Here is a 276,488-nt window from a genome sequence, read left to right on the forward strand (position 1 = left end):
TCCCCTTGATGATAGAGCTAGCCCCATCTGGCTGGGACTGGCATTTCACCTCAACCTGACCTCTGGGACAAGAGCCAGCTGCTCAGAGAGAGCCTGGGGCAGGACCTACCTAGGTCATTCCCAAGCAGAACTTCCCGGCTGCGGTGTCCCTGCATCAGGACCTGGGGTTGGGGGATGGGAGGAGACAGTTTCCCACCATTACACTAAGGGACTTCAAAGTCAGACCTCCCGCCCAAGCACTCTAGGCCGACAGACACAGGGCGGAAAGTAGGCGATCAGCCCCCAGCTGCAGGAATTCAGGTCAGGACTGTGATCCTCACACACCAGGGGGCTTGGCTGCCAACAACCTCACGGAGCCGCACTGGGAAGAAGAGGGACAGACACACAGGGAGGGTACAGGCAGACCCAGACAGGCGACCCCCGCTGACAAAGGGCAGGCAAGAGCAGACAGACTCTGAGGGCGGGAAGCCCGCACCACGCCTGCTGACAAAGAGACAGGAGGGGGTGGGGCCTGGCGCCTCCGCCACGCCACGCCCCCCGCCAGACTCCCACAGGCAGGCTGTCCTGCTGGGAATACCCCTAACAGACACCTTCCCATTATATAAGGACAAAAATCAGAGTTCAGTAGAGGAAGTGAGCAAAGTGGACTAATAGAATAAAAGAGGGGTGTCTGCAAGATGCCCAGAGTGCCCCGTGTGCCTCATAATCATCTATTTTAGCCTTCAGGAACCCCCTAAAAACTGTTCTGAACTCGCAGCAGGGCCCTTCCGCAGGGGTACAGTGGTGGTCTGTGCAAAGCCCCTGTACCCAGCTCACCTTTCTCTGACCAGTCTAAACCTTTATTTCCTCAGGGCCCAGAGCTCCCAAGACAGGAAACCTGCCTTTCCCATGTAGGGCCTCTTAACCCGCGGCCAGAAAGAGGGGGCTGCTGGCCATGTAATAGGGCCCCCTGGAGGCAGGGAATGCGACCAGTTGCCCAGCCCTGGGCTGAGGAAGCAGAGTTAAGGGCTCTAGTAGTGCTTCCTGAGTCATGCGGGGGCTAGGGGCCCGGTTTGGGTCCGCAGGTTGGGTTGGACCTTAGAAGGAGCTGAACTTCTAGAGAACTTCTGGGGGGTGCTCTGGAACTGCACTGAGGTGCTAAAAGGGGTAGGGCCTAAGCTCTCAGGTGGTTGAGTTTAGAGGCAGATCTAGAAGGGCTGTCTTGTAGGAGGGCCATAGGGGATCCTGCCAGAGGCCTGAATTGAGGGCAAGCCCGTGGTGGTAGCCTGGTACTGCATAGGCTGGTGCTATCCACACAAGGAGTTTCACACAAGCGTAGCACATTTAGTGCTCCTGATCTGTTACGTGTGACCTCAGGAGATCCTTGAGGGTCACCTCCCTGTCTGAGGTGTCCTGAGCTCAGTTAAAGCAAAAAGTTAGCAGATGCTCCACCTCCCAGCCAAAGGTCTAGGGAACTTGTCCCCCTTGACCATTTAGAAGCCTTTAGAAGGGGCGCGTGCGTGCATGCCTGCGTGAGTGCGTCAGTGTGGCCCTCTTTCCCAGCTCACTGCTCCACTGGGAAGAGCAATGGTGGGTTCAGAAACAGTCAAACTAAGTTTAGGGACCATGGGAAGGCAGAAAAGTCTACATTGTATTGAAAGCCTTATTTATCTCAAGTTTGCCGGAGAAGCCCTGTTACATTGTGTTAAAGAAACTTGTTTACGGCTCAGTTGCCAGAACCTGGTGGCTACCAGACTTCTCAGAGTGATGGCTAGCAGTCTCCCCACTTTGTGTTCTTCTGGCCTTGGTCTTTCCAATTGACCAGTGAGGGGAATCTGTATCTCTTGGGACTGCTTTGGAGGATTTTATTTATTTTTACCTCAGTACACAGCCCTCATCAGGAATTCACTCTTTAGCTCTGGTTGGCCTGTAACTTGATACAGTGGTCCCAACCCTTAGGCTCCAGAGTGCCGAGATGTCAGCCGCGAATGCATCCCTTGAATAAAGTACCTGAATTGAGACAGGCACATTGTTGCCTCTGTTGCAGGGGCTGCCTTTTTTACACTTGTGCAAAATGTTTGATTTGTGCAGCTTCTCCTGGGTTTCCAAAAAGCCAGAATAACTGATGGCTGATTTTGTGAGTCAAAGGGGACCCTGGTTTCTCCATCATTCCACACACTCTCTGCCTCACTGGCCTACTTCCCACTCCAGTTATCCAAGAACTTGCCAAGGGTTTGGGGGAACATTCAACCTGTCGGTGAGTTTGGGCAGCTCAGACAAACCATCGACCGTTGAGTGGACCCCGAGGCCTGGAACTGCCACCCGTCTACCCCATCCCCACCTTGTAGACCTGGGGGAGCCCCAGGCACCATCCCCTGCCTCAGGCCACAGCAAAGGTCACAATTAACATTCATTGTTGTCGGTGGGTTGTGAGGAGAAGGCCAGACCCACCGGGGGATGAATGTCACTGTGGCTGGGCCAAACAACAGTCTGAGGGATGGGAAAGAGGACAGAACCCTTTAGATACCCCCTCTCCCAATTCTTCAGCCTGTCACTTGCTCCCCTTGGGGAAATGGGACTGGTATCTGGGACCTTGATGGGATGATTGGAATTGGGAAATAAACCCTGGAGGGTTGGGTGTTAGGGAGATCATAAAGTGGGGACTCTGAGAGGGTGGATGTCTGTCTGCTCAGGGATGTTCTGGAGTGGCCAACTGGTAGATGAACATGTGACAGATACACGGGCAGGTGGATGGATGAGCAGGATGAAGTCTGCCCTAGCCAGTGGTGGCTCCCAACCAAGCACGTTACTCTCGGAGCTCAGGCTGCAGCCTCCTTTGACAGGTGTCAGATAAGGGAGCTGGCGCCTGCTAGGATATGTCAGTGCAGCCTGCCCTCCTGTGCTTGAGGGTTCTTTCCCTCCTGCATACCTAGACCCCACCCTTGAGGCTTCTGAGCTAACTGAAGGGAGAAGCGTTGGAAACACCACTTTGTAAGGTCTCAAATCCAGGACAAATGGCTGAGGTGCCTATTCCCATATCAAAGCTGAAGCAGCTTTGCCATGCTCTCCCAGCATGCCTCAGTTCCTACCTGTTACAGGTCCTCCTGGCTGACACACCTTCCTCCTACCCTGAACTTCTCTACCAGGCTGGGCTTCCCCTTCCTTGGCTTCTCTGATATACAGCCCAAGCATTTTGGTTACGTACACCTTTTCTTCTTTTTTATTTCTTGTTCCCCTTTCCTTACATGGTGTGGCTCAGTCTGCTGGTCATGTCCACTCTGGAGTCTCCTAGGTGTCTGCCTCTGCCTATAATTGTACCTTTTAGCTACAAAAAGCCAAACCAAACTTTTCCTCTACCCACTAGGAACAGTCACTGTTTGTTTTCACCTGCAGGATTGAGGTGCATATTTTACATATCAAAGCAGCCCTGGCCTCCAGGTTCCCCCAGCATCCCTCAGTCCCTACCTGGCAAACTCTGCCTCCAACCTTGAACTTTCCAGCCCAACACTCCCCCTCCCCCCACCCCTTTATAATCCAGACATTCTGGTGTCTCTTTCTCTTCCTCTCCTGTTTTCTTCTATCTGTGCTCATGCCCTTTTTCTCTCCTTTTCTTCCTTCCTTCTTTCCTTTAATTCATATCTCAAGACTAAGTTCTCCAGGTCATGAAAGACCCTTAGTGAAACCTTAGAGACTCTGTTGTCATTTCCCTGCCCCCAGCCCCACTTCCAGGCTCAGGCCTCCTTCCTAGGTATTGGGATTGCTGCTTTGCTGATTTAACAAGAACTCAAGGCCACATGTCACCCCCACCTCCCACCCTCCCACCCCCCCACTCCCCACCCCCCGCCTTAGGGAAGACAGGAAAAAAAAAAGTAAACCACCTGTCAGTGTTTAGCCCTGGAGCAGAACTCTTAGCCATCCACTTACCTCGGCACCTACGTGCCAGCAGGGGTTGACCTCCCACAGGAAGGGGGGAGGAGACCTTGAGGAAGCTTGGGGGTTCAATCGCTCCAGTCTGCCTCTGGCTACCTTCAGCCCACACAAACACCATATACCCCCTGGGCAGGTGTGTAAGAAGCCCCCTGTGACAATGAGGACCCCCCCCAGCCTGCCTGCTCCACCCTTTCACACCCCCTCAAGGTAAAAGAAAAGCAGCCAGAGAAGGCTGATCTTCAGGGTAGGAGGGAAGTTGGAGCCTGGCTGGGTTTCTTCTCTGCTGCTCCTCTGGCCGGCCATGGGAACTTTTAATCTTTGGACAGATTACCTAGGTCTGGCAAGACTGGTTGGGGCTCTGCATGAGGAAGAGGAGCCTGATGTCAGGCTGGACCCCAAACCAGAGCCCAAGCCAAGCTCAGCAAGCCAGCAAGCCAGCAAGGAATCCTCAGCAGCTCCAGAACGCCTATGTTCATTCTGCAAACACAATGGCGAGTCTCGTGCGATCTATCAGTCCCATGTCCTGAAGGATGAGGCAGGGCGGGTGCTGTGTCCCATCTTGCGAGATTATGTGTGTCCCCAGTGTGGGGCCACTCAGGAGCACGCCCACACTCGACGCTTCTGCCCACTCACCGGCCAGGGCTATACTTCTGTCTACTGCTACACCACCCGGAATTCTGCAGGCAAAAAGCTGACCCGGCCTGACAAGGCAAAGACACAGAATGCTGGCCACCGCCTTGGAGGAGAAGCAGCAGCAGGTGTCTATGCGGGTGGTTAAGGATTGGGTGGAGAAGGGACCTACTCTAGGCTCTCAACTTTTTGGGGTATTTAAATGTGTTTGATGCCAGTGTCTTAGAAACTAAGGAACCCACACTGTAGAGCTGAGAGCATGGAGGGAAGTACACTTGCTTCGTTGCAAGGCATAGTAGAGATATTGTGGGGTATATGGTGATCTCTGATTCTACTTGAGGGTCAGTTGTAAAACTTGAGGAAAGCTTATAATTCTGAACCCTGACATCATTTGTTCATTTGCCAAGTAATATTTCATGTTTGCTTGCCACTGGGTGCTGGGTCAGTAGTGAAGAAGGTGGACAGGAGCATGGCTGTTAAGACAGTGCTGAATAGGGGCACACTTGGCTCAGATGAGGGGTCCCAGAAAGGCTTCCTGGAGGTGACTTCTAGCAGTCTGAATTCCTTCAGTTTGGGGGGTAAGGGGTGGGTAATGTGACTGGGTATGGGTCTGTGCTGTGGGGTAGATAAGTCATCGGATCTTTGGATGTCACTTTTGGGAGTTTGTAATTAGGGTATAGCATTTATGAGACCCAGAGTTTGCTTCTCTGTCAGTACCATAAAAAATAAGTTTGGGATGCCCGCAAGATGACTTGGTGAGTGAAGAGTCTGCCTCTAACCCAGAAGAACCAAGTTTGTTTTGAGATACTTGTGGTGGAAGGAGAGAACTGACTTCAAGTTCCCCTCTGACCTCCAAACACACAAAAGGGGGTGGAGGAGTGTGTGGGCATGGGACATAGGGCAAGGACTCATTGGAATTCTAGCGAATCATCAGATCTGGACCAAGGCATTGCAGAGCCCCAGGAAGGTGGCTGCCATGGGTCTCAAGGCCTATCTCCCAGCCAGCAGTAGGAGGGTGGGGGAGGCAGATCAGGGAGACTGCAGTAGGACCTTGTCAAAAACTTGATTGGTGGGTCTGTATTGTTAAGGTTAAGGGCCTCTCCATCTCCCCCAACAAATGTAGAGCCATGGTCTGGCCTAAGTACCTAAGATGAAAAGGTTTTAAAAGGTCTTATGTATGGGGTGTTTGCCTATGTCTGTGCCCATGAACTTCAGAAGAGGGTATAGGATCCCTGGAACTGGTTATAGATGGTTAAGAGCCACTATATGGGTACTAGGAATTGAACCCCAGTCCTCTGGAAGAGCAGCCACCACTCTTAACCACTGAGCCTTCAGCCCTATTAAGTTATCCATGCTTTAAGGCCAGGATCTCAAATGTGTCTGCAGCTGGGCAGTGGCACCCTAATGCAGGCTGGCTTGGTGTGTCCTGTTTCTTAAATCTTTAAAAGTTATCTTTCAGGGTTGGGATTTAGCTCAGTGGTAGGCGCTTGCCTAGGAAGCGCAAGGCCTGGGTTGGTCCCCAGCTCCGGAAAAAAAACCAAAAAAAAAAAAAAGATAGCTTTTTTTTTTTCTGGAGCTGGGGACCAGACAGGGCCCAAGCTTGCTAGGCAAGCTCTACCTGCAAAGCTAAATCCCCAACTAAAAGTTATCTTTCTTGTGTGTGTGTAGGTCGGTCTCTCTCTCTCTCTCTCTCTCACACACACACACACACACACACACACACAGAGATATAGCAGGAAATCAGTTCTTTCCTTCCACGGTGTGGGTCTTGGGGACAGTGGTCTGGATTGGCCACAAGCTCCCTCATATCCACTGAACCACATTACCAGTCCTTAAGAGATATACATAACTTTATTTCATGTGTGTAGATGTTTTGCTGGTATGCATGCATGAATGTATGGGCACCACCTGTGAAAAGCCCAGAAGCTGGTATGTGAAACCCTGGAACATGTGTCACTGCTGGTTGTGAGTGGCCTTTTGGGTGCTGGGAACCAATCATGGATCCTCTGTGTTCTTACCTGCTGGTTATCTTTTGTTTTCATCTTTCATTGTTCTTGAGACAACATTTCATTTGTAGCTCAGACTGCCCTGTATCACCTTGCACCGGATGGCAGGTGCTTGCATGCCTAATAGCTCTCTCTGCAGACCTTAGTTCTGTGAGGCCACAGGAGGAAAACCGAAAGTTTGTGGGTGGAGCACTGAAGGTGACTCAGAGGTAGTGAGCTGGCTGCCTCACCATGTTGGTTGGTGGCTGTGTGCTGCCTCCCGGAGTGGTCTGGAGCTCCCAGAGGGCTGGGGTGTTTCCAGTGGAACTCTATAGATTCTGCGAGTGAGGATCCCATTCTGCCAATGGGTTTTGTTGAACCAATCTCTTGGAGTCCTCTAAGTGGACCTGAATCTGCTTCTGTCTCCCTATTCTTGGAACAGACAGGAGCCACAGTGCCTGCCTTTTCAAGTTTTATGTTGTTGGTCTGATGCTGGGGATGGAACCCATGACCTTTTACAGCCTATGTATCCCTCTCAGTGAGGTCTGAGGGACTGGGCTCCCAAGCTGTCAATGAGGAGTCATAGGGATGACGGTCTCTAAATTCTGAAGCAACAGGAACACCGCCCTAGCATTTGAGGGTGCCCTTAGCTGCATACTGTCACAGCAGGCTGAGCACTGCCATTTGAGTGGAGGGGATGTAAGGCCCCTTGCAGCCAGGTGGGAACACCACCTTCGCTTGAGTAGCATTTCTATGCTTTTGCCCCAACTCTGGATCCCAATATGACCACCCTAGGTATGGCCACCAGGTGACAAAGCAGCCTGGGAGGCCCCAGGTGCCACCACGGGTACCTTGCTCAGCCACCTGAGCACTCAGCATTTCTCTCCTCTGCTTTCAACTTCCAGGTTCCAAAAGTGGCAGGAAGCCCCCTGGACCTTCACCCTCGGCCTGCTGTCCCTCCACTACGGCCTAGGAGCTTGGAGTGGGGAGGACCATGGTGGCACCGTTGCCAGGGGTCTGGACACAGGCATGCTGGAGACTGGACCTTGCTTAGGATTGAGGCTGGCCACAGTCTTGTCAGAGGTTACCTTCCCCCACCCTGGCCCTGCTTGTGTTGTTGCCTCAGTGTCTAATAAATGCTAAGAAGTGGAGCCTGTCCTGGGACAAGGTGGTATGAATCTGGTTGGCAGGGACACCTCTACTCCACAGGTCACTTCTTCACCCTGTCACCTCCCACCTGACAAACTGCCCTTTGAATCTTGGGTCCTGTAGTAACTCAATCAGGAGCAGGCACCCTTAGGGCAGCTGTGAGAGACTTAAAGTCCCAGCCACCCACTGCCTACTGATGTGCAAAACAGGGGCCTCTCCTTGCACTGACGGCACAGGACTTAAGGGGATGGAGAAACCAAATCAGTGTCCCTCTAGAGATGCCGCCACCATCTCCCATCTTGGGGGCTGTAGGCTGCCACAAAGGGCACTGCCGGCTCGACTGGGGATAGGGCTATACTTTGTGGCTCATTACACATTTGCCTCCTTCAGTTCTACTGTCCTGGGGGAAGCTGAACAAGGTACTTCCTGGGTTCATTAAACTGGCCTGAGGCTTTACCCTCAGCCTGCATTCTTGCTCCTGGCCTGGGAGCCAGGGAGGAGGGAGGCAGCAGGAGGAGGGCTCCTTAGTAGCCCAGAGCCTGTGAGTGGCACAGGGAAAGCAGCTCCTTGCAAAAGCCAGACCACCAACCAGAGTCTTTTTTTTTTTTTTTTTTTTTTTTTGGTTCTTTTTTTGGAGCTGGGGATCAGACAGGGCCTTGTGCTTCCCTAAAGGCAAGCGCTCTACCACCAACAGAGTCTTAAGTCCAGGAGCAGGGGCATGGGCTAGGTGGGGTTAGGGACAGCTGTTCCTCCAGCCAAGACCTAGTCTGTCTCCTAGCCTCCTCCACTGGGTTCCCCTAGGCGGAGGAGGCTGAGATACGGAGGCCTAAGCCAACCGAGGTGTGTATTTCTACAAATAGGATCCCCTCCGCCCCCTGCCCCATCCCACCCCACCTCTCCACTCCCTGCACAGCTAGGCATTGCCGTGTCCAGAGGCATGTGGGAGGTGAGGTGGGTGATCAGAGCTTACTCCTAGGCAGTAGACAGGGACCTCACTCTGCATAAGGACCTTGGCTGTAACAGCTAAGGAGGCTTTGTGCCCTGTAACCTATGTGTAGATGTGTTACCCCCACACACCGTCATTCTCTAGAGCTATGAGGAGCTCTAGAGAGCCCTGTGTTGTGGCAGCCCTGCTCTAGCAGGAGTGGTTCTGGCTAGCCCTACATGTAGCCTTCGCAGGCAACTGCAGGCCAGATGAGTTTAGAGAGGTCTATGGGCAGGACATAAGGACCAGGACGTCTCCACACAGCTACGGATCAGGCTCACAACTGCATCATTTATTCCCTGTCTTCCCACACTCACAGAAAGCATGGGGGAAGGACAGACAGAACAGAGGGCACGCTCCCCTCCAGAAACAAAGACAACTGCAGCTCAGCTCAGGAGCCTGGGTGCTCAAACCTGGATGAGCATCTGGGGTAGGGCCATGCTCTGTCAGATGACTTCCTAAAGCTCAGGCACCCTGTCCCATGGGAGTAGCCACCCTCAGCCTCCTGCCTATAAGCTATGGTAGGCTGACCCCCACAGGCTACAGCAGCTTACAAGTCCCTCCAGCCCTGATCCCCTCTAGCAAGGCTCCCTAACCCCTTAGTCAGGTAAGGCAGAGACTTGGTCTTCCTGCGCTTGAAGGCTTCCAGGTCCCGGTGAGTGCTCATAATCAGACGACTGTTGAAGAAACAGAAACAGGGTGGAACTAGCTGTGCCCTGCCACTGCACAGGACCCTGTCTCAGCCACACCTGCCAGGTGGCTCCTCACAGGTGTGTTGTAAATGGCAGGTGCAGTGAGGTAGGACAGAAACAGCCTGGGCTGGGGCTACACTACCCCCTCACCCACACCTGGAATGCCACCTCAGTTCCTACTCGATGTTGTACCCTCTGGTGACTTGAGTTGCCCTTACTTGAGACTGGAGAGCTCTACCACGAGGCCTCGCACCGTGTCTGTTGCGTCCTGCATCCTGTAGGGCTCCTGGGCCCAGGTTCCCACATGGGGTCTGTCAGGAAATGGGAAGGAAAGGGGTGGCTCAGGATGATCCAGCGTTCCTTGTGTTGAACACTCCCCACCCCATCCCGCCCTGAATATCCTAGCTCCAACCCCTGCCAGCATGGACTGCCACACCAGGGCTGCTGCCATAACCCTCCTTGACCCTCCCCAATAATGGGCACCACCTGTCCTCACCTGGCCCCTGGCCCTTCCCATTGTCTCTGCTCACACTGAATTCCTGATCATTCTTCAGTGCCTCTAAGGACTCTGGATTATTCTTTCCCAGTTTGTCTTGATAGTCAAATTTAACTCTGTGGACTGTCCCGTTCTCAACACTTGGTCATTTGACACTAATTTGCTCCTTAGGATCACTCAGGACAGTAAAGGGGGCATGCCACCGCATTTCCTCAAGGATGTGCAGCCTGGCTGTGCAGACTGGATAGGGCCCGTCAGCTCTGGTTAACAGCTGGCTTTATACTCGGGAGCCCCAGTTCTGCTACACAGGCCCCAGATACCTGATGGCGCTGCCCGTCTGGCCCTCAGGTTTCCTCAAGTGACACTCAGCCTCAGGTCATCAACTGACTCCAGGGCCCAATTTGGGGGCTCCTGTTTACCAACAGGAAGCTGAAATGTTCCTGAATAACAGTGGGTAACAGAGCTAACCTGCTTCTGGTACACTGAAGGAAGAAACTGAGCCACAGGGAGGGGCTGTGCTGACAACGGGCAGAAGGGATGCACATTACAGAGGGCAGAGGCTGGAGCAGGGAAAGGGAAAAAAAGAGGTCACACTGGCATCCCAGCCTCCTCCATGATTGCCTGACACAAACAGAAACTTGGCAGTAAATTAGAAGTCTGCAGAAACACTGTCAGGTTCGGGGGATGGGGGGCTCCAAGGGCCAGAGTTGATGGCAGCCTCAAGACTGTTTCTGACCACAGTTCCTCCTCCTGCTTGGACACCAGTTCATGTGACTCAGGAACACCCAGGCTCCTCCTCTTAGGACACCCATGTCCAAAGAGGCTAGAACAGTTCAAGGTGCTAGAGGGACTCAGCTCCCAAGGCCAGGCCCTTCCTTCTTTGGGTGTGAACCAAGGGCACCTGAGTTCCCTTGAGGGACATATGGTGCATGGTAGTTTGAAAGACAGGGCAAGCTCCCATTCTGGATTGAAGACTGGAAAGCCTACCTGGGCTGAGGTTTGGCCACCGCCTTTGGGGATCCTCCGATGGCATATGAGCTAGGGACAGGCCAGCCAGGGTCTGACATATTCCCTGAAGGAAAGCCCTGGAAGGAGTAGGTTCAGTATATGAATCACCCAGCCTGGCAGAGGGAAACATCCACAGCACCCAAGACTTCTCCTTAGCTGAACTTCTCTAAAAGCAGCATGATGCCAGCAAAGGGCTCCAGGCACAGCTGCTCTGCTGTCCTCTTCCTTGTCCTTGCAACAGGCCGATGTGCATTGTGGGATACACTAATGTGTTTTATCCTGATCACTATGGAAGTGTCTCAAAGTATTTTAAAGCTCCTGGAGCAAAGCTAGGTGCAATGGTGCCTTTAATTCCAGCACTTGTGAGGCAAAGGTAGGCAGATCTGTGAGTTCAAAGATAGTCTGATTTACACATGAGTTCTAGGACAGCCAAGACTATATAATGTACTGAGACCTTGAAAAAAAAAAAACAAAACAAGAAATAAGACCAGGCAAGGCAGTGCTCACCTGTAATTCTAGCAACTTGAGGGTCTGGAACAAGACTGATGCTTGTGAATTTGGGGACAGCCTCCTGTTTCAGGATACCCTGTGAGAGTCTCATCACTAAGTCTGAGATCCTGCCTCCTTTAAGACCCTAGAGCCAGGGCACACAGAACACTGGTGCCTGGGAGACTAGGAAAACACTGGGGGTTTGAGATCAGTGTGGCCTGCAAAGTGAGACCCAGGTGACAGCAGCTGAAAGGAGGTGATGTTGCCTGCCTAAGGCCTAAGTGTCCAATACGGGAAAAAGTCTGGCGTGGGAATTCCTGAAGAGACTGGCTAGACTGGTGGTATAGAACTGGGAGGATCATTTGAGCCCAGCCAGGGTAACCTTGCAAGACCCATGTAAAGTAAAATAAAATCTGGTGTTCAACATTTGCCTATCACACTACATTGCTTAGCTGTGGGGAGGAGAATCTCCCCTCAAAGGGACCACATCTCTACCAGGCCCATGGGGTACTGCCTTTGACAGAAGGGGCTATGGCACTGGAAGCCCTGGAAACCTCAGCCAAAACTCTAGGCGGGACCAAAGAATCTGTCTTTCCTCAAGTACTAGGGATAGAGCCCAGGGCCCCACTCATGCCACTCAGCCATGCCAGCTGCACGAGCTTCAAACCAACACACTGAAGTGTGTGGGGAAAAAGTTCCTGGTAGGAGAGCACTGTTCAAGTCAGACTGTCGCTGCAGGGCGACTTAACGGCACGTCTTTCTGAGACTGCGGTGTGGCTGGGTGTGAGGTCAGCAGGGACCCCTGTTCTGATCGAGGTGTCCCTATGTTGGGAGATGCAGCCTCTGCCATCTAGCTGGACGGTCTTCCTGAATTGCCTTCCCCTGGGAACACGCTCAGTGGCTAGGTCACCTGACTTGTTCAGGGATACCTGGTGTCAAAGCTAACAGCTCCCAGGCTGGTGCTGCCTGTTGAGTATGACACAGGCTGTGCTAGGTTCCTGTGGTCCTGAAAGGTTTATTTACAAAGATGGAATAGAACACAGGCCTCTCACAGTGCTAAGACAAATCACACTATGCTATACCTCAGGTCCACTGTCCTGGGAAATATAGTCCAGCAGTTCCCCAACAAGGATGGAAAAGTGTGTTTTTCCTTCGTCCTTTTGGTGCCGGGACAGAACACAGGGTCTTAAAGCACGGTTGCCTATTTCTTGGATTGAACACTAGGTAAAATTCTTTGCTTGCATTGAGGGGTTCTGTCTAATGAAAAGCTTCCCTCAGGGGAGGGAATGGGGGCTTATAACAGGAAACCGGGAAGGGGAATAACCTTTGAAATGTAAGTAAAGAAATATATCTAATAAAAATTTAAAAAAAGAAAAGCTCCCCTCAAAGAGTCAAAATGGACTAATAGGTATCTCAGCGGCAGGTTGTGGCGCAGTGTGAAATTTTGGCTCTTTGGGAGAATGCTCTCATAGCCACCCACTCCCTATCCCAAGGCAGAGGAGCTTTAGACTCCGGGAGGCATAGGTGCACCAGGCTCTACCTTGCCCAAAGCTGCTGTGGTCCCCCCAACCCCCTCCTCAGACACCTATGTTGTGTAAACAGTGTCAGACACATTAGCCCCATCTTGCTACCTAATGGTGCCAGGGTGCTGTTGAGTACAGAGCTCTTACCTGCTCCATGTTGGTGGCATCCAGGGCATCCTGTATCTGGCTGTCAGGCAGGAAGTCTAGTTCCATTGCAGAGGACTCCTGCCATGCAGCCTGGTCTCTGGGACTGGGAGCTGGCTGCTGCTTCCCTGCTGGGTGTACAGGAATGTCTGGGCTGCTGTGACAGGCCTTGGTGCTCTGGGGAGGGTCACTAGCTAGACAAGTGTGCTCTAGCTGAGAGGGGGTATGAGGGTACAGACTGAGGCCCTCCAAGTCTTGATCATAAGTTAGGCCACTTAACTCCACCACCTTTTCATCCATGGGCTGTGCTGGCAAAGGCAGCATTCCTATATCCCCTGGCAGCTGTCCATCAGAGCCAGGGTCCTTGGTCTTGACGGCAGGACCCATTTCCTGGGCTATATGGCTGGAATCTCCAGCTCCCACCATGGGCTCTTGTTTCACAGGAACTGCAGTCTCAGTGACGTTTGCCAGGGTGTCATCACCAGGGGACTTCTCTTTCCATCTGGTCTCCTTGCTGCCTGCTGGGGTCTCCTCAGCAAGAGTCCCACTGCAGCCTCCATCAGGGATCTGCCCATCCGGAGAGCCCAGCAGGCTGCCCACCTCTAGTGCACTGTGTTGCAGCACAGAGGGATCTAAGCTCACTTCTGTAATGACGCTGTCCATAAGAGAGGCACCCGCTGGGCTACCGAGGCTGGGTGCTGCAGCTGTGCTGTGAAGAATGTGTGTGGGGACAGAGAGGTCTTGAGCCACAGACCAGGTCTCTAGGCATGGTATGGTAGGATCTGAGGCAGGAACTAATGCTGAAGTGTAGAGGATGTCCTCTCCTTCCTGGGGTTCCCCAGAATGCTGGGCCTCTGCTTCCCCTCCTTGGGTACCTCCTTCCTGTGGGGTGCTGCTATCTGCCTCCCTGCCTTCAGCAGCAGCAGCCGACAGGGGTCTTCCCCGGCTACTACTGTCTTGAACTGTGGCCATCTCAAAACCATTGTTCTCCAAGCTTCCAGTATCTAGTGAGCTGGTCCTCTCCTTTGAGAGGGTACCATCTGGCTGTGTCTGGTCTTCTGGTCTTCTGGCATCATGGAGAGGGAACCTCAGGGACTCTCTCTGTGGCTGGCTGGCTGCTTCTAGGGCACCTAGCTCTGGCGTTGTTTCCTGTGGAAATAGAAGATTCAGCCCTGGACGTAGATAAGCAAGCACTCTGAAGAACATTTCCAGTTGAGGACCCTGTCCTCAAGATCAGATAGTTGTACCCACCACTGGGTACCACAGGGCTGTGGAAGCTGCTCTAGGCAGAGCTTTGTGCTAAGGCAGGAGGACAGGAGGTACCCACGCCCCTCCTTTTATGGGAACCTCCCTGCCAGCACCAAGCACTCAGAATCTCAGAGTATAACATTCCAGGTGGTAGGCTGTGGGGTGACTCCATGATAGGGCGTTTGCCTAGCTGCACAAGGCCCTGAGTTCTATACCCACGCCAGAGTCGGTGAAGGGTTAAAGGCTCTGCTACCCAATGGTACACCTCATCAGCTTACTGTGTTATCTATGTGTTTGTGTAAGTATGTATGTGCGCATGCTGGTACACACACATATGTGCCATGGTGTACATATGGAGGTCAGAGGACAACTTGTGGGAGTCTCTCCTCCTAGGAGAGTCCTCAGATTGTCAGATCTGGTGACATGTGCCTTTACCAGCTAATCCATCTTGCCAGCTGCTTGTCCACTTACAGACGTACCAGAGCCAGTGAGATGGCTCGATGGTATAGGTGGCACTTTGTCAAGCCTAATGGCCTGAGTTTGATCCTTGGAATCCAGCTGGTGAAGAGAACAGACTACACAGAGTTGCTTTCTTCCACATGCACCACACACACACACACACACACACACACACACACACACACACACACACACACGTTTTATTTTATGTGTATGATACAGGGATTTTCCCTGCACCTCTGTATGTGCACCACTTTCATATCTGGTGCCCTGGAGGTCAAAGAGGGCATCACATCCTCTGGAACCAGAGTTACAGATCATTGTGAGCTATCATGCAGGTGCTGGGAATTGAATCTAGATTCTCTGGAAAAGCAGCCAGTGCTTTTAACTGGTGAACCATCTTTCTAGCCCTCATATTTTTTTAAAAGGCTCCTGACTTGCACAGAAGCCCCAAGAAGCAGAGGAGGCTCTGGGAGCAGGGCCTTCCTTTCTGAATTGACTATTTCCATGCAAACTGCATGCACGGTGCCCTCGGTGATCTTAGATGTGATGGTTGGCAAGTAGTACACCCCAGACAGATAGCTGGAGAACTCCAGGAAGACCAAGGTCGATCAGCAGGAGCAGCCAACCTAGGGAAGGCTCTTACCTGGCTTGTGGTGCAGCTCTCTGGATCCTCTTCCCATGCCTTGGTTTTTCTAGTTTCTGTCTTCCTTGGTTTGGCAAACTGAGGAACAAACCTCCCCACTGAGCTCTGTAAAAAGGACATAAGAACAGAGCAATGATATGAAAGGACAGGGTCTCAGAAAGAGCAGCCTAGGGATGGGACTTCCCTGCCTGCTAGGAAGCATTTCCCTCTCAGGTACAGACCAAACTGGCCCTTATTTTTGCTTTTTCTTCAGACTAGATCTATCTATGTAGCTCTGGCTGTCTTGGAGCTCACTATGTAGACCAGGCTGCCTCTACCTCCTGAATGCTGGGACTAAAGGTATGTGTCACCATGCTCAGCTCTTGCTTACTTTAAGGTTTCCAACCACCCCTGGATTTATGGTTTTGAAATGAGATTTCATATAGCTTAGGCTGGCCTTGATCTCGATGTATAGCTGAAGTTGACTTTGAATTCCTTCTACTTCTGGTCCTCCTATACTCATCTCTGAAGTACTAGAATTACAGGTAAGGTAACATCACACCTGGTTTATGCAGCCTTGGGGTTAGACCCAGGTCTTCATTGCATGTTAGGGCGAGCATTCCACCAATTGAGCTACATCCCAACTGTACATCCCTTACGTACATCTCCAACCTTACCCTGTTTCATTCATTCATTCACTATTGATTGATTGATTGATTGGGTTTTTTTGAGACAAAGGTTTCTCTGTGTAGCCCTGGCTGGCCTAGAACTAGCAGTTCTGTAGACCAGGTTGTCCTCGAACTCACAGAGATCCTCTTGCCTCTCTTCTTGCTGAGTGCTGACATTAAAGATATATACCCCCACCGCCTAGCTCCTCCAGACTAGTCTAGAATTCACTGTTTAGTCAAGGCTGGCCTTGAACTCAAGAGGTTCACCTGCCTCTGTTTCTCAAATTCTTGTAGGCTCACAGACAACTGTTATCTTTTTTTTTTTTTTTTAAGATTTATTTATTCATTTATTATATATAAGTGCACTGTAGCTGTCTTCAGATACACCAGAAGAGGGCATCGGATCTCTTTACAGATGGTTGTGAGCCACCATGTGGTTGCTGGGAATTGAACTCAGGACCTCTGGAAGAGCAGTCGGGTGCTCTTAACCGCTGAGCCATCTCTCCAGCCCGACAACTGTTATCTTTATTCCTTCATGTCACTGCGGCCCTGTGGGCAATAAGGTGCTACTGGCCATGAACAGGATATAGAACTTAAAACAGGAGGCTCACCTGGGAAGGAGGCAGGGGGACCAGCTCTTTTGGTGATCCTGGGAGGTCAGAGGCAGCTCCTGTGTCCTCCACTGGGCAGCTGAGTGGAAAGAAGCAGAGAAGGACTGAAGTCCTTCCAGATATCATTTATATAGCAAGACAGAGGGAGGTCAGGGGTGCAGCTCCAGCAGGGGAGGAACATAGTATGTGAGGCTCTGAGCTCTATCCCCAACACGCACGCGCACACATATGCACACACACACACACACACACACACACATGTACCACAGCACACCCATGCATACCTTCTCTCTCTCACACTCAAAGGATAAAGAGGGATAAGAACCTAGATGAAAAGTGACTCTGAATCTTCAAGGGAGGCCCTGAGAGTCCTTTCACATCAATTCCTTGTTCTCTCCCATGGGGCTGAGGATAGAACCCAGGGCCCGGCACCTGCTTGGCAAGTGCTTTACCACTAGGCTCCAGATTACCTGCTTTGAAAGGGTGAGATTTACAAAGACACAAGAGCAATATACAAAGCACAATATTAACAATTAAAAAAAATCTGAGAAGATAGCTCAGTGGGTAAAAGCCCTTGTCAGACATGTGTAAGGCCTGAATAAACACTGGGGGAGAGGTGCAGCCACCTGTAATCCCAGCACCCCTATGAGGAGATATAAGGAGGAAAAGGCAGGAGAACCCCTGAAAGCTTGTGAGCAGCTGGTCTGTGCATAACCTGCCTCAAGCCAGCAAAGTAGGACCGACAGACACCCTAGGTTATGTGTCTGACCTCCTTTCACATCCATACACACTAAAAAAGAAGGGAAGGAAAGGAGGGAGGGAGGGAGGAAAAAGAAAGAAAATCTTAACCAGGCACGGTGGTGTATACTTCTAACCCCAATAAGAAGGCAGAGGCAGGCAGATCTCTGTGAGTTCAAAGCCTACGTAGTCTACACAGCAAGTTCCAGGCTAGCCAGGGTGAAATCAGACAGACACACATGCAGAGCAGCTGTGGGGAGTGAGCACGTGCCTTGGTACCTATAATTCAGTAAATGTGATCACTTAGGCCACAATATCTTCCCCAAAGATGTCAGCCACCAGTCATTTTGTTTCTCCTAGTTCACTTTCCTTCCTTCCTTCCTTCCTTCCTTCCTTCCTTCCTTCCTTCCTTTTGGTGATAAGGTCTCACTATGTAACACAGCTGGCCTCAGACTAACAGATATTTGCCTCAGCTTCCCAGGGGATTAAAGGCATATGTCATTATGACTGGCCTGATTTTCTTATACATGTGTGTACATATGTGTGCACACATGCATGTAGAATCCAAAGGACAACCTAAGGTGTCATCCTCAAAATATCTTGAGATAGTTTCTCACTGGCCTGGAGCTCATCAATTAGGCTGGACTGCTGGCACTGAGGCCCAGGGACCCAGCTGTCCTAGCCCCAGCCTTGGAATTACAGGAGCACACCACACCACCACTGAGACTTTTCCCATGGGCTCTGGAGATGGAACTCAGGTCTTTGCACAAGTTCCTTACCACCTGAACTATCTTCCCAACTTCTTCCAGTAGTGTGGTTGAGACTGAGATGGAATTGATGTTATCTGTGACCTTTCTCCAGTGAAAAGAACCATGAGATAAAGACCTGAGCCAAGGCCCCAGAAAGGGTTGCAGTGGTGGCTGGTCATCTCGGACCACTTGTCTTTCCCTTGGGCTTGCTCTGAATGACTGAGGAGGGACGAGCCTGCTGGAGAGTTCTGAGCTACCTACCTGGAAGCTGCCGGTTGTGGTTCCTCCCCAGCTGGCTCTACAGAAGGAGCAGGTTCTGAGCTGTCTTCTGACTCTCTGGAGTGGTGTGAATGGACCGTCATGGAACTCTGGGGCTTCCACGGGGATCTCTCAGCCGTGGGTTCTTAGAAGGCTTTGAGGGATGGAGGCTGTCTCCTGGTTTAGAGAGGGAAGTAAGGGGCAGGGACTCAATCAGGCTTAGCATAGCTGTCAGCATAGCAGAACAGGACCACAGCTGGACTAGGTGAGTGGGTCTATGATGAGGGCAAGAAGGCCAGTTCTGATGCTCACCGTGGTGGGAAGATGGGAGAGAGCCCCACTCAAGATGCAGGGCCCATTTCCTCATATGGCCATACAATTAGATTTTTTTTTTCTTTTCTGTTAAGATGGGCTCTTACCCTGTAGCCCAGAGTGGCTATGAACTTTCCATCCTGCTGCCTCAGCCTCCAAAATACAAGAAGGACAGGTGACCTGCATTTTGGAAGCTAATTGAAGGACTTTGTATGAACATAGTATAATTTTTAGGGGGTCACTCAGCTTATTGTTTGAGACAGAGATTCTCACCGGGCCCTGAAATTTTATCAAGAAGGCTAGGCTGGCTAAATGCCAGCAACCCAGGAAATGTTCTGTCTCTGCCTCCCCAGTGTTGGGATTCCAAGTGTGCCAGCTCCCATGTGCTTCAGCAACAGAGCCAGTGCCCTGGCTTGATCCATAGTTTGGCTATGACTGAGATAGAATAGGTTATATATTTTTATTTTACTTTATGTGAATGGGTATTTCATCTACATGCATGTCTGTGTCCAAGTGTGGAACCTGCAGGGGCCAGAAGAGAACATCTTCTGGAATTACAGACACTTGTGAACCATATGTGGGAAATGGAGATTGAACCCAGGTCCTCTGGAAGAACAGAGCATCCTCCAGTCCTGAGATCGAATCTTGAAGCAGTTTAACTCCAAGCCACATGGGACAAGTGGGACCAAGCCATCTTTCCCCTGGGAGACGTATGGCAGCTGGAGCCATGGACGTGGTCCCCATGAGCCTCTACTTCTTATCATGGCTTTCCTTTTCACATTAAAGTGGTTCTGCTAGTTTCTGAGGCATTAGTCATCTCCTATCTCCCTACAACTGAGCTGCATGTGAAGAGAGTTTGTTCTTTTTTTTTTTTTTTTTTTTTTTTTTTTCCGGAGCTGGGGACCAACCCAGGGCCTTGCACTTCCTAGGCAAGCGCTCTACCACTGAGCTAAATCCCCAACCCCGAGAGTTTGTTCTTTTGTGTCTTCCTCTGTTTTGATAGAGGAATGTACAGAACCACGCTGATGTTCAGTGATCCAAAGTGATAATGAAACACACAGAAGCGGTGTGGTGGTGCACGCCCTCAGTTCCAGCACCTGGGAAACTGAGGTAGAGAGATTTCAAGTATGAGACTAGCCTGGATTACATGAGATCCTGTTTTAAAAAACTAAGCTTCTAGAACATATCCTCATCAGGCATAGACAATGAAACCTGGAGTCCACAAGCTGCCCTAGACAACTGCAGAGTATGTCTTAGAAAAAGTAGGACCAAAGGTATAGGAGGCCTCATGGTCTCTTATGTCTTGTCAGCTCTTCCCTGTCACTCAGTGAAACAGGAGTTGTCCTTACTGTCCTTGGCAGCCTAAAACTACTTATGAAATATTTTCTTCCTTCCCTTTAAGGAATGATTCCCTTGCCTCATCCTTTCAAAGTAGCTATGATTACAGGCATATGCTACCACACCCAGTATTACGTGTGTCATGTGTAGACATAAATAAAATTCTCCCTGCCAGTACTGGAGAATGAATGTATAGGACATCACACAACTAGGTGTGTATGTGTACACACACACACACACACACACACACACATACACACACACACACACTCGCCTTTTGCCCCCAGCTCAGTATTGAAGGTTGAATGCAGGGCCTCACATAGGCTAGGTAGGCAAGAGTCTACCAAGGAGCTACTTCTTTTTACATTCTTGAGGTAGGGTCTTACACAGTTGCCTAGGCTGACTTTGCATTCGCTCTGTAGCCCAGGCAAGATTTAGCTTTCAGTCTCTTTCTTTATAGAGTGTAGGCCTGTGCCACCAGCCCTGGCTTGAATATCCATTTTCTGAAGGAAGGATACTCACTTACACAGATGCCATCAATCATGGCTGGGCTCTCAGACCCAGCCCCATTCTAAGCCTGTGTTCAGTGAACACAGCAAATGCACATTCCGATAAGTTACACACACACTCTAAGATCTGGTGTGTTATGAAGAGACTTAGAGGCAAAGTGCTTCCATTATGCCATCCTTCCTCATGTCCTCAGACAAGGTCAGGTTCTGTAGCCCAGGCTGGCCCTGAGCTGGTAACTCTTTTTACTTCAGTTTGCCAAGTACAGGGATGATGAGGACACCATCACATACAACCTGTGGTGACATTTTCCAGGCAAGAAAGCTGTGGCTAAGCAACCAAGAACAAGATCTGGGGGCTGGGGATTTAGCTCAGTGGTAGAGCGCTTACCTAGGAAGCGCAAGGCCCTGGGTTCGGTCCCCAGCTCTGAAAAAAAAGAACCAAAAAAAAAAAAGAACAAGATCTGGTTCAATTCCAGAGCCTACACATTCAAGAGTCCTTTACACATTCATAGAGTACCTACTGCATCTTGGGCTTCTTCCAGACAAGTAGAACAAAATAGAAAAACAATACACAATACAAATGTAAGAGCCAGGGATGGTGGCATCCATCTGTGACCCAGCTCTGGAGGGCTGGAAAAAGGCAAATCCCTGGAGCACGACGGCCCAACTGGTGAGCTCTGGGGCAGTGAGAGAGACCCTGACTCAGAAAATAAAGTGGAGAGTGACTGAGGAAGACACCTGACATTGCTCTGGCCTCTGTATACATAGTCACCCATAAATGACATGTACTATACCTACATGCACGTATGCATAGGCACACCCATAATGCACATGCACTATACCTGCATGCACAGACATGAACACAGAACCACACAACAGTGCTAGGATGGAACTAAAGACCCTGACATGTTAAAGTGTTCTGCTGCTAAGCTATGTCCCAGTCCTCCAGTTCTTTCTTTTCTGCTCCTCTGGTGCTGTGCACTTGCTGAGCTGTTTCATAACATACGTTGACCTCACTAAGATCCTGCAGGTGTCTAGTGCTCCTGGGTCTCCATCTTCTGCCCACACTGATGCCAGGCCCCCCTCCCATAGGTGCCTGCTCTAAACAGCACTGTGGCCCAGGACGTTCTTGAGGATGTCTATGCTTCTGCCTCTCACTCTGCCACAAAAGGCAAAATAGTAGCCTTGCTCAGTTGGTTGCCTGAGATTGATTCAATGGACATTTGTACCAAAGCATCCACAGCCGTCAACAGTACTTTCTATGACCCGTCCCTCACAGGACTGATTCAAATCAAGTAAGGCAGAACCTCATGTTCCACACCAAAAACTGGAGATGAAGGAAGCAAAGGGCCACCTTCTTCCTACTTGTCCGACCCATGGGGGGGAGGAGACACAGAAAAAGGTCCCTAGGGATGCAGTCCAAGGCCAAGAGAGGTGACCTGCCATGGTCCTCATGCCATGATCCCAGCTGTCCTCAGTTTTTTCCTTGAAAGTCAGAGAAATTTCTGTGCCTCCAAGTGACCTGGGCACTCTGCATAAAACAAGTATGAGCTGTTAATCACTTTTGTCTCACCAAGGGAAAAATGAGTACAATTCTTAATTCCTCCCTCATGGCCAGGGATGGTGACATACCAGAGGTAAGCGAGGTCTGCAGAGTCTGCATATTGAGCACCAGTGAGCTACACAGTAAGATCTTGCCTCAGAAATAATGAATGAATGAATGTATGTTTAGCCACCCCCAAGGAAAGACAGTGCTTTTAAGTTTCAGATACCTTACCTTAGTAACAGGGAAGCTGCAGTACTTCATGGAAGACTGGATGTTTCAAAGCCACTGCGATCAACAGGCCTATAATTCTAGTACAAGCGCTCATATAGACTACACTACATAAATAGTAGTAGTAGTAGTAGTAGTAGTAGTAGTAGTAGTAGTAATAATAGTAATAATAATAATAATAATAATAATAATAACAATAATAATAATAAACAGACAAACCAACCAACCTACAAAAAACATAGGATGAGGAGATAGAAAGCTTCTGCTCTTTTCCAAGAGGTGCCTGGGTTGGGTTTTCAGCACCCATGTCAGCTGCCTGAAAACTCCAGGGAATTCCTCCTCCTCCTCTGGTGTGTGCATGCTTTAAGTGTTTGTTTTTTACCTGGGAAGTTTTATTTTCTTTCTTTGGGGGATGGTAGAACCTGGCAGCTAATCTGGCCAGAAACTCACTATGTAGCTCAGGATGGTCTTGAACTTCTGATCCTTCTGCCTCCAGGTCCCCAGCGCTGAGGTTACAGCTGTCCGTTACCCCTTCTGGTTTATGTGGTACTGGAGCTAGAACATAGAGCTTCATGTATGTTACACAAGCATTCTACTAACTGAGCTGTGTTTATTATTCAAATGAAGAAAAAGGTTTCTTATTTGCTACCAGGGCCTTTCTTACATATACCAGACAAATGTCCCACCACTCAGCTACACTCGTGGGTTCTCAAGGGAAGAAATTTTACATTGTTTGTTAATAAGCAGAGCCCATTGTGGGGACTTAAAAACTTAAAAACAACTAAAGCATGTGGTGGTGGTACAATCCTTTAATCCCAGCACTCGAGAGGCAGAGGCAGGTAGATCTCTGAGTTCTAAGCCAGCCTGGTCTACAGAGCAAGTTCCAGAACAGCCATGGCTACACAGTGAAATTTTGATTCAAAAACCAAAAACCAACCATACAACAATGACCATAGCAACAACAAAACAACCCAGAATTGGTAAGTCAGCATGTGTGGTATACGGTGCTTGTATTCAGTAAAAACACAGGGGTTGGGGTTGGGGATTTAGCTCAGTAGTAGAGCGCTTGCCTAGAAAGCGCAAGGCCCTGGGTTCGGTGCCCAGCTCCGAAAAAAAAAGAAAAAAAACCCAAAAACAACAACAACAACAAATAAACACAGGAGATGACTGTCAGCAAATGTAAGGACTTGAGTTTAGATACCCAGTACCCACATAAAAGCCAAGCTAATCACGTCTCTGTCTATAACTCCAGTTTTCAGAGGTGGATGGAGATGAAAACAGCTGTACTGAACTGAGAAACTACAGGTTCAGTGAGAGACCCTGTCTCAAAAGTAAAGTGGAGAGCTATTGAGAAAGACACTTGATGCTGCCATCTGGCCTCAACATGAATATCCGCTAAGACATTCACATATACGCGCACGCACACGCACATGGGAAGGAGGTTTGGGTGGGAGAGCCCCTGCTTCCCCCAGGATTTGAGTGTGCAGACTTTTCTGAAGCTGTGGGTTCCTCATTTTCAGGTTTGACCAACCAGAGATGGAGAAAAACTGCACCTATATTAACCATGTAGAGACATTTCCTGGCCACCTCCCCAAGTAATACAGTAATTTACATATCATTTATATCCTGCTCAGTACTCTTAGTCATTCAGGGATTGAGTTACTCGTAGATGCTGCGCAAACACTCCAGTGTTCTATTCTATGTAAGGCACTTGGGCATCGTGGAGTCTGTTACGAGTAGGAGTCCTGAGTGAGACCAGCTGTACACAGCAGAGGATTAAAGTAGCACTATAATGAGGTTGGTTTCCTGTTCTTAATAGTTTGACCACTGTTCTTATATTCTGTTAGATACTAACACTAGGGGAAGCTAGAGAAGAAAAGATAGGGTTCCTTAAACTATTTCTGAGACTTATCAGTAACCCCCAAATTATTTCAAAATAAAGTTTGGCTTTTTCAACTGTGTGATCCACGCTGGCCTCAAATTGCTTCAGACTCCCAAGCACTGCCAGCACAAGTGACATAACGGTTTTTTAAGTCTAAAAGGACAAGGAGCTTGAGCCTTCTGCAGCTGAGCCATGCCCCCAGCACCCTGTTCACTCCAGCACTGCAAACAAGTGAGCTTGCTGGACTGTCCAGTGAGGGGAGTGATGCATAGCTATTCCCGTGGGGACACTGTGGCTGGGGTACTGTGCTCTCAGGGCTGTCCCGGGAAAGGTAAATTTGGAGCAGTGGCCATGGCTGCCACTTACTAGATGCCAGCAGCATCTTCCCTCATATCCTTCCCCCAGTGTGAAAATAAAAAATGTCTACAAACATTACCAACTATCCCCAAAGGATCTAGCTAGATCCCCCTCCCAGCTGAGCAAGAACCAAGATTCTAAAGGTGGCCTGCTTGTCCCAGGGCTGGATTTACCCCTGCACTTAAAAAAGAAAAAGCTTAGTTTTAAAATAAATGTAATAATTTTATTTTATGCTGGGTGGTGGTGGCTCATGCCTTTAATCCCAGCACTCAGGAGGCAGATGCAGGCAGATCTTTGTGAGTTTGAGGGCCAGCCTGGTTTTCAGAGTGAGTTCCAGGACAGTGAGGACTATACAGAGAAATCCTGTCTCAAAAAAATTACATTTATTTATTTGTATATTAGGGAGGCACATGTGGGAGTCAGTTCTGTTCTTTTACCATGTAGGTTCTGGGATCAAACACAGGTAGAATGGCTTGGAGGCAAGCATCTTGAGTCACTGGATTATCCCAATTAAAGTTTAAAAAAAATATATATGGTGCACATGTATGGAGGGCAGAGGCCTTCTTTGGGTGTTGTGGTGGTTTGAATGAGAATGGCCACCACTGCTCATTTATTTGAATGCTTGGTCCCTAGTTGACAGAACTGTTTTGAGAAGGAGGTGTGTCCTTATTGGGGGTTTCAAAAGCCCACATCAGGCCTAGTCTCTATCTCTCTGTCTCTGTCCCCTCCTCCCTGCCACCTTCCCTAGACCTGCTGCCTATGGATAAGATGTAAGCTCTCGGCTACTGCTCTAATGCCTGACTGTTGCTGTGCTCCCCACCATGATGGCCATGGACTCACTCTGAAACTGTAAGCAAGCCCCTATTACATGCTTCCTAAGCTTTGGTCATGGCGACTTCTCACAGCAATAGAACAGTAAGACGATTCTTTCTCCACTCACCTGAGCTTGCCAAGTAAGCTGGGCTGGACGACAATCAAGTTCCAAGGATCTACCCATCTTTGCTCCTCCACCACAGTGCTGAGATTACAAGCATGTGTCACCACACCTAGCTTTTATACAAACTGTGGGGACCGAACTCATGTCTTCATGGTCACAAGGTTACTTTATTCCTCATTCCCTAAAAAGTGAGTTTTATTGTCTGGCGTAAAATATGTTAATATTTTATATTCTGGCATAAATGTTATAGCACTTAATTATGGCAAATCCATTTTTTAATGTGTGACCAATTATTAACTATAATAGAAGACACGAGAAAGGTACGAACAACTCAAAATCTCCACATCCTAGCCACTCGGGCATCAAGGTCCCACTGGACCTTTGCTAAACCAGCTGATGTGAGGAATGGTGGCCTCTCATGGGAGCAGGAGGAGACAGAGCCTGGGCTCCCTAAACTCACTCAGAATCCAGAGAAAGGAACAGGGGAGGTGTTCAAGTTCGGGGACCTGGGGGGGGGGGCTGGCAATGGGAAAACCACAGTACAACCAAGAAATGGCAGACTCCAAGTCTTTAGTTTTAAGGGAGAAAAATGCATCTTTCTCCCACAACCACATACAATATGCCAAACAAAAAAACTTGGGCACAGAAATGTTACCCATATATACACACACGTGATAACTTAGGACATCAGGGACTGGAAGCTTCCCCTTCCTTATGATAGGATGCAGAGGTGGTAGCTGCTTGCTGGCACTCTGGGCAGGTGGGTCCCATAGACAGTAGTGGATTTTACGGTCAGCAGGTCATGAGATGGCTACCCTTGGAGACACTCTGTCAGTCATAGTTCACATCGGCAGAGAGCTACAGTGACACCCACGAACACACCAGGGTCAGTCAGAAGACCAAAGGGTGCCTTTATCTGGCTTTTATGCTAGGGGTAAATCGCAGTGGTAGAGCACTTGCCTCAGAGCATAAGGCCCTGGCTTCATCTCCAGTACTGAAAAACGTAAAATAAACCAAGGTATGTATATTTGTTGTCACTCATTTACTTAATTGGGAACTGGGGTACAGACTTATCCACAGTTACAGTGAACAGAGACTAAAACCACATTTTTGGGATCTAGATCAGAAACAGTCACATACCAGATGATCTAGTATTAGTCCTCTGCAGGAATGATCTCGGAGGTGGTTACATTTCTGCCCTGAAACCTTAAGTGGGGAAAAAACCTCTTGATCCCCTAGCCTTGAAACCAGAGGCTAGGGGAAATACTAGAAAGTATTTTTTTTTGTTTTTTTAACTATAATCTTTTCCATAATTTCTGTTATTCGTATTAGCTTGTACTAAGGCTTCACTATCTTTGAAGGTGCTTAAGGCTGTTGTATTAGTGCTTTGGTGAGAAGCAGCAATTAAGTGCTATGGAGAGCTGGGTGTGGTGGTGGTATTGTGGTCTCAGCTACTTAGACAGCTAACGTAGGAGAGTCACCTGAGCCCAGGAGGAATTCAGGGTCAGTCTGAGCAAGACAGTTTATGGGAGGGAGTTCATGTATACAGGCCAGAACACAATGCCCTGTGTCCTCCTTCAGGAGCCTTCCACCTTAGTGTGTTTGTGTGTGTGTGTGTGTGTGTGTGTTCACCTGCATCTGTATGCCAGTGCTCTTGCCTGAGCATAAGTGAGTACGTGGAGTCAGAGGTCACTAGTAGGCATCTTCCTTTATCTGTATCTTCTAAAAAAGGTTAATTTTATTTGCATGAGTGTTTTGTTTGCATGTATGTGTTTGCATCTGCCCATTAGAGGCCAGAAGAGGGTGTGGGGCTAAGAGTTACAAAATGGTTGTGAGCTTCCATGTGGATTCTGGGAAATGAACTTGGGTCCTCTGGAAAAGCAGTTATTGATCTTAACCCCTGAGCCATCTCTTCAGTCTTACATCTCATTTTTTGAGATTAAAATCTCTCACTGAACCTGGAGGTCCCTGGTGTGTCTAGATAAGCTGTCTCTACTCCCCGTCACCAGTGCTAGGGTACAGGCACGAACCACCACACCCAGCTTTTATGTGAGTGTTGGAGGAGTCCAAACTCAAGTCCTCTTGTTCATACAGCAAGCACTGTACTCACCCAGCCATCTTCCCTGCCCCACTCCTTGTTTTATGAGGCTCTCTCTCTGACCTGGAGCTTGCCAAGTAGGCTAGACTTGTTTCCCAGCAAGCCACTGGAATTACAAACTAGGGCTAACCATGCCTGGCTTATAAATGTGGTTCTGGTGATTGGGCTCAGGTCCTCTTGCTTATTTGGAGTCACCTCTGCAGCCCCATACTGAGATCCTATTTACAAAACATCAAAACACTAAGGCTTGGTGCTTCAGGCTTATCATCCCTGCACTGGAAAAGCTGAGGCAGGAAGATCACAAGCTCAAAGCCAGCCTGGACTACACGAGGCCTCAGTTAGGATTTCTATTGTGATAGAACCCATAAAACTATGAACAAAAGAAGTCAAGGAAGAAAGGGTTTATTCCACTTATACTTTTACAGGAACCTTAGGAACTCTCATAGGACTGGCTCTGGAGGATGCTGCTTGCTGGCTTAAGCCCCACAGCAAAGTGCTTTCTTATGTAATTTAGGACTACTTGTCTCCAGGCAGCACTGCCCACAACGAGCTGGACCCACCCACATCAACCATTAATCAAGAAAATGTTCTACAGACTTGCCTACAGGCAAATCTCTTGAAGGCATTTTCCCAATCGAGAGTCCCTATTCTCAAACGACTCTAGCTTGTGTCAAACTAACATAAAACTAGTCAGCGCACATGTCAAGAATCCCCTCCTCCATCTCAAAAACACATTTTTTTTTTAAAAAAGGTCAATTTGGGTCAGAGATGTAGTTTCATGGCTTTATCACGCAGGATAAATGTTCCGTGTCCAGTACCTCAAATAAATAAGTAAATACTAAGCAGCCAATTTGAAGCCAGGCAGTGGTGAATCCCATTTTATCTTTAATCCCAGCACTCTGGGGCTGAGGCAGGTGTATCTGTGAGTTTGAGGCCTGAGCTACAGAGCGAGTTCTAGGGCAGCCAGGGCTATACAGAAACCCGGCCTGGAAACAAATGAAGACATAAAGAAAGAAAATAAAGAAAAAGCCAATTTGAATAAACCAAATACCTGAGTTCCGCTGCCTCTTCTTATTCATTTTATCTTTCCCTGAGAAATCTGAAAACAACAAGCAAACTCTACAACTGTTGCCAGCACTGAATGTCCCCATGTGTACTTGGGGAGGGGGGGTTTCCCTCCTTCACTGGGCCCATCTGACAGCCTGATGAGGGGAGTCAGCTGGTCTTCAGCAGGACACTGGGTGGGACGCCAGGTCTTAGCCATCTTGGATCATGGCCAGGTAGACATTCACACCCTTTCCCTGTGTGAAGGAACAATCTTGTCCTCTTCTTCATCCCTGCTTAAGTCTCTGGGTTGGAGACAACTATGTTCCTCCCCCTCCCCCACCCAAAGCTTAATTATCTGGGACATGGGGTACTTGGAAGCTTTTGAGAGGTCTCTGGAGACCCACCAAAGTCACTGAACGCCTTAGGAGGGCTACCCCGGGTTGGAGTGTCTTCCAACCAATGTCTTCAGACTGTGGGTCCCAAGGCAAGCCAGAACCAACCTGGGCCACAGCAGTAACGGAAGTTGCTCTGTCTTTAGTCGGGACGAGGTCAACTTGAATCTGAGGGGGAACAAGTCCCCTAAGTCACTGGTGTGACATTTTGAGAAAATGCCCACATAAGCTGTCACGGGACCGCGTGGCAAACTGGCGGTGGGAGGCAGAAAGGCCTGAGGCCTGACACTGTGGACTCCGTTCCTGGAGACCTGCCCCACAGAGGGACAGCAGGAACGCTCACACCCAATCCACCACAAAGCCTGACAGAACAGGGTGCAGCAGCTAAGAGCCACGGCCCTCAGGACGTCACACTGCCGCGCCCTCACACCTGCAGTCCTCCAACTCTTTCCCGCCCGCGAGGCCTTGCCCTACGCATGCGCAGTATCAACCCCGCGCCGTACGCATGCTCCACCTTCTCTCCGCTCCACTTCATGCTAGGCGCATGCGCGTTCACGCACTGACTGCCGGGAAATGTAGTTTAGTTACAGAGTGCCCAAGAATCCAGTGGCCGCGCTCCCGAAGGCCAAGGCGGAAGCTGGGCGGCCCAAAGTCGAGAATCCCAGGGGCCGGTCGCAGAGAAGGAACTCGGGGCTCAGGAACAGCGCGAGCTCTGAGACGCGACTTCGGTGAAGAGGCAAGGCAAGGCAAAGGTGCAGGGGCTGGTAGTCCGGGCTTCGAGCCTGGAAGATGCACAAGAGGAATGGACCCCAGGCACCCCCGGGCCGAGGTGCTGTCACCGCCCGCCAGGTGAGTGTGTGCCCCTCTGCCTACCGAGAGGTACCTACCCACCCTTCCTCAGGGTCTCTCCCCCCCTTTCTTCACACTCGCCGGTAGTGCCCCACCCCCAGAAAAAACAGATCCCCGCCACCAGGTGAACCCTGGTCTCCGCCCCGCCCCCGAAGTGAGGCTTGCTCTCGACGTGTATGGCCTACTGGTCTGGGCCATTCAGCTTCTGGCTTCCCACCCCGGTTTCGGGGAACACCTGTTGCTACATCAGTTCCAACCGGGAAGGGAAAGCAATCAGACCGGCTTTTCAGGCCTTTGCATCAACTGCGTCAGGCTACACTCTGTATCCATTGTACAGATGAGGACACTGAGGATCAGCGAGGTGAAGACACCTAACCAAGGTCATAAGGATGAACAACCTGGCCAGATTGAAATGTCAGTCCAGAGGTGTACAGGAAAACCTACAGGACCGTAGCCGAGCCATCCTCCCAGATTCAGAGCCTGTGGGAATCAGATTTGTCCCATCTTTGAATCTGGGAGCCCAGGGTCTAGCTCAGTGCTCAAGTTCCCTCCTGGTCTTGGTACATTGGACTGATGTATTTGTAGCTCTGAGCCTCAGTTTTCCCACCTGTGGAATGGAAGCCTGGAAGAGTCCTTAAATCAAAGGACAGTTGTAAGGACTTATATTGAGATTATTTATGGAAAATGCTAGAACATAGTGCTTAATCATTATTCCCAGTAAGTGGAGCCATGCGTAATGGTAGGATTTGACCAATTTGGAGCTACAGAGAGGGTAATTTTATGTAACTCATCACATTCTGTTGGTCCTTAGCCAAAGCAGAAGGGCAGGTCTACAGGAAAGACCCAGCTTTGTCACGGCTTTCATTTTCTAATTTTTTTTCCTTGCTGTGCTGGGGATGGAACCCAGGGCTTTGCATGTGCTAGGGTTAGCACTTTATTGACCAGTGCATCTTACAGCCCCACACTGGTGTGTTCTCAGCAGCTTCTCTGCTACTGGGCCTTGTGCTCAAACAAAGGACGTCGTTCTATCATATGCCTGTCTCAGCCTCCTGGTCTCTCCCAGAAGTGGCTTGCTCTTAGAGATTTGGTTCCAGCATTCCATGTGGTCTGTCTGGATCTCCTGGCCACCTGGGTATACGGAGGGTCTAACTGGACCATGGTTGTCCCCACAGCTTGGTCTGCTGGTTGACTTCTCCCCAGATGGCCTGATGATCCCTGAGGATGGGGTAAATGATGAAGAATTGGAGGCTGAATTCCTGGCTTTGGTGGGGGGTCAGCCCCAGGCCCTAGAGAAACTGAAAGGCAAAGGTAAGGAAGGTGCTCAACACAGTCTTTGGAGCTTCTGCTGTGGGCAGTGCATGGACCTGGGGCAGGAAAACAGAAGACTTCCCTTCCTGGAGTCTAGGTTCTGGGTGACTGTCAGGATCAGCTGTGAGTGGGGCTGCGTATTTTCCAATCTGCATCCTGCCACCTTTTTCTTCTTTGTTTAGAATCTTTGTGTGTGTGTGTGTGTGTGTGTGTGTGTGTGTGTGTGTAATATGTCTCCGTGTGTGTATGCTACATGTGTGCAGACACACATGGAAGCCAGCAGAGTATGTCGGATTCCCCAGAGCTGAAGTTACGAGTAGTTGCAAACTCCCCCATGTGGATGCTGAGAACCAAGCTCAGGTCCTCTGCAAGAGCAGTGGGTACCTTAACCATCAAAGCCATCTTCCCAGTTCCTCGATTTTTGTGCTTTATGGGAGTAATTTCACTATTCTCGGTGGCCCTAAGCTAAGTGTTGCTTGGAGTAATAGACGGTAAGTCTGTGTCTTTGGAGAGTAGCACGTGAGTTAGGTGGTTGCACGCAAGTGGGAGCCACAGCCCTGCTGGTCACCAGTTTGCTGTGCACTAATAGACACTCAGTAGGTCTTTAGGTGAAGCTCACAGCGGGCAAGGTATTAGTTAATAAAAACCAGGACAAGAGGACCAGCAAGATAGCTCAGTAGGCAGAGAAGCTTGTTCAATCCCTGAGGTGGAAAGAGAGAACTAACCCTTGAAAGTTGCCCTCTGGGGCTGGAGAGATGGCTCAGTGGTTAGGAGCACTGGCTGCTCTTCCAGAGGTCCTGAGTTCAAGTCCCAGCAGCCACATGGTGGCTCACAGCCATCTGTAATGGGATCCAATGCCCTATTCTGGTGTGTCTGACAGCTACATTGTACTCATATACATAAAATAAATTAAAAAGAAAAAGTTGTCCTCTGACCTCTAGCCATGTGCTGTAGCACACACATGTGCTGTAGCATACACATGTGCATCTATGTATGCGTATACACATAAATACTAAGCAAATGGAAAATACAGCCTTAGTTGTATTTCTCAGTGTTTGACAATTCAATTCCTGTAGGACTTTACAGAGTACCATTTCCTTAAACACACGCAAGATGCTACGGATACAGCCCCTTCTGACCCACGCCTTCATTGTCTGTTTACACCTACTCACATCCAGAGCGGACGTAATGAAATGGTGGCCTTCCAGAATCATTGACAAGCCAAATCATACAATGTTCTGAGTGCCAGGAGCACATCTACCCTCTACAGCATGGGTCCATCTTCCTGTCCAGTGTGTCCATGCTGTCTCTGCCACACTGGATCCTGTCAGTTACCTTGTGGTTGCCTAGCTTATCTGAGGAAGCTTATGATAGCCATTATTTTACTTGCTTGTAGCCCCAAGCACAATCGTGAGGATGATAAGAAGGTGCTTGGCTGCAAGCCTGAGGAGGAAGGTGCTGTTATCTGTGGATGAGGCAGGGACTGCTGTATGCCTTGTCTCACCTTTAGTTCCCACAGCCTGTGCGGGAAGAACTGTTAGTTATCCCTAACCTGCACCGAGGAGCTGAAGTAGCGTGCTCAAGGTCATGTAGTGAGAACGTTGCAGAGCTGAGGCTCCGACTCAGGGCGTCTGGCCACATAGCTGAGACTGCATAAGCAAGAACTGAGTGCTTGGAGGGTGGGTTGGCAATTGTAGGTGGAAGACGGCATAGGCTAAAAGGGCTTCAGGACGGTGGTGTGCCACAGTGCTCAGGGAAGGGGATCTGTTCTCTTGCTTGCCGTGCTGTTCTTTGGGGCACTGGGAGGACCCTGTTCTAGCTGGGATGTCTTTCTGCCCCCAGGTCCCCTGCCAATGGAAGCCATTGAGAAGATGGCCCGGCTCTGCATGAGAGACCTGGATGAGGATGAGGAGGGGACAGATGAGGATGTGGAGGCTGACGAGGACCTGCTGGTGAGCATGGGGCCAGGGCAGGTTATCTCATCCCAGTGCCCTCCCTGTCCAGCAGCCTTGACTTCCTAACTTGGCCGTGTATCCCTGCAGGCAGAGCTAAATGAGGTCCTTGGAGAAGAAAGGAAGGCTGTGGAGCCCGTGATGCCTGTGGTCCAGGTATACCTCCCCTAAGTCCTCATATACACACAACCAGAGTTCAAGGCCCACCTTTTCCCGTTCCACATGTGACCTTGGGCACAAGTGACACGTTACCTCTGAACTCTGATGTCGCTATCATTTTGGACATTTGGAACATTTAGGAAAGATTGTTCCAAGGGAAATACAAGTTCATACTCTGAAGGGTTTGCTAGGGTGGGCTGAGTGGGGTCAATACCCAGATTGTACCCCCGCCACCCTCTTGTAGCCGAAGCCTTCAAGCCCCAACCCAGGAATAGAGGCCACACTGCAGGAGAGGCTAATCCTCTACCAGTCCGCAGTGGAGAGTGCCAGGCAAGCTGGGGACAGCGCCAAGATGCGACGCTATGACCGGGGACTCAAGGTGAGCAGGAAAAGGTCAGGACCCAGGAGCATCGAGCTCACACTTGATCTCAGACTCACATCACATCCTGTTTCAGACGCTGGAAAACCTGCTGGTCTCTGCAAAGAAGGGCAACACCATCAATGAAGCCGATATTCCACCACCTGTAGCCTCGGGGAAGGGGCCAGCAACTGGGCACAGCCACACCCACACTACTTCCCACCTGGCTCCTGTAAGCCCGCCAGCCCCAGAGCCCAGCGTCACCTTGGAGGCCCCATCTACCACTGCACAAACCTCTGCTAAGCCCCAGCTATCCCCAGGTGAATGGTGGGAAGGGCCAGGGTGATACAAGGTCTATGGAGGCTCTTCAGAGACCTTAACATATGGGCTCTGTATACAATGGAATACTATGTAGCCATGAAAAGGAGTTAATTTCTTTTTAGCATATGCTCTAACATGGAAGGACCAGGAGAACATGATGCTTTTTTTGGTTTCTTTTTGTGTTTTGGAGACAAGGCTTCTCTGTGTATCCCTGGTTGTCCTGGAACTCACTCTGTAGACCATGCCAGCCTCAGACTCACAGAGAGCCACCTGCCTCTGCTTCCTGATTACTGGAATTAAAGGCATGTGCTACCACTGCCCAGCTTTTCTGTTTTTTATTTTTTGTTTCCTGTTTTCATGAGGTCATGATGTTAAGTAAAGAAAGCTATAAAAGACAAAGACACTAATTCCAGTCTTAGGGTCCCCGGGCTGTCAGAGCCACGAGGATAGGAAGTGGAATGGCAGGTGGCCTGCTGGGGAGATGACAGGAGGTGAGTGTCTAATAGAGGTGGAGTTTTATTCTGGGGAAATACATTATAAATGGTGAGGGAGGATGTAATGCCGTGTGCCGAGTTCAGATCCCAGCACGTACGTAAAAAGCTGGGTATGGGAGAGTGTAACAGAACTCCAAGTTCAATGACAGACTGTCTCAAAAACCAGCTGAGGAAGACACTTGATGTTGACCTCTGACCTCTACAGGTACATACATCCACACCTGTAACAACACATACACAAAACTGGTTCCAGCAAGTCAGGCATGCCAGCTCATACATGTTAGTCCAGCCCTTGTGGCTTGATGCAGGAGAATCATAATTTGGAAGACAGACAGCCTATACTACATAGGAGGGCCCTCCTCAGAAAGAGAAAAGGAAATGGGTAAAGTCACAGGCTGGAGAGCCTGACACCTCAGTTCAGTCCCTGAGGCCTGGTAAAGGTGGACGGAGTCAGCTGCACAGAATCGTCATGTGACCTCCATGTGTACAGTAACTTAAACTAATTCTTTAAACCTTTCTTGAGACAGGGTCTCATCATGCAGCCCTGACTGACCTAGATCTCACTATACAGACCAGGCCAGCTGTGCACTCAGAGATAGATCTCCCTGTCTCTGCCTCTGAGCACTAAGATTAAAGATGTGTCCCACCATCCCACCCAACACAAAACATATTTAAAACAGAAAAAGAAAGGAAAACAATGTTAAGTAAGTTTTATGTGTTTTACTGTAAATTATAAAATAAGAAATAGGGTTGTGCATGCTAGCACCTGCCTTTAACCCCAGTACTTGGAAGGCAGAACACTTTTGAGTTTCAAGGCCGCCAGCCTGGTCTATATGATAAGATCATGTCTCAAAAAAAAAGAGACGTACGGAGCCCGAGAGCTGGCTGAGCGGTTAGGAGTGCTGGCTGCTCTTACAGAGGACACGGGTTTGACTTCCAGCACTAAGGTCAGGGTCACAACTGTAACTCCAAGCCTGTGGGACTGGGCATTCTCCTCTAGCCTCCTGGAGCCCAGGCACACGTCCGCAGGCAAATCACTCAGACACATAAATAGATAAATCTCTTCAGGGGATTTAAGAAGTAAATGTTGGGGCTAGAGAGTTGGCTCAGGAATTAAGAGCATTTGTTGCTCTTGAAGAAGACCCAGGTTAGGTTCTTAACTCCCACGTGGTGGCTTAATTTCCCTTTCAAAGGAGCCAATACCCCTCTGTACCAGCAAGCATGCATGTGATGCGCCTACAAGCCAAGCACTCATCACAATAAATAAATCTAAAAATGTTTATTAAAGTAAATGTTGATGAGTTCCCAATCACTTTTTTTTAAAAAAGATTTATTATATAAGTACACTGTAGCTGTCTTTAGACACACCAGAAGAGGGCATCAGTTCCCATTACAGATGGTTGTGAGCCACCATGTGGTTGCTGGGAATTGAACTCAGGACCTCTCTAAGAGAGGTCAGTGCTCTTAACCACTGAGCCATCTCTTCAGCCCCCAATCACTTTTGAATTTACATTTTTTCGTTAGGGGTGGGAGTCAGTTCTCACCTTCTGTGTAGGCCCCAGAAATCAAACTCAGACCTTGACTTGCCGTACCTTTGGTCTGAAAGACTGGTATCGAAGCCAGGGCCATTGTTCGGTGTCCATGCAGTTGCCAAACGTGTGTGAGACCGTCTGCTCCACCGTCAGCTTCCAAGCCCCACAGATGCCACGGAGGAGAGAAAGGCTTAGTTATTCCTGTAATGCTCACAATTGTAAGGCTCTGGGAGCAGCGGCCTTGGCTACTGTTTAAATTTAAGATGAAAACTGACAGATTAAAAAGGTCCCCACTAAGCTTTCATGAATCCTGGGGGAGACACTGTAGTGTCCCCAAACCTCCAGGCCTAGGGGCAAGAGTTCCTCGTGCCACTGGACAGCTGAGTCATCTTGGCAGATAGCATGTCTTGGAGCCTCAGATTTCCATCTGTAAAATGGGACTCAGAACTTGGTGGTGAGAGTCAAATGGACAGTGTAGTGAGCTTAACCTAGGCTTCTTGTGTGTTGTTCTTTGTAGATCCCTGCAGCCCCCTCGCCCGGTTGCAGAGCCTCCAGCGCGAGTACAAAGTGGCTGCTCTCAGAGCCAAGCATCAGGATGACACTGCTACAGCCGCCAGATACTTGAGAGTCGCGAAGGTGGGTCCTGGCCCACACACAGGGCCTGCTGGTGCAGGGAACCAGAGGCAGCGTGCAGGCCCACGCTGGCTCCTAGAGAATCAACTGTTCTTAGAGCCTCAGCTGCTGTCCTCTGCCACAGAGCAGGGTATGGAACACCCCCTGGGGTCCTGGGAGCCCCTCTCTACCCATCTCATTCTTTCTCCTAGAGCTTTGACCCTGTCTTGGAGGCCCTGAGCCGAGGGGAACTGGTAGACCTGTCCCGCCTGCCCCCTCCACCTGGTGAGGACCCTCTCCCGTGCCCCTTCCTACTCCTACTGTTCACTTTGGTTCTGCATAAGATAACCAAGCAAGCCCCTCACTGAACTGTAAACTCTGTCTCCAGACCAGCTGTCCCCAGAGCCCCCCTTGCCAGCAGCCCAACCTGTGACTCCCGCCTCAACACTCACCAGGCCAGGTAGGCTGCTGAGATCCTTTGAGGTGGGCAGACTGGGCCAGTACCCCATTTCCTTCTCTCCTTAACCTGTTTCCCACCTCTTTTGGCCCAGAGGTTCCCCAGCCCCCGAAGAACCTCCTGGAGGCGTTGGAGCAGCGAATGGAGCGGTACCACGTGGCTGCAGCCCAGGCCAAGGCCAAGGGTGACCAGAGGAAGGCGCGCATGCACGAACGAATTGTCAAGGTGTGTAGGGGCCGGAGAAATGCTCCCAGGAGCTCTCTCAGGGCCCCCTAACACCTCTATCCCCTGCAGCAATACCAAGATGCTATTCGAGCCCACAAGGCAGGCCGAGCTGTGGATGTGGCTGAGCTCCCAGTGCCCCCAGGTAGGCTATGTGTCTGGGTTTTCCCCGTCAAAAGTATGTTTCCCCAGATAAGGTCTGGCCTAGAGCAGGCTCCCCATCCCACCCCTACCTCTGGGCCTTTGGCTGCTCTGTTCCCACCTATGGCTCTCTTGTGCAGCCGTGGCTGTGCACTCAAGAACTTTGCAGACCTCTTAACCAGAGTGGAGTGAGCCATGACAGCAGAGTTTGCATCAGGAAGTTGTTTGCAGTTTGTTGTGTCTTCCGACCGCCCCCTCCCTCCCTCCTTCATTCCATTCACCCCTGCCAAGATACTCCATAGAGTAGAAACCTCGAAGTTCTCAGCCACCCACAGCTTCTGTAGAAACACCCTCCACACTGGGCCCTCTCCCAGCTGAGGCCCACCTCACAGGTCTGTCAGGATCTGCCCAAGCCCAGGGTACACAAGAGAAGCAGGCACCGTGGGAATGAGCAGCAGCCTGGGGAGGGGCAATCTCAGCTCCTTCACTCAGATCAGGTCAGACTCGGGTGGGCTAGAGGGTCCAGAGCAAGGCTAGGGCACTTCGCTAGCATACAGCAAGGCTCCATCTTTGGGGTACAGAAAGCAGTAAGACTGGCATGACACACATCTGTAATCCCAGAACCTGGGAGGCTGAGGCAGAGGGACTGCATGTTCAAGGCCAACTTGAACTACATAGTGAAGTTGCTCAAAAAACCAACAGAGAAAGGCCTAGAATTCCTTAGTGGGAGGAGGGGTTGATGGCCTCCGACAGTGCGGGGAACTGATCAGGCCACTCTGCCGCCCAGGCTTCCCCCCAATTCAGGGTTTGGAGTCTGCGGAGCCTTCTCAGCAGAGCCTGGTGGGAGTCCTAGAAACCGCCATGAAGCTTGCCAACCACGACGAAGGCTCAGATGAGGAAGAGGAAGAGACTCCAAAGAAGGTGCAAGGGGTCAGGGCCGAGGTGGGGGATAATGAGAGAAAGAGGAGTGGCCAGCCTCTTGCCATCAGCCTGCCACCTTGCTACTCCCTCAGCCTTAGTCCTTTGGTCTACAGAAAGGGCCAGCATAGAATAGCCTCCCTGTACAGAGCTGCTGCAGAGCAGAGGTGGAAACAGGACCATAAGTACGTTCAGTGCTGGAGATGAGCCAGGCATAGCGGCTTCTACCTGTGATCTCAGCTCTTGGGGGCTGAGGCAGGAAGATCGCGAGTTCAGAGTCAGTTTTAGCTACATACGAGTTTGAGGCCAGCCTGAAACACACAAGACCCTGTTGAAGACGGAGATAGGTTTTTGGTTTTGGGTTCTGACACCTGGGAATGAGTCACTGCAGGCATTGGGGACAATCTGACCTCTCTCTACCTCAGCAGAACACCCCTGCTGCCTCCACAGCCCAGCCGAAGGCCTCGCCCTCCAGGGCAGCTCCATCAGGACCAGCCCCAGCAGGCAAAGCTGCTTCCAAGGGCACCTCCACCAGGGGTAAGTACCCACCCATCCTGGCTGCCCAGGCCAGCCGGACCCCAATGGGTTGGGCAGCCCCACTGAGGCTTTCCCACCTTTAGCCCAGCAGCAGCTGGCCTTCCTGGAGGGCCGTAAGAAGCAGCTCCTTCAGGCTGCGCTGCGCGCCAAGCAAAAGAACGACGTAGAGGGTGCCAAGATGCATCTGCGCCAGGCCAAAGGGCTGGAGCCCATGCTAGAGGCCTCCCGCAATGGACTGCCTGTGGATATTGCCAAGGTGAGGCCTGTGTACCTGTGCAAGCTGCCTTCGGGTCCCTTAGCAGCCACGTGACCTGTGGAAAGGAGACAGTTACTTCTCACATGTCAGCATAGACTACAACACAATGCCTGTAGGGCCCACGCTCCTGCCATAGTTTTGCTTTTCATCTTCCTAGGGTCTTGTCCTAGTCCACATGATCCAAACGGGTCACTGACCCATTGCCTCACGCCCATGGGAAGGGTGGAGCAAAAGGACAGAGTGACTTAAAGGAGTCATTGCAGCACCTAGGAACATCCTGACCTCTCTGTTCCTCTACAGCAAAACACTCCTCTCTCCAGAACCCATCCTTTTGTTTGTCTCCCATTGGCTAGAGTTAGCCATGTGGCTAGCTGCAAAGTCTTCTGGGGCTTGCAGTTTCTTGCAGGAGCAACACTGTGGCCTTTACTAGAGAAGAGCCTAATCTCTGAAGACAGTTAACAGACTCTGCCACTTTGGATAGGACTGTTCACTCAGAGCATTATTTTTGTCTTTGGAGACCTGAAGTCATTCCCACCTCAAAATCAAGCAAGATCCTGGGATCCCTTGTGTGACAGACAGCAGCAGCATGACAGTAAATCTGTGTGGAGCACACGCTGGGTCCCAGGGACAAAATGTTGAGCAAAATAAAATAGACAGAAACCTCTACCTCACAGGACACACATTCTAGCTAGGGAGACCACAGTGACACACTGGTAAATCCAAAACTTTACTGTGGCCCATGGTCTTGATCTGCCTCCCTCCCCCTCCTCTGTTCTTAGCACCAGCCACAGTCTAGCGGCAGGGTCTTCTCACCCTGGAGTGCTCCCCTGGTGCCCCCCCGGTGCTCCCCTGGGTGCTCCTCGGGCTCACTTCCTCCTCTTACATCTTTGGTTCTAATCATCTTTCCAGATAGGGTCTCTGTAACACACACAGGCCTTGGGCTCACTGTATCCCGGCTGCCCTCTCGTGACTTTCCACTCGCATGTGCTGATGTCACCGCTGTGTGCCTCAGTGCTTGGCTTTGTTCGCTGCTGCATCCCCCAGTCCCCAGCCACAGAGCAGGGCCTGCACAGACGGGCTCGGATGCCCAAAATGTTTTGTGTCAGACAGCGTAGGAATTGAGGGGAGGACCCACACAGGAGATGAGTAATGGACAGAGAGGCTGACAGAGCCCCAGGTGAGCTGTTCCCCGTGGGCCAGCAGGTCAGTAGGTCAGTAGGCCGTGCCTAGCAGCCTCATCCTCCACAGGTGCCACCTGCTCCTGTCAACAAGGATGATTTTGTGCTGGTCCAGCGGCCTGGCCCAGGCATGTCTCAGGAGGCTGTGCGTCGCTATGGGGAGCTTACCAAGCTCCTGAGACAGCAACATGAAGTAAGGCCCCACCAATGGCCCTGTCCCTGTCCTCTATACTGTCCTGGCCTCCCACTCACCCTCCACTTCTCTCCCCTGCAGATGTGTCTAAACCACTCCACACAGTTCACCCACCTGGGCAACATTGCTGAAACCATTAAGTAAGTGCCCATCCCACCGGGACCTGCACTGGCAGTCCAGCTGGCTAGGGCCCTGAGCAGTGCCTTCTCAACAGGTTCGAGAAGCTGGCAGAAGACTGTAAGCGGAGCATGGACACCTTAAAACAAGCCTTCGCCCGCAGTCTGCCCACACCTGCAGCCCGCTTTGAGCAAAGGACCTTCAGTGTCATCAAGTAGGGCCCAAAGCCCTGCCTGGGGTATTGCTGGGAGGGAGCCACACTGTGGCATCTGTATCTGGACTTGATCCTGACCAAGAGTGAATAGATGGTGGGAGCAGACATCCAAAGGTTCTGGGCAGGCACGAGCTGCTGTATTGGCAGATACTCAGAAAATCATCAGTAAGCGAAAGGAAGGTGCTGAGTGTGTCGCTCAGCGTGAGATCCTGGGTTCCAGGACTTCGTGAACCAGATCCCAGCCCTGAGGAAGTGGAGGCAGGATAATCAGAAGCTCAAGGCCAGCCTGTGCTACATGAGGAGCTGGAGGCCAGCCTGTGCTACATGGGACTGCCTCAAAAGTAAAGGATCCTCTAGCAACTAGATTCCTGGCTGACACTTAGTAGGACTTCAGGAATGTATAGTAAAGAGCAGATGCTGCCAAGTTCATCAAAACTGGCAATCAAGGGCCGGGAGATAGGGCAGCAAGGAAAGGGACATGTGCGTTTACACACACAGTACACACAAAACCAGAGAGGAGGGGTTACACACACATAATATACAGAAAACCACATAGAAGTAGGCGCATACACACACATATAAAACCCATAGAAGCAAGCACCAGATAATAACGAGCACTCAGCAGGGAGCCCAGTAGTCAGGCAAGGGAATGCCTAAGTCTGCAGCCTGATTGTGAGATCTGGAGGGTCCCCTGCTCCACTGAAGGGGGTGAGAGCTCCCAGTGGGGGCTGAGGTGCCTACCTCTGTCTCCCTGCCTACTGAAAGGATCTTTCCGGACTTGAGCAACAACGACATGCTCCTGTTTATCGTGAAGGGCATCAACTTGCCCACACCCCCAGGTGAGGAGGCAGCCCTGAGGCAAGGATGGGCTGGTCTCTCTACCTAGGTCTGACCCTTGTCTGCCCACAGGGCTGTCCCCCAGTGACCTGGATGCCTTTGTCCGCTTCGACTTCCCTTATCCCAATGTGGTAGGTCCAATCTGTTAGGTGGGTGTGGACCAAGAATCAAGGCAAGGGGAAGCCCACATCTGGCCTAGGTCCTGATCATTCCCCCTCCTTCCTGATACAGGAGGAAGCTCAGAAAGATAAGACCAGCGTGATCAAAAGCACAGACTCCCCTGGTGAGTCACCTTGTCCTCTGTAGAAGATAACCCACAGTGGGAATCTACCTCAGAGGTATTCCCTAGCATGCACAAGCCTTGGGCTCTCACCCCAGCACCCTCAAAAAAAAAAAAAAAAAGACAGGGACAGAGAGGAGATGGTTCAGTGGGTGAAGCAATTGCAAGACAAGCAGAAGGGTGTGGATTTGAATCCCCAGATCTGACTTAAAACCAGCACAACAACATGGCTCTACAGCCCCACACTCCTGCAGTGAGGAGATGAGAGCTTGTGGGCCACATGGGGTGCATAGCTCTCAAACAAGGTGGAAGGGGGAGACTGACACCCAAGGTTGTACTGTAACCCTCACGTGAACATACATATACAGCTCGCGCGCGCAGACACACACACACACACACACACACACACATACACACACACACACACAGTAAAAGCCCGGTGCACACTCCCACTCCCAGCTGCTTCTCGTTCTTCCCTCCTTCCCTGCATAGAATTCAAGGAGCAGTTCAAACTCTGCATCAACCGTGGCCACCGTGGCTTCCGAAGGGCCATCCAAACCAAGGGCATCAAGTTCGAAGTGGTCCACAAGGGGTGAGGCAGGGATCACCAGTTCTGGGCTCCAAGTCAGTGGAGCAGCATGCTGACCATCATGTCTTCCTCCACACAGGGGATTATTTAAGACTGACAGGGTGCTGGGGACAGCCCAGCTGAAGCTGGATACGTTGGAAACAGCTTGTGAGGTCCACGAGATCCTGGAGGTAAGCCCGTGCTGCACGCTCTGCCCTCTGCTCTGGTACCGGAGTCATCCCTGGCAGTCTCCGGCTCCTGAGGAGGATGCTCTCGCCCACTACAGCACTTATGCCTACCTAGGTTTTGGATGGCCGCCGGCCCACAGGGGGTCGGCTTGAGGTGATGGTCCGCATCCGGGAGCCACTGACAGCCCAGCAGTTGGAGACTACAACTGAGAGGTGGCTGGTCATTGATCACATCCCAGCAGCTGTGCCCACTGTGAGTCCCCGCCTCTCAGTCACCTCTGGGAACAGGGCTACGGTCAGAGCCTCAGTACTCACTGGACTGACTCTCCACCAAAACAGGTCACTGGGCCCAAAGCAAAGGTTCCTCTCATACCTGCGTCTTCAAAGGAAGCAGGCAACAGGTAAGTCTGGGCTGCGCCACACTGACGTGAGTCCTCTTGTCTCAGTTCCTGTGTAGTTTCTAGCAGGCAAATCAGACTACCCCATCCCACGTCAGAGCCGCGCTTGACCCCCTTCTCTTGGGGAATTCAGTTACAAGCCTCTACTTGTTCTTTAAGAACTTTTGTGATCTGACCAATGTCAACATACCAGGCCTCCTCTGTCTTCACTCTTGTACTTTCTTCTGTCTCTGTTCCTCACTCGTGTCCCCTGCCTCCCCTTCTTGAGTGTCAGGATGACAGGCAGACCCAGAACGTCTGGCAACAGGTCTCCCTTCCTGGTCTCTGGATGTCTTGAGGTCCTTATGTGATTCCCCTAGCCCCACCCATCCTGTGCCTCTGCCCACTGACTCCTGTGGATCCCCACCACTTCCTCTGTATCCCCTCATCCCCCTCTCTACCCTGCAGATCATCACGGCCCCTGCATAGCCTTAGTGTGCTGGCCTTTGACCAAGAGCGGCTAGAAAGGAAGGTAGGTGCCTGCCATGCTGGGCTCAGTGCAGCGAGTTGTAGGGCTCACAGATTGGCTCACAGCCCCCTTTGTACCCTCCAGATCCTGGCCCTGAGGCAGGCACGCCGGCCTGTACCTCCAGAAGTGGCCCAGCAGTACCAGGACGTAGTACAGCGTAGCCAGTGGCAGAGGGCACAGCTGGAGCAGGGAGGTGCTGCCCTCCGCAGGGGTAGGAGCAGAAATGGGGCTGGAAAGGAGTGGTGTGTCTGGAGAGGGAGGGTCAAGAAAGGGGCTGGAGAGAGGTCTGTGATAAGAGAGGGGTGTGTGCAGCGGGTAGGGAACTGAGAATCCCCATTGTATGGGACAGACAAAAGTGGGGAGAAGCCTGGCCCTGACCTCCACTTCTGTTTCTCAAGAGTATGCAAGCCATCTGGAGCGCCAGCTGCACTTCTATACAGAGGCTGCCCGGCGCCTGGGCTATGACGGAAGCAGGGTAAGCTCGACCTGTGTGATGGATACTGAGTTAGAGGGTTGGGGTCATCCTACACTGTCAACCAATCACCCCTTCCCTAGGAGGCCGCGAAGGAGGCATTGTACCGGCGGAACCTGGTGGAGAGTGAGGTAAGTGGCCACAGGGGTGGGGGTCACATGTGGTGGTGGTCCCCTGACCCCCTATTTCTCCGTGTCTCCCCCAGCTGCAGCGACTCCGCAGGTGAGGCCCATCCTGGACCACAGCCCGATGTCAGGCAGAGCTCCAGGGCCACCGAAGAGACAAGCAGACAATCAGTGGACAATCAGTGGTTCTGGGCTCCCCCTGTCCCCGGCCCTAGGGGCATCAGGACAGCACCTCACCCCAGCCTGGCTGGTTGGGCCTTGGAGAGTCCTGTTTGCACATCCAGGAGCGTCTGGAGCAAGGAGAGTAGCTAGGACACGAGCCCAGATGGCCCTGCAAGCACTTTACTTCCTGCCCTTCCCATCGTTGACCCCAAAGATACCTCTGAGGCTGTCAAGCTCAGCTGACTCTCTAGGGACTGTGCTGACCCCGCTGCCCCTCACCCCCAGGGCCAACACAGAATGAACAGCCAAGGCCACACCTGCCTCAGCTTTGTCTTTTTTCCTTGGTGTTCCCCCCCCACACCCCACCACCCAGGGGTTGGCTTGGGCCTCCTCACGCAATCCAGTTCTCTGGAAAGGCCTGGGTGAGCCCACGGCTTGGGCCCTTTGGGTGTAGACAACACAGAAAGGTCGTGCCCTGCAGGACATTATTTGGTGACCCACGTATCTGCTTCAGGTCTCTCACATCATTCACAGGCCGTGGGACCAAACCAACTGACTTCCTATCCTAGGGACTTAGGGATGGGAAAGACCTTTGAGGTGTGGGGAAGAGATGGGTCGGTCCCATTAGGCACTGAGTCCCCTTTGAACATGAGAGGGCATCTACTTTATTTCCCATCACCATCTGTAGTGGAGAGTGTGGTCTGCACCCCAGAATGTTCAAGCCAGCATGCTTGCTGCTTTAGCCCCTAACCCCTCCTGTAGGAGACGCCTGCTCCTAGGGCCTTGGCCAACTCTGGGCAGCACAGGCTCAGCCTCTGAGGCCCAGACTGAGAACTTTCTTAGTCCACATCCATCGGAGCTCAGGCCAGGGCCACTTGGCTCCCCCACCTCCAGGGCTCAGGGTTCCTTGCCCTTGCGTGGCAGCTGGATCAGGACCTGTTCCAGGTTTTCTGCAGTGTCTACCACACGTAGGTGTGCAAGCCCCCGGAACGCCTCTGCTGCGATGCTTGTCATGTGAAGTCTGTTAGCCCTGTGCAGAGAGGGGCACGTTAGGGCATGACAGCTGAGCTACTGTCATTGTCCCCACTTCCCTGCCCCTCACCTGAGAGAGAGGGCTCGAAGGTGGGGGGTGCTGAGGAAGGCCTCTGGGCCCACATGACTGATCCGGTTAGCCTGCAGGTATAGCTCCTCCAGGGCCTCAGGCAGATCAGGGGGCACAAAAGATAGCTCATTGTGGCTCAGGTCCAGCACCTGCCAGGCACACAGCAACATGGCAGGCTCAGGGCCTTCGCCTTGCATACCAAGAGCTTCCTCTCCAGTCCTCTGCCTCTTCCCTGCCCCATGCAGGTTGCCTCCCAGTCCTTGTTCAGTAATGGTGTTTACCAAATTCCTTTACTCCATAGAGATGGGCTGAGCCTTGTCTATTTCTGTTTACCCATGGGCGGCGTGGACTATAGGTAGATGTCCCTGCCCTTCCCCAATTCAGCAAGACAAGGATGTAAAGATGGTGATCCTTCACATCCTTCTTGAAAACTCTTTCCTTCCATTCCCTCCTCCCCTACCTCCCATTTTCTTTCCTTGGCCTCAGCAGGCTTCAAATCCAATCCTACCTCAGCCTCCGTTATGCTGTGCAGCTAGGCCCAGCCCCCACAGCTGGCTCTGGTCCTCACCAACTACCACAGTGATCTGTGATCACCCTGATGACCTCTAACTAGGATGTTTGGGGTCAGAGAGGAATAAGGGTCCTGTCATGGGCCCGGCTGGGTTGCCAGGACCTAGAGGCCGCTGTCATTGGGTGGAATGGAGGGTGATCACAAGTCGGGTGGGGACTCAACAGCCTGAACAGGGTCTGTTTCAACCAGCCCAGGCTGCCCGCACGGGATTCTGGCATGCCCTGGCTCAGAGCTGGGCCAACGGTGGGATGGGGATTGTAGTTAACATTGTAGTTAAACCCCTGACCTGCAGTGCCTGCAGCTCGTGCCAAGCACCAGGTTCAATGTCGCCTACACGGAGCCGGTTGTGCGCCAAGTTCAGCTCCCGCAACTTATTCAGGCCAGCGAGCTGCTCTGGCTCCAGGGTCCGCAGTTGGTTGCGTTGCAGTCTCAGTGAACGCAAACTGGCAGGCAGGCCCTCAGGCAGCCGGCTCAACTGGTTACCGGCCAGGTCCAAGCTGCGCAGGGCGCGCAGGCGGCGGAAAGCGCGGGGATGCACGTGTGCGCTGGCCAGGCGGTTGTAGGCCAGGTTGAGCTCGGTCAAGGCTCGCGCGGAGACCAGATCCCGCGCACCTAGCGCAGCCACGCGGTTGTGGGGCATCACCAGGGCCTGCAAATGGCGGGGCAATGCAGGAGGCACACGCTCCAGCCTGTTGCCATAGAGGTGCAAGGTGTGCAGGGCTCGCAGAGGCCTCAGCGTCCCTGCGGGCAGCGCCGAGGCCTCCAGCTTGTTGTGCTGCAGCAGCAGGTAGCGCAGACCCTTTGCTTTATGCAGCCTTACAGCTTCCACATGCCGGATGCAGTTGCGACCCAGGTGCAATATGGTCAGATTTCCCGGCAGGCCCTCGGGTACTGTGGCCAGCTGGTTGTGGGACAGATCCAGGTACTCAAGGCTGCTCAGCTTGCTGATGAAAGAAAAGGGTGACAGAATGGTCACCTCAAGAAAGAGATCCCACAGATCTTACCAGAAAAGAAAAGAAATGGTTTTAGGCCACCTTTAAACTGGAGATTTCACGTTGAAAGTGATGTAGTAACGAAGCTGTGTCGATATGATGTAGAAGAAATATGTATGGCAGCCCAAAATGGCCGTAGATATAAGTGTAGCATCCCAGGGTTCATGAAGGGAGCTAAGAGGAGTGAGTTCCATGCCAGCCTGAACTACATACACTTAGAATCTTTTTTTTTTTTAAGGGGGCGGGGCTGGAGAGACTCAGCAGCTAAGAGCACTGGCTGCTACTCCAGAGGCCCAGGGTTCACTTCCCTGAACCCACATGGCTGCTGTCAACTGTCTTAACTCTAGACCCAGAAGATCACTGTCCCCTTTCAGCCTTCCTCCTCCTTCAGGTACTTCATACACATGGTACACAGACATCCATGCAGGCAAAAACATTCACAAACATAAATAAACTAGGAGTTGTAGCATACACACTCAGTCCCAGCAATCAAGAGGCAGAAACGGGCAGGGCTAAATGAGATGGAGGTCACTCTAGTCTCCATAAATCCCAGGACACCCGCGGCTACATAGACAAACAAAAAGCCCGGGGTGGTGGTGGGCACCTTTAATCCCATTACCCTGGAGGGGAGATCACTCCGAAGGGAGGCAGAGGCAGGGAGGCAGATCTCTGAGTTTGAGGCCAGCCTGGTCTGCAGAGTGGGTTCTAGAATCTTTTCTTGATAAACCATAACAAATAAACAAACAAAACAAAAGCCACAAGCGCTAGGGAGTGGCTCAGAGCTCCTGTTTACCTGTCTAGAATGCTGGAGGAGGTAATGTGGTGTGCCCAGATGGTAAGCTTGTTTTGTTTCCTGGCGTAGGTGAGAACCTGGACTTTACCTCTCTACCACAAAAACCATAACTATTGGGTACTAGAACCTCAAGAAAGCGTAGCAGGGGACAAAGACACCTGTCAAACATCACAGCATATAATAACACCTTTTATGCCAGGCAGGGCAGCTAGGTATGCACTAGGTACTCTCTAATGAAGTCCTGGACTAGGAATCCTATAGGAGGGACTGCCCATAGCACAGGCTGCAGAGTGCCTACCTGAACGTCGTTGCATCCAGGCCACTGTCTGTCAACTGATTATGCTGGAGATACAACTCCCGGAGCTGAGTCTGGAGGCTCAGAGCGCCTCTGGGCACCTTGGAGATAAGATTGTTCTGCCAAAGGGAGAAGAGAAAGAGGCAGAGAGTCTGGCATAGGCGACCAGGGAAGCCACAGAAGGCTCTCGAGTAAGAGTACAGCCCAGAGCTTACCTTGCCTGTGCAAAGGAGTGGAAATAATTGTTTTATGATTTTTTTTTTTAAACATCTGGAATTCCCAAGAGCAGTTGAAAGTATGGAAAGGGGGCTGGAGAGATGGCTCAGTGGTTAAGAACACCGGCTTCGCTTCCAGAGATGCTGAGTTCAATTCCCAGCAACCACATGGTGGCTCACAATTGTGTATGTGATCTGATGCCCTCTGCTGGCTTGCAGGTGTACATGCAGACAGAGCAACTCATACATAAAACAATAAAATAAATCTGGAGAAAGGAAGGAAGGAAAAGGAGCAGGTGGAGAAGTCCCACAGGCCACAGGTAGGAGACCTAGGCCCAGGCATGTGTGTGCAATAGGCAGGGTACCTACCTGCAGGTGCAGCCGTTCCAGGGAGGCTGGCAGGCTGGGTGGTAGGTACCTGAGCTGGTTGCTGGAAAGACTTAAGGTGGTAATGGCCTCCGAACCATGGAAGGTGTTAGGTGGCAACCCGGTGTTCCTCAGTCTGTTGTTGTGGAGGTACACAGACCTGAGGAGAGCTGGGCTGCAGTCGCCAGCCTACGCATGTGCACACCACCCTCCCCCATGCTGTTGCCCCTCAACTCCAGCTGGGGTCACCAACAGCTCCTGTTTGAGAGTAAAAGACATGTGGGTGGGTGTATTTGTGCATGTATGTGTGAGCGTGAGTGCATACATGTGCATGCGTGACTGTGTGTTTTTGTGCATGATTGCCGAAGTAGGTGGCATCTATCCTAGTCTAGACTTTTGATAAGAGGCTTACACAGCCCCTCTTCCCTCTCCCCAGCCTTAACCCTAAACCCCCCACGCAGAGCTGAAGCCCCTTTGATTCCATTTTAGGGTCAAAGTCCCCCAAACTGAACTGAGTGCCTCAGACCCTCCAAAACTGATCTGAGTCCTCTCTGACACTGAGCCTCTCGGCACAGGGCAAGCCCCAGGATCCCCAGAACAGAGCCCAGCCTTTTCTTACGCCCCACCCCCAGTGCACAGCTATGCCTCAGACCCTCCAAAACCAGGCTGCACTCTGGTTCTCCTTTTGTAGGGCCAAGAACTTGCTCCCTGGGACAGGCCTCTGGGAGCAGGATCCTGGAATCAAAGGCTGGGGGCGGAGCCAGGGCTAAGGCTACCGGAGAGCAGGCTTCTCCCCAAAGGTGAGAGGAAAGATTTCCACCACTTCATTGGCAGCCAGATCGGCGACACGCAGGGAGCGTGGCAGGAACTGGGGCGCTACAGAAAGCTGCAAGGGCAACAGCGTCTGGTCCTGGTGCACGGTTTCCTGCCTCCCCAACCCCCACTCCAGGTCGCACCAGGTGACCCCAGCCAGGCTGTGACCTCTCAGGGATATGCGCTCACCTTGTTGTGGGCCACATAGAAGTTCTCTAGCTGGGTGAGAGACTCAAAGGCCTCATCAGGCAGGCCTGGATGGGAGCACAGTGGACAATGGATGAGGGGACCAGCATTCTAGCAACCCCACTCTGAAGGCTAGGGACTACCACAGATTCCTAGTCTTTCCCCCAACCCCCACATCCTGTCCTTACTCAAAAGCCACAGCCACCACCATCCCCCAACCCTTGAAATTCCACCGCGCTCAGCAGTTGTGGAAACCCCCAAGAGCTGGCCACAACTGGCAAAACAGCGGATGTGGAGAGGGGTTGGGACCTGGTTGTTCCCAGCTTGAGGCCCTCACCCTCTGAGGAGATGAGGTTGCTATGCAGGTCCAGGGTGCGCAAGCCACTGAGGCGAGATAGCTCATTGTAGGGGAGCTCCTGAAGCTGGTTTTTCTGTGGAGTAAAGATATTCACACCAAGGCCTGTCTGGTTTCTCTGTGGAGTAAAGGTATTCACACCAAGGCCTGTCTCTTGCTCCTCAACTTGTAACCCGGAGGTGTAGCCCAGACAGCAGAGTACTTGCTTGGCATCCACAGGGCAAGCCCTGGGTTCATCCCTCATATCCAGAGAGATGAGGAAGAGAAGACGAAAAGAAAACTTCCCATTCCTTGACCCCAAACAACCTTAAGACTTGCAAGGCACTGGGCCCTTTTACTGCACTGCCTAACAAACCACAAGATTACCCAGCTCCTGAAGCCACACCGGCTGCTGCTTTTGAACCTGGTCTCTGACACTCCTCTAGCCTTCTACAGCACCCCATGGCCCAACACAGGGCCTCACTACGCAGGGAAGGATGACTTCCAACTTCTTCCACACAGAGATCTGCCTTCCTCTGCTTCCCAAGTGCTGGGATTAAAGGGGAATGCCACCACCATGCAGCTGAACCCAATGTTTTGACCAAATCAACTTTACTCCTAAGACGCTGACCCCAAACTCCACTCTCTGGACACACAATGCTTCTACCTCTGGTATTGGCCTGAATTAGCAGACCCAGAGCACGGTCAGGTTCAGCTCTGGCATGTGGACCCACCACATGAACCCTGCCTGGTCCTGTGCCTCCCTCTCAGACCCCCGGCCATCACCTGTAAGGAAAGGTGCCTGGCAGCTCTGGTGATATTATCTGGAAACACCCTCAGGTCCAGACCAGCACAGTCCACTGTGTCATCTCGGGGACAGGAGCAGCGCCAAGGACAGGGCCTCGGCAGGGGCTGTGAACTGTCACCCAAGTGTGGGAAGGCAGGGTCCTCCGTGTGTGCTGCCGGCCACCTCAGCAGCAGAAGCAGCAGGAGCAGCTCTTGAGGCCTCTGGAGTAAAGCGAGGGGTCAGAAAGCCACCTGGTGAGGACTTCCCTTCTGCAGGGCAGGCTTAGCCACTTAGCCAATGGGCAGAACCAGGCAGGGGATGGGCAGACCCGCCCTCAGACCCTCCCTGCCCTCCTTACCATAGTTAGCCCTGCTGTGCCTCTCCCCAAGCTTTTGTCCAGCATTCACTTCCTCCAATGTCTGCTGTGACTATAGCTGCCCTCCATCTCTCAGCATAGAGCACGCGTGCGCGCGCGCGCGCGCACACACACACACACACACACACACACACACACACACAGCTACCACAGGGCCTAAGAAGATGACTGTCCCTTTCCCCCTCCCTGAAAAGGGCAGACCCAGGGCTGGATAGGGTGGCAAGGCCCATCCCTCGTTCCCTGCCTTCTCCAATCACCCCGGCTCCACTTTCATAACCTCAGCCGGCCTGAACCGAGCCACAGCCGTGAGGAATGCTTGAGGAAAAGCTGAGATTCATCCTTTCTGGTATTTGGTCTGACCACAGACAGGAATGGGGTGCCAGTGGATAGGGGAGGCATTAGAGAGTCTCCAAGGAGATGAAGCCAGCCAGGAGGACTCAAGGGAGGATTGCGCGTCTGTTCTCATGCCTGACTGGCAGGCAGCCACTGCCCACTCCCCAAATAGCCCTGGCCCTTGGAAGGAAGTTAATGTAAGGGAGGCAGAGCTATGTGAGCTGGGTGCCGGCCTGCCTGTCTGAACCTGGGCTATGTGCCTCAGCTTCCCTTTTTGTAACTGGTCATGTTCGTCTCACCTTCCAGAAGCATTGCAGAGTGCATAAGCTAACGGGCTAAGTGGACAGCACATTGTAAGCATGCACAGGCCTACAATCCCAGGGCGTAGGGAGACTCAGGCGGGAAGACACTGATGAGACCAGTACTAGCTGATAAGCGCCTGTCTCAAAAACAAGCAATGTGTCAAATATATATGACAGAGGCCTCTTCCTCAAAGGGCTGTCAACTAAAACACTTGGGGCAGGAGAGATGGTTCAGAGGTTAAGAACACCGGCTACTCTCCCAAAGGGTATGAGTTCAGTTCCCAGCACTCATGGAGCTGGGGTTCCTTGGGATGCAGACAGGTAGGAAAGAGAGCCAAGCTGGAGTGGGAGCCAGTCAGACAGCAGGCTAGCAGGCAGCCTTCCTCTACAGCTCCCACACAAAGATCCTGCTCGAGTTCCTGCCCCAACTCCCCTCAGCAGTGAATTATGAGCAGCGATGAAGAGAACCTTATTCCACCTTAAGCTGCTTTGGTCAGCGTTTTTCACCGAGACAGGAAAGAAACTAGAACTCCCAAGAATTTCTAAAGGAGACTCAGAAGTTGGAGGGGCCAAAGAGATGGCTCAGTGGTTAAGAGGAACCCTGAGGACCCCGGTTCAATTTCAGCAACTATCTTTTTTTTTTTAATTTTATTTATTTTATGTATGTGAATACACTGTCGCTGTCTTCAGACACACTAGAAGAGGGCATCCGATCTCATTACAGATGGTTGTGAACCACCATGAGGTTGCTGGGAATTGAACTCGGGACCTCAGGAAGAGCAGTCAGTGCTCTTAACTGCTGAGCCACCTCTCCAGCCCCCTGTCTTGTTTTTTTAAGGCATGGTTTCTTTGTGTATCTTTGTCGGTCCTGGAACTCCCTTCATAGATCAGGCTGTTGTTGAATTCACAGAAATCCATCTGCTTCTGCCTCCTGGGTGCTAGGTTTAAAGGGGTATACCACCACAACCTGGCTTAAGACTCTGTCTTAAAAAAAAAAAAAAAAAATAGGGGTTGGGGATTTAGCTCAGTGGTAGAGCGCTTGCCTAGGAAGCGCAAGGCCCTGGGTTCAATCCCCAGCTCGAAAAAAAAGAAAAAAAAAAAAAAAAAAAAAATAGTGGGGCAGTGTTGCACACGCCTTTAATCCCAGCACTCAGGAAGCAGAGGCAGGCAGATCTCTGAGTTCAAGACCAGCCTGGTCTACAGAGTGAGTTCCAAGACAGCCAGGGCTACACAGAGAAGCCTTGTCTCAAACAAACAAACACCCCAAACAGGAAGCTGGAGAAATGATTCACAGTTAAGAGCACTGACTGCTCTTCCAGAGGTCCTGGGTTCAATTCCCAGCAACCACATGGTGGCTCACAACCATCTGTAATGAGATCTGATGCCCTCTTCTGGTGTGTCTGAAGACAGCTGCAGTGTACTAAGGTAAATAAAATAAATAAATCTTAAAAACAACAACAACAGCAAAACCAAACAAACAAAAATTTTAAAACATAACTATCAGAGAGGCTCATTAAGGTTCAGGAAGTAGGGGGGTCTAGAGACTGATTAAAGCACTGGCTGCTCTTCCAAAGGACCGGGGTTCAATTCCCAGCACCCACATGTTAGCTCACAAGTATTCATAGCTTCATTACTGCAGTTCCAGCCTCTCCTGCGCTGGCACAAGACATACATGCAGGCAAAATACGAACGCACACGAAAACAAACAAAACCTCCCGGTCCCTGCCTCCACCTTCCTGGGCTTGGCTCACAGCTGTCCTTATAAAGAGAAGGCTCCCCACATTTCTGATCACAAGACAAAGTCCAGAGGACAGTTGTCAGCATGGCCCAAATACATGTGGATCTAGTCAGAGATCATGGCAGACCACACACTTTCTGTCCTCTGAATCACTAACCAGACATGGAAAACAGGCCTAGGGCACAAGCAAAAGGCACAGGGAATTAGAAACTATAATTCCTCTTCACACCCAGTTTGCACACCACCAGCTTCTTCATTGTGTGTGTGTGTGTGTGTGTGTGTGTGTGTGTGTGTGTGTGTGTGTGTGTTTGTGTGTTTTTGAGATAGGGTCTAGGGTGGTCCAATGTCTTGTTAAGGTTTCTATGGCTGTGATAAAACACCATGATCAAAAGCAACCTGGGGAGGAAAGGGTTTCTTTCTCCACCCAACCCTCAGATCATATTCCATAACTGAAGGAATTCGAGGCAGGAACTCAAGGCAGAAACCTGGCGGCAGGAAGCAATGGAGGATCCACGGAGGAGTGCTGCTTCCTGGCTTGACCCTCATGGCTTGCTCAGTCTGTTTTCTTAGACAACCCAAAGCCAACTGCTCAGTGTTAGAACTGCCTAACCCTACAGGAAGGCATCTGATAGGGGTGCATTATCAGTCGAGAGCCCCACTTCTTAAATAACTCTAGCTCATGTCAGCACAGCCTGGCTGGCCCGGAACTCAGTATGTGGCTCGGTACTGAGTGCTGGGATCCTAGGTGTGCACAATCTATCACGCTTGGCTTACTTAGCGCTGGAGATGGAACCCAGCGCCCAGGGGATGCTGGGAATCCTGGCCATGACTTTAGCCCTTCTGATTTTCCATTTTATCCTATTGTGTATGGATGTTTCCCCTGCACAAGTTGCAGGGAGCTTGCCATCAGAGCGGGGTTGTTTTGTTTGTTTTCAGTGGGGATGGTTGTTCTGAGTCTTCTGATCAGTACTTACTGCTTGTCTATAAGCCTTGGGGAAGGAGGACTTGCCCATCCGCTGGCATAAGCTATGCAAGACTCTAACTCAAACAAACAAGCAAGCAAACAAACAAAAAAAGAAACAAAAACACTCCCCAAAACCAGACAAACATACAAAGAACAAAAACAGAGGTGGGGGGGGGTGGGACAGGGCTTTAATCCCAGCATTCTGGAGGCAGAGGCAGGCAGATCTCTGAGTTGGAGGCCAGCCTGGTCTATAGAGTGAGTTCTGGGACAGCCAGGGCTACACAGAGAAACCATGTCTTAAAAACAAACAAAACAACCCCCCCAAACAATAACAACAGCAGATCAGGTCGGCAAGGGGGTTAGTAGGTAAAGGCATCTATTGTCAAGTCTGACAATTTGAGTTCAGTCCCTGGGCCCTACATGGTAGGGAAGACAGCCAATCCCTGCAGGTTGGCCTTGGGCCTGTACATGAGCACACAGAACATACATGTCCACTTCTATACAAGTAACAGCAAAGACAACGAACCTATGCTCCATGGAAATGTGAGGTTTCTTTTTTATTGTTTTTAATTATGTAAGTGGACGTGCACGTGTCCAAGTGCCCGCAGGGCCTCTGGCCGGGAGTTTAGAGTTATGGGCGTTTCTGAGCCACCTGACATGGTTGTTGGAGATCGAACTGCTGTCTTTTGGAGGAGCAATGCACCGTGCTAACCACTGAGCCATCTCTCCAGCGTCCTGTGCTTCGTGGTTTACATGAGAAAGGGAGGAGAAGGCTGCAGAAGGCGGATGTGAGGGAAGTGACTGCAGGGGTGGGTGGCTTGGAGGCCCACCTCTGGCATCTCAGAGGATGGTCAGTCAACTCCTGGGAAAGATCAGAAGGGAAGTCTTCCCAAGCACACAGATGTTACATAGAACGTATCCTGGGTTGGCAAGACGACTCAGCAGGTCAAGACCAAGATCCACAGCCTGAGGACCGGAGTTCATTCCTTGGGGTCCACATGGTGGAAGGACAGAGGTGACTTCCAAGCTGTCCTCTGACCACGCACACGCCTGGCACATGCATACTCATACAAACACCAAAAAATGTATTAAAACATTTTTTCTCGGATGGGTTCTAGGGGGCAGAAGAGATGGCTCAGCAGTGTAGAGCACTTGCTGCTCTCCCAGAGGACCCATGCAGCAGCTCACAATTATCTAAAGTTCCAGCTCCCAAGGAGCTAATGTCTTCTGACCGCCACAGGCAACACACATACATACGCACACGAAACACTCATACACAAAAATAAATAAATAAATAATTAAATAAATAAATAAATAAACAAACGGTGGTGGTTATTTTTCAAGACAAAGTTTCTCTGTGTAGCCCTGGATGTCCTGGAACTTGCTCTGTAGACCAGGCTGGTCTCGAACTCAGAGATCCTTTGCCTCTGCTTCCTGAGTGCTAGAATTTAAGGCACATGCCATCGCATTTGACTTGAAATAAGTAAGTCCTAAAAAGTTCATGAAAGGGCTGGAGCGATGGCTCAGTGGTTAAGAGCACTGACTGCTCTCCCAGAGGTCCTGAGTTCAAATCCCAGCAACTACAAGGTGGCTCACAACCATCTGTAATGGGATCTGATACCCTCTTCTGGTGTGTCTGAAGACAGCTACAGCGTATTTATATATAATAAATAAATCTTTAAAAAAAAAAAAGTTCATGAAAGTTTTTTCTATCATAGGTCTGGGTAGGGGTCAGCATAGAGAATGTTCAAGCATCGCCTGAACCACAAAATAAAGTAGACCTCTTTTCAATAATTTATTTTTGTTCACTTTACACCCAGATCACAACCCCCCTCCCTCCTCTCCTCCCAGTCCCACCTCTCTCTGGGTCACCTCAGCATTGACCACACCTAACACTGGACTTCTGGTCTGTTGATCAATTAATGGTTTGATTACCTGGTTGATTGAGACAGGGTCTCACTATGCAGTCCATTCTGGCATGGAACTCCTGATCCCCTGTCCCAAACTACTGAGAATGGATGACACAGATATGATCCACCACTATAGAGTCTTGCTTATTTTGTTTTTTAAGATTTATTTATTTATTATATATAAGCACACTATAGCTGTTTTCAGACACCCCAGAGGAGGGCATCGGATCCCATTACAGATGGTTGTGAGCCACCAAGTGGTTGCTGGGAATTGAACTCAGGACCTCTGGAAGAGCAGTCAGTGCTCTTAACCACTGAGCCATCTCTCCAGCCTGAGTCTTGCTGATTTTAAAATGCTGTTTCTCAGTGAGAAAAACTGAGGGCCTGGGAGAACTGGATTCTCAGGCAGAGAGGGGATAGCGAGGATTCACCTTCTCAGGAGCATAGATGGTGACATTCTGTTGTGCTAGAGAGGGTAAATGAATTCCTCAGGATCCCATTTATGCAGGACTGTATTAAATCCATTTCACTGTGTAGTGGTGAATTTTTTTTTTTTTTTGGTTCTTTTTTTCAGAGCTGGGGACCGAACCCAGGGCCTTGCGCTTCCTAGGCAAGCGCTCTACCACTGAGCTAAATCCCCAACCCCGTGAATTTTTTTTTAAAGAATTATTTATTAATTGATTTATTTTATGTATGTGAGTACACTGTAGCTGTCTTCATGATACCAGAAGAAGGCACCGGATCTCATTGCAGATGGTTGTGAGCCACCATGTGGTTGCTGGGATTTGAACTCAGGACTTCTGGGACAGCAGTCAGTGCTCCTAACCACTGAGCCATCTCTCCAGCCCAGTAGTGGTGAATTTTAACTAACCACTTTGGCTCCTAGCAGGACACAATCGAGTACCCACCCAGGAGCAACCTGGATTTGCAAATGAAACACACACACACACACACACACACACACACACACACTAGTTAATTTTATATGCCTTGACTAGTTCAAAGGCTGGACAGTTCTAAATCCTCTACCTGGATAGCACCATTACCCTGGCTCAACACCTTCTAAATCTGAGATTTATCTCCGCTGCCCTATTTCCTTCTGGACAGTCCCCAATAGGTTCCTTTTCCATCTACATTTTGGATGAATTTTCTTCTGTAGCTCTAAATCTGATTCATCTCCCTCTGAGACACGGTGATCTCTCTTTCTTCTTCTTCTTCTTCTTCTTCTTCTTCTTCTTCTTCTTCTTCTTCTTCTTCTTCTTCTTCTTCTTCTTCCTCCTCCTCCTCCTCCTCCTCCTCCTCCTCCTCCTCCTCCTCCTCCTCCTCCTCCTCCTCCTCCTCCTCCTCCTCCTCCTCCTCCTCCTCTTCTTCTTCTTCTTCTTCTTCTTCTTCTTCTTCTTCTTCTTCTTCTTCTTCTTCTTCTTTTCCAGTTCCTAGCCAAGGAAAATCTAAAGGTCCCACCTCAGCCTACCTGCCCAGCCATTGGCCATTGACTCTTTACTGATCCATCAAAAACCAATTAGAGACAAGGATCTTCAGCGTTTGAAATGCAGATTCTCAGTTTTGGGGGCTGGATTAATTCAAAGCATCAGAACCCATCCCCAACATCAGTGCTATCGCAGAACACCAGAGGCTGGGTAATTTCTAGAGATAAGGGGTTCTGGATGCCAAAATTCAAAATGAGGTAGTTCATCTGCTAAGCGTTGAGGGCCATGTGCCACATCCATTTCCAGTGGCTGGTAGGAGACCAACAAGAGAAAGGGAGGGTCCATACCCAAGGTAGCTCATTAGTTCTTGCGAGTAAAAACACTTAGCAGTCGGGGAAAATAACCCTATGGAAGCTTGGTGTTTCAACCTACTTTTAATGATGGTTCTTAAGTGTTTTTGCCCCCCTTCTAGCCCACCACCCACCAGAGGTAGTGGAGAATAAAAGTAATTATGATACAGGAGAGGTGGACCTGTTTAGAAATGGGTCTTCAGAGCAAATGCCATCTGTGTTGTCAGGAAATCAGCAGTGGCAGCTCGATCTATTTGCAAACACTTCATGGATACCCCAGCAGTCCAGTTCAGTAGTGTTGGGACAGCAGCAGAGGTGACAATGTCCTAGCAGGGACGGCCAGGCCTCAGCTGAATCTACAAGACTCAGCAAGAGGGACCGGGACCGCCAGGAATGCCAGAAGTTCTCAGCTGTGCAAAGATGAGTGAAGACAGGAGACGAAGAAACATTGCAGAACTAGCTCTGCAAGCAAGCCCCTCTCACCGTCCATTGAGTCCTTTTTATACTCCCTCAAACATCACGTGTCCTTTGTGGGTCTTGCCTCACCACATGACTTGCCTTAACATGTGAACCTGTCTTAGCAAAAGTCCTCCTGTACCAGTCTGTACCAGCTGACATTACCCTGCCAATCAGAAAGAGTCCGAGGAAACAGCAGGAAGCTGCAACATACCACCAGAAGTTTTTGGTGCATTTCTTTCGGTGGAGTCACGACAAATGGAACTCTATGCAATGTAAGGCAGACCGATACATGTGTGTTGTTAGTGAAGAGTCCATCACATGTCCTTTCTTTCCTTTCTTTTTTTTTTTTTTTTTTTTTTTTTTTTTTGGGCTGGGGACCGAACCCAGGGCCTTGCGCTTGCTTGGCAAGTGCTCTCCCACTGAGCTAAATCCCCAACCTCACGTGTCCTTTCACACGCTTGCTTTAGCAAAACATCACCTGTGTCTGCTTCAGGAAAACACTCCTTCGTGTGTCTGCCCCAGAAAAACACCATCCAACACAACTGACTTTCCAAAGAACCCTTAAGTTTCCACTTCAACCCTATCTTCTAAAAGCCTCTTAAAGTTCTCCAAAACTCTCTACACTGCTCCTGGAGACCAAATATGCATGAGTGTGTGCACACATGTGTGTATACATCTATGTGCTTATGTGTGTAGTTTGCCTTGCCCCTAGTGTCTTATTACAGCAATAGAAAAGAAACTGAGATAATATGCTTGTGTGTAGGAATACGTGTGTGTGTGTGTGTGTATTTATGTGTGTATTCATAGGTGTGGAAATGTGTACGTATGGTAGTAAGTGTGTATGCATTCATGAGTGTGTGAATTATCATGTGAGTATATGTGTATGGGATAGTGTGTGTATGTGTGTGTGTGTGTAATATGTATGTATTTATGTGTGTATCCATAGATGTGGGAATGTGTATTGTGATAGTAAGCATGTGTGTATTTATGTGTGTGTGAATGCACATGTGTGTATATGTGTGTAGTTATTTATACATATGTGTGCGTGTGCATGTGTAGGAGTATGCAAGAATAGGGGGTAGGGATCCAATGAGGCAGTGAGTGAATGTGTATTGTTTGAAAGTGGTCCGGGGGCGGGAGAGATGGCTCAGTGGTTAAGAGCACTGACTGCTCTTCCAGAGGTCCTGATTTCAATTCCCAGCAACCACATGGTGGCTCACAACCATCTGTAAAGAGATCCGGGTTGGGGATTTAGCTCAGTGGTAGAGCGCTTGCCTAGGAAGCGCATAAGGCCCTGGGTTGGTCCCCAGCTCCAAAAAAAAAAAAAAAAAAAAAAAAAAAAAAAAAAAAGAAAGTGGTCCAGTCATGTCAAGAACTGCATTGTCTCAGAGCCACGGGAAAGGCAGAGCCTTCCTCCAGACTCAGAGCAAAGGTTGACAGTGTGCAGAAAATGCCCACTTTGGTTTTCTCCCCCAATGTCCCCCTGAAAACTGCTCTCCTACCAAACCTGCTCCTACTGAGATTAGCTAAATCAGACTCCTCATTCCCCCGTATATCGTTCCATCTCCTTGTTTATCTGTATGCAGGAGACATCCAAGCTATTACTTACAGCTTCTCCATCTGAGAGCCATGCAAGACATGATGTCTGTGTATGTGTGTGTACATATGTATATCTGTGTATGCATGTGTATGGTTATGCATGTATGTGGATACATGTGGGGGACACACACGCACACAGGCACATTTGAACATGTATGGGAATGCATGAGGGAATGCATGTGTGTCCACATGCATGTGGAGGCTAAATGCCAACCTCAACAATCTTATCATTGGTCTGGAGTTCTGATAAGCGAGGCTGGCCAACTAGTGAACGTCAGGGAACTTCTGTCTTTTCCGTGCTGGGCTGACAGATCTGAACCCATGCCTGGATTTATTACATGTTTTTGTTTGTTTGTTTGTTTTAAAGATTTATTTATTTATTATATATAAGTACACTGTAGGTGTCCTCAGACACACCAGAAGAGGGCATCGGATCCCATTACAGTTGGTTGTGAGCCACCATGTGGTTGCTGGGATTTGAACTCAGGACCTCTGGAAGAGCAGTCAGTGCTCTTAACCGCTGAGCCATCTGGTATATAAAGCCCTTTACATGGTTTTAAGACTGAACTCAGGTCTTTGCGTTTGTGTTGCGAGGGCCTTGACTACTGAGCCACTCCCAGTTACTGAGCCACAAGTTCAAAGACCCACAAAAGCAAAACCTGAGGATTTGGGAGTCCTGTGTGAAGAAGTCAGGAGAACATATCGGCCACACCTCCAATATCCTCATGCTGCAGCTCATCCTTAATGGGGCATTGAGGCTATATCTTTTTTGGGAATTAGGATACATTTTTAATTGGATATCCAAGCAGGTGCTATGTGCTTCTGACTGGCAAGGAGCACACCTGAGGGAAGGTTGGTCGTGTGAAGCATTGGCGAGGAGACGGTGCATCGGGAAGAATCCAGCAATGCGGCCCCTGGAGTGCACAGCAGGGCTCCAGTCCAGGGCACTGTGCGGATGGATTATGATCTGATACCCAATGAATGAGATGTGCTCAATACATTGCCAATTTATGATAGATTTGTCCAGACATAATCCTAAAGTAAGGCAAATCACTGGGTGAGTGTGTGCACAAGTGCATGCATGCTGCATGCGTGTGTGTGTGTGTGTGTGTGTGTGTGTGTGTGTGTGTGTGTGTGTGCTGGTGATTCTAGAGAGCCCTCCAGTCTGATGCACTCCAGGCAATTGCTCTACCACTGAGATACATGTAGTTTTAATTTTTTTAAATCTATTTCTAATGATGGGTTTTAAACGCTTTAACCTTTCTTTTAGTCCACCACCCACCAGAGGTAGTGGAAAAGAAAGGATATGGGGGAAATAGACCTGTTTAGAAATTGGGGTTTTTTTTTTGGAGCAAATCCCATGTGTGGTAGCAGGAAATCAGTAGGTTTACAGGTTAGTAGTGACAGCTAGACACATTGGAAAACACTATGAATACACCAGCAGGATAGTTTGGTAGCGTCAGGATGGTAACACGAATTAGCAGCGGTGGAACGACCTAGTAGGAACAGCCCGGCCTCAGCCGAATCAGAACCAGTCAGCAGGAGTGACCAGGACCATTAGGGATGCCAGGAGAAGTTTTCTGTTCTGCCTCTCTCGTTGTACAGTTAACTCTTCAAGCAAGCCCCTCTTATAGTCTGTTGAGGCTTTCTTTTTTTAAAGATTTATTTATTTATTATATGAGTACACTGAGCTGTCTTCAGACATACTGGAAGAGAGCATCGGATCCCATTACAGATGGTTGTGAGCCACCATGTGGTTGCTGGGATTTGAACTCAGGACCTCAGGAAGAGCGGCCAGTGCTCTTAACCACTGAGCCAACTCTCCAGCCCCTGTTGAGTCTTTTTGATACTTTCTCTAAACATCACCTGTCTTGCCTCACCATGTGTCTCGCCTCAGTACATAAGTCTGTCTCAGCTCATGTCACTCTGCCAATTGGCCGGAGTCCTCCTCAGATAGGGCAAGAAGCCGCCAGTACAGCACCAGAAGTTTTTGGGGGGCATTTCTTTCTATGGAGTCCCAACAAATGGAGCTCGACTACACAATGTAAGGCAGACCGATACATGAATATTGTTAGTGAAGAATGTTCCATCACGTGTCCTTTATGTGCTTGTTTTAGTAGAACATCCCTTTTTTTAAAAAAATGTTGGGGTTGGGGATTTAGCTCAGTGGTAGAGCGCTTGCCTAGGAAGCACAAGGCCCTGGGTTCGGTCCCCAGCTCCGGAAAAAAAAAATGTTTATTTTATGTGAATACACTGTCACTGTCTTCAGACACACCAGACGAGGGCATTGGATCTCATTACAGATGGTTGTGAGTCACCATGTCATTGTTGGGATTTGAACTCAGGACCTCTGGAAGAGCAGTTGATGCTCTTAACTGCTGAGCCATCTCTCCACCCCCCTTAGTAGAACATCCTTTTACCTGTGTCTTCTTCAGTGAAACATTCCTTCACATGTCTGCTTTAGCAAAACACCATTTAACACAACTTATTCCCCACCCCACCCCAAAAAACCCCAACAATAAGAAAAAGCCCCGCAAGTTTCCATCTCAGATACACCTTAGCTCAGTGTGTCGGTTTATACTGTATCTGGGTTCTTCTGTATCAGCGGTCCTGGGTATATAAAGCAGTCTGAGCCAGTCAGGGAGCAGCTTCAGTTCCTCCTCCAGGTTCCTGCCTTAAGTTTCTGCCCTAACTTCCCTCAGTGATAGGGTGTGACCTGAGAGTTGTAAGCTGAAATAAACCCTTTGCTCCCCAAGTTGCATTTGGTTGTGGTGCTTATCACAGCAACAGAAACCTGAAGACAACGACTGCTCAGGAATACATGCAGCCACCTGTACCTGCAGCCAGCATTGAGCGCTATGGCAGTCTTGTGAGAGTAAGCCCTTGGCTGGCAGGGTATGGTGCTGACTCCAAGCAGGGTTGGAAGTAGGTTGTAGATGTGAAGCTGGATTATAAGGAACCAAAACAGCTTACTGCATGATACAGCTAGAATTTGTACTCTAAGATCTCATGTGCTAAATTTTCTTTCTTTAAATGTTACTCAAGTGGTGGTAGCACACACTTTTAATCCCAGCACTCGGGAGGCAGAGGGAGGCAGACAGACCTCTGTGAGTTCAAGGCCAGTCTGGTCTACAGAGAGAGTTCCAGGACAGCCAGGGCTACACAGAAAAACCCTGTCTCAAAGAAAAAGAAAGAAAAGAGAGAGAGAGAGAGAGAGAGAGAGAGAGAAAGAGAACAAAAGAAAAGAAGGGAAGGGAAGGGAAGGGAAGGGAAGGGAAGGGAAGGGAAGGGAAGAAAGGAAAAGAAGCCAGTTTCTCTAGTGTTCCGGCTGCAGTGTGTGTTATATGGCTAAACTGACTTGTGCTGTTTGAGCTCACCGAGACACTGGCTCTGTTCTCCAGGCTGCCACTCCCAACTCAGACCCAAACATTTCTATGTTAAGCACCCTCAAAGGCCTCTTGTCTGGGGATGGGCTGCCCTCTCCCCAACTCTGCGACTGCAGGAAGAGAACACCAAAACAGGCCAAGAGTGGAAACACCATGTCCTTGAGATAGATCGGAAGGTGAGCCACTTCCAGCGGTGGCTGCTATACAAAGGTCCCGAGAGGGAAAGGAACAGCAAGCTCAGTGGAGGAGAGAGAGCCAGAGGGAAACCCCACCCACCGCTGATAAGGGTAAGGTCAAAAGTTCCCTTAGATTTCCTCAGCACCGCTCAGTTCCCAGCATGACGTCACTTGCTACCTGAAACTGAACGACCAGAGAAATAGCTGAGACAATCAACCAGGGTCATCTCTCCAGCCCCCTTTCATTCTTTTCTTTCCTTTCATTTCTTTCTTTCCTTCTTTCTTTTTTTCTTTCCTGTTTTTTCTTTTTTTTTTTTTTCGGAGCTGGGGACCGAATTTTTTTTTTTTTTTTTGAGACAGGGTTTCTCTATGTAGTCCTAACTGTCCTCTATGTAAACCAGGCTAGCCTCAAACTCTCAGAGCTCTTGTCTTTACCTCCTGAGTGCTAGGATTAAAGGCAAGCACCACCATGCCCAACAGTCCACAAGTTTTTATTTGGAAACCAGTTTGCTTTTATCTAAGATTTGCAAAGATGGAGAGGGGCACCCTTGTGCTGAGTATAGTGAATGTCCTCTGTAGTCCCAGGACCTGGAAGGCTGATGACCATGTGTCTGAGTCTCAAGAAGAGAGGGAGAGGGGCTGGAGAGATGCCTCAGTGGTTAAGAGCACTGACTGCTCTTCCAGAGGTCCTGAGTTTGATTCCCAGCAACCACATGGTGGCTTACAACCGTCTGTAATGGGATCTGATGCCTTCTTCTGGTGTGTCCAAAGACGACAGCAACACTGTACTCATACATAAAGTAAATAAATCTTTAAAAAAGAAAAGAGAGGGAGGGAGACAGAAATAGATCTCTCTCTCTCTCTCTCTCTCTCTCTCTCTCTCTCTCTCTCTGTGTGTGTGTGTGTGTGTGTGTTATATGGATGTGGACGATGTAGAGAGAATATCTTGTGTACTGTATGGATTCATCACCTATGGCCTATGGCTTAGGCAGGAAATTGAAGGTGGAACATCCAGGAGACAGAGAGAATTCTGGGATAGAGCCAGGTGTGGGAAGATCTGCCCAGGGAAGATGTGAAGAGACTGCCGCCCAGTACCTGAGCATAGGTAGCCAGCCATGTGGCAGAATGTAGGTTAAAATAATTGGGTTATCTAAGCTACGATCTAGTCGGAGAAAAGACTACCTATATGACCAAGATATTTGTAAATATATTTTGAGTTTAATTCTCATTTCTGAGAGCATGGGGCTGGGAGGAAACAGTGCACTTTCTTGTTATTTGAGACACGGTTTCTCACTGAACCAAAAACACAGCCGGTCCAGTGGACTCCCAGGATCTGCAAGTCATTGACCCCCAACTCTAATGTTACAGGCATGCACAGCCATTCCTGGCTTTTGCATGGGTGCTGAGGAATCAAACCCACGTCCGCAACAAGTTCTATTCTCCATTGAGTCACTGGAAAGAATGACACTTGTCACTGTTTCTGGCAGCTGTGAGTGTGGGAAGACCAAGGGCCCAGAGACCAATGTGAGTCAGACTGTTTAGTATCTCAGGAGGCTGTGGGGAGGCAGCCTGGCTTGTCAGTTCTGGCAGCAGCAAGATCAGCGGGAAGCTGGGCGTGACATAACAAACACCCTAGCAGTCTAGACACTTTGGAAGTCAAGGCAGGAGGATCAGAAGTTCAAGGCCAGCTTTGGTTTCACTGTGAGGCGGAGGTCACTCTGAGATTTGTAAGACTGTCTCAAAACAAAGAAACAAAGAAGCAAAACAAAAAAAGACCTCAAGTAGTTTGTGGAGGCCCAGGCAAAAAATCCCTGCCCTTGGAAGTAGAAAAACAAAGAATCAAAAGTTCACCATCAAAAGCCCCAACGAGGGGTTGGGGATTTAGCTCAGTGGTAGAGCGTCTGCCTAGCAAGCACAAGGCCCTGAGTTCGGTCCCCAGCTCCAGGAAAAAAAAAAAAAAAAAAAAAAAAGGCCCCAACTAAACAACTAAACCTACAGGGACTACCTGGACCCAGCACTATCTGGTGAAAACTATTCTTGTGATAATTAACTCAATTCCGAATGTACAGCAAAGAATTCCTAAATCTCTTTAAAGAACAGAGTAAGCTAAATACATATCAGATGTGACTGCATCACAATGCCTTGTAAAACGTGGCACTGCCTATAAGATAGGCTCTACAGGCTGAGCTAACAAAAAACAGGTTTACGAGGAGTCTGGAAGAGGGTCCCGTGCTGGAGAGCCGCTGGCCACACAAATTGTCCACAAGTCACCAGACCAGAAAGCACATCTCCTCCAGCCTTCTGGGTAGAAACCAGGTTTTTATTCCTTCCCTTGAAGAAATAACCCTGTGTGCTTAACCTTAGAGTGCATGTCTGTGAGCACAAAGACATCTTTGCCTCCTATAGACCCCTATCATTTGAGTTAGAAAGATGGACCAGGGAAAAGTGACTTCCTCCCAGATGGAATGCAGGTGGTTATTTTAAGCTAAAATAAAAGACCCAGGCTCATCCCTAAAACCAAGACTCATATACCACACACGGCTAATCACTGTATGATGTGGTTGGCTGGGGAGCACTTTCCAGGAGACACAGTGGTTGTAACTCGCACTGGTCCTCATTACACTATGTCAAGTCTGCACCGTCAGCCAGCTTCCCCTGTCCACCAATTTCCTCTCTGATGTCTTTCCCATCCAGAACAGGGTCCTGTTTGCTTGGTGACAGTCTATATAGTTTTATCCAGTTTCATATCCTTGACACCCTAGAAAGTTCTGTTATTAATTAAAGTTCTTTTTATTAAGTTTTTTAAAAATTTGTTTTGTGTGTAAATAGTATATACATAGATGTAGCGGTAACGGGCTAAACATCTTTGTGCTCCCCCCGGGTCCTACTCCCAGCCACCTGCCAGAGCTCTCTGCACTCACGAATGAAAGACACACACACACACACACACACACACACACACACACACACACACACACACACAGAGCACACAGGCTGGGCAGTTCTAATCCTTCCCGCTGTTATAAACACTCCCCTCCAGTACATCTTTTAAAATCTATATTTCATCTCTGCTGTGCCAAACACAGTTGGGGAAGTGACCCGTGTGGCCACTTTCCCTGATTCTCACATGTTAGCAGGCCTTTAGATCTGGTCTTCTTCCCAGACATGGTGATGTCTCCCTCTCTCTCTCCTCCATTCCTAGCCCTTGCAAATCCCCAGGCATTGCAGTCTCCCTGCCCAGCCATTGGCTGTGTGGCAATTCTTTATTGCCAATCAAATCCAACTGGGTATGGAGACCTTCAACATCTGGGAACGAGGCCTTTGGGAGCTGAATTGCACTGGGACATCATTAGAAGCAATCCCTGATACGTAAGTGTACGGGCAGCTATACCCTAAAGATGGAGCTTGTACAGAGCTCATACAGAGACCAGAGGACAACTTCTCAGAGTCAGTTCATTCATTCTACCCTGTGTGATTTGGAGATTAAACGCAGGTCATCATGGTTGGCAGCAGGCACCTTTACTGGCTGAGCCTGCCCCCACTTTGAGGTGGGATTGGGGTAGGTCGCACAGGTTGGCCTTTGTCTCTCCAGTGCTGGGATTGTAAATCTCGTCAGACTTCTGAACATGGGTTCCGGGGAAGCAAGCTCAGGTTTTCATTTTCCCAAGGTAAGTACCGTCCTGACTGAGCTGTCACCCCAGACATGGTTTTGTTTTTGTTTCTCTGTCTCTGTCTCTGTCTCTCACTCTCTTTTTCTTTTCTTTCTATTTTTCTTTTTTCTCTCTCTCTCTCTCTCTCTCTCTTTTTTTTTTTTTTTTTTTTTTTGAGACAGAATCTATCTGTGTAGCCTGTCCTGGAACTCCATTTGTAGACCAGGCTGACCTGGAATTAAGAGATTCGCCTACCTCTGCCTTCCGAAAAGTGCTGGGGTTAAAGGAGTGTGCTACCACTGCCCGGCTTGGTTCCTTTTTTAAATAAGGGAACTGAGTTATTTTTAATCACATTTAGGGTGTGTGTGCTTCTGTGCTTGAGTACAGGTGCCCACTGAGGCCAGAAGAGACCCCCCCCCCAGCTAAAGTTACAGGCAGTAGGTACTGGGAATTAAACTCAGGTTCTTTGTAGGAGTAGCAAACACTCTCAAGCCCTGAGCCATCTCCCCAACTTCTGTTTTAGCCTCTTAAATGCTGGGATCACAGGCCTATGCCATCACAGCCAGACTCTGCTCATTTTAATCCATTATCTTTTATAGAATGTTCTTGAATAAGGGACAAATAAATACTTGGTGTGTTCTCAGCGTTAGATTGAAGTTATGGAATTTAAGGACAATATCAGAGAGGTACTTATTCTTAGAAACCAAGTGTAATAGCTTGTTTCTGTCTTTCTAACACTGGAGAGGCCAAAGCAGGAGGATCCATAGTTGGAGGCCAGCCTTACACAGCAAGACCCTTTCTAAAATAAATTAAATTAAAGAAGGGACCTGGATATGGTGGTGGATATCTTTAATCCCAGCACTTGGGAGACAGGGACCAGTGGATCTATGAGTTCAAGTCAATATGGTCTACATAGAAAGTTCCGAAGCAGCCAAGGCTACAAAGTAAGATCTTAAAAAGAATGAAAAGAAAAGAAAAGATAGGGGTGCTTGTCATGCAAGACTGACAAGTGAACTCAATACTAGGAATCAGCTGGGCACGGTGGGGAGCATCTTAATTACCGGCACTCAGGAGGCAGAGGCCCACAGATCTGTGAGTGTGAGGCCAACTTGGTCTACATGGTGAATTCCAGGACAGCCAGAGCTATGTAGAGAGAACCTGTTTCTAAAATAAAATAAAATAAAATAAACAAAATAAAAGACCTAGGAATCCAAGACAGGAAAGACCCAATCATGAATGCTGCTCTGACTTCCAGAAGCATACCATAGTGTCCTGGTACACACATGCGCACGCACACACACATGCACACACATACACACATGCACACATACCATACACACAGACACACACAGACACATACACACACACACACACACACAGACACACAGACACATACACACACACAGACACACACACACACACAGTCACACACACATATACACACAAACCACCACACACACACACACACACACACACACACACATACACACACACCACCACACACACACACACCACACACACACACACACCCCAACAGTAACACAGAAACTAAAAAGAAAGAAAAAAACTAAAAGGGTGTTTTTCCTCAGATTCATCATATGTCATGAGAGCGGCATGGCTCCCAGCTGACGGTCATACTTTGCTTTTTGGTTAAGGAGCTAACTGCCGGGACAAGTCTCTACTTCCCTCCACTTACTTTCCATTTTGTTTGCTATTGATTGATGATTGGTTGGTTGGTTGATTGATTGATACAATCTCGATATGTAATCCTGCTAGTCCTGGGACTCTCTTTGTAGACCAGGGTGGCCTAGAACTCACAGACCATCTGCCTCTGCCCCGTCCTAGTACTGGAATTAAAGGTAGGCAGCACCACACATGTACAGCTCCCCTTCATTCTATAAGGCACTCATCTAATCCCCATACCAGGGAGGCAGTAGCCCCACATTCTGGAGGAAGGAGTGTCTGTAGTAGAAAGTTCCAGGGATGAGTGAGGAAGACAGAAAGCAGATTCCTCCTTAAAGTTTCAATCCCAATTGCAGCATCCTCGGGTGGATCCATCCTTGGGTGGATCTTGCTTCTTAACAGAAATCACAAACTCCAGGCTCAGTGAAAGACTCAGGAGGTGTGGCTTTCTCTGAGTGTGAGGCCAGCCTGGTCTACATTGCAAGGTCTGGGACCAGCAAGGCTATACAGAGAGGCCCTGTCTAAGAAACCAAAACCAAAACCAAAACCAACTAAGTAACCAAACAGCCAAATAAAAAACTCAGTCCCAAATTAAGGTGGAGAATGATAGCCCATTGTTGACCTCTGGTGTTTTCATACACTCTCATCAGCAAAGCTCATCTGCACGTATGTTAACACACACACACACACACACACACACACACACACACACACACACACACACACAGAGTCTCCTTGCTCATCCTTTCCCTCCTATTATTCCTGCTCTGGCCCACAGTCTGATTCAGCTGAGGCTGGGTCTGCACATGCAGGGTTATATTGGCTCCTCATGCTGGAGGGCTGTTTGTGAACACTCTGGTCTTTGCATACAGATGAAATCACCTAATAACGCCATCTCAGCACGTGTCCCCATCACTCATCCATACACCATTGCAGACAAACCTTTGTCTTTGCTGGAATATTCCTCCTCCCCCCCTCACACGGCTGCTTTCCATCCAACTGCCTTTCAGCTCAAACCTGGAATTCATGGACAGGCACTCAGTTCCTTGTTATGACCTGTCTTGTTAGCTGGGTTCTCAAGAAACTGAGTGGGGCACGCTGCCTCCCCTGTGACTAGTAAGAGCAGCAGGGTAGCCTCGGTACACAGGTGCCCCGTCTTCAGTAGAGCTCACTTTATGCCTGCTCCATATGTAAATTAAAGGACCATTGCAGAGACTGAGTGAATGCACGAAAAACTGGTGCATGAAGCTGACAAGTCCAATAATATTTATTAATCATCATCAATTAGTATGATAGGCTCAGAACCACACCGGACCCATGAAAATTAATGTTTTAAAACAGCACGATATTTGACCGATGTCGTCGTCGTTTGGAAGATGATTTGTTTGTTTATGTTTTTTGTTTTCTGGAGACAAGAGTCTCTCTGTGTATCCCTGGCTGTTCTAGAACTCACTCTGTAGACCAGGTTGACCTTAAACTCAAGAGATACACTTGCCTTTGCCTCGCGAGTGCTGGAAAGGCGTGAGCTACCACGCCCAGCTTGAAAGATGTTTTAAAACAAGCCATTTTTTTCCCCACCATCTTTCTCTGGTCTCCTCCCTAACCACCCAAGGATGCTCCTCAGGCTTCGGGCCTCCCAGGCTGAAGATTCTGGCCCTTGTGGACCACAGGTTCCCATCGCCCCGCCCACAGGCCGCTGGATGGCCAGTGGTCTCCACGGAAACCCACTCAGGGGCGTGTCAATGTCAAGCCCGACAGAAATCTTCACCTATTCAGTTGAAGATTTTTGGCCCAGGAGCGCTAGAGTGGTTTCTGAATGGTTTATCTTTAATAAAGGGCGGGGATAAGGCGGGAACTGTTACCATCTTTACCAACTAATAGCCGAGATAGCTTTGATGGACAAGCGTAGCGGGAAGAGACCAGGAATGCCGGCTGTCACCCAACCGGCCGGCCGCAGTAAGGAGAAAAGGCCAATCAGAAAGTGGCAGGGGCGGGGCTGAGGGACCGGTTGCTCCGGAAGTGGAGGGAGGGGGTGAAAATGGCGCCCAGCTCGAAATCGGAGCGGAACAGCGGGGCCGGGAGCGCCGGCGGCGGCCCTGGGGGCACCGGAGGGAAGCGGGCCGTGGGGCGGCGGCGGGAACACGTTCTCAAGCAGCTGGAGCGAGTCAAGGTGAGGCCTGGAGCCTGAGGCATGCGCACCCGGTTGTGAGGAGGAGGGGACGCGGGAGGCGGCCGAGGGAGGGCGGCGCGGCGGGGTGGGGGGCGGGGCCGGGAGGGGGCTGGGTGGGCCGGGCAGTGGGGATGGGGATGGGTTTGGCAGTATTGAGGCTGGTGCTGAGGCGCGGGCTGGGCAGGCGAAGGTTGGTGACTTGTGTAGAGCCAGCTAGGCGGGTCACCTGCAGGGGGCCTTGGATGAAGGCTGCTAGGCGAGATCATTGAAGAAGGGTCTTGAGTGGAGGAGGCCGGGAAGAATCATGGCTGAAAGAACGGGGATGGAGGCCGATGGGCGGGTAGAGGCTGTCGGAGGAATCTGGAGGAAGGGGAGACCTTGGTTTTAGACAGATTTTTCAAAGCGCTGCCCCTGTTGGAGCTTCCCCCCCCCTGAAGAGCCCCTGCTACCGGCTCTGGGCATCCTTTGATTGATGCTCCATCTCTGACCATCTCTATCTCTAGTTCGGGTACGAAGGTCTGCCTCATTGAATGGAGGAGTGTTTCCAGAGTAGGGACAGGTCTTCTCAAAGTGGAAGCCACTTGGTCAGGGCTCTGTCTCCCTTGTCAGAGAACACCGGGAAGGACAGGAATGTGAATAATCTGTTAGGTGGGCAGCAGTGGAACAAGATTGTCTCTGTGCAATGGGAAGTTGGGAGCTGGGTGAGGGCAAAACATGCCTTTTAACTGGTGCTCCCTATGCAAGGCTGTGGCTCTGCCCTTAGCCTAGACACTCCCTGGGCAAGGGTTATATCCTCTCAGGAAGGCTTGTCTGACAACCATTCCCTTCATGGGTTGAGATGAACTGGGGCAAGGTGCCAGCCCTTCCTCTGCAGCTCTCTTCCCACTAGATGGCCATCTCTTGAAGTCGGGCCAAAATAGCTCCCCAGTGGTCAGCTTTATTCCTGTGTGCCTTAGATCCTTCCTTAGTGATGCTTTAGGGTGCGACAGTTGGTTGGCAGGTAGCAGTTAAGAAAGGGATTTGCTTAATAATGGATTGGAGCATTGGGAATACTGGGAGCTTTAGGCTCTGGCGCCAGTGAGATGGCTCCATAGGTACAGGGGCTTGCCACCAAACCTAATAACCTAATAATGTGTGACCCCAGGACTCAGTGAGAGGACACAGACTTCTGCACTTGTCCTCGCCTCTACTGTGGGTTGTAGTCTGCACAATAACTACATTAAAAAAAGAGAAATGGGTCCCCATGTGGGCTAATTGGGAGCAGGCAAATATATCCGTGGTCCCCACATCTTAGTCTCCTGTCTTACCGGTCAGCTTTCAGGAAGGAGCCAGTTCTAGTGAGGGGATCCTTCCACAGGGAGATGTGGGGCTTAGGCTGGGACATTTCTGGATCCAAACAGGGTTATGGTTGGGATGTGATCCCTTGGTGGTGGTGGTGGGGTGCTTTGTAAGGTCACTTGGCTGAAGAGCCCTGGCTGTCTCTTCCCCAGATCAGTGGGCAGCTCTCACCTCGTCTTTTCCGGAAGCTACCCCCCAGGGTCTGTGTGTCCCTCAAGAACATCGTAGACGAGGACTTTCTCTACGCAGGGTGAGGCTGAAGCTAGGCTGGGTGTGGTGGGTCGGGCTGTGAGCTTGTCCTCACCCGGCCACTCTGCACGTTCTACCCCACAGCCATATCTTCCTGGGATTTTCCAAGTGTGGCCGCTATGTCCTCTCCTACACCAGCAGCAGTGGGGATGACGACTTCTCCTTCTACATATATCACCTCTACTGGTGGGAGTTCAACGTCCACAGCAAGCTCAAGCTGGTAGGACTAGGCCTTCTCTTTCAGGAGGCCCTGCACTGGGCTGACCCTCAGACAGCAGGGACTCGGCTGCTCTTGTACTATGCAGCCCACGTCCTGTGTAAAAATGGCACTGAAATACCAGTGGGGCGACCCAGGTAGAGTTGCTGAGTTTTTAGGTTAAACTGATTTCATTTGGCTTAGGTGGCAACGTACAGCCTGTCTGACACCCTTGGCCTGGGGCAGGATGCGGGCAGTATGTGCAGGATTCACACAGGTTGTCTCAGTGGCTTTAGTATTCAACCTGACCCCCGCCGCTACTTCAGTTTCTGTTGCCCATGGGCTTCATTACCCAGCGGGAACAGGGAAGTAACATATTCAGTCAGGTTCCCCCCAGTTTGCAGGACTCTCTTTGGCTCAGGCCTTCCTAGGGCACTTGTGATGGGAGCTCTTCTCTAGCTTGGTTCTGGTGTAGCTTCCCTGCTCTGGTCGGGCCTGCTTGGCCTTCCCTGACTGAGCGTGCTGCTTAGGTCCGGCAGGTGCGGCTCTTCCAGGATGAGGAGATCTACAGTGACCTGTACCTGACTGTGTGTGAGTGGCCTAGCGACGCTTCCAAGGTCATCGTGTTTGGTTTCAAGTGAGACTGGGGGCAGGCAGGGTGGCTGTGGGGCAGGCGGGGTGGGCTTGTAACCTGTCCATGGACTTGAGGCTGAGGGTGTGCTACCCCTAGCACCCGCTCAGCCAACGGGATGCTCATGAACATGATGATGATGAGCGATGAGAACCATCGTGACATCTACATCAGCACTGTGGCTGTGCCACCGCGGGGCCGCTGTGCTGCCTGCCAGGATGCCAGTCGTGCCCATCCAGGTGAGGCACCCGGGACCCTAGAGGGAGATGTGGCTGGTCCACTGCCAGGACATCAAATGAGCTATGGTGTGTCTTGCTGCAGGGGACCCAAGCGCACAGTGCCTGCAGCATGGCTTCATGCTGCACACCAAATACCAGGTGGTGTACCCCTTCCCCACCTTCCAACCCGCCTTCCAACTCAAGAAGGATCAGGTGGTGCTGCTCAACACCAGCTACTCTCTGGTGGCCTGCGCTGTCTCTGTCCACTCAGCAGGTAGGCTTGCCTGTTTGTATTCAGACTAGGAAACCTGGCTGAGAGGGGTCAAATCTCTCTCGGTTATATAGCTGGGAGGTGGGAAGGCTGGGCTCGCATATACAACAAATGCCTTACAGCTACTCGAAGTCAACCCAGGAGCTGCTTTAGCCATAGTGGGACTGGGCAGGAAGAACTGCTGGGGCTGGTCCGCATAGTGACCTACTAAGAAATGTAGGACTGTTTCCTGCCCAGCCTGACAAAAAAGATGATGATATAATGAAGTGCAATTAAAGTGCTCTGAGGACAGGGACACGTCCTAAGCAGTGCATGGACATGAGAGACATGTCCATGCAGTGTTGATGGTGTGACAGTGGGCAGTGCTGGGATCCCTCCATAGTCAGTGTCGCCCGCCAACATTAGAGCGTAGCTAGTACACACTCGGCTGTCTTGTATCCTTGGTGTTAGGGAATACTAGGAACAAATTTCATGATGCCTCCTTTGTTAGACAATGTCTATGAAGCCCTAGCTGACCCAGAACTTACAGATCTCTGCCTCCTGAATGCTAGAATTAAAGGTGTATATCACCATAACCTGGCTTTCATAGTGCATTTTTCTTTTTTAATTTTTAAATTACATTTTATTTTATATTACTTAAACATTTTTTGTATGTTTGTCAGTTTGTATGCATGTATTCATTTTTTTTTTCTTTTTTTTTTTTCGGGGCTGGGGACCGAACCCAGGGCCTTGCGCTTGGTAGGCAAGCACTCTACCACTGAGCTAAATCCCCAACCCGTATGCATGTATTCATATGCATGAGGCATGTACCAGGGAAGTCAGGACAACTTTCAGGAGTTCATTCTCTTCAATTGTGTGGATTCCAGGAATTTTGAATTTAGGTCACCTTTATCTGCTAAGCCATTTATGTCTTGATAGAGTGACATGTTAGAAAGTAGGGTGATGTCAGTGTCTGGCAGGAAGAGAGTGAGTCTGAGTCCATAGCTCTGCCCTGCTGGCTCCCTCCCTCTAGAAGTCTGGAGTCAACAGCTGCAAATTCACGTCCACAGCAGAGAGTCCGGTGCCTCCTGGTGCTCTGCTCTTAGGTACAGGACCACCAGGTCTGTGTCCTATAGAATAGCAGAGAAAGGCCATGACATACATGTTACAGCTGGACACAGACACAGGAAGGAGCGCTATAGGTCCATACTGCTTCTGGGTAACATGTTTGATTTGGGGAGAACTCAAGACTATTCCCATTAAAGTGGCTGCCCTGGGGCAGGGGAAGGAAGAGGCATGGTCAAGTGCATGTGACCAAGCTGACCAGCAAAGGACAGGAACTTAATCACCAGACTCAGCTCGAGTTCTCCCCAGCCCTACCCTGGACACCTTTGTCACTATGGAAGAGATATCTAAGCTTTACTAAGGCTGTGCTACCTGTTGACCATGAACCTTGCACACGAGCCCCCAGCAAGGAATGAGGAGTCTTGGCTGGGGACCTGTATTGGCTTTGTCCCTGCCTGGTGTTCAGCTTATCCCAGAAGTTTATACCAAGCAGTTTTCAGCTTACCTCTTTCCTGAGTGTCCCACCATTGTCCCTTGGACAAAAGCCTGTCTGAGGGATGGGTGTGGCGCTCCTTGGTGGCTTGTTAGGTTCCTCTGCTGACTCCTACTTCCTCCAGTAAGTGTGGCCTGTCTGCTTGTGCTGGTCTGGTCCAGTTAGGAGAATTCAGTTAGCTGTTAACCTGTTCTCAGTGCAGACGGCACTCCAAGGGCAAAGCTTTGTTCTTCTCATTTGCTGGGTCCTTTCTGAGTAGAATGATAAGTGTTCAAAGATGAGATTTAAGTACTGGCCTGGCATGAGGAAGGCCCTGGCTCTACTCCCAGCATGCTTTTAAAAAGTCTTGAATGAATGTATGTCTGCGTAGGTCTGGTCTTTGCATTCAGACTGTATGTACTTTCTGAATTCATGCCTTTCCAAGGGTTTTAGCTTGACTAAAGCACAAGAATGGCTCCCAGGGACTCCTTCAGATGGTTTTCTAGTTCAGGCTTTGAACTGTAGTGACATAGCCTACTTTCATGCTTTTTTGCAGGTGACAGCAGTTTCTGCCAAATCCTGTATGACCACACAGCTTTGCCCCCCGCCCCACCCAGTTCTCCAGGACCTTGGAGCCCTGAGGCTCCTGCCTTCCCCAGCCTTGGTGTTGAAGTGGCCCCAGCCCAGCCCTCTGGAGCCCCTGAGCCCTCACCAGCCATTGCCAAGGCCAAGGAGTTTGTGGCTGACATCTTCCGCAGGGCCAAAGAGGCCAAGGGTAGTGTCTTGGAGGAAGCTCGGCTGCCCTCTGGTTTGGGGCCCTCAAACAGCCGCTGCCGCCCATCTTTAGAGCCGCCAGCCCCAAGTGGGGAAGTGGTACCCAGGGCCAGCCCTCCTGCTGCAGAGCCCACAGCCCCGGAGCCTGGCTACATCAATTACACCAAGCTGCACTATGTGTTACAGTCTGGGGAAGGGACAGAGCCTGAGGATGGTGAGGGCCTTCCTGGGACAGGATCTGGGATGGGGTGGTTCCAAAAGGACCGCTGGCCTGCTCCTACCTTCTGCCTGCCTCCCCAGAGTTTGAGGATGACAAGATCTCTCTACCCTTTGTGGTAACTGATCTCCGCGGCCGCAACTTACGGCCCATGCGAGAGCGGACAGACATGCAGGTGGGTAGCTATGATGCAGGCCGCGGGTGACCCAGGATCTGGGGTGGTTGGCACTACCCGCAGCTCTCTGCCATTTCTCCCCAGGGCCAGTACCTGACAGTGGAGCAGCTTACACTGGACTTCGAGTATGTCATCAATGAGGTTATCCGCCACGATGCCACTTGGGGTCACCAGTTCTGCTCTTTCAGTGACTATGACATAGTCATCCTGGAGGTGAGGCTGGGGCACAGCAGGAGGCAGGAGTGTTCCCACTATAGGATCTCTGTAACTGTCACTGCCTGCTCCCAGGTCTGCCCAGAAACCAACCAGGTCCTGATCAACATTGGCCTGCTGCTCTTGGCCTTCCCAGCTCCCACTGAAGAGGGCCAGCTTCGGTGAGTGGGGGCCTTATGTGGAGGCCACACAGACCCTTCTGTGCAGGATGTTCAGGGTAGACAGACAGACCCTGGAGAGCTCCTGCTGTCACTGGGGCAGTGACAGAGCCATGCAAGGGACTCACCAGTTTACTCTCTTGTCCTCCACCACAACAGACCAAAGACGTATCACACCAGTCTCAAAGTGGCCTGGGACCTCAACACGGGCATCTTTGAGACAGTCAGCGTGGGTGATCTAACTGAGGTCAAAGGACAGACCAGGTGAGGCAAGGTTAGAGTGAGTTGCCAGGGAACCCTGGTGGTTGGCAGGAAAGTTCTTCACTCATCTACCTGGTCCCCAGTGGCAGTGTCTGGAGCTCCTACCGAAAGAGCTGTGTGGACATGGTCATGAAGTGGCTGGTGCCAGAGAGCAGTGGCCGCTATGTGAACAGGATGACTAACGAGGCGCTGCACAAAGGTAGGAGGTGTCCTGGCTGCCAGGACACCTGATCTTACCTGGATCCCTGGCAGCTAGGTGTAAGGGGTATCATGGGATGTGAGTGGCATCCAGCTCTGGCAGGAATCATAGGTGGGGAATCACTGGGAGCTGTTTCTGGAACTTTTTTAATCTAGTTAGGCCATGACTAGGCTACAGGACTGGACTAGGTAGATGACGGTTGTGCTGTCCTTCTCTGCAGGGTGCTCACTGAAGGTTCTGGCAGACAGTGAGCGGTACACTTGGATTGTGCTGTGAGGGGGACTGCCCTGGACCCTGACTCCAACTACCTCCACGGCCCGGAGGGAGAGGACCACCTTCCTGGGCTGGCCCTACGAGGGTCACAACCGGCACTAGTGTTAGGTTGCGGGATGGGACTGGTGCAGCAGCCTCTGGTGGCCCGAGAGTCTGGATGTGTCTTTATTTATGCCTATTTAAGTTGGGAAAGGGCAGAGAGAGGAGCCCCTTAGGCTTGGCCTGCCCCAGCGCAGCCTAGTCCTGCTCCCTGTGCTCCAGCCCTTTTCCTTGGCTGCAAGTGTAGCCCTCTAGTAGGCCAGTGGTTCCAGCCTCCCTCACCTAGGGTGGGAACCCTGTGGCCACTTCGCCTTGTTCCTCATGTACTAAATGCTTTATTTCTGACCTGGCTGGTGTCCCTTTCTGTCCTCACCACTCCACACACACTCCCCATCCAACCCTGCTCTAGTCATCGGTAGACAAAGATCACAGCAGTATTTATTGTTTTAAGAAAGACTACAAAAAAGGTAGAAAACAGCACACTAAACTACCACGCGCGTAGGTACTCTGACCACTGGGAAGGGAGGCCCATGGGGAGTGTGCAGGACCACCCCAAAAGCTGTAGCACGCGGAGCACACAAAATAGTGATTTCTATACAATAGGCCAGATTTTCTTTTTTTCTTCATAAACATCTATCACAGATTGAAGACACTGAGAAAACGGGAACGGATAAGGCCATGATGGTTGGAAAAAAACCCAACAAGTTACTGACTCCGCTCAAGCGGCACTCACTAATCACACAATAGTTACGGGGGTCGGGGCACTGCACGGAGGAGAAGCATCTCTGGGAGCAGGTTTCGGTCACAAGCTGATGGGGTGGAAGGCGCAGGGCGAGGCCTTGGGTCTGGAGCACCTGGCCCTGCAGCCAGCCGGATGCTCCTCTTTGGAAGCTGGAGGCCGGGGCCCTTCACAATGTGCCCCTCTCTGGGCTGCGGGGCCAGGAGAACCCAGCTCTGGAGAAGGTGCAACACCCACAGCTTTAATTGCACTTATACCAAGAAAGGGGAGCAGCGGGGTACTGCTGCTGATGGGGGGTCCCAAGGTGCTACCCACCTGCGCCTGCTCAGGCAGGCTGTGCAAAGCCAGAGAGCAGAATAAGTTAACAGTTCCGCAGGAGAGGAGCTGGCCTGCTGCCCTCTGGGGTGGTAGTGGTGGGGGGACGGGGCTGTGAGCTGGGGCAGGAAGGAGGGACACCTGGGCAGGTTCCTTAAGGCACGTCTTTTGTGTCAGGGTTTGCAGCTTCGGTTCTGCCCAGCCCCGCCCATGATTGTACCAGCCCCATATAGGGGAGACTCTCTTAGCCTTCCCTATCAGGGGAACCCTCTCCAGCTCTGGCATGTGCTGGAAGGGTGACAGTGAAGCCACAAAAACTGAAGGACCGGACCCTGGCCTGGAGGGGCAGCAGTGGCAGGTTGGGCGGGTGGAGGGGTGCAGGGAGGTCTCAGGCTTAGCTGGAGGGCAGGGCCTGCACAAAGAGGCCACGAGTGTCAGTCCGCGCCAGTTTCGCTGGTGGTTCCAGAGCTTCTGGGCCTAGTGCGGGGGACTCGCTGCCAGCAGCCAGTGAGATGTCTTGCGGCAGCTCGTCCTCACTCTCCTCTTCCTCCTCCTCTTCCTCATCTGGGGCACAGGGACCAGGCCCAGCTCAGCGACAGACTGAAATTTCCAGGGACACTTGGCCTCCCCCATCATTTGCCCCTACCCCTGGAACCCAGGTCACAGGTGGGGACATGCATCGCTACCTTTGTCAGGGTCCAAGGGATTCAGTGAGGTGGCCAGGTTTGCAAACTGGAAGAGGAAAAAAGGAAAGTCAGGGTTCCACTACCAGGTAGATACCTGCCCACATCCCTAGAACCTCACCATGCATACCTCTCCCATGACTGCGATTGGGGTCTCGCCCTTGGCCTGGGCCACTCTGTGCTCGATCAGGTAGTACATGTACTCGTCATAGAGCAGCCGGATGAGGTGGAAGGAGCCAAAGCTGGCAGCACTGCGCAGGGTCAGGTCCCGGATTACCATGGAGCTGGGGCAGTGACCAAGAGACTGTCAGGACGCCGGGGCTGTTGACCCTACCCTGCTGCTGACAGGTGCGCTGGGTCTTTGCTGCTTTCCCCAGTGTCTCTGGTGAGCTAATGGGCTTTCCCTAGCCCCATCCACCACTTATCGCAGGCGCACCTTTGAAGGAAGGTCTTCGCTAACATACTGGGATGGCCCTGGTCTCCTCCCTCCCAGCCAGGGCCTGGTTGCACGGGTGCTCACCTGTAAAAGGACCACTTGAGGAGAAAGAGCTTGGCCGCCTTGGGGAAGCCGGAACTGCCCTGGTAGGGCTTGAGCACCTGGCTCACAACGCCATCCAGCCAGGCTGCCCACTGCTCCAGTGAGTTCTGCTGCTGCAGCGTCACCTTGAAGTCCTGCTCCAGACGCTGCACCACACGGTCCTCGCAGCGACACACCCACGAGGCCTGCTCCTGGGGCGCAGCAGGCAGCCGCTCAGCCGTCTCTCCCATCGCTCCCTCCTGTCCCAGCCCCAATGGTGCTCACCTGGACATTTGCGAAGTCCACTCGATTGAGGTCGCTTAGCATCTGGTTGATCTGCGCAGTGTTCTGCAGCACTGCGCGTGCCGCCTGTGCCAAGTGGTTGAGCGATGTGTAGCGCCGCAGTGTCTGTGCGAAGGCGCCGGCTGCTGCCACCTGTATTGGAGACAGCGGACTGGAGGCTTCCACACAAACCCAGCTCATCCTCACCTGTTGCCTGCCACCCGACCTTTTTTCTTAAAAACCGGAAGGGTATGTGTCACTGCTTCTGTTTGTAGACCAAGGGTGGACCTCAAGTACTAGTGTGGGTTAAACATTCAACTTACTGTGTTGCCATCCATCCATCCATCTGTCCGTCCATCCATCTATCTATACATCCATACATCCATTTTGGTTTTTCGAGACAGGGTTTTTCTGTGTAGCCCTGGCCGTCCTGGACTGGGCTAACCTCAAACTCTACCTGCCTTTGCCTCCAGAATACTGGGATTAAAGGTGGGGGTGCCACCACCGGCTATTTTTCTATTTATTTATTTTGTGTATTTGGGGGTTTTGTTGTTGCTTTTTGAGACAGTGTTTCTCTGTAGCCTTGGCTGTCTTGGAACTCACTCTGTAGACCAGGCTGATCTTAAACTCACAAAGATCAGCCCACTGCTGCCTCCTGAGTGCTGGGATTAAGGCATGTGACAGCACACCCTGCTTATTTTGTGCATGTGTGATGGCCTACTCTCGAAAGTCGGAGGACACCTGGTGGTAGTGAGTTTTCTCCATCACTTGGATCCCAGCATCAAATTCAGGTTACTTACATGGAAGGCAAATACTTTTATGCATTGAGCCATCTCCCTGGCTCTGACTTGTACGTTTTTAAACTATGTGTGTGATGGTGATCAGACTCAGATCCACTCATACTAAGGCATTGTTCACCACTGAGCACACTACTCCCTGCCGCCAGCCCCAAGTGAGTGGGGTATTTTGTTTTGTCTCCTTCGGTCGTGCTATGTGGTCCAGACAAGGCCAGCCCTTTGGTGCCCTCGTCCTTTGTGCTGGGATTACAGTTATTACAGGTATGCCTCTTCATGCCCAACGCACGCCATTTTCAAGGAAAGACACAACAACAAAGCCTGCCTTCCAGTGCTGAGGCTGGAATCCAAGGCCTTGGATCAAGAGTGCACTGCTGAGCTCTATATGCAGTTGTAAATCACTGTCAACCAGTGCAGCCTCACACACAGGCTTGCTATGCGTGCTGGGCCACACCTTCAATCCCAGCACTCAGAGGCAGGGGCAGGTGACTCTGGTGACTATGAGGCCACCCTGGTCTACAAAGAAGAGTTCTAGGCCAACTGGGACTACACAGTAAAGCTGTGTCTTAATAAATAAGTAGATAGATGACAGACAGGTAAATAAGGGAGAGAAATATCTGAAGTACTAAGACCCTGGGAGCCTTTTAGATATGGGTCCCTGGGGATACGCAGCAGGAGAAGCCTGGAGCCAGCCCTGAGGCCCTTTAAGGGGACGTCTTCACAGACACACAGCAGGCATGCAGACGAACCTTTTAGCCAATGCTGCAGCCTCACTGCCAGTCCACTCACCTTCACCCGCAGCATCTCTTCAGGGATGTTCACCATGGCATGGGTCAGCCAGCTCTCCAGGCTCTTGGCAAAGTTCCGGATTGCTTGAGTCAAGGCACCTGTGGAAGATGGCAGTACTGGTCAGGGCAGGGAGGGTGGGGTAGGGTGGTGCCTTCCGGGGAGGGGGACTGCCGCCAGCACTCACTGGGGATGGGCCGCAGAACATCAGGGATAAGGATCTCCACCAGGCCCTGGTACAGCACATTGTCACAGTGCTTGGTCCACTGAAGCACAGGCTGGAACTTGGAGAGGAGCACCAGACTGGCCCTGGGCAGCCGCTTCTCTGCCTCATCATGCCTGTAGGAACCCACCCAAGCCCTAGTCAAGGGCATGTGCAATCCCTGCATGCAGGGGTCACCTCCTTCCAAACCCTGGACACTCACACGGCCAGTGGTGGTGCCTCGTTAGGCTGGCTAAGGTTATATCTCCAGAAGGTCTTCCACAGCGTTTCTACCAGCGTGAACTGGAGATTTACCATGACGTCCACAATGGCCTGCAGGGTCAGGGATTCACAATGGGAAATGGCAAAGAGCCATCGGGGGCTTCCTGCCGAAGGCAGAAGGCCAGTTTGCATTTAAGGCTAGCCCACTCGGTCTCTCACTCATCTGACCGCCCTACCTCACAGTGCTCCCGGTACAGGACCTGGAAGGCCTTGATGTCCCCAGGACCGACACCCTCAGGCAGCACTTTGCCCTGGAGGTCCAGCTCAGCAAAATCAGGGAGGCTCCTGGAGGCATCTAGGAGTGAGAGCACCATGAGGACCTGTGTCCATCCACCTACCTCTCTTGCTTCCTTTGGGGTTCCAGTCACCTATCACCTTTCCAACATGTGGATCCCCATGTAGGCTCAAGCGGGATCACTACTGGCTGGGGTCCATGGACCCCTGCACAGAGCACACGAGGTGCTTTTGCTAGCCCTGGCAGCAGAAAATTGCTGGTTCTCACTCATCTTTAGTCATCTGATACAGGCAGCCTCCCTGCCGAGAGAGTAGGTGCCTAAAGGCCCCACTTGAAGGCCACCAGGGCCACACAACTCTGTGGCATCATCTCCCACCTTTCACTCCCCAGCCACAGCGTCGCTGTTCACCACCAGGCTGATCTTAGCAGCTCTCAGCGTCACCGTCAGGCCTTGGTTTCCCTTTTTTGCACCATTAGTGTATGTAGAAACTGAACACGTACCGTGGGGGTACACACTTGCCCTCCCAGTTACTAATCCTAGTCCTAGAGATATAAAGTTGCAGCCAGCAAGGATGGCATGGCCGTCATGTTAATGCACCACTGTTTCAAAGCATTACCTGTTGGTGTGGGATTCTGCGTCGCCAGGCTTCACTGGGGTACATAAACACAGAAGCACTGACTACTGAAAGGAATGGGGTGGTACACGACCTGAGGTCTCAGCACTGTGGAGGCTGAGGCGGGAGGGTCATGAATTCCAAGTCAGCCCTGAATATACGGTGAGACCAGGTCTCCAAAATATGGGATAGGCCAGCATGGTAGCACATGACTTTAATCCCAGCTCTTAGGGAGCAAAGGTAAATAGATTTCTGTGAGTTGGAGCCCAGTACGGTCTACACAGTGAGTTCCAGATTAGCCAGGGCTATATAGTGAGACACTGTCTGGAAAAAAAAAATCCAAAGAACCAACAACCCCCAAAAATAGGGTTGGGAGACCTTGAGAGAAGGTTCCTGGGGCTAGAACAATCCCATACAGACAGAAGCAAGCAAGTCCGACTATCTGACTATCCAGCAGACTCCCCCTGGGGACCTTCCTGAGTCCCCTGGGGCAGGCTGCACGCCCTGCCCGGCACCGCCCTGCCCTGCCCTGCCCTGCCCTGCCCTGCCCATCGGCTCTCACCCAGGAACTGCTGGTACTGCTGCACCTGAGCGCTGATGTCTGACAGCCCTGTGCTCTGCTGCCCCACAGCAACACCGTTGGCCACGCCCTCCATCTTCTGGATGGGCTTGAGCCTGGAGGGGAAGGGGTAGTGGGGTGCTGGTGGGGAAATGGGCCAGCAAGGGGAGGGGAGACAAGCCACCTGGTGGGAGGGATAACCCAGCAGTGTGGGGGCCAGGGTTGGGTAGCAGGTGAGGTCTGATGGAGGGGTATTGGAGAGGAAGTGATGAAGGGATAAGCCCTCTGGTCAGGGTTGTGCAGGCTGATGAATGCTGTCTAGGGTGTGGTCAAGTGGTATGGTACAGCCAACTTGGCAGTCTCTGCTCAGTCCCAGAGCAGGAGGCCCTACCTCTGTTTCTGGGAGAAGGGCTGGCCTCGCATGGCCATGTGCTGCTGGTCCTCCATCAGCCGCAGCAGGGGTGAGCTGGCTTTGATCCGCAGGCCGTAATAGTGGTACTTAGAGTTGCCCCTGGGAGAAGGTAGGTGAAGCGGTTACCAGCTGGGCAGGTGGGACACTGGTGTGTGTGTGTGTGTGTGTGTGTGTGTGTGTGTGTGTGTGTGTGTGTGTGTGTTTCATGCTTTCCTCTCATTCAGGAGCCTGGACGGAGAGAACTTCCCAGCTGAGCTAAAGAACACGGCATGATGTGCCAGGAGTGAGGACATGGCATGTAAGTCACCGCTTGCTACCAACTCTGATGCCAGGCCAGCACTTGACAGACACTAGGCTGTTGGTCATAAGCCAGTGAGGTGCTTACACTGCTAAGCATGTAGCCCCACTCTGCTTTGTCTCTATCCCATGAAGGGTGCTCCGTCAGCCTGTCTTCATGACACACATGAAAACTGAGACACGGAGATTAAGTCCATGAACAAATGAATGCATGCAAATGAGGCCTGAGCAACTGTCTGGAAGAGAGGAGCAGGAACCCAGAGATCGCTGATAATAAGGGGATGGGGTAAAGACAAGGGAAGGGAAGATAGTCGGAGCAATGTCCCACGGTGGGCACAAGCAGGACTGAGCAAGGGAGTGAAGGAGGTTAAGAGGGTGCTTGCCCTGTGGTTCAAGCTCACTTGGAGTTGAGGTGGGCCATGTGGGCAGAGTGTACACCCTCCGGGCCAAGAGCAGATGAGGGGAGAGGGGGCGGGGGCAAACCTGGTGCCCAGACGGCGTGTGCGCAGACCCATGAATACGGAGCGGATGAGCTTGCCGAAGGAGGCAGCGTTAACCGGCTCCAGCTTCTGTTCCTGGCAGTGCAGCAGGTAGTGGCAGTAGAGGGTGCTCCGCGGCAGGCTCACGCCCTCAGCGGTCTCGTAATTATCCAGGAGCCACTGGACCTGGAGTACACGAGAAGACTGGGCAGTGCTGACAGTCTGTGGGCAGGCTGCTGCGCTTTCTGCAACTGCTTTCCACAGAGGTTCTGAAAGCCACCCTGGCCACCTGTAAGTCACAGATCCTGTCACCGTATTCCTGACAACTACAGTCTTTCAACCTTTCTAGAACACCACTGACTGATACACTTGTTACTAGACACCTGCAGCTATTTAAAGACAAAGTTGTTAATATATATGAGGGATGAAAAGTCAGTGTTGGATGAAATAAAGGGACCTACGGCAGTTACACTCACACACACACACACACACACACACACACACACACACACACACACACAGAAAATTCAGGCTCCCAAGGTCACAGAATAAGAGTCCATCTGTAGAACATTCTGGAAGTGACGCTATAAAGATGGAAGATATTATGGATGGAAAACCAAATTCATGTTCCTGAAGGGGTTCAGGATGTTGAAAGTGAGGTAGAAGAGGGTGAAAATATACCTAAACTCACTCTCAACACCGGGGAAACTGAGGCAGAAGAATCATGAGTTCAAGACCATCCTGGACTACAAAGGGAGATTCTGTCTCAAAAACAACAGACAGGAGCCATCCCTGGCCCCACACTGAGATTTCTGGATTGGGAAATGGGACTCAGTAAGAGGCCCTGTGAAGGGTGCATGGGCAGCACTTATGAGAGCCTCTTATTGACCTCTGTGTTTACGAGTGTGAGTGTGAGTGTGAGTGGACACAGGGGCACAGGCCTGGGGCCCAAGTGACTGACAGCTGACGGTCTCTTCCTCGGCTGCTCTGTGTTTGTCGTTAGCTCAGCTGCTTGGATTTGTTGTTTAATTTCAGTTGTGTGTGTGTGTGTGTGTGTGTGTGTGTGTGTGTGTGTGTGTGTGTGTGTGTGTTTTGCCTACATGTATGTCTAAACCCCATACATGCCCTATCCTCACAGGGGCCAAAAGAAGGTGTCAGGTCTCCCAGGACTGGAGTTACAGGCAATGTGAGGTGCCATGTGGGCACTGGGACTTGAACCTGGGACCTCTGAAAGAACACCCAGTGCTCTTAACCACTGAGCCATCTCTCCTGCCCTACCACAGCCCACCTTGGACTTTTTAAGACAGCATCCCTCTCTGAACCTGGAGCTTATGGTCTGGCTATAGGTGAACCCCAGGTACCGCTCCATCTCTGCTCCTCCTAGGAGGGATTTATAGGCTTGTAGCGTGCTGCGGACCCAAGCTCAGAACCTCATTCTCACCAAGGGCCCCTGACCACTGGGCCATCCTCAGTCCCTTTCTGTTGATTGTTTCTACTGCATTCGTTTGCTCATTTTGTGTATGAAGAGTGAGTATCCGAGTAAGAGTCAGGGGAGCTGGTTCTTTGCCACCATGGGCTCTCAGGGATTGAACTCAGGTAGTCAGGCCTAGTAGTAAGGGCCTTTACCTACTGAACCATCTCACTAGCCTGTATGTGTCTACTTTTGAAAGAAGTCCATGCTACCTATCCCTAGCCAGCGTGGAACTAGGCTGCCCAGTCTGGCCTTACACTTGAGGTCATGCTTCTGCCTCCCCAGTGCTGGGATCACACGAGCACTCAAGCAGTGCTTGGTACCATAGTTATAGCTTCCTGTGAACCTGTAATTCTTTGAAATAAGATTGAAAAAGAAAAACACAGAACATGGTTCCTTAGGGACCTCAGCCACCTGGGCTCAACAGTAACCCAGGGAGAGCGGCACTAGTCCAGGCACAAACAAGTTCCGCCTTCTCACACTGATCATTGGACCCACACGGCCGCATGCGGTTCTGAGCAGCACCTGAGGACCCACAGGTTGTGAAATCAGATGGTTCGCAGCAGTGATTTTTTTTTTTTTTTAATAGACTAAATTAACTGGTGAAGACCAGCAGCCAGGCAGGGTGCACTGTTGTGTGGGGGAGGGTGCAGGGGAACTCAGTGTTCTGACCCCATCCATAGTCCCTACTGATAATGGGCCCAATGTGGGCTGCAATTCAGCTCTGGCAATGTGACCCCAGGAGCTCACATCTCTTACTTCCTATCAAGCTACACCAGTTCTGATGAAGCGCATGTCTGCAACTGTTCCCAGAGCTGCACACAGCAGCCGGGGTGCCGGGGCTGAGCAATGCCTAAGACTGTGCCACATATGCCACATATGACACCAGGCCCTAGGTCAGGTGAGCGCCACACCACTGCGCTACGCCTTGTTCTCTGGGTACAGCCAGGTTCCCTCCCAAGTGCTCCCTCCCATCCTCAGTAGGGCTGGAGTACTCACTGTGGCTGGCGAGGCACGGGTGGTGTGGGAATAAGACTGGCTGGCGTTGCCGAGCATGTAGCCGCCTTGGATCACATAGGTGCCTGCCCCACTGCCGCCGCCGCTGCTGCCGCCACCGCCGCCGCCGCTGCCACCTCCCCCGTTGCCCCCGGCACCCACACTGCTGTTGCTGGCCCCAGCCTCACTGCTGGATGAGCTGGCGACAATCGGGCTGCCGGATACGTACATGGGCACCGAGCCGCTGCTGGCCACGGTCTGGGAAGTAGCGGACGTGCTGACCTGGGCAGCCGTGCCTGAAGCCTCATAGTAGCTGGTGCCTGCTGTCTGCGTATAGATCGGCGTCTCAGGGTACTGGTAGGTGCTAGAGCGGCTACCAAGAAACAGACAGGAAGCAATGGTCAAAATCTTGTACTAGAAAGCAGGGGTTCCGGGGTTGGGGATTTAGTTCAGTGCTTGTTTGAGCAAGCTTGAAGGCCCTGTCTGGTCCTCAGCTCCGAAAAAAAAAAAAAAAAAAAAAAAAAAAAAAAATAAAGTAGGGATTCGAGGAGAGGACCAGAGAAGCCACAGAAACACCAGTGTGACCCACCTTCACATGGAAGGGACTGGGGTGGCCTGAGCACTGGAGGGGCAACCACACTCTTGTTCTCTGAAACATTTCTTTCTATTAACTTATTACTTGGAGAGGGGCACACATCATCCATGTACACACAGGTCAGAGACAACTTGTGGTAGCTGGATCCCTCCTTCCTCTGTATGGGTTCTGGGGAGGGAACTTAGATCGCAAAGCTTGGCAGCATGCACCTACCAAGCCACCTTACCAGCCCTCTCTGGGCACTGAGATACACTGCCCTCCAGCACAGGAGTCATCTCCTTACTGCAGGGGAAAACATGGTAGGGTCCAGAGCACACACACACACACTTCCCTCATCAACAACAAACAGTTCTCAGTCCAGGGAAGGGAAATACAGGACGGAAGGTAAAGCGCAAAGGACTGTAGGGAGGACAGAGGAGCAGTCTTGGCCACCCCTTCCTGGCAGGGAGCTGCCCCTCCAACCCAGAACATGTACTGAGTGCTGCTGGCACAGGGTAACAAGTAGCAGATCTAAGAGGTGCAACTGTAGCAATACATCTGTAACATTGCCCTTCTCGGCAGGCTGCAGACTAAAGAGGGTTAGGGCAGGAAGAGGAGAAACACCATGATTGCCTCCCAGTCCTCCCCTGGGCACCAATGGACAGCCAACAAGGAAAAGGGATTCAGAGAAGACCATTCTGTGAGCAGGTAGAAGGCTCTATGGAGAGCGGATAGGCAGCTACCTCTCAGTTTTGAACTCTGTGCCCTCCTGATGTGTTACGTGATTAAAGCAGGAATTCTTGAGCCAGGCAGGTGGCTCAGTGGGTGGGGGTGTTTGCCACCAATCCTTAAGACCTGGGTTTGATCCCCAAATCCCACATAACAAACAGACTGCAGTGCTGGCGTCAGCATGTACTTACTACATGGTGCACACACATCCCATACACATGTGTGCACCCTCTCCAACCCCACGAAGGCTGGCAAGGTGGCTCTGGGGTCAGAGACTCACGCCACCACCCCAGGTTCTTACCTAGGTCTGACCCTGCTTCTCAGACCATTTACTGATTCATCTCCCCAGCCCCCAAGAAAACATTTTAAGACAGAATATGCAAGCCTAAGGAACTAGGTTTGCTCCCTGCAACCTGGGTAAAGGAAAAAGAAAACTGACGCCTTCAAGTTGTCCTCTGATCTCCATATGTATACCGTGGTGCATGCGTGCACACAGACACACACCCACCCCATACACATAGAAAAATATCCTCTTGCCTCTGCCTCCCCAGTGCTGGAACACTGGGAAAGGACAGTTGTACACTCAGAGCATTTCTGAGTAGAAGCAGAGAAACAGGACACACTAATCACGTTGTGTGCACTGAGGGTCAGGATGAGAATTGTTTTTTCCTGCTTAACTACTAGGTAGAAAAATTTGATCCAAACACTTGGGAGGCAGAGGCAGGCAAATCTCTTAGTTCAAGCTGCCCTGTTCTACAGAGAGAGCTCTAGGATTGCAGGGCTATACAGAGAGACACTGTCTTGAAAAACAAAAACGAAAAAAGTTTATGTTGCAAGACTGTATGTATAAATACATACATGTATATATGTGGTATGTATACATGTATATATATATGCTTTTTCTTTCCCCCTTTCCTGCCTAAAACCTGGATCCATCTAAGTCCCTTAATCTGTGGCTGTGCCTTCCCAGGGGACAGTGCCTATTCTGCTTCCAGCCGCCTATGTGCCTGACAGCCCTGTGAAGTTCACACAGGGCAGGGCTACCACCTGAGCCTCAGAGGCCATCGGAGAGCTATGATTGTGGCCCTAACCAGCTCTGAGCCCTCTGTTCATCCTTCTGTCCACTCACATGGCGCTGGCTGTGTAGCTGGCGTCGCCACCTTCCACGTACTGCACCTGGCTGGAGTACACATGTGGGACAGGCACCTGCGGGAGTTGCTGTACCTGAAGCAAGAGGAGAAACGAGCGTGGGTCAGGGCTGGCCACCACCCACAGTCTCCCTGATGCCCAGATAAATCCCCAACTGGAAGGTTGCACATCATATTCTCTGAACAACATGGGCCAGAGGTTGACAACTGAAGGTGGAAAGCTTAGGTAAGGCCTGGCCTCAGTTGTGGCTGGAAAACAGGTGCAGGGATTCTCTGCTTTGGCAAAGAGGTTTCTGAGGCTTATGAGCAAAGGAGGGGACACCAGATAGAATTCTGCAATGGGTTCGGGAGGTGGGTTTGTAATTAAAAAACTGGACCTGGGGGTCTTCTGGAAACCAAAAAATTTCCCAAGCATTTTAGGGGTGGAGCCTGAAGAGGGGTTGTTGATAGAACAGAACCAGATACGACTGACAGTACCTTAGGGACGGGTACCAGATAGCCCACCTCCAACCCCATCCCTGGTTTGCAGGAGCGGCAGCACTTTGGGGGATGGGGCAAAGACATCTCACCCCACCCTCCTTGGATTGCAGGGGCGGAGCCTGGGAGCCTGGACTTGGCGGCAGGGCATAGCGGCTCGCTGGGCCAGACGCCCTTCCCCTGCCCGCCCTCCGCACCCCCGCCGTGCGTCCGCTGTCCGCCACCACCTACTTTGAGGGCGGTGCCGAACACTAGCACCTGGGGCATTCTGTGGATCCTGACCCTCAGGTCAGGGCTGGCTCGGGCCGAGAGCCCCGGCTGTGGCTCGAAGACCACCCTCTGCTGCGGCAGGAGCAGGTGTGGGGGCAGCACGCCCACCAGCTCCACCCACTGCTCCACACCCGGCTCGTAATGGGGCGGCTGCTGCTCGCTGCCTAGCTGCAAGGCCTCGCCGCAGCACGCTGGCCCGGGCCCGGGAGGCCGGGGCGGCGGCTCCGGTGGCGGCGTGGGCCGGGTTTCTTGCTGCTCTGCCTTCCTAGCGGGAAACTGACTGCCTGAGCTCTGGAGGACAAACAGAGACACTGGGGGGTCACCCGGCTGTGTGCTCATGGCCACCATGATGAAGATTCCCCACCTGGGATCTCCTTAGAGAAGAGAGGAATGGACCAGGCACTATCAGAAAGAAGCGGAATTCGAATCCAGTCCTCTTTCAACAAGACCCATGTCCTGAGTGGTCAGGTTCTGGGATGGGGACGGATTCAGGATGAAGTCTGAAGCCTAGGGCTACAGTGAAGCCCAACTTCTGCCGAGCTTCAAACCTCAAGGGCTCCCATTATCCCCGCCCTCTAGGATCCCCAGGTGGCTCCATTCCTCCCTCTGGATTAGGTGCCCGTACTCCCAACCACAGCCCAGGACCAGTCTGATTGCCCCTGACATAGATAGGCAAGACACGCACCTCTTGAGCAACGTGAACTGGCTGCAGTCCCTGCACAGTCAGCTGCTGCACTGGGCCAGCTTTGGTCTGTGGAGTGGCCTGGACTACTGACCTCTGGCAAAGGAGGAGGAAAGGCAAGTAACTATGGTAACCATGGCAACTAGGACAGGCAGCATGTGTCCCATGCATGCTCAGAACATCCCTCTTGGGAAAAGGCTGTCCTTCCCCAGACAGGGAGCAGGCTTTCCATGTGAGGTCCAGTAACAAGGGCCTTCCAGATTCCTTACTGCCTGACTGCCGTCTGGAGGTTCAGGGTGATTCTAGCACAGGAAGCGAAATAACTGTGGATCCTTTGGATTGGAAAGTTTCTGATTCCTCTAGGGAAGAGCCTAAGGCTTGGGCCTATTTGAGATTTTTCAGCCTGGTACTGGGGAACCTGGGGCCTTATACATTCTAGGCAAGCTCTACCACTAGGCTACACCCCAGCACTCTTTTTTAACTTTTATTCAGAATCAGGGTTTCACTACATTGCCCAGACCGGCCTTGAAGCTGAGAACTCCTGGCCTGAGCCTCTCAAGGAGCGTCACAAACCCAGTCTTGTTTTCTTGAAAAGCCAAGAATCCAAAAAGTTAAGCAGTTGAGCAAGGAGATACAAGACCATCCTTGCTTCTTGGCCTGCTTGGGCCACTGTGCTGGTATTAGGAAGCTCAGCCTCCTTTGGAAGGTTGAGCACATCTTGAGAATGGCAGGCCTAAGGGATGGATCAGTGGTTTGGTAAACTGGCTGTCTTTCCGGAGCACTCCGTTCAATTCCTAGCATGGACTTTAACTCCACCTCTAGGTACATACATGGTGTATGGGCCCACAAACACCCATACTCATTAAAAACAGTAAAATAACAGTAAAAGCTGGAGGATTAGGGATAAGCAAGGACGTGCCCTTGGTACTTGCCCACAGGAAAATGCCCACAGGCCAGTGTGTAATGTTGCTTTTTGGCTTTGTAGTAGACATGCCTCCATGTAGACATGGAGCCCAGGGCCTTGTGTACGATGGGCAAATGCTTACCCTGCAGCCTTCCCAAGATGAGTTTTCTTTTCTTTTTTCTGTGCATGTATGTTTGTGTGTGTGTGTGTGTGTGTGTGTGTGTGTGTGTGTGTGTGTGTGTGTGTGTGTGCTGTAGTGTGTAGAAGTCAGAGGACAACTTGTAGGAGCGGGTTGTCATGCAGGGCTCAGGGATTCAGGTTATCAGGATTGGTGGCAAGTATGCTTTACCCACTGAGCAATCTCTCTAGCCTACCAAAGTGGGTTTTCAAAGCCATAATGTGCCCTGTGAGGCACCTCTACAAGTGTCACAACTAGGGACACTGAATCTAGATAGAGGCCCATGCTTTTGTCAATGCTTACATGGTGGGCTGGAGCTGGACCCCATCTGCTTAGCTCCAACAGACCAGGGACCCAGACATGGATGGCTACTTGGCCTACACCCTTGGCCCTAGCTACTGCCCGCCCTGGCCAGGCACCTCTTGGGTGACAGGGACACTCTGCTGGACACTGTGGACCTGTAGCTGCTGCACAGTGCCGGCAGGAGTCCCAGCTGTCTTGCTGGTGGAGTTGTTGGCCTGCACTGGTGACCTCTGTAAAAGAACAAACAGGGACAATGTCAGGGCCAGCTGTGTTTGTGTCTGGGGCACCTAGGCCCTAACAACCCACCTCAGAAGGATTCTGAAGAGGGTGGGATAGCCCACCTCTGGCCCACAGCAGCCACAAGCACTGCTCTGCAGGACTCTACCTGCAGGGAGCCTCTGTGAGAGCCAGGGCCTCTGTAGCTTCTGTAATCAGAAGGGCTGCACAAAAATGAGAAAGAGCAGGCTGCGAGCTAGTCAGGTCCCACGGTCCAGCTCCTTCTGCTCCTGTCAGGCCTCCCTGTGCTACAGTGCAAGTTAGCAGAACACTTGAAACCCTCCTGCTTCTCCAGCCTCTGTCTGCAGGTGTGTGGCCACACACCCAGTGCCATTAGCTGTTATACACAGGAAATAGTGGGCTGCAATGCTGGAGACCTCCCCATGGACTCAGCTTAGCCTGGCATCTGGCCCTGTATTCATTCATTCATTCTTTCTTTTCTTTTCTTTTCTTTTCTCTTTTTGGAGAAAGTGTCTCACTATGTAGTAGTCCTGACTGTCCTGGAACTCACTATGTACACCAGGCTGGGCTTGAACTCAGAGATTCCTTCCAGTCTCTGCCTCCCAAGTGCTGGGATTAAAAAGCCCTGCTTAGTTCCACACTCTCAATCTATGCTCAAGACCACCTCAGCCCACTGCCTCCAGGCCCTTACTCATCTGTCTGTCTCTGTGTGTGTGTGTGTGTGTGTGTGTGTGTGTGTGTGTGTGTGTGTGTATTCCAAGCTCCATGATGGGACTCTATTCTCCTTGAAGCTGAAGAGAAAACTCCTTACTTCTGGACTACGGTTCTCTCAACCTCAGCGGGCATAGCAGGGCCAGGCAGACATTAGCTGGATAACCCCAGCCAGAGTCAATGGAGCAGGGTGGCAGGACTCCAGAGCTGCAAGTGAGCTCAGGGCGAGAGAGCTTCAAGTGAAGCCAGGCAGGCACAGTGGTACAGACCTGCAGCCCAGCACTCAGGCCTAAATAAGGAGGCTCTCATGTTAGAGAGCAGCCTGCTCCACAGAAGAGACTGGAGCCAGCATGGATAGCACTATAAGACCCCATCTCAAAAAGAAGGTGATGGGGGCAAATACGCTGGGGGCTCCATGGCTACAACAGAGAAAGATGGGGAGATGCCAGTGAGGCTCACCTACCTCAGGGGCAGAGTGCACCTGCTGCGTGCTGTGCACCGTCAGGGAAACTTGGCCACCCTTAGTGCCTGGCGCTGGGCTCTGCACCACCAAGTGCTGTGTGGGGAGAGCCTGGGGTCAGAAGACAAAGGAGCATGGTCACTAGCGTCACAAGCCACGGGCAAGTCTTGGGTTTTGTTTTTCTGTGCTAGGATGGAACCTGGCCCTCATACATATCCCGCCAACGAGCCACTCCAGTCTTCCGCATTCCAGTGAGCATCTATGCACTAGGAACACTCTAGGCTCACCATGCCTGTCTGCCCAGGAACTGCCCCGCCCCTACAGCACAGTTGTGCTCTACTCCATAGCAGGTGACACACGAGCTCAAAGCCAATGAAGAGCTTGTTGAGCCCGAGACTAGGAAGTAGCAAAGCTAGAGCTGGCTCCTGGCTCAAAGGGCATAAATGTGAGGGCAAGCCTGCAATCCGAAGGTCAGGAGTTCAAGGTCACACTCCACTATCTCTGAAGTTCCAGGCCATAGAAGACCCTATCTCAGAACAGCCCCTCTCGAAAGAGAACATTCCTATCCTTGCGGTCTGTTAGCCCTGGGTTGGATTATGGCTTGCTGATAGAGCAAATGTTTATTATGCCCCAGTCCTAGGTTCCAGCCCCAGCATTCTAGCACAGTCCAAATAAGACCTAGAAATGGTCAAGGGCACTAGCACCAGACTGTGGCCTTCTTGGACTCCACTGTAAGACACTGGGTGTGGACCCACAGGCTTCCTGCTGTCGTCCTCCCCACTCCTCAGTACAGTGACTGTTGAGGCTGCTTGGCCATCAGCCCCTTGGGTAACTGATCTTGCCTCTAGAGGCCACTGCCCAAATCCAGGAGCTGGGGCAGCCTATGGATGAGACCCTTGCCTGGGACCCTGGAAGAACAGAGACAAGCAAGCAGTAGGGAAGTGGTCCTCTCTCTGCCCCACAGGAGGCTGGAGCCAGGAACCTCACCTGCTGTGGCACCTGGATGTTGGTAAGCTGCAGGGGTGACACATGGCCTGGCTTGGCCTGCACACTTGCCTGGACCAGCAGCCGCTGTGGAGGCGAGAAGAAAGGTTGCTTACCAGGATGGGTGGGTGGAGGAGGCTGCTGCCTTATCTTGATAAGACAGGTAAACAGATGTTCGTGGTATGAGGGTAGGGGAGAGCCTCTTCCCCCTAGTGAAGGCCATGTCCTACCTGCTGGGTGCCCTGCACCTGCTGTACCACTTGGGTGGGGACACCGGTCTGGCTTGCCGTGGAACTGGGGCTGGCTTCTGACACAGTCTCACTAGCCCGCATGGCACCTTCTGTGGGAAGAGATTGGCAGGTCAGCTTTGCCTACTCTGAGAGTTAGCCCATCAGTAGGGGGCAATGCAGCCTATGGTCCACCCTTACTGAGACACAGCCTGGCCCTTTCTAGCATCTGTCGGAGGCACATGGCAGGACAGGTGAGGATGCAGAAGACCCAGGATCCTTGGTATGTGGGATTAGCCCTGATCTCCTTGGTTCTGAACTATGTCTGAGGACCCTCTTTCCCACAAAAGCAGAACTGTGGATATAGACAGACAGTAGACTGGATCCTCACTGCCCTGCTCAAGTCGTGGCAGCTCAAAAAGGACCAAGGTACTGAGTTCCCCTGGCTTCTCAGGAAGTCCACAGTGCTCTTGAGCCTTCTTCCCATTCCTGAGAGGAGTGAAGGCAGCAAGGGGTTCAGAGCCCAAAGCACAGGTACTTATGTTGGCAGGCAGCCAAGACACTCCTAGAACACGGTGCCTGCCTGCTCCCAATCTTGCTGTCAGCCATTGCAGGAGCCTAGCACTATGGGAGCAGCAGAGTGTGCAGGAGGTTTTGTATCTAACACCTTAGGGAGCTAATCCCTACCATGGCTCAGAACTCCTTCATGTCCGCTTAGATAAACAATCTGCTCCGCTCAGGCTGCTGAGGGGCTTGGGGCTAGGACAGAAGGGAGGCTGGTACCTAGAGATGCTCTCATCAGAGGCAGGACTCATTTTAGACACATACTGCTAAGTGATTCATGGGACGGCAGGGACGTGTGGAGGGACAGTGCTCCCAAGACACATGGCCAGGAGATTCTTACTCAAGCTGAGAAGTCACCTGGCCCACCCCCTACATGTAGCCAGTTCCTCAGTAGCTCAGCAGCCAAGGTCAGGTGGGATAGCCATGTGCCTGTTCTCATTTTCCAGTTCAGTCTAAAGGACTCAAGGCCCTGGGCCCGTCTTTCTGGGATCTGGCAGGGAATAGAGGTAGAGGTCCAGAGAGGTTCCTGACCTCCTAAAGGATTACATGGAAACAAGGGTTATCAAAGGGATGGCAGTGGACACTGATACTGGGTCTGGTGATGCTCTAGGCCCCGGGCCCCTTGAGCTGGTACTTGCCATTCTCACTCATTTTCAGGTGACAGAGACCTTGTATCACGCAGCTGGGGGGCCTGGCCTGGGTCCAAGGGTCCCTGTATGTCCGCATGGCCCAACCCCACATACCATTTCTAAGTTGCTAATCTTATCAGGCAGAGTTACACAGTCTGGATTGGGAAACTGGGGTGCTCAAAGACACTATAAGGTTGAGGTTTCCATAATAGGGCTCAGCCTCCAGAAGAGACACAGGAAAAGGACCTGGCTAGGGCAGGAGGCTGGCCCAGTCTACCTGAGAGTATCTGAATATGCCCCAGAAATGGCCAGTCGTCGGGGAGTTGTCAGGGGGACTTCCTGTGGCCCTTCTCAGGCCTGCTTGGGAACCTACACCAATTCTAAGCAGTAGTAATTAATTAGGTTTGCTGGAATCTTCCCTCAAAACTGCTTTAGGGTTCTCTGGGTCCCAGAGAAGGCCCTGTCCCTCAGCTGCTCTGGGGGAGAGTCAAGCTGACCTAGAGTCATAGTCTCATCCCATCTCCCTGCCCCCCCAACTGGGCCATCTGGAATACAGGGAGCCGGGCCCAGCTCAAGGATGGCTCCGGGTGGGAAGTGACACATGGCGTTGGCCCTGGCCACCTGCAATGCTGGCCCTTGAGCCAGACCTGGGTAGCTGGACACCTGGGCATCTGCTCTAATCAGCCATCTCCCCAGAAGCAATCCTGCTATCACAGGCCTTGGGGCAGCCCATAAGGCTGGGCTCTTCCGCCCAGCACTAGGAGGATGAATGGGCCAGGGCTTCCTAGCTATGCTTGGAAAGGTGGGCTGGGAAGAAAGCAGGAGAAAGTATAGAGGCTAGGGGCAGCTGTGTCTGTTGGTCAACTCTTTTCTGCATTAGCAGAAGGCCCTTGAATGCTAGAGGTAAAAAACAGAGCTCATACTCTGCTTGAATCAGACAGCCTATCTCCATGTGGTCACCCCTTCCTTCAAGAACCTGGCTCTTCTGCCTCCACCTGCTCACCCCTCAGCTTAAAGAGAGCAAGCCAGCTCTTCAGAGGGCTGAAGGAGGCTCCTGGGTATGGTATGAAACATCAGGACAAGGTTCTGGGCCCCTGCCATCTGCAGGACTTATGTCTTCTTGGACCTTAATCTCCCCTTCTTCACTGGAGATGCCAACAAAGCAACTCCCATTTTCCCCTGTGGGCAGGTCTGGCTTCACCTTCCCAGCCTATGCTAAGGTCTTCCACCTTAAACTCTAGAGGCCTCTCAGGGGAGCTGGGGAGTATGGATCTGTATTGTCTGACCAGGGAAACCTGAGCTCCTTCCCCTCATAAGGTAGAGCATGGCAGGCCCAGGCTAGAGGTCTCAGCTTACTCCTGCTGCCTCCTCCAGGGCAGGAGCAGCCCAGCCCTGCAGGCTTCCTGGTGAATCCAGATTGTTCCTGGCTCAGGAGCTGGCCTGGGAACCTCCCTGTTCACCCTCTCTAGTGTCAGCCTCCCCTTCCTCAAAGGACTGGCTCTCAAGGGCAGCCTGGGAGAGGGAGTAGGCAGACACCAACACAGAAGCAGGGTGGTAGCAGCCTCCCTCCTCTTCCTCAGCACTCATGAGGGCAACAGTGACACTTGCAGAGATGGGCTCACTCCTGCCAGAACTCAATGGAATGAGATTCTCAGGACCACCATAAGAAGCAGGCAACAAGCCACTGTCCAGCCAGAGGTGCAAACCTGGCAGAGTGGCACTGCAGACAAGAGCTGCAGCCAGCCCTTGCCTGGGCACTGTCCTCTGACAGCTCGCTCTCTCCACACCACAGCTAGTGAGCTGACCTCGGCCTGTCTCACCAAAATGCCACTCTGCCCTGGGACTTTGAATACCAAGTCTTCCCTTGGTGTGCCATGAAGAGCTAGAAGAAACTAAGGCAGGTTCTAGAACAGTGTGCCCCAACTAGGTGTGCTGGGCAATCCTACATCCACCAGTCATTGCACGAAGACATAGAGACAGAACCCCATCTTCAAAAACATCATTGCCATACTATGTTAACTCAAGAAAAGTAAGGACGGTGGGATCAGAGGGCAGGGGAGTGGCTTCTGAGGAGAGACTGGAGATGAAGGGAGCAGAAGGGCTAGATGGGGTATGCTAGAGGTAGTAGGTGCCAGGGTAAAAGGAGAGGAAGTAGCTAAGCTGGCATGGCAGGAGGCTGGGGAGGCTCAAACTGTCATGTCAGGGCACTTGGGCCAGACACAGGCATTTGGAGCTTATCCGGAAGCTGATGACATGGGGAAAATTTTTTTGAGATGGGATTTTGATTTATAGTTCAGGTTAGGATGTGAAGAGGCCTAAGTAGCAGCTAGGGACAGCGCGTGCTACCCTATGGCTACTGCGAGAGGAAGGCATCAGGACTAATTGGAGATGGCCATGGACACGGCAGAGGTGGAGGGTCTGGGTGGGTTTTAGAAGGAGAGAGTGGGGCGGAGTAAAAATACCCAGAGAGGCAGGACGGGAGCAGAGGCTAAACTGGGCCTGGGTGGGAGGGGACATCTCATAGGGCCTGTAGGGGCAGGGTATAATTCTCAAAGACCAGTGTGACCTTCAGTAGCCATACCTAGAAGGACTAGTCACAAGATCCTGGGGCTCAGGGTAGAGGCCAGGGTGTAGACCTCAACAGGAAGGAGCATGGTAAATTTGACACGGTTGGATCTGGTGTTGCCAGCTTCTGAGGAGGCTGAAGCGACAGGATGACAAGGTGAAGAAGGCACAGCCATGTTAGAGTGAGCTCAGGGAGTGTGGACAATTGATGAGACGATGTCTCAGTAAAAGTCACTGACAGAGCAGTGGGCTGGAGTGTGTGAGGCTCTGAGTTCAAACTCCAGTACTGGAAGGAGGGAGGGAGTGGGAGTCATAACACTTCAGGAGGCCACTAGGAGGATGACAGGAGCAGAGCCCTGCCCTTTACTCTATGGATCAGACAGGTGAGGCAGCAGAGAGTGGAGGTGACGAAGGAGAAGGCAGGTGTGCAGGACAGGTCTGAAGCAGGGGGAAAACCATCAGGCACCGCTAGAGGCCAAGAGTACCAAATCCGGGATGACCAATGAAATGATGAGGACCCTGATGGGAGCTGTCAGGAGCAAGGTCACAGGTGGCTGCAAACTGGACGTACATGAAGAGGACGCGGTAACCAAAGAGCTAGCAGTTTGAGGATATCTGACTTTAAAAAGACAAAACCGAGAAGTAGTCCTGGCAGGAGTTGCAGGACCCTGCAGGAGAGGCTGGGACAGGCCAGTCTACTCTACCTCTCAGGTGTTATAGCACAGTCAGGCCAGGACCTGACCCCACTAAGGTCAGTGGGGCTCGGGTGGGGCAGAGAGAGTGCGTGTGCAGGGAACACTGGCAAGGATGAAGTGTCACACTGGGTGTCAGGATGAGTGCAATTCTGCCTCCTTCCCTGCTTCCCAAGAAGGGAAGGGGAAGAGGGCAGAGGCTGGAGACCCGTGGTGACACCCGTGCCTGGCTTTTCCTTGGCTCTGACCTTCCCTTTCCCATCTGCCCATGCTGTGACATTAGACTCAGCTCTAGAACATCACTCCTTTCCCATGGTACAAGGGCAGCCATGGGCTCAGGAGCTCGGCCACTAGGTCCTACTCCTCCAAGGAGGAGAGGGGATACACCCCCGTCATCTGACAGCCTCTCTCGAGGACCCCTTCTAGGCTGACCTCCTCTAAGAATGTCTCATTTGTCTTTATTCAGTGAAGCTGTAATGGTGAGACCTAGGCAGAGAGGTTCAGGACCAGTGGGCAGCCTGGTGTGTGCAGGTGTGGGCAAAATGAATTTTGCCATCCATCCTCTTTTCTGAGGACATTCTACTTGGGGGCAGATAAAAACAGAAGCATCCCAGTGGGATACAGAAGCTTCTCTGCTTGGCCTGATTCCCTTTACCCAAAGATGCCCTGATTCCCACAGGTAGCCCTGGAGAGGATCCCTGGATGCTGAGCTCCCCCACACTCTTCCCAGAGATGGTCCAAGCACTCTGGCCATAAGTACAGATGTGAACTTACCCGAGACGGTGACCACGATATACTGCTGAGCCACCGGGGATGGGGCAGGTGTGGCAGGCTGTGAGGGTGCAGGAGCAGCCGGGAGCTCTGCCACATACTGCTTCTGGCTGCCTGGAGGTTGCGTCTGGGGCTGGGGGCTTTGCAGCTCGGTGACATACTGGGGCTGGGGGGTGGCTGCAGCAGGAGGCTGGGGTGCTGCTGGGGGTGGTGGCTGGGGCAGGGCCTGGGGCGGGGCCTGTGGTGGCTGGGATGCTTGTGGGGCTGCCTGTAGCTCAGTAACATAGGACTGTGTTGCCATGCCAACAGTGAATGATAATAAATAAGGCGGTTTTCCTCTTCCTTGAGTAGAAAAGCGGGGGAGAGAGAAACAGAAAAACAAAGAAGAAGAAAAAAAAGAATTAATCTACCAGCAGAAGAAAACAGCCAGCTCCCAGCTCCCGTCTTTGGGCTCATCACTAACCTGAGTAAATCCCTGGCTATACACAATGGCCCATCCCTGTGGGTATCTGGGAAGATACAGACAGGATTCCTCACCCTCATCCTCAGTCAGGACTGTTGCCCTTGCCCTCCATCCCGGGCACCTGAACATGCCCCTCAGTGCCTCAGGCTATGCCTGGGACAGTTCTCCAGAATGCCAGTGGCCTCTAGAGCACCTATGTCATCCCGCTCACCAAGGAGCCCAGGGAACACCTCCGCGCTTTGAGACAGAGTCTCACTATATAGTCCTTGCTAGCATGGAACTGCTGTGTAGACCAGGCTAGCCTGGAACTCACAGAGATCCACCTGCCTCTGCCTCTCTTTTCTTTTGGTGTTCTGGGGGTGGGACTCGGGGCCTTGCACACACTAGGCATGTACCCTACTAGTAAGCTGCATCCTAAGCACTTGGTCTCTCAACAGGATCTCCCTAAGTAGCCAAGCTGAGATTGTGACACTTCTGCCCCAGCCTCTGGAATGGCATATGCCACTGTAGTGCCCTCAAGTAGGCATCTCCCAGGCTGCTTGCTGCAGAACCTACCTGTTCCATATCCAGCCAAGCTAACAAGACCAACCATCACACACTACTCTATTTTAGATTTTACAACTACCATTGTGATCTAGGCTGAGTTTTCCAGACAAGGAGCTGAGGCTCAAAGAAGATAAGGTATTGGTCCAGGCCACACAGCAGGGAAGTGACAAGCCTGTCTAACCCTGGGCATCCCAAGCCCTTCACAGTTCAAAGGTGGAAAAGCAAGTCAGAGAGAAAGATGTCTCCCAGAGCCCCATGCCAAGGGTCATCTGAATGCCCTCACAGCAGGGTGTCATTCACAGGGCCTGAGGCAGCAATGGGTCTGCAAGCTTAGGGTGTGGGGTGCTCCTGAGGCTATGAGCAGCTAATCTTACCAGAGGTACAGAAGCTTGTCTGGCTGGAAGGCAGCCTCTTAGCATGAGATGGCAATGGCTTTGAAGGGTGCCCATTCCCAGCACCTCAAGCTGTGTCTTTGTCCTGTCCTGTCCCCTAGAGGTAACTGGCTGTCACACGGCACCCAGGCCAAGAGCCTGCCAACTGGAACCACTGCCACACCATGTCAGCAGGCATGTCACCATGTCCTGACCTCTAGTGCAGGAGAGGGCTGGGAGTCTACCAACAGCAGACACTGTAGCACTCCCCTGGCACCTCAGCCTCAGCACCCAGAACTTCGCTCTTCACCCTGGTATCCTACCCATCACTAACGTTACTCAGCCCCAAGACTCGTGGCTAACCCCAGGGCTCCCATAGCACCAGTGAGGCCTAGACCTCAATTACTTCTCACAGTAGACAGCACCTTCCTTGTCCTTCCCGTCAGAGCCAGGGAGCTGACATAAGCACCCAAGAGGGACTCACTGAGGCCTCAACACACTGCCTGCCTCCTGGTGACTGCCTCTCCAGAAACCTAGGCTTCACCCTCGGATGGTGGACTCTGGAGGCAGAAACAAACCCTGCACAGAGCCCTGCACAGCCTGAACTTGACCACCCAGCTAAGTGGCTTTGCAGGAGCTCCACTGTCTCCCCGTGGGTTGGCTGGGCAACCTCCCATGCTAACTGTGGAGTTGCTGTCCAGCATGTACTAGGTCCTGGGGTATACCCTTAACAGCAGCCCCCCCAAAAAATAAAAAGGGAAAGAAAGAGGAAGGGAAGGCTGGGCAAAGAACTGAGGAATGTCTAGAACAGTCCCTAGGGACGAAAGTGCTCCTGTGGGACAGGAGGAGGAAGAGGAAGAGGAAGGTGCCAATGCAGCCTGAACCACCTGGCACTGGACCAACTTGTGAGAGCCCAGAAGATGAGCACTGATTCAGACTACAGGGCCCAAGCAGAGCACAGAGCAGCCAGCCTCAATGCCACCCCACCCAACACTGCCAAGGACTTGGGCGTCAAGGGAAGTTTGCCCATCAGAGAAAGAAGAGGCCATAGTCCACCTCACAGAGGGCAGCACATCTTCCACTGACTCCAACTTCTGGCCAGTGTTAAGGGATTGCATCTGAGCCAGTGTAGCTCAGGATATGTAGCTACCACTATGTGCCCCATATGAACCTTTTAATAAACATAATGTATTGATTGACTTCTGTGCCTCAGTTTACTCATCTGTGCCCTGGGTTCATAGGACCACTGCGAAAATCCACTGTGATCACCTTAGCAGCCAGTGAGTACCACTGATATTGAGAGCTGTTATTACCATTCACTCACAACTATGCATGCCCTCCATAGGCAGCCCCTGGGGAGGTGTCTTAACATGCAGATCCCTGAGTTCTACTGCTCAGAGTTTGCAGTGTCTCCAAATATAAATTTTAACCAGTCCCTCAAAATACGCCCCCAGAAGTCTAAGACTACCTACCCTAGCCCAGGCTGACTCAGAGCCAGATGGTTCTCTGGCTGGAAAGGGTTAAAGGCATGAATGACCTACATGAACAAGGTTAAGCTGAAGCTCTCTGCGGGGGGTGAACCATACATGTAGATGGGGCATGAATCCTTCCACGCACTCGAGCAGAAGACCCTTGGTTCATGGAAGGTGGTAGAAAGAAATGGAACCTGCCCATGTGCTCAACCACCTGCTGAACCAACCTCTAAGACACCGTGGTCGGAAAGCCCACTGTAGTCTCCGGTGACTGTTTGAACCTATCCCTGAGATGAGAGAACTGTGTTTGCTTCTGTGGACAGACTGTATCTGTTGGTTCCCAAAGGACGCTGCCCATGCAGTGACAGCACAGTGGAGCAGGTGTGCAGACTTCGGGCGAGAAAGCCAACTCCACACAGATTTGAACATGATTGTTCACATGACACGACATCTATAAAATATTCATGTTATAAAATGTCCTTTTGAGGGGCTGGGGATTTAGCTCAGTGGTAGAGCGCTTGCCTAGGAAGCGCAAGGCCCTGGGTTCGAACCCCAGCTCCGAAAAAAAAGAACCAAAAAAAAAAAAAAATGTCCTTTTGATCTTTTCAAATCATCCCAAACTAAAAATCACTCTTGGCTCCCTTCCACACACAGACAGCAGTACAGCCCCGCCCAGCCCATGTCAAGTGAGGCTGTACCCTAGATCATAAAATACAGGAGCAGGCTGCAGCTGGCAGACATGGCACAGATGTGAGATTCTAGAACTAAGTGGTTACAAGAAAGGGAGAGCAAACCCATGAGTGCATCAGTAGGACAGCTTTGGTAATGCGTCTGGAGGGAAGTGGGGAGTCCAGTGCACCCGGCCCTTGGCCTCTACTGACTCATTTCTATCAGGCGCTCGTTCTCATGCTATTCTGGGCTGGCTGCTTCTCCTTAGGCACCTTTGCTTCTCCATCTTCACATGGCCTCTGAAGCCCCTGTCCCTGGGGATGCGTCCAGAGCCTGCAGGATTCTTTGAGCACCTGGACGGTCTCATGTCTCATCAGAGAACATCCAACACTCTCACCCTTCTCATGACTGTGGGGCCTTCAGGACCTGTCCCCCCAGACCCATGTCTCTTGCTCTGGATATTTTAGGCAACTCTGGCTCTCAGTCTAATGAGAATCCCATCCCCTCCTGCCTTGGGGCCTTTGCACCTTCTTCTCCACTGACTAGCACTTACTTCTAACTCTGTGCCCAGCCCAGCTCCTTAACATTCAGGCCACTTCCCCTGGTCACCATGTGCCCCTCCCCTAAGTGCCCTGAAGCAGGCACCCTGTTACTGTTCTCGCCAAGGTGTGACGGTTCCTCTGTTCCTTAACAGTCTCTCTTCCTTGCTGAACCCGGGAGGCAAAATCCACAAAGGTGCCCTTTATCCCGGTTACTGGAAGAATGGTGGGCATAACTGCAAGTTCACCCCCTTTTCCCTCCTTGGCAGTGGTAGGAACAGAACCCTAGGTCTTACACACTAGACAGGTGTTCTCCATGGAACCCCAAGCCCCAGGGTGCACTGGGCATGGATGGGTAAGCATGGGAATGAAGACAGTACTAGCGATGTGAAAGGAAGCCCAATGGGAATCTTCTGACTACCGAGACTCCAGAGGAGGCTGCAGCATCTGTAGACAGTAGCAGGTGCTGGCTGACCCTGAGGGACCGCCATCCCTCTTAATGCACAACAGAACCTATATGTAAGAGACCCTCTGTAGTTCAGGGCTATCAAGGAAGAAGGTAAATCCTTGTTTAGGAAATCCCCTTCCCACCTCTGCACAGCTCTGCCTCAGTCCTAGAGAGCTGGAAGCTGAATCAAGGTCTCCTCCCAGACAGTACTTTTCTTTCTGGCTACGCCCAGAAACAAAGGTCACTCTGGGGCAAGCAGAGTGGGCAACACTTCTTCACAGGAAGTACAACTCTATGTCTGGCGTGGTGGCACAGACCTGCCAAACTGGCAAGGAGAATCACAAGTTCAAGGCCTCCTAGGACAACTTAGTAGGGCCATGTCTCAAAATAAAGAGAAAAATGGGCCATTAAGGTAACTTGGCGGGCTGGAGAGATGGCTCAGTGGTCAAGAGCACTGACTGTTCTTCCAGAGGTCCTGAGTTCAATTCCCAGCAACCACATGGTGGCTCACAACCATCCGAAATAGGATCCTATACCCTCTTCTGTCTGAAGAAGCTACAGTGTACTCATATAAATGTAATAAATCTTTAAAAAAAAAAAAAAAGTAAGCAAGGTCGGACCCATGGGCCTAATGCTGGAAGGACAAAACCAACTACCAGTAGCTGTCTCCTGCTCTGCACACATGCTGAGGGACCCACATGTGCTCATGTCGACACACACATAAAATAAGAAGATGTAGACGCTTTATATTGAAAAAGTAAGAGGCGGGCTGGGTGGCTGACTCAGTGCAGAGCCTGTGCCTAGTTTGGGGGTGTCTTAGGTTCAATTCCAGAAGAGAAAAAGAGGGAAACGACACTGTACTCCTTATTACCAGCTTCCTATTGTCAGCTCACAGCAACAGGCTTCTCTCCGACAAAATGATAAAATAAAACGCCAACAGCTAATTCCGAGGACTGGACAGGAAGTGACAGTCATCTTAATGGCAGCTGGCATCATCTGTGTGTTTGATGTTTCTTATGTGATGTATTTTGGGGGATCCACACAGTGATGTGAAATTAAAATGGTTTGTGCCTCTAAATGAAAGCACATGGAACATCCCCCTCCCCAAAAAAGCGACTTGATTCACTCAGGAACACACAGGTATCGAGGAACTGTTTTAGGTAAAAAGCTGGGGCAGTGCCGACCTTCCCTGCCAGTGACCCTTCTGGGCCCTTCAACTGTGACAATTACTAGAAAGGAAAAGGCGGAAGCAGTCAGAGAATCAATACCATCACTTTCTGCTCAAAGTCAGCCTTCTCTGACAGGAGTTGAAGACTTTTTTTTTTTTTTTCCGGAGCTGGGGACCAAACCCAGGGCCCTGGGTTGCCAGGGGCTTTTTTTTTTTTTTTAAAAAGCAACCTAGCTAACTCCAGCCAGCATCTTCCTCAAAGTTAATCCTCACGGCCTTGAATTTGAAGACCCTTTGACAGGAGTAGGAAAAGTCCCTACAAATGGAAGTCCTTGCTTTCCTGCTTAATCTCCAATGGAAAAGACGATCCTCTCAAGAGGTTGCACTGTACGACAGTATTGCCCATGCAGCCAATAAGAACAGCCATGGCTGGGGTTGGGGATTTAGCTCAGTGGTAGAGCGCTTGCCTAGAAAGTGCAAGGCCCTGGGTTGGTCCCCAGCTCTGAAAAAATAGAAAAAAAAAAAAAAAAAAAAAAAAAAAAAAAAAGAACAGCCATGGCTGACCGAGTTCTGCAACACGCTCCCCCCACACACACACACACGTGCGCGCGCACGCACACACACACACACACACACACACACACACACACATGCACGCACACGCACACACAAATTCTCGAAAGCAGTTGCAAAGGTCCCGCACTAACAAATGCCTCTCCTTGCCTCTGAAGCTACACCCGCTCCTACCACGTGGGACTGGTACCACCTTATGACATGTGACCCTCTTGATACTGGTCTGACTGACTTGAAGCAGGCCAAGAGATATGGCTTAAGGAATCTAAGTTCCATTCGCTTGATGTTTCCACAGGTGGAGACCTTAATGGCTACGCAGAAACGTCTAATCTCCAGGAACAAGTGCTCCGACACCGGCACCACCCTACTGCTGAGACAGCACCCTAGAGAACAATTTCGGATCCTCTAAATTTGTGGCCTAAGATCACGACACTCCAGGAGAAGATTCAACTTCTACAACTAAATTCCCCAAACTAAAAGCAAGTCTGATCAAAACTTGGCCATCTCTTCGCACCCTCCGGGGTTTAAGAGTAGGGGTCACTACTCTTAACAACACTAACAAGTTATCAAATCTCATTGAGAAACAGTAGACGGGTGTGGTGTAAGATTCAAGAATGAGCCCTAGGGAAATTCTCAGAAAAAACTTAAGAGTTAACTGTATTGAAGGAGATGGCGACAATTCTCCCCATTTAATAGAAAGAAAAACAAAGGTCCGAAATGGAACAGTCGCACGTCCAAGTTCTAAATCTCAGGCAGGTATGCGCCCCAAGCTACTGCTGCTCATCCGGAACACCCGGACAGTCCCAGAGTCGCCGGCCGCACCCGACTCCCAGGGCGGAGGGACGCTAGACCCCGCCCACCCCTGTCACGCCCCGCCTCCGCGCGCTGTCATTGGTCTAGCCTCCACAGACCCGCCTCCCTACACCTCCCGACACATAAAAGCGCCCCCCACCCCAGCCGCCCGACCTCCACTCGCCCGCGGCCTGCGAGCACCCGCCCCTCGCGGGGGCCGGGCTGCGGGTCCGGGGGCGGGTGGTGTCGCCCCGGCCGAACCTCGGCCCCCTCCCCCACAGTCCCGACAGTCGCCGCCGCCATTTTGACCGCCCGCCCCTTCCCTCAGGACTGTACTCAAGCGACAGGCGCTGCGCGGGCCCGGCCGCCCGCCCCAGCACGCCCAGCTTGCCGGGCGCTGCCCCGGTTACCTCGGCTTCTCCGCACTTGTGTCCGCGGAAGGCTTTGAGGAGGTGCGTGGGCTCTGTGCAGAGGGGACCGAGCACGCCGGGGTCCCCAGGCCGGGCCGGGGGCGTGGGGGTGGGGGGCGGCCGCAGTTGTTGTTGTTGACTGGCGTTGCTGGGTTGCTTGGTCGCCACGACTACCGTGGCTATGGCGCCTCCGTTTCCCTCACCGGGGCAACTGTTGCTACCCACCCTACTACGTCACGCGCCAGGGCGGACCTTCGAGGCGGCGATTGGACGGTGCCGGATGCTTCCGGCATGCTATTGGCTACCGTCCACGCTTTTCAGCACCCTCTCGACTTCTCCGAGCTCCGATTCCTCAGTTCGGACGTCCGTCAGAGAAAGCTAAACCCTAGATGGCAAGCGAAGCCCGTCACTCGCGCGAGGAAGCAGCCCTGAGAATTACAAGGGGGTGGGATGCCGCTCTAAAATCGGCTCTCTGGTTGGACTAACGAGATATCAATCTCGTCCAAAAGTTTGTCGCGCTCTCTTGCAAAGGTCCATGGTGCGTCGGGAGTTGTAGTTCGCTCCTACGTACCACTGAAAACCTCAAGACTTCCTCCTTGCTGGGCCACTCTCTGGCCTCTGGCGCTCATATCCCCCAAGGAACGTTGCGACTCTGTGCTGCCCTTCTGTGACGTCAGCGGCGGAGTCCAGACTCGGAGTTCGATGACTTCACAGGCGCGTTCTCTCGGTTCTAGAGGGTGGAGAGGAATCGGCTGCTACGATGCTAGTCGGATCCCTGGAAAGGTCACTGCCTGGCCGCGCCGCTATCTCGGCCACTCAGGCAGTGAAAAGGTCTCTGGCAGGCGGACATTTAATGAGAGGACGATAAGCAAAGGTCAGCGGCATTCTATCCCCAGAGCTCCCTGCCGCTCCGGGCCTCAGTTTCCCCAAGAGATAGGTCAGCTGCCGCTGGAGAAGGTGAAACAGAAATAGCCCCCGACGGGAGTGAATGCTTCCAGCTCAGAAATTAATCATCAAGATAATATTCTAAAGCAGGATTTTAAAATATCAATTAATGAGAAAAAGTAGACCCGCGGCGAACCAAATGTCAAACGTTAAATGAAATCATTCCTGCTGGCACCTAGGTTAGGGCAAAGTGAATCTTGCAAGCTCAGGGTTGACATTTGTGCTCAAATATTTTTGTTTATTGAGTCGGGATTCTTTTCTAAATGAGATTCTAACTGCTTTTTCCACAGGGGAATATGAATAACTGTGATAGAGATGATGAATGTGTTAATTAGTTCCTTTATAGTAACCATTTTTTCTATACCAATTGTTTAATAGCCTATTGTCTACTTCAAAAAATGTACAAAAATGTCCAAGTTGGGTAGACACAACTACTTTGCAGACTGAGGCAGATGGATTGCTTTGAGCTGAGCTGTACAGCAAGACCCAGCTCAAAACAATGGGTTTTGTGTTTTTGTGGTTTTTGTTTTGTTTTGGTTTTGGTTTTTTGAGACAGGGTCTTAGAGTCAGGGCTGGCTCCAAACCATCTCTGAGGTTGAGGATGACCACCTCTTAGTGCTGAGATTACAGGGGTGCACCACCACATCTTAAGTTTTGCTACCCCATGCCTATGGAGTTGGGGATGGAGAAAGGCTCAAAACTTGGGGCCTTTATTCCAGCTCTGCTATGTTATATGGACAAAGTGGCTCCACCCTCTGAGCCTATTTCTCATACTTTTCCTATGCAAGGTCCTGGATTATACATGTAGAAGCAGACAAGTGTCTACCTCTGTCTCATCTATAATATCAGAACATCAATAAGCAGAGTCATGTGTGACACAAACCCTGAAGTTGCTCTAGCAGTGGAGGAGGAGAGAGAAGGGAGAGAGAGGCTTCTGTGACCATTATTCTCTGAAAAGAACCCCTCAAAATGAGGAGGTGTGGGATATGCACCACAAAACATAGTAGAAGGAGGGCCTGGGCCACTCTACAGTCCAAGGCAAGAAAATGGAACATTCGAGGCCAACCTACGCAACTTCACGAGACCTGTTGTTAACATAAAAGTAAGAAGAGGGGGCTGGGGAGATAATCTCAAACAGTTAAGAGCACCAGCTTCTCTCCCAGAACCCACAAGGCAGTTTGGGCTCACAACCACCTGTAACTTCAGTTTCAGGGAATCTGACACCCTTTCTGGCCTCTGAGGGCACCTGACACGAACATGTTGCACAGACATACATGCAGGCAAAATACCGACACACATTTAAAACTGTAATTGTTCTTAACATGTTTTTTAAAATTAAAAAAAGAGGTGAGAACATATGTAGCTCACCAATAGAGCACCAGTCTCAAGTCCACCATGCAGAGTCTAGCTGTGGCTTGGCTGTCCCACAGTCTCAGATCACCACACTGAGAGGCTGAGCATGGAGAAGGCACAATTGGGGCCATGAGTTCCACCTCCATACCACAAAACAAGATGAGACAGGGAATTGCAGAGACAAAAGAGGATGCCCACATCTGGCAGATGCACCTGGTTACCAGGCAATTCTACAGAAACACAACATCCCAGGCAAGTAAAGCATCCTCCCTGGTGACAGATAAGCACATGGTGGCTCCAAGGAATAAGGTTACCCCATCTGCACCTGGAGATGCAGCATCCAACTGCGAGTGCCCCTGGTCAGGCCTTCTCATGTCCCAAGAGTGAGTTTCAGGAGAAGGAAGCACAGCTACTCCAGTCTCCCTAGAAGCAGCAGCTGTTCCCAATCCTGAGGACCCCACAGGGACTGAAAGCCACCCAGGCCAGAGGGCACAGGAGCGAGCACACCCCCGCTGGCAGAGGAGCTTCACTCGTCCCCACTGCTGCTTCTGTCAAGACCAGAGTTTCTAGACTAGAGGAAGAGTCCTCCTGGTGAAAAGGGACCTAGAAGACTTGGTTGTACTTCCTACCATTTCCTGACTCCCAGAGGACCCTGAACTCTGAAATAGACAGAACCAAGGCCAGAAAGATTCAACAGAAAAAGGAAGTTCACAGTGACTTTCTGGTGACACACCTGGCCAAAACATGGGCCTGGTTTAAGCCTCTCGCCCACACAGCTGGTGCAGCAGTTCACAGGAAGTGGAGGGGTGGAGGCACAAATTCAAGAATGACAAGAAGCCGCTGGGCTGGAGCCACTGAGCTTGACTCAGTGGCAGAGTGCTTGCCTGGCATGCTCAAGGCCTGGGTTTACCTCCAACATGAAAAATAGGGGAGTGAGGAGAAGTATCAGTGGGTACACAGCTTGCCTTGTAAATACACGAATCTGAACATGATGCCAGCCCTGGAAAGGTGAAGAAAGGAGGGTTCTTAAGGCTCACCACCAAGTCAGTGAGCTCCATGCCACTAGGAAGCATGTCTGGGGACTGACAGCCAGTGCTGCCCTCCATTTGAACGCACACATACTCCTGCACCTGAAAGTTGTTGGGGAGCAGATTACAACCTTGCATCTTGGAAGAAAGCTTTTTAAAACAGGATGTTAAAGAGAAGTGAAACAAAAGGGTGTTTTAGTCTCACGTGGTACACACCCTTAATCCTAACACTCAAGCAGATCTCTTGTGAGGTCAAGGCCAGCCTGATCTACATGAGGAGTTCCAGAATAGAACTAGGTATGTAGACCCTGTATATACTAGGGTTACTAGAGAAAAAATTTATATATATACAATTTATAATATATATTATAAATGGGATTTCTTAGAATGCCTTTCAGGCTGTGGTCCAACTAGACCAACAATGTTTGTCTACCAATGGAAGGTGTAAGAATCCAATAGTTGTCAGTCTCAGTTGGTCTTCAGTAAACACCAGATTCCTGAAGAAGTAGGCTAATGCCAGTGAAGGAATGGATTTGACAGAACAAGAGAAAGCAGACGAAGAATGAGAGCTGCTTTCTTTGTCCTTTATATACACTGCCATCAGAAGCTGTGTGCAGCAGTGAGTGAGTTAAACCTCTTTGCCCCCAATCCCCCGAAACACACACACAAGCTAATTTTGATATACCTTGATTGGCTCAATGGCTGGACATTTCTAATCATCCTCGTGGCTCACAAATACCCCGCCCCCTGTATTCCTGAGTTAATATCTTTTTTTTTTCTTTTCTTTTTTTCAGAGCTGGGGACCAAACCCAGGGCCTTGCGTTTGCTAAGCAAGCACTCTACCACTGAGCTAAATCCCCAACCCCGAGTTAATATCTTTTAAAAATCTATATTTCATCTCTGCTACTCCAGACCCAACTGCCACTTTCCTGGATTTTTACATGCTGGTGGGCCTTTAAGTTTTATCTTTCTGCTTCCTATCATGGTGCTTCTCTGTCTCCTGGCCCCTCTAAAAGTCTCGCCTCTGTGTCTCTGCCCAGCCATTGGCTGTATGGCCATTCTTTATTATCAATTGAAGCCAGCTGGAGGCAGAGACCCTCAGGTCTGGAAGCTTGGCTTTTTGGGAACTGAAATAAGAAATAAGGCAAAGCATTAGAACCAATCCCCAACAGATATGGCCCAGATGAAAGGTGAATCTTTTGACCTCAGAAGATCTGGATTTATCTGGGTTAAAAGTGGATCTTTGCAGCCAGGTGTGATGTTGTACACCTTTAATGAGCACTGGAAGCTAGAGACAGCCCTGGTCTATAAAGAGAGGTCTGGGACAGTCAGAGCTACATAGAGAGACCTTATTTGTTCGTTTGTTTATTTGTTTAGGTGGGTACTCACCTAAAGTTATTCAAGAAAAAAATTTCCTCACAGGTGTACTCAGTCACTTGGGTTTTAGTTGATTCCAGGTGTAGTCAAGTTGACAACCAAAAATAGCCATCATGCTACCTCTAAAAATATGTAACAAGGGCTGGAGAGATGGCTCAATGGTTAAGAGCAGTCCAGAGGTCCTGAGTTCAATTCCCAGCAACCACATGGTGGCTCACAACCATCTGTAATGGGATCTGGTGCCCTCTTCTGGTGTGTGTCTGAGGACAGATATGGTGTACTTGTGTATAAAATAAATAAATCTTTTAAAAAATATGTAACAAAATAATGAAAAGTTTTTTAAAAGAAAGTATTTTAAGAGGAGGTGAAACATTCCATCTTTCAGGAAATAAGCAACTCAAAGGCTTTAAGGAAGTCCCTGAAACTGATCAGATTCTCTAGGTTCTTCCTTCCCCAAGCTTACATAAAGAGTAAAGACAGCTAAGAGAGAATCTCAGACAAAAGAAGGGGCTGGGGAGATGGCTCAGCAATTGAGAGCATTTGCTGCTCTTACAAAGGACATGGTTTTGGTACCTAGCACCTACATGGCAGCTTACAGAGCACCTGTAACCCAGTTCCAGGGGTTCTAATGTTCTCTTCAGACTTCGGTGAGCTCCAGCAACCTACACAGTGCATATACATGCATCCAGGCATGCACAGAATTAGTACATTAAAGACCATGAGCTGGGCGTGGTGGCACATGCCTTTAATCCCTACACTGGGGAGCTCCAGACAGCCAGGAGTCTGTGCTGATGTCAATGGCCTATGTTACCACTAAAGGCCAAGCAGATGTCCCTGGTCTGGATTGCCAACTGGGACCATGAGGATATCCAAGGGTTGTGCAGAGTTGGCCCCACCACTCACTAGCTGGGGCACTCAGGAGAGCTGGCCCTGCACTGTGCCTCATGGCGAAGGTGTAGGTAAGTTGGTCCCTTGCCTCAATACAAGAGCCGGAAAGCCAGCCCCATACCTTGCTGGCTAAGACAGTGGGTGAGGTAGAGTGGGGTGCAGTGATGGGGAGCTCACCCTATTGGTATTGGTGTAGGAGAGCTGGCAGGCTGACCAACTCAGCCACCTCCCAGGCTCAGATCCAGGGCTGAGTTGGCCCACCCCAACACCTACCCAATTTATGAACTTCTGAAGCATGCGAAGGGTCTGATCCTGCAGATCCAGAGCCACAGGTTCTCCATGACAGGGTAACAACAGAATATCCAAGAGGAGTCAAGGTAAATATCCAGTGTTGATAGTGTAGCAGAAGCCAGAGACCTCAAACCAAACCAGTGACTCATTGCAATGAACATTTGCAACTAAAGATATGTGGACTGTGGGACACACTGTGATACACTACAGTTTCCAGGACAAGATTTTGTTAGATGATAGATAGATAGATAGATAGATAGATAGATTTATTATATATAAATACACTGTAGCTGTCTTCAGACACACCAGAAGAAGGCATCAGATCTCATTACAGATGGTTGTGAGCCACCATGTGGTTGCTTGGATTTGAACTCAGGACCTTTGGAAGAGTAGTCAGTGCTCTTAACTGCTGAGCCATCTCTCCAGCCCCTATTTTTGTAATTTTTATTTTCTTGTGGGGGATTGCAAGGAAAGAGGGCAGTTATGAAGGGATGGGGAGTTGAGTGGGTTTGGGGTGCATGATGTGAAATTCACAAAGAATAAAAAGAAAAAGGTAGTACAATGGGTTTAGGTGCTGGCTGCCAAGCCTGTTTACCTAAATTCAATCCCTGTGGCAGGTGTGTGCCCATACAGACATAGACACAAATAATGAATGTAACAAACATTACTTTATTTTGGGGAGTGGGTGTAAACATGCCCACATGTGTGGAGATCAGAGATCAATTTGTGGGAATGTTTTTCCCACCATATGGGCCCAGGGATCTGAAGTCAGGGAGTCGGGGGTGGCAGAGTCCCCTTGACCATTGAGGCAACACCTCAGCCCCATATGAGTGCTTTAAAGAGGAAATATGAAGGCCACTAGGCAGAATGCCCACCCCTTCATGCAAGCTACAAAGTAGCATGCGATGAAGCCTCCTGGACAGGAAAAGAGATAAACCTTAAACCTTAACAAGAGGCAACTATGCTCCCTGAGGTTTATAAAGAGGTAGCTGGAAGCCACCGAAATTGAGACAAAGAAACTGATTGACATTGATTGGCCAAGGTTTCACGTTATGTGGCCCCAGGCCAGCGTGGAACTCACAATTCTGCTTCAGGTTTCTGACTACTCTGTAACAGGCATATGCCTTCACACTCGGTCTGGAAAGGAAATCAAAACCCTTCTTCCTGTGCAGATGAGTGAGGAAGTTGGCTGACTCTTGGTTCACTGGGGTTCACAAAGACTGGGCTAGGGGTGTGGCTAAGGTGTAGGGTGCTGGTCTTGCCAAAGGATCTAGTGCCAGCATCTCAAAAATCAGGCCTGATGAAGAGTTCTGTAATCTAGCATTGGTGAGGTAGAGAAAGGAAGATTAGGAGTTTAAAACCATCTTTGGCTGGTTCCTATAACAAACATCACAGACTTCAGGATAAAGCAATAATTAGGGTTGGGGATGAGTTTGGCTCAGTGGTAGAGCTCCTGGGATCATGGCTAAGTGGTAGAGCCCTGCATACACCTGTGAGAGCCTGGGTTGCATCTGGTCACTGCGAATGAGTCTACATACATACACACCATATTCCAGGGATAAGATCTGGCCATAAAAACAATGACGAGGGGTTGGGGATTTAGCTCAGTGGTAGAGTGCTTGCCTAGGAAGCGCAAGGCCCTGGGTTCGGTCCCCAGCTCTGGGGGAAAAAAAAAAAAAAAACAATGACGAGACTGTCCCAGGCTGGTACAGTTGTCACTGGAGTTGTAGCACAGCTACATGGGAGCTGAGGCAGGAGCTGAGGAGTTTGGAATAGGCATGGACAGAATAGTGAGACTCTGTCTCCAGAGAGAAGAAGGTAATTTCTGGAAGCACTTCCCAGCTATCAACATCTTAGAGGAGGGTTTGCCAAGAAAAGGATTAGTTAGAGTTAAACCCAACAGAGGTGGTTTGGTAGGTAAAGGTCTTGCTATTCAAGCATGAGGCCCAGAGTTCTGGTTCCCAGAAACACCAGTGCTCATGACAGCCACCTGTAATACCAGTACTCAGGAACTGGAGACCAGATCACCATAGCAAGCTGCCCAACAAGACTAGCAGTATTGCTGAGATCTGGATTGGATGAGAGATCTGAGTCAATGAGTGAGGTAGAAAGCAATGGTGGGAGACCCCTGATGTCAACTGGAGACTTCAAATGCATGCACACACACATGTACATCCACGTGCACGATGCCTCCACACATGCACACACACCTCACACATGTAATAGAAATGCATACATATGTGTTGGCCCGTAACTCCAGCACTGTTAGGGACACGAAAGGATCACTGCCTAGCTCCGGGTTCATCGAGAGACCCTATGTCAGAGGACTAAGGCGAGGAGCTACAGAGCAGAGCACCTGGTATCTTCCTCTGACCTCCTAGCCTGTGCTAGCCCTGCACTTTTAGCAGTTGGAAGGCTGAGGTAGAGGCATCAAAAATTCAAGGTTAGCCTGAGCCAATACAGGAAGACTTTGTCAGAAACCTAAAAGATAAATAATAAAGCAACCATCAAGACTCCAAACAAAGGGAAAGCTAGGTTTGGACTCTGGGAGGTGCATGGGTTCTGGCACAGCGGCAGGTGCCAGCGATGTCTGCGGAAAGGCTGAGCTCAGCTGGCACAGAGCTAAGGAAGTGGGTTGGTGCTGCTCACTCTAAGGAACAAGATGAAGCAGCACAGTACAGACCTAAAAGGGTACAGGCAGGATTAATCACACAATGCTCGACTCGAATTACAACATGCATCTACAAACAGACTTAGGAACCCACAAAGCCATGCACCTGGGCTGGTGCTGGGCACGGTGGGACATTTGCTACCGAGAACAAAGCTCTGGATTCCAATCTCAGTGCTGGGGAGATCATCTGGGACCTGAAGCAGTGAGGAGGAGTCTGTGGGTCAGGAAAGATTCCAGCTGGGGGGAGTACCGGTGTAATGAGTCAGGAGGATCAGGAGTCCCCTCTCATCCTCAGCTGCATAGCAGGTTCGAGGCTAGCCTGGGCCACAGACCTTGGGTGCTGGGGAAAAGCAGCTTCTGAAGCTATGCTGTGTGGTCTAGTAGGCTTGGCCTATGGCTGATAGAAGCAAGAGAGAGCAGACCCCAGGCTAGCTCAGGGCTGGCTCTAGTTTCCACCCCAACACAACAAAGAAAAATAAAATGAAATCAAGCCGGTTGGAGGCTGTGGCAGCGTGCCTCAAGGCTACGATGGGTTACCGGGTAATAATCTATCACAAAATGAATAAATAAAGAATGGAGAGTTCAGGGGTTGGGATTTAGCTCAGTGGTAGAGCGCTTGCCTAGGAAGCACAAGGCCCTGGGTTCGGGTCCCCAGCTCGAAAAAAAAAAAAAAAAAAAAAAAAAAGAATGGAGAGTTCAGTTCTCAGCACCCACATCAGGTGAGTCACAGCTACCCAGAACTCCGGCTTGAGGAAATCTAACATTCTTTCAGTTTCCAAGGGCACCTGCACTCACTCATACAAACTCATGCAGCCACACACCTACACATAACTGAAAATAAAATCTAACTGTTCTTCCAGAGGTCCTGAGTTCAATTCCCAGCAATCACATGGTGGCTCACAACCATCTGTAATGAGATCTGATGCCCTCTTCTGGTGTGTGTGAAGACAGCGGCAATATATAGAACCAGGCAAAACTTTGTGAGTTCAAGGGCCAGCCAGGGCTACAGAGTGAGATCCTAACTCAAAATGAATATGAATGGAGTTGAGGAAATGGCTCAGCCATTAAGAGCACTTGCCGCTTTTGCAGAGAACTTAGGTTTGGCTCCCAGATCCATGTGGTGACTAACAGCTAACTGTAACTTCCGGGGAACCTGATGTCGTCATCTGGCCGCTTCAGGTCCTGCACACACATGATGCACCTACATACAGGCATACAGGCCAGGGCCAGAGATATGGCCTCCGCTGTAAAAAGCTAGTTGACAACCAAAAATGCATACAGGCGGAAAAATAAAAACATACATACATAGAAAAATAAACCATGAAGGAAATGACATGCACAAGGCATGCACATATAGTCCCAGAACAATGGAGGCTGGGCAGGAGGATAGTGAGTTCTAGGCCACTTCGGACAGAGCACATCTCTAGAGCAGGACATAAAATGACAGGACGTTTAGAGAAAGAGCAAACTCAAAAGAAATATCCACGATTCATTTCCTCAGCAACTGATAAACCCCCTTAATACGAATAAGAATAAGAAGAGATAGGGGTATCTCTATAAGAAGAATAAGGGGGTGTGGCTACAGAGGAGGACCCGGTGATGTGCTGAGCACAGAGCTGTGAGACCTGGCTGTGGCTCAGGGTAGTACGGGCTTTCTCCTCAGGGCCTTTGGGAGATCATGCTGGCCAACAGCCAACACTTGCCGTGCTCTCTGCCAATAAGGCTATACGCGGTTTTAATTCATTGTGTGAGTGTGTGTTGATCTAGCCCTGAAAGGGGAGATCTGACAGCGTCCCAGTTGTGAATGCCAGGAACCCCTGGGAAACTCACGCTCACGCATGCTTGCGTTGTGTAAAGCGGTGTTGCTTGGGATGGTGTACCATGGTGGCTCCCGTGAAACTTTATGAGTGGAAAATGGATGGACTCATCTCTCCCTGGGACTGTCTTTAACCAAAGTCCTCCACGTAGAAACACTCTGCAACCCTGAACAATGGCAAGCAATAAAGGAAGCAAGTAGAGACACATTAGCACAGCTCCAGGAGCTCCCGCTGGTTCTGCGTGGACGCCAGAAATGCATCACACCAGGCTGCCACTCTGCCACCCAACGGTGGCTCTGGACATAATTTTCTTACAGAAATATTTATTCTTTGATTGAAAAAAAAAGAAATATTTATTCTTTAATTATGTGTGTGTGCGCATGTCTGTATGTCTCTCTGTGTGTGTCTGTGTGTACATCCATATATCTGTGTGACTGCATGTCTGTGTGTGTCTGTGTAGCTGCATGTCTGCATGTCTGTGTCTGTGTGTGTATATCCATCTGTCTATGTGATTGCAAGTCTCTGTGTGTGTGTGTGTGACTGCATGCCTGTGTGTGTGTGTGTGTGTGTGTGTGTGTGTGTGTGTGTGTCTGTGAGTATGTGTGTATCCATCTGTCTGTGTGGCTGCATGTCTCTGTGCACCTATAGGTGTCGGAAACCAGGCTTGGGTGTGGTTCTCCCTTTCCCTGTTCCTTGAGGCAGGGGTTCTTCCTCCCCATTTGCAGGCTACCTTCTCAAGATCCCAGGACTCTTCCTGTCTCTACCTTCTATCTTGCCATGAGATCGCTGGGGTTGCCATGAGATCGCTGGGGTTACGATCGCACTGCTGCACCCAGCTTTACAGAGGTCCTGAAGACCCGAATTCAGGTCCTCATGCTTGAATGACAACCACTTTATCCACTCACCCCAGCCCTCCATCTTTTTTGGACAGGGACTCTAACTGGACATGCAGCCGCTGGATTGGCTAGACTGACTTTCCTGTGAGCCCCATGAGTTCTGGAGTCTCTGCTTCCTCGGTGCTGGGATCAGAGGTGAGCATCATGTTTTATTGTTTTATCTGACTGTGGGTTGAGAGTCTGGGCTTCAGGTTTACAAGGCAAGGGCTTTACCAGGCACCTCCACAGCCCTTAGCTTTTTGAATTTGTTTTGGAGTTTTGAGACAAAGTCCCATGAAGCCCAGGCTTGCCTCAAACTCACTGGGTAGCTAAGGATGACCCTGGCCCCCTGATCTTCTCCCATATCCCAAGAGTTGAGGTTACAGACATTGTAGCCAACTCCCCCTCTGACACTTATTAAGATCCTGTCACTGGACTGGGGACCCAGCAAGATAACATTACATGATCTCCCTTCAAGGTCCTTATCACATCCACAAAGTGTCTATTCCCAAGTAAGATCTCATCCCTAGTCCCAGGCACCAGGACTGGGCATATCTCTTCCTGGATGCTAGGCCTGGTGCTGAGTGTGCGTGCGCGTGCACGCGCGCGCACGCACACACACACACACACACACACACACACACACACACACACACACGCCCCAAGTCTCCGCTGGCCCCTGAAGCAAACACACATTGCCAGCGTTTTTGTTTCAGTGAACTCAGAAAAGCTGCAATCCAGGCATACAACAACCAGGATTTTATCTTAGCTGGGTTGGCTCAGATTTCAGATTCTGTGTAAGGCACAAAAGAGACTCCTACATGGGTCAGCCAGTCAGCCAGGCCCCAAGGGACCTACCTGTTCCTATCTGTCAACAGGCTCCTGACCAGACATCAGGATGTGGGAGAGAAAATGGCAGAAGGTTGCACCCCGTGAGCTGCACTGGCAAAGGGGCAGCGAGCAGATTATTCATCAGCCTTTTCCAGATAGTGAGAGTGACTCCTGAGACACCCAGGGGAGCGGCACAGGCCATGAGACCTTGCTGGAGAAAGGACAAAGGTGCACCGCTGACCACAGAGCGTGACAATGATGTGTTCCTCCAAGCCTCTCTGTTATGGAGATGAGAAATCGGGGCACAGAGAGGTCGAGTGACTCCTCTACACTCATACACCAAGAAAGCAGGCGGTGTCAGCAAAGTCCTCGTTACTGTTGTGTGGCTAGCTGGGAACTTACTACGGAACCTAGGCTGATTGGAACTTATGGCAATCCTCCTGTCTCAGCTTCTCGAGTGCTGGAATTAGGTGGTGACCGCTGTGCGTGTGTCTATTTAGTTTTAGTCTTATTACCATTTCCTTTTGTTTATGTGTATGTGCACATGTGGGTGTGTATGTGCACATGTGGGTGTGTATGTGCACATGTGGGTGTGTATGTGCACACGTGGGTGTACTTACGCCCGTGCGTGGCTTCCTTCCTTCATCTTACTCTTTGACAGTGGGATCTCTCCCCGAACCTGGATGGCGTTCACTCAGCTGGCTCCTGAGCCCAGGATTCTACCGGTTCACCTCTCACCCCTCCCTGCCCCACAGAACCATTGCTAGGGGTCAGGCAACAGACTAAACCTGGCTCTTAAGAGGCTTCCGGGATGGAACTCAGGACCTCATGCCTGTACACAAGCACTTCACCAACAGGGTCATCTCCATAGCAACCTTGTTCTTAGTTTGTAGATTGAGAGGAAAATGACATAGAACTTTCTCTGTAGTCCTGGATTCCACCTGGCCAGTCGTGATTAGCACTGAGCTATACTCTCAGTCCACACTGACTGCTGTAAAGCGTTCCATTCAGGGACTAGGGCATGGCTCATTCAGACAGTGTCACGTAGCATGGAGGAGGCATGAGTGGGACACTCACCACGGCTTACGTATGGAAGGTCCAGGGAGCTAGCTTAGTGGGTGAGGGTGTTGGCAGCCAAGTCTGAAACCCCGAATTTGACCAGCTTGGTTAAAGGAGAAAATTGAATTCTGCAAGTTGTTCTCTAATCCCCATTTGTACACAAACATAATAAATGAATGTGGTGACGATGACGATGGTGATGATGGGGATGGCGATGATGATGATGATGGTCATGATGATGATGACAATGATGACAAAAGGTTTTGAGGGTGCATATTTAGGTGAAAGAATGATGGGGCTGGAGAGTTGACTCAGAGGTTAAGAGCACTGACTGCTCTTCCTGAGGTCCTAAGTTCAAATCTCAGCAACCACATGGTGGCTCACAACCTTCTGTAATGGGATCTGATGCTCTCTTCTGGTGTGTCTGACGAGAGCAATAGTGTATTCATAAACATAAAATAAACAATAAATGTTAAAAAAAATGATCAGGAGTTCAAGGTCAGTCTCAGCTGTATAGTGAATTTGAGGAACACATGAGACCCTGTTATTAACATATATACACACATGCCTGCATATATGCTGGCATATATGCTCTTTTTTGCCAAGCCTGAAGCTTTGAGTTTGATTCCAAGACCCCAACAGTGGAATCCTTCCATGTCTCGAAAGTTCTCTGACCTCACACCCATGCCACAGGACTAACACAAGAACACATTTTTAAAAAACTAATGATTTAAAAAAAAAATACTAGGGGTTGGGGATTTAGCTCAGTGGTAGAGCGCTTGCTTAGGAAGCACAAGGCCCTGGGTTGGTCCCCAGCTCCAAAAAAAAAAAAGAACCAAAAAAAAAAAAAAAAAAAAAATACTAGGCCAGGAGGGATGGTTTGGAGGTTAAGAGCACTGGCTGCTCTTCCGAGGACCCAAGTTTGGCCCCCGAGTGGCAGCTCACAACTGTCTGTAACTTCAGTTCCAATACGTCATACAGACATACATACAGGCAAGATGCCAATGCACATAAAAATGGGTGATTAAAAAATTTTAAACCGGGGTTGGGGATTTAGCTCAGTGGTAGAGCGCTTGCTTAGGAAGCACAAGGCCCTGGGTTCAGTCCCCAGCTCCAAAAAAAAAAAAAAATTAAACCACTATTAAACTACAATCCATTGAAGGCCAGATGCTCACAGACCGGTGTGTGCAGACGTGGTGTGACTCTATGTCACTCCCTTTCCAAATGTGCGTGAGGCCCTGGGTTCATCTCTAGGGCTTCAAAACTCTAGAAATCTATTAACAGAAAACAGAGGACTGATGAGAGAGTGAAGGGTCAGCCGTCTCTGGAGGAGGGAAGAATGGTGACCAGAGGGACTCAGAGAGAACAGCAACACTCACCCTGTCTCTGGCCTGAGGAACAGTGATGGGCACCCGATTTACACACATTGTCTCCCCAGAGAGGACGGAGGACACTGTTCAGCGGGTTTGCTGCAAAAGTAGGAGGACCTGAGTTCAAATTTCCAGAGCCCACATTAAAAAACCTAGCGTGGGGGTTAGGGATTTAGCTCAGTGGTAGAGCGCTTGCTAGGGTTGGTCCCCAGCTCCGAAAAAAAAGAAAAAAAAAAAAAACCAAAAACCTGAGCGTGGCCCCGTTGCTGTGGATGCTTGCTGGTTGTAGGCCTGGCTCCAGGTGTCTCAGGAGAACAAGGTAGAGCATCATAGCTCAGGATATGCCCCACGTCCTCTGACGTCACGTACTACCCTGTCCCCACACCACACATGCATCCATCACGTAGGTGTCACACTCGCCCACAGCACGCACACCTGTGCATTGCACCCATGCTGGCCCCACCCCCACAGCATTATGAACATGGACACGTTTTTAAAATGACCACACTTGTGTTCCTGGGCTTCCCTTTTTCACAATGCCTTGCAGCCCAATGTGAAAACAGTTACTGTTCCAAGAAGCTGACAGCTGAAGAGGTGGCCCAGCAGGTAAGAGCACTGGTTGTTATTTCAGAGGACTCGGGTTTGATTTCCAGCAACCACATGACAGTTAGAAACTGTCTGGAACTACTGTTTCAGTGGACCTGACACTATTTCCTGCCCCCTCCCCCTATGGCACTGCATGTACGGACATACCCGCTAATCAAACACTCGTGCACATAAAATAAAATGAAATAAAAAGATGGGGCTGGAGAAATGGCTCAGTGGTTACGGGCAGAAGTTGCTCTACCAGAGGACTTGGATTAGGTTCTCAGCACGCACATGGGGCCACGACTTCTCCAACTCCAGTTCTGACCTCTTCAGACACCAGGCATACCGGTGGTACACAGACACACAGACACACATGCAAAACACTCCCACGCATAAAATAAATCTAAAAGAATTTTTAAGTAAAAGAAATTTTAAAAAAGAAAGAACTTGAGGATATTGAGTTAACATCTCATTGAAAGCTTGAAATCAGCCAGCCGAGGGGTGGGGGGGCGGTGGTGGCCGCGTACATCTTTATTTCCAGCACTGGAGAGGGGGAGGTGGGCTCCTGAGTTTGAGGTTAGCCTGGTCTACAGAGTGAGTTCCGGGATTATACAGAGAAACCCTGCCTGGAAAACAAAACAAAACAAAACAAACAAGAGAGAAAGAAAGGGAAGGAGGGAGGGAGGGAAGAGGGAGGAAGGAAGGTCAGTTTGAAAGTTGCAGACAAGCACTGCAGAGCTGGGAAGCTGTTGGCTGAACTCCCCAGCTGGATGCTGGAGGAGGCTCTGTAGTCCCAGCTCCTGGTGAGGCTGAGGCAGGAGAGCAAACTCAAGGCCAACTTAGGCTACAGAATAAGTTCAAGGTCAACCTGGCAACTCATGGAGATCCTGTCTTGAATAAGACAGTAGTGGCAGGGAGGTCTGGCAAGATGTCTCGGTAGACAAAGGTGTTTGCCACCTAGCCTGGAAGTCTGGGTTCAAGTCCCAGAATTCATGTGGTGGAATCAGAGAGCGGATTTCTGCAAGTTTTCCTCAGCCTCTCCACATGTGCACCATGGCACCCCCCCCCCCGAGAGATACATAGATGGATGGATGGATGGATGGATGGATGGATGGATGGATAGATGATGGATGGATGGATGGATGGATGGATGATGGATGGATGGATGATGAATGGATGGATGGATGGATGGATGGATAGATGAATGAATAGGTGGATTGATGGAGGGTGGAATGATGGGTTGGTGGATGGAAGGATTGGTGGATGGATGGGAAGATTGATGGATGGATTGATGGATGGATGGATTGATGGATGGATGGGTAGGTGGATGGATGGGTGGATGGATGGATGGGTGGGATGGATGGATGGATGGGTGGGTGGATGGGTGGATGGGTGATGGATGGATGGATGGGTGGGTGGGTGGGTGGATGATAGATAGATGATGGATGGATAGATGATGGATGGATATGGATGGATGGATGGATGGGTGGATAGATGAGGGATGGATGGATAGATGATGGATAGATGGATGGATGGATGGATGGATGGATGGGGATAGGATGGGATGGATGGATGATGGATGGATGGATGATGGATGGATGGATGGATGGATGGATAGATGATGGATGGATGGATGATGGGTGGATGGATGATGGATGGATGGATGCATGGATGATGGATGGGTGGATAGAGGTACGGATGGATGATAGATGATGGATAGACGGATGGATGGGTGGGTGGATGGGTGGATAGATGATGGATGGATGGATGGGTGGGTGGGTGGATGGGTGGATAGATGATGGATAGATGGATGGATGGATGGATGGGTGGATGGGTGGATAGATGATGGATGGATGGATGGATGGGAGGATGGATGGATGGATGGATGGAGGGACCAATGGATGGATGGGTGGATAGATGATGGATAGATGGATGGATGGGTGGGTGGATGGGTGCATAGATGATGGATGGATTGATGGGAGGATGGATGAATGGATGGATGGATGGGTGGGAGGTAGGAGGATGGATGGGTGGGTGGGTAGGTGGGAGGATGGATGGATGGATGGATACATAGATGGATAGATGATAGATGGATAGATATGTGGATAAATAGATGGATAGATGGTAGATAAAATGAAGATATAAATCTCAATTTTTAAAAGAAATTTAATTTCTTGGGTTGCAGTTGTGATAGAGCATTTTTATAAAGTCACGGGGCCCTGAGCCTAATCATCAACATATAAAAAATATACCTCCCTCCCTTCCTCTCCCTCTTCCCTTTCCCCCTCTTTCCCCCTCTCTTCCCCTCTCTCCCCCTCTCTTTCTTTCTTTCCCATCTCTGCCCTTCTGGTGCCATAGAAAGAAAACTAAGAAAAAGAACTTGTATCACTAAGTGGTGATTTGTAATTCCTACTTTGTAACAGAGGGGTGGGAGAATTCTCCACAGATTCAGGGCTTTTATTTTAAGATAATTTTTATATGTGCTTGGGTGTTGGGTCTGCAAACTTGTCTGTGTACCATTTGCATGTCTGGAACCTGCAGAGGCCAGAAGAAGGCGTCAGATTCCGTGAACATGGAGTCACTGACAGTTGTGAGTTGCCATGTGGGTGCTGGGAGCTGAACCTGGGTCCTCTGGAAGAACAGCCAGTATACATAAACTCTGAGTTATCTCTATCTCTCCAGCCCTAAGGTCGTTCTAGGCCACCCCAGAGAGTCCCCTCTGCAGAGGGGTGAGCAGCAGCACAGTGGTTAGAGCATTTTCTCCTTGTATGGGGACCCAAGTTCTGTTCCCAGCAGCCATGTCAGCAGCACAACCAGTAACTTGAGCTCCAGGAGTTTGATGCCCACTTTTTTTTTTTTTTTTTTTTTTTGGAGCTGGGGACCCGAACCCAGGGTCTTGTGCTTGAGCAAGCGCTCTACCACTGAGCTAAATCCCCAACCCCTGATACCCACTTTTGACCTCTACACGAACCCACAAAAATGTGGTACACACACAGACACAGTCACACACACAGTCACACACACACACACACACACACAGAGTCACACAGGCACATAAATGAAAAATACATAATTCTAAAACAGCAGACAAAATTGGGCTTTTTTTTTTTTTTACCCAATTTATCAGATATAATTGCCCACCCAAATATACAAAGCCCAATACACATCCATCCCTTAAAAACATTCATAACAGGCTGGAGAGATGGCTCAGTGGTTAAACACACTTATTGTTATACTTACTGTTCTTCCAGAGATCCTGAGTTCAATTCCCAGCAACCACATGGTGGCTCATAGCCATCTGTCATGGGATCGGATGCCCTCTTCTGGTGTGTCTGAAGACAGTAACAGTGTACTTTCATATATAAAATAAATAAATCTTAAAAAAAAAATTCATAACAACCTGTAAAGGCACAGTGTGGAATCTTTTTTTTTTTTCTTTTCTTTTTTTTGGAGCTGGGGACCGAACCCAGGGCCTTGCGCTTTGCTAGGCAAGCGCTCTACCACTGAGCTAAATCCCCAACCACATTGTGGAATCTTAACATCACCTGCCATATTGTCCTGCCATGGCTTCTCTCCCTCTCCCTCCTATCTCTTCCAAAATTTGGCTTTTAAAGACAGGGTCTCACAATGTAACTCTCTCTGGTCCAGAACTCATTCTATACACTAGACTGTCCTCAACCCACAGAGACCTGCCTGCCTCTGCTCCCGAGTGCTGGGTTAAAGGCGCGTGCCATCATGCCTAGCAAGAGTAATATTTTTAAAGCAAAGTGTGATATTTCATGCCTGTGACCTCAGCAGATAGATAAGGAGTCTGAGACCAGCCAGGGCTACACAGTCACTGACTGACCTGTTGCTGGGACGGAATCCTATCTTTGTTGTTATTTTTGTTTTTTTTTTTTTTTAGCAATAAGGATTGAACCCAGGACAAATGCTCTACCACTTTGTTTATTAAAAATATATTTATTTATTACTTGAATATGTGTGTGCCTGCTTGAGTTTGTGTATCACGTGCATGTGGTGCCTGTGGAGACCAGAAGGGGACATCAGGTGCTCTGAAACTGGAGCTACAGGTGGCTGTGACTCCCCCACCCCCAATGTGGATGCTGAGAACCAAATATCCTTTCTCTTGAAAAGGCAGCAAGCGCTGAGCCATCTTGCCAGCCTCCCACTCTGGTTTGTCAGACGTGGTTTCATTATGTCGCCCAGGTTGGTCTCACTTCTACACTCGCACAATCCTCTTGCCTTCATGAGTACAGGGAATACAAGTGGCCGCCCGGGACCCAAGGAAAAGGTCAAGGGTCACAACTGTCCTACAGGACAATGAAAATGTTTCTTTAAGAAGATGTAACACACACACACACACACACACACACACACACACACACACACACACGTTCACTCACACAGAGACTGAACCACCAAGGAGCAAACATGGGACTGACTTAGGTCCTCTGCACGTGTTACAGTTGTATATGCGGGACTCCCACAGTGGGAGCAGGGGGTGTCTTTGACTATTTTGCCTGCTTTTGAGACCCTTTCTTCTTACTGGGCTGCCTCTTCCAGCCTCAGCAGGAGAAGGTGTGCCTGGTCTCATTGCAACTTCATACACCCAGGCTGGTTGATCTACAGCGGAGATCTCTTTTCTGAAGAGAAATGGAGGCAGAGTGGATAAGGGGGAAGGTGGGGGGAAAGACTGGGAGGAGAGGAGGGAGGGGGAACTGTGGTCAGGATGTAAAATAAATACATTTATTCATTGTAAAGAGAGATGCGGGTGTTTATTGTTATTTATGTCGGTACATGAGCACATATGTATGTGCATGTGTGCGCAGGCTCCATGGGGGCGTCGAATCCCCTGGGCTGGAGTTACAGGAAATTGTGAGTTGCCTGCTTTGGGTAGTGGGCACCGAACTCAGGCCATCTGGAAGAGCAGGAAGCGTCTTATCTACTGTGCCACCTCCCCAGCTCCAGCGGAGAGTTTGAGGCTAGCCAGGCTAGGAGATTCTGTCTAACAAGAAGAGCGGTGGTTGATGGTTTACTCCTATAATCCCAGCACTTAGCAGTAGACTGAAGCAGGAGAATTGCTCGGGTCCGGAAGATGACAGGGAGCTGAGCCATGCCACCCTGTCTGCGTGAAAGGTTATCTCTTGGCAAGGAGATGGTAAAGGTCAGGTTGCCAACTGCCTCTCCTCTGCTCAGAAGATAACCCAGGTCAGCGGGCGGGGCTGGGAGCCAGGCTGTATAAATAGGGGATTGGAGGTGGTGCCGACAGAGCCACCTGGGTCGCAGGCATCTCAGCTGATCATGGCAACTCGGGGACTGCTGCTGCTGGCTTCCTGGGCTCTCCTCGGGGCTCTGGTGCTGCAGGCCGAGGCGAGGCCCTCGCCCTATGGGGTGAAGCTCTGCGGTCGGGAGTTCATCCGCGCGGTCATCTTCACCTGCGGGGGCTCACGATGGCGCCGGGCGGATATCTTGGCCCACGACCCTCTGGGTGAGTGCGGAGGGAAAGCAATGGACCTGGAACAGGTGTCCTGGTGGGGACAAAGCCAAAATAGAGGCTGCGTGGGCCATGCATGGTGCACACTGAACTTCCAAACTCTTGGAAGATGGTGGCAGAAGAAACTCACATTTAAGGGCAGCCTAGGCTACAGGGCAAGACTCGGTCTTTAAAAATCAAAGGAAAGAAAAGAGGGGTGTAGAAGAATAGAGTTCCTGCCTAGCCACGTGCAGTGGAAACACCTCTGCCTGGCCTTTAAGCTTCTCCAGGACCAGGATGGTAACAATGGTGGAGTTGAGGTAGCTGGAAGTCAGGCATCTTGGGGTTAGCGGCAGGGGTGTGGAAATCAGAAAGCCATTAGGCCACCCTTTCCTGGCATGTGTAGCAGGACACCACACAGGGGTGCCGCTGCCCCTGAGGTGCCTGGGTGCCTCGCTACGGTTGAGGGCACAGCAGGGTTTTTTTTTTTTTTTTTTTTTGTTTTTTTTTTTTTTTTAATCCCAGTCAGCTGAGAGGGAGCCGGATGCTGGGCACAGGCCTTGATTTTGCTACCTTTCCGCCTCTCAAGCCCTGCTACCCCCTGCAGAGGCTATTCCTGGTGACATGAAAGGCACAGTGAGACCTTGCAGAATTCTTTAGCAGGGCAGACTGTTGAGTGAGGCTGGAGCAGCAGGAGGCCAATCAGGACCGTGTAGTTCCTTAGGGGCCAGGCAAATGATGACACACTGGGCTTGGTGGCACGTGACTAGAATCCCAACCCTCTGGGAAGCTGAGGCAGGATGGTCATGAATTCAAGGACAGCCTGAGACCCTGTCTCAAAAAAAAAAAAAAATATTGCAAAACGGAAAAAATGGGGTGGGGGGAGGAGGATGGGGGATGGTGATGAAAGCAGGGATGTGGAGGTGAATGATGGACCGACAGACGGATGACGGATGGATGCACGTGCAGGTAGGGTGTGCCTGCCACAGTAGCTCTATGGCCAAATTGCTGTGTCCTCATGCAAGCTTGATGGGGAGCCAGGGTCACAAAAAGTGGGTGACAATAGCCGCAACTTAGTAGCTGTCACTGAGAGGCCGGAAGAAGTTAATGTGGTAAAGCAAAGGAGGTGGTCGATAAAGGACCAGTGTTCAGGTGCATGCTGCTCATGTTTCTGATAGTATTGTGCCTTTGCTGCCATTCCGTTACCCACTCCTGACAAAACCAAAAAAGTAGGAGTTACTATCACCTCTCCCTCCTCCTCCCCGGCTTTGTGGAAGAGAAAACCCAGTCTAGGAGGGAGAAGTGATCTCATCTACAATTCTGATTTAGGGAGCCTAGCTCCCAATGCACACTTTCATCTGACTGACCACATTAAATAAAGAAGAGCATGGAGTCTGTGACAGGGAAGTCAGGCTTAACACTGAAACTGACAACACAGCCAGCATTTGAAGCCTCGAGGGGATGAAATCAATTTTAGAACGGCAACCTTGATCCTCCAGACCAGAGATGTAGCGGGATTCAGCCCCGTTCATCCGCTTTCTTTTGCAGGGGAATTCTTCGCTGATGGAGAAGCCAATACAGACCACCTGGCCAGCGAACTGGACGAAGCTGTGGGCTCCAGCGAGTGGCTGGCCCTGACCAAATCCCCCCAGGTCTTCTATGGGGGTCGATCCAGCTGGCAAGGGTCTCCCGGAGTGGTTCGGGGCAGCAGAGATGTGCTGGCTGGCCTTTCCAGCAGCTGTTGCGAGTGGGGCTGTAGCAAGAGCCAAATTAGCAGCTTGTGCTAGGATCTGGGCTGAGCGATGGGGAAGCGGGCAGGGCGTCCAACCTGCTGTCAGCTATGCGATGTTCACGAGCATTCCTACAGGGAAAGCAGAGGGCTCCGCTGTCTCCTTACAGACCGTCTGCCAAGACGCACACACTCTACTGCGTCCACCTTTCTCCACTTTTGCTGCTGGCCATCCTCTATCCAGCCAAACAGAAACTTTTTATGGTTGAGATCTTCCTCGCTCCAACCATACCCCTAGCAGCCCGGCAGCAACCAGATAGATGCCCATCTACCCAAACTGGCTAAACTGAGGCCCCCACCCTCACCCCCGCCATCTATTCAGCCCTAATTGCCGCCACTGTCCCTGGCCAACCTGCCACCTGCTTCTCTCCTTTCAGTTCCCAACCCAGAACACTCTGTTGCAGACCCCAGGACTGAGGGCGCCAGGTCCCCAGTACTCAGACTTACCCACCACAAAATAAAAGTTCAGTTTTGAGCATTTGCACGCGTGCGTATCATTGCTGGGGGTGGGCGGATTAGGGGACTTCCCACCAGGGGCGGGGTGGCTTCCTTCCCGCAGGTTGTAAGACCCAGGCCTGGCGGTGTCACTTGTCCCTGAGAGCCATGAGCTGGCTCCGGGTTGCACGCCTCAAGCCGTTGGAGCTTCTACTGCCGCTGCTACCACTGCTGCTCGGGACGCGGCCCCATGGTGAGCAGCTTCGTTGTACCCTGCAGTTGTAGGGAAGCGGGGACTGGGCGACAACAGGATGTAGCAGGACGGAAAGGGGCCCAGGACGCCCTCTGTGCCGTCCCAGCACGTGCCAGGCCCTGCGCTCTGGTACTACACGTCCCCGGTACCGGAGGATGGACGCGTCCACGGTCCGGCAAGTTCAGACCCCGGGAACTTGACCACGGTCCTCCCGGCTCTCTGCGCCCCTGCAGGCAGTCCAGGCCCACTGCAGTGCTACAGCGTTGGCCCCTTGGGAATCCTGAACTGCTCTTGGGAACCTCTGGGCGACCTGGAGACTCCCCCTGTGCTGTATCACCAGAGTCAGAAATAGTGAGTACCCTGGAATGGTCTAGGGGAAACTGAGGCACCGAAAGTGGCCACTCAGAGTTCAAGTGACACTGGTTAAGAGGATCACCACCCTCTCGCCGCCCCTGAGTGCAGATGCTAGGAAATCCTTCCACACTCTCAAGACCCTCAAGCTAGTTCACTTACTGCATAAACGGGGCCTAGTCACTTTCCCTCTCTAAGCCCCCACCCCCACAGTAATGACGACACATGCCTCCCATAATTAGGTGCATGGCAAAAAAAAAAAAAAAAAAAAAAAAGCTGAGGACTAGAAAGCAGGTGTATATCGTTGTATGGCAGATAAATTGATTTTCTGAGGCAAGAAGATCAGGAGTGACCTCAGTCGGCTTCACAAGGGGTTTGAAATCAGCCTGGGCTATAAGAAATTATGTCTCAAAAAAAAAAAATCAGTCTAGCCTTGTAATCACACAATGAAACTAGTCGTGGTGGGGTGTGGGGTGCAGGGTCCAAGGGAAAGTGCGTCTGGAGACTTCATTTCAATTGTGCTAAGTAAAGGACAAACAGAAGGGGAGTGATGGAGGACTGTGTGTTTTCTGAGACCGGGTCTTACCATGTGAAGCTGGCCTCTAACAGTCCTGCTTTCATCTCTTGTGTGCTGGGATGGCAAAAGTGAACTGTCGGTCACCCGGCATACATTTTGAAGAAGAACAGAGAGGTTAAGTCACTTGCCTCAGACCACACAGTGTTGACAAAAGAGCAGAGATATAAACCCGAGCAGAGCAGGGTGAGGCATGAAGTCAGTGCATGGATGGAAGCTTAGCCTGTGGTTTAGGCTGTGCCAACCTGTGTCTCTTCCTCAATCTCTCCTCACAGCCATCCCAATAGAACTAAGGAGGTGAAGGTGCCTTCCAGACAGAGCTGGGTGACCATTCCCCGGAAACAGTTCACCACGGCTGACGAACTCCTCATCTGGGGGACACAAGAAGGACAACTTCTCTGGCCCCCTGTCTCTGTGAACCTGAAGACCCAAAGTAACACAGTGTGGGGTGGGGAGGCCTAGTGCAGAGAGGGTGGGAGAGCGGCTCTAGGCCCTAGCTCAGTGCACTCTGGCCTATTTGCAGTGAAGCCAGACACCCCCCAGATCTTCTCTGATGTGGACTTTTTTAAGGAAGAAACCCTGGAGGCCATTGTGCAGTGGGAACCACCGAAGTGGCCACTGCATGAAGTCCTCATCTGTCAGTTCCGGTACAAAAAATGCCAGACTAAAGAGTGGACCCAGGTGAGTGTGAGGGCTTCCTTCCCACCCTATCTCCAATAGATGGGTCAGAACCCCGAGTCCTACAGAGCAGAGCCTCATTTGGCACATGTCATGGGGTTCCCCCAAGTCCCACATAGAAGGCCTCCCAAGCAACTTTGTTCATTTGTTTCTTGTGTTTTTGTGGTAGTCTGGCTATGTAGCCAGGTTGGCCTCAAAGCCATGATCCTCCAGCTTTGACTTCCTGAGCGCTAGGACGGCAGGATCTCATTGCCATTCCTAGATACTGCCCGAGTATCTGTGGAGGGTGGGCACTGTGTGATCCTGACTGACCTGAAACTCAGAGTTCTCCCTGACTCTGCCTCCCATGTTGGGATTGAAGGTGTGCAGCACCACACCTGGTCTGCATGGGTTTCTTAGTTAAAGGTTTGTCTCAAGGGGGCTGGAGAGATGGCTCAGTGGTTAAGACTGCTCTTCCAGAGGTCCTGAGTTCAAATCCCGGCAACCACATGGTGGCTCACAACCATCTGTAATGGGACCTGATGCCCTCTTCTGGTGTGTCTGAAGACAGCCGTAGTGTACTATGATAAATAAATAAATAATTTAAAAAATTTTGTCTCAAAAAAGGAAATAAATAAAGTGCAGGCTGGGGCTGGGAGATTGCTCAGTGAACAGTACCCGACACACAAGCGTAAGGTCCTGAGTGGTCCCAGCGCCCACGTGAAAGCGACAGGCATGGTGGCATCATGTAACCTCAGCAGAGGCGACAGGCAGACCTCAGGACCGACCCACCGTCCCGTCTAACAAACTAGTGAGCTTCAGAGTCAGTGAGAAAATTGGCTCTGAAAATAAAGTGGAGGAAGAGGGAGATGACTTAGTGGGGAAAGGTGGTAGTCATGTGAGCTTTACGACCTGAGTTCGATTCCTGGGACCCAAAGAAAGGTAGCAGGAGAGAACTTACTCTATACTTGTCCTCTCACCTCCTCTACCATATACGATATAATAAATAAAGTTTAAAGATAATAAGATGTAGAGGAAGACACTTAGCATTAACATCTGCGCGCGCGCACACACACAGACACAGACACCATCCCGTCTAACAAACTAGTGACACAGACACAGACACAGACACAGACACAGACACACACACACACACACACACACACACACACACACACACACACCGAGGGCTTTGTGTAACTCGGTGATAGAGGACTTGCCTAGCCTGTGTAAGACCCAGGGCCACAGCTTGGAAAAGAAGAAAAAAGTCTTCTCAGCAGAGGGTGACCCCATCTGTTTTCCCAGCTGGAGCCACAGCTGAAGACAGACCTGATGACTCCTATTGAGATGCAGAACCTGGAACCTGGCACGGGCTACCAGGTATCTGGCCGCTGCCAAGTGGAGAATGGATATCCATGGGGCGAGTGGAGCCCGGACCTGTCGTTCCCGACGCCATTCTTGGGTGAGGACAACTCCATTTGTCTTGCACTTCTGGGCCTCAGCCCACTACGGGCCATCTAACTGCATCTGTCTTTCCCCATCCTCATCAGCTCCTGAAGATGTGTGGGTATCGGGGACCATCTGTGAAACATCTGGCAAACCGGCAGCCCTGCTCTTCTGGAAGGTGAGGCACATATCCAAAGGTAGTTCTTTGCAGGGCTTGGGAACGCCCCAGCAGCAATGGCTTCCTCTGCTGCCCCCTGGAGGTTTTTTCCTGGATTGCAGAGCTCTCTTGCAACGCTCGCTGTGCGAGCCTAGAGGGGATCGGGGAGAGAGGATGGGGTCTCCATCAATATACCACCTGACTGTGGGAGATCTGAGGTGTGTCGGGTGGAGACAGAGTCCCAGGCAGGAGACAGAAGACATGAAGGTCTAGATTCAGGACATGATCTCAGTTCAGCTTGGCAAGATGTAACACGTGTGCTAGAAGCTCCTGCACCCCAGTCAAACAGGTAGCAGAAGAGGGTATCCTAGTCTTCCTGATTCAAGGTGGCTCTCGCCTGTGATCCCAACTGCTCAAGAGATTGAGGCAGGAAGATTGCATGTGCAAGAGCAGCCAGAGTGAGTTTGAGATCAGACAGCCTAGTCTGGAAAAACAAAAAGTTTTAAAGGGGGTCTCGGTGACAGATACTTGGTAAGAAGGTGTGAGGTCCCAGGTTCCACGCTCAGCACTGAAAAAAATTCTGCTGAGGTATCTGCTGGGCATGGCTGAACTCTACAAGAGTCAAAACATGACTCTTTTTTTTTTTTTTTCTTTTTTTTTCGGAGCTGGGGACCGAACTCAGGGCCTTGCGCATGCTAGGCAAGCGCTCTACCACTGAGCTAAATCCCCAACCCCTAAAACATGACTCTTGACACAACTAAATGCCATCCATTTAGTTCCATGTGTGTTTATTGTGCATGTCTACATGCAGATGTGTGTGGATGCGTGCACGAGAATGTATGAATACAATGTGCATGCACACATGCAGGTGTAAGTGTATTCACGCATGCATGCAGAGGCATATATGTGTGTATACATGTGTAAATGCCTGTGTGTGTACATTTATACTTTCTAACTCACAGAGATCCACCTGCTTCTGTCTCCTAAGTGGTGGTATTGAAGGTGTTAAATATTGTACCCTGCTAGAGTTTGCTGGAATCACTTAAATTATTACACATTCTCATCCTTGTACGTTTCCACTGGGGAGGAAGTTACGAAGCCACAGGGGAGGGAGCCGGAGGTGTGCAGCAGGGCAGGAGCCCTTAATCAATGTTTCAAAGCTCTTAGGTCCTGCTGGAATGGAGCCCAGAAGTAGAGCTTCCCTAGAATGTCCGAGGTCGTGGATTCTATCCACAGAACTGCATGAGCCAGATGTGAGAAGGTGCAGCTGGAAACCCAGCAATGGGGACTAGAAGCAAGGGGCCCAGAACGTGAGATCGTGTGTGTGTGTGTGTGTGTGTGTGTGTGTGTGTGTGTGTGTGTGTGTGTGTGCACGCACGCACTCATAGAGGTCAGAGGACAAGGGATGAGGGAGTGAAGCAAGCTCGAATGAAAGAATTCAATCTCAGGAGCCATGTAAAAGCTGGATGTGGATCTGGAGAGCTGGCTCAGCACTGGCCGCTCTTGAAGATGATCCAGATTCAGTCCCCAGAACCTGTGTCTCAGCCCACAGCTCTCCGTGGCTCCAGTTCCAGGGGATCCAGTACCTTCTTCTGGTCTCTGAGGGTGGTACTTACACACATGTAGGCAAAACACTCCTACACTCAAAGAATATATAAACAATTCTTTTTTCTGTAAAGATTAATTTATTTATTTCATGTACATGAGTACACTGTTGTTGTCTTCAGACACACCAGAAGAGGACATCGGATCCCATTACAGATGTTTATGAGCCTCCATGTGGTTGCTGGGAATTGAACTCAGGCCCTCTGGAAGAGCAGTCAGTACTCTTAACCACTGAGCCATCTCTCCAGCCAAAAGCTGTCTTTATGTAAAGCAAGTATCTTGCTTGCTATAGATCTACTTTTGTTCCCTAAGACGGGGTCACACATAGCCCAGGCTGGCCTCAAATTGTGTCAACTTGTCCTGCCTCTGCCTGAGTATTGAGATTGCAGTTATGGGCTACCACACCAGGCTCCTCCTTAAACTTCATATCCACTGGGGCGTCTCCTTTCCCTTCCCAGCCCTACTTTATTTATTTATTTATTTATTTATTTATTTATTTATTTATTTATTTGGTTTTTTTTTTCGGAGCTGGGGACCGAACCTAGGGCCTTGCGCTTCCTAGGCAAGCGCTCTACCACTGAGCTAAATCCCCAACCCCACCAGCCCTACTTTATAAACCCTGGTAAACTTCTCCAAGACTCAGTGTCTACATCCATAGCCTGCTGTGCTGCCTGAATTAACAGGTGCCTTGCCATTTCGGCCCCTGGGGCTCAACAAAATGGGGGTTCACTAACCTCAGCTTCTCCTCTTCTTCAGGACCCAGGACCTTGTGTCCAAGTGACTTACACAGTCTGGCTTTGGGTTGGAGATGTTACTACAACCCAAGAAGAGGTCCCGTGCTGCAAGTCCCCTATCCCTGCACAGACGGAGTGGGCAGTGGTCTCTACTGGCAACCACACCAGCTGGATGCCTCTCACCAATCTGTCTTTGGTGTGCTTGGGTAAAACAACGTGGAGTTCTCCTGTCTAGTACCTTGGGAGACATGAGCTTTTCTGAATGAACGGTCAAGGTGTTTCCTCCCACTTCCAGCTCCAGAATCTGCCCCCAGTGATGTGAGAGTCAGCAGTACTGATGGGATAAAGGTGACCTGGAAACAAGGGACTGGGAAACCATGGGCATACGTGGTAGACTGGGCTCAAGATGGTGACAGCCTGGACACGCTCAACTGGACTCGTCTCCCCCCGGAAAACCTCAGCGCTTTGTTATCAGGTTAGGCCCTGAGACACCTGGGACCCTATGTGCTGTTGCTATAACAACACACCTGGGGCTGGATATCTGTGAAGAGATTTGTGTAGCTCACAGTTTTGGAGGACCAAGAACACATGGTGTTGCATCTGCTGACTGTAGTGGTCCCTCTCTGGGTATGGTGTTGTAGTGCAAATCTGTGCCAGAGAGAGATCACTTGCTGACACAGAAAGCCAGAGAAGACTCAAATCCCAAGTCCTGGGATTAAAGGTGTGTGCCACCATACCTGACTCCTTCTACAGTATTTTTGAGACAGGATTTCACTATGTATTTCTGTCTGTCTTAGAACTCACCCTATAGACCAGGCTGGCCTTGAACTCATAGAATGTGCTCCTGCCTTTTGAGGGCTGGTATTAAAGGCATGCTTCTTATTCAAGTGGGGTGTGTGTGTGTGTGTGTGTGTGTGTGTGTGTGTGTGTGTGCTCGCTTTGTCTGAACGTAGGTACTAAGTGCATACAGTACTTAGTTACCAGGAACACCTGTAATCCCATCTACACAGCTACAGGTGTAGCATGTAGCATGTAGAACCCAAAGAGTGTTCTAGATCCCCTGGAACTGGAACTACAGACAGTTTTAAGCTGCCACGCGGGTGCTGGGAACTGAATCTGTATCCCTAGAAGAGCAGTCAATGCTCTTAACCTCAGAGCTGTCTCTCCATGTCCCTAATCCTTTTTCCTTTTGAAACAGTATAGCTTGCCTGGCTGGGTTACAAGTATGTGGTACTACACCCACATAAACCCAGTCCTATTTTATTTTTTATTATCTTAATATTCTATCCTTTTTCCTCCCAGATGATATCATGTATCCCAGGATGGCCTTGAATTCACTAACCAAGGGTGACCTTGAATTTCTGATCCTCCTGCCTCCACCCTTCAAGTGATGGGATTCCAGGCTTGTGCCCCTATGTGCTTTTAATTAGCACTCAGGTTGCTGAGGTAGACATATCTCTGTGAGTTCAAGGCCAGCCAGGACTATATAGTATGCTCTTGTGTTAAAAATAAAATAAAGTTCTGAAGAGTCGGCTCAGTGATCAAGAGAACGCATTGCTTTTCTCGAGGCCCCAACTAGGGCTTTCTGCATGCTAGTTTGGCACTCTACCAGCTGAGCCGCACCCTCAGTCCCAGTGTTTAGTTCTTGGAGGCAGGGTCTCTCTGTGTAGCCCAGCCTTGCTGACACAGGCACAAGTCACTGCACACAACCAGGACTTGTCCTTTCCTGGGCTGTTTACAGCTTGCTTATCTGTCCATCAGGTCTCACTGACTCTTCCTGGAGTAGCCGCCCCCCCCCGGGGGGGGGGAAGCAGCTGTAAATGTTCTCTTCTTCCTATTCCTCCCAGGGGATTTCCAAGCAGGGGTCCCCTATCGAATTACAGTGACTGCAATATACTCTGGAGGATTGGCTGCTGCACCCTCAGTTTGGGGATTCATAAAGGAATTAGGTAAGATGGTGGCCAGCGGGAGGATGAAGGGGGGAGGGCCTCATGGAGCGGAAATACTGATGCTCTGGGCTTCTTCACAGCACCGCTTGCTGGACCAGCAGTTTGGCGACTCCCAGATGACCCCACAGGGACACCTGTTGTAGCATGGGGAGAGGTACCAAGGCACCAGCTCCGAGGCCAGGCTACTCACTACACCTTCTGCAGGCAGAGCCGAGGCATCCCCACTATCTGCATGAATGGTGAGCTCGATACTTCCTCTTCCTCCCTCTGTCCCCTGAGACACACCCTCATCCACCCTGCCCCTACATTCCCAGCTTCTGGAAACTCTGTGTCACCAGGTTCCCAGAGGACAGTAACAATCTTGACTACCACTAAAATCAGCTTTCAGATACAGGAAAGGGTGAAGGTTCCAGTCTGTACTCACAGACAGTGATGAATACCTGTCATATTCACACAACTGAAAAAATGGAGAGAGGATTACAGATCCTTAGATGGCTTTGTTTTTGATAAGGAAGGAAGGAAGGAAGGAAAAAAGGAAGGAAGGAAGGAAAGAAGGAAGGAAGGAAGGAAAAAAGGAAGGAAGGAAGGAAGGAAAAAAGGAAGGAAGGAAGGAAGGAATCCTGTTTGAGCAAAGCCAAAGTTTAAATTTACAAAGAACATCCCTCACCGTCAGCAGGGGTTCTGGGCTTGCATGTGATTTGCATATCCTTTTGGACCGCTGGAGGCGGGTTCCTGGAGCTGGAGAGCAGCTTAGCAGTTACCGTACTGACTGCTCTTAACGGGATTTGGTTCCCAGCATCCACAGCTCAAGGCCATCTGGGCAGCTCGTGGCTGTTTGTACCTTCAGTCCCAGTAACTGACAATGTCTTCTGGCCTCCCTAGACACCAAATGCATGTGGTACAGACATTCAGGCAAAATACCCACGTGCATTAAGAAACAATCTAAAAGAACTTTTTTTTTTTTAAGTACTGTTATTGGGTGGCATTAACCTGACATTTAATTACTGTCTAGAATCCCCTGGTGCTGAGCTGGAGCATAGGGGGAGGGTGGTGCTGGAGGGGGATGGGGGGGCTGAGGCAGGGCTCCCCAGTAGAGCAAGTGTTCATTGTGTAAAAGACTTTGCGTTTCATTCCCATCACTGAAGAAACAAAATCATCACTCTTGTCCTCTCAACTATAAAAGTTATCTGACCTTGTTACAAAATTCCACGCACAGGTCTATGAAATGACTCACCAGATTAGTACTCCTGATGTTGAGTTTGAGAGCCTGAGTTCAGTCCCTGGACCCCACACGATCGAGGGAGACAACCAAATACAGCAAGCTTTCCTCCCACCTCCAAATAATGCCAACATCACACACAGACAAAGTAAATAGTAACAAAGTAACGAAAACTGACTCACCCTGGGGACAGTCCCACAACTTCAGCACCTCCCCTTGCAAGCTTACCAAATTCTGCTCACACACAGTGGGTTTGCTACACTTTAATTTTTGTTTGTTGAGACAGAGTTTCAGCGTGACCTGCAAATTGCATTCTGTGGAGCCGGAAGGACAGGCACATGCTTTTTTACCCCCACTGCTGCAGGGCTGGGGATGAAACTCAGGGCACTGGAGACAAGCACCCAGGGCAGCTCAGGAGCCAACTTCCCAATGGAAGGATCAGAGACTTAGACAAATGAGATAAAGTCTAGTCAGAATGGTGATTAGAGCTATGTACAAAATGGGTGTTCATTTAAAATGAGGGGGTCAGAAGGTTTTGTTTTTTTTTTTAAAGATTTATTCATTTATTATATATAAGTACACTGTAGCTGTCTTCAGATACACCATAAGAGGGCATCGGATCTCTTTACAGATGGTTGTGAGCCACCATATGGTTGCTGGGAATTGAATTCAGGACCTCTGGAAGAGCAGTCAGTGCTATTAACCGCTGAGTCATCTCTCCAGCCCGGTCAAAAGGTTTTTAAGGAAGTTGCAGCTGAACATTTACAGGGGGCCTGGGGGCTATGGGATGGCTCATCAAATGAAGCCCCTCCCACAAGGCACAAGTCCCCTATGGTAGACTGGGTGGTGAGAGCAGGTACCCTGGTACCCTCTGACCTCAGCATGTGTGCCATGGCATACCTATGGGGCAGCTCTCTTAAAAGTCATAAAATACCACATAAGTAAATGAAGAAGAGCAGGACAGGGCTGTGTGGGAAGTTGCAGAGAGAGAAGAGCACGTGCAAAGGCCCTGGGGCATGATTTCACTGCTTGTCCCAACTTCCGTTGTGTCTTTCAGTGAGCAGTCAAACCAAGACTGTCACTCTGCCCAACCTTTACTCGGGTCCCTTCAAGCTGTGGGTGATGGTGTCCACTGCTGCAGGACAGGGCCCACCTGGTCCCAGCCTTTCACTTCACCTACCAGGTATGAGCTGGGGAAGTTGCCGATTTCCTACCAGGGGTGACTTGAAGTCATAGCCTGGGCTTCAGTGGTGGATAAGCTCCTGATGAGGAGAGGGTTATTGGGTATAGAATAGTGCCGAGGATGGAAGCCAGGACCACACCCAGGTCTGTTTCTGCTAAATGATGTTATAGAATCCAACAATGTATGTCTGGGACAGCAGCACTTCCAACCCTGGCTTTGCTTGTCAGCACACCCCTGTGCCCTGTCTTACCTCTTCTTCATGATGGCTGGATCCGCGGCCCCACCCACTGAAAAGCCCATTCATTCTTCAAGATGACCATACCTTCAACTCCACCCCTCAAAAGCCCCTCCCATTCACAGACCCCTTGTTCAAGGTGGCTGTCTACTTAGTCCTACTATTCTCCCCACCCACAGATAACAGGATCAGGTGGAAATTTCTGCCCTGGGTTCTGTCCCTGTGGGGCTTGCTTCTGGTGGGCTGTGGCCTGAGCCTGGCCCCTCCCAGGTAAGGCTGTCAGACATGGGGCTCAGCAGTCTTGGCTGGGTGGCTTCGGGGCTCAGAACGTTCATAAATCCTAGCAATATGTTTGCCACCGGGTCCCTGCTGGCCAGGTGCTTATACCAGAGACACAAGTTGCTTCCCCAATGGATCTGGGAGAGAGTTCCTGACCCTGCCAACAGCAATTCTGGGCAACCTTACATAAAGGTGAGAAAAATGGCACCTGTGGGAGCGCCACTCTCCAAACTGGAGGATACAGGGGCAGGTGGAAGGGAAGGACCACTGAGTTTCAAACTTCCATTTTCCCAGGAGGTGAGCCTGCCCCAGCCACCCAAGGACGGACCCATCCTGGAGGTAGAGGAAATGGAGCTACAGCCTGTTACAGAGTCCCCTAAAGCCTCTGTCCCACTTTACTCTGGGTATGAGAAACACTTCCTGCCCACACCAGAGGAGCTGGGCCTTCTGAGGCCTCCAGCCCCCAGAGTTCTGGACTGTTCTGCTTCAGGCTAGGGGCTGTATCCCTATCTTGGGTTAGACATTTTTATTTTTAGTTTTTTAAGACTGGATCTCACTATGGCTGGCCTGGAACTCACAGAGACTCACCTGGTTCTGCCTCCCAAGGACTGAAAAGAAAGGAGTGTGCCACCATGCCCCAACCAACTTTGTTTTTCTTGCCTCTGTGTCTTTGACATCTGTTTGCTACTGCAGAAGAATTAATGTTCTCATAGCCACAGCTCTTTTGTTGTTCTTTGCCTCAGTTCGTCAGAGGCTTGATAGGTAGCCAAGGCTGGTCTCCAACTTGTGATCCTCCTGCTGCAGCATCCCCAATGCTAGGATTCCAGGTGTCTTATCTCATCCAGTCATAACCTTTGATTCTAATAAGAACAACTTCAGCAGGCTATGAGAAGGTGATTCGGAAGACACGTTCAAGGGCCTGAAGGTGTTAAGAGCCCTTGTTTTCTTGCAGTAGACCAAAGTTTGGTTCCCTGCCCTTGCAGAAGACCCAGGTTCAGTTAGCACCCACAGGGCAGCTCAGAATCACCTGTGACTCCAGGTCCAGGGAATCAAATGCCCTCTTCTGGCTTCTGTGAGCCCTGAACGCACACGGTTACTTACGCGCAGACAAAACACTCACATGCATAAAATAAAAATAAATAAAAGATAAATAATAAAATAAATAAACTTTTTTTTTCTTAAAGCCAGAGTGCCTTAACATTTAATTTTCAAGTATAAAGGCTTCATTGCAGAAGGAAGTCAGGGCCACAGGCAGTGGGCAGGGAATCTAAAAGCCCAGGTATAAGTAAGCACAGGGGCCTACTGGCTCCTGGGTGCTACCACGAGTCCTATGGTACCCTGTTTATGCCTGGGACCTTCTGCTGGATGCCAGGCAGCGAGGTAGCTGTGAGAGGAGGAAGAGGGTGCTGGGCGGCAGGCGTAGGCTCACATGACCACACAACACTGGCACGTCTTTTGCTTGGGGCCACTAGCTTCTTTGACCTCAGCCAGCTCAAGCTGGGGGGCAGGTGCATACGTAGGTGCAGGGTGGTCACCAGGGTTGGTGCTGGACACTTCCTGACGGAGCAGTGGCTGGCTTTCCACAGGCTGCTCTGGGGCTGGGGTCTCAGCTAGGAGCGGGGTGGCATCCTCTGGGGCACCCTCACTCTCAGTACAGGGCTGAGGCTTCCTGGCTGCCTCTTCTACCGGGCTTTCTTGCTTCTCCGGGTCTTGCAGTCCTTGCTCCTCTGATCTGGGCTCCTCTTGGACACAGAGAGTAGCTCCTGGCTGGCTGGCTTCCTCCGCCTGAAAATCTGCTCCTTCATTGGATTTGCCTTGCTCCTCTGGGCTCACATCATCCTTGGCGCCTGAAGTCTTCTCCACCTCTGAGAATAGCTCACTGCCACCTGCCTCCCCGTCCAACAGTTTCTTACTTCCTTTAGTTGCTTCATCCAATGAACCCTCACCTCCTGTCTCCTCATCCAATAGTTTCTTGCTTCCTTTAGTTTCATCCAATGAGCTCTCACCTCCTGTCTCTCCGTCCAATAATATCTCAGTTTTTGATTCTCTGTCTAATGAGCCCTCGCCATCTTTCTCCTGGCCCAATGGCGTCTCATTTCCTTTTTTCTCTGTCTCCGGTGAGCCCTCTGCCTCTTTTTCTGCCACCAATGGCTTCTCAATGGTGGCAGGCTCCTCCTCACCTCCCTTTTCTACTTCCAATGGCTCTTCATCTTTCTTTTCTTTCACCTCCCACTTTTCCTCATCTGTTGCTATCTCTTCAGGAAAGGGGCCCTCACCGTCTTTTCTCTCTATCTTCTCTGCCTCTCTTTCCTCCCCTCCCTGAGTCGCATCTGGCAGCACAGCTGCCCCATCCTCCAGCTCTGCCCCAAGCTTTTCCGCCCTTCCCTTCTCTTCTATGCCCTCCATTTTCTCCACTTCTCTCTTCTCCACCTCCCAGGACGATTCACCTCCTCTGGGCTGTGCCCCGATTAAAGCCTCAGGTCCTCTTGCAAACCCTGCCTCTGGGGGTGCTTCCAAACCCTCCATCAAGATCTCCTCCCAGTCTTCGCTGAGGGCCACTTTCTCCACCCAAATGAAGGATCCCTCCTCTGCTCCAGGACCTCCCTGCCCAACACCCTCAAGACTATCTCTAGAAGCACCTTCCTCTTTTCTGCAAGTTTCAGTCTCAAATTGCTCCTGGAGTCTCGGGGTACCGGTGTGCGTGGCCTCTGCACCACTGCCTGACTCCTCTGTGACATCAAGATCCCTGCCTCCCAACCCCTCCCAGACGACCTCCACCACACCCCTGCCCTCCTTCACCCAAGTGGGGAGATCAGGGCTGCTGGTGCCCTGCCTGGCCCCAATGGCCTCCAGAACCACTTCTTCCACCTTAGCCTCTAGCTCCACACCTGTGGGGCCTGTGGCACTGTTCTCGGTGGCTCTAAGCCCAGCCCAAACCACCTCCACCACACCATCTCCTTTGGCCTTAGTGACACTTGACACCCCTAGGCTCAGCTGCTCTGGGAGGGGGCTGTGCCCAGGGCAGGGGCCATTGGCTTCTGAAGACGTCCCTATAGCCTCAGGGGATGCTGGTAGAACCCCAGTGGACTCCTCCCTGGGATCAGAAGGAGACTCGGAGGACATGCCCACTGGAGCATCTGGCAAGGAAGTTCTCTTGTCCACATCTGTAGGGCCTGGGGGAATCAAGGGAGGACAGGACAGGGAGGTCAGAATGACAGGGGAATAACAGGACCCTTACCCAGATTCTTTTGAGTCACATGATATGTTGGTGACTGTACCCCAGGCCTCAGGGACTCCAATGCTTACCTGTAGGACCTGTGTCCATGGCAGGCTGAGAGAGAGGACGGGGACCCTGCAAGGGGAATAGAGACAAGGTCAAATTGGTCCCAGTCTTTACCTCCGCCTGCTCAACACTATACCATGTTAATGCTTGTGTGGCCAGTTTCTGAGGTGACTATAAATAAAGGAGTTGGGAGAACTATGGAAGTCCTGGAATGGAACCCAAGGCCTGGGCCACACTAGGCCAGCACAGTATTACTGCTGAGCCACATCCTCAACCTGAAAAGACCTGATGCACTCAGACTTTAAGTTCCAATGGGAAGAGGTAATAAGTACACAGCATTTGCAAATAGGAAAGGGAGAGAACGAAGCAGTGAAAAGCAAGAAGCCTCGAGAGGTCTGGGGTGACCAGGTTTCCCCCAGAGACTGGGCTGGGCGTGGCTTCTGGAGGCGAGCAGAGTGGGTGTGCCCTGTCCAGAGTGCTGAGTTGGAGACTACTGTCCCGGGCTAAGGATGCTGCCCTGGTGAGCGGGATGCTTAAAGGGAATGATAGAAAAGAGACAACGTGACCAGCGCGGAGTGAAGGAAAGACGTGGAGAAAGACGATGGGACAGCTGCAGACGCCTGCATGCACACAAACTCCCTTTGTGATCAAGACTTGGGGGCGGAAACCTGTGATCCTACCATGGGGAAAGCTGGAGCAGGAAGATCACGAGTTCAAGGTCGTGGGCTTTCGAGACTGAGCTAGTAGTTTTCAATTATAACCTCACTGGCTCTCCCAAAAGTACTTCTGAATTGGTATTCGTATTTTACACAGAGCGAAGTAACAGTGAGTGGGATTGCCTACACACCAAGGCAGAGGCTGCGTTTTGAGAGAGCACATTTCTGCTGGGTCCTGTTCTAACCCTGCTGACCACAGGCCCCTCCTCTTCACCTCTGTCAGCCCCTGCTCACCTCTCTGCGCCAGGCGGGCCTGCCAGCAGGTCTGTGTTGGGCACCTGTGGACGCACTTTGCAACAGCTGTAGCTGTGACTGGAGTCTGAGGGAGAGAGGAGGCTGCTGGAAGCCGGTCTGGACCAAACCTGCTCCATTTCTTAGGGCTGCCAAAGGTTGGGGCATGGCTCAAAAGCAGGGATTCTAGACTCACGAAAACAAGCTGTCTTCCAGGTTGCGAATTCGAGCCTGGGCCTGTCCTTCGGGTGACTGTGGGTCCTTGGAGGCGGGGTCCTCCTGCCGCTCTGGCCCTTCAGCTGCCCCATCCATGAGCCAACGTTCTCGGAGAGATTTCCTCTGGATATGGGAATAAAGTCCGGGACTGGCCACAGGAAGCCTCCCCACCCATTGCTTGCAACAACCCAGAAGGCTCATTCATCAGGATGGGAGACATGTCCATATCTCGTCCTCCAACACCATGCTAGCATATAGTCTTCCGAAGTAGAGGCATACAGCCATCATCCTTCCAGCTTGCCCAGTCGACTGGCTCTGCCAGGCCCGGAAAGACCTCTCAATGTGCCCCTCTCCACCCCAACATTGGCCTAAGGTCCCTCTCATCACCGCCAAACTGGGATGAAGCTCTCCACCCCCACCCCCCATACTCCAGAGTGGGACAGTTGTCTCCATGGCTACCTTTCACTCGCCGCCTCTCCATCTCCCCTTTCCCAAATTGGGCAGCGGTTCCTATTGTCTCTCACACAGACACCCCCACTTCGCTGCCCGGGCTAGACGGTAGCCCCCAACCTTGAGCCGCTCCACGCGGAATTTCTCCTCCTCCAGCTCGCGACGCGCGGCGCCGATCTCCTCCTGCAGCCGCCGCTTCTCCTGCGCACACAGGACCCAGAGCTGCGGGCGGGCCCAGTGCCGCCCTCCGCCCGCCTCCTCGGGGCTCCCGGGACTCCCGGGGCGTCCTCCCGCGGGCGGGGGCCGCAGAGCGCTGACTCAGCAGCGAAAGGGGCGGGGCGGGGCAGGACCAGGCGGCCGCGCCCTGATGCTGCGGAAGCCGGGCCCACGCCCAATGGTGGTCCGCAGATGGGGGCGTGGGGGCGGGGCCTAGAGATGGGGACTAGGGTTTTTTGCACTTCTAAGATGGGAAGGAGAATAGCCAGGTGAGGTGCGCACGCTTGGTAGTTCCAGGCCTGCTTGGACTACAAAGGATTTACAAACAGTAAATTAGAGGCTACTTTGGCCTACAGAAACCCTGTGGGGGGAAAATATCTTTAAAAAAGGGTGGTGGGAAGGGTTCAGAGATGTGTGGGTCTAGATAAAGAGAAGGTGCTAGGGAGATGGAGTCCAAAATGGGGTGCAGAGGTAGACATCCAGAGAGATTCAGGCCTATATAGAGATAGAGCAGAGATAGGATACAAAGATATGCAGTAAATCAGGGTGCAAAGGTTGTGTTGAAAGACATGACCTCCCGAGGTGATAGTACAAGGTACTCAAGAGAACGGCCTGAAGCTGAGGTCCTGAGGAGAAGGGTCCAGAAAAACGGGAATGGGGGAGGTGGAGAAGTTAGAAAGGCGGGTTACAAAAAGGAGGGTTAGAAAAAGGAGGCGTACAACAGGTGATCCGAGACTTAGGGAACAGGATCAAGAGTTGAGGTACAGAAGCGGGCTACAGGAAGTTGGGGTACTAAGAGGTGACGTCTGATATGGAGTGCTGCTGAAAGAGGAGTGCAGAGGGTGGGAGTCAGGGAAATGGAGCACAAAGGCGGGGATATGAGAAGCAAGAGCAGAATGGTGGAGTCAGGGTTCAGGGCCGGGGAGGTATAGCAATGGGTTCTAGAAAGGGTTCTGAAGTGTGGGGTGTAGAATATGGGCTGTAAAACAGGCTTGGAGAATAGAGGTGCCCAGTGGTAGTCAGAAATATAGAGTGCGAAGATGAAGGTGCCGAGAGCTGAGGTGCAGAAATAGGTTGGTAAGGAATGGGGTGCAGAGAGAGCTGTCAGAGAAACGGGAGTAGAGGCACACAGGTAGACAAGAGTAATGGAGGTGAGAGGGGACCAGAGGGACAGAGTCACAGGGGTTCCCTAAGGGAAGACTCCAAGGGAGGGGTACAAAAGACAGAGAGATCTAAGAGGTAGGGAGCGTGAGTGGCCCTGGAGGAGGTGTTTCTGGATGTGCCAAATGACACCTTCTGTTCAGGCAGTGACAGAGACCCGACTCAGAAGCTGCCTGAGGGGTGCCCCGGACAAGACGGAACTGAAGATGCAGCTCAGTTCTTCACAGACCCAGACTCGCTCCCTGTGGGGTAAACCTTCCCTACCCAGATGGAACAGGCCACAAAGAAACCAGAAGAACATCTGGGATTCTCAGGGCTCTGGGAGTGTGACACTTACAGCGATGACCTCCAGCCGCTGCCGATAGAGGGCGCTCTCCGCCATGACCCTGTTGGGAGAACACATGAGGTGAGATGGAGTTTCCTAGGGACCCTGTTCCTCAGCAGGCAGGTTCCTAAATGTCTCAGAATACTGGGCTGCCAAGAGAGAACCCAGTACTTTCCCCGTTTCCCCCAGGGAAGAGGCTAGAGTCTGGAAGAGTCCATGATGCTAAAGTTCCGTCTTACAACATCTTCCTTAGCCTTGGTCTCATCTGTGAAATGGGCAGGGATAGCTTGACCCGAATTGTGGGTCAAGAGAACAATTTGAGTAATTTCCGCACTTAATACAATTTATACTTAATTACAATAACTATTTCTACAGACTCCCACCAACATTCCCAAATCCTGCCAGGCTGCAAACAAGGGGTATGCTAGTCCATACTCTCTCTGAACCTTATCTTACTCTGTAGCCCTTAGCCCTAGGGTGTGGAGTATGAGGGAATGTGGGGGAGAGTAGTGACCATTAAACGATTACCATGGTAACTCCAGGGCTGTCTCTCTTTTACTTGCCTACCCCCTTCCTGCTGGGGACAAAGGTCAGTGGGCCATCCTGCCTAGTTGTGGACTTTGAGCTTCAAGGAGGGTGACTTGAGGTTTAAGGTTTAACCTGATATTTCCCCACCATTGTCCTAACCAATTGTGTCAGCATCCCTGCTTCCCAGCTTCCGGGAGTGGGGGTGGGGTGGGGGAGGGGGACTCTGAATCTTCAGTTAGGGGCAGGGACTATTAAAATAACATGATCATTGACCACTAAGCAACAGTTGTGGGCTGTGCTAACCCCACATCTGTCAGTGGTCATAAAGGGATATCTACCTGCCTGTCATCCTCCACGCCAGCCATGGTGGGCACAGAGATCTTTAAGTGTTTATTAATTTAAATCCTTACATGGGGAGAGAATCCCAGTAACACTGTGCAAGTTCCAGCTGTCTCCTCTCAGATCCTCACGACGCACCCTGAAGGCATAACAGTGCTATTTATAGTGCTTTAAGTGCCCTGCAAGGCTTCCGCTGGGCCACAAGCCACTTCTGCTCAGGCCCCACCCCTCACCGTTTACTGGCTGAGGTCCACTCTAGCATCTGACATTCCAGCTAAGAACAGACCTGGCCAAAGTAGCCGCCAGCCACGTGCCAGTCAGGCTTTGACAGGCCCTATCTGTAGAAACATTTTATCTTCCTCGTGATCCTAGAAGGCAAACAGTGCTAATGTTCCTGTTTACCAAAAGGGAAACTGAGGTTCTGAGGAGAGGCAAAAAGTCTAGTCCAAAGGACTGGAGCAGATGCCTAGAACGAGCTGACGGCTGCTTCTCTTTTCCCAGCCCTGGAGCAGCAGGGGTAGCCCAGGTGTGCAGCAGGGGTAGCCCAGGTGTGCAGCGGTAAACAAGAGTCTGTCTCAAACAAGGTGAGAGTGGAAAACCACACCAGGTTGTCCTTTGTCACACTAACATGAGCACACACTCGAACTCTCACACCCTTGCACACACTCTAACATGCACACACATTCTTCACACTCACACATCTGCACGCAGAAACATACCTAGAGGCACACAATTTCACCCTCCTATCTTTGCAAACACTTTCATATGCACACACACATACACTCACAGAGGACACACACACATGCACCCACATACTCTCATATACACACACACTCACAGAAGACACAAACATGCACCCACACCCTCACAGAGGACACACACACACATGCACCCACACACTCTCATATACACATTTACACATACACATCTGCAGAACACACACACAGACACCCATACACATTTATACTCACAGTTACCACTCTACCACACATGCATTCACTACCACATTACACACACACACACACACACACACACACACACACACACACACACACACACACACACAGCATGAGATTGTCTGAAGTCGGGAGGGTGAATGAGGACATGAAGAACTTCTCCCTCAGTGCTGGCAACACACAGTGCAGGGTTCAGGGGCTCTAAGGACCTTCATTTGGACACCCACAGGACCCTCCTAGATTTCAATTAGGGCAAGGGCTGAAGGTCGCCTGACAGATGTCCCTAGGGAAGTCTAGATTCTTGTTCATCACTCTGTCTCTGGGGGAGGGCTGAAGTCCCCCTCAGCTGTCCCACTCCTAAGATGCTATCTCCCTAACTCTTCCTTGTGTGGGGGGGTGGATCGGGTTCCTGTTGCTAAGCAACCAGGTTTGTACTTGGTGAATAATGCAGTGGAGGGCACAGAAGAGTAAAGGACAGAATTGGGGTCCCTACTGGAGGGAAGCCCTCTTTCTAGAAGTTTCTATAATCCCTTGGCGCCCCTCTAACCATCCCACTCCCTACTAAGGATGAAACTAGCCCTATACTAGGCAAGAGCTGGCAACTGAGCCAATCCTCTCTCACTTTGAAAAAGCCTCAGCTAAGGCGAGCTCCCCACGCCTGCATCCACTTCGCCAACTCCAAGGTCGCGCCTCAGCCATAACTTGGTTGCTACTGACAAGGAGCAGAGGGGTGGCCATTGCCTCCCATGTCTTTGCCAGTCTTTGGAAGTTGGGGAGCGCCTTTCTTCCTGGAGTCTCTAGCATTTTCTCGCTGCATTCTTGAGGGGATTGGTGACAAGGACTAAACTTAGATGCACATTCTTGGATCCTGACATTCTTTGTCCCCTAACTCTGCAGTAGGCCTAGCTCTCTGGGGATTTTGCTCAGGGAGCCCCAAGTTTGGCCACCACCTCCCCTTACACTCCCCTAGGCTCCTTTTGAGAGACCAGCTGGGGCTCCTAGGCCAGGCCAGAGCCCCCCACCCCAGCCTTTCCACTTCGCCCTCCTGCCGGGACCCCAGACACTTACGTGGGTGTGGCCGGGGACAACACCGGGGTCTGCAGAGCCATCACTGCCCAGTAGAGGTATGAGCCAAAGGCCCCAGACTGGGCCCTGGTGGATGGGAGGGGGCTGCGGGGCGGAGCGGGAGAGCAGGTCCGGCTGGTTTGGGCGGGAGGCGCGGCCCAGTTGGGGCTGGGGCAGTGCTGGGGAGCGCTATCAACTTCTCAGGATGAATTATTTACCAGCCTCCGGCCTCCACGCTGCACTCGGCTGCCTCCCAGTTCTCACGCACGCAGCTCAGCCACGCCGATGCTCCAGCAGGTGGGGGAGAGCAGCCAAGCACTGACCGGCCGCCTCTGGGGGACTCGCGTCTGTGTTAGGCATTATACAGAAAAGTTTTAGTAAAAGCCCAGAGTCGTTGGCTCTCCCTTCTAGGACCTTGGAGCACGAGGGAGGGAGAGCTCTCTGACTCAGCTTCTGGAGACCACGGCAGGCAACCGAGAAGCCCGGGATGTGGGTCACTGTGGACAATTTGCCTCAGGTTTCAAGGCTTCAGTTTGCCATGCTGTGAAATGGGAGAATAATTTCAACTGGCCTGCAGGTCAGAAGACCCCTTTGTGTTATTTAATGTTTAGGGATGGGGTAGAAATGAGAAACGACAAGGAGATGACCTCCAATTCACTACTGTCGATGCCTTTCCTTTAAACACTTGTGTTTGAGCTGTCATTACTGACCTACACAACCAGAACAGGTTTGATCTTCGTCTTGAGAGAGATCGGTCCTTGTCTGTCTCAGCTAGGTGTTTCAGAGGACTTCTGAGCAAGAACCTTTCCCACCAGACCGAATGGTAAACATACCCAGGCCTCTCCTCTCCTGATTTCTTCAGGGCTCCATGGGCCACTTTTGACTTGTAAAGTTGAGTGTCTCTCCTGCAAGCACAAACTCCACCATACTGGATTGGGGCCGTCCTGTCATCAAGGGCTGGAATGGCCTATGCTCCACCGTCCAGTAGACTCTTAAGAATCTAAAGGTTTGGTTGAGCCCGAGTCAAGTGGCCTGACTTGGAATCCCACCCCAGGGAGGCTGAGGTAGGAGAATGGCAAGCTTAAGCTTTCTTGGGTTGCAGAATGAGTTTTTAAAAAAACAGCCTGGGACACCAAGTAAGAAATTGTTTGGGGCTGGAGAGATGGCTCAGTGGTTAAGAGCACTGACTGCTCCTCCAGAGGTCCTGAGTTCAAATCCCAGCAACCACATGGTGGCTCACAGCCATCTGTAATGAGATCTGATGCCCTCTCCCGGTGTCTGAAGAGTACAGTGTACTCATGTACATAAAATAAATAAATCTTAAAAAAAAAAAGAAATTGTTTAAAAATAAGGGGGTAGGGTGGGGCATTCAACATGTGGTTTAGTGGTAGAAGGCTTGCTTGGCATACATAAGACCCTAGATTCAATCCCCAGAACAGGAAAAAGAAGTCGAATTCAAGTTTCTAGATTATTCTGAAAACGGATTTCTTTGAGCAGAAGAGAGGACATATATGTTTGCATGTATGAATACACATATGTATGTGCGCCAGGGTGGAACCTGGTAGGTAGGTCCTCAGCCACTGAGCTACAGCCCAGCCCTTGTTTAATGTGTATACCCACATGTCCTAGTCAGATGTACACGGAGGCAATTGTTAGTGTCAGTCACCTCTGTATTTGCTGAGACAGGGTCTCTCACTGAACCAGAGGGTCACCCAGTTGGCTAGCTAACCGGCCAATAAGGCTTGGGAACACAGCTGTCTCAGTCTTCAGGAGAAACATGAGCTCCTACAGGCGTTTTTACGTTGGTGCTGGGGATCTGAACCCAGGTCCTCATGCTCGGACGGCAGGAACTTTGGACTGAGGTATCTTTCTAGGGGTTTTGGATAATTTTTAACAGCATTTTCCTTTTGTGGCAGTTAGCACATGCATAGCGAGAGGCAGCCCAGGCTCCTAAGGAGATCAAGAACATCTCCAACACTCCAAAGGAAGCCTGGGTTCCAGGGCTGTTATCCCTGTGCAGTTACACACACTCACACACACACACACACACACACACTCCGGGAGGGGGGGATTGATACAATGTAGCCATTTGCATTAGACCTCTCTCACTCAGTATCATGTTTTACTTTTCCATTTATTTATTTATTTGTTTGTTTGTTTGTTTGTTTATTCATTTATTTATTTATTGACTTGGGGGGAGCAAGGTCTCATGTGTCCCATAATGGTCTCAAAGTCACTATGCAGTGGAGGAGGACTTTGAAGGTCTGACCTCCTGCCTCTGTCTCCTGAGCACTGGCCTTGTAAGACTGCCCCGTAGGTGACTGTAATCCTGTCCCCAACTTGGCCACATTATGGCAACAATCAGCACTTTTGTTTCTCTTTGTGGGTAAATAATATTTCACTGTGTGGGTTGGTCTACTTTTTTTCTTATTTACTTTTTTTTTTTTTTTTTCCGGGGCTGGGGACCGAACCCAGGGCCTTGCACTCGCCAGGCAAGCGCTCTACCACTGAGCTAAATACCCAACCCCTCTTATTTACTTTTTTAATTACTTCATTTTGAGTAGGGTCTTCCACTGTACATCGGCTGACCTGGATGGAACTCCGCGTATGTAGATGAGGCTGGCCTCGAACTCACAGAGACCCACCAAACTCTATGTCCTGAGAGATAGGACTAAAGATATACACAGTATACACAGAAATAATTTTGCCAGGAGTTAATCTAGGTGGGGTGGGGGGTGTACGTAGAGATGGAGAGACCGGAACCACGAACCTTGTTTGTGGCAGGGGGAGAGAGACAATAACAGCGAGGGGGCCTGGGGTAACTGCACCACAGCCAGCTTGTTCTTGGGATGCTGGGGAAAGAACTCAGAGCTTTTCGATAAGTACTTTACCACAGCACATCACCAGGGGAGTCTAGGCAGGAACTTTACTATGGGGCCATGATCCCAAAGCCCGGAGATTGGGTCAGGATTAGGACAAGGATACCTCTGTAGACGAACTTCTATGGCATGGTAAGGGATTGGCAAGCAGTTCTCTAAAAAAAAAAAAATGGCATTTCCCCTGAGACCTGAGCAGCAGGAAGCAGCCACAGGAGGAGTTGTTTGAAGCAGAGAGAAGCCACGCAGAAGCATCGTGGCATCTGGTGGTGATAGATTTTAGGAGAAGCAGGAAGCTGGGATGGACTGAGGTCAAAACGTGACACCTGAGAAGCGTGCAGGGCCGTGTGTCCCAGGGGCGGGAATTTGGATTTTTATTTCAAGCTTGATGGACACCTTAGGGTGACAGGGTGTTGGGTGGGACAAACGTGGAGAGAAGCATATACAATGAGGATATACTACAAGGCAGAACCAGCGGGCTTCAAAGATGGTCCAGAAGGAGGCTGAGGAAGGACAGCAATTCCTGGGGCTGTGGTTTGATTTTAGACAGAGTAGCACAGGTTGACCTTGAACTCTCAGTTCTCCTGCCTCAGTTTCCTAAGCTGAAGTGACAGATGCATGAGGGTACACCTGCCTTGACTCTTAAGTTGCTTTGTAAGAATCCGAGTGTGGGGGCTGGAGAGATGGTTCAGAGGTTAAGAGCACTGACTGCTCTTCCAGAGGTCCTGAGTTCAAATCCCAGCAACCACATGGTGGCTCATAGCCATCTGTAATGGGATCTGATGCCCTCTTCTGGTTTCTGAAGACAGCTACAGTGTACTTATATGTAGTAAATAAATAAATCTTTAAGAATCCGAGTGTGGGTGCGTGTGTGTGTATGTGTGTGTGTGCGCGTGTGAGTACATGTGTGCGTGCGTGCGAGTGCACACATTCATGTGTCTGAGTGCCATGGTGTGCCTGTGGGGGTACAAGAACGATCTCCTGTGTGGATCTTTGACTGTTCTCCTTTTGCGACAGGATCACGTTGTATCTGCTGCTGCATGCCCCAGACAGGCTGGCCTCCAACGCCTCCCCCTCACATAGCAATGCTGATATTATGAGTGTGTATTACCATGTCCAGCCGCTACGTGGGTGTTATACAGGACTGTCCTCTTGGGCAAACTTCAACACCTTCAAGTGTCCACCTGGAGCAGATAGGCTCGATGGCTGTGGATTCTGCTCAGATTGCATGTGTCCTCTTGGTCTCTGGGAGGGGCTGGAGGGCATAGCTGGGGAAGGATGAGGGAGAGGGCCCCATCTACTCGGCCACTGGGAAGCCTGCATCCGTGCTGAATGCAGGCCTAACTCCTCGCTCACTGCTCTGTAAGTAAGTCGTATGAACTCATTGGCTCTCCAGCGTGAATTTTGGTAGAATCACACTTTGGCTTGTCTTGGAACAAAAAAGGAAGGGGTAGATGATGTTTATATCTCCCCCAAGGTAAGTAATTTTAGTAACAGTTAAGGGTGATGGTTTGGGTGAGAATGGCCCCATAGGCTTATATATTTGAATATTTGGTCCCCAGTTGGTGGAACTGTTTGGGAAGGATTAGGAGGCGTGCCCTTGTTGGAGGGAGGTGTGTCACTGTGGCTGGGCTGTGAGATTTCTTTCTTTCTTTTTTTTTTTTCTTTCCCTCTCCACTTGCATTATTTATTTATTTACATATTTTTTTTATTTTAAAATCTTATTCATCTCTTCTTGATGGTTTCAGTAACTAAAATAGAAGTCCCTTTTCTTCATTACCAATGATTTTTCTCTCACAGACACAACTTGGGACACCTAAAGAACACAGGTAATTCTAAACCGTTCCTGTTTGAGAGAATGCTCCCCAGAGTGTGGTAAGAATGAGTGCTATACAAACAATGACTAGGCCTGTGGACAGTGAGAGGGCCACTCTCTCCATGACTCCTGGCAAGTGGGAACCACATGAACTGACAGAAAATATGTAACAGCATGTTCATATCCCATTCTTTCTTCTGCAGTCTTGGGATGATGGCCCCTCAATGGGCAACTGGAATTTTACTGTCTTCGATGACGTAGACGTCTACAGCTTGGGATTGCTCTGTGCTTTGAAAAACTCCATTCTGAAATCCATGGAAGATAATGGCACTCTCCTGGATCTTCTTTCTTCTGTGTCTGTACTTTAGGAGAGCCAGGACACCTGTAAGGAGGATCAGGAGTCCAGCAGACACAGAGGTTCCAATATAGAGGTCCTTAGTGGAGATCTTCAGGGGGGATTGTGTTGGGTCCACTTCAGTGTGATTATTCCAAAGCTGGTGTGATGATGTCACAGTGATGGTCCAAACTGGGAGAAGGAGTAGGAGACCTGAAATGAGGACTTGAGGGGGCATCATGATGGTGACCTCTTGACTTAGGGAAAGTGACTTCTTGTTAGTCTCTCCTTCTGGTGCTCTGGCTGTGAGGTTTCTAATGATCATACTATCCCCAATTAGCCCCCCACCCCCACCATGGGGGCATCTGGTTGTGTTTCAAGATGTGAGCTCGGGGGTTGGGGATTTAGCTCAGTGGTAGAGCGCTTGCCTAGCAAAGCGCAAGGCCCTGGGTTCAGTCCCCAGCTCGAAAAAAAAAAAAAAAAAAAAAAAAAAAGATGTGAGCTCGGTTTATTCCCTAGTGTTGTGCCCGGCTGCTCGCCACTATGGTTTCCCCGCCATCATGGACACTAACCCTCGGGAACTGCAAGCCCCACATGAATTTTCTTTTATAAGTTGCTTTAGTCATGGTGCCCTGCCTCAGTAGTGGAAAAGTAATTAAGAGAGTTTTGGGGATTTGAACTCAGGTCATCCTGCTTATAAGAGAAATGCTTTACCTACTCAGGTACCTCTCCAACATTGCTCTCAGTGCGTTTGGGGTTTTGTTTTTTTGTTTTTGTTTGGGTTTGGTTGATTGGTTGGTTTGGTCATGGTTTAGTTTGATTAGGTTTGGTGTTTCTAAGACAGAGTTTCTCTGTGTAGCCCTGACTGTACTGGAACTCACTCTGTAGACCAGGCTGGCCTCAAACTCAGAGATTCGCCTGCCTTGGCCTCCCAAGTACTGGGATGCCATTTTGTTTGGATTTTTGAGGATCTCCTGAAACTCACTATGTATTTCAGGCTGGCCTCAAACTTACATAGATCTGCCTGCCTCTATGTGCTGGAATTAGAGGCATTGACCACCACATCCTGCTTAGATTTTGATTTTTGTTTGTTGTTTGTTTGTTTGTTTTGAGATACAGTCTCATTATGTAGCTCTAGCTGTCCTGGAATTCACTATGTAGAGCAGGCTGGCCTCAAATTCACGAATCCCTCTACCTCTGCCTCCCAAGTGCTGGGATTAAAGGCAACTGAGTTTTTAGGTTTTTAAACATTGTATAACTAATTAAGATTAGGGATGGTCACCTGGGGGATGAAACACTCCATTCTGCAAGGAAGCTCAAGAAGTAAACAACTTAAAGGTTTCAGGAACTTCCTGAAATTGAACACATGTACTTGGCCCCTCCCTCCCCAAGAATATATCAGCAATCAGGACTGCCGTGAGACACTCAGGAGTTGTCTGGCTGAATCTGCAGGCTGAATCATACACTCCAGGTTCCCAGTTTTGGTGATCTGTCACCATTGCTGTGTTAGGCTTTTTAGTAATGTAACTGTCTTTGAGTCATTTCTGTTCTTGTAACTAATTCCTCACCTATATTCCTGTAAGTAACCCCAATAAAACATATTGGTTACACCAATTTGGACTTTAATGGTCTCCTTACTTTGGCCTGTCATCAGTTTCATATCTAGGGTGAGTAAGTGTTTGTTCAGATCTCCTCAGGAATAGTGTCATACCACAAAACCAAACTACAGCCTCATATGATAGCATAGACCTTTAATCCCAGCACTCTGAAGGCTTCTGCTGATCTCCGTGAGTTCAAGGTCAGCCTGATATACATGTTGAGCACCAGGCCAACAAGGGCTACACAGTGAGGCCCTATGTAAAAACAACAACAACGACAACAACAAAAACATGTGGTGAGAGGGCTTAGTGGTTAAGAGTGCTCACTGCTGAACTGGAGAGATGGCTCAGTGGTTAAGAGCACTGGCTCCTCTTCCAGAGGTGCTGAGTTCCATGCCCAGCAACCACATGGTGGCTCACAACCATCTGTAGAGGGATCTGATGCCCTCTTCTGGTGTGTCTGAAGACAGTTACAGTGTACTCATGCATGAAATAAATGAATAAATCGTTAAAAAAAAAAAAAGTGCTCACTGCTTTTGCAAAGAACCAGCATTTGATTCTCTGCACCCATGTCAGGCAACATACAACCACCTGTAACTCTAGCTCCAGGGAATCTATCGCCCTCTTCTGGCCTCCACAGCACCTACATAGAAGTGCAAAACCCATAAATAAAAATTAAACACATTTTAAAAAAGAAACTGCTCTTAAGAAGATGATGGTTTGGTGCCAGTACCCGTGCGAGGTGGCTCATGACTGTAATTTGGGTTTCAGAAGACCCAAAGTCTTCAGAATTCATTCAAATAAATCCATGTACACACACATATTCATAAAAATCTCCAAAACTAAATTTAAAGAAAAGAAAGAGTAACCACGAAGCTAAATGAAGATACGGTTTACACACTCCCACCCTTTGTATAATGTAGTGTCCTAGTTTAGGAGCATGCAGTTGCTGTCCCATCCTAGAGACAGTGTGGTGTGTAGTTGGGGTAGCCAGTGAGTTTGAGGGAGAATTTCAGGAGAAATACCCTGCTTGCCTTCTCTTCCACCTGATGGCCTCATAGAAGCCATCAGTGGATGGAACCAGAATGTGAGAAGGGAATGGTATCCCAGTCAGGTGAAGCCAGGTGGAAAAGAGCAGGGAAGGAGGTGGTGACTGGGTATGGCGGGGGGAGCATCATGGGGGCGGATGAGGAAGGCTCATTTGCTTGGGCATCATGGGGCTGAATAGAGAGACCACATCCACGAGGGAAAGTGATGAAGCACAACATGCCTGCCTCACAGCCCGACACAAAGAATTTGTTAAAATAGCTTCCCAGGCTGGTCTCAAACTTACTGTGCAGTCAAAGATGAGCTTCTGATGCTCCTGCCTGTGCTGTCTTTCCCAAGAGTTGGGATTGCAGGCAGCACCATCGGAGCAGCTGGGATGGACCCCAAGGCTTTCTGCATGCTAGACAAGCACTCTACTGAGTCATGTCCCTAGTCCCTTGAGTGTCCGAGTGATGTGTGTGTGTGTGTGCGCATATGTGTATGTGTGTATCTATGTGTATGAGTGCGTGCGTGTGTGTGTGTATTGTGTGTGTGAGTATATGTGTGTGTATGAGTGCATGTGTGTGCGTGTGTATGTGTGCGCGCATATGTGTGCATATGTGTATGTGAGTATCTATGTGTATGAGTGTGTGTGTGTGAGTATATGTGTGTGTGTGAGTGCATGTGTGTGTGAGCATATGTGTGCATATGTGTATGTGTGTATCTATGTGTATGAGTGTATGTGTGAGTATATGTGTGTGTATGAGTGCATGTGTGTGTGAGCATATGTGTGCATATGTGAATGTGTGTGTTTATGTGTATGAATGTGTGTGTGAGCATATGTGTGCATTTATGTGTATGAATGTGTGTGTGAGCATATGTGTACATATGTGTATGTGTGTATTTATGTGTATGAATGTGTGTGTGAGCATATGTGTGCATATGTGTATGTGTGTATCTATGTGTATGAATGTGTGTGTGAGCATATGTGTGCATATGTGTATGTGTGTATCTATGTGTATGAGTGTGTGTGTGTGTGAGTATATGTGTGTGTGAGTGCATGTGTGTGCGTGTGTGTCCCCGACATGCTAAAGACAAAGGTCAATGTCAAGAGTCTTCCTTTATCACTCTCCACCTCAGGATTTTTGTTTGTTTGGTTTTTGGTTTTTAAAGATGGGGTTTCTCTAACCACCCGCCACTGCACCTGACCAGTATTATTGGCTGGTGCAATCCAGTGGTGAGCTGACAGTAAGCCCCAGCTTTTAGGAAACAGGGTTGTCCTACATGTGGATGACTCTGTGCCGAAAGTGTGGGGACAGCCTAGAAATAAGATGGGACCATGAGGGGCTGGAGAGGTGGCTCAGAGGTTAAGAGCACTGACTGCTCTTCCAGAGGTCCTGAGTTCAATTCCCAGCAACCACATGGTGGCTCACAACCACCTGTAATGGGATGCTCTCTTCTGAAGTGTATGAAGACCAACTACAGTGTACTCACATATAAATAAAATAAATAAATCTTTAAAAAAAAAAAAAAAAAAGATGGGACCATGATCATTGCTCAGAAGATAGGGCCGAAGCTTTAAAAAGCTCTTGGGTTTTCTCTCTGCAGTTAAACACAGTGGAAACTGTGTTTGATGAGATTGTCAACATTGCCCGGCAGATGAGACACCGGTCTTTGGCCAGAGAACTTTCTGGAACTATCAAGGAGATCCTGGGTACTGCACAGTCTGTGGGCTGCAACGTGGACGGCCGCCACCCTCATGACATCAACAGTGGTGCGGTGGAGTGCCCAGCTAGTTAAGAAGCAACAAGAAAATATTTAAATAAAAGACTATCTGATAAAAAGAAAAAAAAGAAAAAAAAGAACAAAAAAAAAGAAAAAGAAAAAAAAGATGGGGTTTCTCCAATTCACTCTGTAGACCAGGCTAGCCTCGAACTCAGAGATCCACCTGCTCCTGCCTCCCAAGTGCTGAGATTAAAGACGTGTGCCACCACTGCCCAGCTTCCACTTTAGTTTTTGAGGCTTTCCTGGACCCGGAGCTCATATAACTCGGCCCAACTGGATGCCAGTGGGCTCCACCGATCCTTCTGTCTTTCCCCGTCCTATATATGGGAACTTTACAAACCAAGCAATCATCCAGGCCTTAAACTCACTATTGATTAAAGATGTATTTATTTTTATTTTATGTGTATCTGTGGTGTGCTGCATATGTTGGGACAGTGCCTGGAGGGTTGGGGGAGGTCAGGTTCCATAAGGCTGGAATTACCGATAGGGTGAACCATCCTGGTCCCCTGGAAGAGCAGTCAGTGCTCTTAACTCATGAACCACCTCTCCAACCCAAGAGAAGGCACCGTTTGAGACTGGGTGTAAGAGGAGGACAGAGAGAAAAGGGTGACCAAATAGTTGGGATTTTGTGCCCCTCTATTTCCACATCTTTCTTTGTTTGGTGAAGTAAGACCTGGAAATGTAGCCCTGGGTGTCCTGAATCTCACTGCATAGAACAGGCGCTCCCCTCCAATCATGGAGACCCCTCTGACTCTGCCTCCTGAGTGCTGGGGTTAAAGGCTTGTGCCCCCACCCTTATTCCTCTTTCCATTTTCTTTAGGTAATTGTCTTTCTCCCAGGTTACTATAGAATGACACGGGGTGGGCCGGTTTTTGTGAAAGCTGTCTTCCACAAGGGGCAGTGGAAAAAGTCTCTGCCCTCACTCTGAACCCTTGACCCTATCCTGGAAGACAATGGAGCAGCAAAGGTCGCTACTGCCTCCCGCGAACCCGGTATCTCTTCTGCCCCAGCCTGGGCCTCCTAAGCAACCTGGCCCAAGCTAACCGTCTTCCGTCCGCAATTGCTCATCTAGGGCCCGGAAGTCTTGTAGTGCCTGGGCTCTCAACCCTCGCTCATTCTAGCTGGACACTTGGCTGCCAACGCCTTGTGGGCTTTTTTGGAAGGTGGTGGTGGTGGGGGAGCTGCCCCAGGGCTTTGAGCGGCAGCAGTGGGGCTGCAAACCCAGGCAGAGCTAAGCAACCCAGAGCAGCAGGAGCAGGCATTGCGGTGCCCCCGGGTGCCCCCATGGGCTGAACCCGAGCTGTGCTGCAGCAGCGATTTGTGTGCAGAGAAGGCCGGGAGACCACAGGGAGGGTAAGAGGGGCCGTGTCGCTGGCCGCGGGCTGGCACCTGCTGAGCTAGACTAGTGAGGTCAGCGAAAGACGACCGGGGAAACACTCTGTAAGGAGGCCATGGACAGCGATCAGCACGGCGCTCCACTAGAGGTCAGATCTCTAGAAAGTGATGAAAAAACGAGACCCCAAAATGCCAGCGTGGTACCAGAGGGAAAGGGCGACACATACCCCCCTGGGTAGAGTTCAGGGAAGCCCTTTCTGAAGAAAACGTCCCTTCAGTCAACCCGTGGGTTCAGGTGGCGGGAATCCGGTGTCCAGCCGAGGCGCCCTGGCCATAGGGCGGGTCCAGGGCCACTGGAATCCAGCTGGCAGGTGCCGGGGGCGGTGCCCAGTCCTGCCCCCAGGGGACCTTCCTGGAGGCCAGAGGCGGGTCAAAGAAGAGTGCTGGCGACGCCTTAGAACCTCGGGCGGCGGCTGCAACCACAGGTACGGCGCAGGGCATTGTGTCCTACCTATCTGGGCATCTTAATCCGGCTCTGAGAACTGAAATTGTCAAAGTGCGCCTAACTCCGAACATCCATGCCCCCGGGTGTCCGAGAGCGGAGTCCTGGGATCGCCTGAAACTTAAAGCTAAAGCTACGTGTTCCGGGAGCCGCAGAGCCAGGGCACCGAGGGCTGCAGGGGGAGGTAGTGAGGTCCTGGAAACCTCTGGAGAGGAGGACTTGGAGACCCCGGGGCCATAGCCAGGTCCCGCAAGTGCCAGTGGAGCAGGTGACTGAGCGCCCGGGCGGTCCGCTTCTGGGTCGCCTGGCACTTGGATAACGGAGGTACTGGGACAGTTGTGCCCCTGCGTCGGCTCAGAGACCTCCAGGTGTGTTTTCCACCGAGGCCCGTGGCATCCAAACCAGCGCCTGCGGAACTGCTGATGGAGACGCCCATCCAGCGCGAAATCCGCCGTAGTTGCGAGCGCGAGGAGAGCCTGCGCCGGAGCCGCGGTCTGAGTCCCGGTCGCGCGGGCGAGGAACTCATCGAGTTGCGGGTGCGGCCGGTGCTCAGCCGGCCAGGTTCCGGTACCCCGCTGCCGCGCGCCCTGGAGCGCGCTCGGGCGGGCGCGAAGATGCAACGGGACATCGAACGCGAGGCTCACAGGCAGGCGGCGCTGACGAGCCCCGCGGTTCCGGAGCCCAGCGCCGGGCGGCGGCCGCAGCCGCTGGATGAACTCAAGCGCTTCTTTGAGGCCGCAGCAGAGGAAGGAGCGAGCTTGCAGCGGCAGCCGGAGGCCGGAGGCCGGTTGCGCCCCGCCCTTCAGGACGGCTGTCCGGTACTGGGGCAGTTGCCGCCGCTCGTTGCTCCGTCACTGCTAGAGCAGGAGGTGCTCCGGGTGCATGAGCGCGAGCGGGAGCTGCAGCTGCAGCGGCGCAGCATCTACGGGGCAGCCGAGGACCGGGAGCCAGCGCCGAGCCTCACCCGTAAGCGGTCGCCCTGGGCCCTAGAGCTCCCGCTGACTCCTCCTACAGTGGTCCTTCATCTATAGGCTTGCTACTGCTGTAGGCTTAACTATTCTTCTGCGGGTTCACCTTTTCTTCACTCCCACACCTAGGATCCCCAGATCTATCCGACCTGTCTTGGAGTCTTGGCTTCTTGCGTTCTCCGGTAGTTTTCGGGTTCCTATCTACACTGAGTTTGACTCACTCCTATTCCTGGGTCCCCAGAACTGGGTGGAGGCCTCCACGGGGAGGAGGGGTGCACACCTGTATGTATTTAAGGGGTGCGGCCGTACCCCAGCTGGCAAGGGGAGGAGCAGCCACGGCTGAGCGTTTCTTCCCTCACAGCGAGCAGGGGAGATGGAAAGTTGGCGGTGACCTGGCCCCCGCGGAGACAGGCCTCAGAGAACGGCCTGGAGAAGGTGGGAGCCTCTTTCCAATGCTTGTCTCTCTCCCACCCCTCCTGCAGCGTCTGGGCACTGGGGTGGAGGGGGAGGTGCATTCTGGTCCCCCGGAGAGTGACTCTGGCCCAAACTCAAAAGTTCCAGACGCGATCCAGAGAGTGAAAAGGAGATGGGGACTGGAGGCCAAACTTCTCCCTGAGGGTTCTTCTTTCTCTTCCCCCTTTTCCTTGTAGGAGCGCAGACCCTGAGCTCTGTGAAGGTTGGGGCCTGCGGCCAGAAGTAACATGCCCTTTGGAGAACCAGGGTAGGGTTACCCTCCAGATCAGCAGAAGGCCTAGAGAGGGAAGGCCCAGCTTTCTTTAATGGAAACTTGAAATTCAGCCCATCCCTGATACTGACTATGGAATTAACCACCTCTCTCCATAAAAGTGTTTAGTCTTCCCTGGAAAATAGACCACCACCCGCAAAACCTGAGTGAAACATATAATAAAGTTCTCCTCCCTTTTCCTGGGCTTTAGTGCAAACTGTTTTCTACTGGGTCCTCCTTAGTCTGGGTGAGGCGGAGGCTGGCAGGTGAAGGACACTTGGGAAAGCCACCAGCGGATCGCACCGGAATGTTGGAATTCAAAATGCGCTCTGGTCTCCTTGTTCTGGACTGATTGCTGACCTGGGCCTGGAGGCCAGGGCCCTACTGCCCCCTGGTGGTGAGAGCACAAAATGTTGCTTACACAGACTCCACTCTGGTATCCAGATATCAGTTTTTATAGGCGCCAAAAGCATCTGTGCTTAGGGCACCGCTAGACCCAGGTGCTATGAAGTTGTGTCCCCTGCTCTACGGATATAAAAAAGTGTAGAGATACCTGGGGGTGGACTAAAGGGATGCTTTAAGGGAAAGTGCTTGCTACTCTTGGAAATGACCCGAGTTCAGTTCCCCGAATCTACATGGGAGGCTCACAACTGCTTATAATTCCATCTCTAGGGGATCCATTGTTCACTTCTCTCCTCCAGAAAAATTTGAACATACATGGCATTCATTCGCACAAAACGCACACATATACACATGAATTAAAATAAAGATAATTTTTAAAGAGAGAAATAGCAATGGTGGTGTTGAAGGGTCAAGGACCTGGTAGGTGTTCTGGTGACCATCTTTGCTTGTATCTTTTAAAAACATGGCTTCATTTATCCCATATTGACCTGAAATTCCCTTTGTGGTCAAGGGTGACCTAGAAAGTTTTAAAAAATTTATTTTTTTTGGATACATGCTGTGTGTATAAGTCTTTTGTTGGCTTGAATGTGTGCACAGCGTCTGCAGAGGTGAGAAGAGGGTCAGATCCCTTGAAACTACAGTTCCACGTGAATGCTGGGAACTGAACCAGGGCCCTCTTGAAGTAACTTAAGTGCTGAGCAGCCTTTATTTTTTATTTTTTATTTTTTGATTCTTTTTTTTCGGAGCTGGGGACCGAACCCAGGGCCTTGCACTTCCTAGGCAAGCGCTCTACCACTGAGCTAAATCCCCAACCCCCTTTATTTTTAATTACATGTATGTGTTGTTGGGGTATGCACACGAGGCCAGATGTACAGATGCCCTCAGAGTCCAGAGAGAGTGTTAGATCCCCTGAGGGCTGGAGCTACAAACAGTGTGAACTACACAGAGGTTGGTATTGGGAACTGAACCTAGGTCCTCTGCAAAAGCAACTCGTGCTCTTTACTGAGCCATCTCTCCAGCCCCTGGAACTGTTACTAAAAGAGACAGTTCAGTTCAGGACTGAAGAATTGACTTAGCAGTTCAGAGTGTTTGCTATGCTGTGCGAGGGAGCACAATCCCAGCACTAAGGAGGCAAGAAACAGGCAGATCTCTGGGTTCAAGGCCAGCCTGATCTACAGAGTGAGTTCCAGCAAACACTAGGGTACACAGAGAAACTGTCTCAAAAAAAAAAAAATGCTGCTCATTCAGATTCAGTTTTAGTTCCCAGCATACAACTTTTGGTGGCACACATCACCTATAACCTTCTTCTAGACTTCTCTGGCACCTGGAATACACAGGTGAATACCTGAAACACACACACACAATCTCTCCTCTGTATTGCCCTGGTTTTCCTGGAACCAGGTTGACCTTGAAATCACAGAGATACTCCAGCCTCTGCCTCTGGAGTGCTAGTGCTAGGATTTTTGTTTGTTTGTTTGTTTTTGTTTTTCAAGACAGGGTTTCTTTATGTAGCCATGACTGTTCTAGAATTTGCTCTACATGCAGACCAGGCTGGCCTTGAGGTCCATCTGCCTCTACCTCCTGAGTGCTGAAACTAAAGGTGTGTAAAATCATGGCCTGGCCACATAATTTTTAAAAATAAAAAACATCATTTAATTAAACAAACAAAGGGGTTGGGGATTTAGCTCAGTGGTAGAGCGCTTGCCTAGCATGCGCAAGGCCCTGGGTTCGGTCCCCAGCTCCGGAAAAAAAAAAAATTAAACAAACAAAAGATGTGAGCATTCCCCTGGCAAGTGCATGGCTCTGGGTCTGAACCAAAACAAAACTACCAATTTTTACTATTTAGCAAGCTTTTCCCCCTTTTAACATCTTTTGAGATAGAGATTCACTAGGTTGCCTTGGCTGGCTGGCTATGTGGATCAGGATGGTTTTGAACCTGTGACTTCCCGCTTTTGCCTCCGTCCTGTTGGAATTCCAGGTCTATGTCATCATAGCAGGTTTAGAAAACAACTTTAAAAGTTATTCAGGTGGGACTGGGCATGGCAACACATTTGCCTTTTCGCTCAGCAATTAGGAGGTGGAGACAGGCAGATTTCTGTAAGTTCAAAGCCAGCCTGGTCTACATAGTGAGTCTCTGTTGTAGGGAGAAAAAAAGTGGCAGTGGTCAGTCATGGGGCTGAGGAGATGTCCCGATGGGTAAAATGCTTGTCATGCCGGCCAGAATTCAGATTCCTAGAAACCGTGTGAAAAGCTGTATAAGTGCATGTCCCTGCAGGCTCTGGTTGGAAATGAGAGGCAAGAGGATCACGGGAAGTTTGCAGGCAGCTAGTCCACAGACACAGCAGCACAAGTTGGAAGACCAGAGCTGACATTCAGAGTTCTGTCCCAACCTCCACATATAGGCCACGGGATATACACAGCAACACACACACACTGGTATACAAATAATTGAATATTAGCATTATGGTTTAAATTTCTGATATGTCCAGTCAAATCTCACTATGTTAACCAGGTTGGCTTCAGTTAGCAACAAGTGTCTAATGAAATACCTACAGATAAGATGGAGGGTCCATATGGGGTTTCACTCAGGAGAAAGAAGCTGTCTATTTTATTTTATTTTATTCTTTTCTTTTTTTCAGAGCTGGGGACTGAACCCAGGGCCTTGTGCTTGCTAGGCAAGCGCTCTACCACTGAGCTAAATCCCCAACCCCTCACACCTATCTTTAAAGACTTACCAGGTGGTAAGTATGTACCAGGTGGTATCAACTGAATCACTGAGGCATAAGGCATCGTGGCACACTCTGGAGGCCCACGCTGGAAGTTAAGGCCAGCCTGGGCTGTACACTAGGACTCCAGGTGGATTTAAAAGAAAGGTATCCAGGCAGTGGTGGCACACATCTTTAATTCCAGCACTGGGGAGGAAGTGGCGGGTGGACCTTTGAATGTGAGACGAGCCTGGTCTGCGTTAGCAAGTTCCAGAATAACCGGAGAGAAACCCCATCTTAAGAAAACAAACAGGGCTGGAGAGATGGCTCAGTGGTTAAGAGCACTGACTGCTCTTCCAGAAGTCCTGAGTTCAATTCCCAGCAACCACATGGTGGCTGGCAACCATCTGTAATGGGATGGAATGCCCCCTTCTGGTGTGACTGAAGACAGCTACAACGTACTTGTATACATTAACTAAATAAACCTTTAAAAATACTTTAAAAAAACAAATAAAGGGGGGTTGGGGATTTAGCTCAGTGGTAGAGCGCTTGCCTAGGAAGTGCAAGGCTCTGGGTTCGGTCCCCAGCTCCGGGGAAAAAAAAAAAAAAAAAAGAACCAAAAAAAAAATAAATAAAAAATAAAAATAAAATAAAGGAGAGAAAAATGCTGGAGATTGCTAATAAGAGCTCTGGCTGCTCGTTGAGAGGACCCTAGTTCAGTTACCTGCACCCACATAGTGCTGAAAACTGTATGAAACTCTAGGCCCAGGGTGTCTCTGATGCCCTCCCTGGCCTCCTGGGCAAGCAGAGAAATAAAGATATAATAAGTAAATATATGTATTTGAAAGAGAGAGGGCCTCTATATATAGCCAGCCCCAGTTGTCCTGGAACTCACTATGTAGCCTAGGCTGGGCTCGTCTCATAGAGGCCCACCTGCCTCGGTTTCCCTGAGTGCTATGATTAAAGGTGTATGCTACCATGCCCGGTTACTAAAAATCAGTTACACACACATACACGCACACGCACACACGGCATGGTTCTGAGTCTCTATTTCTAGGTCTCACATTCTGACTCTGCGTGTGAAAATTTTAGGACCCAAATATCGACCTCTTACTGTAGAGATTGAAAACTCAAGAGTGACACGGGAGGACGAAGGACCCCATTCCTATGCAGGGGCAGTTTTGCTCAGAAGGCCCAGGTTCGAGTCTAGGCTTGGCTTCTCAGGAAGCAGGAGGGCTCATTTCTCTCAGCTAGAGTATCCTTCACCAGTCCAAGATTGATGTGGGGCAGAGTGAGCCTCCTAGGACTCTCCAGACGCTCTTCAAGAGACAAGACAATCACCGGTTTGGTTCGGACACCCCAAAAGCTGGAAGGAAAAATCTGATTCCACTCTGCAAACTGATATCCTGCAGTTTCCTAGGGCACATCGGGAAATGTAGTTGTGTTTAAAAAAAAAAAAAAAGAATCACTTCCGGGTTAAAGAAAAAGAACAAAAAAAAAACAAAAAAAAACGGGCGTGGGTCTAAGTCTTCCTCCAGTGGGCCTAGAATTTTCCTGCTACCAGAAACTTGTTTTCTGGGTTCCGGTTGCTGACGAGAGCCGCTACTTCCCTCTTTGACTCATGCGCATTTGCGCATGTGCAGCATTCCCTCTCCGAGGTCTGCGGACTACACTTCCTACAAGGCCTCGCGCTAGGCGGGGCTTATCTCCCCAGGGGAGGGATGCGGTGCTCACAGGACACAGAACCTCTGACCTTGCTCTTTTATTAACAGAAAAGTCAGCCCGCACTTGGTGTTCCGTGGCTCTTGCCTCGGCGTACTCAGTGCAGACCGCACTTCTTCCTGCCTGGAGTTTGGGGTTGTCAGGCTCCAACTGGCGCCTTCTCCTGGGACTTAGGATGCCGGGGCTGCCCAAGCCGCGGGCCCAGCAGAGCTGGGGGGCCGGGCGGGGCCTGCCTGGCCCATGAGAATCTGCACCAGCAGGTCGGTGGCCAGCACGTGCGACGGCTCCTCGAAGCCGATGGTTAGTAGCTGCTGGTAGTCCCCGGGTGGCTGTGGGCACAAAATCCTGGGGGGCCCCCCCGGAGACAAGCCTGGACTTGAGCACCTCTGCCCACAGCTGGGAGGGGCTTTATTTCCATTAAGGGTGGGGGATACCCTAAGGGAAAGCATTTCCTGTAGACAAACTCCTGGGGTTGAAGCACTGGACTTGAGGCTACTAAACACTTTGCTGGCTGTTGTCTCTTTGGGAGAGTGACTTATGTGCTCTGAAAACATGTTTTCTTTGTGAAATCCGCATCTCTGTGAACTACTGTTTAGTCTACATAAAGCACCCTTCAGGGCACAGTAAAATGTGCTCCTTATTCATAGTGGAAACTGTTACCCGAGTTCCAGCCTTTGGTGAGGTTGTCCTGCCCTCCCTCAAACCTAAGCCCGCATCACCGTGACCGGAATCCTACCATGAATCAAGATCATCCTCTGCCGGTCCCAGGGGCATCCATCGGCCAATGGACCAGAGTTTCTGGATCTGGGGGCACGAATTGGCTGGTCCCTGGCCTGCGTCCTCCCATGTATCTCGATAACACAAGAAGTAGCTGAGAGGGAGAGATCAGAAGGAAAAGCAATGCTTTATTTAGTTTTTTTCTGCTGAGGGCTTTAATTCTGGAGGTGAGTTTCAAGTTCATCAGAAGTTGCCTCCAGTTCTCAGGTAGGAATGTGACTCAGTACTGAGGACTTTCCTCCCTTGTGACCTAATCTGAAGAGGAGTACTTTTATTTTAATGGGAGGTGGAGTTAAGAAAACTAAAGATTGAAAGTGTAGCTCAGTGCTGGTCTAGGATATGCAAGGTCCTGAGTTTTATCCCAGCATGGCAGAAGGTATTCAGTTTTGTCTTGCTTTTCACTCTTTGGTGGTGGTGTATAGGCTCAACTTGGCATTCGGTCTAGAAAGGGGAGGACTTTGATTTTGGCAAGGGGACTCACTAATCCACATGGGCATCTGCTCCTTGGCTGCTGGCCTCTGTGGTGGTTTCCAGGTTCCAGCGCATCTTCTTATAGAGGTATCTTGGGAAGTGGCTGGCAGTGTACGCGGCTGGTGTGCAGTACCGGAAGATGGACACATCGTGGGAGGGGCTAATGGAGAACCTCCCGCAGAAGAAGCAGGAGATGCTAGTAGGAGATAGGAGAGTGGACAGCAAGCTGGGCCCTAGACCACCCCACAGCCCCATTTCCTGCCCACTTACCTCAAAGGGTTAGTTTCCTCCAGGTCCACGAACCCAAAGGAGGCATACATGAGAACTAACTGTTCCAAGCGCAGGGTTAGCTGCTGGGAGATCTCCAGCAACTGCATGGAAGGTGGGACTTGATGACCTCGGGTAGTCAGCCAGAAGCAACCCTCCTACCCCTAGGCAGAGTCTAAAGGAGAAAGGGGCCTGGAAAGAGAGCTACTGTACACACCCCCTTCCGGACCAACTCTTGCAGGGCTCCGTAGATGGGAGGGACACTCCTTGCCGCAGCCTCAAGGTATAGGAAGTAAGGTTCGCACATTGTTAAGAAGGTGGGCATAGCCTTGGCTAGCTGTTCTTTCTGGACTCGGTCCCTGCTGAAGGGAGAAAGGGGCCTTCATGTGGCATCTCTCTCCTTCCATCCCTAGGTGCCCCGTTGCTCACCCCCTGCCTGTATCCCTGATGAAAGTCCCTCAGTGCTGTGGCTTAGTGCTAAGAACATTTGCATAGCCTGTGCAGAGTCCTGGGTTCCATTCCAACACCCAATAATTAAACATAAAAAAAGGGACTGAGAGCTTAAGTCCGTGTTAGAGATTGGAGCTCAGCCCGGGGAAAGCTCAGCATAAGAGAAAGATTCCCCCCATGTCAAGTCTTCCTCTGTCTTCTTTCAGAACCACCTGCATCAGTCAGTTGAAACATTTGTTAAAGTGCTGACACCTGGGCCGGGAGCACAACTGGCAGAATGCTCGCCTAATGCAAGGGCCTGGCTCCATTCCCCAGTGTGTTTGGGAGTATATACAACTGAGTTCTCTCAAAACTACAGCACGGAGCTGGGAAAGCCCGGACTTAAGCAAACCTCCCAAAGACATCACAACCCCTCTCCATTGTTCTGGAAATTGCATTTTCCTTTGGGAGTGGAGGTGGCCTCTCATACCAGAAGTTCTCTGGCTAGAGTTGATGCAGATGGAATCTGTTTAGCTGACTTACACAGGGTTTTAAAAAAAAAAAAAAAAAAAAATCTAAGAGAGCATTTCAAATCTGGTAGGCAGTACTCAGTAGACTAAGGCAGGAGCCTCACCAACCAGAACATAACGTAATGAGACACTGTTTGAAAGAAAAAAAATGGCCAAATCAACCAGTTAACCAAACTAACGAAAATCAAAGTTCTAGAGGAAAAGAGGTGTGTGTGTGTGTGTGTGTGTGTGTGTGTGTGTGTGATTTTTGCTACCCTAAAGAGCCATACATTGCCTGCTTCTGTCTCTCAATTCTTCACAGCCCTCAGAGCACCAGTAAAGTGCATTCCCAATCAGCCTCGTATACTCTATCTCTGGGCCCTGAGTTCAGCTTTTGGCCGTTGTGGGCTGCACACCCTGTCTTCCTGTTCTGGGTCTTTGTGCAGTGTCACCTGTAGAGCAAGTAGCTTTGAAAGTCATCCGCCTTCCTGAGCAGGTAACGGAGCTGGTCAGTGATCGGACTGAACATGGAGTCCAGCGGGAGGCGAGCTGGGGCCGCCCCGAGCTCCGCTGCCAGTGGCTCCCGGGAGGACGTGGAGGTGGGAGCTTCCATCATGGACTGTGCTCGCTGGGGCTCCAGCTCTGCTGAACCCTCAGGTCTCCCGGCCGGCGACCACGAGGGGTCTCCATAAGGCTGCGGCCCGGGTCCCAATTCCTCCGAGGGCGGTGCTTCTCCTGGGCCCAGGGCCAGCGACCCCGCGAACCAGGGCTCCGCAGCCATCCGCGTCCACAGCAGGCTCCTCCAGCCCCTTCGGCGTCCCGGGAGCGCACACACCTGGGGCCGACGGGCTTGGGCAGTGAGCGCAGCCGCAGCCCTCTCAGCCCAGCCTCGACGTCTCTGCCGGCGCCGCCCCGCGGGGATTTCGCCTCTTTTGAATTTCAGCACGCGGAGGGCGCGCAGCCTAGGCCTGCACCGCGCTCGGAGCTCGGCCGGCACCTGGCGCGCGGGGCGCTGCCAAGGGCGGAGCTCTCTTCCCAGTCAGTTGACTGGAGGGGAAGGGGGTTCCTAACTTGTTAGGAACCTGGGAGTGAAGGTTACTAAGAGGCCCAGGTTACACCTCAGCAGGTGACCGCCAAGATCTCTTAACTGATGGAGCTAGGATCTGCTTTTGAGCTAAGGCCTAGTGATATACCAGTTACTTCTACAATAAAAATCCTCAGACAGTTGATCTTATCCCATCGTCTCTTTTGTTCCAGTAAGCCGGCCCTGGTCCCAGAACACATCTCTGATCCTCGTAGGTTGGATTCCTTGTTACGTGCAAAGACTGATCGGTATTTGGTATTTAAGTACAGACTAGGAAGCCAAATATATTACAAGGCTCGAAGTAAGCAGCAACAGGTGTCACACTGTCCCGCGTGACCCTCAACTTGACTTTGTCAAGCCAGTTGCCCTGCCTATAAAACGAGTTTTATGACGTCTGCTTCACCGAACTACAGAGGTGACAACAAACCGTTTGCTCAGCAAGCGTGCAGTTTGCTGTTAGTCACTCAACAAACACTTGAGCAGGTGGTTCTGGAATGAGATGGCAGAAGACAAAGGAACCATTCCAGTCCTAGACTGACAGCGTTGCCTGTATTCAAAAACCACGTAGGTTGGTAGAGCGCTTGCCTAGGAAGCGCAAGGCCCTGGGTTCGATCCCCAGCTCCGAAAAAACGAACCAAAAAAAAAAAAAAAAAAAAAAAACCACGTAGGTAAGTCTAGCCTCGAATTCCTGATCCCGCTTCCATCTCTGAAGTGCTGAGATAACAGGTGTGCCATCAAGCCCAGCTACAAAAACCATCTCCCTTTTGTGGTGGTGAAGCTAGAGCCAAGATGGTCTATCTGCATACTTGGTGAGGTTGATGAGTCTCGGCCCCAAATTCTGTCTTAACGTTAAACTCTTCAAGGAGGTCTTTAGCCCCTCCTTCCTCCATGCAGAAGACGGACTTTTTTTTTTTTTTTTAAAGTTTTATTTAAAAAACCTTCGGTGCAATATTAAAAAGCAATACAGCCAGGTGGAACAGTCGACAGACAGAAAGGGAAGGAGCTAGAGGACCCAAGGTCCTTTACCTCACCTGTTCCCCAGAGGCTGGGGGTCAAGGGGGAGGGTCTGGGGGTGGTGGGACGAGGAAAAACCACCACCAGGATGAATAGGTAGAACAAAACACATATAAGATACATCTGGCTGAACTGAAGAGGGGTTTGGGGCCACAGGAAGCTCCCCTGGTTTTTGTTCAAAAATGTCCTGGTTTGGGGAGAAAGGGTGACCCCTGGCAAATGAGCCAGCCAAGTCCTCCAACCCCACACTCCACTGCTGTGGAGAGGGGTGAACTAAGGTCAGGGGTGTGAGAAAAGGGGGAAAATGGAGAAGGGAATCCCCTCACTGGAGTCTGTTAGGAAGGTTGAGCGTACCCATATCCAGCTCCTGGACTATGGGGCTGCCATGGGTGAAATCTGGACTGGCTGGGGTGGGGGCAAGGCTGGGTGCTCAGCCTAGAAAGCCATCAGGATCATCGTCCTCAAAGTGGCCTTGCTGAAGCACCTTGATGTGGTGCTCGTAGATCTTCAGGGCTGGGCCCAGGCGGATGGACAGGCCAGTGAGCACATCTGTCCGTTGCATGAGCAACAAAGACTTGCCATCAATTTCCTGGGCAGGACAGAAAGGGGCAGGGTCAGTGAACACCCGTGAGGCCCTCTGTGTGTACAGTCAAGAGACTGTCTGGGAACTCACCTGCTCTTGGAAAGCAGTGGCCTGCTCTGGGAAGCCTGCCTCAGTGAAGTATTCCACCACATCCATGACTGTCCACTCCACTGGGTCCGTTGGCTTCTCCTTGCGCCCAGGACTGCATCAGAACGGAGAACAAAGTGACCTTCGCACAGCTCTGATTATCCAACACCCAGGTGCTAACCCCAATGTCCCTAATGCCTCAACTTACGGACAGCCAAATGGTGTCCCATCAGCCCCAGGTAGGGCTGGTTTTCCTGGAGGCAAAGGCACAGGAGATGGAGAATCTGGAGCAGCTGCAACACAAGCTGAAAAAGGAAAGGCAGAGGACAGTCAGGCTAGGGTTCACAGCTCCCTACTCCGCACTGCCCCAACCCAGACAGGTCCTTACCTGATCCCCCTTCTTTATTCATAGCTGTCATCGAGAACACCTGGTGTGTGCAGCTGCCAGGTGCTGGTCCCCGCCCTTCATCCTGGCCCTGGAAGGGTCCACAGGGCGACCACTCCTTGACCCTCTCCTTAGCACTCTGAGGGCCCCGCTCTCCATTAATCTGGTGGTGCTGAGCACCTGCGGGGCGGTCACTCTCGGGCACTTCGGAGCCCTCAGATACATTGTCCTCCTCCTCCTCTTCGTCATCTTCATCATCATCTTCCTCTTCTTTCTCAAACACCCGTTCTTCTCCACCTCTCTGGGGCCAGAGAAAGAAGCAGGCAGAGTTAGAGCTCTTCTAGTCCCGGATGAAATCCAGTGTCCGACGCCACCTTAGACAACAACACGGAGTAACTTTTACGCTGTGCTGTCGTTTCCGTGCCAGGTTCTGGGTTAATAAAGCCCTCAATAGCCAAGTCTTACTAAACTCGCTCAACTACCCCCAGGGGTCGCTACTGTCAGCAATCCGCGTTTACAGCCGAGGAAACTGAGGCTCCGGCAGATCAGGTCACTGACCAAGACCACCGCGTTCTGAGTCCACGGGGACTGTGGGCGAATCCCGGCCACCCGACGTCCCGCTCCCTCCCGGGACTCTCGTCCCAGCCAACTTCGCCCGCACCTGCCCGGTGCGCTCACCTTGCTCCGCGCCGCGCGTGCGCTAGCGGCCGGCGGCGCCCGTCCCGGCCTGTCTCCGCGGGGTAGTGCGAGCGCTCCCAGGCGGGTGCGCTCCAGACGGCCTCGCGCCGCTTCCTCTTCCAGCAGCCCCTGCACGCGGCCGCGGGTGAGGCGGCCGCTGGCGCCGCCACTGCCCCCGAGGTAGCGCACGACTTCCCGCAGGCTCACGGGCCGCGCCGGGCCGCCCGCCCGCGCGCCCCCCTCCGGCGGCGGCTGTGGCTGCGGCGGTGGCGGCTGCTGCTGCTGTGGCGGCGCCGGCGGCTCCCGGGCGGCGACGGCGGGCGGCGGTGCACGGCGCGGGCCGGCTGGGGGCGCCGCGGCCGGGGGGCGCGGCGGGCGCTGGTGGCGGAGCGGCCAGGGGCGCGGCCCGCTGCGCCCTGGGGACCCGGCTGCGCGGGGCCGGGAGAAGGGGGCGCTGTGGCGGCGGCCGCGCGGGGCGCCGGGTCAGGGGCGGCGACGGGCGCGGGCGGCGGGCGGGCGTGGGCGGCGGCGCGGCGGGGCCCCGCGGGGACGCGCGGCGGGGCGGGTGGGGGTGGCTCCGCGGCGGGGCGGCTGGACGCGCGCCGCGTTGCGGTACGAGATGCTCCCCTTGTAGCTGACCCGGAGCACGGCGCGCTGCTGGATCAGTTTCTCGAGCTCCCGCGCGTGCGCTCCGGCTCCAGGCCGTGCCGCCGCCGCACCATCCGGCAGATGCGCTCCAGGTCCGGCCGCGCCTTGCGCGAGCGCAGCGAGTCGATGGTGTCCAGAATCCACTCTTGGTAGTGCGGGGAAGCGGCGGACGACGAGGCGGCGGCCGCCGTGGTGGCCGCCGCCGTCTCCGGGGGGTAGGGCCGGGGGCCCCGCCATGCCTCCCGCCCGGCCTGGCTGCACGGTGCGCGCTGCCTCCCTCCCAGCGCGGCGCCCCTCCCGCTCCCTCCCTCCGCCGCTGCCCGCCTCCTCCGCCTCCCCCGGGGCGCAGCGCCTCGGCGGAGCGGCGGCGGCGCTGCTGTTTCTTCAAAAAAAAAAAAAAAAAAAAAAAAAAAAAGCGAGAGAGAGGAGAGCGCGCGAGAGAGACAGAAAAAAAAATAGTGAGAGAGAAAGAAAAGAGGAAAAAAATATGCACACACTCACTCACTCGCACGCACGCACACAACAGCCCCGCTTCTGCTGGGCGCGCGCGGGGCCGGGGATGCGAGGAGGGAGGAGGAGCGCGGCGCGGCCGGCCCCTCCCCGCCGCCGCCGCCGCACGCGCGCCCTGCGCCCGGGACACTCCGGCCCCCCTTCCTGCTCGCCCTCCCCCGCTGCCCGCCTTCCTCGCTCCCTCCCACCCCCACGCGCCCGCTTTTAAGGTGGAGCCCGGGCCCCCGCCCGCCCCGTGTACCCGTCGCTCTAGCTCACTCCGGCTCGCTCCGGCCCCCCCTTACAACTCCCGCGCGCTTTTTAAGGAGGCGCCGCGGAGTTGGCGCCGGAGCGGGGGCGGGGAGCGCGGCGGGCGGGGGAGGGGGAGGGGAGCCCAGGGGGGAGGGGACAGGGGCGGGCGGGGCGCGCGGGCGGCGTTCGGCCGCCCTCCAGCCATTGGGCGCGGGACCCAGACGTCCTCGGCGCCCAGCCCCCTCTCCACGCCTCTCCGCGCGCAGCGCTCTCGGGACCGCACTTACCGGGAACTAGCCGCGCCGCGGCCCGACGCGCCTCGCTCCTGGGAGCCGCGGAGACCTCACCAGCGGCCCTGCCTCGCCTACACGAGGACTCCGGGGGGTCGCGCGGGGCTCCCCCTTTCTCCTTCGACTCTGCTAATCCTATTTGGCCGAACCGGTCCGGGCGGCCCTCTCGGTCCCGGACTAGACTGAAGTAGGGGTGGGAGCAGATTTGAGGGCCCCGAACTCAGGGTCAAAGGACAGTTTGCCCACCCCACCCCTCCTTTTTCTGGTGGGGCGGAGGAAGTACAGGAATTCCAGCTAAACCCTGTTTCTCCAAGGTCCGGAGGCCGGGGTCTCCAGAGGATGGACACTGAGGTCCGAAATTCCCTTTCCAACACCCTGAGGGTGTGATCGAAGTCGGGAATACCAGGGACACTTTTATTTTAAAACAAAACTTTATTGGTAATAGTTTTCAAATATGTTTACAACAGCACACTGTTCAAGAGGAAGTCTCATCCTTCGAAGCACACAGGTTGAACGGCCCCTCTCGCCCACCCGGGGCCCCCACCCAGGCCTGAGAGCTCCTCCTTTTTGGGAGAAGTTACGAGAGGGATAAACACAGGGATAAACGGGGTCATTTCCCCAGCAGCTCCCCACCTTTCTATTGAGAGAAAAAGCACAATCAGACTTGGGGGTGCAGTGAGTGGGGACACACGGCAAGAGGTGATGGACAGCTGACAGCTAAGCTAGAAGTGAGCGCCCAGGATGGGGAGGGGCTTCTTAGGGGGGCTGGTGCACAGAACAATTGGCATGAGACCACTGGAAAGGGGGGCCGGGAGGCTAGCAGCTCGGGGCGAGGTTCCAAGCCCAGTTCCTTCCTTGACAGAGTCAGTTGGCTACCCGGGTCTCATCAGAATGGATTGAGGGAGTGGGGGTGGGGTTGAGAGGGGTGGGACAATTTGGAGGGTGGGAGGCACTGGTGGAACTTAATTTAAATGAGAAAAAAAAAAACCCACTGGCAAGCAGCCCTCTGTACAGGTCATAAAATCTCCCTTTCCAGGTAGGGCTGCATGGAAGGGAAGGTTGGCTTTACTGTTCATCCTTAGTATCCAGTGCTGGGGTAGGGGTGGAGGCTGAATTTGGGCCCCTCTTTCCCTACCCGCCCCTGGATACACCAGCAAGATTGAGTATGACTGGAGCTAAGAAATTCATTGAAAACAGGCAGGGAAGGGTGGAGGTGAAGGGAGAGGGGGAGCAGCTGATGTTGCCCCTTCCCCAGTATCTGACTTTCCTGCTCTCCTTAACCCTGGGGGTGTGGAGTGGATGTTAAATTAGATGCATGGAACTCTAGGGCCCTCTGGCTGTTCGATCCAACCCCCCCACCCCCAACCAGAAAAAAAAATAGAAAGAAAAAGAAAAAAAAAAGAAAAGAAAAGAAAACCCATGGGGCACAAGCACACCCCTAAAACTCAGTAAACTCCTTGCCACATTTCTCATTGATGGAGACTCGGATCTCTTCCTCCTCATAGTCGTCAAAGTTACTCGTGTCCCCAGGGCCTTTAAACTTTGGTATGAAGGGAGCTTCCACCTGGATAGGGATTAAGAAGCAGCCAGAGTGCGTTAGCTGACCTTACCATTACAATAAAAATGAATGGCTTAATACTCAGAAGACACTGCTGGGACCCAGGCCTGAGCTCACCATTCAGGTGGAGTGTCTTCTCTGCAACCCAACTCACCAATCGAAGTCACTTCCCAGAGGATATTTCCTGCTTACGGCCACAAAGTGGCCAGAAGAGCCCAGCATCCCCCATATAGTCCTGAACTTGCTGGGCTGTTTGTATTATCCTATCCATAACTCCTTGCCTTTCCAACTTGGGGCATGGGGAAGAGAAGCCCACCTTTCTCTGATAGATGGCAATCCAGTCAGTTGTGGCAAACCACTTGTGGTTCTTGATGTCATTGACCCCGTTCTTGAGATTCCCAAAGCGCTTGGTGAGATCCACCTGCAGGAGGTTCCGAAGCAGGTCCTTCAAGTCAGAGCTGAAGTGGGATGGGAACCGCACCTGGAAGGGGTGTAGATACGAGTGGGGTGCTGTTCATGCACTTTGGGGGTCCAGAATGCTGCCTTTTCCATTTCTGACACAATTCCCACTCCCTCCTGACATACCCCAGATATACACCTCTGTGCAGCCCTGGCTGTCCTGAAACTCTGTAGACCAGGCTGTCTTCAAACCAAGTTCTGGGATTAAATGTGTAGCTCAAACTGGCCTTGAACCCATGATCCTGTGTCCTAGCCTGAGTACTAGAGCTATAGGTATGTACCACAGCACTCTGGCTGACTGGTACCTGTTCTATCCAATAGTCCTACAGGGAGAATCTGTTAAGATGGCTTGTGGGCAGGGCTGGGCAGGGCAGGGCAGGTAAGTAGTGGCCCATGCCTTTAATCCCAGCACTCAGGAGGCCCAGGCAGGTGGATCTCTGTGCCTTTGAAGCCAGTCTGGTTTACAGAGGGAGTTCTAGGACAGTCAGGGCTACACAAACAAACTGGCTTGGGGGGGGGGGAGTTGACAAAACAAACAACAAAACCACTCAAAAACCAACAAAAAGATGGCTTGTTGGAGCGTGCTAGCCTTCACTGATGATCCTAGCATTCAGGCAAGGGCAGGTGGATCTCTGTGATGTGAGTTCAAGGCCAGCTTGGTCTGTATGGCAAGACCAGCCAAGAGTACATAATAAAACCTTGCCTCGAGTTGGGAATTTAGCTCAGTGGTAGAGTGCTTGCCTAGCAACTGCAGGCCCTGGGTCTGGTCCTCAGCTCCGGGGGGGGGACCTTGCCTCAACAAAATCCCAAAAACTCATTGCTGGACCAATGAATGGCTTTGTTCTTGCAAAGGTCCCGGGTTTCATTCCCAGCATCTACATGTTGGCCTCTAACCACTGTTAAGTCCATTTCTAGGGGATCTAATGCCTTTGGCCTCCAGGGGTCCTGTACTCATGTCATGTACATATAGACACACAAAGTTAAAAAACACACAAAGTTACATAGTTAATAAAGTAGGGTTGGGGATTTAGCTCAGTGGTAGAGCGCTTGCCTAGGAAGCGCAAGGCTCTGGGTTGGTCCCCAGCTGGGGGGAATAAAGTAGGGTGGGATTGGGGATTTAGCTCAGTGGTAGAGCACTTGCCTAGCAAGCGCAAGGCCCTGGGTTCGGTCCCCAGCTCCGAAAAAAAGAACCAAAAAAAAAAAAAAAAAAAAAAAAAAAAAAAAAAAAAAAAAAAAAAAAAAAACAAAAAAATAAAGTAGGGAAACTATCAGCAGAGATGGCTTGGTGGAGCTAGCACTACAGCTCTGGGCCAGGTCAGGAGCCCAGCATACACAGGCCTCCGCTTTTAGGCCCCAGTGGCCATGCAAACAAAAACCATGTTGAGTGTCTTCCTGAGTTTGCTGGCTTGGGAATTCTGGGTAAGGCCTGAGAATCTACAACCCCAAGGTCACAGGGAACAGAACTGTGGGAGGTTCTGTCTCAGGTCTGTAGACTTGAAATGTACCCTCAGCTGGGATTCTGCAGGCCTCTGAGTGGGATCTGAGAGCTTCTAAAGTAAGGATAGTTCCTCAGTCTGGATAAGATAGCTTGTATCCATCCAGTCGTGCACCTCCAGAGGCCCTTAGCCCTGTATGCAGCCTCTGGATTTACACCCATAAGAACTAGCTTCTAGGAGGCAGAGGTGGTGGCAAACCCTGTCGCTCCCACTCTTGGAAGGCTAATGCAGGAAGGTTGAGTGCCAGCGCTACATATTGAGACCTTGTAAGTCAATCAGTCAGTCAGTCAGTTAATCAAACAAACACCCACAAAAGGGCTAGCGGTGGCTCAGCAGGTAAAGGTACCTGTTGCTCAGCCTAATAATCTAAGTTTGCCATCCACATCCCACATGGCAGGAGGAGAGGACTGACTCCTTAACGCTGTCCTTGACACACACAGCCAGCCTCAGTGCCACAAACACAATGGAGAGATGTAAAAAACTGAAGGGAACAAGAACCCAGGGTGAGGAAGAAAAGAACGAAGAAGGAAGAAATGAAGAAAGGGAATGTAGACTTGTAAGAAAAGCAAAAGGAAGGAAAGAAACAAAGACAAGAACCCAACTGGTCCCTGTTAAGCCTTCCCGGTGCTGTGTGACCTTGGCCAGAGCCCTTAACCTCTCCAGGCCTGCACTGGTCTCAATGACATGGGGCAGATATCCCAGGGTTCTGTGTGACAAGATAACAGTCAGGGCCCGTGGGAACTGTAAATTGCTACAATGGAGATTATACTCAGCCATGTGTGGTGGCGCATGCCTGTCCACCCAGGACTTGGGAGGCAGTGGCGGCACCCAGAGTTCAAGGGTAACCTTGACTATGTATGGAATTGGGAGTCCGATTTCAATACAACAAAATGTCCTCCCGTCTTCCTCAGTCTTCTATGGAGTTTTTCTGTACTCTCTCAGCCACCATCTAGGACATTTCAACTTTTCATTTTGTGTTTCTTCTGAATGATATTCTGTAACAGGTCCCAAAATCCGTTTCCCTAACCTTACAGCAATCCTGCCTCAGTCTTCTGAATGCTAGGGGGAAAAGCACTTACTAAGGCTCATTTAATCCCAGCAGAGGCAAAGGCAGGCAGATCTCTGTGAGTTTGTCTGGCATACATAGTAAAATCTAGACTACCTAGGGCTACAAAGTGAGAATCTGATTTTAAAAAAAAAAGCAAAAAACAAAACAAGACAGAAAAAAGAAAAGAGAAAAAAGAAGAAAAGCACATGGCTGTCTTTCTTCTGTCTCATGGGAGGTGTGCACATCCACTCCTAGGTGATAGTGTGTGCTCAGCCCCGAGGACCACAGCATAGAATACTGTCTCTCCTCCAACCTCCCAGACAGGCAGATGGATAGATAAAATGAGGCCCAGAGAATCTAAGTGACTTTGTCTCAGTTTCACCCAATAGTTTGTCACAGGATTGGGACTTGGGGAGCAGTGAACCACTTATGGAGACTTGGAGCCAGCCAGTAGCTGTTGTCAAAGACGCTAAAACAGGTGGGGTGACAGCCGGGCTCCCCTGCTAGGTAAGGCTGGTGAAGGCAGAGCTGTGACTCTCAGCGCCGCTCCCCAACCCCACTGAGGCTTCCATTTGATTCCCATGGTGCAATCTTAGACCAACCACATGCCCTTTCTGTACCTTAGTATCCTCACCTCTCCTACAGGGGTGCCATTTCTTCAGGATAAGGCTAGAGGGTGAGCCAGGGCTAATGAATGGTGAGGACAGGAATGGTCCTCCTGGAAGGTCCACTCTTGGGCTCTGTCTTTGTCATGGACAAGTTTTTCCCTGTAGGCCCTGTGCCAGGTTGGTCTGGCACTTATGCCAATCCTCTGCCTTGGACTTCTGAAGAGTGCAGAATGTTTAAGTCTACACTGTCATGCCAGGGTCACTAAGGAGACTACGTCTGGAAGGAATAGGCAGTTGCAGGTCCTGCCCACAGCAGGGTGAGGCTTGCTGGTGTGGCTGGGGTCGACACCTGGGAACTGAATGAGTTTGGTTTGTTCTTCTGGTCTGGTGTCAAGGTAGCAGCTTCTGTAGCCAGAGCTCTGATGTGGGTCAGCTTGGGACATGCTTGGGAGTTCAGTCCTGTCGTGTGTGTGTGTGTGTGTGTGTGTGTGTGTGTGTGTGTGTGTGTGATACACACATGCTAGACTACAGCTCTCCCGCTGAGCCACACCCCTGTCCCCTTCACAGTAGACTCCGGGCGAGTGCTCTATGGCTGAGTCATATACCCCTGTCCTTGATTTTCTGTTTCACTATTTCTTTAGCCCATGTTATCCTGGAAATCTCTATGCAGCCCAGATTGGCCTCAAACTTAAGATCTTCCTGCCTCAGGCTTGACTGTTAAGACAACAGGTCTGTGACAGGACACTTAGCCTTGTGAGGACATGTGACAGGCTGTTTTGATTCCTTCTAGGGATGAACTCCATCTCCTGGCCTCACCTTCCCAGAGACGATTTTCTCATAGATCTGGATAGGCTGGTCAGCGAAGAAGGGCGGGTAACCAGCAGCCATCTCGTAGATGAGGACCCCGAGAGCCCACCAGTCCACAGCTTTGTTGTAGCCCTAGAGCAAGATGGGGGGGGGCGTTCGATGAGGCAAGAAGGTGAAGAGGGAGATGACTCCTCAGGGGCAGGGCGGGCTAATGAGGTGGAGTAGGCCTCAGGGGTGGGGCAGGCTGGAGAGGTGCCTACTTTGCTCAGGATAATCTCGGGGGCCAAGTACTCGGGGGTCCCACACAAGGTCCAAGTACGGCCTTTCACACGCTTGGCAAAACCGAAGTCTGTCACCTGTAGGCACAAGAATGAGTGGTTGGCAGAGAGAAGGGCTGCAGGTTCCAACTGTGCCCTCCAGTGCCCTCCCCCGCAGGTACCTGAATATAACCCTGCTGGTCGATGAGAAGGTTCTCGGGCTTCAGGTCCCGGTAGATGAGGTCCAGGGAGTGCAGATACTCAAAGGTCAAGACGATCTGCGCCGCGTAGAAACGGGCGTGGGGCTCACTGGTGGGACAAGCCGGGAGGGGATGTGTGGGTGAACATGACCACATCCCCTCTATGTGCCCACAGAGCAAGATACCCCATGTCTAGCTAATCAAAATGTAGACTAAAGGCTAGAAATGCCACATACCAGTTGTCCCAGTTATGAGGGAGGCTAAGGTAGGGGGACTTCGTGTGCCCAAGATTTCAAGGACAGCGTGACAGACACCCAAACTCTATTGTAAAAACTGGGGAGCCTGACATGGTGGCACATATCTGTCACTATAGCACTCTGAGAGGCAGAGGCAGAAGCACTAGCATATCTGAGGCTAGCCTGGGCTACATCAGGTTCCAAGCCAGCCCAGAATACAAAGTGAGACCCTGTGTCAAATGAAACAACAACAAAAATCAATTCCCCCTGCCTGCCCCATTCTGAGCTGTATAATTCTATCCTAGACTTGGACTAGAAGGCTTAAAGGGACAGGTGCCTTGCTGAGGAAAGAAAGTGGTTTAAGGAAATTTTGTCTGCTGAGGAGTTAACTTACTCAAGAAAGTGGTTTAGGGAATTTTGTCTGCCAATCAAGAGTTTTGGAAGAAAGTCATCGGGGTACAAACAACTGTCAACACAAAACCACCCTGCAGGGCAAGACTGTGTCGTATGTATACCTTGAGCCCAAGCACCCCAGAGGTCTATGAGTTCTAGGCCAACCTGGTCTACATGGTAAGCTACAGGCCAGCCAATGTTACATAAAACAAAACAAACAACAACAAAACCAACCCTGAACACCTCACAGGTTTGGTCATCAAGGACTACAGTTCTTGTTGGCTTGTGTTTGTAAGAGGCAAAGCTCAAGTTCATAGAAAGATAACAATTTGTAGAATTTAAAAGAGGAAACCCTGTCTCTCTCTCTCTCTCTCTCTCTCTCTCTCTCTCTCTCTCTCTCTCTGTGTGTGTGTGTGTGTGTGTGTGTGTGTGTGTGTGAGCTGTGGCTCTCAGCAGTTGCCCAGAGACAAATGAGGAGAAAGGGGAAAGTCAAACATGGGCTGTTAGCAGCTCGGAGGGCAGTCACAGGGTAGCTGTAGGAATATGGAAGGGCTGGGAGCTTTCGAGAAAAGGAATCACAAAGCAGCAGGAAAACCACACCCCATGAACAGCCAGCATCAGAATGATAGACAGAAAAGAAAAGGTTGCCCCTTCTGACGCAGGAGAGCCTCACAGTGGCACAGAGACTGCCATCCTGATTCTGTTTTGAAGGTGGGAGCTGACAGAGCAGCTTTCAAAGCAGCCTAAGCTGGTCTCAAACTCCTGACCGTCCTGCTTCTAACATCCTGAGTGCTGGCTGGACATTGGTGAGCACACCTTCAATTCCAGCAGAAGCAGGTGGATCTCTGAGTTTGAGGCCAGCCTGATCTACAGACTGAGTTCCAGGACAGGAAAGGTTACACAGCAAAAACATGTCTTAAAAAACAAACAACCTCACCCCTGGGAAAAAAAAAACCACAGTAACAACAAGAACAACGTGTGTGTGTGCATGTGCGTGTGCATGTGCGTGTGCATGTGTGTGTGTCAAGTAACATACTAGTATAAAACTTAAAACTACATAAAATTATCCACTAGTTTAAAAAGGGGGGGGGGGCTGGAGAGATGCTCAGAGGTCAAGAGCACCAACTGCTCCTCTAGAGGCCCTGAGTTCAAATCCCAGCAACACATGGTGGCTCATAACCATCTATAATGAGATCTGATGCCCTCTTCTGGTGTGTCTGAACTTATATGCAATAAATAAATCTTTAAAAAAAAAAATCTTGCTAGATGTGGTGGTGGGCTCCTGTGACTCTAGGAAGCTGAGGGAGGAGTCAGACTAGAAGTTGAAGGCTAACCTGGGCTACATAGTGTGATCTCATTTTTTTTCTTTCTGTGCTAGAATTCTTAAAATGGTACTGAGTTCCACCCCTAGCCACACCAATTCAAATTTTGACCCCTAAGTTACCGTGACTAGTCACTCAACCTGGCTGACTGAAACATCGAAAACTGCTTAGCATAATAGGAACAAACCCCACAGGGGCTGATGACAGTCGCTTATCCTGTTAGCACTCAGGAGGCTGTGAGTCCAAGGCCAGCTTCAGCTACACAGCTACTACAGCAAACAGTTCACATGTGAGCGCACACGCACATACACAAAATCCCACTGGGACCCAGAGATCACACTCCATTTCTTTTTTTTTTTTTTTTTCCTTTTTTTTTTCAGAGCTGGGGACCGAACCCAGGGCCTTGTGCTCGCTAGGCAAGCGCTCTACCACTGAGCTAAATCCCCAACCCCCACACTCCATTTCTAAGCACATTGGACTCCTACATGTCCCTGGATGGTTTGGTGGCCCTAGGGTGGCAGGGATGGGGCCTGCTTACCTGAACCTCCCGATCCGCCGTAAGTGGGAGAACATCTCTCCACCAGGCACGTACTCCATGACCATGTACAAGTTTGAGTTGTCCTGCAGGAGGCAAAGAGAGTCAAGGTCTTGTCCCCACACTGGGCCCCAGCTGAAGACCATGGTGGCTTGGAGGGGCAACCTCGGGGACAACTATCTTCCCAGTTGTTCATGTTTTAAGCATCAGGAGCTGTATTTTCTCTGGGAGCAGGGAGAGGCAGCTGCTTTTCTGTCCTCACAGGGAGGAAGTGAGGATGCGGTGAGCTACAGTTCTGCAGGAGCTTCTGTCTCAAGCCTCGAGTGTCACCGTTTGCCAAACAGTTTGCAGGACCCAAACCAAAAATGTATGAGACATGACGGCACACAACTAGAGTCTCGGCTACTGAGGAGGGCAAGGACTCTGAGACCAGCCTGGTATATAAGAAGAAAAATGTACGCTTTGCTAAAAACAAAACAGAAAGTACTACAGGTCGCTGGAGAGGACAGCTCAACTCTTACCAGCTCACAACCTAGAGAAGAAGAGATGTTTACAGGTCTGGGGAGGTGGCTCAATTGTAGAGCACTTGTCTACTGCATACAAAGCCCTGGGTTCCATCCCTAGCACCGTAAGAAACAATACAAAATATGATACAGCATGATGGTAAACACCTGTCATCCTAGCACTCAGGAAGCTGATGCAGGAGGATCTGAATTCTAGGCCAGCCTGGGGTATATAGTGAGACTCTGTCCCAAAAACCAAACAAATGAAACAAAAAGAAACAGGAACTAGAATTGCTATATGACGTCTACACAGGGGATGTCTGGGGATAGACTCTGATGACTGCCTACTCTGAGGGTGTTCTCACATGTTCTTATGCACCTGCAAGGACTCCCCACCCTTATGACCTCAGAGTGTGAGGGCTGTGCTGAGTCCCATTTTGCAGATGAGAAGAGCAAGGCTCAGTGTGGCTGGTGCCTCTCCTGCAGGGTGATGCCCTTCCCTGGTTGCTTGGTGGCAGTTTATGTTCCTGGGCTGAGTCAGGATGGTGACTCTCAGGGAGGTCATTCAGGATGAGTGATGTGCCTAAGGTTACCAAGTTACTGGCTGGCTAACTTAAGAGCTAACTAGAGGTGCCCAGGGCCCCAGTCCACCCGTTTCTGGCATTCTTCCTCCAAGGATCTTCTTCCTTGAAAGCAGGTGGCCCCAACCCTGGAGACTAGGGAGCTGTGTGCCCAGGAGTGGGCTAGGACTGGCTCTCCTCAAGCCCTGGCTGTGGCCCTTACCTTGAAGGAGAATTCAAGTTTGACCAGGAACGGGAAGTTGACAGCCTGCAGGATGCGCTTCTCATTCAGAGTGTGCTCAATCTGCTTCAGCTTCACCACCTGAGGGACAGGGGAGCATGATAGGGGCCATAGTCCCTAGCCTGGCTCAGAACTAGGAGTACAGGACTGGGGCCATTGCTTCAGTCAGAACGACGCAGATAACCACAGTGTGGCTGTCTCAGAGCCAAGGGTCCACAAAGATCAGACAGATAATGTGGGTACAATGAGGAGCCCCACAGACCAGAGAAGTCACAGCTTGGGAGAGGGAACCTGGGGCTTAGAGATGCCTAAATGAAGCAGCTGGCAAAATCTGGAAAGTAGGGGGAGCCAGAGAAGGCTGCCTGCAAGAGCAGGAGGCTCAGCTGACACCAGAGAGGCCCCAAAGGTACTGCAGGCTTAGGAATCGGGTCCCTTTTTCTAGGCAAGTACTTTTATCTTTGTAGTACTGAGCATGAAACCCAGGACCTGTCATGTGCTAGACTAGCTCTCAATCACTCAGCAACATTCCTGGTCCTTTTTAAATGTTCTACTTATTTGTATTTGTCGGGAGTCGTCTGTGCACAGTAAGCCATACGTGTGGAAGTCAGAGAACAACCTGAGGAAGTCTGTCCCCTTTCACCAAGTGAAACCCGGAGGTCAAATTCAGCACCTTTACCTACTAAGCCATGTTGTCAGCCCCATCCCATCCCAGCATCTTTCAAGCACATTTGAAAGAGTCATGAAGGGAAATCTTTTCAGCTTCTACACCCTTTCTTGCCTTTCCATGGATTTCTAAGTGTAAGGTGATCTGGGTTTGGTGCACACTTGAAAAGATTGAGGCAGGGTCTCTTTTTTTTTTTTTTTTTTTTTTTTTTTTGGTTTTTTTCGGAGCTGGGACCGAACCCAGGGCCTTGCGCTTCCCTAGGCAAGCACTCTACCACTGAGCTAAATCCCCAACCCCGGTCTCTGGAGTTTAAGAGCAAATCTGCCTATACAAAGTTGCTAGCCTAGGCTATGTGAGACCTATTTCAACACACATACACTTACACACACGCACGCACGCACACACGCACACCCACATGAACACACACGCACACACACACAAGTGTACACCAAAAGTAAAATACAGTACATTCCAAAGCCATTTAACATGGGAAACAAAATCACGAAATGTTTCACTAGGCATAGTGGTGCATACCTGTATTCTTGGCATTCAGAAAGACTTCTAGAAGACAGCCTAGGCTACATATCAAGACCTTTCTCAAAGGCAAGGCAGTCAACTTTGATGCAAGTGTGACGCCGCCGTTCAATCCCTAGAACCCACATGGTAGGAGGAAAGGACCAAGTCCTCAAAGTTGTCTTCTGGCCTCTACGTGTTTGCTGCGGCTCTCACCAACCTCCCAATAAAGATGCACTCAAAGGGGTTGGGGATTTAGCTCAGTGGTAGGGGCGCTTGCCTAGCAAGCACAAGGCCCTGGGTTCGGTCCCCAGCTCCGGAAAAAAGAAAAAAAAAAAAAAAAAAAAGATGCGCTCAAAACCAGTGGCAGCAATGACAATCAAGCCTGACACGGTTGGACAACCAAGCTGACATGGAAATGCATGCTTATAAATCCCAGCATTTCAGAGGCAGGAGGATCAGGAGGAGTTCAAGGCTATCCTTGGCTATAGTTAGTCTAAAACTAGAGCTTTGATCAATGATCTCTGTCTCAAAACCACCCAACCTTTACATATATTGGTAGCATAGAGATGGCTATGATAGACACTGTATTAACCAGAAAACATGTCTAAAATATAGTCCAGGGCTGAGGATGTAGCCCAGCAGTGCAGCATTTGCTTAACTTGTGTGAGGTCTTGAGTTCTAGACCTGGCGACTGAAGGGAAAAAAAAAAGAATGTCACCCGTGTCTTCGTACGTTTTTGATGGGCTGCCTAGAAATGTAGAGACCCCTCCTGTTAGGCTATGGGGGTTGCTCAGTAGCCAAGTAGCACCTAGGGCGTGAAAGGCTCAGATTTAATTTCCAGTACCACACAAAACCAGTCATAGGTTCTGTGACTCATGCTGGGTTCCCATTGGTGGTGCTCCCTCTGCAGCACTGTGAGCATCAGATCGGAGTCAGAGATCTTCATGATCTGGACAGATGGCTTACTAGAGTTGGTTCCTAGCACCCATGTCAGGTGGCTCACAAATGCCCATGATTCTAGCTCCTGGGAGATCCAATGACTCTACCCACCATGGATACCTATAAACATACATACATACATACATACATACATACATACATACATACATACATACAGACAGACAGACAGACATACTGACAGATAGACACACACACACACACACACACACACACACAAATTTAAGAAGAATCTTTATGGAGGGGTTAGGGAATGGCTCAGTCGGCAAAGTGGCTACTGCACAAGCTTGGGGCATGGGGTGGGTCTGAGTTCAGACCCCAGCACTCACGGAGAAGTCAGGTATGGTGGTCCATCTGTAACTCCACAGGGCATAGGGCAGGCAGGTGAACCCTGGTGTTTGCTGGCCAACCACCTCATGCCAAGTTCAGTGACATAAAGTAGAGCCCCAGGCATGGTGCATATGTCTTTACAGAAGGCAGAGGAAGGCCAATCTCTTGAGTGTAAGAGCAGCCTGTTTCAGAGTGAGTTCTAGGACCGTTAGGGCCACAGGAGAAACCCTGTCTCAAAAACCTAATCATAGTAATCATAACAACAATAAATGACAACAATGTAGAGCGACTGAAGAGGAGACCCAGCAAAGGTCTCTGGAATGAATGCACGGCACAGTCTTTATGAAAACCTACCACACATGGTGGCCCGTGCCTGTTAATGCCAGACTCTGGAAGCAGAGGCAGGAGGATCTCAAATTTGAAGTCCATCTGGGCTACATAGTTGAGAGCCCATTTCAAAACAAAGGTTTTTGTTAGTTTGAGACCGGACCTCGCCATGAGAATGGTCTTCATCCTTCATCCTGCTTCTGCCTTGCCTCCTCAGAGCTAGGCTGTTGTACCACACAAATTTGTTTGTTTGTTTGTTTTTGGTTTTTTCAAGATTGAGTTTCTCTATGAAGCTCTGGCTGTCTTGGAATTCAGTCTTGTAGACCAGGTTAGCCTCAACTCAAGAGATCGGCCAGCCTCTGCCTTCTGAGCACTGGGATCAGAGGTGTGTGTCACCATGGCCAGCTTCCACCACAAAATTTTGTGTGTGTGTCTGCACCTCTATGTATGCAGTCATGTGTGCACACGCATGTTGAGAACAGAAGAGGACATTCAGAATTTTCTTCAATCACTTGCCATCTCCTGTATGTTTTTTCTTCTTAAGAAAATCTTCAGGGCTGCAGAGATGGTTCAGCGGTTAAGAGCAATGACTGCTCTTCCAGAAGTCCTGAGTTCAAATCCCAGCAACCACATGGTGGCTCACAACCATCTGTAATGGGATCCGATGCCCTCTTCTGGTGTCTGAAGACAGCTACAGTGTACTCACATACATAAAATATATAAATCTTAGGAGAAAAAAAGGATATCTGTGTGCTTGTATGAGCATAGGTGTGTACACCATGGTGCACGCGTGGGGACCAGAGGACAACCTCAGATGTTGTTCTTTATCTTCCCTCTGCTTAAGGGCAGGACCTTGTCTGCTGCTGCATCCCACAGGATGGCTGCCCTTGAGCTCTCAGGAACTGCCTGTCTCTGCCCCATCTCCTAGGAAGAGTGTGATACACGTGGGTGCTACTGTGCTGGGTTGTGTCTGCTCTGGGAATTGAACTCTTCTCTTCATCCTCCAACTCACTGAAGTCTTTTCTTTAAATTCAATTATTTTGTCTGTGTGTAAGTGTGTATGTGTGTATGTGAGTGTATGTGTGTGCATGTGTGTGTGAGTGTATATGTGTATATGTGAGTGTATGTGTACGAGTGTATGTATGTATGTGTGAATGTGTGTATGTGTGCAAGCATGTGTATGTGTGTGTGCAAGCATGTGTATGTGTGTGTGAGTGTTGTGTGAGTGCGTGTGTATGTGTGTATCTGTGTGAATTTGTGTATGTGTGCATCTATGTGTGTGTATGTATGTGTATGTGTATGGGCGTGTGTGTGTGTGTGTATATGTGTGTGAGTGCGTGTGTATGTATCTGTGTGAATGTTTGTGTGTGTGTGTGTGTGCATGTGTGTGTAGGGTTCTGGGGATTGACTGAGGTCATCACGTGGGGTAGCAAGTGCCTTTAACTCACTCAGCCGTCTCTCCAGTCCTATCTCTACCTGGACCTCATTTTTTGAGACAGGGTCTTTCACTGAATCTGGAACTGGTTATGCTTCTTGGCCAACAGGACACATATACACACAAAGTTTAAACATTAAAAAAAAAAAAAAACTTCTATGCAGGCCAGGCAGTGGTAGCTTGTGCCTTTACACCCAGCACTTAGGAGCAGGGGCAGGCAGACTTGTGAGTATGAGGCCAGCCTGGGCTACATAGCACTGCACAGAGAAAATTTTTGTCTTAGAAAACAAACAAGCAAGCAAACAAACAACAACAAAAAAGAACTTCTGTACTTCTTTCTGTGCAAATCTTTTCTCCAGACCGCCCTGATCTCTGTCCAGCTGCAGTTAACCACAGGGCTGGCTATGTTGAGGAACGAAGGCCCTTCTCACCCTGGGGTCTGATAGATCGTGGAGCATCAGGGGATATGAAAGTGACTGAGTACCCATGAGGACAGGTTCCAAGCCACTGCTGAGCACAGATGGCCAAGTCTGCAGAGCTGTGGCCTGGGTGCACGGTTACTCGCACAGACCCTCATACCCTCTTCCACTTTCTCCCTCTTTTGCAGAGGTGAGGATGGAGTCCAGGGCCCACCCCAGCAGTAGACAGTAACCACTTGTGGATCACTTACAATGCTTAAGGAAGGAAGCACACATCCGTCCCTTCACTCTCTGCACTCAGCACAGTCTTCTGCAAGTGGCAAGGCCAAGTTGCCACTGGACCTTTCTAAACCGGCGGGCAGGGGAGGCTTCCACTGCTAATGTACAGCGAACTGCATGTATGTTCTTGTGGAGCTCTTGGAGCTGCCAGCAGTGAGCGCAGAATAAATGGGCAGAAAAGCAGTGTAGGTGGTGGTGGGCTTGGCACAGTGGGCAGAGACAGGAAGGCCTGACAGCTGGTCATCTTACCTTCTGCTTGTCCAAGATCTTCATGGCATAGTGGTTCCCACTTTCCTTGTGCTTCACGAGCATCACTCGCCCAAAGGAGCCGGTGCCAAGGGTCTTGATTCTATCAAAATGATCCAACTGGGCTGTATTCTGTGGGCAAGGATGGGAGGGGTCAGGGGCACCTCCCTGCAGCCTTCTAAGCTGGGGAGTCCCCTGTGTCACCGGCAGAGGGGGCTCTGGGGAGTGGGTGGAGATGACCCAGGGGACATTCTTCCAGGCAGGGTGGCAGGGGCCAGATCCGGCCCTGGCCTGGGGCCCAGGAGCTGCTGGCAGCTGCATGGGGAGCAGGGGCTGCCAGGTGCAAGGATACAGTGAGTAGGGCCCGGCAATGAGAAGCATGGGGCACTGTGAGCAGTTAGAGGGAATGGGGCAGGGCTGGGTGGGGCACACAGTGACCAAGCTGGGGACTGTTGCCTGGGTACTACTTACTCTGAGGTGCTCACCTGAGAAGGGGTCTCCCATTTTTTCAGGAAATCTTCCTTGGCTTTGGCTAGGAACTCTTTCACTGAGGGTGAGAGACAAAAGTTAGGTGAAAAGTCCTTGCTTCGAGGCACATTAAGTTTTTCCACTCTAGTAGAAAGTGGGGTACAGCTGTTTCAAGCCAGAATCTGATATTTTACCAATGTCTTTGGGGGATCCCAGAGGCAACCTGGGACATTTTGATTGGACTGGGGCCCAATATTCCACTAATTACAGAGGTATCAGATTCTGGTAACACTCGAAGAGGGTACATAGGCACTTGGGAACACAGGACCGAGAGGCACACAGGCCAGCCCACCCCTCTCTCCCCAGCACTGACTGACATTCCTTGGCCAGGGTTGTACCAGCTGAGGTATTAATAGCCTCTGATCTGGCTGCTCCTCTGTTGAGGCCAGGCCCTAGTGAAAGCCTGCAGGGCTAGTGTAGCAGGTGCCCTTGGTGGGCTCAGCTGTCACCTTGGCCTTTGCTGGCTCTGTGCCTGCCTATGCTGAGGGGAGAATCCTCGCCTGAGCTGCTTCACTGGGTGCTTCCCTTCAGGCGCACTCCTCCCAGGCGCCTGCAGCATTCTGAGGCCAGCATCTCAGCTCCTAATGTAGAAGCTGTTCCTGGTGACTGGCTGGGGCACCCATTTCATTCTCTTATTTGATTTGTTTGACCACCTTCTTTACATCTGTTTTAACCACTTAATAACTCAGAAAAATAAGGCCTGAAGACAGTTCACTGTTGTGTGTGGCTATAGAGGCAGCTGGGGTCAGGACTTCAGGGTGGGAACTCAGAGTCTCTGTCTGGATGCTGGCCAGCTGTATGTCTTGGGACAACTCATCTCTCTAAGTCTGTTTTCTCCAGGAGCAAATGGGGATAAAACCATGACGACTTTGTAGGGTGCTGGTGGGACAAGTCCTAATCCCACATTGGCAAAGGAGCTGGGGCAGTGGTCTGGTGCCCTGGTGTCAGGTTTGTGGTATAGAAATGCCAGCCGTTCTTTCTAATGGTCAATCTTAGCCGGCAACTTAACTATATCTGGAATCAGCTAAAACCCCAGCAGTCAGGCACACTGGTGAGGGGTTTTCTCAATTGGATTATTTGAGATGGGAAGACCAGTCCTAAATCTGGGCCACACCCCCTGGTGACAGCCCACATAAAAGGCCATGGAAGAAGGCAACTTTGCCCTTTGCCTGCTTGCCCTCACTCGCACTGGCAAGTTCATCTGTCCTGCTGCAGAAACATTCCTTCGCTCGTGCTAAACCTACTTCTTCAGGATTCAGTATCCAGTGCAGACTGAAAACCACCAGCTGTCCAGGAATCTTCCAGAACCCCAGCAATAGTTTGGGACTGCTGACATATCCACTCTTGGGACTGAACTGCCCCAACCACAGACTATAAGTGACTCTAATAAATCCCATATATAAATACTCACTCTATCAGTTCTGCTCCCTTAGAGAAGTATGATTAATAGTTTCTCTTGATTTTTTTTTTCTTTTGAGACAGGGTCTTTCTCTATATAGCTCTAGCTGTCCTGGAACTCACTGGTGGTGAGTCCAGATTAGCTTCAAACCCACAGAGACCTATTTGCCTCTGCCTGTCTCTCGAGTGCTAGGATTAAAGGCAGCTACTACCACATCTACATCAAGCCCCTCTCTTGGTTTTCTGAGACAGGATCTTACACTGTAGCCTAGTATAATATGGGACTCACTAAATAGCCCAGGCTTTCCTTGAACTCAGAGCAGTCCTCCCAACTCAGGCCTGTTAGTATGGGGATGGATGCAAATGGACCAATATACCTAGACATTTGGAGTCACGGCACGGGTCAGGGGAACAGTACCATGGGGAACAAGGTTAGAGTGATGGCACAGACTTAGAGTATCAACATCCAACATCGAAGGCAGTTCAAGGCCAACCTAGGATATATAGCAAGAACCCGTATTGAGAGAATGGGGCTGGAGCTGAGCTCAGTGGTAGAGCACTTGTCAGGATGCACAAGGCCTATTTCCATTCCAGCACAACACCACAAATGAATACGGGGCTGTCATCCCAGAAGGAGGCTAAGACAGAAGGATGTCAAGCACAAGACAGGCCTCTCAAAAAACAGGACATGCAAAGGAGGTGGTGGTGGACAACAAGACCTAAACCAGGAACCCCCCACTCACCTGCTGCCTGCCTCTCCCAGCAGAGTATGGCATGGGGGTTAGGTATCATGGGGCAAACTGGGGCCCATCAGTTCCCAGCCAGGATTCAGGGTGCTGACTGAGGCTTTAGTCCCCAGAAAGTGCAGCGCAGGTAACCCAGGAAACGGACAGCCAGATGGGCCCAGAGGAACAGTTGTAGCCACAACTGGAAGGTGACATCGTCCTCACACTCACTACTTCCAGACCCCAGGTCCATCCCAGGCAGCCCTGGGTTCTATCTGCAATCTCCTCTTTGCTGGAGTAACAAGTGCCTCTTTACCAAGAGGTCTGGGGGTTGGGGAAGGAGTTGGTTGCCACGGAAGCATTTAAAGGCACCTACTCCAGACTAGCCAAGGTCTGCAGATGCTCTCCTTGGCAGTGGGAGGTAGGAAGATTCTCTAGAGGGTGTCCCTCTGGTTGGCCTGCCCTTCCAAGGATGCCTGTAGCTCCCAGAATGTCTTCCCAGTGGAACAGTCTACACAAGGTTCATGCACCCAGAGTACTGCCCACGGGCAGAGGTGAAGGAGTTAAGGCCCAGGCCCATGCAAACAGGCACCAGCTCTCCAGAGGTTTAAGAAAGCCCAGAGCTTGTTAATTAGCTGAAAGAACAGCTGTGAAGGAAGGCCAGGGTGGAGAACAGTAGCAAAAAACACTTTATCTGCTCCTCTGAGTTTCCTCTCAACACAGAGCCCCCAAATCCTGTTACCCCTGAGAAAAATGGACACATCTAGTTCTGTCTTGTTCTTCTGCAGGGGAGAGGGGAACGGTGTCCTGGGTTGTCCTTGGCCTCTGTCAAACCTTGCCCTGCGCTTGGCTCTGTTCTCAGCCATGAAAGTCCAAACCGGAAATGAATGGCTAAACTTGAGTGGGGGAGGGGATGGTAGCTTTAAGCGTCATCTTCCTTCTTTCCAGGCTCCCAAAAGCTGAAAGGTCTGCAGCAGCCTTCCTGGGGCTGCCTGGCACCCATGGACCCCCGCTGCCAACAGGAAGTGGATAAGGCGGGTAGCCTAGCAGCTGCTAGCCATGGAGCCTGCAGCCCTGCCCACTTCCCTCATTTGGAAGGGAAGGATGCCATTGGCCTCCACTCTCTGGATCTGATGTGCTGTGAAAACTCCAGACAGCTCTAGGAAAGCCAGACCCACAGCAAGACATGGAAATCACCTTGGATTCAGATATGGGGTCACAGCAGCAGGCAAGAGTGCACTGCACTATATTCCCAGTTCAAGGGGGAGCCCCGACACTGTCTCCAGGCAGGATTCAGGGTACCAAGCTCTACTGTACCCATGTCTGAGCGGGAGCCAAACTCCAGATAGACCATTTGCTTTGGTCTGAAACAGACCATTCCTCTCTGTTCTTCTTTCTCAGGTTCCCTAGCCCAGGATTTTAGGAACAGAGGGGTTTCCAGGGATACACAAGGGTCCACAGACTCCTTCTCTCCATCTGCTCCCCTAACCCCCCTCACAGCCCCTCCCTGACTTAAGGGGCAGACAGTGTCTAGGAAGTTGCTATGACAACAGGGCTCAGCCTCACCATCGTTGGAGTTGGAAGCCATCACTCAGTCTTTCTCAGGGCACTAGCACTACGGTGGCTGGGAAGCCTCATAAGATCTGCTGCACCAGTGTGGCTGCCAGTCTTGGGGGGTGCCCTGCCTGTAGAGGGAGTCAGGGAGTAATAGGGTGGGAACAGGAAGAGAAACTCAACCTGCAGACTAATGGGTGGGCAGATAGAACCCTTCAAACTTCTGTTGGCCTGACTGGGCAAAAGGCAAAGCTGCCTGGGAAGACCCTCTAGGGCACCCATACAACTGCCGATGATAGCAAGGGTTTGACCCTTTTGAGTTTCTATAGGATGCTAGAAGGCAACAATTCTTTCCATCTAGAAATGTCTTTTCCTCAGTGACTGGATCAGTTTGTCTTTGGGACTTCTTCAGGGCTCCCTCTGACCATGCCTGCCACTCTCCCTATGGGTCAACTCCCTGGGGTATGGACTGGCTGAGCTCTGAGCCCCACTTGGCTGTTAGAGCTGGGAGTCTCCTGAGGTCTGACCTTTCCCTCTGTCCTCTAGGCTTCTCATCCTGGCCCCTGTCAACATCTACATCATTTAAAGGTGAGTCTCCCCCTACCTTTTTCTATACTGGGCTGCTTCTAGATTCTTGCCCTCTTTCTTGGTCAAGGAGACAGCAAACCCTGCCTGACCTGGGCGTTTCCATGGTCATACAGTGGGCTGCGAGATGCCTGTTTGGTGCCTAGGAAGACCTAGGCATCTTCCTGACCTCAGTGGGGTAGATGAGTGGCAGATGAAGTGCAGGCGCCCTCTACAGGCTGGTGTGGCTACTGCCCCTGTCCTGCTTACAAGAGAGTACCCAGCTTTATTTCTTCCCCTAAACAGCAGCTTCCAAGACAAGAAACACTTCCTTTCTTACCATGTTCCTCTCTAGGGGTGGAGGGATGTCTCCAAAGTCTAATCGGGTCTCAGGGGCAGAACACAAAGTTATTCTGAGGATGTTTTAATATCCAGTTATATACATAGAGATTTTTTGTGGTACTAGGTAGGGGCTGAACCTAGGGCCTTGCACATGCTATGCAGCAAGTGCTGTACTACTGAGCGGCATCTCAGCTCTTTCTTACTTACTTTTTGTTTTGGATAGCTCCTCCTTAAATTGCCCAGGCTATCTTAGAATTTAAGATTCTCTTGCCCAAGTAGCTGGGATGACAAGCCCGTACCAGAGACTACAACAGGCCTAGCAATCTCAGGCAGGAATAGCTTAGGACCTATGAACGGAAGTGAGCAAAGTGTTTATTATTTCTTTTAAAGGCTGTGTCTCCTTTGTGGCCCAGGCTGGCCTCGAACGTAGTTCCTTCTGCATCACAGTCCCTCTCTTGCTGGTGTGAGACTCTGGCCCTCTTTTATGTTTTTAAATGTCTCTATACATTTATCGTGTGGAGGTCATAGGATAACGTGAAGAGCCAGCTCTCTCCTTCCACCATGCAGATCCCAGGGAGACAATTCGGACTGACAGGCTTCACAGCAAACATCTTTACCTGAGGGCCATCCTGTAGGACACAGGTTTTGTATTTTGATGCAAGGTCTTGCTGTTACCCAAGCTAGCCTTTAAGTTTTGGGCTTAAATCAATCCTTTCCCTCAGCCTCTTGGGTTGCTGGTTGTGTCAATATACACTACTATGGGGTTTATCATTTTAAGTTAAAACATGACTGGGGTTTAACTCCTGCTGACGCACCTTTAGCGTCTGAGTTGAAGGCTGGACAGGATGATGCTCGCCTTTAATCCCAGCCCTGGGGAAGCTGAGGCAGGCAGATCTCTGAGAGTTGAGGCCAGCCTGGTCTACATTTCAAGTTCCAGGCCAGGTAGAGCTATACAGTGAAATCCTGCCTTTAAAAACCAAAACAAACAAAAGAATGTCTGAGTTGAGGCACTGCGGGGTCCAGGAGATATGCCGCCGGTAGACAGATCTGGATGTGAACTCTGCCTGTAAGCCATCATCTGTATCAAACTCAGATGGCTCACTTGGACAAAAACCATCAAAGTGAGGATGCCTGTGGAAACCATTTAACTTAGCCCTCCCGATGCATGGATTTCATCCGTACAGCTCACTCCTGATCTTTTCCTTGGGATCTTCCCTGCTCTGTGTGGTTCAGTTCCTGTTGTGTATGTCTGATATGCTTTAAACTTCTCTAGCACCGTGCTCGGCTCTCAGAGGCCACTGCAGCACATAGTCCACTGTGTGTACAGTCCACTGTACGTACCATCTACCTCCTGGTGGGCCTCACCTGCCAAAGCAGCTTAGCCCTTCTCCCTCTGCCCCGGGGCCCCTCCAAGCCCAAGCCCAAGACCTTTTTGGGCACTGCCCACCTGCTCCTCTGTCATCAAGCCCTCAACTACAAGCACTTGCCTCTCTGTCCCCCGCCCATCGGTGAAATGCCAGGCCTCTTAAGGCTGCTCCTCTGCTGGGCTGAGCTCTGCTGTTTGAAAGTGGGGGGGAGGGGCAGAAAGTTCTTGGGCTTCTTCAGTGGCATTCTGGGGACTCAGTCACTGAGAAGGGCAGAGCTGATCAGAGCCTCCTTTTTGGGTAACTGGAAGGGCTTCTCAGCTGCAATACTTCTACGGCTTAGAGTGACACCACTTTTAAGACATGGAAGTATTGGGGACAGGGCTCAAGACCCTTTCGGAAGTAATTTCAAATACAGAATTACTTTTTTTCCCTGGCTGGAAAAATTCAGCATGTTTATGGATAGGGGGAAAGAATACACTCATTCTAGATGAGCCCTCAGTATACACAGAATCCATCTGTCTTAAGCAAACAAAATTATTGTCACCTATTGCTGGATGGGGTTACCCCAACCCATGCAATTCTTCTTTCTAATCATCCCAATTCAAGTCCAATGAGCCTTTGCTATTCATTTCATCCTCAGCTTTGAACCAGCCCCAGGGACTGGGTGAGGGACAGAACCGCAGTTGTGAAACGACCATTTATTGAGGGGCCTTCCTTCCAAAGAACCCAGACCTCAGGCAGGCCAGGAGGATGTTCTGCCGCTTTACCTCACCCGCAACCCAAGAAAAAGGACAGACGCAATGGCTCTGAGCAAGACCAGCTTGAACTTGGATGTGGAAGCGCAGAAGCAGCTCTCTAGGTTCATAAACAGTCTGCCACCCCAGCCAGGGCCAGACGATTGTACGGAGGAGGTGGAGTGACAGGATGAGAGGGGCAGAGGGACCCAGAAAGATCTTGTCCCCCATGCCAAGTGACACAGAAGGGAAAAACAATGCAGGAGGTGGCCCTGGGAAATGCTCATGGGGTGAGGGGGGGCTTAGAGGGGGGGGCTGTGATGAGGTGAATCGGGCAGGGGTAGGAGAAAGATGGCGGGGGCTGGAGGGGGAGGGGTGTGGTCACCAAGTGGCCAAGGTCCCTGCAGCGTGGACCCCACAGCACTTCTGAGACAAGCAGGAGCCTGGATCAGGGTCAGGCATTGGGGCGCTGTGTGGGAAAGGTGAGTGACAAAGTGGGAGGGGAGATTAGAATCTGGGGAAAGGGACTAGGAGAAGAGGGGGTGGGATGGTGACAGGGCCCCATCTGGGGCCCCGGCGGTCATACGTGCAATGGTTGGCAGTGACAGCTGGGTGGGGGCACGGCCTTTGCAGTGGGGGATGGTAGGCCATGGGCACGGGGCCCTACTGGGGCAAGGTACTTCTGCGGTGATCGGACCCCAACGTGTACAGGCAGCAGGCAGGGGTGCAAGCAGACAGGATTGGGGGGGCATATGGGGAGGGGCCATGCAGTGATGGGCATTGCGCGGGCAGGCCGCACGTAGCGAAGATCAGGGTGACGGCCAGGCACTCACCGCTCTCCTGCTCGCTGCCCTTCTTGGCGGCGGCGGCGTTGCCCCCATCGCGGCGGCGTCGCGGCCGGGGCCAGTCCCGGAGCTGCGACGCGGCGGGTGCTAAGGAGGCCGGCGGCCCCGGAGCGCGCTGGGCAGCGGAGGCGGCGGCCCCTGGGGCTGGCTGCGCTGGCTGCGGCGCCACGACCCCCGCCCAGCCCCTGCTTCCCGCGTCTCTCTGCGCCCGCCCGCGGGGGAGCCTCAGCCCAAGTCCTCTGTCCGTGACGCCCCCGCAGTCCACCTTCCATTGGTTCAGGCCTCCCTGACTGACAGCCCCATGCCGTTGTTCATTGGCCCTCAGGAACCCTCCCGCGCCACCATAGGCTCCTGGATGAGTGACGCGAGTTGCAGACTCTCGTCCATTCACGGGCTTGTGAGGCCGCAGTCGGGCGGGCGAACCCATGTGATTGGTCAAAAAGCCCGATAGGGCTTGGGGCTCGCCCTGCGAAGCCGTCGATTGGCGGAGACGCGCGGCCCCGGCGGGTGTCAGTCCCGGGGTGAGAGGGCGGGGCAGCGGCGCAAGCTGCGGCCCGGGCGGCGGGCGGGGCGGAGGCTGCGGCGGCGGTGGCTGGAGGGTGGCCGGGTGGCAGGCGCTGCAAAGTGCGGGAGGCGGCCCGACGGACATCCGTGCGGCACTGTGCGCGCTGCAGTCTCCCGCCCCTGCCCAGTGCGGCAGCGGCTACGGGCCAGAGGTTGACGCCACGGCGAGCCGCCGCAGCGGCTGTCCACCTGCCGGGGGGGAGGGGCGGGCTGGAGCTGAGGGTCAAAGGTCGCCGGGCGCCGTTCGGCGTCATTCATAAGGCCTGACACTGGGCAGCCGTGACCCAAGCAGCTCCGGGTCCGCTTTGGTTTGCTCGCGACACAACCGGAGTTGCAAGGAGATGCTGGACCCAGAACTTAGGGCGGGCTGGGAGGAGACTCTGTGTCCACTCTTTGCTGAGGCTCAACCGAGGCCTCTGAAAAGTAGTAACAACGGACGCCGGCCTAGTACATTACTTCTTGTACCTAGCATGTTGGGACTGTCATATTCCCATTTTGTGGAGGCACAGTCAGACTAGTTCCTTGCTCTTAACTCTAATCTCCATTGCCTAGACATTGCCAGCATAACCTGCCCTCCGCGGGCAGGTGGAGAGCCATTCTGCTTCCTTCTGGATGCTCAACTTTAAATTTTATTTTTATGCAGTGCTGGGGATTGAACAGGTTGCCTACTCCCTGCTAAGTAACCACTGTACCACTGAGCTTGAACCTCACTCAGTTGGTTCTAGCTGCACTGTCAGAACGTGGTCAGTTTCCCACTGTGCCACCGACACTAGGGGCCTGACACTCTGCTGGAGGGGTCTCCTGCACACACACTACTAGGTTGATGTTAGAACCCCCATCCTCACACACTAGATGCTGGCACTCTTCCATCTTTCTGCTGCCCGGGACAACACAAACCATCTCCAGACACTGCTAAATGTACTCTCTGAAACAAAATTACCCCCACCCTCACCCCTCACCAGAAGAGCACTGTAATAGAGGGTAGCGAGGGTGGAAGGTGCTGTGGGGACAATGAGCTACCTCTCCCAGACTCCAAAGGGGAGTTGACTCTGAGGTAATATACCCATAGACACTGCTCAACAGTGCACACCCAGCTTCTAAGCTAGCAACTGTATGTACTCCTGCTACTAGGTCAGCTGCAGTCCCCTAGGGGGAAAGTACCCTGCCAGAGAGTACAGTTCCTCTGGATTATGAGAGATGGCTGAACAGACAAATGCTCCATCTCTGATTTGGGGAGTTTTGCCACAGCTAAGTGGAATTATCTAAATTGTGGCTGAGTGTCCTTGGGTCACAATGTTGCTCTATGCCTGTGGGTCAAGGTCAGAGTGAGAAAAATCACTGGCGGTCATCTATTGAACAGCTGGCATACTTAAGCTTGGACAAAACAAAACCAAAAAAAAAAAAAATGAGCAAAGAAAAATAGGCTTTGACCCTCAGGTTGTGTGTGCAAACTGTACAATCAGCTGAGACTGAAATTAGGGGAGCAAGCAAAGGGAGAGAAGGTCCAGGTACTGTAAGGACAAGAAGTTACTCATGACACGGAAGTGACAAAGCAGTTAATACACAGGACAAAAAAGAAACAGCACAGTTTAAAAACATTTACATGCAGTAGATGACAGCACTTGCTGCTTTCTGGAGGATAGGTTCAATTCCCAGCGCCCATATGGAGAGTCACAGCCAGTTCTAGGAGCTCCAAAGCCTTCTGGTCTCTGCAGATACTAGGCACTCAAGTGGTACACAGCCAGCCAGCCAGGCAAAATACCCAAACACAAGATTTTTAAAAAAGTTTTAATCCAGGCAAGGCAGGGCACACGCTTAATCTCAGCACATGGGAGGCAGAGGCAGGTAGATTTCTGAGTTTGAGGCCAGCCTGGTCTCAGATCAAGTTCCAGGATAGCTGGAGAAACCCTGTCTCAAAAACAAAACAAAACAAAAAACAAAACCCTAAAAACAAAACAACAAAAACAAACCCACCACCATCACGACAAACTTCTTTTGTTAAAGAAAAACAAACCAAAAACCAAAAACCCACCATCATTAAAACAACCCTTTTCCAGGTATGGTGTACACTTTTAATCCTAGCACTGCAGAGGCAGAGGCAGGTGGACCTCTGGTCTACATAGTGAATCCCAGGCCTGCTGTGTGTGGGTGGATGGGCAGGAGAGGGGGAGAGAAAAAAGGCAGCACAATCTAGATGAAGTGCTTTTATTCTTAAGCCAACCAAAACTTTTAATATAAAACTTTGTAATATACACACTGCAATCACAATAGCATACATGTAGCAGCAAGGGGACGGAGGGCTTAGGGTAGGGGTGGATGGAATGGGAGTTTTTCGGGTCAGCCTGCCAAATACCTCCTTTATCCTAAAGCATTTGGGTATCTCATGAGAATGCACATGTGGTCAAAGCAAACCCTGACCACCCCATGGACTCCAAGCAGGACCTCTAATATACCTCCTACCCAGTGCAGTCCTCTCAGAAAGCCAGGCTCAGTCAGGAGATGAGAAGGTGGCTATGACCAAAAGTACCTGCCATCCCCTCATTGGCCTTGGGAGCTCACCTTTGGGGAGCTTTCTAGTACTAGTTAGACCGAATGTCCTAGACACTCTGAAAGGACAGCCTTTGTATTGAGTTGGCCTTCTAACCAGAACTCCTTCTTTGCCTGAGCCCCCAAGAACTAGAATTGGAAGGAGCAGTAGCCTCTGGCCAATACTAGCCAGGCACTACCCAAGCAAGCCTCAAGGCAGGTGGTGTTGAGAGCGTCCCACAGAATAGAAGGAAAGATGACACCAAGAATGAGCAACACAAGTACCTGCTTTTAGGGGCCAGTGGGTCATAAGTGAGATGATTCTTCTGGACCTGGATGGAAGAGATTGGGGCTGACAGGTCTGGAGACAGCTGGTGGTCCCCAAGTCCTTGAGAATGACCAAGCATGACTGTCTGGGCTTGTAGGTCTCCTCCAGGTGTGCAAGGAGACTGCCATGGTCCTACTGAGCCCTATCTGCCCCCCTGTCAGATGCAATCCATGGAGTTCTCAGGGAGGAGGCCTGGGATGCAGTTAGGGAGGCCCAGGTTTTTGACGGGAGTGCAACTGAGGGGAAGGCCAAAGTCCACATTGGGGTCCTGGTTTTCTATGGTTTCCAGCCTGTCAGGATTGTTGTCCCAGTTGATATGGAATCGGGTCACCCGGGGGTTAGAGGCCAAGATGTTCCGCTGTAACTGTAAGAAGAAGAATGTCAGCCCCTATCACCTAAGTGTACATTATTTCCTCAGACCTCTACTTTGAGCCTGAGAGTAGACTCAAGTGCCCCTGCTGCTCAGATGTAGAACCTAGAGATGTTTGTACACTCTGGGTAGGAATAGGGCCTTCTTATTCTGGTTTTGCTTATCTTTGTTCATTTGGTTTTAGGTTGTTTTGTTTTGAGAGAGGGCCTCAACTATGTAGCCCTGGCTGGCCTGGAACTATGTAGATATATATTTGGTTGTGAGCCTAGCCTTTAACAGCTGAGCCATCTCTCCAGCCCGGAACTATGTAGATAAAGGTGGTCTTGAACGCATGAGATCTGCCTGTATCCCCCACAAGTGCTTTAATTCCCAAGTACTGGGGTTAGAGGTTACTAGGCCTGGCTTATTTGCTTTTTTTTGAAAAACTTTGTGTTTGGCTGTAGCATATGTCTACGTCCCATATGTGTGCCTGGTGCCTTTGGAGGCCAGAAGAGGGCATGAATTCCCTAAAACTGAAGTAAAAATTGGTTTTGTACCACCATATGGGTGCTGGGAATTGAAGCCATCTCTCCGGTGATCCCCAACCCCCACATACCTAGAAACAGGGTCTTGTTATGTAGCCTAGGTTGGTCTGGAACTCATTATGTAGATGAGGCTGGCTTCTAACTTATGATACTCCTGGCTCAACTTTCTTAGGGCTGGGGTGCTGAGATCAGTGTGCTCCCCTGCACCGAGCTCTAGTCCGCACTGTTAGTCATGCCTCAGAAGAAATGACTTACTGTACCTAGTTCTAGTTTAGCACTGCAGAGACCGCATGACCTGTTAACCTTGACTGACCTTGGCTCCCATACCCGTTCAACTGTAAGGGAACTGGCCTGTCTAAAGCACAAAGTGCAGAGACAGGCCTCACCTGAGAGAAGTCTGGCTTTGGGGGTGGGTTCTCCCGAAGCTCCGGGTCTGGGTACTCATTGTTGACATAATAGCCTACACGGATGAACTCTTGTCCATGGTAGGTGCAGGTGATGAGAACCACAGTCACACCCACGGCGTCCGTCTCAGGAATAAGGGATGGGTTTGGGGCATCAGCCTAGGGAGACATATCCTGCGCTTTAGCACTGCCAATCATGCCCAAATGTCATTAACACAAAGACACCAAGGAAGGGGGACTAGACAAACTGATTATACAGATGACTATAAAGAAGAGATCATGAATTTGACTTAGCAGCACGGTTTTCCCAGCATGCAGAGTCCTGTCTTCAATCCTTAGTCTCTAGTAATAACAACAATAAGAAATCCAAAACCATGGAATTTGATTAGGAGACACAGGTGTTTGGGTGGAATATGGTGTATAAGGGACTGACAATGAGATGAAGCTGGTCAGGTGGCCTGCTGGGTCAATTAAGGGCTTGGGAAAGAGCAGTGCTTAGCAAGAGGTAAGGCCTAAAAAGACTGGTGGCATATGGAGGTTTGGCTGCAAAAGAAGAGAGGTCAGGCAGGAGTCAGCCTGGAGAGGGACAGTAGCCTAAACCCAGAAGCAGAAAAGAGTCACAGATACAGGTGTGGATGGAAAAGCTACGTTGGTGCAATAAGAAACCAATACATATGAAAACACAGATCCTTAACCAAAACCACAGCTGAGCATCACCAGTGGGGCCCTGTTCAATGGCCAAGCTACATGCTCTGGAAGTAGACCTTGGCTGTGAACATGGGCTCAGTGGGCTGGATAGGTAGGAGTGTGTGAGGGTGGGTAGCTTAGAACAGGGAAGGCAATGGGAAGAGGTGATGAATGGTGGCCCTGGACAAAGCACTACTCGGAAGTCACAGCCCAGCTTTGTATTCACTGGTTCTGAGTTTACAAATCTGGCAACTTAATACATCTAGAAACTTCAAAATCGACAAGTGTAATACTTTCATAATTGCTTACAGACATGTACAGAGCAAGGAAAATCCCTTTGCTTGGGTTCCAACATAGACCAAACTAGTGGCTACTTGACCTCCTTGCTTCAGCTTTCAACACAGAGCACAAGGACCCTTTTGGTTTCTTTCTTTCTTTTCTTTTTTTTTTTTTTTTGGAGCTGGGGACCAAACCCAGGGCCTTGCGCTTGCTAGACAAGCGCTCTACTGCTGAGCTAAATCCCCAACCCCCCTTTTCGGTTTCTTATGGTGCGCTTGGGTTCCTGTTTGTCAGGATGTGAACAGTTTTGCTATACATTTCCAGTCACTATAATATTTGTCTCTCTCCTGGCTAAGCAACCATGAAACCCCCTGGAACCTTTTTTTACTACACTGCCAACAATCCCAAGGAAGAATATAAACATTTAAGTTTTATATTCATGCCCGCCTTTATTACACATCCTTATATTTGTTCATTAAGACAGGCTCTCACTATGTAGCTATGGCTAGCCTCAAACTCACAGAGATCTGCCTGCTTCTGCCTCCTGAATGCTCAGATTAAAAGTATTCCACAACTTCCCTAATTGTTTTTTTTACAGCATCTGGCTGTGTACTCTAGGCTAGCCTTGAACATGAAGCAATCTTTCTTCCACGGCCTTCCATGTACTGAGATTACAAACAAGAACCACTACACTCAGCTACGACCTTGAGTAGAAACTGAGTACTTGACTCTTCATTATGCACACAAATGTTCAACTCACTGATGCCAAATGATTTATTGAGAGGTCTTAAAAAAATCAATGAGTAAAGATTTATATCATATAGCAAATAACAAAATAAAGAAGTAAGATCCCCAAATGCAGTACTAAAGTGCTGTCTGGGTAAAAGAAACTTATGGGGAGAATCTGTGCTGGGTAAGCTCTGTTCAGATATGGGTCAGTGCTTCTGGCTGAGTTCCGGAGTCAACACTGGTAAGGTATTTGAGACACAGGGTCTTACTACATAGCCCAGGATGGATCCAAATTGTGTGTGCTGGGTTACTGCTGTGCCCAGCTCTGGCTGATGAATAAGTTGTCAAAACTCTTAGTCCTTAGTCCTTATTCTTCCTTGAGGGGAATAGTTCAACATTCATGAACTATGTTAATGGGTTTTGTACAACTTCTGTGAACATCACAAATTAGTGGTCCAGTGGTCACTAAGAGTTGTGACCCAGAGGTCGCTACCTCTGGGGAGGGGGGTAGGACATCTGATAAGACTGCATGAGTTCAGGGTGGTAGTCCTTTGAAGGACAGCTTCAGTCAGACGGCTCCTGGCAGTCAACCAAGACATGTGGTTCAGGCAGGCCTTGAACTTGTGGTCCTCCTGCCTCACCATCCTGAGTAGCTGGGATTATAGTAGTTGTGTCACCAGCCTCAGTTTAAGGATTTGAACTTAAACCTGACTACCAAAATCAGTGTGCTTTCAGGTAAAAGGAAGGCTCTAGGCTTGGGTGTGGCTCAATAGTGGAGTGCACGTCTAGTATGTCAGGCCCTGGCTCCGTCTCCAGCCTGGAACATTTCTGGAAATCAAGGGCTCAGGCAAAGCATACTTACCTGAAAGACGAACATATGCCTTCCTGCAGGAACAGGGCCCACCAGCACTGAGTCTAGGATCTGATCAAACTCCTCGCTCTCAGCTGAGCCCACATAAATGATCTTCCACTCAAGGTCTGCAAGAACATGGGGGATAAGGGAGTTGAGGACTGACACAGTTGGAGAGCAAGGTCTTTTTGTCAACATCAGGTGAATCTGAATATACTAGAAGGTCCTATAACTGCTGGGCAATAGGCCTTGGCACCACAGTCCTGAATTAGAGCAAAATGAAGATCCACTTTAATGGAGACATTTTTTTTCCTATGGGCCTAATTCTGCCAAGTGACCTTGACTCTGGCCCTCCAGGGAAACTTAGGCCTCTCAGTAGCTGAGAGGAAGCATAGAGCAGAGACTGATCCAAGAGTCCTGTGGCAAGGCTTGTGAGGGAACAGCAGGGAGTTAGGCTGCCCTGGTCTCTGGGTAGGAAGTGCCATCCTCTTTCACAGAAGGGTTGGTGCCACCCTAGTAGAGCAGATCCCTCGATAACTGGGGCAGGGTGGCAGATTCCAATCCAGCAGGACAGCCAGGTGGCAGGAGGAGAAAGGCAAAGCTGCGGGGGGAACCAACTTGTCCCAAACTTGTCCACATCTGGCACCGACTCATGCCTACTTGTGCACATTGTGGGACAGAGGCTCTGCCAGCAAATGGTGTGTGATAAGGCATCCCTCCAAACCTGACTCTGTACTCCATCACTAAGGGGGCTTGGTCCTGGAGTATACCCACAAGAGATGAAAGAAAAAGTACCTGGAGACCCTTCCCTCTGATCTTAGGAGAGCCCTGGTACTCATAGCCTCTTGTAGGGGGGCCAAGTATTACCAGGAGCAAGGTCATGCTAGTACAGAGAAGCTTGGCATCAGACCCAGAACTTATTTTAGGCTCTTTGAAATTACACAACCCCTAGCTCCAGCAGCTGGGAAAAGTTGCACAAGCTGAGATTTTCAGAGAACTCTTGGAAGCTGCCTGGCTCTTGGTCCAGTGTGGTGCAGGCATCCAACACACTGGAAGCACACAGATCATATGTGGAGTTTGTCACCTGGATCATAAAGCTCTCCTTTATACATCTACTCCCTTGTTCCTTCACACTTTCACCCAGATCTTTCTAGGTGACCCCATGCCCACGGTTCACCAGGTTCAAACTCCAGCCTCAGCATTTTGGGGAAATTATTAGGTATTTCATTTTTTTAAGCTTTATTTTCTTATGTGCATCCCCTTTTATTTTATGTGCATGGGGTGTTTGCCTGCATGTCTGTCTTTGCACCCTTTGGTGCCTGGGCTCAGCGGCCAGAAGATGGTGTTGGGTCTCTGGAACTAGAGGTACTGTAGTGAGTTGGTCTAGTGCTGCTTGTATTCAAATGCTAACTCCTGTATCCAAGATCTGGCTGCTCCACGACAAGCCTTCAGATATACCAGCCTTTGTTGTGTAAACCTTGCTCCCCAAGATATCCCCGACTGGTTAGTAAAGATGCCTAGAGTATGTAGAGCAGAAGAGAAGTAGGTGGGGCTTCAGGTCCTGGGACTGGGGTATCAGGCAGGCACCACAGTGAGAGAAGAAAGAAGTTATCATGAGGTAGGTGGATCACGAGTGCATGACCATGAGGGCTGCCTGCCTATTGGAGTAGGAGTGACCCAGGCAGAACATGGCAAGTTCTCAGTTATTAACAGCGAAGTAGACAAAATAACATAAAAGGTTGATATCTGCCTAGCTCTAACAGTTTAAAGCTTATTATAAATGTAAAGGATTTTGTCTTTTATTTGAAAACTAAGTCTAAGATCTAAGTCAGATAGAAATCCCCAAAATAATATTTACCACAACATTTGGCAAACCAACGAGGGGTAAGAACTTACTTATAACCCAAATTGAAATTTCAAACTCCCTGGATGAAAAGTGCATTGGAGACGGCTCAGTGGTTAAGAGCACTGACTGCTCTTCCAGAGGTCCTGAGTTCAATTCCCAGCATCCACATGGTGGCTCACAACCATCTGTAATGGGATCCAATGCCCTCTTCTGGTGTGTCTGAGGACAGCTACAGTGTACTCACATACATGAAATAAATAAATCTTACAAAAAAAAAAAAAAAAGATGCGTTGCCCCATTAAGATAGAAGTAGTTAACAACTATGTGGGTGCTGGGAACTAAACCTGGGTTCTTTGGGAGAGTAATCAGTGGTCTAACTGTAGAGCTCTCTTTCTAGCTGTCCCCAGCTGTTTATTTCTGAGGAGGGCTGGTGATGGAACTTAGGGCACATGCCAAAAAAGTGCTGTACATCTGAGCCGTGCTCCCAGACCCATGGATCTAGTTGTATAAAAACTGACACTCTAGAATCAGTGATTCTGGAAGGACAGAGAAGTATGTGACTCTTGCTTGATCTCACTTGCTGAGATGACTCTGTCAAGCTTTACTTTCCTCAGGGCCCTTCCCCCAAGCCCCATGGTGTCACATATTTGTACACTTAATCAATGTGTTGGAGGGAATGCCAGGCAAAAAAGAGTTTGACACAGAATATTCCCTGTGTCCCCAAGGCACCCAACATTGCTTAGTCTAGGTCAATACCTTTGGCAAAACCTTTTAAAACACTGTAGTGTACACTAGAAGCCAGCAGATGGTGAGCCCCATCTTGACATGGGCCTGAAACAGACCAGAGAATTCACAAAAGACCACATAAAATACGGACTGGCTACAGTCAGAGCTGATCAAATCTATAGAAATAGATGGTGAAATAAGGTGCAATAATTTTAAATTTGAAGTTTTTCTCATAGTTTCTTCCTTTAAAAGACAGAATTGCACTGGATATATCTTTAATCTCAGCTTGTGAGATATAACTTTAAAAAAAATGACAGAGTTGGGTTTGAGAAATGGCTCTGAGGGTTAAGGCACAAAATATAAAGACCTAGCTCAGTCTCCAAAATACATATGGTGGAAGGAGAGCCGATTCCAGCAGGCTGTCCTCTGACCTCTGCAAGCACTAGCACATTCATACACATATGTAAAAACACAGGGACAACTAATACAGTCTTCCTTTGTAATGTAGGCTAGTCCAGGACTTTAACGTACCTGCAAGCCTTCCAAGTATTGGAATTACAAGAGTGCACCCATGTGTGTCTCTCACTGAATCCGGAGCTTATTTGGTCGGCGAGACTGGTAGCCAGTGCACCCTTGGGATCCATTCATCTATACCTTTTGCAATCCCCTGCTTGTACCTGAGTGTTGAACATTCAAACTCAGGTCCTTCCTGAGCCATTTCCTCACACTGGAATGCAGTATTTTGAACAAAGAGAAATTAAGATTTCACTTCAGAATATACTCAGCTTTTAGCACCTGTAGGTTATATAACCATAAACTCAACCAACCAGATAGAAAATATTAGAAAAACAACCTGGGGCTGGAGGCATAGCCCAGAGGTAGAATACCAATCTAGCATTCATGATTCCTGGGTTCCATCCCAGCACCACACACAAAACCAAGTCTGTACTGAACATGAATATGCACAACTGTTTTTGTTGTTTATTCTCACATCATGTAGCCCTGGCTAGCCTAGACTTCAGAGATCCACCTGCTGTGCCTCTTGAGTGCTAGAATTAAAGGCTTGTCACGTATTCTCTAAACAGCATAGTATAACATCTATGTTCACAGTACTGACACTAAGGTAGAATAAGTCATGAGGGCTGGGAAGATGGCTCAGTAATCACAGTGCTTTCTATATAAGCATGTAAAAGGAGCACAGTGCTCACCTATAACCCTAGCCTTGGAAGGTGGCCATAGGAGACCGCTATAATGAACTGGCTAGTAAGCCTAGCCAGACCACCAAGCCTTGGGTTTAGGAGACCCTGTCTCAATGGATAAAGCACAAAGAGCATTCTGAAGACGATTCCTGACATCAGTCCAAGAACTCCCTCATATACAACCTGTCTGTCCCATCTCCTCCCCCCAAAATGAAAAAGAGTCACTTGTAGATGATTAGTCTACAGGAAGGGGCTGGTTGTTATGGTACACACCTGTACCATAACACTCTGGAGATGTAGAATCCTGAATTCAAGACTAGACTCTTGTAACAAATTAAGTTCAAGACCAACATAGGGTTCATAGACCCTGTCCAAAAAAGAAAAAGTCAGACTAATAAAAGTCTAGGGAAGACTATGCACAGGTTCTATGCAAACACTATACCAGTTTGTATAAGGACCTTGAACACCTGTAGATACTGGTGCCTGAGGGACTTAAAGCTCTGAGATCAATGGTGGCAACTATTTCTTCAAAAGGAGGTATGGACCATCAGAACATTCATACAGTATAAAGTCATAATGACCAAACAGAGGATGACATTTCATTTTTTTTTTTAAAGACAGGATCCCACTGTATAAACAGGCTGACCTTGAACTCACAAATATCCTCTTGCCTCTCCCTCTCAACCATTGGGATTTTTGTTTTCTTTTCTTTTTCTTTTTTTTTTTTTTTTTGTTTTTTTTTTGGAGCTGGGGACTGAACCCAGGGCCTTGCGCTTCCTTGGTAAGCGCTCTACCACTGAGCTAAATCCCCAGCCCCTTGTTTTCTTAATATATGTATGATGTGTATACACCTATGTAATATGGTGTGCCTAAGCCATGGAGTGTATGAAGAGGACAACCTAAGTACAATACATTGTCAGCACATAAGAGCTTTTGGGGATTCTTGTTCTCTATGACATTTATCCACTGAGTTATCTCCATAGCCCAATTCTGTTTTGTTTTCATGCTCTAAGTTCACACTGGCCCCTGTTAGAGGACACACCTTTTTCGATTTGGGAAAATAAAACCAAAGCTGAAAAATATTACTAAAGATATATAAAAATTGTTGTAGATGACTTGAGCTTGTTTTAGACAGGATTGGGAAAAAATCCAGAACTTGACACATGCTAGACAAATGCTTAATGATCCACACCTCAACCCATTCCTGTCCTTTTCCCCTCCTTTATTTCTTGAGACAGGTCTGTATAGTCTTGACAATCCACCTGCCTCTGCATTCTGAGTGCTGGGATTAAAGGTGTGTACACCATGCTCTGGCCTTATTTGTTTGCTTTCTTTTTCCTTCTTTTTTTTTTTTTTAAAGATTTATTTTATTCATATAACTACACTGTAGCTGTCCTCAAACACACCAGAAGAGGGCATCGGATCCCATTACAGATGGTTTTGAGCTACCATGTGGTTGCTAGGAATTGAACTCAGGACCTCTAGAAGAGCAGTCAGCACTCTTAACCATTGAGCCATCTCTCCAGCCCACTTTCCTTTCCCGTCATTGCTTCTTTTTCTTTCTTTCTTTCTTTTCTGGGGCAGTGTCAGGTAGCCCAGGCTGACTTGTAACTTGCTGTGAAGCTAAGGCTGGCCTTGACCTTCTTCTAATCCTATCATCACTCTCCCCAACCCCTTGAGTGCTGGGGTCACAGGTATGTGACATACTTCCTTGCTTCTTTTTTTTTTTTTTTTTTTTTTTTGGTTCTTTTTTTTGGAGCTGGGGACCGAACCCAGGGGCTTTCGCGTTCTAGGCAAGCGCTCTACCACTGAGCTAAATCCCCAACCCCACTTCCTTGCTTCTTTGAGACCAGGTTTCCCTATGTAGCTCCTGTAACTGCTTACACGGCTGGCGTGTAGCTGAGCACTGTTTTCATTTTTAAAACTTCTGTGGGTCTCTATCACCACGAAGGTTGAGCCGTGCAGTTTTAGCAGGTACAAGATCTACCCGGGACACCAGCGGCACTATGCCAGGACCGACAGGAAAGTTTTCCAGTTTCTTTGCATGATCTTTTTTTTTTTTCTTTTCTTTTTTTTTCGGAGCTGGGGACCAAACCCAGGGCCTTGCACTTGCTAGGCAAGCGCTCTACCACTGAGCTAAATCCCCAACCCCAGTTTTCCAGTTTCTTAATGCCAAATGTGAGTCTGCATTGCTTTCCAAAAGGAATCCTCGGCAGATAACCTGGACTGTCCTCTACAGAAGAAAACACAGCAAAGGACAGTTGGAAGACATTCAAAAGAAAAGAGCCCACTGTGCAGTCAGACCTCAGCGAGCCATCACTGGTGCATCTCTGGCTGATATAATGGCCAAGAGGTGAGGACTCAGAAACCAGGAGTCAGAAAAGCTCACAGAGCAGGCTATAAGGGCTGCCAAGGAAGCAAAAAAGGCTAAGCAAGCGTCAAAGACTGCAATGGCGGCTGCCAAGGCCCCCACAAAGGCAGCCCCTAAACAAAAGACTGAAGCCTGGGAAGATCTCTGCTCCTAGAGTTGGTGGGAAATGCTAATTTGGTAGATCAGAGTTTAAAATAAAGACCTGTCTTTAACTCTTAAAAAAATTCTGTATATTATTGCCTGGTCTTTTGTTCATCACACAGATTAACACTGATGCACAATATCTGGCTTCTATGACTTCTTCAACTGGTACTTCTTGAAATTCTTCACTTAAGAGAAGGGAAGCTGGGGCTGGGGATTTAGCTCAGTGGTAGAGCACTTACCTAGGAAGCGCAAGGCCCTGGGTTGGTCCCCAGCAAAAAAAAAAAAAAAAAAAAAAAAAAGAGAAGGAAGCTGGGCCAAACCACTAAATGTAGACCTTGGAACTGTCTACTTCCAGATGCTGAAGAGAGGTGACCAAAGGGTTTCAGAGCTTTTCAGAAACCGGGTCAGATGACCAGGGCTGAGGAGGCTTGTCAGGTTTCAGCAGATAGTGCCCAAATGCAAGAAAACAACTTCTCTACTGTTCATGGAAAGGAAGCCAGGAAGATGAAGGCCATCGCCAGGCCAGAGTGTAAGGAATAGAACTAATCATCATTACTTAGAGGAAAACATCCTCTTTTATCTTTTCAAAGGGTCCTGATGTGACAAATGCTATGGTCATTCCTAATATGTTCTCCTAAAATAGACTGTTGAGCTGGTGATACAGCTCAATGGCAGGCAGGGCAACTGTTCAGCATGTGTGTAGTCCTGGATTTGATTTCTAAAACAAAAACAAGAGACACCACACACATGACCCCTATTGCCCCCACAAAAAAATAAAGATATTAAAATTAAAACTTGCAAGTAGGGGCTGGGGAGATGGCTCAGCATTTAAGAACACTTGATAATCTTACAGAGGACCCAGCTTTGATCCCCGGCACCCACATAGTGGTTCACAATGGTCTCTAATTCCAGTTCAGATCATCTGATGCCTTCTTCTGCAGGCACTGGGTGCACATGTGGTACATGTACATGCATGCTGACAAAGTACACATGAGCAAATAAAAAAGATATACAAGTAAATGTTTTCTTCCTTTTTTAGGACTGAAGGAAAGCAAAGGAATCTGGGAGCTGGCTAGAGGTCTCGGCAGATAGTGTTTCCCATGAAAACCTAAGAACTTGAATTCAGGGTGCTGGAGAGATAGTTCAAGATTAGAATCTAGTATTGATCTTAAAGACCCAGGTTTGATTCCCAACACCCATGTCAGGAGTCTCAAACCAGCTAAAGAGGATCAGATGTCTCTGCCTTCCAGGGGCTCCCATGCGTATGCCACCTCCAACATAGACACAAAAATTAAAAGAGAAGGAACGCACATGTGGTGGTACACACCTTTTTAATCCCAGCACTGGGAAGGCAGAGACAAACAGATCTTTGACTTCAAGGCCAGCCTGATCTACAGAGTAAGCTCTAGGCCAGCCAGAACTATATAGAAACCTTGTTTCAAAAAACAAAAGGAGAAAACATCATTACTTAGGAGGATAAAATGGTGGATCCCTGGCTTACTAGACAGGCCAACTAGCAATATTGGAGCTCCAGATTTTATAGAGACACTTTCTAAAATAGGCAGGACAAGATAGAGACAGCCCATGGGTTAAGAGCATTGGCTGCTCTCCTAGAGGCCAGGTAAGATTCCTAACACCTACATGGAAACTCACAAGCCTGTAACTCCAGTTCTAGGACACCCAACTCCTTCTTTTGAACTATGTGGGTATCAGGCACTCAAGTGGTGGCATAAATACATGTAGGCAAAACATACACACACAAAAATAAATAAAATAAGGTGGAAAGCAATTGAGAAAAACCACTTGAAGTTTCTCTGGCCCACACCCACAGACAAATTAAAACTAAAAAATAAAATTTAAAAACAATCTGGACTCAGAACTCTGAGACAAACTTCAATGATAATGCTTCTACTATCTGGCTGACTTGGAAAAAATCACCCTGCTCCCATTAAAACATGACCAGCAGGCTAACTCTAGCCTTGTTCTGATTCTATAAATAAAGAATAGAAGTATCACTAGGCAATGACCATGCAACCATTTTTAAATGCAAGGAGCACAGACAGGCTGATTGAAACCTGATCTCTCAGCATCTGGGAACTGTGAATCCTTTAATCTATCAGCTCCTTATATCTCCTCTTGGCTTCCAAATAACTCTTATTCCACATTGTTACTCTACCTTTTATTTATTTATTTACACCCTGCCTTGTTCCAGCAAGGGTTTAACCCAGCTTATTCTATAGTGAGTCATAAGCAGATTCGTTTAAACTTAAAAAGGGTAAGAAACTAGGGAGAGGCCAAGCCGCTGGCCCACTCCAAGCACACACATCCAAGTGAACAGGAGTGGCTGGCCCTGCCTGAACACCACTCAACAGCCACCAAGGGGCACTGGTTGCCACAACCTAGCCTCTCAGAGCTCTACCTCCTCAGCTGCTACATCCTTTTCAGCACTCAGTAGAGAAATGCTCTCCTGTTGTGCTTCCCCCTGAAAGCTGGACTTACCTCTCAAAGTGACCTCACATTTTACATGTTCACAGATTTATTTGAAAGGTCTTTTGCTCTTGATGGCTCTTGTCCTCTTATCTATGAGATGAGAGCCATGTCCACCTTTATGTCCCACAGATGAATTAAGTCATTCTGTGAAAGATCCACAAAAGCCAGTGTCCTCCCAGCTGATGAAAGTTCCATCCCATTCCTGTTTGGCCAGTCCACCCACTCCCCAGATGAGATCAGCCCATCAGAAGGGATGAGGGATTCCTTGCACTGAGTTAGCTGGAAGCCAGTAGAAATCTCAGAAACTGGAAGAGGGCTGCCTGGCTGTGGCACCCTCACCTGAGTACATTCACCCAGACCAGGAGCTGGGGAGACCAAACCTACAAAGACTGGAGTCAGAAGCCCCTATCTCTCCTCTGGGGACGCTCATACATAGGATTTGGGACTAACCTAAAGAAAGAAGCCCTGGTATAGACAACACCATGCCGTTACAGTTGGCAAACAGGAGTTACTGGGGACAAATCTGGAGTTGTCTGGGGTGTTGCTGGGAGCCATGGGATGGAGGAGGACTTGTCATGGGCAGACAAGGTAACAAAAGAGGAGGGTCTGGTTAGTTTGCAGGAAAAGGTATGCACACGGAAAATGAGGGGACGGTACTGGAGGTTGGGTTCCCATAGGATAGATAGGTTTCCTATGGGGAAGGCATAAAACCGGGGTCTAGCCATAGGGAAGAAGGCGTGGCTGATGGGTCTCCATGAACCCAATGGAGGCTGACACCTCTACAAGGAAAACGTGCAAGGACAAGCGGTGCAAGATGAGGGGTGACGAGGCCTCCACGAGACAATGCAGACTGTATAGAGTCGTATCCACCGAGGGGTCGGAGTTGGGCCATGGAGGCGTATTACTAATGGGAGATTCAGTTGGCCCAGGGGAGAGGTTCCCAGGGAGACTGGGAGTGGCACAAACGAGGTCAGGAGGGTTCGGGGTCCCCTGCACAGGCCCAGCCTCACCGTCAGACAGGGCCTCACTGCATTCGAAGCTGATCTCGAACCGGAAGGGGCTGTGGAAAGGGCTCGGGTTCTCCAGCACAGCCACATTCAGCACCGACACCTTGGCCATCACCTCGCCCGGGAGCCGCAGGTACTGTGGAGCCTTCTTCCGTGACTTGCGACAGAGAAGGAGGGGGTCGGCAGGACAGAAAGCTCGCACTGATTCCCAACTCTTCTTTCTGAAGAGCTTCTCCCGTAAGCGCGCTCCCTTCAAATAGCCGGCTCCGCCCTCCAGCCAATCGCCGCTAAGGATCTATGACGGCGCGAGCCGTCAGCCAATCCTGGGGCGTCTTCCGGCGCGCGCCTGGACCCACAGACCAATCAGAGACGCTCCCTCTTCACGGTCTACAGGAGGCGGAACGATAATCTCTTAGCGTCGTAAAGGTCTATCGGGAACCAATCCCTAGAGTCTCCGACTCGATAGCTTGTACGGGTGGGCGGAGTTAGAGCGCGGAACTTCTCTTGTCCAATCCCAAGGGTTACCGCACCAGCATGACCCTCCCCTCGTTCCGCTTTTCCGGTAGACGCACCTCACAGAGAGCAGCGCCACCAACGGCCGAACGGTGGCGCGCGACTCTCACTAAAACGCGCAGAGGGGGACGGTACTTGCACTCCCAGTGATTGACTGTCGATAGAGGGCGGGGCTTAGTGGGTTTCTGAGATGTGATTGGCTAATGTGGTGGGCATGAGGAAAGCTGGGCTGGAGCGCTGTGGAAATCGCACGCCCTCACAGTGAAAAGCATTAAGGAGGAAAAAGTGACTTAGGCCTTTAGGCGGCTGTCAGCAGGTGAGCGTTTCCGGGGACTACCCTGAGGGGTTCCTGCCTTTGTAAAAGACCGTTGAGAACCTTTGGATCACCCCTGAGACAAAATGGCGCAGCGATGATGATGATGATGATGATGATGATGATGATGATGATGATGATGATGTGTGTGTGTGTGTGTGTGTGTGTGTGTGTGGCCGGGCTTGGTGGCACAGGCCTTTTATCCCAGCACACAGAAAGCAGAGGTGGGTGGGCCTTTGAGTTTGAGGCCCCTTCTAGGACAGCCAGGGCTACACAGAGATACCCTGTCTCCAATCACATTTATTTACTAGTTATTTTATAAGTACACTGCAGGTGTCTTCAGACACACCAGAAGAGGGCATCAGATCCCCCTTACAGATGGTTGTGAGCCACCATGTGGTTGCTGGGAATTGAATTCAGGGCCTCTGGAGGAGCAGTCAGTGCTCTTAACCACTGAGTCATCTCTCCAGCCGCCCCAACAAATCTTTTTAAAAAATAAAATAAGGGTGTTGGGGATTTAGCTAAATGGTAGGGCGCTTGCCTAGGAAGCGCAAGCCCCCGGGTTCAATCCCCAGCCCCGAAAAAAAAAACCAAAAAAAAAAAAAAAAAAAAAAGAAGAGGTAGATGCATGCCATTAATCTCAGGACTCAAGAGGTAGGCAGACTTATGTGGGTCAGCCTGGTCTACACAGTGAGTTTGGAAGTAAATAAATTAGTTTTCACACTTGGCCAATGCAAAAAGGCCAAGAAGCAATGAAAGTGATTTTTAATAGTACACTTAACCCAATAGAACAAAAATAATCATTTCAAACGTGACCATTATAAAAACACTAATGATTTATCCTGTATCCTTTTACTTTGAGAGAAGTCTTCTGGATTCTGTATGTGTTTCACATTTCAAACACATCTGTAACCTAACACAGGACTGTGTACTTTGATTTGAAGGAGGGATCTGATCTTTAGATTTCAGAAAATGTATAGTCGAAAATGTAAGCCAGTAATTTCAGCACTTGGGAGACAGGTTAGGAGTTCAAGGCCACCCTTGTGAGTACATGAGGAATTTGAGGGCTAGAGAGGTGGCTCAGTGCTTTGAGTATATATGTATGTATGTGTGTATATGTATATATGTTTATATTTAATGTTTTTCTTATTATTTAACGAGTTTTCAATTATTTAGTAATTAAGAACACATAATGCACCGATGGTGGGGGCACACACACACTTTTAACTCCAGGACTCAGGAGACAGAGGTAGGCAGGCAGATCTCTGTGAGTTTGAGACCAGCCTGGTCTACAGATTGAGTTCTAGGACAGCCAGATTACATAGAGAAACCCTGTCTGAAGAACAACAACAAAAACAAAACAACAAAAACCCAATAAAACAAAACCCAAAACAAACAAAACAACAACAACAACAAAAACCCGCCTCATACAGCTCTTGCAGAGGAACCAAGTTCACCTCTCAGCCTACACTTGGCATAGCAGCTCACAATCGTCCATAGCTTCAGTTCCAGGGGATCCAAAACCCTCCTCTGACCATTGAATACACTAGGCAGCCATGTATTGTGCATACATATAGCCAAGCAAAACACTCAATAGTACATACAAATAAAACAATAAACGAATCTTTAGAAAAATAGCAGGGTGTAGTGGCATGCTCCTTTAATCTCAGCATTCAAGAGGCAGAAGCAGAAGGATCTCTGGGAGTTTGAGGAACCCCTGACACAGTGAGTTCCAGGACAACCAGCTCTACACAGTCCCGCGCCACTCAAAGAACAAAAAAGGAAAAAGAAACTATGGGTTCATGTACTTCAATCCCAACTGTTCCCAACTATGGTGGTTCAAATGAGAATGGCTCCGATAGGCTTGTATGTTTGAATGCCTGCTCCCCAGATGGTAAAACTGTTTAAGAAGTAGGATGTAGGGGTTGGGGATTTAGCTCAGTAGTAGAGCACTTGCCTAGCAAGCGCAAGGCCCTGGGTTCGGTCCCCAGCTCCGAAAAAAAAAAAAAAAGAACACACACACACACACACACACACACACACACACACAAAGAGCAACCTGCTCTATATAGTGAGACTCTGCCTTAAAAATTAAATAAAATAAATAAATGGGTGTTGGGGATTTGGCTCAGTGGTAGAGCACTTGCATAGCAAGCGCAAGGCCCTGGGTTCGGTCCCCAGCTCCGAAAAAAAGAAAAAAAAAAAAATAAATAAATGAAGATTTAAAAAAAAAGAAGTAGGATGTATGGTCTTTTTGGAGGAGGTGTGTCACAGGCTTTCTGAGGTCTCAGAAGTCTAGCAGAATTCCCTTTGTGTTTTCTGACTCCTGCTTGTGACTCAAGATGTCAGTTCTCGGCTGTTCTTGCCACCATGCTGTTGTTTCCACCATCATGAACTCTAAGCCAAAATTAAACTTTCTTTCATAATTGCCTTTTTTGTGTTTCCCGGCAACAGAAAAGTTAACTAAAACAACTACATACTTAAAAGCCCGCCTATCAGCCAGTCAGTTGGTTTGTTCGTGGGTGATGGTGCTCACCTCTATTTGCAACACTCAGGAGGAGGCACGTGCAGGCAGATCTCTGAGTTTGAAGCCAGCCTCATCTACAGAGCAAGTTCCAGGGCAGCCAGGGCTACACAGAGAAACCCTATTTCAGGGAAAAGGTGGGGTTAGCTCCAATACTGAAATGAAGTAGTTAGGTCTGAGCACTTGGGAGGAAAGATAGGGTTGTGCACAATTTTGAGGCCAGTCTGGACTATATAGTAATGCATTGTCTCAGAAAATAAGATCAGTTTAATGATGAAGTTGCCATGTATGTCCTAGACATAAGCCAAGTTCCTCTCCTTTTGCATGGACTACTCTGTCCCTTTGCCCCTCCTCTCAGACCCCAGCAGAGCTTCTCAGCCACAATAGTCTGGTGCTTATAAAGCAAGTCTGCCCATTTCATTCTTGGTACAGCTAACTGAATGATCTTCTGTCATAAACTAGATCATGTTTTTATTCTGCTTAAAAACTTCAGGCTGGAGAGATGGCTCAGTGGTTAAGAGCACTGACTGCTCTTCCAGAGGTTCTGAGTTCAAATCCCAGCAACCACATAGTGGCTCACAACCATCTGTAATGAGATCTGATGCCCTCTTCTGGTGTGTCTGAAGAAACCTGCAGTGTACTCATATATAATAAATAAATAAATCTTTAATTAAAAAAAAACCTTCAAAGGCCTATCCCACCTAGAGTGAAACCTAAGATCTTTACTGTGGGTCAAGAGGCACTTTAAGGTGGCCCTGTCTAACCTCACTGACCTCATCTTCTGGTCTCCTGTTACTACTCAAAACCTTGCCGACTTTATTTCTTCTCTTTCAATACACCAGTCTGATTACCTGCTTACTGTTCCCTGTGCATAGAGTATGTTTTCTCTGGTAATCATTGCTGCCTCATACCCACAATTAGGAATCAACTCAATTGTTCTCAGAAGGTTCCTCAGACCACTTTATCAATATGGTCTTTCTTACTTGTCTACTCTGGATCTACAGCTTGATAGTCCAATAGGCTACTTACATCCTCTCTGTGCCTTAGTTTTCTCATATTTATTGCATTTATTAGTTACTTTTAAAACATTATTGTATATGTATGAGTGTAGCAGGCTTGGTATACAAAGGCCAGAAGAGCGTATCAGATCTCTCGCAAATGGGAGTTTCAGGTGACTGTGAGCTGTCTTGTGGGTGCTGAGAACTGAACCAGGGTCCTTTGCAAGAGCAGCAGCAAGTATTCTTATATCCCAACCCATCTTTCCAGCCCCTGGACAGAGGACAAATTGTAGAAATTGATTCTCGAGGATCCAATTCAGGCTATCAGGCAAGTGCTGTTGTCCACTGAGCCATCGCAACAGTCGTGTGTGTGTGTGTGTGTGTGTGTGTGTGTGTGTGTGTGTGTGTGTGTGTGAGAGAGAGAGAGACAGAGACAGAGAGACAGAGACAGAGACAGACAGACACACACACAACACAGAGAGAGAGAGAGAGAGAGAGAGAGAGAGAGAGAGAGAGAGAGCGTGTGATGGGTATTTTACCTGTATATATGTCTATATATTACTTTGTGTGTCTGGTGCCTAGAGAGGAAGGATGAGGGTGCTGAATCCTCCGGAAATGGAACTACAACAGCTGTGAGCTGTTGGGTGCTAAAAACTGACCCCGTGCAAGGGTAATGAGTGCTAGTCCCCACTGTGCCATCTCTCCTTCCCTGCCAGCCTGCTTCTTTGACACAAGGTTTCACCTTACCACATCTAAGGATCCTCACCCCCTCCTGCTTTGACACTGAGACATTTCGGCTGTTTATGCCTTCAGTTTTATTGATGAGTTCATTGTTGTCCTTCACCACCGTATTCTCTGATGCTAGAAGCTAGTTAATTTTATCATGTTTTCCTGTCAATTTACCAAGATGCTAGGGATGACCAACTAGCATCGTTATTTTGCCACAAATTGTCAAAAATGTTATATAGTCATAAATGCATTGCTTCTTACAATAGTGAACCAGTATAATCAAATGCATTTGTTTCTCCAAGTTTGTAAAATGGTTCATACCATGGATTTTTACTGTTCTCTAAGTTTCTAGGAGAGGCTTCAGTAACTAGGTGTCAGGAAATTGGAAAGCATATTCTAGATACTTAAAAAATTCATCCTTATACTTCTATTGCTCTAGAACCACTCCTGGTACCAAAATATGTATTAGGGTCCTCTAGAGAAGCAGAACTAATAGAATGAATATGAATATTATTATGTACATGGGGACGAATATATACATATAACATATACATATAATATATACATATATTTGTGTGTGTGTGTAGTTAATTGGTTTGCAGGCTGTGGTCTGGCTAGTTCAACAATGGCTGTTTCCTAATGGACAAGAATCCAATAGTTGTTCAGTCTGCAAGGCTGGCTCTCTCAAATGGACTTCAGAATACACTGGAGTCCTGAAGAAGTAGCTCTAATACCAGGGCAGGGCTGAACTTACCAGTAATAGTGAGGACAGGCAGGCAGAAAGCAAAAGCTTTTCCCCATATCTTTTATATAGGCTGCCACCAGAGGATATGGCTCAGATATAGGTCTTCTCACTTCAGATGATCCCATCAACGTAACTTGGATTTTAGTTTATTCCAGATGTAGTCAAGTTGACAACCAAGTGTAGTCATGACTGTCCTCATTCCACATTAGATTCTAGACGAGTGGCCGGAATCTGTGTCACACTTCCATGCTTGGCTGTAGTTATGTGTCTAGGCCAAGAAGGGCATGTGACCCAGTGGACAGGCCAGAGACCTAGGTGTATGTGTCTATCTAGGTATGCATCTCCATCTGTAAAGTGGATTTATAACTGTAGCTGTGCACCTTGCATTATGGCTGCAGATCAGAGGAAATTACCCAAGAAACAGCCAGGCCAGGAGTATAAAAGCACTCCACATACAAGCATACATCAGTTCTGGTATCTGCTGAGGGTTCTAAGATTGTTTTAGATATTATATCTGCGTGTTTTGCTTGTATGTAAGTTACATGAACCACATGTATGCCTGTGGAGGTCAGAAGGTTCGGATTCCTTAGAATTGGAGTCACAGGTGGTTGTGAACCACCATAGGGGAACAGAAGTTGGGACTTGTGCAAGAACAAGTTGTTTTTCTTTTCTTTTTTTCGGAGCTGGGGACCGAACCCAGGGCCTTGCGCTTGCTAGGCAAGCGCTCTACCACTGAGCTAAATCCCCAACCCAAGAACAAGGGTTCTTTACCACAGAACTATCTTCCCATCCCCTGAATTTTGTTGAGACAGGGTTTCACTGTGTAACCCAGGCTGACTTTGACTGATAATCTTGCCTCAGCTTCCCACATGCCAGTTACAGGCCATAATACCATGTTCATCCATCTTCGGAATGCTTGACTTCCTGAGATTGAGGGAAATATACCATGCATTTTTTGTCCACCAATTGAATCACACCACTCTTTCTCATTTCAAGAAATCTTAATTTCTTTATTGTTTGACTTTTTGACTCAACATTTTTTTAAAACTTTTTGTTTTTTTCTGAAACGTTCTTATGAGCCTTTTGTTTTATTCTCGTTAAATGCACTCGACCCAAAATTGGTTTGGCATATCGAAAAGGAGACCAAGGAGGGGAGGGAGTAGGGTGTGGGGGCAGGGAGGAGGCCCAAATGGACTAAGAAATTGAGAATGAGAGAGGAACACTGAGACAGCAAACAAGGACACAAAGAAAGAAGTTGGATAGCTAGGAAAACCCAAAAGAAAAAAACCTAGAGAAAAAGAATGAGCAAGATTTAGGAGCAAATGAATTCAGGAGCCCGAGGAAGGGAGGAGGAGACCAAGACCCTTCTCTGTACCGTCCCCGCTGGGGTGGGGGCGTCAAGGCACCAGGTCTGGTTAAAGTAGGGGACACCTGGGCTCTCTGGGTGGCTTTACGCTGGATTGTAGTGGATCCAGCCCCACTTGGGGACCTGCCATGTAGCTCTGAGGCCTGGGAGTGAGTGACTCCCTGTGCTAGCGATCCCAGCCAGAGCAGGAGCCACAGGCCCTACCACACTACATGCTACCCTCCATAGCCCACCTTTGGAGAGGGTCTGTATAGGGAGAGGGCACAGGACTCCTGTGTCTGCCAATCCCCGAGGAGCTCTTCCCCCAACACCTTCCAGCTTTATTGGTGTCTGATGGCCTCAGCCTGGGCTGAGTCAAGTCCTCTGGCTCCTAGGCCAGCCACTCCAGACAGCCACAGCAAGGTCCAGACCCAGTGAAGTTAAGCAGGGCTGAGCCAGTCCACACACTCTTCACACCCACCTGGCCAGACTGTCCCCATCCTGTGTCCTCTTCCCTATTTAGACTTCACTCTTGTTCTTCTGGCAAGGCAGGCTAAACATTACCAGGAAAACTGAGATGGAATAAACCCTGCCTTTCACTATTCCCCTCCATGGGGCAAACCATTATCTTTGGTCTGGCCCCTTTCCCCCTCATTGATTGGGGACAAACCAGTCCCAGCTCCTTAGAAGGGAGAGGGCTTTCTAGCAGCAAAAAGGGTCCTTCCAGCCACCCACCCACCACCTCCTCAGCTCCTTCCTAGAGTCCCTTCCCCCATAACCCAAAGAAGCTCATGGCAGCAGCAAGCTGAGACCCGAGGATGCTTGAAAACTCATGGCACTTGTGAGGAAGGAGGCAGGGAAGAGACAGGATGAAGTCAGCAGAGGTGCACTGTCACCTCTGGAAGATGGCAACAGGATAATTCTACCCCCAAAAAACTGGGGGGAGGGCAGGCTGGGTTGGAGGTGCTTAGCAGACACCCTACACCTGCCTGAGGGCTTGGGGTAGGGGTGGGTTAAGAAAAGCGATCTCTCACCTTTGTCCCCCACCCTGAAATGACATCACTACTGCCATCCCACCCTCAGCCCCAGGACCCACTCTCTGACCTCCTCATTCCCTTGCCCTTTTCAGGATGGGACACCAGCCTCCTCCTGCCTGTCATGAGTCCCGAAGTGATATACAAGAAGCAGGAACTCAAAGGGGGTAGTGCAGCCATCTTGGCAAAAGCATCTTTGGGTGTGAAGATGTCTCCTGGCCAGTGGGCAGGGGAGACAGGCCTCTGGCCCTGGGGCAGGCAGTGAGGTACACGCCCCAGGAGGGCTGACTGATGCAGGGAGGACAGAGCAGAGGTGAAAGGACCGGTGCTGGGAAGGACAGGTTCTTTGTTTCGCTGTTGCTTCTAGATTTGTTTTGTCTCTGGAGTGTAAAAAGCTGCTCTGACGGCTGCCCACCCCGGCTGGGATGTACACACAGGAAGTCCTGGCTGCCAGGGCTGCCGCTGCTCTGTTCCGGAGAAAGTCCGGGCTGGCCTGGGCTGCAGGTGCCCGGTGGCTTCAAGTGATGAGATTTTCTTACTTTTTTTTTTGTCTTTTTTTTTTTCCTTTTCCATTTTGTTGAAATATTTACAGCAATAGGGGAGGAAGAGAAGGGTAAGAGGACCCCCTAGGGAAAGATCCAAACCCAGGACCCACTCCTCAGGGAGCCCCAGACCCCACATCTGCTCCCCAGATAGCCCAGCCCACAGGACTGGGAACTGCCCAAATATGGCCACTGCAGTGGGTTGGGGCCCTGCGGGGAGTTGTGCTTCATCAGGAGTCACCCCAAGGGAGGGGGTCATTGGGTGCACTCTTGGGGTTGAGGGTAGGCTTGCTCGGGAGATAGGGACCAATAGCAAGGGAGAAAGGAGCTTCAGAGAAAGTTCCACCATTAACCACCAGCCCTCACAGCCCCATCCATCCCCTGGGCCTGGGCTCTCTCAGGATGTAAGACCCAGTCTCCAGGAAGCAAGGAACTGTAGCATGGAAGGACCCTGTCCATCTGTCCCACTGCTCCTTTCTGGTGGACAAGAAGAGTGAGCAGCAGATAGGGTGTATCCTGCAAGGCTTCGGCCACCTCAAAAGTGGCCACCCCTGTACACCTAGGGAAGCCTTATCCCTTGCTTTCTCCCTCCAAGGGGAGGGAGCTTTGGACTTGGTCACACCTACCAGCTTCTCCCTCACTCCTAGGGCCCTGGGGGCTTCTCCTCAATGCACTCCCCTAAAGAGGCTGGGGCTTGTGGCTGGTGGAAACCCTGTCTACTAACCCTGGCACCTGGGGCCCAGGTCATAGTCCCCAAGGGGACTGGGGCCCACAGGCAGAGGGGCACCTGGAGAGAGTGGCCCACCAGCCACTGCCTCCGTCAGTCTCTGCTCCCACCAGAGCCCCTCCTGGATTCCCTCCCTGGCCAGGCCTCTGGTCCATGAGGCCCCTCAGAGACTAGTGACCAACTGCATTTGCCCATCCCCATCGGGCCCTGGCCCCTCAAGGCTGGGGGCTGCCAGGTAGCCCTCATGGCTGGGCCGCCGCACCTGGTAGTAGCCCTGTAGGGGATTCCGAGCCACCAGGGCCGGCGGGCGAGAGGTGTAGTAGATTTCTGGGGGCCCAGGGGGAGCAGGTGGGGGAGGGGGCAGGGCCTCATTAGGCCCTTCGGGGCTGCTGTCCGGGTAGGAGGGCGAGTCCCGCAGGTTGGCCCCGCTGGCATAGAGGGAGTCCCGGCCGGGAGGGGAGGAGAGGGGCCGGCTGGTGGCCCCATCCTCTGCCGTACAGCTCTCCGACTCATCCAGATCACTCTGGTACAGCACCGACTGGGCCCGGGGCAGCAGCAGTGGCTCCTCCAGGGCCTTGTAGAGAAGTTCAATCTCAGCCCGGTCAGCACCCCCGGGCCCACCAGCCTCGTCCTCACTGACTCCTGGCACAGGTGGCACAGGAGGCTCTGGTGGAGGACCTTTGGCGCCCCCACTGGCCCCCCGCAGGTTGTTGTGCACCAGCTCTGAGATGATCATCTTCTCAAAGGCTGCAGCATCCGCCAGGTTTCGGCCTCGGGGTGGCTCAGGACCCCCATCCCCTGGAGGGAAATCACCACTTCGCAAGGAGTAGCTGTTGTTGAAGTTGCCATTAAGGGGCAGGGTGTCCATGCCACAGGCTTCCCGGCCGCCCAAGGGGTGCTCTGCAGGGCAGAGGGAGCAATAAGGAAGAAGCCAAGGGGTCTGCCTAGGGCCTCTGCTCTCGCTTTTCCTCTTCCTCAACTCGAAATGGGCTGATGAGGGTGTACATTAGGACCAATTCCCCAGGATCATGAGTTTTTCCTTAAATTTCAGCAAATGGAGCCCTGTGTATCCAGGTTCACTCCCTAGGCTTGAACCCTCCCTCACTTTCATTCTCTACTGAGGGTCCCACCTGGCCACCATGTCAGAGCCTGTGGGTAGAGGCACCCCAAATGTAGAGTCCATATGAGAGGCTCCAGAAGGCTCTAGCCTCCTTCCCAACCCCCTTTGGAAATGCTTCCAGGAGACAGTGGTACTTACTAGGTTCCCTGTAGCTTCCTGTAGACGCCAGCCCACAAAGGAAGAGAAGACAAGAATGAGCTCAGCAGAGGCCTAGGACCTGCCCTGGGCCTCCCAGCCTGGGGCCTCCCAGCCTGGGGCTTTGCTCCTCTTCCCTGGCACCCAGGCATCTATGTGTCCTCACCTGGGGAGTTGAAGACTGGGGGCGAGGAGGGATTGAAGCCCACAGACTCTGCAATGAGTGTATTGTATGGGCTAGTGCCCCCACGGGGCTGTAGCACGGGGTTGGTCAGTAGGTGGTTCCCCATGGTACCTGCCCAAGGGAGGGGTAAAAGGTTACAAGGCAGCCCAGAGACCTGGGGAAGGGAGCTTCTGAGAGGACACAGAGCCAGGGAACCTCACCTCGGTTTAGGGTGGGGGTGCTGTTGATGTCCCCTGCCATAAAGGACGACTCTGTCTGCTTCCTCACGGTGTCATTCCACATCCTCCGGATTCGGCTCTGGGGACACAGCCCAAACGTGAGGGGGTCTCCAGGACCACTCTGCCCTCCAGGATCTTTCTGAGACTCTGGCAGAGCACTCCTGCCTCTCGGCCCCAGAGAGACCTGGTGGATATGCCTTCCCTGCCCGGGTACCTGGGTCCCTGTGTAGTAGCGGGTGTTACTTCGCATGGCTGAGGTCTTAAGGGAGCCGTGAGCCCCCCCAGGTGGGGAGCGGATGCAGCAGTAGGAGTGACGCAGGCACTTGCTGTACTCCTTGTGCACCTGTGTAAGAGGTGACAGTCACGGCAGTGTCACTCTCAGAAAGGGTTACTTCGGAGGACCAAAGACTGATATATTTATTAGTGGTTGGCAGGTCATTGAAACGTTGGTCCATAATCTTTTTTCCACCATCAACTTTCCTATTTATCCCTTCATTGTCCAACTTAACACATCTTCAAGGAACATGCACTAGACATATGTCAGACCTAGGGAACACATATATGCTCCTGGTCCTCCTGCCCTGCCCCACCAGTGCCAGGACTCTAGGCATGCACCACTATGATCAGTTCATGGGACACTAGAGATGGAACTCAGGCTTCAGGTAAGCTAGACAAGCATTTTGCCAACTCAGCTACACCCTCAGCCCGGGTGAGATGGAGCTCAGGAAGAGCAGAGCCTCTAGAGGAGCAGTCCAGGTTCACCACTGAGCCTTCTTTCCAGCCCTTGACTTTTAAAAATTCTCCCTCTTGTGTGTGGTCTTGCTGTTTTTCGAGACAGGTTTCTCTATGTAGTCCTGGTTGTCCTAGAACTGGCTCTGTGGGCCAAGCTGGCCTTGATTTCACAGAGATCTGAGCCAGCAGCACCGGCTCTTATGTGTCATAAGTATGGATGTTTTCTGTGTCACACATGTAAACCATTTGTGCAGTGCCCTCGAAGCCAGAAGAGGGAGAAACACTCCCACTGTTAAGGTAGGAATCTTGTACTGTGGCTTCCAGTTGTCTGTCACGCAAGGCTGGGTGGGCCTCATGACTAATAGGGCCACAAGAACATCTATAGTGAATCTGCTCTGTGTCACCATTCTTCTAGAATTGTCTTTTTTTTTTTTCTTTTCTTTTTTTCGGAGCTGGGGACCGAACCCAGGGCCTTGCGGTTGCTAGGCAAGCGCTCTACCGCTGAGCTAAATCCCCAACCCTTGTCTTTACTTCTGACTGAATACTCCCACTCTGCCTCTATTAAGACTCAAATGGTCCATATTAGGGAGGTGACCAGGAGACACACTAAGGATCCCAGGGAGTACCTAAGCCTCATCCTGGCCTCCCTCCCCTAATAATCCAGAATGTCCCCAAGGAGAACTCTACCACCCTCACCTTTTTCTGTAAGGCGCAGTGAAAGACAAAGATGAAGACCCCCTGGAAGGCGTTGAAGGTTGTGAAGAGGTAAGCCATTACTACTGACTCCTTGTTGATGAAGAGGAGGCCGAAAGCCCAGGTGAGGCCCAGCAGGAAGAGCAGTGCAATGGCACCCAGTGCCCAGGACCTAGTAGCCAGAGGACAAGCAGTCACAGTATTCACCAAGGAAGACGACCCAGCCCCAAGACTTCCAGTGCCGTCTGACAGACCTAGCCTAAGGCTGAGGAGGTCTTGGGAAGGCCTGTTGTTCCCCGCCAACTTCATCATTTCGGTTAGATTTCCAGCCCACTAAAACTCCCCGTGTGGCCTATTTCCCAGGTGTCCTCAGACAAGACTCACACTGACTACAGTCGAGGGCCCGAAAGCACAGGCTGCATGGACCTCTGCACCTCTGGCTCTGTTAAATAGGGCCATCCCAGGTACAAATACCCTTTCACTGAAAACCCCACTGGACAACCAGCGATAAAAGTGTCTCAGGACACTCTGAGGTTCACTAGGGTTAGCGGCTCACTTGATGTTGTCAAGGCGGCTGGAGTCAGGCTTGAGCACGGATGAGCTTCGGATCATCTTGTGCAGGGTCACCATGAGGAACACCAGGTTCACCTGGGTAGGAGCACAGGAAAGGGGGCTCAGACTGTGGTCCAACCCCTTCTCAGTGCCTACAGGGCCCAAGATGCGCACTGTCTGTAGTTATTTGATGCTGTGAGGCCAAGGGTCATGGCTTGGCATGAAACGGGCTTGGACTAGAACTGCAGGTCACTGGCCGCAGAGCCAGGGACTACGGACTGAGTGATCCTGATGTTTTAGCTGCGCTTCAGGCTGTGTGTGCAATGAGAGACAGAACCGAGGGCCTTTTGCATCATGGGCAAGTGTTCATCACTGAGCCATGCCCTGGCTCGTCTGCGTGGTTCTGCCAGTTTTTATACTAAGGGTCCTATAAGGCTGGCAAGGGGCCCGGCCAGGGCTTAGGGTCCAGACCAGCTTGAATGACAAGAGCCTCAGTACTTGAAGTGCCACTCACCACAATAACAAAGGAGACGGGCCCAATGAAGCTCCAGATGAAGTAGTTATCCACCCTCAGCCAGCAGCTACAAAGAAACACAGCCAGAGTGGAGAGATGCCTGAGAGCCTGGCCACCCGCCCTGGCCCAAAGAAAGCCAGCCACGTAAGAACCAAGAAGACAGAGAGCACAGGGACAATGGGGTGACTCACGCCTTCTCAGTGCCGTAGCTTCGGTAGTCAATGGCGGCTGCGATGCCTACCACCAGGGCTGGGAAGCAGTAGCCGCCCAGGTAATAGTACTTGGTGCGTGAATATTCGCTCTCGAACACCTCGACCAGCAGGAGGTAGAGGTGCACGCCCTCTAGGCACAGCCAGGAAAAGGCGGCCAGGAAGAAGTAGTGCAGCAGGCCCGCAAAGATAGGGCAGGCGACCTGTAAGAGCACTCAGTAAGCGGCTGCTCCACGAGCTGCAGCCCTGTCCACTGCTTAGTCTTGGCCCCAAGTTTGCCTCACCTCATACTGAGTTTTGTCTATTCCGACCAGGAAGAGCAGCTCTGCAAGGAAGAGGTTGATGCACAGGTTCTTGTGGATGGTGTTGCGGTCGGTCTGCAGGCCCCGCAGGAAGCAGAAGGTGGAAATGCAGATAGCCAGACAGACCAGGGAGATGACAATGCCAACCCAGGTGATGACTGACAGCAACAGCTCATTAATACGGCCTTGGTACTGGGGGACAGGAGAAGGGGGTATACTCAGGGCTTGGCCTGGTGCCAGCTGAAGACAAGGACCCAGGCAAGGCTGTGGGCCTCAAGGCCCTCCAGTGCTGCCCAATCGGCCACCAAGCTGGCCCCCACCCCTGTGCAGGCAGTGCGGGCTCACTTCCTCATGCTCTGGAAGGCTTGTGATACCAACTTGCTTCTCCTGAGTGCCTCAGGCCAGAGGGAGCCAGATGCAAGGCCTCATGCCCCAGGTAAGACTGGTGGCCCCCCATGCCCATGAGCTGGCCTTGTAGGCATCGCCCATGCTGTGTGCTCTCTAGGATGCCATGCAAAGCCAGGCCAGCAGCAAGCAGGCCTGCCCGGAACAGCAGCGCACTGGCCAGCTTACGATCTCTCGGTGAGCCATGAGCACTGCGAAGTTGGTGAGGTGGCTGCAGGCACATGTGGTATGGGTCTTATTGGACTCCACCAGTCGGCAGCCCTGGGTTGACCAGTAGCCCAGCATGGAGCGCTCTGAGTAGTTCCAGAAGGAGCAGTTTGCATTGAAGTGGTTCTTGGCCTGTTATATAGGGGTGGACAGAGGGTCAAATCGAGAGTTCTGTTCTTACCCTCACACCAGCTTCAGGGAAAAGCATTTGGGGGCACCGAGGTGACCACCAGCTCTATGGTCCAAGCTGAAGTAAGGGAGCGGAAACTTCCTCTCAGGTGGGCGAATGCATGGTGGGGATATGTAGTCTAGGAACAGAGGATGCTGGGACTTCAGGGAGTTTCAGGGGGACACCTGGGCTCACCTCCAAGTGGGCCACAGTAAAGATGACAGGGTCCATGAGGAAGACACGGCTGGACTCCTTATTGATGGATGCTGCGATGACCTGTGAGTTAACCACCAGAGAGGCACCTCCAGGGCCACTGGTCCCTGCCTCACCTGCCAGCTTCACTGTGGCATTCTCCGTGGACAAGAAGAGGCCCAGGTTGTTGTAGAGAATGAAGACAACCTTCACCACACCTGAGGAAGATGGGCACAGGGAGATATGGCGGCCATCCTTAGCCACAGCCCTCTGTCTGGGTTCCATGGCTTCCATGATACAATGAAACTGGGCTGTCACATGTCAAGTAGTTCAGGAGCCATTTCCACAAGGCCATTATCTCTTGGTGGGCGGTTTAAATGACAGCACAGTGGCTGGCTCTCTGACCTACTTTTACTTTTTTTTTCTTTTTAATTTTTAAAGATTTATTTATATGAGTACACTACAGCTGTCTTCAGATGCACCAAAAGAGGGCATCAGATCCCATTACAGATGGCTGTCATGTGGTTGCTGGGATTTGAACTCAGGGGCTCTGGAAGAGCAGTCAGTGCTCTTAACCTCTGAGCCATCTCTCCAGTCCCACTATTACTTTCTGCATGCCCTTGGGCAGATGCCTAGCCTCTCTGTGCCTCTATCTCAAATGGAGCCAGAACCCAGGCCTCTGCAGAGCATTGGAATAGCCACACTAGTGGCAGATAAACCATGATTAAAACCCATGACTATGGGTTCCACATAGAGCCAAGATCTAGGTACAAAGTGGGCAACATGCACGCACAGACAAAGGCCTGCGGACACTGACCATTGCGGCTGTTCTGCTTGATGGTGTTGGCGGACAGCTGAATGGAGCTCTCACTGGCATACTCCTGGGGGAACACCAACTCCTGCACTTGACCCTCTGTGCTCAGGACAGTGACCTCCAGGACTGTGTGGGCAGGGGTGACATGCTATTAGTGTCTATCCCCAGATAGGGTTCATGCTAAACCACAAGGCCTGCAGGAAAACCACAGACCCAGGAACTGGGGAACCAACACCCCCCGAGATTGAGACTGATCCTGGAGTAGCTGCAGTACTCACCCACATTCTGCTTGGCAGCCAAGAAGCGAGCAGGTTCTCTGACATTGTCGGCCAGCAGGAAGGCACCTTCCTCTAAGACATCTAGGAGCATGGTAGCCGTATGGACCTGTTCGGTGGCATTCATATCTTTCCATGACTCAAGTGCCTCTGGCCGAAGCAGGTTGTCCACTGTCTCCACCACAGCCTGTGGGTAGCAGGGACAACAGAATTGAGTCTCCCACATCCTCTAGTTCCTTGGGACAGTCTTGATGTCTCCTCCTCTCCCTTCCATTCCCAAAGTCCCCAGGAAGCCAAGGCCCCTCATTCCCAAGAGCTGGGCCTTCCTGGGCTCACCTTGATATAGTCCTTGCAGGTTCTCTCTCGCTTGTGCATCTACAGAGAGAAATGGAGGGAGTGACAGGGGGACACTGAAGACAATGCGCTCCCTAGCTCTTGTGCTTAGACACTGATCATTCTTCCAGTGACCTTCTTTAGGAACCCTACCTGGGGTCCCACATCCCTCACTGGTCATTGTGGGGTGGCAGCACAGGCCAGACCCTTCATACAGGCCCACCTTATTGTAGTTCTTGCCAGCTGACTCGCGTTCAATGGGCCGTAGGGCCTGGAGCTGGGCATCCAGGATATCTAGCAGTTGCTCCATCAGCTTCACCGATGAGGACACGTCCCCAGCATAGATGGAGCCCCGAGTGTGGCGGGCCAGCTCACTAGCAATGTTGGCTGCATTCTCTCCACTCTTGATCTGCATGAGGTGGGGAGGAGGGTGACCTCAGGTCTGGGGGGAACTGGCCTACACAGCTCTACATTCCCTCTTCACATGCCCCGCCTGCAGAGGCCTTTCCCACACAAGGTTTAGAGAGAACCCTTGCCCTGGCTTTCAGCCCTATGTGTCTCCCCAACTTTTCCCATCACTCCTGCTACCCTGGGTTCTGGCTGGCCTGCCTGCAAGGGGCAGCAGTTACTGGTACCTTCTGGGCGACTTGGTTGACCCAGGGGGAAGTGCAGTTGCTGAGGTCAGGGCCCCGAGGATTCCAGAGCCCCAGAGCTGGGAGGCACTGGAACGAGGCAATTCCTGTTGAGATAGACAAAAAAGCCAAAGAGAAGGAGATGAAGAGACCAAGGACAGAGGGAGGAAACAGAGCAGAGGGCGAGCAGGAGAGGGACACTTGGGGAAAGGTACAAGGCCACCCTAGGCCTCCCAGAGTTATCCTCCCCCCACCCCCGCAAGACCCGCTCTAGAAGGCTTTCTTCAGTAAGCCTCTCCCAACCTTGTCTGGAACCCCTAGAACCTGAGTTGTTTATCTGTCCCATATCAGTCTTGAAACTGGCTATGCTTACTCTGAGGCCAGGGGCTGAACACCTGCAGTCCCCCAGGTACGGGGCTGCAGACTGTCCAGCTGTCCGTCCCCTAGCTCCTCCAGTTCAGCTGTGCTGCAGCACTCACCTCGAGTTCCCTTGGGGCAAGGTCTCTCCACCAGCATACCCTGCTGGGTAGCTGGCCACTGGACCCGCCGGACCTCTCGGGGTTCACAGAAGAGCTCAGGGGACACATGCAGATTGGGGGCTGGAGGCCGCCGGGTACTGGGTGCCGGGGCTGTGGCTGGAGGCAGGTCAGGTCCCAGCTGGTTGATGGCACCTACTGGGTGCGTGGTGAGGGGCGCCCGGCGGAGTGGAGTGGTGGCTGCAGGTGAGGCTGTGCTGGTGAGGGGCGTAGGCCGAGCTGTGGTGGTGGTACTGAGAGGTGGGGAAGTGGCTGGGCCTGGAAGGAAGAGGGGACACAGGGTATGGTCACACCCATACTTAAGGCACACCAATGTGCCCAAACACAGGGTCCCTTGGCACCTTGACATCTACCTTACCCAATGAAGTACTCTGGGCCCCCTGGTCTTTTTGTGCTCAGAAGTCCCCTGTATATCTATGGATATATATACACTCAGAAGAGAGTAAAAATATACTATGTGCTCTGTGAGGCTCTCCCAGAGCTGGTACTGGAGACGTGTGTCAAAGCTGCTGGATGCAATCACCTCTCATCTATGACGCAGCTGACCATGGTCTGGTGCCTGCCTACCTACACCTTCCCTCAGGGGTATCATAAGGCTCTCTGCAGCTCTGGGGTGGCTCTGGTTAGCTGACGGGAAGCTGGAGGCGAAATGAGAACAAGTAATTGTTTGCTTTTGAGTCTACATATCCAACAATCTTACACTGATGTGCCCAGCAGCACAGATCCTGGATCCTGGTTAGAGTCAGAATCCTGGGGGGTTCCGTTCTGAAGTAAACAATGCCTCAGTCACTTAGTGTATGAACTTCATCTAGGAATCAGCACAGTGAACCCCAAGCCTTGAAGACAGAAGGCACACTGAGGTGTGGAAGGGTGGATGTTTGCCACACACTGTGATTTTCTTTACCTCCTAATCCCCCAGAGTACCGGAGTATTATGTGCAAACAGGCCAGCACCCCTCAAAACCCATCCTCACCAGCACTGGGATCTGGGGGTCCAAACTCCAAGCTGTAGCGCACCACGAAATAGTTGTTCCACACATACAGCTGGTTGTCCCGGGGATTGTAGTCAACAGAAGATACAAACTGGTAGGGGTTGGGGAAGGCAAGACTGACGGGCTCCTCTCGGTTTGCATTGGTGTTGAAGGCATAGTCCACGCGGTTGCCTGCTGCCTCACTGTCGTCATCCACATAAACAGAGCGCAGCACATAGAGGACACCGCACACCATGAAGGCATTGGAGGCTGAGCGCTTGTCATAGCCTGTTTCCCAGGTGCCCTCGAAACGCAGTGTGTAGGGGTTGAGCTGGCTCACCACCAGACGCCCGTTGTTCCCCTCAGTGGCATAGATGACCCACAGCCCGTTCTCATCCACTGCCAGGTCAATGTCGGTTTTGCCTCCCCAGCGATAAGGTGAGGTGTCGTGGTAGTTGGCTGTGTTTATGACTGTTTCTCCGCTCTTGATGCGGGTCCGCAGGTCATATTTGACAATGTTGCGAGTACGTTCCTTGTTATAGAAGACGGCACCATCATATACCACAAAGCCAGTGCCATCTACACGGTTGGGCAGTCTGTACGTGGTGGTGTGGCGTGCAGCCACATAGTCCTCCCAGGAAGCATACTCGGTCAGTGTGTCCGTGCGGTAGGGGATCCAGGGCATAACGTAGATACGGTCACCTGCCTGCAGTGGGTCCTTGCACCATGCGCCAGACTGGTGCTCTGATTCATGTGTGGAGGTGGGCTCCAGCACCTTCTGCAGTGTCCCTGGGCACACGAAGACTGGGCCGGGTAGGTAGGTAGGCAGGGAGGAGGTGGGGAGGAGCAGAGGCAAGGAGAGAGGGGAGAGAGAGGCAAGTTGGTCACATGGTGGGGGAGGAAACCATGCTGTCCCCTCCTGCTGCTGCAGTCATGGTTGCTTGGTCGGGCTGGTGATGGGAAGGGGGTTTGTGGGCCGGAACTCCCGCCCTGCCCAGCTGCCCCTCTCCCTGGAGATGTGAACCCTGGAGACCATCAAGAGCAGGGTTAGTGTGGGAAGGTAGCGCCCTCTTCCCTTTCTTGGCTGCTAGAGACCCTACAGGCTGGGGAGGAAGGATTTGTCCAGAGCTCTCCCAGGTCGGGCGAGATGGGCTGGGGAGTGGGTCCTCTGCTGCAATGCCATCTAGCCTCAAGGTTCAGTACCCTGGCCTCTCCTCTCTGCCTCCACTGAAAAACTAGGGGCTGGGATCCCATCCTTCACCAGCCGTGCAGGGGTAGACTTTCTTTGTTCTTTAAAATAAAAACAAAAACTTCACTTTCTTCCTCCTCCAAAAGCTGCAAGGTAGAGTGATGTTTCCACACCCACTCTGGCAGGAAACCTTAGGGCTGTCTATCCTGCTCCTCAGGTCCCTGATGCTGTCTGGGTTCCTCTCAGCTGGCACCCGCCAAGTAGGTAGCTGAGGAGAGGACGGAGGAAGCAGCTCCTGGGTTAGGCTAGGGAGGAGTCCAGTGCTGCCCCAGCCGGCAGGGTCTCTGGTGACTCAGGTTCAGAAGCACACACTGACTGGTGCACAAGGGTGGAGTGGGGACATGGAGAACAGGACTCCCGGGACATTTGGGGTGAGGGAGCTGTGCAGAGGGAAGAGAGACAAGGAGGGGTGTGTGTATCCACAAAGTCCTGGCTCCAAGGGAGGCGCTCTGGAGACCACCTGGGAAGAAAAGGTTAGTGCTGGCGAGGAGAGAGGGGGTGAGCAGAGAATTCACTCCAAGGCCCAGGCCCGACTGAGAGTCCCTTCCAGGGGCAGTCCCAGGTCCAGCTCGGAGGGGGCAAGGGAGGGAACCAGGTGCTAGGATAAAGCCCCAGCCCACCCCAGCCAACCCCCCACCTCCCCTGCCCCGGACCCCGATTTACCTGTGACCATCCCCGGCTCGGGAGGAGGGACCAAGGCAGCGCTGGTGTCAGAAAGGTGGGGGGCCCCGCCCCACCCCCCCATTCCCTGAAAAGAGGAAAACCTCGACTGCATCTCGTTGGCACCGCTGGCCTGCCCACCCTTGCCCCTCACAGCCCAGCACCACCTGTTCCTAGCCTACTCTACTGATCCGGCAGGTCAGTGTGGCCAACTCCCTCCTTGTCCCTGAGTACTGTGGGCCAGCCCCTTCCCTCACGAGGGCTGGTACCTCCCCCTCACTTCATGACAGAACCCACAGGCAGGCCAGGGCTGTAGGGTATGTGTGTGGGTCTATTGTGAATTCTCTGCTCCTGCTTGGTCCATCACCAAAGCAGCTAGCCCCAGGGGCACAGGGAGGGCTGGGAGGACTTGGCACCAGCATGGTGGGCAGCCTCAGTTGTGAGGGACCCCCGGGGAAGGAGCCAAGTCTAGTGCCTACTTCCAGCCTAGCTCATCAGTGAGGCTGGTTGGGGATATGTGCAACCTGCAGCTCTCCCTTCACAACACTGGGGCGGTTTGGCACCAGGGCACAAGATGGCCAGTAGTAACACAGCTCCTTTAGCCAAAGTTAAGCCTGGGTTCTAAGCCAGGCGTTCCTGTCAGTTTATCTGTACCCTCTGACCAGACTACCTGGCCCCACCCTTTCTTCCTGTTTCCCCAGGTCTTTCCTTGATCTCATAGAACCCCGGCCTGGGGTGTGTGTGCATAAAGAGGGCCTGAGCCAGTCAGAGGGTACCAGTGGAGAAAGGCACAGTTAGAGGTCATTCCAAGGTGGGGGAAAGACGAGGAAGGGTCTGCCAGGGGCCTTGGGCAGCCAGGACCCCTCCTCAGCACCCAGCTCCCAAACACCTCTTCCCTCCCCCAGCCCAGCCCGGAGAGGAGATCCAGTGCCGTAGTTCCAAGCCTGCAAGAAGAGTGGCCAATGCAGGGCTGACTCAGGAGAGCAAGGGAGGGATGGTGCCCAGCCTCTGAGATGGGCAAGGTGGGAAGGAAAGGGGAGGGGAGCAGCTCAGAGGGACCCCACCCACCTCCCTGGCAGGGGATCCTCCACAGACCACCTTAATTTCAAGGCAAAGAGGAACCCCGAAGGGCCATCTCATTGCTGTCCATTCCTCCTGCCTACTACTAGCAGGCCACCCTCAACCAGCACCATGGGGCTCCCTGCAAGAAATTATGGGGCCTGTGGAAGTCCCCAGAGCAAGTCTATGACCCCCACCACCCCTCCCTGGTCCTCTCCCACATCAGCCCGGAAGAAACCCTGACTGCAGCTGTGCAGAGACAGAACCCACTCCCTCCCTCTCCAGGAAGCCCGCCCCCACCCCCATCCCAGGGTTTTGGTAGGCTGCCCCTCCCAGGGGACTGGGATAGCTGACAACCCTCCCCAGTACTAGACCCGACTGGTCAGGAGGGTGGAGTGTGAGGAGACTGGCTCTCTGTGCTCCACAACAGCTCTGGGCCTTGGAATCGCCAAACCAGAAGAACTCAAGCCACCAGGAGCCAGGGAGAGAGGAGAAATCTGGTCCCCCAAAGGAAAAAGTTTCTCTCCAACCCACCGCCCTCTGCCAGAAACACTTTGCAAGAGGTATAAGGGGAAAGGAGAGAGAAGAGAGAGGTGGGGAGAGGAAGAAGAAGGGTAGGAAGAGACAGAGCGAGGAAGAGAGACCTCTACCGGTGCCTGTGGAGGCTGGGGAGTCAGTCCCTCCCTCCCCACCCGCCTGGAAGCTTACACATTTCTCCTAAGGGAGGCAAAAGAAATGAGAGATGAGGTCAGGTACCCTGCAGGGACCAGGGACCAGAGAGGTACAGAGGGGGGTGAGAGGAGAGAGAGAAAGAGAGACGGGTGTAGGAGTGGGGTATCTTGCCCAGGCTCAGAGAGGAGCTTCCGTGAGTATCTGGAGGGTGGAGAAGCCCAAGGCCATGACCTTGGCCTTGGTGGTGCTGCAGCACCAGGGCCAGCCCAGCTGTGCTGGGAGGACACCCGGGGCAGGGAAATCACTGGACCAAGTAGGGTGGGGGAGAAGAAGGGGGGGAGGGGTGGGCCACATGAGTATGGTACGGGTGGAACAAAGTGTGAGTTAGGGGTTAGCATTGGTAACAGTGCGTTTACCTTTCTGCTCCACTTCTACTTTAAGCATCGGAAGAGAGAGAGAAAACAAATTGAAAAAAAATGTGCAAGAAAAAAAAGAGAAAAAAAAAGATTAAATTGCTTTTGTTTCTTTTCTGGCCACACGCCCCCTCTTCCTGTCTTTCCTCCTGCTTTCCCAACCCCTTCCATAGCATCATTTCAGCCCCCACCCCCAAGTCCCTTCTTTTGGGGGTAGGATGGGGTGAGAGGGTGCTGAGGAGAAAGTGAGAAGGGTCAGGGGACACACAGGAGGGAAGAGACAAAGAGACTGGGTATGGGACAGACAGCAGGCAGACAGCGCCCTCAGGCAGGAGGGAACCAGGTATAAAGAGGAGCCCGAACAGGCTGGGCTAACACCAGGCAGCAGGGAACCAGGGGCGGAGAGAAGGGTGTCTCTGGGGCCTTGGTGCCCCTCTCAGCCAAGAGCATAGGCTGAGCCCCTTTCCCTTTGAGTAGGCCCCACCTGAATCCAGCTGTGTTCCCCTAAACCCTCCAGATCCCTGGAACGCACAAAAAGAGGCCAGTAGAGCCAGACACAGAACAACAGAGGCAGGCGGGCAGGTGCCCCTGGCCTCAGACAGAGCCAGGGTAGGGGAGACAAGAGGCACAGAATTGGAGGGGACATAGACTGGGCTGGACAGCACGTGGCAGACAGGCTCCTACACTCCCAGGGGGGTGAGGGAGTTGGGGGGGGCCTCAAGGTTCAGCTGCTCTGCCCAGTCCACCAAAGGCCCAGGAGCCCTAGCTGCACCCTACCCTGCCCACCGCCCTTGATGACGCACAGGTGGCACCTGGGGAGGAAGGGAGAGTTAGGCTGTGCTCAGCTGCAAAGCAAATCCAGTGTTAGTTCAATGTCTGGGTTTCCCACACTCCAGTGACCCCCCCTCCCCCAGCTGTGGGATCCCTGCCCCCACCCCTGCCCCACCTTCACCAGCACTGGGGTCACCCCAGCCTCTGAAGTCCAAGGTCCTGTGGCTGACCAGGTCGACCCCCCCTGGGCACCCACTTGAGTTGTGCAGGGACCCTGTCTGGCTGCCCAGCGCCTCGCCCAGGGCCTAGCACTCAGGATATGCTCAGGGAAAGTCATTAAGTGTGTGCCTATCCTCTCCCTAGCTTTATTTATTCCTGGACCCCAACCCCGGCTATCGGGGGGCAGGGACAGGAGCTAATATAAGCAAGCCTACTAGCTCTGCATGCCCAGGAGCACTTGTGGTCAGCCCTACCCGTGACCCCTGCTCTGTGTACACTGTCTTCGAAGGCTCGTTTGCATTCTCCTCCATCAAAGTTGCCCATGACCCATGCCCTGGATCACTTTTCACCCCACAGCCCATCTTCCTGAGTTGTGCTCCTGGGCCACAGAAGGGGGATGTTGCTCTAGATTTTTAAGCTCCATTCAGGACCCATGGCCACTTTATTTCTTGTACCTTGGTTTGGACTGTGGACTAGACCAGCGACTTTTCCGGTCTTGTGACTACCTGTCTGGAGAGCTGGGTTCACTAACTGTTGCTACTCTTGTTTTGATTACCAAGGCAATAGCAGTAACTGGCTAGAGGTGGAGTGTAGTCACAGTCACAGCAGTGCTCGTGAGGATGCAGGCACAGTACAGGCCCTTGCAGTCAGGCCTACCAGGACTCTGACTACAACTGGGGAAACTGAGGTTCAGAGATGTGAACCACACAGAGGAGGCCATGCAGCGGCCATTCCCTAAGACCTATGGTGGCCTGGGGCACAAAGCAGCTTGGGCCCCGTGCTGTCTACTACTTTAAGTACTCTGGGCACGCTTTGACCCCCTCCCCCATCACAGAGGAGTAAGAGGCTCAGGTGGCGGGAAAGAGCGTCCGTACCATCACTGAGCACATCTTGAACCAGGTTCGGGGCTGGGCGCTGGGGGGGTGAAGTCGCAGCCTCTGCCTTCGGGGCTTTGCTCCTGGGAGCAGACTCTGGCCGCAGGGCCAAGCGCTTGTCACTCCCGATCTCCAGGACTCACGCCTCCGTCTGCAGCACCCGAAGAAATTTTAAGTCATTTGCTGCAGGTTTCAGAGCCAGACAAGTCAGGAGCCACAGTTGAACCTCACACCACCTGCCCAACCCTCTGTCCTAGGCTTGCCACATCCCACCTCCCTCCCTGCTGCCCCAGCTGCGGGTGGGCAGTGTCCCCAGTGCTGTGGGGAGGCTTCGGGGAGCAGACGGGCATCCCCCTCAGGCGGTGGAAGAAGGCCTCAGGCACTGAAAGGAAAGGGCGAAGACTAAAAGAAGAAAGTTATGCGAGCAGTAAGTGACCCTGTTCACCCATCATCCTGGCTTCACCTGCAAGGAGAAATCAAAGGTTGGAGGGGTGGGGGGTGGGAGAGCTGGGTGGGAGGGGAGAGGAGGGAGAGTTACGAAGTCTCCTGCTCCCCTGCCCCTCACACTTGGACACCCTGACGGTCTTGTCTCCTCCCCTTTTGCCTAGAGGGCCTCCCTACCTCCAGGCTGGCTGTGTGAGGCCAGGTGAGAGGACAGAAGGGGCGATGGGTGGAGGAGGAGGAGAGTGGGCGGGAAGACTGGTGGTGCTGGGGAGTTCGAGGATGAACAAGCCTCTGACTACTTCCCTTGGTCAGGTGCAGGGTAGTTAGGCTTCTGGCTCCCAAAGATTATCTTAGGGGGCACTGTCATTCCAACATGGCAGCACTTCCTTTGTGGACAGGAAGTGTTCTCAGGGCAATTCATAAACTAACAGGCAGTAGGAATCTTGGAAGATGTCTTTGGCTTCCATGCCGAAGAAGGGGCAGGGGTGGGTGTGTGGAGGAGATGATGACTGTGAGGGCTGTGAGGATATGTCCACTGTCAGGAGGGAGGCAGAGTGGGTGGGAGGCTGGAGAGAGGCCAGCATGCTGTAAGAGTGTGGCTTTGAGGGGCTTTAGCAAGCAAAGGGCATGTGAAGAAGCAGGGAGTGGGCAGGTGACTAGGGCTGAAGACACCCCTACAGGAAGGGACATAGTCTGTGTGGTGGGAGGAGAGCAGCCACCAAATGTGGAAAAGTGTCTGTGAGAAGAGTGTGCCAGAGTGGGAGCAAGCCTGCTGCCCTGTGCCCAGCCCTATGGACGTGTGCACATGTGTGCACATGTGTGCACATGTGTACTGATCAAGGCTCTCCTTCCCTGCTCCACTGGGGGAAGGGCCCAAGACGGCATGAGGAACAAGATGACTCACTGTAAGGGACACAGTCGTACTGCACCTCCAGGTACTTGTAGGTTCCAGGACAGGGGTCAGGAAAGGCGTCAGAGCCGGCCACCACCACACACTGGGTTCGGTTATTACATCTACAGGAGAAGGGAAAAGGAGATGAGAATAATGGACTCAGACTCAGAAGGCTCTAGGGTTGGAGGGCAAACGTACAGTTCCAATGGGAAGGCACTATGGAGCGCGGAGACTGGAGTGCTGTTCTGCTTCCTGCCTGCTCTTTCCCACAGGCCTCCACAGCCACGAGACAGGCTCTCCCTGGACCAGAACACCTTTGGCATTTTTCTTTAAATTGAGTGTAAAGCCCCTGTGCTAGTTACTAAAAAGCACAGATGGGCTGTAGAGGTGGATCAGTGGTTAAGAGCACTGGCTGCTGCTCTTCCAGAGGTCCTGAGTTCAATTCCCAGCAACCACATGGTGGCTCACAACCATCTGTAATGAGATTTGATGCCCTCTTCTGGTGTGTCTGAAGACAAAGCACAGACAACACCACATGTGATGGGCACCTTTGTAAACACACCGCCCTCAGAAGACTCAGTGCCTGCTGTGACCACCTTGGCCTTTCCCATGGGCGCTGCCACCCTCTGGAGGGTGTCTGAGAGAGAGGGTCTACAGCCAGCCGGAAGATTCATGAATCTCTACAGGGAATTCACTGATTCCAGGTCCCTCCAGCTTCTCCTAGGTCTGGCCAGTACAGAAAAGGATGCCTTATTATATAACCCGAAGACACCATCACAGACCCTGTCCACATTTGGTGGCTGCTCACTCACCCCACAGACCCTGTCCCCTTCTACAGGGGCTCCTCAGGTCCAGTCACCCCACAGACCCTGTCCCCTCCTGCAGGACACCTCAGGTCCAGTCACCCCACAGACCCTGTCCCCTCCTGCAGGACGCCTCAGGTCCAGTCACCCCACAGACCCTGTCCTGTTCCCTCCTGCAGGACCACTTCTCAGGTCCACTTCTCCCTGCTTCTTCACACTGCTCCTTCCCACCAGCAGTACCCAGCTAAGCTTCCTGTCACAGGTCATCCTCGTCAGCTACACCGGGTTTAAAACTGCCTACGACATTAGTCAGGTGTGCTTCTAGGTATGTCTGTGAGGGTCTTGCCAGAGAGAAGAGCCACCTGAATGTGGACAACTTCAGGCAAATTCCATGGCCTAACAGTGTAGACTGTCACAATAGAAGGGGAGGAGAGAGGCGGAATGCCCACACTTCCCCTCTGCTTCCTGGCAGCCATGAATGGGGGTAACCATGCTCTGCCACACAGCCCTGCTGTGATGTTCTGAATTCTGAAACCCAGAGCCAAAACAAGCCCTTAAGTTGTTTCTGTCACAAGACAAGAAACGCAGCCAGCACCATTCCCTGTCCCTAGAGTGGCCAGACAAGGGGTGTGCATTTACAGTAAGTGACGCGCAAGGCCCTGGGTTCGGTCCCCAGCTCCGGAAAAAAAGAAAAAAAAATATACAGTAAGTGACAAGAGCCGGGAGGTGGTACATGCACTTTCCATCCCAGCACCCGGGAGGCAGAGGCAGGTGGATCTCTGAGTTTGAGGCCAGCCTGGTCTACAGAGGGTTGCAGGGATACACAAAGAAATCCTGTCTTTGAAATTAAAAAAACAAAAAAAACCAAATGAACAGAAAGGTAAGTTGAATCAGCTCTAGTTCTTCCCGGCACTGGGAAGGACAGAGGGGAAATCAGCAGGAGGCTGGGAAGGAAAGGGGGAACTCGGCATGGCAAGGTCTGGTGTTAGCCACCACCCAAACCCTTTCTTTCAAGCTCAGCATTGGCCTCATACAACAGAGCAATCCTGGTCCTCAGCAATGTGCTCTAGAGAATTTATAACATGTGTGTGAACAAATCCTTACCACGCATGTGCACAGCTGCACTGCCTACTTCCACCAACAGGGGGAGACAACACAAAAGCCTGCCCGTGGAGGAATGCTAAGCAAAAAACGTAGCCTGTTTGAGCTCTTGGTGGCATCACTGGTGTAGCTGTCTTGTACAATGTAGCCTGCTACATGACAGAAAAGGGGCTATGGTGCTGACTCAAAGCAAACCAAGGATAAATGTCAACAGTGACTCTGAGGAAAGGCTGGTGTATGTGGAGATAGAGTCTAGGCAAATCCCTGGACAGAAAACACAGAGCAGGGGCAACGGGAGAATGGGAAGCAGCCGATAAAGGCTACGTGGTTTCTTTTTGAAGCCATAGAATGTTCTGGAACTAAGCTGAGATGGTAAATGCACAAAATGTCGCCAAAAGCATTCACTTTAGAATTTTTGATCCCCCAGCATCACAGCCCAAACTCCCCTGAAGCTGGAATGAACTACCATGGGAGGGTGGGTGTGTCTGTCTTTAAGGGGTGGGACTCCAGGAGGTGGAAGCCCGAAGGTGCAGTGAAGGTTCATGCCAACTTTCCTATGGCATCTGTCCTAGCAGCTTAGCCATGATCCTCACAGACACAAGGCTGTAGCATTCAGAGAGGAAGCAAGTTGAGGGCCCCCAAAGCTTTTCCCACAAAGTTCCTAAGGCCCCTGTAGCTCACTACTCAGCCTCCTGTGTAGGGGAGGACATGGACGGCTCTGCTCTAGCTGCTGTGGATACGGTGGAAAGGGACCAGGGTGCTCCCAAGGAAGGGGGCAGGGCTTAAGTCATGGCTGGGAGGCGGGATGAGGTATCAGGAGGATGGGGCAAAGGCAGCAAGGCAACTCCAGCCTTGCATACTTAGAACCAGTCGGTCTTCCATGTCCTGTGACGATCTCGGTGCCTTCCTCTCCCCTGTCCCGACTATGCTGTTCCCAGCTGTCCTGCCTTTTTAATCATGCTACAGATGCCCTGAACTCTGACCTCTCAGGCATCAAGTGAGTGCCTACGTGTACCTGGCCATAGCCATAGCAGTAAAGGACAAAAGTCTGTTGTCCCTGTGTAGCCAATAGCTTAGAGTTAGGGACGACATAAGATAAAATACCAAGCAAAAACTAAATATCTGATGGAAATATGGTCGGAAGGCAGGGCCCCGAAGGGGTCAGGAAAAGGACAGGGGCCTGCAGCTTCAGACTGTGCTGAAGTATCCAGTGGGTAGACAGCCATAAGGAAGCATAGAACAGCCACTTGGACCTCAGGCAGAAGGGACAGCAGGGACACTCATGTTTCTAAAAAAACAAGAACAACAATAAAATCCCAGCAATTAGCTTTGTCACTTCCCAACTAACAGGCCAGGCTCCTGTGTCCCACAGATCCCATGAAGCACCGGTGTGACACATTAGAAAAGGAGGTTAGGAGCCTTTGGGCTACAGGGCTGCAAATTCTGAGGCATGTTCAATGCTGAGAACTGAGCCTACAAGCATGATACAGTGAGGGCCTTGCACAGCTGGAACTGAGTGAGCCCACAGCAAAGGTGGGGCATTGGTCAGGGCAGGCCGCACGGTGCACTCTGAGCCTCAGAAAGAAGGTGGGAACCTGAGTTCTAAGCAGAGGCATAGGACCTGACTCAAATCTCCACTGATGCCCACTGGCTACACAGGAAGAATGGACTATCACAGGAAAGGCGATGGCAAGAGAGCAGGCCGGGGGTCCCAGGGGCAGCTGCACATCGAGAAACCTGACGGACTGACTAGTCCAGTACGTTGTGCAACTTTACATGTGGGCCGCCCCAGCCCAGACACTTCCTCAGACACACAAATACACCCTTATCCATATACATACCTGCTCAGAGACACAAACACAAGTTGCACATCTGCACACACATGCTCAGACATCACACCACAACTACACCGCACAGCTGCCGCTCCTCAAATGCTCAGGACAATTCTGTACAGCCAGGTGCCCTTCTTTGGAGACCCTTCTCCCTCTGCTTTGGGTCTGCAAGCTCCTACCCGAACCCAACATGGGCAAGCATCTCTAGCAGTGGTTCTCAACCCGTGGGCCACAACCCCTTTGGAGGGGTTGTATATCAAGATATCCTGTACCTGACAAATTTACATCACAATTCAAAACAACAGCAAAGTTACAGTTAGGAAGAAGCAACAAAAATAGTTCTATGGTTGGGGGTCACCGCAACATGGGGAACTATATTAAAGGGTCGGAACGTTAGGAAGGTTGGGAACCACTGCTCTATGAGGTGAGTGAGTGAGGGGACACTGTCCGTGTGAAGCAACTCCAGCTCACTTGTAGCCCGTGCTCAGGAAACTCCTGCAGGACACGTGGAGGGCAGAAAGCAGGCTCACCTCTGTGACATGATTTTGAAGGCGTCAGGCAGGTAGCACTGCACGTTCTCCATCTGGAAAGGGTCGGCATCGCAGATCTTGTCATCTGTGCGCCCATAGTTTGCATTCTCCACCATGATGACGTCACTGCCCGGGCACCGCAGCTCAATGGGGTAGCCTTCGCATGCTAGCTCCCGGCGCATCAATCCAAATGGGAGTCCAGCCCGGCTCAGGCCTGCAGAACAGTTGGGGACAGTGTCATAGTCACAAGGGAATAAAGAACTTGTTGGCTCAGCCATGTTGGGAAACTAGTTATATGAATCAGGCCTATAGCACTGAGTTTTAACCCCTGTGGAAAAAGGGGTGATTTGGCCCAGAGCTGACGAAGTCTTCACCTGGTGAGGCCCTGCTTGGTAAGAAAGGGCGAACATCATCTTGGAAGTTATGGATCAGCCACAACTGTGTGCCCCCAAATTCTTTAAAAACAATCAAGAACTTTTCACATTTTGTGTGTATGTATGAGGGTGCACAGGTGGAGGTCAGAGGGCAATCTGTACACTTTTTTATCAATGGTTCTGGGGACTGAATTCAAGTCAGGCTATGCAGCAAACACCTCGATCCACCTGAACCATCTCACTAGCTGTCCCCCAAAATCTTATGCTGAACTGAAGAACTAAGCCCCCCTACCTCGGAAAATGGCTGTGCTCAGAGACAGTGTCTTTGGGGGCCTTTCTCCCCAACTACTAAACTAAGGCAGGGTCTCATGTGGCTGAGGCTAGACTTAAAGTTGTAATACAGCCTTGAACTGACTTGAACCGACTCCACTTTCCCAAGCTAGGACTGCAGGCATGTGTTATTGAGAACACACACACACACACACACACACACACACAATTTCTCCCTCAGGGATAGGGTCTCAGTGACCCTATCATAGGGTCTGTGCTAACCTTGAACTCATTAAGTTCCCTGAGCTATCCCCAAGCCCACAGTGATCTTCCTTCCTGCCTCAGCCTCATCCGTTGGGACAGTGTGCACCGCCACATTTGGCTTGGAGATGATGTTTTACAACAGAAACCAATTTAAGATGAAGCTGTTAAAGAGGGCCCCAATCCAGTCTGACAAGGGTCCATACAAAAAGGGAGCATCTGGGGTATATTTTAGATCGGCCCTGGAACTGTGATCCTCCTACTTCAGCCTCCTGACTGGCTAGGACATCAGGGTGGCACTGCCACTCTCCACCCGAAGAGGGAACCACACACACATGCACGGGAAAGACTATGTGCAGACATGGAGGGAGAGGCTCCCCCTTCAAGCCGCAGAGACCTCAGCAGGAGCTGGCTGGGCTGACGCCAGGATGTAGGCCTTTGTTCTCCTGAACAGTGGGGGTGGGTTGGTGGGTCGAAGGCTATGGCAGTTTTAGCAGACAAGTCTCATCAGGGGATGAGAGGTGGTAGGGTGTAGTCCTCTGGAGGAGTGGCTGCCGTGCAGATTATCAAACAAGTCTAGGGGTGTGGCTTCAGTTAAAGCTGGGGACGGCCTGAACGCTGTGCAGGACTTTACTATTCTGCTTCAGACTCGGATGAATCTCTCCTCCCACTGCAAAAAAAAACTTCCATGGCTGCTGCTGGCCCCAAGTGAATTACAGCTTGTCAGTTGTCACAGTAAGAGTGGTCCTGGGGACTTCCCTGTACCACCGCACACCATACAAGGAGCAGACCACACCCAGGCAAGCATTCTGCCACTGACCTGTGCCTTGCTTACTACTTATTGTTCTGGGGATAGGGTCTTGCTGTGTGGCCCAGCCTGGCTTGAAACTCCCCCCCAATCCTCAGATAACAAGCATGTGTCACCACACCCAACCTTTTGCATGCTCAAGTTCAGAAAGCCACTAGTAGTAGCTTCCCAGGGCCTTGTTTTCCCAAGCTGTAAAATGGGTACCCACAGGTCAGGATCATACAGTTGAATTTCTAAACCAAAGGAATTTTCCTTTGTTTTGGTTTTTTGAAACAGGCTTACACATAGCCAGGTGGCCTTAAAGTCTAAGTAGTCAAGGCTAGCCTTAAATTCCTGACCCTCCCCCTCCACCCCCAAATGCTGGCATCACAGGAGGGTGGCATGCTGCTTCACAGCAGACAGCTTCACATGAGGGGTCCCTCTGTGACAATCAGAGCTACACAGCACAGCTCTAAGTCCCAACTCTGCTGCTCCCTGGCCTGGCTGGTGGCTCCAAATAACCTAATGGGTCCTTGGTCCCTGGTCACAGGTCCAAGATCCCTCTCCTGACACCAGAGGTTAATCTACAGTTAATATGCTGATGAGCTGCTCTTTTGTGGTTTGTTTTGTTATGGATATTTCTCAAGATCCAGGGGTGACATGAGCCAGGCTGCCCTGGCCAGCATCATGGGACAGTGGTTGCCCCAGCACATGGGGCCAGGGAGGGCAGAAGCTACAGATGTCTGGGGGAGGACAACAGCTGGGAGCACACTAAGTGCTATGAAAGGTGTCTGTACTGTGGCAGCAGAGCCAGGCCAGCCCCTCTTAGAGATAGGGTCCCCGGGGTTAGAGCAGCCGGGCCCTCGGGTTTTAGGGATGAGTAGAGCCCCAGCTGAGAGAAAGTTTCCCATGTGCGCCTGTCACGCCATCTGCTTCCTCCTCTAATTTTAGCTTCTCTAGTCAGGGAGGGAGGCCGGGGGTGGAGGGCTGGCTCACATGGGGCTGGGGGTGGAGGCAGCCCCTTCTGGCCTGGCAGGGGCTGCTCCCGGAACTTGGGTACTGGGGAGACTGGGTCAGCGACCAGCAGGACCCTGCCAAGGCTTCAGAACAAGGCTGACAGTGTCCCTTCATCCCTGTGACTTTCCAGAGGACAGGGCTGGCAACGTGGGGAAGGGGACCTTCTTGGAGAGGGCAAGGCCAACAGACCCCATCTTAGCTTCTGTTGCCCTGCACCCAGCTAGTACCCGACTTGTGATGGTAACTAAGTAATCGGCGCTGGGCAGCATGCTTAGGGCACTAATTGTGGCATGTGCAGGATCCCAGGCCGGAGCCGGCCGCGTAATTACTTGTTTTTAAATAAACGTCAGCAGGCATGCTTTAATTAAGCCTTGGTCCCAGTGAGACTCAGAGATGTGATGAATGAGGGGGAAGGAAAGACAGAGAAATAGGTGGTCCCCCGGAAAGCCTGTCTTGGTCCTCGGGGTCCCCTGGTGCCCTGGCCTGCTGGAGGTTCAACATCCCTCAATGGTGCCTGCCAAGAGCAGCATCACCAGGTTCTTTCTGGCCTGGTCCAGCTTCATCTGGGATAGAGGCTGCAGTCCACAGAGAACTCCTATTACCACCCTCCCATCCAGGTTTGGAGACCCAGCCCTTCCCAACACCTACCTTGGGTAGCAGAGGTGACGAGGACAGTCGTCACACAGAGACTCCAGAGTGCTGCAGCCAAGCGGGCCATGGCGAAGGCCAGGGGCGGGCACGGGGATCTCAGCGGACTGTGGGGGGGGCCTTGCCCCGCATCACCAGGGTACCACGGCCTGGCCCACCAGCCTGAAGGAGGACAGGGGAATGACACCGGGCAGGAGCTGACCTCAGCAAGCACAGAGGGCATCTGTCTTCTGTCTTCTGTCAGTGGTAAGGCCCTTCCTGGGCCTGTTGCACATTGCCCTGTCCCAGGTTGCTCTCACCAGCTCTGGTCCCTCTTCTCCAGTGGAACCTCTCTGGGGGCAGCTTGACAGGTCAGCACGGCTGCCCAGAACCCACCCACACCAAAGCAGCTTCAACCTCATCCCTGCCCCCTGGCCCTGCGCACTCCTCTCCATCACTAAGCACCTCCATCCCTCAAGGAGGGCAAGGGGTGTCTAACCTGATTTCAGCTCCAGCTCAGGCAGGAATCCAGCCCCGCCCCTAGCCTCTGCTTCCTGTCTCTCTGCTCTGGCAGCTTAATTAGAATCCAGCTGGCTGGCGCCACAGATAGGGGACCAGGGACACCCAAGTCCCCTCTTTCCTTTCTAGGGGACTCTCGGGGTGAGTTGGAGACAGGCAGTCGGGGTGGGAGGAGGAGTAGGGACCAAGGGTGTACTGATGGCCTCCTTGGTCACAAGCTCCTCCCAGGCCATCAGTTGTGACTTGCAGTTTCTTCCTTCCCTACTTTCTGCTTCTGTGACATTCATACCCCAGTCTTCAGGGCCACCACAGCCTAGTGCCATCAACCTCACCTGCTAACGGCCTATAAGAACTCACTCTAGGAAGGGTCTGGAGAGGCAGCACCATGGTGTCCCCCGCCTGCCCCTTCCACTCCATTCCAATAGGTTCCAGCGTGGGATCCCTCTACACAGCTCTGCTGCTCTTCCTCCCTCCTCCCATTTCAAAGTCCTTGAGAATCCACCTAGCACGACCCACTTAGGTCCCTTTCCCCACTCTTCTCTGCCTGGGGCCTTTGCATGTGCATGTGTCTTTTCCTCGGTGCACAGTTGGAACTCACAGTTATCCCAGGGCTGGCTATCATCCTGCTCATACGGAACAGTTTGTCTGGATAGGGAATTGCCATCCGGGGACCTAGATATCTGAGGTCATGACCACCACACCCAACTTCTAGAGCAAGCCCTACAGACTGAGAAATCGTATTTGTTGACTGAATCTCAGACCTACTACTTCTCCTGCCATCTCCCTTGTAAGTTCTATGGCAGGATTACCTCTGAGTAGAGCTCCCACCCTGCCCCTCACCTTCCACAGCTAAGGAACAGGTGACATGGTTCATCTCAAAGCTCAACTTTCCTCTACTCCGAAGGTAGCACCCTGCTGGCTTGTCAACCCTACCTCTCCTTTCCTTCCTTCTTGCTCACAAAAGCTTCCAGTCCCCCAGCCCCCAGTCTGAGATGGTCCACCATGACGCCAGATCCTGTGCTCATAAACAGCAGTTCACCAACACCATCAGCTTACACTTTAATTCCTGCTCCTACCACCCCTTGCCACGGTGGCAGGTCTGTCAGGAAACCCGTCCTCTCAGCACCATAACCAGCTCTCTTTTTACCAGCCGGGACCCTGACCATCTAGCCACCTTCCCCCCATTTATACCAGGATAGACCACACTGGCACTCACCACCACCACCTCGGTCCCAGCCAGTCCTGGGAGGCAGACTTCGCCTGCCTTTCCTGGAGCTTTGCGAGCCTCAGAAGCAGAAGGAAATGGTTCCTTACACTCACAGGAGGCTGGCTCTGAGCTCCTGCCCCATGCGAGTCCAGGTCCCCAAAGTCGAGTCACCTTGAAACAACCTAGGGCCAGGTCTATCCTCTACCACCCCTCCCCCAGCCCTACCCTCGGGGAGATAATTTATTACTATACTGTTATGATTTATTATTATACCGTTATGAGAGCAACAATCTCCACACGTGTGCACTGGGCTCGTCAGACCCTCATCAAGGGGAGAGTAATATAGGGGTGGGAGGACGGGACAGAGCAGTGACAGACAGGCAACGGCGAACTCTTCCCAAGTCTGCATTCTGGATGCAGAGACCCATCCGGTTCACAGCCTCAGGCCCTACTGGTGGCAGAGACTTGGAGGCTGCAAGTGTGTGCTCAGACAGGACCAGACCCCAAGAACCCCTCCTGGCCACCAGTGGCAGCCACCTTCTAGATCCATGTCAGAAGCCAGACCCTTTCCTGTTCTTCCTCACCTGTCCTAGTAGCTCAGGAATGAGTCAGTGGTCTGTCTTCACTGTATCCATTTGTCCTTATGCTCTAGGCTTCCTGCAGGCCCAGGGACGCTGTGCTTTAAACTACAACCTAAGATGACCTTGGTGAAGACCATTCGTGGGAACCCTGGTTCAGTTCCCAGAGCCCGCATGGTGGCTCATAACCACCTGTAGCTCCAATTCCAAGGGGATCCAATGTCCTCTTCTGGACCCCCGAGGTCACCAAGCACAGAGTTGATGCCCATACACGTGAGTAAAACATACGCACATACATTATATGTCAAATATGACATAGCTTAAATCATTTAAACTGTGTTTTCTTCTAGAGTACAGATGAAACCTAGGGCCTCCCGAATTTACTAAGAATTCATTCTTCTTGTGAGCTGCATCCCCAGTCTCCAAACCACTTAAGCATACAGTAAGTGGTATTAATTACAGGGTCATTTTGACTGCTTGGTTTTTGAGTAACCCAAGCTGGCCTTCAAATTCACAGCAGCCCTCCTGTCTCGGTCTCCTGCAAGCTGGGATTACAAGTGTCTGCTGTACCTGGCTTCACTCACTACTACCCTCCAGCAAGGTTCTACAATACTGCCCAGGCTTTTGTGACCTCCTGGGCTCCAGTGACTCTCCTGCCTCAGCTTCTCCTCTGGCTGGGACCCCAGGTATCAGTGTGCATGACTCCCATGGCTGCTGTTTCTGCAGTCCCAGGGGTTGTTAGGTCCGCTCTAGGCAGTATCCTCCAAGGCACTACACCAAGCCCTTTGTTCTAGCTTTCTTAATGGAGTTGTGTACATGTGACCAGGCCTGCCTTGCTCTTTTTTCCTTGAAATGCTGAGGACAGGACCCCAGGCCTGTGGGCTAGAAGCCAGCTTCTTCAGCCACAGTACCTGAAGGTGCGGCTACTCAAGTCAAACACATGGAGAGCAAGGGGCATTTCTGTCACGGAGAACTGTGGCTTTTCCTTTTCTCCCCTTCTAGCAGGGGCGTGATTTGGAATTCTGGGGGTATAAATTCTAGGGTCCCAAGAACTGTTTGGTGGGTTGTTGATTGGTTGCCATTTGCTAAGTAGCAAAGAAGAAACAGGAAGAAATTAGATGTGGAGACAGTGAAGATCAAACTCGCCCCAGGAACTCGAGGCCCCAGTCAGCAGGAAGTAGTCTAACGATGCCGTCACCTTTCCCCTCCATCCTTTTTATTCTCCTATCTAGGGTTAGGGAATTGAAAGGGTGGAAGAAGAGGGCGGAGAAGGAAGAGGAGAAAAGAGCCCACTGAGTAGCCAAAGCCTGGCTGCACTGCCCTCTCCGACTTCACTGGAGTCTTGGTTCCTGGCCGAGACATTTGCAGCATGCTTCCTGGTTTCCACCCGCTTAGCACCTATGGAGGGTGTACACCGTCTCACAGACTAGACCGCCAGAGGTGGCCTCTGCAGTGTTGACTCCTTCCAAAGTTTTCTGCATTTATAAAAACATGATTTAATATGGTTTAATTATGGGAAAACAAAAGCTTTTAATATTTTCCTGCCATTATCCCTAAGCATCCAAGTATCAAGTTAGTATGTCTTTGGATTGTATAATTTTTAAATTTGTTTGAGGGGGAGCTGGGAAAATGGCTTTGTATGCTACTGCTAGGTGTGGTGGTACACACCTTTACCCCCTGCACTTGTGAGACAGAGGCAAGTGGATCTCTGTGAGTTCAAACCACTATGGTGTATACAGTAAAGTCTAGGACAGTCAGAGTGAGACCTTGTCTCTAAAAAGCAAACAAAAGAAAACTAAAAAATATCAATCCGTCCATCCGCCCATCCGTCCGTCTGTGTGTGTGTGTGTGTGTGTGTGTGTGTGTGTGTGTGTGTGTGTGTGTGTGCGTGCGCGCGCACACAGGGGGGTTGGGGGAGGTATTTGTGTGCATACGAGTGTTTATGCCATTTGTGTACAGATGCCCACAGAGGATGCTGGATCCTCTCAACAATCAGTGTTCTATAGCACTGATGCTGTGTCAGGAATCCATGCAGAACCAGGAAGGGTTAAAGCTTCCAGGATGGGGTATGCAGAGTCTTGCAAATGCCACACTACTTCACAGCGCCTCAAGCACAGACTGGTATCTGGGACCCTGGGCAGCAGGAACTGACTTTCTCATTACTCTAAGAGATAGGTCTGAGCTGAAGAGGACTGCAAGCTGGGTTTCAGACTGCCTTCCTGGGTGTGTAGGAGAAGTATCTGTGCCTCCTGAGTTCTTATAAAGATACCAGCAGTTCCCCCTAGCTGGGACCCATGATAGTCTCAGTTAACCTTGTTGCCCGACTAAGAGCTCCTCCAGTAAAGTGTGTGTGTTGGGGGATGGTGGTGGTGGTGGTGGTGGTGGTGCAGAACTGTCAGTCCAAGTAGTTAGGAGAAAGAGAAAAAGGGGGTCTTGAATTGAAGGCCAGATAGAGCTACAGAGTGAGTTCAAGGACAGCCTGGAGAACTTAAACATTATTTCAAAATAAAATTTAAGCTCAGTACACACACCTTTAATCTCAGGGCTATGGAGACAGAGGTAGGCAGGTCTCTGTGAGCTTGAGGCTAGTCAGACAACAGAGCAAGTCCCAGGCCAGGCTACATATTGAATATGTATTTAAACTTTAATTATGTGTACACCTGAGTGCTGATACGAAAGGACGCCAAAGGCACTGATCCCCAAAGTGACCGAGAAGTGCTGAGGACTGAACTTGGGTTCTCTGGAAAGGCAGGCCACACGTCCCTAGCAGGTGACCTATCCATCTCTCCAGCCCTCGGGTGAGTATTTATAAGGTCAGGATGTAGTAACCATGCCGTGTCTTCACTAACTCTCCGTCTTACTTCTCTTCACCTAGCTAGCGAGCACCTGGATAACTCTGTGGCCTTGATCCTCCGGTCTTCACTGGGCTACAGATGCACCCTGCCACACCTGGGGGTTTCTGTAGGTTCTGGGGACTCAACCTCAGGCTGGCCTAAGCTTGTGACAATCCTTCTGCTTCTGCTTCCCAAGTGCTGGGATGACAGGTGGACACTATCACACCTGGCTACCACGTGTCTCATTTAACCACAACAAAAGAGAAAGGGGATGCAGTAGCCACTTTGTGGAATCTGGTATCTTCTTAGACTCTCCTGGGTGCCATTTCTGTCCAGCACAGTCCCCTCCCCCGATTGCTGCTCAGAGCAGTCTATGGCTCCTACCTTCCTTAGACCAAAAGTTTATAAAGCCCTCACTGAGCTTCCTCACCTTACCCTACTGACACAGTGACCTAGAAGATGAAGCCCCTCCCAGTCCCCAGCTGTGCTCCAAGGTTATGAGAGAATAGGACCCCATGGTGGCAGCTCATGGACCCAGGTGTGCACACACCTGTGACCTTGGGGAACAAGGCTGGCGACTCAACTCTGATGTGTCCTCCAGGGGCCACACATCTGCCTCGATGTTTGTGTCTGAGTTCTATCTATACTTGCCTTTAGCCTGGAGAGGGCATGTGCAGCAGGGTCTGTCCTCGAGTGCCCTAGGGTGGGGACAGGAGGGTGACAGGAGGAGAAGCGGCTGCTGGAGGAGAGGGGGCGCCTGGAGCCTGCCCTAGCCTGCAGTTGCCACGGCAACCCTGTATGCTGAGTGGGTGGGAGTCTGAGAGTCTGAGGAGGGGTGACAGGCAACAAGAGGGGGGCGCTGGGCCCCTCCTGGCCTCACTCGCCCGTCCCTGAAGCAGCCGCCCCTTGTTTCCTGTTCTTGGCAGCATGGTCACCTCCATCCCCACGTCTAGGAAGCCAAGGCTGGTGGACACTGCAGGGACCAGAACCAGTCTGGAGTCGGGGCCTGGGTCTGGACTAATTGATTAGGCTCTTGGCCTTCCTGGACCCTCCATGGAGAACTGACAAGGGTGTCTGGCACAGAGATGGAGCAGGTGCCTGCGAGTGTTGGGCCTGAGTCCTTTTCCAAGAGGGCTGGGGCGAGGACAGGTCCTCAGTGCATAGTCAGTGCCTCGGACTCACCAGACGGCAACCTGGTCCTTCCCTACAGACGGCCACACTGAATCCCTGTGCCACCTCAGTCATAAAGTCACTTCTTCCCTCACCTTCTTCAGACCAAATGTCAAAGCCTCCACTGAGGCCATGCGTACAGCCCTTCGCCAGGACCTTTTCATAGACTGCCCACCCCCTTGTCTACTGGACTTTGCTCATGTTTCCTCAGAGCCCAGGAAGGCCCTGCCGACTCTAGCTGGCCAGCACTCTGCCCTGCCTCTACTTCTCATTTCCCATGGCTCTTATGCCGAGGAACCTGGCATTTCTGTCACATGCTTTCCTGTCCTACTGGGTGCTGGCTCTGCAGGGCTGTGTCCCAGCACCTGGCAGAGCAGGAACCGGATACGTAAGTGTCTAGTAGAGAGGCTTTGAAGGCTGCTCCGGCTGGAAGCAGAAATGGGAGGGTCATAGGGTCAAGGTCAGCCTGGTCTACAAACTGAATTCCAAACCAGCCAGGATTAAACAGATTCTGAGATTCTGTCTCAAGATAAATAAATGAATGAATTTTTAAAAATGTAAAGGCTGGTGTGGTTCGGTGGCAGCCACCCGTCCTGGTGAGGCATCCCTGAGGCCCACACAAGCCCTGGGCTCACACTTTGCTGGTCACCAGGGATTCCCTGGATTAGAGAGGCAAGAGCCAACCAACACCCTGGATCCCTGGATCCCTTTCTCTAGTCTCCCATTTTTCCCACACCGTCCCTATGCTTAGCTCTCCGGATTGGACTCAGGCTCAGCTGTAGACCGTCTGGTTTTCCCACCAGGTAGGGATCCAGAGAAGAAGGCCCTGTCTACATCTACCCAGAGCACAGAGTAGGTGCTTGTTGATTAATAAAGACAAAACAGGTGCAAAAGGCCAGACATGCAGGAGGGGCTTCAAGATGGGGGCATACATGTGCAGTGAGGGAATATGTCTCTGAGGGGGATGTGCAAAGGTCCCCAGGTAGCAATGTGCTGGAACAAGCTGGTAGCCAGCGAACACAGAGGAGAGTGGAAGGAAGGAAGGGTGGGCCTTTGAGAGGACCCTGGCTTTCCCTGTGAATGAGGTGGAAGCATTTCTACCTAACCTGACTACCCTGGATGGTGGGTTTTATGTGGATGGTGGTTCTGGGACCAGAGGGGCACATCACCCTTTTCTCCTGCCCCTGCCTCCAAAGCTAGAAACTCATCCTTCCCAGTTGCTACCTTCCAGCCTATCAACCCTGTCCGCAGGACTACACTGCCACTCATCTCCACGTTTCAAGGCCAGGAAGAGCTAAATATTCCTGGACCTCACTCTGGTGCCTTTGGCTATGAGGGTCTTCTCCCTTAGGGTTTCTCCCACAGGACCCACCTGACCTGGGCCCCACCCCGAATCTGCTTAGTCCAGGGGCCCTATCAATCCCTGGTAGCTTAGCGCTTCAGTTCTGCCGGCAGCAGATCTCATGCTGAACCTCTCTACCCTCCACAGGTGAGCCCAGACCTTTCCAAACCCTGAGGTCCAGTCCAGCTTCCTACCCATACTCAGCCACAAACATCTTCTCTTTCCGTATCTGAGCCCTGCTTCTTCCTCACTTTAGGGAGTGCTTCCTTCTAGGACTTTCTAGCCAGTTTCCCCTCTTCTAAGAAGCTCTGACCAGCCTGCTTGCTCTGCTCTCTGCTGTGGTTTTCTAGTACCAGGGTAGCCATGGCGCGTGTCCACCTCAGCTTCACCTCCCATGCCAAGGCAGAGCTGAAATCAGTGCTAGAAGCCGGGAGCCCAAGCAGAGGGCACACAGGACACTTCCCCCGATGACTGCATGCTGGCAGGAGAGCGAGTGTGCACAGCCCAGAAAGGGGTGTGGGGAGGCAAAGGGACAAAGCCCCAGAATAGCATCCTCGGGATCAAGGTTCAAATCCTGATGGGGTGCACTTCCGGCTAACTGACAAGATCTATGTTCAGGTCATGGTTCTGGAACTATGCCTCTCTGTAGGGGGACAGCAAGTGGCAAAGTACGGCTCAGGCTCAGAACAGCGTTTGGTTTGGGGCTGCAGCAGCTCATCGTGGAGCACGTGTCTGGCATGTGGAAATCCTAGGTCCCGGGGTTGGGGATTTAGCTCAGTGGTAGAGCACTTGCCTAGCAAGCTCAAGGCCCTGGGTTCGGTCCCCAGCTCTGAAAAAACGAAAAATCAAAGTGGAAATCCTAGGTCCCATCCCCACTGCCTAAAATAAATAAATAAATAAACAAACAGTCTTTCACCTGCTCTCCTGAGCCCCACCATGTGTCAGCCAGCACTGGGGAGTAGGAGAGGACACGAAGGAAGTAGACTGATCAGATTCTACTACAGTGGAAGATAAAGCTAGAACGAGGGGGAGGGGCAGCTCGCATTCTAAAGTTATTTCTATACTATATATATGGTCATTTTGCCCTACATGTATGTCTGTGTACCACACAGGTGCTGTACCCACAGAAGCCAGGACCTGTTCCTGTAGGCTGCTGTCAGTTGCCATGTAGGTGCTGGAAACTAGACCCAGGTCCTCTGGAAGAGCAGTCAGTGCTTTTAACCACTGAGCCGTCTGTCCCAGTGATCATACAATAGGCATGCTCGCCTGGAGATGACACTTCACCTGAGTCAGTGCTACGAAGTTAAGAAGGGAGTCAAGGAGAAAGAAACTCACAGAAGGAAAAGGTATTTTAGGGCATTTGTTGCTTATGCAACAATTCAGGGGCTAGATAGACCATGTTTATAAAACGGCCCAGGGAGGAGGAGCAGGAGATCAAGAGCCTCGGGGAGGCAGGCAGCCAGACTGTGCCTGATCCTGTAGTGAGAATGTTGGTTTCTTGAAAAAGCACAGAAATTTTGTAAGAATATGTTTCTGTTGTAATCCCAGGTGTGGGATACAGGGCTGCTTCAGATGGTCCACAGCAGCTGACTACGATTTGCCTCGTGCCTCTGGCAGGAGTGTGATTTTGCCAGTGGCAGATAGGTACTGCAGTCATGCGACATTTGGAATTCTGGGGGCTTTTCAGATAGATGGGCCCCCCGGAGCTGGGGTGGGCTGTTGGCTTGTTGCAGTTAAGTAGTCACATGCAAAGAAATGAGAAGAAATAAGACCCTGATCAAAGTTGCCCCACAAAACTCAATGCCCCTGGTCGGCGGGAAGTAGTCTAATGATCACATCACCTCCTTCCCCCTCTATCCTTTTTCTCTCTCCTCTCTAGAGTTAGGGGGTTGAAAGGGTGGAAGAAAGAAGAACCCACACAGTAGCAGAAGTCTGGCTACATAAAGCCTGGGTCCCAAAGGCCCAAATGGGGCCGCCCCTCCATTGAGGTGCTCTCTGCGGCACGGTCTGGCAACTGTGGTTTGGTCACAGCCTATTCTGTTTGTGGTGAGTTTAGAAGGGCATCTTACATTTCTAGGGTGAAGAGAAGGATGAATTTGAACAGAGCCAGCCCAGAGCCCATAGAAATCCCCGGCTTGTTCTATTTGGGGTGGGTGTGCCAAAGTTGCGCTCACAGCTGCAGAGTATGTGTCCTGGCTGGACAGCTCTGCCTTGGACTCAAGCTGGAGACACTTTAGGGTGCAGCAGTGTCGTCTGCGTTGACATTTAGTCGGTCTAACTCTAAGGTGATGTTGGGCGTCCTACAGATTCCAGGGTGCCCCATAAAGAACACCATGGAGAGCCTTGGGGGTTCCCTTGCCTGTCAGGAGGCTGAGGCGAGAGGGTGGAAGATGTGGCCAGCCTGCGACAGAGAGAGAAGAGGGGGAGAGAGCAAGGGCTAGCAAGCATGCACAGCAGGCTCCAACACCAGGGACACCACTGTGCCGCTCCAAGTCCTTGTATGACTTTTAGGCCTTTTTTTTTTAAAGACTCTGGTTAAGTGTGGGGGGCACTGTTTATTTTTAGCTCTAGGGCGTTTCCAATTTATTGACTGAATTGTTATGTTCTCCTCACTTTGGAAGCGAGGCGAGGAATTCTGGTCACTGAGGATCCCATCCCAGAGAGAAGCCGGGTCAGGGTCCACGGGATCTTGGGAGCAACTACTCAGACTTTTAACTGCTCCCGGTCTCCTGGAGAGGGTATGGGTTCCTCGAATTCCCCCTCTAGAACCTACGCCTTGTAGCGCAGTCATCTGGAACCATGTACTCACACAAAAAAATACCTTTGAGTACCATGAGATTAACCCCAGATGTACACAAAAATTAAAGAAGAATGTAAGTGTAGTTAACCCAGCCCATGCCTTGATACTAAAATGGGGGCCAGGTCAAAAGGTTATCACACAGGGTCAAGTGTTCCAGCCCACCCTCCTCCCTCTGTTTTGCATTACTTTTATTATCTGTATCATGTTTATGTGTTGGGGAGGGGGTACGTGCACAGAGATGTTAGCTCCCCAGGAGCTGGGAACAGAATTCCGGTCAAGGACAAGAGCAGCACACGTTCAGCTCCTAAGCTGCCTCTCCTTCTTTCCTTCCTTCCTTTTTTTTTGGGGGGGGTGTGAGTTTTTATTTTTTCATTTTTATTTTTCGAAGTCTGTGCTGGCTTCAAACTCATGCTCAGCCAACCCTCAGAGTTGGGAATGGCAAGCCTTTACCACCACAGCAAAGAGCTCTCCTAGGGCACCTGTGCTCCAAAAGCAACAAGACCCCGAACCTCTGGATTGTACTTGGACAGACAGACAGACAGACAGGCACGATCCATTGGAATTACAGAGGTGTGAAGACCACAGGCTCCATAGAAAGTCAGGAGGGCTAAGGGAGCTGAAGTCTGAATGCACAAGCCGTGTCCTGGTGTCCTGGATGGAACTGCATTTGTAAAAGCGGGAGCTCAAAGGGCATGGTGCAGTTTGTGACGAGGGAGAGGCGGTGGGATGAGAGAGCACGTGATGACACACTCCACACCCTAAAACTGGAACTCACGGGGCTGAGGGTCATCTCTACTCAGTCTAGGGCTGCCCTCCTTAGAAGAAATACACACATAGACATTCTCTCCCCCGCTTCCCTCTCTCTCTCCCCCTCCCTCGTCAGGCTATGAGCCTAGGGAATAGAAGTAGCCACTATCCCAGCAGCACCTCAAGCCAGGAACCTGACAGAAAAAGCACTTCTAGGTGTTGCGGTTTGCTCACAGAGGTGCACCAGCCCTTCTGGGACACACGGCTTGCTCACAATATTAGGTGTGAGCAAAGTAAAGTCCTCCTGTCAGTGTGCATACATCCCGTCGGCACGAAGGGATGCAGTTTGGACCCTCTCTGAGCACAAGAGCTATACACGTGGGAATCATGATCGTCACTAGCCTAGGCCTGAACCATACACTGTGCAAAAGAGGCTCACACGGACAGAAGCAGAGGTGGAAACCAGCTAGATTTGGAGACATCAGGTCTTCACTGAGTGTGGAGAGCCCCACCCCACCCCAGGACCCCACTTTCTGTACTCAGTAGTAGACACTTGGATCTCTCACACAGAGAGAGAGAGGCACGCAGTCTTGCTGGGCACCTCCAGCTCACCGGGGAACCCCTACCTCAGGCAGCTCCCTCCTCCAGTGTCCCCACAGAGGGGCTGGAGGAGGGGAAGTGTCTGGCAACTGGAAATCTGATCCCTGAGAGAAGCCCACACAGAAACTAGAGCTTTCAGTGTCCTTGGTCAGGTCTGGCTGAGGAAGCGGCAGAGGGCGGGAACACAGACCAGGAGCTCCCCATCTGCGGTGGGAGTGGGAGGTGGCCCCCGCTCCTACTTCTTTTTTTGGGTACATGCTCTAGAGGTTTTTGGGGCCCACCTGACTCTCTTCCTTCCCCTTTGCTAGGTGCCTAGGCTGAGGCTGAAGCACCAGAGGGTGTCCTTCTTGTCAGCCTGGTGGGAGAGCCAACACAGACATGAAAGACAGCAGGCAGCACACAGTCCCATGTGAGATGGAGACCAAAGGGCTTGATGCAAACAGTCTCCTCTAGCAGGGCCAGGCGCTCACAGACTCCTCCGCCCTCATGGGAGTGCCCCCTAGGAGAAGGGGGTTCCCCAGGGCAGGCTGGGAATAGAAGCCTGGCTTCGAGTCTCTGGCCTTCCACTCCTCCTCCCAGGCTCAGTGGCCCAGGTGCACTAGTCCCCAGCTCCTCACCCTCCCAACTCTGGGGGCTGTCTCCACACCCAAGGTGTCCATCAGCACAGGAGAGTGGGGTACACCAGTCTCTATGAGTGGGAGTAAGGAAGCACATCAGAAGGCAAAAGCAACAGGGTGGCCCAAGCCAGAGGAGGAGGAGGGCACCAGCAGGAGAGCTGGTACCCACACATCCACGCACCCGGCTGTGGCTGTGCAAAGGTGCCACGCCGCCAGCCATGGAATCAGTTCTTTTCCGCCTTCCAGATGATTCTCCATCTCTGTAATTAATGGGCAAGTCATATCTGAACGGCATGGCAGGCAAATTGCTAGTTAGGAAAATCACAGATAATTTTCTCGATATGATAATGAAGGCTGTATTCCGTCTCTTTTTCTCCCTGTTTTCATCCTACTTTTAAGTAATAAATTCGGCATTAGTGGGCAGGGCGTGGGGAGGAAGGAAGTCACCTGTCCCCAAAGCTGAAACCTGTCTTAGCAGGCGTCCCCCAACACACACACACCAAGGTCCCCAGTTCCTAACTGGGCAGATGGAGAAGATGATGCTAGGGGTGCTAGTGGGGACCTCAAAGGAACACCCTGACGTTCCACGATTGATGAGGTAGTGCCAGGGGCTAGGGAGCAGGTAGAGCACAGGAAGTCATCAGGCTGTGGGCCAGATAGAGTTGGGTCTGGGGTCGAATTAAAGACTCACGCCTGCCCTTGGGGTGCAGTAAAGAGAAGCAGGAACCAATGGCCTCTCTCTCAGCAGCACTGGAGGTCAAGAGGCCCAGAATAGACATCCACCCGCAGGTGTCCTCCTCTCCTGTTCCTACACTGTCCGACTACCTCTCCACGATGACCCTCCCTACTCCACTGGAGGCATGAGGGTAAGCAGAGAGAAGGGGAGACAGACAGAGATAAAGAGGCTGCCAGCCATCTTGGCGGCCATCTTGAACCCCTCCCCCAACTCCCCCAAACGCACCACATGTTTGGATATGGGAAGACAAATCCGGCTCTGGGTCCCAGAGAGGCTGGGAAAGAAGGGGGCTCTCTGGTTCACATTGGGACAGGAGGGACATCCATAAAGATGCCAAAGCTGAGGAGAAGGCGGGGTGGGGAGACGAGGAAGGTTCAGTAATAAGATGCTGGGTAAGGATAGGGCTGGAAGCTAACCTAGACAAGAAGTGAACATACTGGGATGTGCGAGCTTAGGGGCTGTTTACCGGCGGGGCGCCGTCTTCACATAGGTGCCTGGGGCGCACTGAAGTGATGCCATTTGAGGCATTTTCTGGCCACTGCATGAGTACACACTACCCTCCAACCACACACACACACACACACACACACACACACACACACACACACACACACACGAACTGGACTTTCATCCCAGGACCCTCAAATGGGACAATGACAACTGAGCCACACAGCTCTCTTTCAGGAACACCTGGAAGAGGGGAGAGAGCTCGTTCCGGTAGATCCAACCTGACAGCCTCCATCCGTGCTTAACTGGGTACCACCAACAGAAGATGCCTCACAGCTGCACCAGGGTTGCCTAAGGCGCCCCTTCGGGCTGTAACCCACTGGACACCCAGACAGACCTCTCGCCATCCGCCCCCCTCCCCAACCAATGCCACTACCTCCTAGAGAAAAACAACCCTAAGCCCAGCATCCTGCGGTGCCAGCCCCCCGACATGGCTTCTCTGGGGAGCCCGGGTCCGCGCGCTGCGCGCACACGCACCCTCTCCACTCACACCCAGACACCTACACAAACAGGGCGCCAAGCACCCGCGCGCACACGCACCGGGGACACGCAGGCACCGCCGCGCCGCTTCCCCACAAAGACCGGCGCGCGCGCGGGCACACGCAGCCACGCGCGGGCACACTAGCGGTCCCCTCCCCCTGCAGGGCACCCTGCGGCCGCTCATCCGCACCCCCACCAAGCCCCTGGCGGCGGGGGTAGGGTGCTCCCCCGCCCCTCCCGCCGCGCACACCTGGCTCAGGTGCGGTGTGGCCCGAGACTCCCGCACACTCACCTGTCCAGCGGCGCTTCGGGGTCGGCCGTGCGCGCTCCTCCGGCGGCTCCGCGAAGCCGGGCCCCCCGCCCGGCACATCTCCCGGAGCCCGGCCCAGGGGGAAGCGGGGAGGGGGTGGCTGAGCGAGGGAGGACTCCGTGTCCCTTCTTTCCTCCGGCCCAGCACTGCCGCCGCCAACCAAAATTTAAAAGGGAAGAAGGGAAATAAAAAAAAGGAAAGAAAAGGCGGATCGCGGCGCTCCGGAGGCGGCCCCGGCCCCGGGCGCGCGGGTCTGCGCCCCTCCCGGGGAGCGAGGCGTGGAGGCGGAGGGGCGGGGCGGCGTCAGAGCTCGGGGGCTGGGGCTGAGGCGGAGCCCCCGAGGCGGCGCCGGCTGCCCGCATCTCCCCGCAGCTCCGCGGCCCCGACGGAGGCGGCACGTGTGTGCCCAGGCGACTTCCCAGCGCCCCGGACGGCAGCGGGCGAAGGGTTAACGCGGCTGCCCGGGCGGCCGCGCAGGCCCCGCCGCCCGGCGGCACCGCTTCTGGGCCCGCGCGGCCCCATCCGCCGGGGGGCGTCTCCGGCAGACGGCGGGGCGGGGGCGTCGCAGCGCCGACTGCTCCCGCGCCGACCGCTCGCGCTGCCCGCAGGGGGCCGGGGCTACGCAGCTAGAAGCAGGCGCGGCGGCGTCGCGCCCCAGGGTGGCCGGAGCAGGGGCGCGGGGGCTGGGCCCGTGGGCACCGCAGGACGCGCGGACCGAGCGGGCGCGGGGCACCAGCAATGACAAGCCGCCTGCTCTCGGCGCTGCCGGGCCCGCCGGCTCCGGGAGGGGGGCGGCGGGCAAGCGCAAAACCTGGCCTGGACTCACCGTCCAGGACTAGCCTCCGCAGCCCTCCCGTGCGCCCCGGGGAAGGGCCCGGAAACCTGGCCTGGAGTTCCACTCGCCTCCCCCAAGGAAAAGTGGGCAGAGGGAGACGACGCGCTAGATCCCCCTAGTTGGGCCGGGGGGTGGTGGGGTGCGACGGGCGGCAGGAAAAACCGGAACGGATTCTGCAGCCGTGCTGTGCAGAAAGGCGCCTAGCCGGTGAGGGGTAAATGGAGAACAGTGCAAGGACTGCGCAAAACCTGGTCCGGATTTGGCTGAGAGGGTAGGGACGGGAGGGGCGCTGTGGGGTGGGGGGGAGCTGCGACAGGGCCAGATGCACCCGGGGCACGCAAATTTCGGTCCGGATTCTTCCAAGGGAGATGGAGTAATGCGTCAGGCCTGTGCGGTGGCAACAAAAAAGACCTGGACCAGAGCGTCTCCGACCCGGGATTGCAGGAGGGTCGGAGAGGCTGCTGCTTAGTGACTGACAACAGCGTAGGCTGTCTCCCATCTTCCTTACAGCGACGTGCAGTGGGGAGGGACAAAATGAGGGCTGGACTGAGGTATGGAGGGATCCCGCGCGCTGTCTGCAACAGAGCCGGCAGGTAAAAGCAGTATCTGGATCCTGGGTGATGCGACAGGAAGGGGATGTGGTGTGGATCCCGCTACCCTGGGAGACCAGACCTACAATAAAAAAAAAAAAAAAAAAAAAAAAAAAAAAAAAAGAGGGAGGGACGCAAAGCCAGGACTGGAGCGTAGGTGGGATGGGATGAGAACAGTCCCCCTCCCCCAAACAGAAGAGAGATCCTTGGCAACCGGACAGGGTCCTGGAGCTGACCAGGCTGCAGGAGCGGAGGAGAGGTTAGTATCTATAAACGCCTCAAGCGTCTGGCTTTGGAGGGGGTGGGTAGAGAAGGAAAAAAAATTGAATTTTAGGTTGATGGCGAGAGCAAAAGCCTGGTGCAGATTTTCACAACGTAAGAACTACACTGCAGGTGATGGACTCGGAGAAGTAGGGCAGCGGACCGGACTTGGATTCCTAGGCTTTGGACTTAGTGAGCGAAGCCAGAGGCTGGGTTTAGCCCCCGCCCCCCCCCCCGCGCGCCCGCTACGGAGGAAGCCTAAGATTCCTTCTCTGGATGGGAAAGGCGGTCGACCTGGCCCAAATCTCTGGAGCCAAAGCTACCACTGCCTAGACCCACAGTGGGAGGGGGGGTGCTATAAAGCTGAGCCTCGGGCCAAAACCAGGCACTTCAGCAATAGAGACAACTCATTGCGCACGGGGAAGGGGGGGGTCGGGGAGGGGAGTCCTGAGAGGTAAGAGCAGAGCTTGGAAGCTGCCACGCTAAGAATCCGTTTTACGAAGGATGGGTGCAACTCTTAAGATTGATGGCTGAGGAGAATCAAAAACTGGACTTGGATCCTTTGGGGAAGGGAATCCACCCAAAAGCAGCCTAAATACCGAATCAGGTAGCTTATTCAAGTTCAAAGTCCGGCTGAATGTTAACACTCTGGAAGCCTTAGGAGTGCAGATAAACCCTGATGTGGATTTTCAGAGAATGTGATGTGCTGAGGTTAGAGCGGGAGGTGGGGTGGGGTGGAGGATGGGGGTAGGTTAAAAGTCTATCTCAGTGTCCATGGAAGGTGCAGTGCTGACCAGGCTGTCCGCTGAGTGGGTTAAAGTCAGGAAAGGGTTTGAGAGTAGAACTTGGGTGGGTCTTGAATAGGAACCAAGATTATCCACGGAAGCCTTAATGTATATGGATGGGGCATTAACCTGTTTTCAAGAATCCCTTCTATGTAGCAGGAATTGGGCGGGAGGCATTACTGGACTTTTCATTGCCACTCCTTTAGAAAAACACACTTTCTTCCAGGATTAGGGGTCCTTGACCTGTGGTCTTCCAACTTCAGGGAGGAGTACTTACCCTCCCCACCCAGGGAAGACTCCATATTTGAAGAGCGTCAGCCATGAACCTAAGTGACCAAGTCCCAGAAACTGAATTTAGGGAACCAAAGATACACCTTCAGTGCAGGGAAGATCCTATCCTTTTTGTGACTGAGGGAGAGGAGGGTCCCATCTCTCTGTGCCAGTTTCTTATGTTGACACATCAACGAATCTCTAGAAAAATCTACTCCCCCAGCATCTGCAAGTGGTGTGTGTGTGTGTGTGTGTGTGTGTGTGTGTGTGTGTGTGTGGTACTGAGGCTGGGGTGTTCAGTGCCCTAGCTGTGGTTGCCCAGCATGTGTAAGGGCCTGGATTCCACCTCTAGTCCAAATGGAGAGGGAGGAGTCCTTTAGCTACTAGCTTCCTTTCTCCCCCAGCTGCCCACCCGTCTCTTCTGCAAAAGCAATCCAGGTAGTTTGAACTAGCACTCTCCATTATGAGGGAAAGTCGTGGTATAATTTTTTTAAGGACCAAGGCTCAATTAGGAAAAAACCTAGCAGGATGTCCCCTCCCCCTCCCGCTTTCCAGAACCCTTCTCTCCCCCAATTCTGGTGGCCAGTGGTGCGCCCCTGGTGGCGGCCGAATTGGCTTGCCAGCCTCCTTCCTAATCGTGGCTCTTGGGTTCTTGGGCAGAGGGCTCATAAGGCAAAGGATGCAGGGAGGTTGTGAACGCAAAGTGTCACCCGCACACCCGACTCTGACTGCGCAGTCGCAGTGGAGGCTGCGCCGGCCGCGGGGCTCCGGGAACCAAAGCTTATGCATGAGCGCAGGCGCGCGCGCAGACTCGCCCACTGTAGGTAACACTAACCCCCAACTCCTTAGTGGTACCTGAGGCCCTGACACGGTGCACTTCACTTCTAGCACCCTGCTTTTCGCTTTGGGACCCTATGCAGAGTGACCACGTCGTTCCTTGGTACTACATTCTGTACATCTGGTCCCATTAGATCCTTATGCACAGGCTGTCCCGCGTCTCGAGTACCCCAGAGTCTATAGGCATGACGCCCTATCTTTTGAGCACCGTGTACTTGAAGGCACTGATGTGCAGAGTGTCTGGGCATGAAGGTACCCAGTGTTCTGCATCTTTAGGATCTCATAGCCTGAACATCCAGCATGTTAGGCACCTCAGTCCAAAACATAACAGTATCTTTCTGGGTTCTAAGAGTGTGGGGTCTACGGGCTCTGGCTTAGTGAGCCCTTGTCCCCAGGGTTCCAAATTTGTCTCAGGCCCAATGCCTTCCAGGGGACCCCCTGCTGCACCTGCAAGATCGACTGGACCTGCATGGGATTGGGTGATTGTGATTGTGTGCGCTCTTGCAGTCCCTGGGGCTTCACTATACCGGATTCCTTGAGTAATTTCTGAGCTCCATCCAGTCCCACACTCAGTACCCACTCATGTGAACACCAAGATAAAGGCCTCACTGAGTGCTGGACATTGTGAGCACAGCTTTAACTCCAAAGCTCAGTTCAATGGCAATGAACAAATTATCTCCTCTGGGGCTGACATTCTAATTGGTAAAATGAACAACTACAAGGTCCTGCAAATGCATAAAAGTTGCCATCAAAATCCAAGTGTCACCAAGGAAAGGAAAGAAAATGGACCGGAAATGGTGGCAGGTTTTATGATGTAGGAGTGGGACAGAAGACTGCATTCATGCTAGACGAACACTCGTATAGCTTCAGGTTGACCACCTTTAGTTAAGGGAGGTCTCTGAAGGCCTCTCTGAGAAGAGGGGTTTTGAAAAAAGATCTGAGGAAAGGGAGGAGCCACAGAGTTGGGGTGGGAATCTGAGGAAGGTCCTTCCAGGCCTTTTCCAGAGTCCAGTGGCAGGAGCATTGAGCAGATACATCAGTGAAGGCCCCTTCAGAGGAGAGGGAGGAAGGAGGAGGTAGTGAGTATTTTTCTGGCTTAGTGGGCTGTGAGATGGAAACTGCTGGACGTTGATGAGAGAGGAAAGGAGGGGTGAGAACTGGCTCAAGTGTTCACAGGTCCTTTTGGCCACGAGGGGGCGAGTGTGGGGGACAAGAGCAAATGTCAGAAACTGCTGCTGACTCAGAGAGCGAGACCCTGGAGGGTAGCAATGGAGATAGCGAGGAAGACTTGAGGGGCTGGGATGTGGTTCTGCAGTAGAGCACCTGCCTAAAATCCCTCAGTGAGGGCTAGGAATGGCAGTCGATCCTAGGCGCTGGCTTACAATCTCCCTAGGGAGGAGCGGTAGGGCTTTTGCCAGGCCCCTATCCAAGGCAGTGCTCCACCTCCAGCACAGCACAGAAGCAGCTCACAGGGTACTGAGAATCAGGAGGAATGGGAACATTTGGAGGTTAGCCACAATATTAACATCTGACCCACCAACTAGCAAGCACTAGAGTAAGTCAGCCTCGAGGGCATGGCCCAGGTGTGAGGAGACACCCCCACCCCTTACTTCACAGAAGGGCAGTTGAAGCTCCAGATCTCAGAGAGCGTTTACAGAACTGGAGTCAAAGCTGGGCAAATGTCTGTAATCTCAGCGCTCTGGAGGCTGAGGTAGGAGAAATCCTGTGAGTTTGAAGCCATGTAGTATGGTAGTATTTGACTTCATTGATGTGAAATATCAGAGAGAGAGAGAGAGACAGAGAGAGAGAGAGAGAGAGAGAGAGAGAGAGAGAGACAGATGGAAACAGATGGGCAGTGGCCTGAGACTGGAAAAGACAGTGGCAGCTAATGGATAGGGTTTGCTATTTGGGGTGAGACTGGTAGAAACACTGTGGACCTAGACACATGTCCTAAATGCTAGGCTGTCCATCCTGGAGTAGTTAGCACTTACTTTTACTTAATAATATTTTAGACTCAGTTTTTTAAAATAATATGAGCGGCACAGCAGTGTTTCAGCAAGTGAGGGCATTTGCTACCAAACATGATGATCTGACGTCGATTCCTGGAATCCACAGAGTAGAAAGAGAGAACTGACATCCACTAGTTGTCCTCTGAGCTACACACACACTCGCGTGCATGTGCAAGCGCGTGCGCACACATACACAGTGCACACTTAGAAAGTTATAGGGGGGGTTGGGGATTTGGCTCAGTGGAAGAGCGCTTGCCTAGTAAGCGCAAGGCCCTGGGTTCGGTCCCCAGCTCCGAAAAAAAGAAAAGAAAAAAAAAAAAAGAAAGTTATAGGGGTGACTTGAGAGACATGGGGAGACTAGGAAGCTGGACATCAGATGAGAGGTTGGTGAGTGCATAGGATGTAAGGGAAGGGTGGCTGGGTTTAGGGTGTGTTGTAGAGATACTCCTTAACCCTTGCACCTCCATGGTACTTAGCACCCGGTCCTTCTCATTCCCGGGGCTCTCCTCACAGCATTGTCTACTTTAGCGTTGCCTTCTTGTCTGTTATGTGTGTCCTCCACGGGCACATGTGTTGAAGGCTTTGTCCTCACCTTTAGGAACTGGAGCTCTGTTAGAGGTCTTCAAATCACAAAGTGTCTTAGTTATTTTCTTTTCTTTTTTTTTTTTTTTCTTTCTTTTTTTCAGAGCTGGGGACCGAACCCAGGGCCTTGTGCTTGGTAGGCAAGCACTCTACCACTGAGCTAAATCCCCAACCCCAGTTAGTTATTTTCTGTTGCTGTAATACAAGCATCATGGCCGAGGTACTTACAAAAGAAGAAGGTTTTTTGGGGTTTACAGTTTCAGAGGGTTAGAGCCCATGACCACCATGGTGGGGAACATGGCAGTGTTCAGGCAAGCATGGTGCTGCAGCAGTAGCTGAGAGTTCTCAACTATGACACAAGCTCAAGGTAGAGAGAGCTAACTGGGAATGATGTAGATTTGAAACCTCAAAGCCAGTCCCAGTGACACACCCCCTCCAACAGGCCACGCCTTCTAATCCTTCCCAAACAGTTCCACCAACTGCTCAAGACCAAGTGCTCAAACATATGAGCTTCTGGGGGCTATTCTCACTCACACCACCACACTAAGGATGGTGTTGAAGAAAACTGTGAGATTCTCCTTCCTTTCTGTCTCCCTCTTTTACTTCTTGTTCAGGAACTGAATGGTGTGTTCCCCCACAACTCCACAACTCCTACCAAGAAAGATATGTTGCCTTGTTACAGGCTATGTGATTATGGAGGGAACCTCCAAAACTGTGGGCTAAAGATATGCAGGCCTACTGTGTGTGAGAGAGTTCCAACCCTATCAGGACATATATAAATAAATAGGGGAAAAACCTCCCCTCTTTATAAATTGCTTTGTTTCAGGTATTTAGTCACAGGCAATTTTTGTTTTCTTCTTTTTCCTAAAGGATTAAGTTAACAACTTTATTATTAGTTACATACTTCATGGGAGCAGGGAGGGGGAGGAAGGGACAAAGAATGGGTCAGGGGTTGAAAAAAAAAATTCCAGGTGTGTACCCACCATTCTGTTTACACGTGGTTGCAGGGCTATCTCCCCTGCAGGTGTGGCTGCTGCAGCTGCCAGGTGTCTCCCCAGATGCAGGCCTCCAGGCAGCAGGTGCAGCTGTCAGGTGTCTCCCCAGATGCAGGCCTCCAGGCAGCAGGTGCAGCTGCCAGGTGTCTCCCCAGATGCAGGCCTCCAGGCAGCAGGTGCAGCAGATTTCCTACAGTGGGTGCATAGGAAGTCTGCCACAGCAGGCACAGGAGCAGCTGGGGTCTGTGGCAAGTCAAAGTGATGGCTGGGGTCTGAGGAGAGATGCTCACAGCTATGCTTCTTGGAGGAAGTCATCCTTTCTTTTCTTTTAAACAAGGCTTCCTGTAGCCCAGGTTGGCCTTTGATTGTCTAGCCGTGGATGACCTTGAAAGCCTGTCTCTAACTCCCAAGTGGGAGTGCAAGGACAGCAGGTAAGCCCCACCTCACAAGGTCTTAGATAATGCTGAGGATTGAACCCAGGGCCTAGTGCATGTCCTGCAGGCTCTCCATCAGCTGAGCCACATCAGCAGACCCTTGTGTTTGTCTCTGACTCCTGTCTTTTTATGGGTATCAGGAGGTGGGGCATGATTGTTCCTCGTCCACTGCTATTGGTCTGCAGTCCAGAACTGCTCCAGGCAAACGGTTGTGTTAATAAAGAGGGGAGGGAGGTGTAGGTGAGCAAGTTGAGTGGTGAGAGCTTAACAGAAACCCAGTCGGTCCCTTTAAAATAAACCGTGCTTCTTTCCCCAGCCACTAGGGGCCGCTGTCCTACTGTTCTGTGACCGCCAGGTGAGGTGGCGCGTCCCATCTCCCCAGGTGTGCGGGAGGCGCATCTGCCTGCAGGGCCTGGATGGAGAAGGGGAAAGCCAAGGTCCGAGGGGCCGAGTGAAGGAGAATGCAGAGCGTGCCTGAGATGGGGACTGCGGAAAGAAAAATGTGGTGGGAGGGTGGGAGATGAGAAAGTAGGCCATTCAGTGTTGCAGAGACTGGGGCGGGGGTGGGTGGGTAGGTGGGTAGGTGGGTACAGGAGTAGAAAGGAATTTGGAAGATGCCACCCCGGACACACTTCAGAGTAGGATCAAGAGACAGGTGAGCAGATGAGAAGGAAGAAGGGTCTAGAGGGGTTGCCCTGACTGGTGATGATGGTTGATTCCTGGGGCCCGGCTGAGATGACTGGGGTGTAGAGCTGTCTGTAAGGTGGTGAGCATCCCCAGGGAAGCTGACAGGAAGGAGGTGGGGAAGGGGGTTGGGAGGAAGGGGAAGAGAAAGCCGGAGCAAGCAGGAATTCATTGGATGGCAGAAAACGTTAGAAAATCCCAGTGTAGAGGTCCTGCTGATGTTGTCAAGGGGAAAAGACAGAAAGGACAAGGGTGGCTTGGGGGGTGGCGGTGTAGAGGCTGTGAGGCTGTGGCTCCAGGGAATGGGCAATTCCTAATCACACACAGGCTTGCTGAAGTTACAGAGCCAGTACTGACCCAGGAACGGAAGACAGACCGGAAGACAGACCGCAGTGGAGTGGGAGGGGGCCGGTGGGGACAGAGGGCAACAGGTCACACCTCCCTCCCTCTTGTTGAAGCTCAGTTTCTACAACTCCAGCAGGATGCTAGCCCTCTCTGTTGAAATAGTGGATCCCGCAAAAGAAGCCAGAACCCAGTGTGGCTGTGTGGGTTCTCTTCCAGTTACCACGGCCAATGTGTGACTTAGAGAGACCTTGGCTCACCACAACGGAGGTTCTGGTCCTAGACCAGCCACGTTGTTTTGGACCTTGTGGTGAGGCAGGGAGACAGGTACCCGTGCAAAGCCAACCATGCCAGGGTTGGGAAGTGAGAACACACTGAGCTAGCCCCCAGCAGCCCTGCTTCTCCAGGGCTCTGCCATCTTGTAGCTCTGTGAGACTCTATGAACACACCCCTGCATGCTCATGTCTTGTCCACCTGGTGGCACTGTGTTGGAAGGTTCTGGAAACCTGGGGAGGTGAGCCCTAGCTTGGAAAAGGAGATTACTAACCACATGTCTTAGAAGGTTCTACCAAGACCCCAGACCTGGCTTTTTTTCCCCCTGCTTCCTGTTTGCTCTGGTGTGAGCAATTCAGCCTCAGGCACTCCTTTGGAGACTTCAGCTTGGGAGCTCACAGCTGAGTAAACATGGAGGGAGTCTTAGGAAACCATGAGCCAAATAGATCTTCCCACCCTTAAGTTGTTCTCTCAGGATTTTGGTCATAGTAATTACAGAAAAACTAAGATGGGGACCAATCTTTTAACACGTGGGCCGTTGGTGGCAGCCCACCAGATCAGATCTGTAGTTTGTTTTAAAAAAAAAAAAAAATCCCCTAGCCTCAGATGGACTGAGTGAAACTGCTGTCATGCAACAGCTCTACCACACCGGGGACAAATAGCAGACATTGTGTGATTCCTTCCCTGGGACATTTAAGGACAGAAGCAATCGAGAGATAGCGCTGTCCTCAGGGTTTCCTAAACACAGCATTGAGGGTGTTTACAGCTGATAAACAGCTGAGAGAGACTTGCCCAGTGCATTGTGGGGCAGGAGCAGCACCCTTAGTTGCCACCTGCTAGATGCCAGGAGCACAATCTTAGTTGCGACAAAGATCTTTTCGGGGTGGAGGCAAAAATACTCTCAGAGGAGACCTTCGGGCAAGGGAGATTCTGTATAGAATATTCACCGCAACACAGACTTCTGGGATTTTGAACGGTCCCTATCTTGAGGTGGATGGTGGTGATTTGTGTAGAATATGGGTAAAAAAAAAAAAAAGTAGAGGGACCAAGGACATGGTTTAGTTGTTAAAGCATTTGTCCCATAATCGTAAGGATCCGAGTTCAAAGCCTAGCACCCTCGAAAAGCCAGACAGCAGTGTGTACCTGCGATCACAGCCCTGGGGAGCTGAGGCAGTCTCCCTGGGAGTGATGGGCTAGCCTAGTGGTTGGGCCGTCTCACAGGTACATTTGCAGAGTCTCTGTCTCAAAAATTAAGGCGGAGGGTTGGCAAGATGGCTCAGCAGTAAAAGCCCTTGCTGCCAAGCCTAAAGAAAGACCTAGGTTCAATACCCAGAAGTTGTCCTCTATCCTCCACAGGTGTATATTGGTGTGTGTGTGTGTGTGTGTGTGTGTGTGTGTGTGTGTGTGTGTGTGTGCATGTGCGTATGTGTACATACACATATATGAAAAATGTAATGAAATTTTTAATTAAACCATAAGATAGACAGTAATTGGGGACAGCATGCGATATCTACTTCTGCTCCTCCACAACATGAATAAAGTCACACAGGAAAGTTACAGACCCGTCTTCTTGCACATAACCAGAATCTACCACTGAGGGCCTGGGGGCATGGCGCGGTGGCAGAGCCCTTGTCTAGAACCTTCCTGAGAGCAGCTTCAGGTGCCGTCCAGTGGGAGGGGACTCGCCTAAGGTCTTTGCTCCAGACCCCAGTGCTATGAAAAGGGCCAGAGCCAGTGTCCTCAACTCTGCAATCCGTGCACTCGCCTGACGTCCTGTGGTCTTGGGCTCCATCCCTAGCCTCAGAAATACAAAAGCAGATGCATATGAATCAGATCGAAAGAGTCAACCCGCCACAGAACCGGAAGTGAGAGAAGCCAGACCGCAAGCCGCTGAGCATTGGGGTCTCTGTGCGAAGGGTCTAGAGCAGACAGACCTCAGAGAGACAAGAGAGTAGATCAGAGGCTACAAGGGGCAGGAAAAAAGGAGAGAATAGATGGCTGCTTTGAGTGTCCTAGAATTGAGAGACGGTAGCCACACAGCTCTTAAAGGTACTGAACTGTGCTTTTGTTTTCTCTTTGGTCCTGGGAACCCAAGGCTTTGAACCCAAGGTCAGCCCCCAAACCCTGACCCCAGGCTAGCCCAGCCTAGCCTTTGACTTACCT

General features: G+C 51.2%; 16 protein-coding genes, 2 long non-coding RNA genes and 1 other non-coding gene across 37 annotated transcripts in view; 8 read left to right on the plus strand and 11 right to left on the minus strand.

Moving 5' to 3' along the window:
* The window catches only part of Nanos3 (nanos C2HC-type zinc finger 3), an 8,233-nt gene extending 553 nt beyond the window's left edge, over positions 1-7,680 (plus strand). Inside the window, exons 1-2 of one of the 2 annotated variants that reach the window (XM_032888056.1) lie at positions 4,000-4,667; positions 7,430-7,680. In XM_032888056.1, coding sequence (XP_032743947.1) covers positions 4,211-4,667; positions 7,430-7,497 — 525 coding nt within the window. In that variant the 5' untranslated portion in view covers positions 4,000-4,210 and the 3' untranslated portion in view covers positions 7,498-7,680. Of the gene's footprint in view, positions 1-3,999; positions 4,668-7,429 lie in introns of those variants that run through there. The other variant, XR_004386109.1, reaches the window with a different exon arrangement.
* A 1,243-nt stretch (positions 7,681-8,923) lies between these two features.
* Positions 8,924-19,538, minus strand: C17H19orf57 (chromosome 17 C19orf57 homolog). The gene is given in 8 exon segments (XM_032887435.1): positions 8,924-9,335; positions 9,569-9,661; positions 10,834-10,931; positions 13,014-14,159; positions 15,364-15,468; positions 16,622-16,700; positions 18,370-18,482; positions 18,485-19,538. Coding segments are annotated over 8 exon segments (2,010 nt in total). The 5' UTR covers positions 18,734-19,538; the 3' UTR covers positions 8,924-9,208.
* A 2,982-nt stretch (positions 19,539-22,520) lies between these two features.
* On the minus strand, positions 22,521-29,518 carry LOC116886107. The gene is made up of 3 exons (XR_004386089.1): positions 29,121-29,518; positions 28,625-28,672; positions 22,521-22,854 (listed from the first exon to the last, which is right to left on the minus strand). It is a non-coding gene; the product is annotated as an uncharacterized LOC116886107 (long non-coding RNA).
* Positions 29,519-29,573: 55 nt separating this feature from the next.
* On the plus strand, positions 29,574-44,689 carry Cc2d1a (coiled-coil and C2 domain containing 1A). Of its 3 annotated transcripts, none has more exons than XM_032887436.1 (29): positions 29,574-29,861; positions 31,034-31,169; positions 33,012-33,121; positions 33,212-33,277; positions 33,525-33,659; positions 33,736-33,958; positions 36,503-36,621; positions 36,810-36,882; positions 36,986-37,057; positions 37,149-37,279; positions 37,349-37,421; positions 38,205-38,338; positions 38,761-38,872; positions 38,956-39,128; positions 40,377-40,499; positions 40,581-40,639; positions 40,714-40,830; positions 41,596-41,669; positions 41,740-41,798; positions 41,899-41,950; positions 42,440-42,539; positions 42,616-42,706; positions 42,819-42,956; positions 43,043-43,104; positions 43,549-43,612; positions 43,694-43,820; positions 44,008-44,084; positions 44,165-44,212; positions 44,287-44,689. In XM_032887436.1, the coding sequence occupies exons 1-29, from the start codon at positions 29,802-29,804 to the stop codon at positions 44,305-44,307; spliced, it is 2,829 nt and encodes a 942-aa protein (XP_032743327.1). In that variant the 5' UTR covers positions 29,574-29,801; the 3' UTR covers positions 44,308-44,689. The 3 variants fall into 3 exon arrangements, with proteins under 3 accessions (XP_032743327.1, XP_032743328.1, XP_032743329.1); XM_032887437.1 differs by having other exon boundaries at positions 38,764-38,872; XM_032887438.1 differs by having other exon boundaries at positions 31,062-31,169.
* A 320-nt stretch (positions 44,690-45,009) lies between these two features.
* Positions 45,010-57,928, minus strand: Podnl1 (podocan like 1). The gene is made up of 10 exons (XM_032888133.1): positions 57,917-57,928; positions 50,822-51,043; positions 50,039-50,132; positions 49,705-49,769; positions 49,479-49,588; positions 48,706-48,862; positions 48,125-48,240; positions 46,328-46,985; positions 45,471-45,619; positions 45,010-45,398 (listed from the first exon to the last, which is right to left on the minus strand). Exons 1-10 carry the CDS (start codon positions 57,926-57,928, stop codon positions 45,266-45,268), a joined length of 1,716 nt encoding a protein of 571 aa, XP_032744024.1. The 3' UTR covers positions 45,010-45,265.
* A 13,257-nt stretch (positions 57,929-71,185) lies between these two features.
* On the plus strand, positions 71,186-78,418 carry Dcaf15 (DDB1 and CUL4 associated factor 15). The gene is made up of 13 exons (XM_032888200.1): positions 71,186-71,345; positions 72,836-72,933; positions 73,017-73,152; positions 73,659-73,765; positions 73,859-73,998; positions 74,081-74,251; positions 76,321-76,752; positions 76,839-76,930; positions 77,015-77,143; positions 77,219-77,304; positions 77,461-77,565; positions 77,646-77,761; positions 77,982-78,418. Exons 1-13 carry the CDS (start codon positions 71,214-71,216, stop codon positions 78,035-78,037), a joined length of 1,800 nt encoding a protein of 599 aa, XP_032744091.1. The 5' UTR covers positions 71,186-71,213; the 3' UTR covers positions 78,038-78,418.
* A 75-nt stretch (positions 78,419-78,493) lies between these two features.
* Rfx1 (regulatory factor X1) lies at positions 78,494-108,470 on the minus strand. 4 transcript variants are annotated; one of them, XM_032888196.1, is made up of 22 exons: positions 108,293-108,396; positions 100,845-101,183; positions 95,624-95,733; positions 95,397-95,480; positions 94,413-94,520; positions 93,118-93,231; positions 91,620-91,712; positions 90,896-91,225; positions 90,169-90,263; positions 87,740-88,109; positions 85,274-85,455; positions 84,473-84,592; positions 84,085-84,197; positions 82,850-82,968; positions 82,615-82,724; positions 82,377-82,528; positions 82,193-82,290; positions 80,613-80,762; positions 80,331-80,539; positions 79,941-80,094; positions 79,814-79,859; positions 78,500-79,691 (listed from the first exon to the last, which is right to left on the minus strand). In XM_032888196.1, exons 2-22 carry the CDS (start codon positions 101,140-101,142, stop codon positions 79,522-79,524), a joined length of 3,225 nt encoding a protein of 1,074 aa, XP_032744087.1. In that variant the 5' UTR covers positions 101,143-101,183; positions 108,293-108,396; the 3' UTR covers positions 78,500-79,521. The 4 variants fall into 4 exon arrangements, with proteins under 4 accessions (XP_032744090.1, XP_032744087.1, XP_032744089.1 ...); XM_032888197.1 differs by having other exon boundaries at positions 79,598-79,727; XM_032888199.1 differs by lacking the exon at positions 90,896-91,225 and having other exon boundaries at positions 78,494-79,691; positions 108,293-108,470.
* LOC116886699 lies at positions 108,070-120,531 on the plus strand. 2 transcript variants are annotated; one of them, XR_004386125.1, is made up of 3 exons: positions 108,070-108,334; positions 119,594-119,693; positions 120,416-120,531. It is a non-coding gene; the product is annotated as an uncharacterized LOC116886699 (long non-coding RNA). The 2 variants fall into 2 exon arrangements; XR_004386124.1 differs by lacking the exon at positions 108,070-108,334 and adding an exon at positions 109,019-109,166.
* Positions 120,532-128,659: 8,128 nt separating this feature from the next.
* On the plus strand, positions 128,660-131,124 carry Rln3 (relaxin 3). The gene is made up of 2 exons (XM_032887875.1): positions 128,660-128,873; positions 130,407-131,124. The coding sequence occupies exons 1-2, from the start codon at positions 128,687-128,689 to the stop codon at positions 130,643-130,645; spliced, it is 426 nt and encodes a 141-aa protein (XP_032743766.1). The 5' UTR covers positions 128,660-128,686; the 3' UTR covers positions 130,646-131,124.
* A 126-nt stretch (positions 131,125-131,250) lies between these two features.
* On the plus strand, positions 131,251-142,229 carry Il27ra (interleukin 27 receptor subunit alpha). The gene is made up of 14 exons (XM_032888018.1): positions 131,251-131,335; positions 131,569-131,686; positions 132,536-132,693; positions 132,784-132,941; positions 134,223-134,379; positions 134,468-134,541; positions 136,882-137,065; positions 137,155-137,334; positions 138,707-138,808; positions 138,889-139,047; positions 141,085-141,210; positions 141,625-141,715; positions 141,790-141,916; positions 142,019-142,229. Exons 1-14 carry the CDS (start codon positions 131,251-131,253, stop codon positions 142,217-142,219), a joined length of 1,920 nt encoding a protein of 639 aa, XP_032743909.1. The 3' UTR covers positions 142,220-142,229.
* A 674-nt stretch (positions 142,230-142,903) lies between these two features.
* Palm3 (paralemmin 3) lies at positions 142,904-146,904 on the minus strand. The gene is made up of 5 exons (XM_032888019.1): positions 146,741-146,904; positions 146,151-146,293; positions 145,958-146,042; positions 145,031-145,076; positions 142,904-144,897 (listed from the first exon to the last, which is right to left on the minus strand). Exons 2-5 carry the CDS (start codon positions 146,264-146,266, stop codon positions 143,150-143,152), a joined length of 1,995 nt encoding a protein of 664 aa, XP_032743910.1. The 5' UTR covers positions 146,267-146,293; positions 146,741-146,904; the 3' UTR covers positions 142,904-143,149.
* Positions 146,905-156,123: 9,219 nt separating this feature from the next.
* LOC116886130 (hepatitis A virus cellular receptor 1 homolog) lies at positions 156,124-156,477 on the minus strand. Its single transcript, XM_032887471.1, has one exon. The coding sequence runs from the start codon at positions 156,475-156,477 to the stop codon at positions 156,124-156,126; it is 354 nt and encodes a 117-aa protein (XP_032743362.1).
* Positions 156,478-160,051: 3,574 nt separating this feature from the next.
* Positions 160,052-160,181, plus strand: LOC116886720. Its single transcript, XR_004386132.1, has one exon. It is a non-coding gene; the product is annotated as a small nucleolar RNA SNORA65 (small nucleolar RNA).
* A 2,214-nt stretch (positions 160,182-162,395) lies between these two features.
* Misp3 (MISP family member 3) lies at positions 162,396-164,379 on the plus strand. 2 transcript variants are annotated; one of them, XM_032888051.1, is made up of 4 exons: positions 162,396-163,448; positions 163,580-163,632; positions 163,812-163,885; positions 164,101-164,379. In XM_032888051.1, the coding sequence occupies exons 1-3, from the start codon at positions 162,905-162,907 to the stop codon at positions 163,839-163,841; spliced, it is 627 nt and encodes a 208-aa protein (XP_032743942.1). In that variant the 5' UTR covers positions 162,396-162,904; the 3' UTR covers positions 163,842-163,885; positions 164,101-164,379. The 2 variants fall into 2 exon arrangements, with proteins under 2 accessions (XP_032743942.1, XP_032743941.1); XM_032888050.1 differs by lacking the exon at positions 163,580-163,632 and having other exon boundaries at positions 162,399-163,448.
* Positions 164,380-169,081: 4,702 nt separating this feature from the next.
* Positions 169,082-172,237, minus strand: C17H19orf67 (chromosome 17 C19orf67 homolog). Its single transcript, XM_032888016.1, has 6 exons — positions 171,909-172,237; positions 170,736-170,880; positions 170,522-170,622; positions 170,262-170,447; positions 169,740-169,874; positions 169,082-169,348 (listed from the first exon to the last, which is right to left on the minus strand). The coding sequence occupies exons 1-6, from the start codon at positions 172,235-172,237 to the stop codon at positions 169,174-169,176; spliced, it is 1,071 nt and encodes a 356-aa protein (XP_032743907.1). The 3' UTR covers positions 169,082-169,173.
* A 1,223-nt stretch (positions 172,238-173,460) lies between these two features.
* On the minus strand, positions 173,461-176,187 carry Samd1 (sterile alpha motif domain containing 1). The gene is given in 11 exon segments (XM_032887982.1): positions 173,461-174,143; positions 174,228-174,339; positions 174,433-174,529; positions 174,613-174,910; positions 175,288-175,653; positions 175,655-175,708; positions 175,710-175,801; positions 175,804-175,830; positions 175,833-175,967; positions 175,970-176,151; positions 176,153-176,187. Coding segments are annotated over 11 exon segments (1,542 nt in total). The 5' UTR covers positions 176,173-176,187; the 3' UTR covers positions 173,461-173,984.
* Positions 176,188-177,378: 1,191 nt separating this feature from the next.
* Positions 177,379-200,846, minus strand: Prkaca (protein kinase cAMP-activated catalytic subunit alpha). Its single transcript, XM_032888134.1, has 10 exons — positions 200,408-200,846; positions 192,848-192,909; positions 192,366-192,494; positions 187,172-187,270; positions 185,889-185,971; positions 183,382-183,508; positions 183,203-183,298; positions 182,952-183,074; positions 178,841-179,005; positions 177,379-178,530 (listed from the first exon to the last, which is right to left on the minus strand). The coding sequence occupies exons 1-10, from the start codon at positions 200,844-200,846 to the stop codon at positions 178,405-178,407; spliced, it is 1,449 nt and encodes a 482-aa protein (XP_032744025.1). The 3' UTR covers positions 177,379-178,404.
* Positions 200,847-203,172: 2,326 nt separating this feature from the next.
* Positions 203,173-217,733, minus strand: Asf1b (anti-silencing function 1B histone chaperone). The gene is made up of 4 exons (XM_032887510.1): positions 217,467-217,733; positions 207,693-207,808; positions 205,118-205,294; positions 203,173-204,201 (listed from the first exon to the last, which is right to left on the minus strand). Exons 1-4 carry the CDS (start codon positions 217,573-217,575, stop codon positions 203,995-203,997), a joined length of 609 nt encoding a protein of 202 aa, XP_032743401.1. The 5' UTR covers positions 217,576-217,733; the 3' UTR covers positions 203,173-203,994.
* A 6,541-nt stretch (positions 217,734-224,274) lies between these two features.
* Adgrl1 (adhesion G protein-coupled receptor L1) lies at positions 224,275-265,895 on the minus strand. Of its 11 annotated transcripts, XM_032888104.1 has the most exons (25): positions 265,411-265,895; positions 251,003-251,164; positions 247,646-247,859; positions 243,392-243,501; positions 242,044-242,194; positions 240,182-240,196; positions 236,129-236,929; positions 235,099-235,413; positions 234,623-234,726; positions 234,211-234,396; positions 233,991-234,029; positions 233,658-233,841; positions 233,383-233,505; positions 232,569-232,783; positions 232,166-232,336; positions 231,575-231,784; positions 231,273-231,493; positions 231,082-231,148; positions 230,572-230,663; positions 230,019-230,187; positions 228,805-228,933; positions 228,573-228,669; positions 228,355-228,483; positions 228,192-228,209; positions 224,275-227,833 (listed from the first exon to the last, which is right to left on the minus strand). In XM_032888104.1, exons 7-25 carry the CDS (start codon positions 236,808-236,810, stop codon positions 227,097-227,099), a joined length of 3,888 nt encoding a protein of 1,295 aa, XP_032743995.1. In that variant the 5' UTR covers positions 236,811-236,929; positions 240,182-240,196; positions 242,044-242,194; positions 243,392-243,501; positions 247,646-247,859; positions 251,003-251,164; positions 265,411-265,895; the 3' UTR covers positions 224,275-227,096. The 11 variants fall into 11 exon arrangements, with proteins under 11 accessions (XP_032743995.1, XP_032743993.1, XP_032743991.1 ...); XM_032888102.1 differs by lacking the exons at positions 240,182-240,196; positions 242,044-242,194; XM_032888100.1 differs by lacking the exon at positions 242,044-242,194 and having other exon boundaries at positions 228,573-228,933.
* Between the last annotated feature and the right edge of the window lie 10,593 nt (positions 265,896-276,488).

Source organism: Rattus rattus, chromosome 17 (assembly GCF_011064425.1).
Source record: "Rattus rattus isolate New Zealand chromosome 17, Rrattus_CSIRO_v1, whole genome shotgun sequence".
NCBI lineage: Eukaryota > Metazoa > Chordata > Mammalia > Rodentia > Muridae > Rattus > Rattus rattus.

Excerpts from the sequence above, each read along its gene's own strand:
- Cc2d1a (XM_032887436.1), top strand. The coding sequence starts at position 29,802 with ATGCACAAGAGGAATGGACCCCAGGCACCCCCGGGCCGAGGTGCTGTC. Across the intron at positions 33,959-36,502 it reads TAAGCCCCAGCTATCCCCAG|ATCCCTGCAGCCCCCTCGCC; the intron begins GTGAATGGTGGG and ends TGTTCTTTGTAG. Across the intron at positions 42,957-43,042 it reads TCCCAGCAGCTGTGCCCACT|GTCACTGGGCCCAAAGCAAA; the intron begins GTGAGTCCCCGC and ends CCACCAAAACAG.
- Podnl1 (XM_032888133.1), bottom strand. Across the intron at positions 49,589-49,704 it reads TCTATGTGGCCCACAACAAG|CTTTCTGTAGCGCCCCAGTT; the intron begins GTGAGCGCATAT and ends TTGCCCTTGCAG. Across the intron at positions 46,986-48,124 it reads CTGGATGCAACGACGTTCAG|CAAGCTGAGCAGCCTTGAGT; the intron begins GTAGGCACTCTG and ends TTCTTTCATCAG.
- Dcaf15 (XM_032888200.1), top strand. The coding sequence starts at position 71,214 with ATGGCGCCCAGCTCGAAATCGGAGCGGAACAGCGGGGCCGGGAGCGCC. Across the intron at positions 73,153-73,658 it reads TCCACAGCAAGCTCAAGCTG|GTCCGGCAGGTGCGGCTCTT; the intron begins GTAGGACTAGGC and ends CGTGCTGCTTAG. Across the intron at positions 77,762-77,981 it reads TAACGAGGCGCTGCACAAAG|GGTGCTCACTGAAGGTTCTG; the intron begins GTAGGAGGTGTC and ends CCTTCTCTGCAG.
- Rfx1 (XM_032888196.1), bottom strand. The coding sequence starts at position 101,142 with ATGGCAACACAGTCCTATGTTACTGAGCTACAGGCAGCCCCACAAGCA. Across the intron at positions 90,264-90,895 it reads TGTTCGGCACCGCCCTCAAA|GTACAGCAACTCCCGCAGGT; the intron begins GTAGGTGGTGGC and ends CTCTTGCTTCAG. Across the intron at positions 79,860-79,940 it reads CAATCGCAGTCATGGGAGAG|TTTGCAAACCTGGCCACCTC; the intron begins GTATGCATGGTG and ends TTCCTCTTCCAG.
- Rln3 (XM_032887875.1), top strand. The coding sequence starts at position 128,687 with ATGGCAACTCGGGGACTGCTGCTGCTGGCTTCCTGGGCTCTCCTCGGG. Across the intron at positions 128,874-130,406 it reads CTTGGCCCACGACCCTCTGG|GGGAATTCTTCGCTGATGGA; the intron begins GTGAGTGCGGAG and ends TTTCTTTTGCAG.
- Il27ra (XM_032888018.1), top strand. The coding sequence starts at position 131,251 with ATGAGCTGGCTCCGGGTTGCACGCCTCAAGCCGTTGGAGCTTCTACTG. Across the intron at positions 132,694-132,783 it reads TGTGAACCTGAAGACCCAAA|TGAAGCCAGACACCCCCCAG; the intron begins GTAACACAGTGT and ends GCCTATTTGCAG. Across the intron at positions 137,066-137,154 it reads TCTGTCTTTGGTGTGCTTGG|CTCCAGAATCTGCCCCCAGT; the intron begins GTAAAACAACGT and ends TCCCACTTCCAG.
- Palm3 (XM_032888019.1), bottom strand. The coding sequence starts at position 146,266 with ATGGATGGGGCAGCTGAAGGGCCAGAGCGGCAGGAGGACCCCGCCTCC. Across the intron at positions 146,043-146,150 it reads CTGGAAGACAGCTTGTTTTC|ACTCCAGTCACAGCTACAGC; the intron begins GTGAGTCTAGAA and ends TCTCTCCCTCAG. Across the intron at positions 145,077-145,957 it reads GGCCCGCCTGGCGCAGAGAG|GGTCCCCGTCCTCTCTCTCA; the intron begins GTGAGCAGGGGC and ends TTCCCCTTGCAG.
- LOC116886130 (XM_032887471.1), bottom strand. The coding sequence starts at position 156,477 with ATGATGCCCCCTCAAGTCCTCATTTCAGGTCTCCTACTCCTTCTCCCA.
- Misp3 (XM_032888050.1), top strand. The coding sequence starts at position 162,905 with ATGGAGACGCCCATCCAGCGCGAAATCCGCCGTAGTTGCGAGCGCGAG. Across the intron at positions 163,449-163,811 it reads GCCAGCGCCGAGCCTCACCC|CGAGCAGGGGAGATGGAAAG; the intron begins GTAAGCGGTCGC and ends CTTCCCTCACAG.
- C17H19orf67 (XM_032888016.1), bottom strand. The coding sequence starts at position 172,237 with ATGGCTGCGGAGCCCTGGTTCGCGGGGTCGCTGGCCCTGGGCCCAGGA. Across the intron at positions 170,881-171,908 it reads CAAAGCTACTTGCTCTACAG|CAGGGACCGAGTCCAGAAAG; the intron begins GTGACACTGCAC and ends TTCTCCCTTCAG. Across the intron at positions 169,875-170,261 it reads GCAGATGCCCATGTGGATTA|CTACTTCTTGTGTTATCGAG; the intron begins GTGAGTCCCCTT and ends TCTCCCTCTCAG.
- Prkaca (XM_032888134.1), bottom strand. The coding sequence starts at position 200,846 with ATGGGTTCGCCCGCCCGACTGCGGCCTCACAAGCCCGTGAATGGACGA. Across the intron at positions 192,495-192,847 it reads AATGGGAGACCCCTTCTCAG|AATACAGCCCAGTTGGATCA; the intron begins GTGAGCACCTCA and ends CCTTGCCCACAG. Across the intron at positions 185,972-187,171 it reads AACTTGAATTCTCCTTCAAG|GACAACTCAAACTTGTACAT; the intron begins GTAAGGGCCACA and ends TGCCTCCTGCAG.
- Asf1b (XM_032887510.1), bottom strand. The coding sequence starts at position 217,575 with ATGGCCAAGGTGTCGGTGCTGAATGTGGCTGTGCTGGAGAACCCGAGC. Across the intron at positions 207,809-217,466 it reads CAGTGAGGCCCTGTCTGACG|ACCTTGAGTGGAAGATCATT; the intron begins GTGAGGCTGGGC and ends ATGTTCTTGCAG. Across the intron at positions 204,202-205,117 it reads CAAAGCCAGACTTCTCTCAG|TTACAGCGGAACATCTTGGC; the intron begins GTGAGGCCTGTC and ends TTCTTCTTACAG.
- Adgrl1 (XM_032888095.1), bottom strand. The coding sequence starts at position 251,225 with ATGCCCTCTGTGCTTGCTGAGGTCAGCTCCTGCCCGGTGTCATTCCCC. Across the intron at positions 231,785-232,165 it reads TCATGGCTCACCGAGAGATC|TACCAAGGCCGTATTAATGA; the intron begins GTAAGCTGGCCA and ends CCTGTCCCCCAG. Across the intron at positions 230,664-231,081 it reads CCGTCTCCTTTGTTATTGTG|GTGAACCTGGTGTTCCTCAT; the intron begins GTGAGTGGCACT and ends GCTCCTACCCAG.